General features: G+C 41.8%; 12 protein-coding genes and 2 pseudogenes across 15 annotated transcripts; 8 read left to right on the top strand and 6 right to left on the bottom strand.

Moving 5' to 3' along the window:
• Positions 1-2,431: 2,431 nt before the first annotated feature.
• cUnh17orf67 (chromosome Un C17orf67 homolog) lies at positions 2,432-6,095 on the top strand. Its single transcript, XM_083983802.1, has 4 exons — positions 2,432-2,516; positions 3,704-3,804; positions 5,222-5,353; positions 6,032-6,095. Exons 1-3 carry the CDS (start codon positions 2,462-2,464, stop codon positions 5,336-5,338), a joined length of 273 nt encoding a protein of 90 aa, XP_083839928.1. The 5' UTR covers positions 2,432-2,461; the 3' UTR covers positions 5,339-5,353; positions 6,032-6,095.
• A 1,308-nt stretch (positions 6,096-7,403) lies between these two features.
• Positions 7,404-10,907, bottom strand: cbx8b (chromobox homolog 8b). Its single transcript, XM_083983608.1, has 5 exons — positions 10,775-10,907; positions 10,598-10,641; positions 10,291-10,356; positions 10,067-10,133; positions 7,404-8,969 (listed from the first exon to the last, which is right to left on the bottom strand). Exons 1-5 carry the CDS (start codon positions 10,841-10,843, stop codon positions 8,121-8,123), a joined length of 1,095 nt encoding a protein of 364 aa, XP_083839734.1. The 5' UTR covers positions 10,844-10,907; the 3' UTR covers positions 7,404-8,120.
• A 7,597-nt stretch (positions 10,908-18,504) lies between these two features.
• LOC310987079 (E3 SUMO-protein ligase CBX4-like) lies at positions 18,505-25,421 on the bottom strand. The gene is made up of 5 exons (XM_083973247.1): positions 25,175-25,421; positions 24,914-24,957; positions 24,270-24,335; positions 22,333-22,399; positions 18,505-21,234 (listed from the first exon to the last, which is right to left on the bottom strand). Exons 1-5 carry the CDS (start codon positions 25,241-25,243, stop codon positions 19,744-19,746), a joined length of 1,737 nt encoding a protein of 578 aa, XP_083829373.1. The 5' UTR covers positions 25,244-25,421; the 3' UTR covers positions 18,505-19,743.
• Positions 25,422-105,317: 79,896 nt separating this feature from the next.
• card14 (caspase recruitment domain family, member 14) lies at positions 105,318-122,826 on the bottom strand (the record flags this gene model as incomplete). Its single annotated transcript, XM_083980238.1, has 20 exons — positions 122,561-122,826; positions 119,494-119,631; positions 119,080-119,405; positions 117,106-117,255; positions 116,863-116,982; positions 116,339-116,464; positions 113,780-113,932; positions 113,563-113,685; positions 113,033-113,130; positions 111,665-111,720; positions 111,410-111,470; positions 110,940-111,156; positions 110,727-110,853; positions 109,261-109,501; positions 109,075-109,135; positions 108,864-108,984; positions 108,330-108,494; positions 107,640-107,758; positions 107,013-107,128; positions 105,318-105,525 (listed from the first exon to the last, which is right to left on the bottom strand). Exons 1-20 carry the CDS (start codon positions 122,775-122,777, stop codon positions 105,318-105,320), a joined length of 2,943 nt encoding a protein of 980 aa, XP_083836364.1. The 5' UTR covers positions 122,778-122,826.
• Positions 122,827-126,744: 3,918 nt separating this feature from the next.
• On the bottom strand, positions 126,745-137,254 carry ccdc40 (coiled-coil domain 40 molecular ruler complex subunit; the record flags this gene model as incomplete). The annotated part of the gene is made up of 16 exons (XM_083980226.1): positions 126,745-126,996; positions 127,449-127,607; positions 127,679-127,867; positions 128,868-128,988; positions 129,668-129,759; positions 129,850-130,019; positions 130,343-130,556; positions 130,689-130,934; positions 131,482-131,664; positions 131,803-132,046; positions 133,383-133,504; positions 134,501-134,623; positions 134,741-134,898; positions 136,113-136,332; positions 136,760-136,843; positions 137,150-137,254. 16 exons carry the CDS (start codon positions 137,252-137,254, stop codon positions 126,745-126,747), a joined length of 2,682 nt encoding a protein of 893 aa, XP_083836352.1.
• Positions 137,255-139,316: 2,062 nt separating this feature from the next.
• On the bottom strand, positions 139,317-174,722 carry LOC310993711 (testis-expressed protein 2-like). 2 transcript variants are annotated; one of them, XM_083982152.1, is made up of 13 exons: positions 174,567-174,722; positions 173,971-174,070; positions 155,679-157,242; positions 154,143-154,343; positions 153,487-153,817; positions 152,600-152,838; positions 152,200-152,367; positions 151,434-151,533; positions 146,309-146,435; positions 144,831-144,944; positions 143,944-144,153; positions 143,417-143,537; positions 139,317-141,380 (listed from the first exon to the last, which is right to left on the bottom strand). In XM_083982152.1, the coding sequence occupies exons 3-13, from the start codon at positions 157,215-157,217 to the stop codon at positions 141,231-141,233; spliced, it is 3,300 nt and encodes a 1,099-aa protein (XP_083838278.1). In that variant the 5' UTR covers positions 157,218-157,242; positions 173,971-174,070; positions 174,567-174,722; the 3' UTR covers positions 139,317-141,230. The 2 variants fall into 2 exon arrangements, with proteins under 2 accessions (XP_083838278.1, XP_083838279.1); XM_083982153.1 differs by having other exon boundaries at positions 173,971-174,067.
• Positions 174,723-175,916: 1,194 nt separating this feature from the next.
• On the bottom strand, positions 175,917-176,801 carry LOC310984219 (myeloid-associated differentiation marker-like; the record flags this gene model as incomplete). Its single annotated transcript, XM_083969377.1, has 1 exon — positions 175,917-176,801. The coding sequence occupies one exon, from the start codon at positions 176,799-176,801 to the stop codon at positions 175,917-175,919; it is 885 nt and encodes a 294-aa protein (XP_083825503.1).
• Positions 176,802-184,175: 7,374 nt separating this feature from the next.
• Positions 184,176-186,072, top strand: LOC310992200 (perforin-1-like; the record flags this gene model as incomplete). The annotated part of the gene is made up of 2 exons (XM_083980216.1): positions 184,176-184,711; positions 184,878-186,072. The coding sequence occupies 2 exons, from the start codon at positions 184,176-184,178 to the stop codon at positions 186,070-186,072; spliced, it is 1,731 nt and encodes a 576-aa protein (XP_083836342.1).
• A 5,330-nt stretch (positions 186,073-191,402) lies between these two features.
• LOC310992191 (perforin-1-like) lies at positions 191,403-193,299 on the top strand (the record flags this gene model as incomplete). The annotated part of the gene is made up of 2 exons (XM_083980207.1): positions 191,403-191,938; positions 192,105-193,299. 2 exons carry the CDS (start codon positions 191,403-191,405, stop codon positions 193,297-193,299), a joined length of 1,731 nt encoding a protein of 576 aa, XP_083836333.1.
• Positions 193,300-197,758: 4,459 nt separating this feature from the next.
• LOC310992181 (perforin-1-like) lies at positions 197,759-199,657 on the top strand (the record flags this gene model as incomplete). The annotated part of the gene is made up of 2 exons (XM_083980193.1): positions 197,759-198,294; positions 198,463-199,657. 2 exons carry the CDS (start codon positions 197,759-197,761, stop codon positions 199,655-199,657), a joined length of 1,731 nt encoding a protein of 576 aa, XP_083836319.1.
• A 4,891-nt stretch (positions 199,658-204,548) lies between these two features.
• On the top strand, positions 204,549-206,462 carry LOC310992173 (perforin-1-like; annotated as a pseudogene). The gene is made up of 2 exons: positions 204,549-205,084; positions 205,251-206,462. The product of its transcript is annotated as a perforin-1-like (transcript).
• A 22,397-nt stretch (positions 206,463-228,859) lies between these two features.
• On the top strand, positions 228,860-245,045 carry LOC310992162 (perforin-1-like; annotated as a pseudogene). The gene is made up of 6 exons: positions 228,860-229,390; positions 231,565-232,755; positions 236,009-236,110; positions 241,994-242,331; positions 242,414-242,448; positions 245,028-245,045. The product of its transcript is annotated as a perforin-1-like (transcript).
• Positions 245,046-251,277: 6,232 nt separating this feature from the next.
• On the top strand, positions 251,278-254,483 carry LOC310992154 (perforin-1-like; the record flags this gene model as incomplete). Its single annotated transcript, XM_083980163.1, has 3 exons — positions 251,278-251,813; positions 251,980-253,151; positions 254,344-254,483. 3 exons carry the CDS (start codon positions 251,278-251,280, stop codon positions 254,481-254,483), a joined length of 1,848 nt encoding a protein of 615 aa, XP_083836289.1.
• Positions 254,484-264,827: 10,344 nt separating this feature from the next.
• On the top strand, positions 264,828-274,322 carry LOC310992142 (perforin-1-like; the record flags this gene model as incomplete). The annotated part of the gene is made up of 6 exons (XM_083980154.1): positions 264,828-265,053; positions 265,187-265,331; positions 265,672-265,828; positions 266,275-266,392; positions 267,174-267,309; positions 274,274-274,322. The coding sequence occupies 6 exons, from the start codon at positions 264,828-264,830 to the stop codon at positions 274,320-274,322; spliced, it is 831 nt and encodes a 276-aa protein (XP_083836280.1).
• Positions 274,323-288,358: the final 14,036 nt, after the last annotated feature.

Raw genomic sequence — 288,358 nt, 5'->3', positions numbered from 1 at the left:
TCATTGGTGTGCATATAAACTTTATTGTTTGTATACCATTATGCAGTGTTACATACATTTATATCTTCCATTGTTTTTAGCCCATTTTCTTCCTAAACTCACCTGATCCTGATCCTGAACATTAGTGAACTACTACCTGCGCATAACCACATTGCCTAACTGGAATGTATTGAACTGAATCATTTCACCCTAACCCTAATAATCAGCATTTTAGTGAAACATACCTAAATCCCATTGATGTTGACCTTTGACCCTGTCCTGAGGCCCTCCACCAGCTAAGCAGGTGGAGGGCTGAGTGGGATTTTCTGCTCCTTCATGCGGACAATCCAGATTCAAGACCCATATCAGGAAAATACAACTTTATCATTCTTAACCATGCACCCTACGATTTATTTCACATTTTCAATATAATTTTAAAAAAAATTTCAAGTTGACTGACATCTATCTTTATTCTAGTTTTGTTTCACACAGTTAGAAACATAGAAGTTTCAAGATATCACAGGATAATAAGTAATAGAGAAAACAACTTGTACCAGTGCACTGTATGTTTTTCTAGCACACTTCTAATCCCTGGCCCTGGTCCTAAACTGAAATCTAATTCTGACCTTTTAGTAAATTTGAACATCCAGACAGCAGGCCTCTGTTGTCTTGTAAACAGTTTTATTGTGAGCAGCAGTCTCCTGCTCATAATAACAGACCTAGTGCCATGGGTGCAGATCCCGGGGGGACGGGGGGGACATGTCCCCCCTAATTTCTGAAAACCATGAATTGTCCCCCCCAATAAAAATACCCTAAATTATTAAAAATTGAACAAATGTATTTTCAGATTTAACATTTTTCACATTTTAGATTCACATATAAAAAGAAATGATTTAAATGGTGGAACTAATAGCTAATGTTTGACAAATATATTTCTGACTCCATATTCCATCTCTAGTATAGGTTAAGCCCAAAAAATAGGCCTTTGACTTCAAGTCATGATGCAAAGGTCCCCTTTGGCATGGAAGTACCTTTCATACAAATAAATCTATCCTAAGACACAAGTGAGATCACACTTTGTATCCGAAATAAACACTTTTTTTTTTTTAATTGGCCGCCGACCATACTCTGGTCTCCTCCACTACGATGCAAATGAGTAGTTTCTTTCACAGATGCCGATGAAATCAGGAGGCTTTAATATGACCTCCCCAATCTTCGGGCTTCATTTATTGATATTCATCCATATCAATTAATCATGCATAAAGTTCCATACACTGGGAGAAAAGGAAGATGGTGAGAAGAATTGGGGATCTGGGAAGGTCGAAGGGAGGCGAAAGACAAGAACGTGTAGACATTACATACCTGAGACCCATTTACTAACACTTAAAGCAGAAGTGAGTGATATATTTGTGTTAATATAAGTCTTAAATAGTTATATCTTCCGACAGCAATCACTTACACAGAGTGTTTGGACTGAAACACGGGTCTCTCAGTCCCTCTGCTCTGCTCTGAGCCGAAGAGAAAACATTTATCGTATCCTACAGTTTTTATCCAATGAGGAGAGAGAACGGCATGCAGGGCTGCTGTGCAGCCAAGGAACGCCGTGAATGTGGTGACGTAGCGACGAGGACTGTTATGGTGCGTTCAAGGAAACTCGTATTTTTCCGACCGTGAAGTGGTACCAGTTCGATCTGGTACGAGTTCACCGGTCGGAAGTTACGAGTGGCCGTTATAGTGACTTTCACCGGTAAAACAGGTTGGAAAAACACGAGTGGGTTGCCTGAAACGCTACAAAGTCGTAAGTTGTGACTTGAAGCTGTAATTTACGATTTCAAAAGCCTGCCTGGAACGCAGCATTAGCGAAAACGACCGGACCACTCACTTCTGCTTTAAGTAAGCAGTGATTTGCGCTGTTTAGGACAAATAAACAAGACAGGTAAGCACAATAAATGATTCCCTGTGCAGTACTTTTTGAATGATATGGCGAGCCACTACGAAGTTGTGATTTATGGCGGCATGTTATGAGTTGCAAACGGTTAAAAAAAAAAAAAAAAAAAAAACACTTTTGTGTCGCCCCCAATCCTGACATGGGATCTGCACCCCTGCCTAGTGCAATGGTTAAAACAGCTTCACATATTGCAAATCTGTAAATGAGTGTGTGTACTGCCATCTAGTGGACAGACTGTTCCCTGCCTCAGAAGACCTCATAACACCAGGGTGCTCTAATTCAATCCTTCCCTAATTATTTTGTAACTACAAAATCTATCACATGGATCTACATAGATTATGTTTATATGTAAACAGGTGTATCACCATTGAACTTTCAACTTAAATATCTCCTCGGTAACATGAGCAGGTATGTGACAGTTTGTGGGTGACGTGCAGGAGGAGGTAGGAGGAGAATTTTTCCCTTCACCCCCACTGGACTCTGGTCAGGACCTCAGAGCAGAGACGGCTGCAGCAGGGAAAACAAGTGTAGAAGATGAAGAAGCTGGTGGTGTTTTTGCTCTGCCTGGTGCTGCTGACCGTTCACACAGGTAGGACATTCTCAGGGGTTTGAGGAGAGCAGCTGTCACCGTGAACTATCAGGCTTCAGGAGAATAACCTTTTGTGCTTTTCCTGCACCCTGATTCTGTGACAGTGAAATATCAGAATATTCAGGTTCATTAGATCTGAAATGAGTTGTGAGTAATAGAGGTAAATGTGTGGCCTCATTTCAGATGGATTTTGCACGTATTTTCTTGCATGACTGCATTACATAACGGAACTGAGAGAGAGACAGATTGTGTTTCAATACTTTTTTTTTTAGCATCACCAATTTTGCATTATTACATTTTACAGGTGTTGCATTTGCATGTACAACTGATGTGTTTTTCAACGTGAACTCGTGATTAAGCAAGATCTTCACAATTATCCATTTATCAAATTATCAAGGGGGGGGGGGCACACATGTTTTTCAATAAGAAAGCTGCAGACTGTGGTGGGTGTTTTGCCACGTCGCTGTGAAGGTCCAGCAGCAGCAGCAGCAGCAGCAGCTCTGGCCTTGTGTTGATAGAGCTGGGTTCATTTCCACAGCAGCTCCCTCTGGCAGCCGAAGAAGAGAGATCTCAGCCCCCGCTGCCTGCTGGGGTCACGTGCTGCACGGGCCCGACTCCCCAGGGAGCCGGGACGATGAATGGGCACTTTGTTACCTTCCACTACATACCCTGCCTCCCAATACAGGCCTGGGCTGTAGAGAGAGGGAGACAGAGACAGAGTGGCCTCGCACTGCAGAGGCCACTGTGTGAGTGAGAGAGAGAGAGAGAGAGAGCTCCCTCGGGGCTGGCGTTGGGAATAAACAGCCTCACATGGACTAGCCAAACAGATTGGGTCAGCCACAGCCCACCAGTAGCAGATAGTGGTGAGGGGTTCATTCATGGGTCTGAACACACACAGCTCTCAGTGAGAGGAATGTGGTCCTGATCAGCCAGCACTCAGCCACCCAGCAAACAGCTGTGGTGTTCATCACAAAAACAAAATAACTCAGGCTGAGGTCCAACTCAGAGCTCCTGACTCACTTGTAACGAGGAAGTAAAAATAGAGGAAACCAGCGACACACAAGACTAGAACAAAATGAGTCAATGAATCAGCTCCAGTGTGTCCTCCTATCAGATGTGTCTGTCACAAGACATTATGAGTAAACACCTCATTTCTTTGCAGTCTGACTCTTATCTCTCTCCCTCAGATGCCGGTCCTATCATCAAGGAAAGCTTTGCTAAGCAGCTTCTCCGCAGCAAGAGGCAGGAGCGGCCAATGAAGGCCGGCCACCCCGATGAGCCAATGAGGGTAAGGTTCATCCTGAGCAAAGAGCACAAAGCAGAGATAAACTGAGCCCTAAAGGTTTTTGGTGAAAGCTTTAGTCCAGTACCGTCTATCAAGCATTTATGAGAACTACATGAGCAGGTAACACCTGAACAAATAGAACAGCTTAGTGTTTATTCACATTGACAATTATTTGAAGGAGTTAGAGCTGTTGACAGCTGTTGTGGCATATTATATAAACTGCAGTAAGGGTTTACATCAGGGTGTTGAACGTGTGGCCCATGGGCCAAAACCGGCCCACCAGAAGGTCCAATCTGGATGAATTTGCCACATGTGACAATTACATAGACCAGTGGCTTTCAAAGTGGGGGCCGGGGCCCCCTGGGGGGCCGCTTGGGGATGATAGGGGGTCCTCAGCAAATTGGAGTGAAGATGAAAAAAATGCAAATAACAAAATAAAATCAAATGATTATATTTTGAGAATTATTATGGAATATCATTTATAGTAATATAACATATTGAAACCTTATTTGCCATCACGCTCATCTATCATTCATGACATCATAAACTGTGTTGACTGTGTTGTTGAATTGCACATATTTTTCTCAAGGATTTTCAGGTAGTTCATAATGTTTTGTAAAATGATAGTTCATTAACTGTAAATACCTTAATAATTTACTTGTACTTCTTGGCACTAGAACAAAGTGTTCTAGTTATTTATAGGTAGGCTAATTGTGCTATTATCTTACTGGTCCGGCCCACTTGAGATCAAATTGCGCTGTGTGGCCTCAGAACTGAAACGAGTTTGACACCCCTGGTTTACATAGTGCTTCTAAATACTAAAGTAATGTGTGCTTTGTTGTGAATGTGTACACTGAATATTCATTCATACTTTATTATCATCAGTAAAGAAGATTATTATTCATTTATTTTGTATCCAAATCCAAATCTAAAATACCTTGATGAAATGTATTAAAATTATTTTTTCAACATAAGTGAAATTTGAATTCATGATATAAAAATAAACAATGATCTGTAATGGTCACTGTGGGACTGAGGAGGATTTTTAGCTGATCACATTGTGTTTCTCAGCAGAACCCTGACAACAGACTAAGATTTTCCCCCTGACACATCACCAGCCCTTTTAACTGTGTAATGTGTCTTTATTGAATGAGGATCTAGATCACCTAATTTAATTCAGCTGAATAACATGTGACACTATTTCTTCAATTTCTTGCCTGAGGAAAATGTAAAGCGGCTGTTCATCATTATTCAAGTCTCAACATGTTCCCCTCCTCTGTTTAGCTGCACTCCTCTCTCTGTTTGTATTGTCATATAGAGAATGTAGAGTTTTATTCTAGCTGGGTGATTTCCCCTGTCATGTGTGCAAATGTGCTTTCCCCTGTTGCTTGACATCTTTGTTTTATCTCTGTCCATGCAGGAGCATCTGCTCCACATGCAGGCTCTGGATCAGAGGGCCCAGGAGACCAACCTGGAGAACTGGCTCAACCCTCACTGCTACCCTCGCTGCAACAGGAACTATGGATACCCTGTGTGAAGATGATTACTGAAGGTTGTCACAAGTCTCCACTTTCACTTTCAAAGCCACATCCTTGCTGTGGATGCACACGGCAACATCGCTTTTTATTTAAATCAGTTTATTTTTTTTTATTTTTTTTATTTTTTACCAACAGGCAGTATGCAAAGTTTTCTTCACACTTATGCAAGTGTTACCTTTTTCCTTTTCATGATGAATTACTTGCTGCTGTTCAAGAAATATGTCACTGCTGTTGTGTTTTTCTGCTCTTCCTGTTTCTCTCTGATTTTATCACATCTGTTAGATGTAATGATAACTTTTGCACCCTGCAGTTTCAGAGTCGGGCTGACAGGCACATGTCATCTTGCAGGCTATGACAAATAATCTAATAATTTTAACATGCTGGTAGAAAAAGAAAGTTAATTCAATACTAGAAACTCTAATAATAATAATTCAAGTGATCAGGTAGTTTTCAGTTTACATAATAGAAGAATCTAAACTATGTTTAGGTTTTGGAGGATGACATGATTCATGGATCAAAAAAAGAAAATCAGAATAATCAGAAGAATAACAATAAAAATGTATAATAATAATTGTTAAAACACACAGAGAGAGATCAGATACACTCTGGTGCTATTTTTTCTTTTGCATTCAACTCTCCTGATGTTGACTGTGTCTTGTATGAGTCATAATGGACTTTTTTTCTCTCCACAGAATTGACAACATAGACTCAACAATGGCAACTGGGAAGACTTCCTCTCTCTTTCCTGAGATATAATGACCATGTGCATAATGCTGAGTAAATGTTCATATATATATTATATAATCCTGCTGTATCACAGCTGTGTAGTTTGCTGTTTTCATTAATTTTTGCATGTATTTCATACGAATCCTTTGTATCATGTATCGCCTCAGAGGGAAGTTTGTTGAACAATTAAAAATAAAGCAAAATGCATGAATGCTTGTGTTGGAGATGACTGTGTTACGGCCTTCCTTTAGTTTTCAGAAAGGGGAGGGGCGCTGACGTTACCTCGGGGAGACGCTCTATAGGCTGGCTGGCCTATAGAGCCTGGCTTTGGTCACACTTGGGCTTATATGTAAAAACTGAATTTATAGTTTGATGGACGTCATGACGTAAGTTGTAAGTCAGCTAAACCAGAGAAAATAACATCCCTTTTATCTAGGCTATTTGTTTTTATTATTAGCCTATCATAACTTATTATAGGCTAGACTGCCTCTAAATCTCTCCATATATTGTGTGATTAAAAAGCTTAAACCTTGTTAACATTTTTATTTCGTTAATGCCACGTTTAGTGCATGAACCTGTGAATGTACCGTCACTGTCTGCAGTGTAGCAGCCTACATTACTGATGAGCCGCAGGCTGAACCGGCGGACTGCGAACTTCGACCGGTCAGAAAATAGGTTATTTTACCAGCCCGTCCAGAGATCGGCCTGCCCGATGCGAACAGGGTCAGATGATAAACATTCTGGTGTGTGGCTCTGCTCCGTGTGTAGCTACGGTGTTGTTCTAATAACATGAAATAAATCAATAGACTGATCGCCACTGATTCAGGGCCTGTCACACTGACAGCTGCACTGAGGCGCGGATTTAACATTTAGGTATTCAAACGTCTCATTCAAAAGTGATTTATAAAAATCCGATAGAACATGTCCGACAAACACCATAAAATGAAAAGGTCCTCTCTGGGCCGGGCCGTGGGATTATGGGCTGTCACCAGCTCTGAGCAGCCGCGCGTGGAGCCTCTATAGATCAGTGACGTTTCACCACGAAGCCCGAGGCCTCCTGGGTAATAATTGAAGGGATTTTTTCCCCCGCGCGTGGGATTAATTTCTCATTGAGCTGTAATTGAAGCAATTAAATCTAGACAGGAGAACGGGTCGTTTTAGTTGGGCCTAAAAAGCCTGACTGCGCCGCGGGCTCTGAGCTAACCTACAGTCTAATCTATGGATTTAGGTGTTGCGTTCAAGGCCGACGGCGCAGTGGTCAGAAATGACTGAGACATTTAAACAAGAGGAAATGAGAAAATTCAACGTATTTATTGAAAAGCGTCTAAAAAGCAATTCGACACCAACTTCGTTATTTGCATTATTACAACAAAATGTAAACCATATGGTGAGGAGTTCAATGCGCCTTGGGAAAACTTTCAAAGTGTCTGTTGGATTTATTTATTTCGCTTACAATTAGAAATGTTAGAGACATTGCAAACCCAGTCTTTAAAGACTACCAAACGGATTATTTCTTAATACTTTTGACTTCAAAGTGCTTTAGTTTTTATTTTATTTTATTATATATATATATATATATGTGTGTATTTAAACCTTACTGAATTGAACAGGGTAACTTCAGTCTAATCAATTCAAATTATAGAGATATATTCAATCCAGACTGGATTTTATATCTCGCCTCATAGCTTTCTAGCATTAGCTCAGGCTGGAAACAGGGACAAAAATACATTCTAGTTAGTTATATTTGCAAAATAGTCAAATTCACAAGCTCTGTACAGAAAGTAGCCAGCTGCTGCAAAGGAAACATGCAACCCATTCATGTTCACCTGTGCATGGAGCAAAATGGACTTCATTTTGATTTGGTCAATACATTAAATAGATGTCCAAATTTATAATATATACACATATGCACATCATGTAATTTGCCTTTATACATTACATACAAAAATGTTTTTGCTCAATAATCACACTATGTCCTATAAACGTAAGAATGATCTGATGAAAGTCAGAGAAAACAAAGTGTGGCATAAAAAAAAAAAAAAGGCAGGCAAACAATCATCTTTTATCTTTGAAGAAGCCTTTAGAAGTGCTGCTCTCCTTGATGGTGACAGTCAGGAAGTTGGTGGTCACGTCCGTCACCAGGACCTTTTCCACGCTGCCGAGGGACGGCCTCCACAACACTTCGTCCAGGTCGTCGTCGAGCCGGGTCGGAGACGGCCTGTCCAGGAAGTAGGGCTTCTCCATCAGCGGGAGCTGAGGGGGACGACTCAGGCTCTGGCTCATTTTGGGCTGGTGCTTGAAGTGTACGGGCGCCAGGTAGCTGGGTCCCTCCTTAGTCCTGTGTGTGTCCGCGTTTATCCTGTGCGTATGCAGGCGGCTGTCTGAGTAGAGCTGCTTGTAGGAGCTACCTCCGGAGTGCTCCCTGTTCTGCTGGTGATGGTGGTGGTGGTGGTGGTGATGGTGGTGTTTGTGGCCGTGGTTCTCTGGATGTCTGTGGGCCACTTTGAACAGCCTCATGTCCTCGACCCCCTGGAGCTTGGCCAGTTTGTGCGAGCTGTGGCTCACCTGCTCTTCTGCCCTCCTCTTGTGGGGCTCCGAGGCCGCGGGGCTGTAGCTGCCGTCCTTGAAGCGGGGCTTAGGCTTCGGCCCTCTCTTTTTGGGCACATGAATGAGTCTGTCTGGGCCGCTGTGCTGCAGGGAAGGCTGCTGGAGCTCTGGAGGTCGAACCCGAACGCTTTCTCCACGGTTAACGGTGCTCGGTGGGAAGATGGTGGGAACAACAGTTCTCAGGCCCTCTCTAGCTCTGGGGGTGACAACTGGCTCTGGGGTTGGGTAGGTGATGTGCATCCCTCGGACTGCTTCATTCCTGAACTCATAGGACTTGGTTTTCACTTTGGCCTGAGCCTATGAGACAATTTTTTATAAAAACACAGAGAAGTCATTATCCAAAAACTAAAAAATGCTTTAAACACCGTAACAGGCATGAGTATATTAATGTAAAGATAGAAAGATGTGTCATCCCCCATCATGATGTATTGCAAATCACATTCTTTACAGACATGTTTTAATCATTTGAACAACTGTCTGGATACAGGTAGATTTCCATGACATCAACACAAACTTTATGGCAATGTTTGTAATTAATTCACTTAATTTAAAGAGAATGTGCAAGATGTTTTATGTGGGTATGAAATTAGTTATATGAGGATCTCAGGTAGGAATCATTCATATATCTCTATTTTTCTTTTTTAAAGGAGCATTTTATGGAGCCAATTTATTTCCTCATTCTGGGAAAGATGTACTGGTGTGGGCGGAGTTGTGTTTTGTTTAGCCAGTGTGTAGCAGGTAAGAGAAATCATCCATTATCAAATAAAACACATCTTAGCTTTTACTCCTCACTTATCCAACTCTATGAAACAGGTCTATTGGTCGTTATTTCAATTATTGCCCATGTCTGACATATATCTTTTTCTACACACAATGAAAAGAGTCAACCTGAGTTACAAATATATATGCCAATAGGTTTTACCAGCTACACCATGTGACTGCATTTATTAGTTAAATTCCGCCACCGCCTCTATATACAATAGTAAATATCAGCATCTGAATTTAATGAGAGGATTTGGCACAAAAACGGGTTTTCACAAGGATTAAGGACTGCACTGCAGTGAGTGCGTCTGGACCAGACTGGCTGTTTGTTAGCTATTTCTAACACAGCAACAGTTCCACATTATCTTCTACACAGGCTGAATACACACACTAATGGATGGCAGCTGTTTTGAATATGCATAATTAGCATAATTACGGAGCTTTCCGCGATCCTAAAGACCGATAACAGTTTGTAAGTGTTGTGTGAAGTTGACAGCTAAAACATCAACACATATTATCTAGGCTTGACACAAATGAAGTCTTAGGAATTTGGCTTGGTGACACTGGTCGTGTAAATTAGCCGTGACCGTGCGATTCATTACAGACCCACGAGACAGAGGTGCTGAGATTACCTTGAGCAGAAACGTCTTGGGTTTTGGTCCTCTCTTCTTGGGCCCATACAGCTCCCTTTCACGCTCCCTGTGAAAACACAGCAGCACAACAGACTCCCATTTTGAGTGTCACAGAGCAAAGTGCAACGAGGACACCATATATTATTACTGGACATGTTAACACAGAGCGGCTCTGCCCACACACACACACACACACACACACAGGCCGAGCCGAGACATCTCACCTCTGCTCAAAAGCGGCGAACAGGCGGGAGTCCAAGATGTTCTCCTCCGGCTCCCAGGTGCTGTATCTGCGGATTCAAACATCCAGTCAGATCGAGGAAGCGTGCCGCTGACACACACGGTGTGAGGACGGCCACGGCGTTAGCCTGCCTGCTAAAAAATCTCCATCGTGCTGTGTGCTGTGCACCTCCTCAATTTTAATCCGGCTGGCTGGCTCGCTAGCTCTGGCTGAGCTAACGACAGCCACAGCCGACACACACAGTACAGACACCACAACACATGCAGGAGACACAATGAAGCAGCACTTACTTAGGAGACCAGCCCTTCCATTTCACTAGGTATTCAATCCGACCCTGCATACCACCAGAGACACAGAAATCACTTGGTTAGCTTGCAGGGCAACAGTAACGTTTGTATTTGAGTGCCGCGGCGGTGCGTTATATTCACCGCTGTAGAGAAAAGCAGCATGTTACGTGTGACGCCTACCTTCCTTATCCTGCGTTTGATAATAGACTCCGCGGCGAACACCCTCTCCCCGACGGCAGACAGCTCCATGTTTACTCCAGTGCTTCCTACCGTTAGCTCGGCGGACGCTAACGTTAGCAGAGCAGATATTTTTCTCCCGTCCCAGGCGCTCTGAATTCCCGACAGACCATAATACTCCTGAACAGAATGGACGTCAGCGCATTTTTTTTTTTTTTTTACTGCGTTGCTTAGGAACCGCAGTCGGTGGAACCTCTACACGAGCGCCCATTGGTCCAACCGTTGCTACGCTCGGGTTGCTAAGTGAGGGGAGGAGCGTGAGCCTGTGTGAATTCTTTCGGGGGGAGAAAATGGTGGCTTTTTTTTTTTTTTTTTTTGCTTCCCCGCGCGAACAGTGAATCATTTCGCGCAAAGTTATGTGAGCCGTTCACTGCACGTGGTATCAAAAGTTGTCTGGTTATAAACACGCCACGGTGTCGCCGTGTAGAGAAACTAGGGCGTAACAGTGTTATTCGGTTTCTGTTTACCGCTTGAGGAACAGTTGAGACAAACGAGACATCCCTCATTTTCTCTGAGACCATCCAGTATTTTATTAATCAGCTGATGAGCAGAGTTTATTGTTTTAGGCCGGGACGCTCTGCGCGATCTCGTTACAGAATGATCCTCCGCCCGCATCCATCATTTGTCCCCGCGTGTCAGGCCATCAACGCACTATTTCTGTCACGCAAATTTTGTCGGCTATTTATATTCATATTACAGGCCCGTCGACTTAAAAGCCTGCGTGTTAACCTTGTAGGCAAAATTTTCAGCCCGTCTATTTTTGGCCAATATTTATGGCTTTGTTCCTATCTTCTCAAGCGACATTTTCCACGTCGGGTGGAAGTGGGTGAACTCGGAGTTCACTGGAAAAACTTCCAACAACAAACAAAACATAGTGTCCGGGGGGGTTCTGTCACAGCCCATTGTACAAGGCGTAGAGTGAGCGTGCATTTTAATATCTAGTGCAGGAAAGGAAGCTGTTGTCATGGTCGTAAATAAGCAGGATGTGATGCGTGTTTATCTGTCGACGCAGAGGGAAGCTATACATTTCTAGGCTACGTTAAGGCAAATACCTTCCACCGCCTCCTCCCTGCAGCCGAATGACCACTTCACTTTTTGACTTATGACTTTTCCGCCGTATCTCAACTGTGAACAGCGGCAACACAATACTATGATTTATCTTGGCAGTGGCGTTAGGCCCGTTACCCCCAAATGACCTGCGAGTCTGTAGGCTACAGGCGTTTATTAGCCCTGAGGTTTTTAATGCACCAGCCAATACATTTAGGTAGCCTGAAAAGAATGCAACCAAACATCAGGGATAAAGAATAAAAAATATTAAATAAACAGTCTGTTATTTTAGAATTTTAAAACATCCCAACCAGACTGAATACAATACGGAACAAAATAGGACAATCCTATGTCCCTTAAAAAAAAAAAAAAAAAAAAAGAGAGAGAAAAAAGTGATGTGATGTGAGAGTAAGACTGTAATTCACAGGGCGAAAGAAGACTAACGGGGAAATAAAGATTTAAAATCAATGAAAATAAAAACCTTTTGAAGTGGTTAAGATTCTGGCAAAAGACTACCAGGACAAGTAATTCACTACGAAGCATTAGGCTATTAGGCCTATTTGGTTATTACTCTATCATTATCATTAGCTATTATTATAGTAAAAAAAAAAAAAAAAAAGATAGATAGATAGCCTAAATAAATATCACAACCTTTGTTTTAACCTTTTAAGTAGGCCTATTTTAAATTGACAGTAGGCTGCTTTTTTTCCTTTTATGTCTGCGGAGAAGAAAACAAAATAGAACGCGCTTATAATATCAGAGGCGATAAAAACGTTTCTTTTAGTTGAATCATGAAACCATTTCATACTCACCTTCATTTCATTCATAAAACCCTCCTCTGTTTTCCGACGATTTGATATCGGATGATATTTGCCATATGCTTTCTTTTACTGCAATTATTTTGACACAATAATTTGCCCATAAAATTGTTATTTTTTAATTATTACCTATTATTATTAGTAGTAGGCTATTATTATTGTTATTATTATTATTATTATTAGCCTATTATTATGTAGCGATGGGATTATTATTATATTCCTTAATTATGTTTTTTTTTTAATGGCGGTAGTCAGGTTGGTTGTAGGTTGTACACAACTTCTCAGATGAGCAATGCGTGAGATAAACATCCATCAGAAACGCAACAGCAGCATCACGCACCTGCAGTCAGTCACTGAGGATCACATAACCTGCTTCACAATTATTACTCCTCTGTGCTGCAGAGGACATGAACTCATTTCAGAACTCGGGCTTGATGAAACTAAATAAATAAAATCTATAACGAAATAATTAGGCTACATTGACTTGAGGAGAAGAGGCAACGCCTGGAAAGACCCGGACCTACAGCACCGGCTCGATTTAAAGAACCTGGCAGCTGACACAGACTTAACCTGATCTATTTTTATTCTACTGAGAAAAAAAATCTATTCATAGGCCAAGACAATTGACACTGGGGTTATTGAGGACCAACGGTTTATGTGATCTACCACTCCTCTCATCTTTTTTGATCCGTGTAAAGGCCTTATCTCACAAAATCATCAGGAGATCCTGTCCATGATAATGATATCAGAGATAGACAGCGTAGATCAACAATGTGTGACACATAACAAAATGTGCTGTGGTGAACTGAATGTTCTCAGCAGTCTTCATTTAGACACAAGCTCAAATTAGTGATGTGCTGAACCTCGCGCTCCGGACAGAAGGACAGACCACAGTCCGCCTCAGTCCTCACAGAGCTGCTGAGTTACAAAGAGACTGGAAGGTTCATCCAAATCATCCAGACTCTCACTCAGTCACACATTTTACTCACATCAAATATGACGGAAAGGAGTGTCGTTTTTGGAACATAATGACTGTTTGACAGTGACGTTGTGGAGGTGTAGGCTGCAGACTGTCGGACAGATGCAGCGCCAATAGAAGAGGAACAAAGCCTGGCCGTGCTTTTTGCAAGCATGTGCCTATATTATTAACGAGGACGTGCGTGACGTGAATTTACAAGAGTGTAGTTGGATGTCCACCTTTCGGTTCATCCGTTTTCCCTCCCGCATGTTCAAGCGCATGCAGCCTAAACAGGCAGTCAGCACACAGACAGAAAGGAGAGATGGGCGCACCTCACGCTTTGGATGCGATTGGTCTCGGCGCGCCTGCAGTGCAGCAGCGCTGCCGCCCTTAAAACACCATTGGTTGGCTTGTATCCGGGCAAGACGCGGGTTCCCGGTGTGCGCAAAAAAAGAAAAGAAAGAAAAAAATCTCCAGGAAAACCCGGTCCACTTTGACCAGTTCTATGAAAAGACAAAGGTAGCCTAGAGGCTGGCAGAATGTCAATCTGCATCAATGATATTATGATTTAATTTTATTGTTAGAGGTGGATAATAAACCGTTAGCCTATGGGTTAATGATGTGGAGCATCAAACAGCAACATTAAAGGGTATTCATCCTTTCTTCCATCGTGGACTTTCATTTTCTCACTTTTATAAACGCTAATGTAAAGGTGAGGCATGAGCAGCAGGTTACGGTTCTCATAAACACAGGCAAGGCAAGACAATTTTGTAGCTATAGCCCATTTTTAGGAACAGTTTGTCTCAAAGGGCTTTATAGCATCATAATAACATCCTCTGCCCTTAGATTATCACATCCACTGAGGAAAAACTCTAGGAAAACCCTTTTAACGGGGAAAATTTGGAGAGATCTCGAAGGCTGAGCAACATGAGATAGATCCCTCACCCAGGTAGTCTGATCATTGCGCTCCAGGGATTTATTCACAGTGTCCCACCTATAGTCTCAGATTTAGGCTATAGTCCTCAGAGTCAACCTGAGGACAGGCTGACCTGTCTATGCATGGACGAGCAGCGAGGACGCGCGCTCGAACAGGCCCCGTGTCGAACCAAGACCTGGCTGTCAGCACCGACGCACCAGGTGATCAGAGATGATCACTGCTCTGTCTGCCATCAAGGTGATCCACACTGTTTCCTAAATCAATGAACTCTGTCCGTTTGTTCCCCACTGCCTCTCACAATCACTGTCCACTTTCCGATTCCATTTTCCATGTTTTTCCATATTCCATGTTATAATTCATTCATTCATGTTGTAAACTGTTTTCTTGACACAACATCTACGGGATCCCTCCTCTGCTCACCATGAGGTTTCTCTTGTTTTTTTTTTCTTGGGAGTTTTTCCTCAGTCGATGTGAAGGTCTAAGTGCAGAGGATGTTGTTATGATGCTAAAGCCCTTTGAGACAAACTGTTTGTAAAATGGGCTATAGAACTTGCCTTGCCTTTCTAACGAATCTAATGCAGTTACATTCGGGGACATGGCTGGGTTGCACGTGCAGTGTTATAATAAATTAATATCTTATTATTATCTGAAAAGAATATTTTGTAGCCTCTTACATCTCTGGCTGTGAACCCATCGTTTTAGTGGGGGCCATTCTCTGTTCCCCACAAAATCAAAGAGCTTTATAGCCTTCAACTCTCTTCATCATTTAGGCAGTTTTCCTCTTTTCCTCTTTTTTTTCATTTGCACTTAATGTGCGTTGTCGTTATTTCACAACAGGAAAAGGCTGATTTGTGGTCAGCTCTTAACAGTTAAAATGACTGTAGTCACTGCAGCTGCCGCAAAACGACATATTTCAGTCTCGGTCCTAATTCAGTGGGTTTGAGCAGCGCGTGCACCTCAGATTTCTGTGCACGCAGCCTATATGAGGGGTGTGGGACCTGAAGGCCTGTGCTGCAGGCGCGTGGCCCATAATGTCCACATGCAGTGTCCCCGTCAAAGCTCCAGACTGAACAATCAACTGTTTTTGAAGAAGTTGAGCATGTAGAGCACTGACAGGCCTGACTCAGTCATGCGAGCACAGATTCAACCGACAAGAGGAAGAAGAGAAAGAGGGTGGACCGTCAAGAAGACATGTTGTTGACTTGGCACGCAGTATAGATTTATTTCAGCGGTTTATGTTTGATGAGATACAAGGAAACGAGCTGTGATACTCGGAGGAAACTGAAATCCTGAGGGGAATTTCCCACCGAAGCTGAAACGTAATGTTGCGTTTATCTGTTCGGCTGCAGCAGCTGCGAGGCGACAAGCCGCGGAGTGGATGGAGCACAGCACGGAGAGAGGAGGAGGAGGAGGAGGAGGAGGACAGCCATTTTCTCTGTCTTTGCTCACACATTAACGCGGTTTCCAGGCGGGCTGCGGCGGAGGGACGGGGCCGAGAGCCCGCTCACTCCGCTACCGGCCATGTCCGCGCGCACTCCGCAGGGACAGTCATAGGCGGATATAAACATCAAGCGTTTGTCCCCAGTGGTATTGGCACTATTTTTTTCAGTAGGCCTAACGAATATGGGCTAAAAAAAAAAAAAAAAAAAAGTTAGGCCTACTGTTCCCCCGTTATAACGCCGTTACCAGGTTATGGTTAGGCTATGGTTAGGGGGGCGAGTCCAAGTAATTTTGACATAGCATTTTATTAAAAAATAGATAGCTTTATTTACTCCAAGTTCAATTAGCCTACAATTAAAAAACAGGCAACAGGTTACTAACAGACAAACAGATAAACAATATAGGCAAGACAGCACACTATAGCCTACACACAAGCTGAAAAAGGTGCAGTTCAAGCCAGTATTTCCCATACATGGAGGTGTATCTTGTGTCACTCTGAGTTGGGTCAGTCAGAGACATTATTATTCCATTTTTGGATCGACACATTATACACATAAAATTCCTTATCAATGCATTGAATGTAGGTAGCTACATTACAGGTCACAAACAAATGACTCACACTTTCCCACCTGGGTACCTCAGTAAGATTCGAAGGGCGTCATTATACGCAACCTTGATTTTACCTTTGCTATAATTGCACCAGAGGTGTGCTGTACGGTAGGCTCTAAAGAGAGCAATTTTAACATCCTTTGAGCACATGTGAAATTTGTGTGCAATCATGTTTGCTTGCATAGTTTACAGCATTGCAATTGCACATCATCATCACAGAGATCATGCCCCAACTTCTAGCTCAGACAGATATGCCTAAAAAGAGGTAAACTTTGGCTTTAGGTCCTCCTTAGTTCTGGCTATTATAACCATACTCTTCTTTGGATTAAATTTGATATCATATTGCTGCTGCACTCCATATTCAGCACACACTCTCAGTGCTGTAGGCCAGCACAGAACAACTAAGTCATCCGCATACATCAGATGATTGATGACGAACCTATTCCCCACCATATCCATTTTTGTAATCTCTGTGACAGACCATCCATATATACAGATTAAAAAGGACTGGTGACAATACCCCCCCCCCATCTGACCTTCATGGTTTGATTAGTGGTACCAATACAGCACAGTGAACAGCTTGCCATGGTTGATTCGGTCGAAAGCTTAAGTTGCATCTAATATAATGTTGCATCTCTTATATTTAGACACTACTTCTTTTAGTGCATACACACACAGATCTGTGCCATGCTCATTTTTAAAACCAAATTGATTTTCAGTCGTTGTTACATACATTCTTGGAGTCTGCCTAATAAAATCCGGTCTAGCACTTTAGGGTACTTGCCAGAGCAATAGGTCTGTAATCATCTAAGCTTGATGCTTTACATGTTTTATCTGGCAGTAGTAGTACGGATAACATTGGGTCAGGCAATATGCCATGTGATGTATGTCTGTAGCTTGCATACTCCATACTACATAACGCAATAGTTACTTTTCCCAATGATTAGGCTAGTAAATCAGTTAGCCCACTAACTCAGTTACTTTTTTGGGAAAGTAACTAGTCTAACTAAAACTAATTACATTTATAAAAAAATAACGTGCCCAACACTGGTCCGAAACAGGCAACAGGCGCAGGGTCGGGGTTTGTCCTCGGCAGGAGAGGACGGAGCTGAACATGTTTAATTCAAAGCACCCTCTTCTTCTTCAGAGCACCGGCAGGCCACTGGCTCCCCGTAGGCTGTAAGAGAGGAAACAGGATAGAAGCCAGCCGGGCAGGTGTTGTGTCATTTTAAACTCAACCTGCAGGTCGAGCGGAGGAACCAGCCGCCTGCTGCTGCAGCTCCCAGTGTGTCAGGAGGATTTATTCCACTCTCGTCTGACAAGAACAGCTGCCCAGGTCAAAATCACCAGCTTTACACTAATTATATCCTCTTCACAGACATGTTTAAGTGTGTGATAAAACATAGGAGCAAAGCCCAGGTCACGGTGGATGGAGGTCGTGCCTGTAGCTGAAGATCAAGTATAGACCTCCAGCAAGGACCTGATATTCACACTCCATAATGAAATTCATAATGTGGGGTTGAGAATTTAATTTTGAATCAGCTTAGTTTTTATATCATATAAATGGACGGAGAGGCCTGGCTTTGAACTTTCTAAACCAATCTATCTGGAAATAAACTGACAGGATCTGTAATAAGCCTTACAGTCTGCAGCCCATTTAGCCTACCCACACACACACACACACACACACACACACACACAAATAGAGCCTTATACAGATATAGCATCATCTGAGGGAAGGGCAGCCATTAAAAAGCATTATATAGCAGCCGCCCTGTCCTGCTAAAATCTTCACGTGTGATAGGACACTAGCTGTGGTTTCTCCTTAGGGTTATAAAGCTACAGCAGCTATAAAAAAGACATATTCCATAAATCACTTGCAAACAATTTTATTGCAAAACACATCATAGGAAGTCTTCACTTTTTCTTTTTTTTTTTTAGCCTTCAGATAAAACATCAAAAGTGCATCTCAATATTCTCAGAGCAGCTCAGGTCACATGGGGCTGCAGAGGGATTTCTTCAAAGAGGAGAGGAGACATGTTTGATGTAAGGGAACGGATGTGATTATGACAAGGTGTGCTTTTACAGACTCTTAATTTGTTGCAAAAGTTACACAAAATATGACACAAATATTTCGTATTTTCTCATGAAAACCACGTTTTCTCTTCTCCCGTAACAGAGTGTCTTACACATGTCAGAACATGGGGAAAAGGTGAATCATGGAGCGCCCAGCGGCTGACGCTAATGGATTACACAGCTCAGCTGGCAGTGTTAACACAGATCTGTGACTGATAAAATTCAGTATGATGTTACCGCACTGCTGCAAAATATTAAAATAAATACGGTCATATGGTTGAATATCATCTGTCTTAATGGAATTGATTTGTGCTCCATACTATATCTGGCGATGCGTGACTCAAAAACACTCTGGACTCTGAATACCAGGATATCAAACATTAACCATGAACAATCTTTAAAAAACACCCTCTCCCTTTTCGACGCAAATCACATTTATTGACAGAAAGGCGCTTCATTTTTCTTTATCTGCTTGTTTAAGGATGACTAACGGCGTGTGTCCGAGCAGCATGCATCCTTGTTTTAACTTGTCCATCTGTTCCCACGCACACGTATGCACACACGCACGCACACACACACACACACACACACAGTGTAATTTACCATGATTCAATATAATTTTTCTTCCTTACAAAATTCTCCATATAGCCTACATTTTTAATGTTATCTCAGATGTAGACAGTCAAATGTATAAATCAAATTATATCAATAGAAAAGTGAAGAGTATGTACAAGAGTTAAGTGCATCTTCAATTAAAGTTCCGACATCTATTTGATCTAATTTTGCTTTTTAAACTAAGTTGCTGAAATTAGATACTGCATGTGTTAGAATCTCCAGAAATAACAAGAGATAGCGCTTATAATAAGAGATATGCAAACAATGCATTAAAAGATCAACTTTTTTGTCTGAACTGTACAAAATGAAAAAAACAAAAAACATCAAGGGTTCAATTGTACATTCAAGCATCTGAAAAATCAAATATATCTAATGTACATCTATACAGTTACATGGTAGATGTTTGTCTCTGCTACACTGCTACGTACTCCTTAAAGGTAACAGTGAGGCAGTTCGTAGTAATGTCTGTGATCACTATATTCCCAAGGAAAGGCTGGAAGGAGGGAAACGTCTCCTCTTTCCTCTTTTCAGTGTTACAAACAGTCGACGAGTCGACTTTCACCTCCTCTGCAGGTTTCTGTGTTTCAGTCTGGGGCTGTGCTTCTGTTCGTGTTTCCATTTGGGTTTGTGTTTCAGCTTGTGTGTGTGTTTCAGCCTGTGCTAGACTTTCCGCCTGCGTGTGTGTTTCAGGCTGGCTGGCTGCGGCGGCTGCAGCTTTAGGCCTGGACTTATCAATACTCAAGTCAATGGGTTCCTCTTGGTCTGCGTAGCCGCAGAGCTGCAGTCCACTGTGGCTCTGCTGGCCGCTTTGGTCGACGCTGATGCTTTGGCTGGGTGAAGACGCCGTATTAGGAACGCTCACACTCCTGGAGCTTAAAAACCTCTTACTGCTCCCATGCTCCTCACAGTCTGTGTCAGAGAGGTGTCGCTTTAGTCCTTGAAATCCACCTTGGGCCTCTCTTTTGTCCTGTGCAGAGGGAACTCCCCTATCCAAAGGCAGGGTGAGCAGATTAGGCTTGGTTGTCAGTTGTATAGGCTGATCCGCGGGAAGCTGCCCCTGACCCCTGACCCCGACATGTTTATCCTGTTCCGTCACAGTTGGCTCCGTTTTAGGGGACTGTTCCTTTTCTGTGGGGCATTGGACGTTAAAACCGGAGCTGGGAACAATTGGTTTGTCTTTGGGGTTCCTTGCAAATCCATTCATGAGGCCGAGCTTCTTGACAAGTTTCATCTTCTCCAGGTGGTTCTCTGTGCTCTCATCAGTTCCCCTTGGCAGCTTCCCAGAGGCTTCCGACTCGCCATTTTTAATTTTAGCTGCTTGCATTCCGTTTTCCATGTACTTGCTCATGACAATAACAATCCGCCCGTTCTTGTTTTTGTTCTTCACGATCTTTAGCTTGCTGCTGCTGACACCGTTAGACTGTGGCAGAGCATCCTCCTTAGGTTTGACCTTCTCTGGCTCTTTGTGCCCGTTGAGGTCCGCTGGAAGTTTCTTCAGCTCCATAGTGATGTCCTTCACTTTGGTCAAGCAGCCGGAATCTTTGTCCCGAACCCACTTCTGCTGCAGCACCGGAGGCACGTTGTAGCCTTTGTTGGGCAGCTCCGGGGCCCTGATGTCTCGAGGTTTGGCGAACATGGGCTCGTGGGCCTTGAGGTCCGGCTGGTAGTGGTGGTGCTTCTTGCTGTTGAGTTGGTAGTAGAACTTCTTGCCGTTGGTCTGCTGCTCGGCCTCGCGCTCCCTGCACAGCGGCTGGTACGGGTGGTGCTTTTTGCTGTTCAGCTGGTACTGCTGGCCCTGGGGACGGAGCATCTGGATCGGGCCGGACTTCTGACGGCCGTCGTCCTCCAGGGACGCCTCGTGGAGGTCGGCCAGGATGCTGGATCTCCGGGCAAATGAAGGGACCTGTGAAACAAGACGGTAATTAGAATCAAAAGTAACAAAACTGTAGTGTGATGAAGAGTTAGGGAGCTTCGAGTGTTTAAAAAGAAAGGACAGCCCTCTGGGTGGAGAATTTGATTAATGGTGCAACTGTCCACAGTATCTATACATGTGTCTGTGTCAGGCTCCAACAAAAAGCCACGGCTCACTGGGGCCCATGAGCTGATCTGTGAGCAGTGCTTGGAATGTGTGAAGGGGCCCTTCTGAGGCCTGAACAAGCACAGTTTATTTCAGGGGCCTTGGTCCATGTTCACACAGCCCTCCTACGGCTCCGGAGCGGCGCTTTCAGGCACAAGCCCGGGCATCAGGGTGATATTTCCAAGTGTCTCCTGTGGCTGTGACCTCAGCTCAGAGGAATGTCACTGGCTGCTTTGTGTCCCGTCATTGACTTTGTCCCATGTGTTAGAACCAACACCCTCCTGAGAGGAACAAAAACACTCCTCTGAGGGATTCCCCTGGCCTTTTGGACTGCTGATTGATGCGCTAAATGTACTATTCACAGTCACTTAGCTACAACTGTTAGGTCAGGGAACTGATCCCTATAAAATTTAATGAACCAAATAAAATTTATTGTTTGTAATAAACACTGTAATTGTCAATGTGCGAGCAGTTCCAATACCTAGGTGGAAGGGGAACGTTTTAAGCATGTAGATCAGTTATGTCATGACCAGAGGGTGGGGGTGGTGGGGTGGGGGGGTTAGCATCAGCTTCTGTGGATTTAGTAAATGCTAAACTGAGGGTCTAAGGACAGAGGATGTTGTTATGACACTATGTAAAGCCCTTTGAGACAAACTGTTTGTAAAAACGGGCTATACAAATAAAATTGCCTTGCCTTGCCTAAACTTCACAATCTGACAAAGCAGATCTCAGCTCAGCTTTACAATCTGGAGGTGGCAGGTTTCAAATGGAACCTAACACTGCATCTCAAATAAGGATTTTGTGATGCATGGAAGTGCAAGATCAAATCCCTGATGTGAATATTTGAATTTTCCTAATGGGAAAATTCTCCCTGGATTTATGCATGAGGTATTAGAGATGTATCATGTGTCATTATTTCCGTACCTGAACCAGAAGGTGCTTGGGCTTGGGTCCTCTTTTGCGATATCCCATCAGCTGCTCCTGACGCTCTCTGTGGGAAGAGAAAACAGCAGCCAATCAGCGAAACCATCTCGCAGAGATGAGTTGCTGTTGCATGGCAACACAACGTCACGGGTGTCCCCCTCAGGCTCGGTCGGGAAACACTGAGCCCGCGCTACAGGTTGGAGTTACACTTCCTGATGCACACTGACACTCATTCAATAGTGATTAAAGGAGCATTCATTGTATTTATTTTATCAGTATGTGTTTATCTCTACACAAGCAACCTTTTCCTTTACACAGCATCGCTCTTCTTCTTCACTGTTACAAAAGGCTAGTCAGTTTTTTTTCTTAATTAGATTACATTCAACATCTCACATGATGTCCGTATGCACAGCAGAAGATAAAGGCCTCTCTCCTGTCTGACTTTTCCTTGGCCTTCCTCACTCTCCATGCAAGTCTCTCAAAGGCGGTAACTCAATACCGCAGACAGGAGTGATGTCAGTCCCCTCCCCCACCCTCCTCCCTCACATCTAATTACAATGACGACTCAGTGTATTTTCATAGCCTGGCATTCAGACGATTTGGCTCCCCGGAGAGACACGCAATTAGTTTCAATAAAATCTCTCCCCTTTCGAGAGAGAGAGAGAGGTAATTGCAAAAACAGATGCGGAGTGATGTCGATGTTTTGCTTTAACGTGTGACCTGCGCCCGAGAGAGAGTGGCTGCTGTAAGCAAAAGCTGAGGGGAGGCTCAGAGACAAGCCAGTGACAGTTTAACATGCCGTGCTTTTGAGAAATTCAATTACGCCGTCCTTCATGTGGAGCTGTCTGGTCGGTCACTCAACAGACTATTTAGGAATTAGCCAAGCAGCTAATGTGACCATGGTAGCCACTTTGACACACAGAGCCTTTCACTAACACAGGCCATGACTGGTCTAAAGTTTGAGACCATGCATGAACCTGTGATTTACGACAACTGCTCAACCACTCTTAAGTTTCCTGTTTACTTTATTCTTCGTGCCTTTCCACTACATCATGAGCAGATTAAGAAAATATGTGCACCATAATCTAAATTTCCCTCCATGCAAAAAAAAAAAAGTGTTTTGCCTATTGTTCCTTCAATTGAATGCCTGGCCTTTTCTGTGTGGTGATGTTTGTGTACATCTGTCAGTTGAAGGAAGAAAGCTTTGATGTGGTTAAACTATCCCTAACCCTAAATCTCAGTTTAAAGTGCAGGTGCAGCCAAAATGTGTGACATCATAGATAGTTTAGAAGACACAGCCCAGTGTGCACCTAAATACAAGTGATGTGGAAGCTTGGAATCTCAGTGAAAAAGTTCAACTTTTGAAATAATATTCATATAGCCTACATCAGTTTATGAAAGAAACTACGAGTCAATGATATTTCAATACTTAATAACAGCTGGAGTTGTGTTTAAATTTCTATAAAACTAAATATCCAAGTGTATAATCAATAATATGTGGGCTATTACTAGCTAATTCAATTTGTTGCAATGATCTGTGGAAGGTAAGAGTACAACACTGCAGCATGATACACTGATGCTGACACTTAAAGAACTATTGAAATGGCTAAAAGGAGATGCTTGACAAAGTGTCAAAGTGCCCTGAGTTTAACCCTGAAGCTGACCCACTGATGGCACCAGTGTTAATCCTAATCCAACCCCCCAGGCACTGCATTTCTGACCAACGCATTGTGTGGACAGTTTATCAACATGGGATTATCCACACAGTGTGACCTGGCTGCATATTTCCTCATTATACACACACAGAGTTCCTGCTTGGCACATGTGGACAGGAAATACAATGCATCGAGTCAAGAACCAGAACAGTAGTAATGGTGAATATAACGTACATGGTGAGATTCATTTTGCAGACGCTGTTTATCTGATTCTGCACTCACCTGGCTTGGAAAGCATCAAGCAGCCTTGGATCCAAGATATTTTCCTCTGGTTCCCACGTGTTGTATCTGTTGAGAGGTGAATGTGAACAGTAAGGAAACATTGCCAGTCAAAAGTGGGTGACATAATAATAATAATAATAATAATAATAATGATACAGCAGGTAATAGCTGATGATTTCTGCACCAACTTTAACCCTCAATGACCATAAACCTGGTCTTAAACTTATCAACTCTTATCACATGTCTCATTTGTAGTACGCGTGTCAACAACTAACTGAGACACTTGTACTCCCTGTGGATGCACGTGTAATAAATCATGAGTAACTTTTACGCACGGGCGTATGGGGGAGGGGACACGGCGGCCCAGCCTCCTCTCAACTGTAGATATATGGACATTTCTTAAACATTTGTCCAGCTACAGAGATGTCCTCTTTTAATTGGAACACTGGGGATTGCATGCGTGGTAAAAAACCACATCCATCACAGAGGCCAAGGAATCGAGCGCCTAAAGCAAGAACGCGCAACCGCCCATACGCGCGTCCACGCTCGTATACGTACGCACACCTCAAGAAACATACTTGTATTTTCAATGTTGTGTTATCGCAAACGAACACACTTGTGTAGTGTTGCATAAGGGGACTTACTTTGGAGACCATCCTCGCCACTTGACCAAATACTCGACCCTCCCCTGTGAATGGACAGAAACGGGATTATCAGATTAACGTCACTTTACGCAGCAAAATGCAATGTGCACAGCACCGTCATTTCATAAATTAGCTGCTGGTGGGGGGGGGGAACAAACATGTAGTCCACCGGAAAGAGAGAAAAGCAAATTGAAAAAAAAATCACACTCATTGCCATGTGCATGTGAGTTAAAAATGTCCTTCCACGGCCTGGAGACCAACCTTTCTGCTGCGCTTCTTCTCGATGCTCTCCACCGCAAAGACGTGCTCTCCCGCGGCGGGTAGTTCCATTTTCCAAATCCAAGAGAAGCGGCTCCTCTGTTTGTTTTGCTCCTCTGCTCTCTGGTATCTGACACCTTTATCCTCGCGCTCAGGCCGTTTCCCCCCCTCCTTCTGCTCCTCTGATGTGAAACACAAGAGCCGCGCTCCTCTTAATTTCGCTGCGCTTCTCTTCCCTCGCTTTCCCCCCTCGGAGACTCTCGCTCTGCAGGCGAGTTGAAGCTGCAGCAACAAAACACTTCATGCAAATAGCCGTTGGCGTGACGTCAGAGCAAGGGGGCGGTGATAAGGGAGGGGGGGGTTGTTCCCGTGGTGAGTTCACGTGCGGTCGGAAAAGTGTCCACCGCGGCTCATGAAGATATAATGTTATGAGTTTTTAAATCGATGCAATGACTTTAACGTTCAGTGATAAGTATGGAAACCTAACACGTAAGTGGATTTTCTTAATAAGGCCTAATTCATGGTTTGACCGTTTTGTTGCATTTCATGCTTTGGTGTTTAAATCTCTTCTCTGTTTCTCTATACACATTTGACATTTATGTGACACATAGGCCTTGTAGGCCATATTAAGAAGGCATCTTCACTCATGTAACAGGTGCGGTAGCTTATAATGGTGGTTCTCAAAGTGGAAGAACCATTAAAATGACACAAATAAGGTATGAAAAGATCTAAGCTTTCATATGTTTTATAAGATAAAGATTGTATTTGAAATCCATGGTCAAATCAGTCATACATTAGAGAGAACCACATCCAATCGGTTAACCTGTAGGTCTAGATGTGTCACAGTAATTTTCCCTCCATGACACGGTGCTCTGTCTTGAGCCATGTCATCAGGAGGAAACCAGCATAGACACAAGAACTGTCACCTCCCATTACTACACATAACACAGGCCTACAACTATCATAGTAAGTCCTTTACAATGACAGCTAAGAGCGAGGAAATTTCCTACAATCTAAAGGAGTGATTTGGGATCGTCCAAAATACGAGCTGAGGCGAGACCGTGAAGGCAACACGTCTCTTTCCTCTGTCAGTGGATGTGAAGCGAGATCCAACTGCAAGAGGAGCGTCGCTGTGTCTCTGTCCACAGCCGTGATGGCCTGAGCGTGTGTGTGTGTGTGTGTGTGTGTGTGTGTGTGCTGCTCACCGGCCCACAGTCAGCAGCCCGGAGAGGCCTGTCGCGACGTGCCGTGTTTTCTGTCACAACAAAACACCGACTCGTCCACCTGCGCGTCCCCGGTCCCTGTCTAGAGTCCACGAGCCGGGGTGCATGAATCAGTGGGACACGTTTGTAGCGTCACTGTAAAGACATGATAGGCCATCATTACGAATTCCTCCACCTAGGCCCGACCACCGTCAAGGCCACAGCGTGTTTGACATTGATTTATCACCGCCTCCATAACAAGGCCTCCTCTATACGGGAGCCGTGGTGAAATAGGAAAACACATCCACAGCCGCCGCTTCTCCAGCGCTGGATAAAGCCGCCTGAGGGAGATAATGCGGGTCGTGTCATTGCTTGTGTAAAGTTAAATTACGACCTGAACCTGGTCGCTGTTGTGCGCGTTACAACGAGTACATTTCCATATCCTCCCGGAGTCAAGGTCACCCGATGAGATGACATTTCAGACGGCTCCGTACGGCGGGGGGGATTTTCCGGTGTTAAAAGATAGCCCTGGTTGTGTAGCAGTCGATGTAGGTCAGCTTCTTTAGCCCCGCCGGGTTTAACCTCAGAGGGGTTATTTCTGAGTGCGGAGCCCCCGACAGGCTCTGCACCACACGGCCCACTTAGCACTTCGCACGCACACTGGACCATACGTTTGTGAGGCAGCTCCGGCCTGGAGGGACAGCCGTCACCCAGCACCAGAGCTGGGCTTCACTGGGCCGCGGCACTGCCCAAGGTGACAACACAGAATTCATCTGGTATAACTGGACAAAGGGGGGGTTGAAGCTTCATCACATTTCCAAGTGTTAAGTGCCATTACAGCTTATGTGTCCAGTATTTATTGTTATTAATCGACCAACATTTGATATTGGTTCATTTTCGATGTATTTCATCCTCAATAAACACAAAGATGTGCCACCGCAGTCGTCGGTCCATTGTATCGGGCGGTTGCACCAAATAAAATTCAGCAGCGAAGGGGTTAAAGTGCAGTGTTCCCAGGCTGCAGCGCTCGGCCTATTACAGAAAGGCACGACCGTCTTTCCTTATAAGGCAATGAGTGCAAATCGGCGGTGAAATATCACACGAAATGAGACGAAACTGGCACATTCTCACTTGTCTATTATCTCCAAATGCTATTTAACGAGCAGTGGAAGTGAAAACAGCCGTTATTCTTCACCGGCTCGTTCCCCCCGCGGCACCGCGTGCAGCAGCGCCATGCACTCTCTCTGTTAATTCAGCTGCGTCATTCCTAAATTAACGACGAGCTTAAGAAACACGGTCGTCAATTAGAGGCTGAGCGCTTTACTTGGCGGTGTGTCACTCTGAAGAAATAGTGCCCAGGAAGCTTTTAGCAGGCGACCAGAAACCGTGAACATGTCACCTGTCTGCTCCTCCACCAAACTCCACATGATGGGTTCACACACACACACACACACACACACACACACACACACACACACACACACACACACACACACACACACACACACACACACACAGCTAACAGCACTGATCACGCATCATATTTGTTCTGATTAGATATTATATTTCAGCAAGAGAACAATGGCTGGTGGTGGACACACACACACACACACACAGCAGCGCCCATGCGACAGTTTTGTCTACAGCTTTGGAACATGGCACGTGCTACACGGGAGGATGGAGTGTGATGCCGCACGTGCGTATGTTATTAATGGTAGCGTGCGCACAGAAAGTTCACCTGGACAGCAGCGACAGACCACTGACTGGGGATTTTAAGGAGACGAACGAAAAAATCAGCTCAGACATCGACGCTCTGTTTTAAAACAGTTCAACTAATGACAAATGCATCAGCGCGTGAGGAGGAAATCTTCTCTAAACAAGACAAATGACAAAAACTGTGACACAGCAGCGACCAAACTAAGTCTATAGTGTCTTTTGAGCACCGCTGATAAAAACCGCGTTCGTCTTTATCTGTATGTAAACTCCTCCTCAGGTCGTCTCCTTGTAAAAAAAAAAAAAAAAAAATAGAAAACTCAAGGGTGCGGAACGTGACGTGAGTTACTCAGAAAAAAAATTAAAAATAAATAACGACTCTTTTCCGACTTCCCCGTTTTCTTGCCTCAATTTAGTAACATAATATGATTTCTACACAGGCTGCAACATTAGAGAAAGTTCCCCCAGCACATGTGATATAACAATTCCACATTAAGTAAAAGAGGGAGTTCTTATTTTAAACATTATTTAAAATGGAGATGTAACCTAACATTGTAAACCCTGTCATTCATTCTCCATGCAAAGAGGAAAAGCAGAGAGGTTATATAAATCATACATGTAGCTCTATCTGCAGTCTTCTGTTTGATCCTGAATAAGAAACATCCCTCTATATCTGCACCTTGTACACATCAGACATGTCAGTGAGGTATGACAGATGCATCTGTGCTTCACATGAGTTTGTTATAAAACTGATTGTTTTCAGCAGTGACATGAGGAGCAGCTGGTCATGACGTTTCTGAGGGTGAAGGAGACACAAATCTTAATGCCTTAAAATGTTCAGAGTATTTATTGACAGAGTTTACAGCCGACTACATGTGTCAAGCTGGAAAAATACACAAGCACATAATTTTAGAAATGACACAAAAAGAGGAAGTGAAAATGCCATGAAACAGATTTTTTACTGCACCAGGTGAGGGCGAGAGCTTGTTTATACACATAAATCCTCGGATCCATTAAAGTGATGACGCCACCTGTCTTTCTGTGGGTGAGGATGTCTCATTAAGATGACATTTCAACATAGGAAGAAGTGACGCTCTGCCTGCGTCACAGCACTGGACGACAGATCAAATAACAGTGGAGGGGAAACAGTGGGATCGAAGGGAGGGGAGGTGTCACCAAGCAAAGTCCAGTGGAAAGGATGCTTGGTGACAGTAGCTGTGTGGTTTCAAATCCTCTGAGAAAAAGGGAAAAAAAGCCTCTGGGGAGCTGGAAAGTTTCTGACCTTTATGATTCATTAAAAACTAAATTAACTAAAGTGGCATTTAAAATTAGAAATGCAAAGGTTTCCTGTTATCAGTATTTGCATAGCAAAAAAAGATATAAAAAGCAGAAGGATCACTTTACTTTAAGCACTGGAAGAAAATGCCATCCTGCTGCTGAAAGCTTATAATTGAAAGGTTTCTTGATAGAATCCATAACATGGCAGGAAAACAGAGCAGTGTGAATGCAACTTATAGGATAATGGACTCAGTTTAGTAACCTAAAAAAAAATCAACTATCAGATTTCCATATTTTAGCATGAACAGAAATGCACATGCTCTTTTACTGTCTGAAGAGAATTTGACTCAGAAGTCAAATTTGACGCAACTTAGAACACCTGAGGAATAAGACCCAGCCACCCGCGGTTAGCAGGGTGGTCAGATCAGTTAGGCAAGGCAAGGCAAGTTTATTTGTATAGCCCATTTTTACAAACAGTTTGTCTCAAAGGGCTTTACACAGCATCATAACAACATCAACCAACAACATCCTCTGTCCTTAGACCCTCACATCCACTGAGGAAAAACTCCAGGACGGGCAGACGTGACATAGATGTTGTTATAGACAAGAAAACAGTTTATAACACAAAATGTGGGAAACATGGAAATGTTAACAAGAGCCGATGAAGGCAGCTTCTGGTGGTTACAGTTGTGTTTCATTGATGTTCACAGTGAACAACCCAGAGTGTCATAACTCCTTTAAACAACAGCTCAGCCTGCGTCATCTCTGTACTGGCACAGAGAGCGACTGTGCTCCTAAAGCTGTAAAATGAGATTCTATAAAAACATATCCATGACATTTTAACATATCCATTTTGACTTTAAACCAGCTGATGTGACATCTGCACTTGTGATATGATCGATGGCAACAGCTTCAAATGGCTCCTTTTCCCCTCTCTTCCATCTCACCTCAGAGATTCATCTTTGTGAGCCTTAAAAGAAAATGCATCTCCCACTGCGTGTCGGCGTGTGACAAATGTTTTTAACCTGCTGAGGTGACAGAGTCAATTCTTTGAGATTCATGAAGTCGCACTCATTATCTCATCCGCTGAGTGTAATTCAAAAAAGGTTTTAGGGACGCACAAAGCAAAAACCTGCTCATAAATCACCAGCACGCAATTAGAGACTCAAGACGCAGTCCCCTTATATTGAAGATATTTTTATCCGGAATGCGATGACGTAGAAGTTAGAGGGTGCACATGACTCATGGGTGAAATGAGTCTCATGAGATGTTTTGCTTGAGTTCTCTAAAGAGTCCTGCTGCTGACGTCAACAGTGCCCGTGCTCACGACACAAGCTGCTGCCAGAGTCTCCTGTGCATTTAGAGTGAGGGGAGAAAAGATGCGTTGTGGCATCACAGTGACTCACAAACTCTCATGGAGACGTGTAGTTGATGATGAAGGTGTGCGTGCGTGCGTGTGAAGCAGAGGCAGGTAGCAATCATGACTGTGAGAGCTGTGACTGCTGTGCTCGGTGACTCACAGGAGAAAAGGTCGGCATAATGGATCTTACGCTGATAGTGACGTGGGTGAAATCAAGCAAACACGCACACGTTCGAGCTTTTTTATCATGAATTTTCCAATGAAACTTTTGTGGGTCCACCTTTGCCTAACTAGCTCATTATCAGCTGTGTGGGATAAAGTGAGCTCGTGAATGTGAATGTTAACCTCAGTGTTTGCTTCATGACTTCAATCAGCTGCAGTTTCCACCCGCTGCTCGGCTCCACAGAAAAATGAAAACAAGAAGTCCGGCAGATAAACAACAGGTTGAATCTCAAACTGCCCAGTTTGGTTTCAATTACACCAAATGACTCCTGGGAGATGTAGTTCTGTCCAGCAGTGCCAATGGAAAGCAGCGTGATTATGTATCTGGCAGGGAGCGGTGAAGGTTACATCAGTGCTGCTGGTGGAGAAGCTGGAGGAGGGACGGAGACAACAGACTGCTGTCCGGCTGCGAGTGGACACATGGTTTCATTTGATGCTCAGGTCAACAGGTCAAGAGAGGAGCAGACGAGTGTATGCATCATATGCATCACACACACACATGCACATGCAAGACACGCATGCACAGGCAGAGCAGGAAGGGAATTCATTTCACTGGCAACAATCCTGGAAAAAAATAAAGGCATGTGAGGAAGTGCCAAGTGAAACAGACACAAACTTGAATTCAAACAGTTTGTGTGTGTGTGTGTGTGTGTGTGTGTGTGTGTGTATGTGTCTATTTTCACTCAGTATCCTCAAAAGATTACAGCATGTCATAAAAATATTAAAATAAAATAGGGCCCATGCTTTTCATTATCCATGACATGGATTCTTTATTGTTTTAACAGCACCAACAGATGACCACGGAGGATATGGTCACTGAGCAACTGGAGCAAATAAAATTCTTCATGGCTGGAGACAAGACTGAAGTGCTGGAAGCAGAGCACAGAGAGGCTTTACAGGAGGTGAGGGAGGAGGAAGAACACATCTCCACCCTTCAAGAAGAGGGAGTTGGGACCAGAATATATGGACGGAAGAGTTTAAGGAAGTGTTCCAGAGAAACAGGGAGGGGAGGACAGAAGAACAGATCATCACAAAGAGATAAAAAAAAACAGGTTGAAGGCCACTGTTGGGAAAGATAGGAGCGAGGCTACCCAGAAGCTGAGGGTGGAGGACAGGTTAGATGAGCCACCTTAACCGGGCACACAACCTGTTCACCCCCCTCACCTCTAAGGTGGAGGGCTGCACAGCCTCAAAGCCACAACCACAAGGCTAAAAGTGCAGCTTCTTGTGAGGCTTTTGAGCTCACTGCATTGAATCTGTCCTCTGCTTGATTTAACTGTGTTATCTCAATGAAAATTATTATCATAGGGACTACTTAAAAGATACACCGAGGAGTTTGCTTTTGGTTATAAAAGAGTCTCATATTAATGTGGATGAATTTACGTTACCCACACTTGTTAATGTGTTAATATGATAAATATATCGTTTTGTCTTTATAGTTATTTTGATATTATTATTTAGTGGTCGACTCACCCAGCATTTCCTAGTTTTGGTTTCCTGGACTCTACCCGGCAAGTCATAGGAATAACATCACCGGATCGCTAGTTGGCATCGTTTAAGGTCGGAACTACGACGGTATCTGATCGTCTTCCAACCTCCGACTTTCGTTCTTGATAAATGAAAACATTCTCTTTCCTCCGTCTTGCGCCGGTTCAAGAATTTCACTGTGTGCACGGAGGCTCATGGTAAATATAGTGTGAAAACACTTCGCTTTCCGAAAGAAAGTCCTCGTAGTCACTTAAAAAAAGAAAGAGTTATTATCCTTTACGCTGTTGCACCTGAGTAACATATTACGTTCCTTTACTGAACTGAATGTACAAACAACATTCATAAAAATGTAATAAAATCTGGAAATAATGTAAAGAAATGTAAAGAGGCATTTCAGCCAGAGCAATTGTTGAATTAGTGAGTGTTGATTTTGTTTTCAAATTAGAAAAATATCTAATTTTGCATGTTCCTGTGTACATGTTCATGATGAATAAAAATGTCATGAAATGATAAAAAAAAAAAAAAAAAAAAAAACATGAATAAATAATAAAGTTTGGTTCATTCTGAGAGTTTTGGAGCTTCATAGGAGCCACACATGAATCTAAGATCATTTCCATTAACCTGCAGAAACAAAGCCACGGTCAGTTTAATGTGATAGTAAAAAGACAGCAGTTACCCCTCACTGATCTGGAGACACAGAGCATGTCCTGTCACACTCATCACTTTAACCAATGTCAATGTTTTTTTGTTTTTTTTAGTGATCTAAGTGTTGAGTTATAGGGACAAATATCAATATTGAATCAAAAGAGGTCCAGGTTTTATTTGACCTCCTGTCTGTGGTAAATTCTCTTGTCTACTTGAAGTCCCAGAGCTCAGGAGAAGATCAGGTCCAGATTTGACCTGTTAGGGGCCTCGGGGCAAAACACTGGCTGTTTGTTTTGGCCTGGTGTTCAAAGACAGCCGATGTTGTGTGTTTCAGTTCATTCAGACTCTTGTCCAGGGTTCTCCGTGTTCCACTGATGTATTTGCTCCTCACAGTTTTGATGTTTGATGTCTGACACATCTCCAGTCTTGGTCTTATCTGCAGAGTGCACCTGCAGAGATCTTCAGGACAGAACTCTCCTTTTATCTCTCTAATAGGGTCAGAATTTCACTTGTTGGTATCTGATAAATACAGGAAACTGTTGCTTGAGGCTATTCATTGTGAGGGAACTGGTTTATCTGACTTATCTGTTGACTGATGCAACCCTGTATGAAAGCTGAAGGTCATAGTGTAGACAGGAGCTCTGGTCTTTGATTCACAGGGACTGACACACAATGTTTCTTGTGACTGTATTCAGTTTGTAGTCATATGCACCTGCAAGTTGTGCTGGAATTACCTTTTTTTTTCTTAATATATATTTTTTTAAATTAATTTTCAACATCATAATAAAACAAGGCAAAAGGAATGACAAGTCTGCTGCATGGCACTGCAATGTACATATCCAACCATACCTCTCACCAATGCACACACACACACACACACACACACACACACACACACACACACACACACACACACACACACACACACACACACACACACACACACACACACACACACACACACACACACACACACACACACACACACACACACACACACTTCACAGCACACCCAGACACCACACCACTCACACTATACATACATACAGACACACTCACGTAGTTACAAAACAAAACAAAAAAATTGTAACATTGTAGCATTTGACTTAATATTACAGTTTTTCTCGATTGCTAAGACACATTTCTCGAAAGCTTCTCTCATTTTCTCTAAACTGTGAACACAAACCCCAATTTTCAAGCTACATTCACAAAACCTCAGACTCCTCTTGCAAAACCAAACTTTCACCTAAAAACAGTTCAATCTGTGCCCAAAACTGAACTCTGTTGTCAAATCGTGCCCCGAGTCAATCAAAATTAAAAACACTACTGAGCAGCCACTAAACACTACATAGAAAAATAGAAAACACAACGCTCAGCACATGAAGCTGTAGAAATAAATGTTTATCGTTCACTGTAGCTAAATGCATGTTGCAAAACAAAAAACCTGTGCATTTAGCACTTCTCTCCTTCCCTTTCTTTCACCCTCCTCCTTCCCTCTCCACATCCATTTCACATCCATCCATTTCATCCCTTTTCCTTCCTTCTTATTTTTTCTTCCCAGTTCATCCCTCCCTCCCTCCCTCCCTCCCTCCCTCATCCTTTCTTCCTTCACCCTGTCGTCTCTCATCTTCTCCTCTTGCAAAACAAAAAACCTGTGCATTTAGCACTTGTACATAGTACTGTAAAAAAAAAAAAAAAAAACAGAAATCTTGTGCATTTACACGTAGCACTTGTACAGTACAAAGACAAACAGAAATCTTGTGCATTTAGCACTTGTATACAGTAAGCCTACGTAAAAATAAAGTAGCTACAAAAATATAGAAATGAGAAGTGCACAACTCAGCCACAGCATAATTTCTCTGTACTGGATCAGGCCACAGGACTTCATCCTGAACTAGCTACAGTATATGTGCCCTCACATCATTGGACATAAGTGTTATCAATTTTGAGTTGTTGTGTTCAACCGGTGAAACTTGTGCTTTAGTTGTGTTTGACTTTTGCCACCTGTGCTCAGCATTTTGCAACACAGGTGCATCACAATGAAAATGTGTTGGTAAGATGTGTCTAAACAGGTGAAAAGTGCTGATGGTTTTGCCAAAAGAGTGACTGATTCAGTCAGTGGGTTCAGGCAACTGAGAATTTGGTTCAGACAACAGGGTTTAGTGTTTTAGCAACTGAGAAAAACTGTAATAACAAAAGAAAAACATAAGTTGCAGGACAATATAAACAACTTTACAGAAGCATATTGTAGTAATGCTGCTCTTTTTCCATGAATGTCCGTGCAATGTCCCAGTGTCCTTGAGTGTTCCTGTCATAGTCAAAGAGCAAGTTGGAGGCGCGTTCCCATGCTTAGCAGGTCCAGATAGTCTCTAATCCATTCCGATAATGCAAAACATGAGGGTTTGTGTTGCTTCCAATTCATAAGGATAATTCTCTTTGCAGAGAGAAAGCCTAGATTCATAAAGTAGTGTGTTGAGCTTGATTTGACATGTCCTAGTGATTGTCCAAGAAGGCATGTGATAGGACAGACAGGTACATGAACCTTAAACATATCTGTTAGCACCTTTGTTTTGATTGATTGATTGATTGATTGATTGATTGAAGTGTTTATTTCGAATATGAAAATAAAATAATAAAAAAAGAGAATAAGACAAAACATTTGAACATGAGATATAGAATACATATTCGAAAAGGAGTGAGAAGAAGTAAAACTTATAAACTCCCACCCCCTCTCCTTATATATGACTAGCTAAGATCCTTGTCTAAACATATCTTATGTTACGAAATCATGAATATAATTTATTTATAATTTACTTTACGTTTTTTTACTTTATGTTTTAATTTAATTTACGTTTACTTATAATTTACTTATACACACTAATTATACATACATACATACATACTAATTATACAAACATACATACATACACATGTCCACATACAGATATATACACAACCACACGCGCACATACATGCAAAAGGAAAAAAACAAAAAAACAAAAAACAACACCACAAGATAATGACCAGTATAAAAAGATAAAAAATAAATAAGCGCAGCAACTTCATTACACTTGGTGCTACCCAACATCTTCCTCGTTCCTGTACCTCTGAAAAATAGACTCTTTGTACCTCATTTTAAACTGTTATGTCAAGCCAGAATGTTTTGACTGCCGGGCAGTCCCATAGAAGATGTAATAATGATCCATGCCCCCCACAGTTATGCCAGCATTCATCTGACAGATCTTTATTCATTTTGGATATACGAGAGGGTGTCATATAAGCTCTACATAGTATCTTAAATTGTATGATCCTGTACCGAACACACCTAGATGACACGATACCCTTTTTCCATATAGCATTCCACTAGTCAGTGTCTCACCCATCCTTCTCCCATGCCTGTTGAGTGGGTATAAATGGATTAGGTGAGGCAAGTAACACGATCTTATAAATACTTGAAGTTGTGCCTCTTTTTGTAATGGCTGACATTAAGTTATTATCTAGTTCTGTTTTATGTGCAAGGGTAAATTTGCCAGTAATTGATTTAATTTGTAAATAGGCCAGAAACGCTGCTTCTGATAGTCCAAATTCTGCTTTAACGTCAGAGAAAGGACGGATACCATTTTCATTGCAGAGCTGGCCTATGGTGAAAACTCCTTTATGTTGCCATAATATATTGTTTAGTGGCTTAAACCCTCCGTGCTGGAATTATCTTTATGTGACCTCACCCTCTCTACAATTGACCAGTTTATCCTGACTACAAAGTACATCACACCACCAGGCAACAATAATCCTTTAAACGTGGCGAGATTACGAAAATCTGCACCTCAAACACATAAATTAGATGCCAACAATTGTGTGTGTGTGTGTGTGTGTGCAGCGTAGCTTGCCTGAGAGGAGCCTTGAAGCGGGCCACATGAGAGGATGATGATATAGGAGCGGCCTCCTTCTCCGGCTCCTCTGGCAGCCGTCTCCCCCTGTAGGAGCTGCTCAGGAAACAGCTGGTAGCCAGAGGTAGCTGTGCAGGCTGAGGAGACTCCAGCCTTGAGATAAGGGCAGGAAGGTGGTTGTGTGAGGAGGAGGGGGAGGGGGAGGAGGGAGGAAGAGGTGGAGGAGGAGGACCGCCGTACCTCAACCCTCCAGACATGGCTGCATCCAGCAGAACCGGTCCAAGGTGACAGGAAGAGAAGTGGTGGTGCATGGTGGGGCCTTGAGCAGGGGGAGGGAGGGAGGAAAGGGGGGATAGAGAAGGAGAAGAAGTGAGAGTACATTCTCTTACTTATTGGTTTGTGTTTGTGTGTGTGTGATCATGTGGTGTAAATGTTAAGAGCGGCCTGCAGCCACGCCGACGGTGCACTGCAGGGGGTGATTAGCGCTGTGCCATCCATCTCGCAGGGCTGAGGTGGTGGTGGAGGGAGAGAAGGGGCCTGTTTGGAAGACATGATGATGGAAAAGAGGAGGGGTGTGTGTGTGTGTGTGTGGGGGGGGATTACTCGCCAACGCTGATTAGCTGGCAGCTTAACGACACGCTGTGTTTTCCATCTCAGCGTCAGCAGATGACCCGGGGCTGATTGGTGGAAATGAGATGGTATTTTTGATTATTTGTAGCGACAGAGAGAGAAAGTGGAGTAGGGCTGGTAGATGGGACATGAATATTCACTTCAGGCAATTACAAGATGTCCCATTTGGACAAGAAGTGACACAGCCCACTGTGAATACACTCACTTTTTGGTCATATTTTATATTCAATATCCTGCACAATTGGTTTAGGCTACAACTAATTTACCCACACTGTATTTATCTTTTTTTTTTTTACACTTGGGGAATCTTCTGTTGTCCACACAGGCTGAACACCATGTGCAGGATACTATTTTTCTTTTTTCTTAAAATTGACTGTATAAATAGAAACATATTATCCTCTTTAAACAGTTTTAGTGTAAGTGAAGCAGCAGAGCTCACCCTGCACTTATCGCATCAGCCCGTTCTACTTCTCTATTATTTTTTATGAATATGAGTCACTGCATTCAAAATGGCTGTTTTTGTAATATGAGCGTCCTGCCATACATTTTATTAAGCCCGTGCTCTTCCCTCAGAGATGAATGTGACTGTGGCGTGGTGGTGACGGAGCACCGTGCTCTGGAGGATGAATGGCAGAGCAGCTCTGCGTTTTCTGGCTCATTGCTTCGAAATGACTCTCCCAGTGTCATTGTCAACGAGCGCTGGGAGAGGGAGGATCTTTATCTATTTTTTTTTCTTTTTTCTTTTCTGCTCCTTCTCTATCAGTCTCTGTAGTGCAGTAGCTCCCCCTTTTCTCTCTCTCTCTCTCCTCATCCTCGGTCTCTAGCAGCCTCTGTCTGAGCAGGGAGCCCCCGCGTCACTGCCTCCCTGGAGCTGCTGCTGCTGCTGCTGCTGCTGCTGGAGTGGGGGATGGGAGAGAGGGAGGTAGGGAAGGAAGGAGGAGGGAAGGGAGGGTGAACAGATAGTCTGTCTGGCTCATGGGGAGGCGGTGGAATTCTGCAGGTTGCCACGGTGAGCCAGTCGATAGCACATTGAGCCACTTAGCTGCCGCGCGCACAAACCCTTTCTCTGCTGCTCACCTGCTAGACAAGAGTGTGTGGTTGTGTGTGTGTGTGTGTGTGTTGTGTATCTGTAATATTTACTAGGCCCCACCTCCCTTGGTTACCGTTGCTAGGCCTGTCAAGCTCTCCTCTCTAGAATAGCACGTTTGCAGCTAACAGTGATAACAGAGGCTGAATTATCTTCAAAATCCACAGACACTGGGTCCTTGATTCAGACAAAAGAAAAGCTGTCACTCATTTGGGCGAGTGACAGATGATTTTTGACTGATCACAACTGTCAGTGGCGGAGCCCACCGGCTGTAGCTAGATATATTTAACCTCTTTTTTTATTATCAGCAATGGAACCCCCCTGCAGAAACAACACCGATTAAATACATGTTTCATTGTTGAAAGTATTTCAAGCAACGTGGTTCATTTTTTGCTTTTGTTCTTTTTACAAAAAAAAAAAAAATCATCAGTCCATTGTCTACGCCACTTATCTGTGCACACAGAGGGCTGGAGCCGGTCCCAGTTGACACAGGGCATGGTAGACCCTGGACTGGTCTCCAGTCTGCAAAAGAATGAGGAGGTCATATCAATTGGTTGTAACAGATGTGTCTTGGGAAAAATGTCCTGACTGCAGTGAAGTGGAGGACAGAGATACTGGCATTGTTACAGTGCCAATAGAAAATCATCATACCCCTTTGAAATAACAAGGTTATTTGTCACACAGGCTGAAATCAAAACCCATTAAAAATACACTTTTTTCAGGTTTATTTATTTATTTATTTATTTTTTTTACAAATTTACCCTCACAACATCAAGTGGTGAGGATTCTGAAAAGAAGAAAAAAATTAAAAACTAGAATAACAGAATTGGAAAAGTCATCAGTCTCCTGATTTAATACTTAATAGATCCACCTATTGCTTTTATTACAGCCATCAGTCTCTCTGGACACCTCGACAGGAGAATATTTAGCCATTCTTCATTGAAGAATTGTTCCAGTTCAGTCAGATTCAGTGGTGAGTGGTGATAGACTTCTGTCTTCAAGTCCATTCACTTTTCTACTGGATTTAAGACCTGGCCACTCAAGGACATTCACCTTCCTAATAACCTTCAGCCACTGCATTGTTCTTTTGGTGGTATGTTCAGGATCGTTGTCATGTTGGAAGGTGAATGACCTGCCCATGGATGTGTGATGTGTGGATGAGATGACTGCTGCTTTTTTATTAATTCTATTTATGTATATGCATCTGTATTTATGCACCATTAGGAGTAGCATCTTCAATTTCAATGAATCTGATACAATGACAATAAAGGTTCTATTCTATTCTAATCTTCAGTTGTCTGGCAGAGGGAGGCAGGTTCTCCTCATGAATCTGGGTGTACTATAAGAACTGTACACTACACACTGCTGGTTGTAACACAGTGGATGTACAAATCAGACTTTTCACACTGAACCTGCAATGGGTACAAAAATAGTGTTTTGCTACACACAACCTATGTAGCTGTTTCTGACAGGAGCTGTGATACTTGTCTTCAACTTGTCACACTTGCACGGAGATGAAGAATCACAGTGTGATAATGGAGTGGATAACTTCACAATCTCATGCTGCCACAGCCTACAGTTGTCAACTAAAGCTGCTTTGGTTGTTTTATGTCCTGTGTTACACTATTTTGGAACTGACAAAGACACCTGACTTGATGTCTCTAGTGTCCAGGGAGAAGCAGCTAGTTCCACTGAGCAGGCTGCTGCTTCAGGCCCAACATGCTGCACTCCCAGCTTTCATGTTTGTCTTTCTCTTTAGGTGGACGTGCATTCCCTCTGACATGACATGAGGGGACACAGGGCCATGTCCTCTTCATCCTCTGTTTCTCAAGAAGTTGTCATGGACCAGAAGGACGACACTGAGGATCTATACAGGAAGGGACAGAGCAGGTTTAGGTCCTTTAATGTGTGCACTGATTTATCGGTTTGGCAAACTGATCAGCTGATGGGATGTTTTATGAACTATGGTTATGGCTGCTCACAGGGCTCCACCTTAATGCTTACACACTAAATACAAAATAAACTGTGGAAGTGGATTTTTCTAATAATAATAAAGTTTATTTACAGCACTTTTCACAGACAAATGTCACCAAGTGCTTTACAAGAGCAAATATAAAAGGTGATTCAGTAGACCACAAAACGGACATATAAAATAATATACAAAGGGTAAGTAGAGTTAAGTGTTAAGTTGCTTCCTGAAAGCTTCAAAGGAAGCAACAGAGCGTTGTACAGCTGAGCTGCCTGTGTTGTCCTGGGCACAAAAGAGGTTATTGTGATTAAAATGACCGACTGTGATGTGCATTAATCAGAAATCAACCTTTTTGCTGCTTCAAACTGGGGCGATTATATGGGCCTTTAAAGACCCACTGTTAGTCCAGCTCTGTTAGGAGCTGTGTTGGTGAGAAGGCCTGCTCTGTAGTGGACCGAGAGGAGACGGTGACAGAGATGAGGATGTGAGGAAAGTCTGAAGTCATCACTGACAACACCTCTCGTCCCTTCTGTTGACCTGAGGCGGCTTAGTGTCACAGACTCATACAACCATGGGCCTCAAAGCACAGGTTGTCTCTTTCTGTCACAGGCCATCACACAATGAGACCATAAACCAATCAAAAGACCTACAGAATAATTCTTATTTTTTAGCATCTTGATTTTGTCTGTATCTGTTAATATTCTCATTGTATTGCCTCATACATTTCCCTTGTGCTGCTTTTATTTGCTGTCAAATCATTAAAGGTCCATCTTTTCATCTCATGCTGCAAAAAATAATGATACTCTCCCCTTTAACACTGGGAGTAGAGTCATAAGTAAGTGATTTAGGCAGGCATGCTAATTGTGATTGGCTCACACTTAAGCAGATAAATAGCCTGTTTAATTCACTCCTTACACACGTCATTGTGAATTGTAAGACTTGGGTTTTTGGAAAAGCTATGCTTGGCTGTGTTGAAAACTCTAAACAGAGCTGCTGGTTACACTGCTAAGTGGCCAGTTGCAGATATGAAACTGTGATTGGAGCAGACTGAAACCCCAGCACGTCAGGGCTGCAGCCAGGTGGATTTATGTTCAGTGGAAACTTCACATCTATGTGTCATAAGAACGACCCGCGTCTGTTTTTATTATTTTCTTTTTGTCTCTCCTGTAATTGTGTGTATGTGAACATGTGTGCCTGTATTGTGGCTGAGTGAATATCCTTATCTTTTGTCTGTTCTGGAGAGCAATGAATGTATGATCATAATATGCATGCAATTGTAGCTATGTATGAGGGAGAGAGAGAGAGAGAGAGAGAGAGAGAGAGAGAGAGAGAGAGAGAGAGAGAGAGAGCGGGAGAAAGGGAGAGAGGGAGAGTGTCTGCTAACTCGTCCAATGTCATGCAAATGACGAGCTGCAGGCCTGTGTGGAGGGAACAAGGCCATTGATTGGAGTACCTTGAACCACTTGATGTTCTGTGGGGGAGCAAATTTGCTTATTGTGATTGAATTGTAATTATTATTACTTTTTTGTGGGGCGCTGCCTGGTTTGAGCATCTGAACCGAGGCTGAGGAGAGAAGAAAAGAAACAAGGAGTATGGAAAAGAGAGAGAAAATGGCTGCCACTGAGAGGCATTTATTTTGAGAGCCATTTTATGGTGAAGGGTTATTGTCACACCAATTTCTTTTAACTGTCTTAATTGTTGAGAAAAAAAAAAGAAAACAGTTGTTATTATATTCCTAGGCTATATTTTTTTTCAGTCTATGTCTTCTTATCTTATCTTAAGCACAAACAAAAAAAACCTTCCAAGTCCAAATCCTGATATGATGTTCCTCTGAGCCACAGAGCTATAATGTCCATGTCCAATCAGTTTAATGTCCATGTAAATGTAAATGTTGCTGTTTCTTTATGCAAACAATAACAAATCTAACTGTGTTTTTTTTAATTGAAAGTATGTACACCCAGCGCATTGATCTGTGATATTTAAACAAATTTACAGCATTTAAATCATCTAAATCATTGATATAAGAAAACTGAATATGATGCCAGCACTGAAAGAGAAGTACAATGGATGGATTATTCCAAAAGGAAATGGAAGACAGAGCAGTGTGGTATTAGTTCCCAGTGTCTCGTGGCCTTTCAGCGCTGCTCGTATTAATCACAGCCCTGCCCTCATCCCTCGCTCCTCACCCACTGTATTCAACTTGACCTTTTCCTTCTCTTGGCCACTTCCACTCAGAACCCAGGAGCCTTTTGATATGTGGGAACATTTTCTCTGACCAGACATCTCGCACCCTTGGTTACTCACTGGAGGAGGATGATGGTGGTGGGGAGAAAGAGGGTGGGGGTGGCGAGAGGGGGCTAAAGAGTGAAAGAGACAAAAAAAAAAAGAAACAGTGAGATGGGAACAACAGAGAGAAACAAAGTGGGGAAAAAAAAGCCCTGTTAAAGACAAATAAGTGTCAGAGATACATTTAAAATCTCATCCGGCGGTGTCTCAAAATGACAAGTTATGTCAAAAATAATCAGGAAAAATAAAATAAAATCACGCTCATCTAATAAAATGTGTCTAGAAAGATTTACAATTTCTCTTTTTCACAGCATATTGAAAAACACTTTGTGTCTCACTCTCAACACTTGCTGTCAGGAGTGAATAAAGGGATGTAGCCACTATATGAGTAACCAGAGAGAGGGATCACCAGAGAGAAAATACAGCATTAGATCTTTTTAAATACACATTAGTGTGAGAGACAGTGAGAAAAATTAGATTTGATTCAGTGGGAGATTTAAAATTGCACTTAAATTTCACTGCTGTGAAGGAGCTGCAGAGGGAAGAGAGAGAGGAAGACGAGACTGAAGCATTAATGCTAAATTAGCTGGAGTATACCTGAAAGAAATTAGATTTGGTTCAGAGGCAGAAGGAGGGGAAAAAAAACAGGAATTATCCCTCTGATCTGTGGAAAGTATTGGTTATGGAGAAATGGAAAAGGATGAAGGAAGAGAGGAGGAGAAGCTGCTCTGCTTTGGCAGCGACTGTGTTGAATGAGCCGTCCTCTCCATCCGGCGCCGTGCTCACCTCTCCAGCCCCCCCCCTCCCTCCCCGTCCCCTCAGCGTGTTAAAGACCCCATAAATAACTCACAGGCCCGTCCACGCACACAAAGGACGGCCGGACACTCTCCTGCTGCCGTCTCGTTTCAATGCTCCCTTCTCTGTGCTGCTGCGTGGAGTCAGTTTAGAGGCTGAAAAACATCATTAAAAACCAATAGCTTCCTTTTGACGTCCTCCGCCCCCCCCCCCCTCGCATTGTTGTGTGTTAATCATGTTAAACAACACAGCGTTTGGCTGCAACACGTTCCCCACAGGCCCAGAACAGGTGGTCATTAACAGGGGTCAGGCTCATTGGAGGATCAAAAGCTCGTTAAGTGTGAGTTTTAGTGTGTGTTGTTGTGGAGCGTAATGATGAGTGAGAACAATGGCAATAAACGTCTTTGTTTCAAAGACACAAGTACAAACAAGACAAAAAAATGGACACATACAAAGACACACACACACACACACACACACACACACACACACACACACACACACACACACACACACACACACACACACACACACACACACACACACACACACACACACACACACACACACACACACACACACACACGACTGAACACTGTACAAAAGCCAAGTGGTGGAGTGGAGAGCTGGTGCGGGGCCAGAGAGGGAGGGGCCGTCTGGAGATTCATAACTTAGAGGCCTTGTGTAAGTCCACACAGTCCAGAGAGAGAAAGACAAGAGGCCAATCTGGCAGCAAGACACAGCAGCACACACACACACACACACACACACACTCTTTACTAACACAAAAAACGTGCACATGCTTGTGAGAGCACCTACGAGAATGAACATTCAGAGGCAGCCATAAATATGGACAGGCACTCTCTCATGTGCATGCACACAGACACACACAGACACACACACACACACACACACACACAGACACACACACAAAGAGGGTGGCGCGGGACCAGGAGGTCTTGGCTGTGTTTGCTCCACGTGTCAGAGCTGTCCTTGGGTTTCCGGCCTCTCAGAGAGCCTGCTGATTTATGATCACTCTCTCTCTCTCTCTGTGTGTGTGTGTGTGTGTGTGTGTATGCTGTTCAGGTTGTCGTAAGGAAAGTGTGTGTGAAGAATGTACCATATAAAGCAAAGGTAGAGAGTAGAGTGTAGAAACTTCTCAAAGCCAAGAAAAACCACAGAAAAGCATTATTTCTTCTAATCATCACTAGTCCATAACCTTAGCTGCATGACTATTATTGTTACCATGACAACAAAAGGTTTGGTTCACCCATTGGAGTGGCGCACACCTGAAGAATAATTTGAATTATTATAATTTGTGTTTCAACAAAGTAGCTGCTCTGGAGCTTTCAACTGTGTCACATGATCTTCCTCAGTAAATGAAATCCCTCATATTTCCTTCCACTACATTTCAGTGAAGTACTTGCTACTTTGAAGCAGAGCTTTAGTCTGTGGAATGAATTCTCCTTTATCTTCTAAAAATGTAATAGATCATAACACTATGCAGCGTAACAGCCAAGTCCTGTGCTGTCTGTCAGTCATGCTGCGTTATTCGAGGCAGCTCTGTTTGAACTGAGCAGCAGCCAAACAGTAACAGTACATAAGATAAAGATAAGGAAGAGGATTCATCATCGCCACAGGACACGGATCTCGTCTTATGTCCAGTTTGAAGTTTTAGAAATAAAGATTCCTTTTGTTTGAAATGTTTGCAGAGTTCACCGCGGCCAAACTGAGCATGAAAACCTGCTGTGTGGAACCTCAGAGAGCATGTTGAGGTTTGGAACATTTATTTATTTCTAGATACACTTAGAAACAGGCAGCCTGCACTCGTTGGCTGCTGTTGATTCAGTTGTGTTTAATGGTCATTTCGACAGGCTGTGAATCATAATCACATTCCTCCAGTCAGTACGTTTACATGCTTCATAGAGCTATGCTCAAAATTTTATTTTGGCGTCTAATCGGACTTCTGTCCCTGTCCCAGTTCACATGCAACTGAGAAAATCGAATAACTGACGGGAACGTGTCCTCCTCCTCAACACCAGGTGTTGATATGCGTCGTTTCAGGGGGTTAATACGGAACCTTCTCTGGTTGACCTATTAGCCAGGTGGCAGACCGGCATTTTCGAACAACAGCGAGATGGTTAATCGTACAGCTTTGTTAATCTCGTACGTAATGTACGATGTTCACATTACTTATTGTGCAGATAAGGTGCATGCTATCCCTCGTGGTCATGGTGATTTCGAGAGGCAGACAAGAACGCAACGTAACACTGCAACAATAGCTTCTGCGTCCGGCTTTCTTGGATGTTTTTGTTCCGGGGTCTTACGCCAGCATGGGGGTGTGGAGCATGCGTACATGCGTTGTCCAGTTAAACTCCGATTAAGTCGAATTCCAATCGCATTATCTGGGTGTCTTAATCGGAGTTTACATGCACTCAGTTGTCCAGTTTTGGTTGGAATAAGGCAATAATTCGTTTTTTTCAAGCGTCATGTAAACGTACTGAGTGAGTCTGGTTGTTTTAGAGTCATTAGGTTCTGTAAATGTGGAACAATGTAGCATAAATAATGTGTTTTTGAAAGAAAGTTCTCCAGTTGTTCAGCTTGAGTGGAGAAACCTTCACTTCCACTGGAGTAATCTCTGACCTGCGGTATCTCTCCTTTGGCTCCAGTCATGCAGCTGTACACTGCACTCTGTCCAGCTCCGTGTGGTTTGCCAGATCTCAGCAGTCTGCAGTGTTCTCCTTCCAATTAGGCCAGAACTACAAAAACACAACCCAAGTTGTGTGATAAAGTGGAGTTTCAGACAAAGGGGCTTTGTTACAAAGCAAATGTACCTCCAGAAATTTTTTTTTTATATATGATGTTTTTCCACAGGAGACTGATTCATCTTCAGGGGGATATATTCTATCATCACTGCTAATTCATTTTTTTTATGTACCCAGTCAAAATAATTTGTAAATGAGTTTTTACTCTGCACTGGAGAGAAAACACGCTCCAACTCTGAACCAGCTTCTGCGTACTGGGACCCGGCGGGTTTGGACGGAGCAGGCTGTGCTGTACTTGCATTTTAATTTGTGAGTTGTGGATTTCTCTTTGATATTCTGATGTTTTCTCAAGTGCAGCGTGTGTCAGTGGAAATCTTTCTTTAATTTGCATACAGTATCATTAAAATCATTTTTCTGCTTTGCTTAGAGAATCATTAAAATGAGCAGCTATTTGCATAAGAGTGTAATGTGCGGTGTGCACATGTAAATAAGGATGTGTGTTTGGAAAGTGCACGATATTATGTCTGTGTGTGTGTTGGCGCGAGCATATGTTTGTTAGTATTTTTCCACAAGGGGTTTCCATCTGTATTCTGGCCTCTCTCTCTCTCTCTCTCTCTCTCTCTCTCTCTCTCTCTCTCTCTCTCTCTCTCTCTCTCGCACACACACAGAGGCACGCAGAGAAATAGTGGGAGAGGAGAGAGGGAGAGGAGCAATGAAGCGTGAATTATGGATTTTGAAGGATTTCCCATTGCTGCAGGAGTGTGGATGTACGGAGGGGGAGAGGTGAAGCCAGAGGAAAAAAAGAAAGTAAAGAAAGAGAAAGACAAAGATGGTGGAGAGGTGAAAATAAAGCAAATGTCAGTGCAAGCTAAACCTAAAGAAAGAGAGAGAGAGAGAGAGAGAGAGAGAGAGAGAGAGAGAGAGAAAGCTCCTCTATATATTTGCTTTAGGAGGTAGGCAGGGGAAGGTTAGAGAGAAAGTAAAGGGCCAGTACGCCTGACCAGTTCAACACCTCTTTTTCCACAGCTCGGACTTTCTCTTGCAGAGAGGCCACCGCTCTCTCTCTCTTTCTCTCTCTCTCTCGCTCTCTCTCTCTCTCTCTCTCTCTCTCTCTCTCTCCCTCAGGCCGCTCTGTGAAACGAGGCAGAGTCAGGTGGTGAATGCTTAACCATGTGTGGCAGCGGATCAAAACATTTTTCTGGTGGAAGCGCTTTAACACAGGCAGTAAAACTCTGGATAGCTGATAACCCTCTGCACACACACACACACACACACACACACACACACACACACACACACACACACACACACACACACACACACACACACACACACACACACACACACACACACACACAGAGAGGTGTTACCAGTTGCAGGTAAGATTTAGTGCTGTCTGCTCGCTGCCAACCTAAACACATTCCACTCCTCTCTGCTCTTCTCATCTCCTTCACCATTCTTTAGCATTCTCTACTTTTTTTTTTTTTTTTTTGCAACTGTACCTCCCAAACCACACACACACACATGCAAACACACGGGCACACAGACAGGTCTCCCCTTACAGTCACGCTCAAGGCCTGGCAATACATCAGGGTGTCACTGCTGCTCAATCCCCTTTATCCCCAAGACACACACACACACACACACACACACACACACACACACACACACACACACACACACACACACACACACACACACACACACACACACACACACACACACACACACACAGTATTCTTTATGTCCCTAACAGCTGTCTGCAGGCTTGCTGCTGTGTGTTGCAGTCAGTGTGTGTGTTGCAGGCCGCAGCCTGACCGCTGTGAAACAGGTAAATTAAATATCTTTTGTTGATCAGGTTTCCTGCAGAGTGAAGTGACTTTTCATCATCATGTTCCATGTCTAGCGTCAGAGGTGGTGCCAGGCCAGAGCCAGTTAGCTTCCATGTCTTTATGATAAACTAAACTAATGTCAGACTCACAGCCATTTCTTCTTCTTTTTTTTTCTATCTTGGTCTTAAAAAGGGGAAATACTTTTTAGTCTATTTCCAAATATTAAATCATTCGTCAACATTTGCAGTGGCGTGTCCAGGGAGTGGCCTTGGGTGGCACGGGCCAGCCCTGAAATCTGATTGGCCACCCCAGGTGCCACCCCAAAATCTGATGGGCTATACGCCCAGTCAGAGGCATTTTATACATTATTTTATACTGCCTTTTGTCAAGTTATGTTTTTTTTCAAGAATGAAATATTGAGGTTTTCTATCACAATTGTATGTTGCCAGGTCTAGTTTCTCTTGCAGTGTTAGTAATTGAAGTAGATATGGGTTTTGCAGACAAGACTGGGTATGGCCAAAACCTGTGTGGGTGGGTGTTTGCGTGTGCACGTGTATACAGGAGTATGTAATGTGTGCGCACAGGCACTCATGCTCACGCTTCATGTCACCCCACCATCAGTGCTCCACTTGGGCCACCACTATCTAAAATGTCTGGATACGCCCCTGATGGGCCGCTGTCAAGACACTGACAACGATTTTGATTAATTATTTAAGTCAATAAAATCTATTCTGATTCTGACTCTGATTCATTTATAGAAATCAGATTACACAGGTCAGGTATAGAAAGCGTTCATTGTGCTAACATTAGCTACCTGCCATCAGCTGTTTCATTCATATTTCTCATCTCTACATCTTTTAACATGGTCAGCCATTAAACATGACATTGTCTCCATTCTTGGCTCGATCATGTCAACCTCTTATCTTGACTTTGTGTTTGTGTGTGTTGTTACATTTCAGTCATCTCTGACTCAGCTTAACTCAGGTCTTAGTCTGTTGACCATCTGATAATCCACCTTTGCTCTGCACAAACATCAGAGACACAAACGCACACACGCAAGAGATCTTTCCAAAACATTTTCCTCTGTGGTGTCATCACTGTGACATGTCTTGATTTTCTCTACAGCGGTTGTCACTGCTCAAACCTCTTCACATTTCCAGAGTTAAAAGAAAGTCAAAAATAAAATATATTCACAGCAAGTGGCACAGCATATGTCACCATCAGCAGGTGTTGCATCATTTTTGCCAATAATGACAGCACTCTCTCTCTCTCTCTCTCTCTCTCTCACACACACACACGCAAATATGCATACTGAGGCAGACAGAAATGCACAATGTTTGCTCTGTTAACAAAGCTGCATGGACAAAGTGTGTCACTGTTTCCCACTGCTGATCCAGTGTCACTCAGTACACACAGACATACAGAGAGAGAGAGAGAGAGAGAGAGAGAGAGAGAGAGAGAGAGAGAGAGAGAGAGAGAGAGAGAGAGAGAGAGAGAGAGAGAGCATGTATTCCACAGTTTATCCATTTAATAAGCACCTAAAGGAGGAGGTGACGTGTGTTCCTGATCTTGTGACGGTAACACTTTATAAAACACTAGGGCTGGGACAATATGCTTTTCTCCCGATTCGATTCCTCTACGATTTTTTGGATGGCGATTCGATTTAAATTGCGATTCTACAATATTGCCGATTCTCTCGATTTTTAGTCTGCATTTTTACAGTTTTTTTCGATTGCTAACAAGCAGTGGTCGAAACTGAAGTCACATGTTCAAAACTCTTAACACAGCCAGCGTTTCCATCAGGCATCTCAGCTAAACAGTTCATCTCTTCCCCAAAACGGTGCCTCACCAACAAAACACTTCATACATGTCTCAAAATAAGCTCATTCAACCACAACACTAGCACATAGTATCACTTTGGAAACAAACACTGTCACTCTTAGCACACTGAACTACAAAACACTAACAACAAAGAACATTACTTAAAATAAATTTGATCTTTGTAGTTTGAATGATTTTTTTTTCAAAATCAGTAAATCAGTTTTATTATAAAAATAAATACTGCAATATCTTTGCACTTTGAGTGTTCTAGATAATACATTGCAACAAGAATGAATCAGGAATGCAGCAATTTACGTCAAGAAAATGTATTTTCTCTGTGCCAACTCTTGGTCTTCCTCTCCTTCCTCTTCTCTCTCTACCAACCTCAACTGGTGCTCTTTGATCCATATTTCCAAAGAAAAAACAACCAGAAGCCCCCCCTCACACACACTTTTTATATGGTTTCTAATGAGGCCAAACACAGATCACCTGGATCGGTTTTGAGCTGGAAACTAACCTCACCTGTGTTTGGAGTTGCATAATATTTTTATTTATGTTATTCAATAAAATATTTTTGATTTGACATTTTATATATTTCAATGTTCCTGCAACAGAAATTCCCCACGCCCCCCCATCCCCTCCCTCCCTCTCTCCCTCCCATCATTCTGTTTTGATTGTGCTTTTAACTGTTTTGAACAAAGTGTGTTAGCATTTGAAAAATGTGCTGTAAAAGTTTAGTGTTTTGCAGGTGGTGAACTAGTAACTGAGAAAAGAGTCCATGAATTTTGGTGACTGTGGTCACTCAATGCATTTTGTGTGAAAGCAATGAAAAGTGCTTCACAGTTTGGTCCACATGGACTTGTGTTTTGCAAACTGTGTTAAGAGTTTTGAAAATGTGACTTCAGTTTCGACCACTGCTTGTTAGCAATTGAAAAAAACTGTAATATTTATCTGCACACAAATACTGTAGGAGCCTATTAACATACTCCATTATAAAGTGAACTTAAACCCTTTTCAAAACCTGTACTCTCTGGATGTAAAAAAAAAAGGCTAACAAATGCACATTGCACAATATTTAAAAATTAAAAAAAAAAAAAAAAAATTACAAAAATCAAAAAAACGATTTTTGAAAAAGAAAAATCGATTTAAAAATCGTCAAAAAAAATATCGCGATATTTATGTGAATCGATTTTTTCTCCCACCCCTATAAAACACTGCTTTAACTAATGCTTTGTACTTGTGTACAGTGTTACCCTTCTGACACCTCATCTCAAACATTTGACCTTCACCTGAACGTTTCCAAGAAATGTTTGAGCAGGAAACAAACCATGACTTTGACCAGGATCTACTGATGATGAAAACCTACTGTATGTACTTCAACCTCGCTCCACACAGTCTACAGTAACTCTCTGTTATGAAACTGATGCTGATACATTTGGTGCTGCTGGGAATCATCAGTTATTGGCGGCGTGGCACTCATATGTACAAATCTGAAAAATGTGCATATACGCCGTATTTAAAGATGAGCTCTGGGTATCATTTTTCAAAAAGTGGTGCTCGTGTTCTTCCAACAGTCAGAGAGTGAGCCTCTGCGTTACAGAGTGCACCTGTTACATCCACACAGTGTGCTCCGTGGCTGCCCTCTCACTGTTTAGAGAAGCCACTTTAGCATATGGGAGCTTCTAATGGCCCATGTAATGGAGGAAATAAATTCCTGTTGAGTTGAAATGAGTTGAAAGTGTCACTCAACGTCTTTCATGCAGAAGCCAAGGACCCATTCATCTGCCACACAGACAAAAGCACTAAAACCCTAATGATTTAAACAATGGAGTGCATGTGTCTTTTTTTGTCAGATTTTTCCACAGAAGCACAAAAACCAGAGCTAAAATGTAACAAAAATTATATTAAAAAAAAATCTATCTGTCTGTCTATCCATCTAATTTGATTTCTTTTTGATTTTGTACAATGGTTCTGTATTATCATTTTGCTTATGTGCACATGAGACTTGAGCACTAAGCGCATTATCTATCTATCTAAAATCATAGTAGTCTGACTCATCATTTGGGAAAAATAAATATATTCAAAGAGCAGCTGATTTGAGGATCCAGCCCTGACAATCAAGAAAAAACTATAATAATGTATTCAATATTAATCAATAACATCCTTACATCAGAGAGCTTCATATTACAGACAAAGAAGCACAACAGTTTTTTGTCCGTTAGACATAGCATCCCTTGTCTCATGAGTCATTCCAGTGAATAGAGCTCTGTTGTGTGTATGTGTTTATGTGTGTAGTGTGTGTGTAGCAGGTATGTGATCAGTGGAGCATGCAGAGAGTAAGAACAGGTCTGGATCAAACTGACCCGAGGCAGCGTTAAACCACACTGAGGAGAGTCATTGACTGCAGCCTTCACACAAGATGAGTCCCCGGCTCGACTGAGGCTCTCCAGAGAAGAGTGTGTGGTTTGTGCTTGTGCCTGTGTGTGTGTGTGTGTGAGAATGTGTGTATGTGTGCATGTGTAGTGGGGAATAATAATCATAGCCCCTTAGATACACTTCAAACTCAGCCAGACGTGACATCTCTAAACCACAGAGAAAAGTGTACACGTGTGTGGAGAGGAGTGCGAGTGGCGTTCAATGTCTCGCTGTCAGGAAACCCTGGGAGAACCAGACTGTACTCACAGCTGGGGAAAACATTGGACAGGTGTGCGTGTTGTGTGTGTGCGTGGACGTCCGCGCGTGTGATTCACATGGCGTCCTCCCTCCTTCCTCTCTGCTTTGTTTACTTCTCTCTATGGACCAACACATCATCCATGGAGCTGCAGCCACATGACTGCGCTGGTTGGAGTCCACAGAGAGTCAGCGCTCACTGTTAGAAGGAGCTCATGTGCTCATGTGATTCCTTATCTCAGCCCATCTGCTCCGATAAGACTTTTATCTGTGATCCACGCCGCACCTCGCCCTGATACTGAGAACCAACCTGCTGACGGCACCGTGGAGCTGGAGCAGAGGTGAAGCGGGCCAGAGCCACACAGCTGTGTGTTTTTACATTGGATTTGTCCAAAAAATAAACCATAATGTGAGACTTGATTGATCGTGGTGATGACACGTTTTTACATGACACTTATCACACAAAGAGTTAAGCTGCATTTATCCTTCCCAAAAAACTAAAACAAAACTATCTATTCTTTTTCAAAAATAATAATTAAAGAGGTAGTTCAACATTTTGGCAAATTGGCCCATTGCCATAATCCCTATAGTTCTAGCAGTAGGTTCGTTACCTTTAGCTATTTTAAGAACGGCAGAGCAGAGCCGCGAGCTGCTCAGAGGTACACTACGGAGGCTCATGGGATTTTTTGGTTTCCCTCACCAAACTTCGAGGCAAATGCAGAGACTGCTTGCAGAAAAACTGTCCCTGAAGGCAACGCGCATCAGTGGTTTTGCATGAATTTACCTCGAAAACAACTCTGTCTGGTAACGTTCTGTTATTATCTCATAACGTGGTGAATGTGCAGGTCACAACTTGTCCACCAGAGCGTTTTGTAGTTGTTGGATTGTGTATTTGATGAGTTTGATGAAGGAAACCAAGAAATCCCATGAGCCTCTAGCTCTGAGCAGCTCGCGGCTCTGCTCTGCTGGCTTGCACCTACAATTAAAGGTAACGAATCTACTCCTAAAACTATAAGGATTATGGCAATGGGCCAATTTTGAACTATCCCTTTAAAGCTAGAGTCTAAATATAGACGTATACAACAGAAATCATTACTAATCATGACCTTCTACTCATGTGTGGTGATGGCTGTTGCTGTGTCTCAATTCAAATACTTCAATGAGTACACTGTCATGTAGTATACTATGTGCACTATGGACTTCCTTCTGTAGTGTGCAAATCGAATACTGCTGTTGTGCATTTATTGGAACTGATGATCGCAATGGTTGCCCCTGTTTTCTTTTTTTTTGGGCCGCTATTATCGCCCATCAACACATCTATCTATGTTTAGTTTGTTTTTTCAATTTGTGATAATTAACTCGTATTTTTTTCCCTTTTTTCTTATGTGTGGCACCTGTTTATTGTGAGATGGAGATTATTACGCCGCCGCATCAGCTGACTCCTCTTACTGGAAGAAAACATCTGCCTACCGGGTATGTTGATTTACTCGGCTACGTAACCTAGACGGCGATCACTGATACTGTCAAGTGTCCATCCGGGAACTTACAGTACACTGAATTTTGACATACTTGTGAATTGAGACGCACTTACATACTCAAAATACTTAATACTTTAAATATGAGAGTATTCAAATTGAGACACAGCATGTGTCTGCAGAGCCCCCATTCTGTATTTTGATGCTTTGGTGTAGTTGGAACGTTATGGGCGGGGGGTCGGTGCCATTAGTTGCGTTTCCATCCACCTTTTTTTATTCGCATTTTCAAAAATTGCGAATAAATACTTGGATGGAAACGCCGGAAATTCGAAAAAAGGCAGTAAATGCGCATAAAAGTTTTTACGCTTTGGGGGGGGGGGGGATTTGTCAGCGTATGGATAAAAGGAAAATGCGGGTGAAGTGCTGCTGGAGGACAAGTTCCCAAAAGTCCTTCACCCGCCGACGTTCAAACAAATGGATAGACGCGGTGTCCCAGCTCTCGTCTCTGCTGCACCGCAACACAAACGCACTCCGTAACCCATAATCTTTTGTTTATGACGGTTAAGACTACACAAACACACACGTCGTAACATTGTTTATATGTAGCGTTATCCACCGCTCCATTTATTGATTTTTCACCGGCTTCATTGTAAACAGATGCACATGGGCGAGAGGAGCATAACCAAAACAGCGGAAAAGCGAGTGGACTTGCACTTCCTACTGTCTTTCTGTGTAAATATCTCATGTTACAACATGAAAACCTGAGGCTTATATTCAAGTGTGGCCTATATATGTATTTTATTTTAAAATTTAGCTGGTGCGGCTTATTCAGGTGCGTCTATAGTCCGGAAAGTACAGTAAGTAAATTGTCCATGATGTTGAGTGTCAGCTGATTGTCAACTGTTGTCATGGATACATTCACGCTCTCTTATGACGTAATCTCACGGCGCACTCCTCCTCTCCCAATAATCGCAAAACAATAACGAATGGAAACGGGCAGAAATTTGCATTTGTTTTTTGCGCATTTTCACAAAATCCGCTCTTAAATTCGATACATTTGGATGGAAACCCAGTTATTGACAGAGCACAAGTGAATTTGGGTGTGTGGTGCCGTGGGCTTGTATAAAATATAGTGACTGGACGCTGTCAAGCAGGGAGAAATGGTGAATACACAATTACCAGCGAAGAAAAGGATATACAGTCCAAGTCAGGCCCTGGAGCATCGAACCTATACCCGGCTGTCCCTGGCAACGGGAACCTTGAGGGCAGCGGCTCCACCGTCAAGCCACTGCCAGCTGCGTTGGCTCCACCCAGGCCCGCGCCCCAATACCTCACTTGGTTCGCTGGTAACTGTGTATCCACCGTATTTTCTCAACCTGACAGTGTCCAGTCGTTATCTTGGTGGTAGCTAATATTGAAGGCCGAAGTGGAGAAGGGTTCAGTGTGACCAGCAGTTGAACATGGGTCAGTCCTGACAACTGCTGTCAGGGGCCGGGGGAGTGAGCTGTTGAGCCAGAGAAGAGGGGCCCAAATTGAATATTGTGTATACAGACTGCAACCAGCAAACCTACTGACTCTACCTTTAACCATAAAAAAAGAAAAAGAAAAATCTGTGAAATTCACATTCACACAACACCACAGAATGTATCTGCACTTGTGGTGTAATACAGTGTGTGACGGAGATGTGCCTGTGCCCAGGAATGAGGTAGTTCAAGAGTTAGTTAGAACATGGTGCCAAAGGGAAGTGCTGTTTTGATGGAATGATAAAATGCTAAACATATTGAGTGAAGCACATGTTTCTGCAGATAGTGGATTGTACTTACCTAATTCTCTCTAACTTTAGATGTTTCATGCATTTCTAATTCGATTCATTAGAATTCTGCAACACATACATGTATTCTTCACGGTACTTTGGTGGACTCTAATGATCAGGAGCTGCAGGTACAAGGAGCCACAGTTTAACTGTATGGACAATATTTTGGAATATAAGTTTTCATCAAATTTATTTTGCATGTCTACTTTGCTATTTTTTTTATGGACAAGTCTGTAATATAAAGATACAGAATAATAAATATGTCAGGTAATGGTTAAGGGTCCATACCAAGAATTGGATCCAGTACAGCTATTTCAACAATCTGCATTAAGCTTGCAAAGTAAAAATCGTTTATATGACTCAATTACATTCTTTTGGTCTTATAAAGTTGTTATAACAAACAGTCACTCACTCGCATATCCACAAGTGCTTCTCCACTCCATATCCACCAGGTTTTCATTTTTATTTAGCTATTAATATCAAACATTTGGCTCTTTATCCTCTCTTCACCAGCTCTTTACTAACCAGCTTTGTCTGCCTGTCGTCTGCTGGTGTGCATGTCACATGTTGGTCACAGCTTGTCTGCTGCAGCTGCAGACAGGAATGATCAGAGTGGAGTGTGTGGGTTAAAGAGGCCATGTGTAGACTAACACACTGTGGCTCTTCACTCTGAGCAGCACCTTTCACATTACCTGTGAGTGTGAATAAACAGATCGGTGCAGCTTCAACTTACTCAAAAAAAAAAAGAAAAAAAAGAGTGAGAGCACGAGTACAGAAACCTTTGGATTTCAACACAGTGAACACAGCAGTGTGCCCGGTGACACAGAGGCTGAAGAGACATCTGGTTGAAGGACAGTCTTCCTACGCAGTGAAGCACTGCACAAACAAACACACAGTGTGCTCAGTGGGAAATCATATTCAAACACATAAACACACCCTTCATTCTGCGGTCGGGGAAGAATCACATGTGCTCTCTCTCTCTCTCTCTCTCTCTCGCTCTCTCGCACTATCCACTGTTTTGTGAAACAACACTCATGTGTGAAGCAAGTTCCACTCCTCCAAATCACATTTCCTTCTCCTCTCCCTCCATCGTTGTTAGCGATGACTCAGGACTGATGACTCACTGCATCCTCCAGGTCTCACACACACACACACACACACACACACACACACACACACACACACACACACACACACACACTCGCCACAACAACAACACACGCACACACACTCTTTAACACCCTTCTTTCCTTTTACTGGAAGCAGGTTCCCTTTTTCAGTCAGAATATTTTTGTTTTCCTTCCCTGGTCCTCTTTGCTCCCCTGGACTCTCTGGGGTGTTGTGTATGTTTCTGTGTGCCCATGAGTGCATGTATATCTGTGTGTGTGTGTGTGTGTGTGTGTGTGTGTGTGTGTGTGTGTGTGTGTGTGTGTGTGTGTGTGTGTGTGTGTCTGTTTACTTTATGCAACAGCCCTTGGCAGCTCAGTCCTCCAAAGCTCTCCTCCCAACTTTAATTAACTACAAACACACACACAGTGCTGCACACAGACACACGGACACACACACACACTCCTCCATGTTTAAACCCACTGTCGTACCCTGAGAGTGTGATTTACTGCATTAGGATGGTTCAGACTTAAAGGAATAGTTCAACATTTTGGCAAATTGGCCCATTGCCATAATCCCTATAGTTTTAGCAGTAGGTTCGTTACCTTTAATTGTCGGTGCAAACTATTTTTAGAACAGAGGAGAAGAACTGCGAGCTGCTCAGAGCTACGCTACGGAGGCTAATGGGATTTCTTGGTTTCCCTCATCAAACTCATCAAATTCACAATCCAACAACTCCAAAATGCTCTGGTGGACAAGTTGTGACCTGCACATTCATCACGCTATGAGATAATAATGGAACGTTACTAGACAATGTTGTTTTCGAGGTAAATACAGAGACTGCTTGCTGAAAACTGTCCCTGAAGGCAACGCACATCAGCTGTTTTGCATGAATTTACCTCGAAAACAACTCAGTCTGGTAACATTCCATTATTATCTCATAGCGTGGTGAATGTGCAGGTCACAACTTGTCCACCAGAGCGTTGTGGAGTTGTTGGATTGTGTATTTGATGAGTTTGATGAGGGAAACCAAGAAATCCCATTTGCCTCCGTAGCGTAGCTCTGAGCAGCTCGCGGCTCTGCTCCACCGTTCTAAAAATATCTTGCACCGACAATTAAAGGTAACAAACCTACTCCTAAGACTATAGGGATTATGGCAATGGGCCAATTTGCCTAAATGTTGAACTATCCCTTTAACATCTTGTGTTTGACAAAACTTTATGAATCTAATCTTACTGTTCAACAACACTCCTACATCCTTTTAAAGATTAAATACAGTACGACTCCCCCACCTCCAGACGCAGTGCTGCTCTCTCTCCTCTGCATCTCATCTTTTACAACTAGAAGCTGATAATCATTTCCAGCCTTTTAGGCATTTTTAACATTTTCTGGCTCCGCGTACACACTGAAGGTGTAAACTCTGTCAGTCACAGTCGAGCGGTTGTATTGCAGCCAGCATGGTAAACACTCACACTAGTGCAGCAGCTGTTCCGCTGCAAACCCCCCCACACACACTTTCTTTTAGAGAGAGAGAAATTACTTTTCAGAAATCTTTGGTCTTAAAACATTTTCCACCATGGAAACTCAATCATGAAACTATCTGCAGTATGACCAGAAAAAAAAACTGCGCTCTGTTGGAAAAAGATGAGATAGCTAAAACAGCCTGGTTTCCAGAGTTAAATCACTTCAACCATGAACACCGTACAATCAGCCAACACTTCCTCCAGAGGCCGTCGGTTCCACCACAAACCTCAAAAATCTTGGGGTAATCATAATGTGCAAACCATTTTAATCAAATCTCCCACACTAAACAGCCATATATCACAGACATGCTGAGGGACTCACACAAACCTACTGGACACCGTTTTAAACATTACATAAAAAACTCTTGGTTATTTATTTGCATGTTTCATTTGAAGGTTCACATGTTGGCTGAGCGTTAGCCTTCAGGTCTTGGCAGCAGTGAGAGGGAGAGTAATGATACAATTTGGAGTCTGAAATGAAATCTGTTTCTTAATTCCTGAAAGGATATTGAAGATGGATGGTTCTCATCCTGCAGCAGAAATTCCCCTCCTGAAGTGTCTCCCCTCTGCTCTCTCTATTATCTCCACCTCACCCTGCAGCCTTTCAGACGCTGGTTTCAAACTGCTGCTTCATGGACTTGGACTCCAGGTCTGCTTCACTCCAAAAGAGTGCCATTATGCATTCAAGCCCTGTGAAGAGTTGGATATGGTGTGTGTGTGTGTGTGCACGGTGAGAAAGCACTCTGCTTTCAATGAGGAAAAAAATGAGAGAGCGAGAGAGAGAGAGAGAAGGGGCTTTAACATGCAAATCTCTCCTACTGCTTTATCTGCCTGCTCTCATATCGTCCATAGCAACATGGATATGGGCTGTAATAAGGAGGACACTCAGGTTAACAGCACTAAGCTGTCTGAATGGGTGTAGTTGACATGTCCTTGGTGCACAACGCACATGCACACACACTGATAACACAGCATGTTATCGGTGAGAAATCAAGAAGGTGTTAGCTCAAAGCCATAAACAGACGGCAGCAGGATGATTCAGCTGAGGAGTCTTGTTGGACTGCTGGTAGCTTTACACACACACACACACACACACACACACACACACACACACACACACACACACACACACACACACACACACACACACACACACACACACACACACACACACACACACACACACACTCCCTCTCTCTTTTTTTTATTTGACGTTGCTTGGCTGATACCAAGTTACAAGCGTATTAGCGCCATTATACCCTAACACATGTCAAGGTGCTGCTTTACTAAGGGGGTGGAGGGTCACATTTGACTGCACTTACACAGTATGTATAGTACATGGACACACAAGCAAACCCACACACCTACACACACACACACACACCACAGTGTTAGGGGAGAGCGAATGAGAAAGAGTGAAAGTGTTTTAATATGGATTGATGGTAGGGGTGTAACGGTACACACAAGTCACGGTTCGGTACGGTTTCGGTACAACAGACACTAATTGAATGTAAAACTAGAATCTGTCTTGTGTTATAAAAGTAAAAAACAAATAGAATATAAAATAAAACAAGTGCATTAGGAGTGCTATAATACCATTCATTAATTCTAGAGGAAAAAAAACTTGCACTTGACACCTGGAACATTGAACATGCGCTAACGTACACCGTGCATCCATGAAATAGCGCAGACGGACTTTGTCTGGTCGACCAGTGAGAAGGTTCTAGCTGCAGCCGGGGCCAAGCCACAGGCACGCCCACATAACCCTAACCGCAACGAATGGGGGCGTGGTTTGGAAGGGGCGTGTTTACGAGTTTACGTCAAATACATATAGCGTTACACTCCTAATTGATGGTGGTTCAGGTATAAGGCAACAATATGAGTTATTAAGGTTTTTTAGTCTTTGTGCTCACAGTCAGACTGAGCATAAGGCACAAAGTCTTAAATACAGTAAAACAGACCTTGACCAGGACTGCACTGGGTTGTGCTCATGTGTTCATGTTCAACATCAACACGTCTAAAAAGATAAAGAAGGTTCATCATCATTTAGTAACTAAAATATTCACTACTTTAATCAGCAAGATTGATTTTTGTAACATCGTTAATCTGAAGAGTTTTTGTGTTAAGGCTCTGCATCGATGTACAGTCATTAATTTAACAGCTCACATTAATTAACACCAGCGTGATGGAAATGTACCAGGTTTAGGCAAAACGCTCATTTGCGTCTCCAGTCTCCAGGCAGAGAAGGTGGATTCAATGAAGATTCACACAGACAACATGAAAAGCAGAGGGAACATGAAAAGGCCCATTTCTGCCAGGAAAACAACACAAATTGTGAAAATTTGAGAATATTACAAAAATTACTTGATTTATGGTCTGGTTTGCAATCTTACAAGAGAACGAGTTTGAAAGGCTTCATTTTGATTTAGTAAATATGTGTTCAGGAAGTCTCACTGATACACACAGTTCTGACTTAATGACTTAACTCAATGTCTCAAATGCCTCATCATGTCATTGTTTTCTTTGTCCTTTCTAACAAAATTAAAATATATATACTCTAGAGCAGGCAGTATAAGAAATAATAATAATAAAAAAAGACTGAAGAAGACATGACAATCATGATTGTAAAACAAGAGATACACAAATAGCTGCATAGCATGTGTGCATGCAGGAGGGACAGGAGGTAGCATTAGCTATTAGCTGTATGCAGAACATCAGTCACATTGGCTTGTTTGTAACGAGTGGAAGTGTTACTATGTTAACCTGCATTGTCACTATCAAATAAACTAAATTAAAGCGATAGTTCACCCAAAATTCAAATTTCACTAATTTTCTACTCACCCTCATGTCGACTAAGGGTTGGGAGAAGTTTCAGACTCATCCGTGCCTTTTTGGAGTTACAGTTCAGTGTCAGTGCATGAACTGAGACACTGGGAGCTTCCGCTACAAACAAGCTTAAAATATAGACTTATTTAATTTTTTTCTGAACCATTTCTCATGTCGGGGCTTCAATACAAGAGGGACATTACAGATGAGCACTATGGAGGAATTTGGATGTTTTTTGGTGTGTCTTTTTGGACGAAGAAAAGTGAGCCCCGTTCGCAACCGTCATATGGCAATGCAGTGCTGCGCGGAGCCCCGCTGTAACTTCAAAAAGGCACGGATGAGTCTGAAACTTCTCCCAACCCTTAGTCGACATAAGGGTGAGTAGAAAATTCTAATTTTTGGTGAACTATCCCTTTAAATTAAATAGCACACATGACAGAGCAGGCACACAGGGGGACAGGTTTTATGCAGCACACACACCGATCAGGCCTGACATTATGAGCACTGACAGGTGAAGTGAATAACAGTGAATAAAACTCCATCTTGGCTCCTGTATATATTAAGCAGCAGGTGAACATGTTGTCCTCAAAGTTGATGTGTTAGAAGCAGGAAAAATGTTCAGTCTAAGGATCTGATCCAGTTCTCTGAGGACGACTGGGTCCAAGGAAGTGGTGAAGCGGCCACAGGCTCATTGATACACGTGGGGAGAGAAGGCTGCATGGCCCGTGTGCTCCCGTCCAACACACCAGATACTGTTGCTCAGACTGCTGAACAGGTTCATGCTGCTTCTGATACAAAGCTGTCAGGATACACAGTGCAGAGCAGTTTGTTGTGTATTTTGCAGCAAAATGGACCGACACAATATTAGAGAGGTGGTCAGAATGTTGTGTCTGATCAGTGTATGCACATTTCGAGTTTGCACCGATGGACGCAGAAAAACTGGCTTTCATGAACCACCTGGATAGGGTTTTAGATTATTTTATAGTATTGCATGTTTCTAAAGTAGCAGGTGCCTCATGTTTCAGTAAGAAGACGTATACGTTAACTGTCTACAGCTATGAGCGTGGACACACATGTCTGATGCTTCAGACATTAAAACATGAAACATCCAGACCATGACACTGACACACACACACAACGCCACACACTCTGACGTGTACATGCTAAAACAACAGTGTGGCAGCCAGCGACCACCATGCTGATATTAATGAGGGTGCAGAGTGGTGCCTCAGGCTGTCCCTCCAGCCTTGGGGGGGGGGGGGCAGGGGGGCCGGGGTCTGGCTGTGTCTCCCTCGGTGCGTGGGGATGCATCACTGGTATCATTTAATTCATACCATAAACGTGACAGGGTTAATGAGTGGCAAAGAGAGCCTGGGGACCGCGGAGGGGAGGATTTGTATGTGTGTATGTGTGTGTGTGTGTGTGTGTGTGTGTGGATGGGTAGGAGGCGTGTGTGTGTGTGTGTGTTCGAGGGTGGGTGGGTATAATATTTGTGTGTTTGTTGTAGGGATGGTGTTAACATGATAGGCTGAGGCCAGGCTGCTGTGCCCTGCAGTCACAACTTATGCTCTTTAATTCTGAGTCGGGATGTTCTGGCTCACACACTCACTCCTGGAAAATGGCCGGATGGCAGTATTAGTGGTACAGTGTGTATGTGTGTGTGTGTGTGTGTGATAGTTGTGTGTAATGTGTAGAGGGAGACAGAAAGAAAGAGGTGGTTCAGGAGTATCAGGTTTAGAGGGAGACAGATGGTGAAGCCGAGGTGGAGGTTTTGTTTTTTGGTCGTCATTGGTTCTTGTTACCAACAGAATACAGAAACACACAAACATGTGTCAGTGCAAAACACACACAATGCACAGCGGGTGTGTGAGATCACATGATCATATCATGGGACTTTTTTTTTTAAAAATGGCGTCTCTACTAGGGGTGTACCCGAACCCCAATACGTATTTGGAAGTACACGAATAATGCTTTGATCCCGAATAGTCTTACTGTCCGAAGTTTCTCCTCATTATTCGGGAGCTTTTTTCTAAAGAAAAAGAAACGTTTGGATCAGCAACAGCCCATAACCAGGTGATTCTGGTTCACACTCCAACACAGTAGGTGGCGGTAATGCACCTTAACGTTGATGTGCCCGCCATAAAGGCCAAAGTAGAAGAAGAAGAAGCCCAACACGAGTAGAGTGCCAAACACGAGCAGGCAGCACAGCCGGCTGCCGCCACGGGAGTCACCCTGTTTCATTTGTGTCTAGTTAATGTTAGGGTTGCTAAGAAACAGCAACTCCCTGCATGCATTGCATTACAGTAGACAGGAAGTGCTCACCGTTACTTCCAGGGTCACCGTTCAACAACTTAGCATTTTTCTCATAGACGAAAATGGGTAAAGAAGCGGCTATAAAACAGTGGATAATTTTTTTGGAATGTCACAACCCCCGCGAAACGACTCCATTCAGTCCAATTACGTTTGGAAAGTATAGAAGAGCCGCACGATTAAATTATTTTATTCCTGTTCTAGTTAGCCCAGAGCAAAAGCGGAAGTTAGCCGGCTAGCTTGGCGTAGCACTAGCTCGGCAGAAGTCAGTGCGCCCACTTCCGGTTTCTTCCCGAATAAGAATCAGAAGTTTTTTTTTAAAGCCCGAATCCGAATACAAATAGTGCACTGGCTGTACACCCCTAGTCTCCACCCATACATTCTCTATTGGAACATGTGAGGAAGAGCCGGTGGTGCTGGAAACGTCATGTGAATGAATTCTTGCATCGGGGCTATTTTGGTGTTGCGGACCTTTCTTACCCTTCACAGTACAAAACACACCATCTGCACACAGGGGTAGAAATGCAGCTACCGGTATGTTATTGAATTCTACTCAAATGTAGTGATCAGACGCTGGTGAGGAGAGAGGACAGAGGAAGGAGAGAAAGAGGGGTTAGGACGGAGGACAAAAGCAGGGTGCTCTGTCGAGGGGAGAAAAATGAGTGGTGACTAAATTGGTTGGGTGGAGTGATGGAAGATGGAAAGGAGAGGAGAGTGAGAGGCGATGGTGATGGATGAGCAAATGGTGGGAGCCTGATGGGGGATGAGGGGAGGTGATGTGATTCGCGGGGTCGGAAGCTCTATGAAAAAAAAAAAAAAAAACCACACACCTCAGTCCTCCCCTCCCTGCTTCTCCATTAACACACTGTGCAGCCTGGTAACACTAGCACTTATTGTCTGTGAGGCGTGCAGTTTACACTCGCCTTTGCCCCACACAATTAAATCTGGCATCAAGTCAGTGCGCTGCGTTCACTGTGCTGCTGGGGCACACGGAGCTTCTTCAACAACACTGAAAATCAGCCTTTGTGTTCGCAGCTTCTTGAACAATAGAAACAGTTGTACAACTCAAAGTGGAATAAAACATAAAGCACATTGTAGTGAACAGTAGTCCGGGTTGAGGTTATATGTCTACTTACCCCCCCCCCCCCCCCCCAGCTGCCAAAAACAAACCCTGTCAAACCAGGGGCAGAAAAAAAACCCAGCTTGTTTCCGTCATCAAAGCTCAGGCCACAGTGACATTAAGGCTTTCAAGAACCCCCCGCTCCCCCCTGCCCTCTCCCTCTCCCTCCAGCCCCCCCATCCCTGGGGACGCTATCAGGACATGGAAAGGTCAGGGGTCTGGAGGCACTGCAGTCACCACACACACACACACACACACACAGATCCACCTGCTTACAAAATACACCTGCCGACAAAACAATCATCTTCTGTTGTATTATGTTTTCACTGATAAAAAAAAAAAACGTCATTAAACTCTTTCTGTGGTGTGTTCAGTGACTAATGCTATGGCTGTTGTTGACATTATTTCAAATTTTTTCTGTTATCTGCTTAGGTGATAATACTCACTTTTTACAGTTTTTACAGTCTATCTGGTGTAATCTTGGGTTCATTCACAGTCCAGTCACAGATCTAGGTGTGTATTTCTATCTGAGAAAAAGTGTAAATACCTAAATACCAGCAGTCTTTTGCAAAATCCAGTGGGTAATTTAACTGTTCTGGAGGTATTTCTAGATCCACAGATACTCTTTTAACTGTCAGGATGAAAAGAAATACGCTGCACTGCTCAATAGAAGTATTTTTGTTCAATATTATTTCTTATCTAGCAGAGCAGAGATGACCTCCATGCTTACCAGTACTAAACAATACAAGAAAGACATGAAGGCCTTCTTTTCAATAAATCAAGTTATTTACCAAGTTTGGTTGGATTCGGTCACATTTTTCACTGTTTTTTGTAGTTAGAAGAAATGGTTAATACTTTCAGAACAGCAGCAGGCTACTGTGTGTCAGAGTCTCTCCCAGCCCCAATAAGACCAACACCACACACATGAGGAAACATGCACACATTAACTTAAATCATGTGCTGACACCCAAACTTAAAAAGGATATAGCCTGTCACCTTGGCTTTGAAACTAGAAACTGCGGGTCATTTAGTTCTTCTCTCAGCCTCGACATGTGGCCTCTCCTCATCCATCGCACACACAAGAGACAGTGGTGAGGAGAGGGACGTTACACTGCTGAGGCCACAGCTCGGCTTTTCACTCACTTCCACTTTCTGGGTTGTACATAGAAAAGAAAAACTGGAGGCTTTTATGATTTATGTTTGGCTTTTTATCAAAAAATTCCTAAAAGAGAAAATAATGTATTTTTCAGATCTGTAGGTGGTGTAGGCTAGTAATTGGAGTCAAGGTATCCAGTATCTCCTCAGAGAATGTCGACCAGGACTGAGTAGCACAATTACTTAACTCATGAGGGCACGATGTCTAAACAAGTCCCGTAAAACCGTCCCCTGACAGTTCAGATCCATACCCTGCATGGTCCGACCCAGGGGAAAACACAGCAGTAATTTAAAATGACCTAATCAGGACTAGATTGGTTTGTAAAATCTGTGTCTCATGTCCCAACAGTTCACCTCAGCCATTCTCCAGAAGCAATTCCCCACTAATGACAGTCTGGAGAGCTGGCTGTTGGCTGATTGTTTATGACTCACATTCATTCAATAAAATCCATTAGAACTGGAAGTTATATTCCAGAGGCCGGAGGCATGTGGGCCTCTTGCATCCATATGTTTACAGTCACATACATGAGCCTTGTCTCTCTGCAGAGCTTTTATTGATTTGGCAGATTCAGAAAATTCATTTCAAATTATTTGAGGTGATCATAAAATCTCTTCCGGTGGTTCTGCTGTGTGAGATTAATGACGATCAAATCTCTCTCTGTATATCGACCCAGGAGGGGCAGGTCCCCCCCTCTCACACAGTATCTACTTAAATAACACATCTCATTAAGCCTGCTGACTAATGAGGTGATTAGCCTCTGCTACCAATAACTAGCGCTAGCCTAGCGTAGCGTTAGCGGCTCTCTCCGAGGATTTAAGCGCAGTGATTCAGATGGAATGGCTAATGTGGCTGGTGGTTCAGGCTTTTAATTGCCTGAGAGCTATTAGAACTAATGTGCAGATATGTGAAGGACAAATTACTTTAATTAGCCAGTGTTAATGTGTTTGCTCGCAGAAATATTAACACATAACGTCAGCAGGAGGAAACGCAGAGTAGCAAGGAAAGGCTGGGTGCCCTGCTTTGGATTAAGGGTGGAGAGCCTCAGAAGTGTGTGTGTGTTTTAGGAGCTCTCTGGGAAGGGCAGGGGGGCCTCAGCAGCAGTGAAGTGTGCCACAGCTATTTATAGGCCCAGTTGATTGCAGATTTATTCTCCTGGGAGGGAGTAACTCGGAATAGTGTGTGTGTGTGTGTGTGTGTGTGTGTGTGTGGAGTCGTGTGGTGGTGCAGGTTATGAAGAAGACCCACTGTGGGAGGAACAGCTGTCTGTCAGGAGGAATCCATCGGTTAATTTCCTTTGGGGAAGAAGCAGAATTGAAGACTGAGACGAGACGTCTCTGGCTACAAAACCTGACAGTCTTGTTTTGATCAAATAAAATCAAATATCTTTATGTATTTAACTCTCATAGATTCACATTTCAAATGTCAAATCACAACCTTAGGTAACACTTTAGTACACACTATTAAGCATTAGTTAAGCATTAATAAATACTGAATTCATCATTTATAACACATGAATACTCATTAGTATGTAGTTTATAAACACAGTTAGTTCTTATCTTTATTAACTACACACTAATGAGTATTTATGTGTTATAAATGATGAATTCAGTATTTAATGCTTAACTAATGCTTAATAGTGTGTACGTATTATAAAGTGTTACCCAACCTTATACTTAAATCAATGACTTTGCAGTTTTAGCAAGTTAGTGATGTTCTGAACAGAATGGTGAAAAGATAAACTCCCACATGAATCTTACAATGTCTTAATTCTCTTTCTTCAACTGAAGTCACAGAAAAAAATATTGGACCTTTACACATGACAGCCAAACAAAGGCCTCCCTCTTCCACAAAAAGCGACACTTAGAGAAGGATCATTTCAACTCGAGAAATCAAGCGCCTGGACGAGGCTCGCAGATATGAGCTCCAGCTCAGCATGGAAAGGTGGTGTTCACATATAGCACGCTGTGTTCCTCCACAGATTGCCGTTTGTCTGGGCTGTGGTCAGGCTGCATGTGTACGTTGAGGAGGGAGAATAAAGCAGAAGAGTAAACACGGAGATGCACGAGGCTGGATACAGCTCTGTTTTGACAGGGGGATGGGAAATACTGCGGCTGGCGCTGTGAATTAGATAAATTCCTGACTGCTGGCATTTATGGTGCAGACAGCAGTGGGCAGGGTGGGAATACTGAAGCTGGTGTTGACACAGTAAATATAAAGCAACATATACGTACGCGGATGGCGGTTGATGTGACTGTCACCTGATGATTGTGTGTTTTTGGGACTCCTCCCTCCCCCGTCCTCAACATCTCTCTCTTAACATCTTATTTATCTCTCACAGGATTTCACGAGACAAAAGCCGACCCGACAGAAACCGAGAAGCAACAACAGCAGCAGGATTGTTTGACTGCCTTCAGAGAGGCTGAATGACAAAAGTGTTTCAGGCTTAACTGCGTCTCAGCGGCGGACGGACGGTGCCAAAAAATGTGAACAATGCCAGCGAGCTCAGCGCCAGGTTAAATGAGCCATTCAGAGGACAGAGGCAGTTAAAATGAAAGATTGGAGCTGTATTCATGGTGTGATCCGACACAATGCGCTCTTTTGTTGTGTTAGCTAGGAGTGATTAAAGTTTTCTTCACTATGACATTAACCGGTTTAGCTTTTGATTATGTGTGTATGAAATATCCGCCATGATGAGCACGATACGCTGAAACATTGGAGAAGGAGAAGGGTTTTAGTTGCAAGCAGTAATGAGCACGTGCTAACCTGTAAAAAACACACACACACACCGTGGCCTGTGGGAGGACAAAAAGAGTGCTGTTTACAGTGACAATGAGATGACTAACTAACAGGGTTACTGAGCGCCGCACACACACACACACACACACTCACACAACACCCTGATGCCGTCCAAGAGGATCCAGGCCTGCGTTGCGTCTGAGTGCGGATCATGTGTGCTGCCGAGGCCTGGCTGGCACCATGCTGCCGCTGCCTGGTGTGAGCCTGGCAGCGGCTCCTCATGGCGGAGCGATACGCCAGCTACCAGCCGCTGCCAACAAAAGGCAGCGTTACAAATACCTCACATTAGGGGAATAATGTCTTTATGCGGCGTCCAAACAGGCGCAGGGTGAGACAATGGCGCGACGGAGATGTTGTTTCCGTTACAATTAGCTGCACGTTAATCTGTTTTTTCCCATCTTTCCCTCCTCTCTCTCTCTCTCTCTCTCTCTCTCTCCGTCTCCGTGCCTCGGGGGCGTGTGCCCACAAAAACAACAAGAGTACAAGACGCTGTGACCAGAGCACAGAGTGTAGTAATCTGAAAAACAAAACGGCTGTGTGAAATAACATGAGTCTGTGTTACAGAGTGACTTCGGGGGGGGAGATGGGGCAGATACTAAACTGTCTGCACATTGAGTATCCTGTAACATCCCCTTGGTATTTTGAAATGTCTGGAGATGTTATCTTTTCAAATGTCTAAACCGGGATGCGCTGTAATAACAAACACGTACACAGACATGGGATATTCCCAAACAAACAAGTGTAGGTGAAGGTTTTTCACCCTTCACTTGAGAGGGGAAAGAAAGACCTGCTGCCCTTTAAAATGCAATTTCCTGAAACAAGACACACGGACCAAATTGGGCCGTGTTTTTTTCCCTCCTCTGCTGCCTATTACTGCTCCGAGAGCTCTGTGAAAGCCCCGGCCAGGCTTTCCGCAGGCACTTTGGCAAGCATGAGCATCCAGGCTATTTTTCTCAGATAAGGAGGAGGGAGAGGAGGAGGAGGAGGAGGAGGAGGAGGTGGCGGCGATGGTGGTGTTTTTGTCTGCCTGTGCGAGAGGGAAAGAGGAGGAGGAGGAGAGAAATTAGAGGGGTGGATAGAGAGCAAGAGGGAGGCAGGTTAGAGAGGAAAGAAGCAGACGATGCAGTAATGTGGGGGGGGGGGGGGGGGGTGGGGGGGCTGTGGGACAGAGAGAGAGAGATGTAAACAGCTAATCAATCAGCATAAAAAAAGAGAGACAGGGATACTGACAGGACAGGAGAGATGGAGATGCACAGATAAGACAGATGGGGACAGGGAGGGCGGGACTCTGCTTCCTCTCCCTGCACAGCTGGCTGAGGACTGGCAGGACGCCGGCTCTGTCCTCTCCCCTCTCCCCTCTCCCCTCTCCCCCCTGGATGTCCTCTCTGCCTGTCTGTACGTCCGCCTGGGCCTTGGCAGGGGGATTCAGGTGGTGACATGAGCTCAGACATCCTCTGAGTGGTCCTCTGCTGCCACTGGAACTCCCACCAGTCTAAATGTGGTCATGTTTTGGTGTGTTGTGAGGCTGAGGTGGACGGTCTCAGAGGAGGCTCTGTCTCGCTGCGTCTCAAGTCTCCCCACAGACAGGAAAACTGTCCTCACACATCTGAGGTAGTCTTTTTTTTTAAATTACTGCAGTATCAATAAGATTATATATACAATATATATATAATATAATATATATACAAACACATATGATCTCTAAGATGAAGGTTTTGAATCACTTATCTTTCCAGATGATAGTGCAGTGTTTTTCAACCTCGGGGTCGGGACCCCACGTGGGGTCGCCTGGAATTCAAATGGGGACCCTGAAATGTCTAGTAATTGATAAAAAAAAACACTAATAAAAATATTTTTTAAATAGATTATTATTCTTTTTAAAATTATGACAAATAAAACACACAATCTTAAACAAAATGTATTCTATACTTTCACTTTCTCGATTATAAATAAAGTTCAAATGAATAAAAATATCTGAGTTGACGCATCTTGATTGACAGCCACGTGTCTGCACGTGATTGCAGGTTCGCCAGAAATTTGACAAAATGGAGTCACGAGCCAAAAAAGGTTATGAACCACTGCTGTGGTGTGAGGGGTTTACTGGATGATTCAGGGTCTCCCAGACCTGATGTCAGTGTTGCCAGATGGCAGCGAGATTTTCCAGCCCAAAACCTCGTCAAAACCTGCGAGAATGCACAAAAATTCAAGCCTGCCGGTGCGCCGGGTCTGCGGGCTCACGGCAGCACTCGCTACTCGTTGAAGACAGCAGTGATACTTGCCGGGGATCACTATAGTCGACGAAAAAAAAGTGAGTGAGTGAGACTGCTGTCTGCTGAACAGAGGATTGCAGGAAGAACAATCTGAAGTGCCCGTGTTTCGGGTACAAAAACCCGCCGAACTGATCCGAAACCAGCCCAATTTTTATCCACCCGCCCAAACCCATTTTTGCCCGCAAAATAGATTACAAAACCGCCCAATCTGGCAACACTGCCTGACGTGCGCATTAACCAAGAAGAGCAGGTTCTGGAAGTGGCCCCTACCGGATGCTGTTAGGATACTAACAATAAAACTCTGCTGTGCCACTATGTTTGTTTTACTCTATGGTCCACAATTGTTAAAACATTCTGCCCCCATGTGTCCTGCATTTTAGAAATTTGTTAAGATCTGAAAATCCTCCGACACAAACCCTAAGTGTGTGTGTGTTTGCAGGGTTTTTGAAAGATTCACTGTCAGTGAAGAAAGCCTGACCTTTAACACGACTGCAGCCTCTCCTGCTGCTCTCAGAGAACACACTGACTCAAAGCCCAGTGGACCTCTTTAGCCTGAAGAGCTTCTATTTTTGCAAGCTAAATTAGGAAGCCAAAAATGGCATGAGAGCCTGTATTATTGTCCTATTTTCCTTACAATAACATTTCTACTATGTCCTTTGAAATCCACAAATGCTCTCAATCTTCCCTAATAGATATGCTCTCCTTTCCAAACATCCACTGCAATTGACAGGAGAAACGATTCAGATGGTGAAGAGGTTAAATGCAGCTCTGATAGAGACGGTGAGATAAGTCAGACTCAGTTTAAAGTGTAACTGACACCTCACGTTGTGCAACGTCCTGGTGACTCAGCAGGAAATGTAAATGAATGTGTCGGGAAAATCAGCCTTGTGAGAGAACGGGCTAATAAAAGTTTGACAAACACAAACTCATAAAATCATTTCAAAAACTTAACAGGAACTTTGTTTCCTTATCGTTACCGCTGTCCTCCTGTTGCTGCACTGGATGGAATTTCCTTGGAATACTTTGCCCATTAAACATTGTTTAATTTATGGTCCAAGTCTTAAAAAAACAAAGATTATTAATATCAAGAAATTATTGTCCAAACCATAATGAATAGCTCAGTGTAACAGTGCAAATCTGATACTATTTATCTAAATTATGTATTTAAATACCAAGAAAATAATTTGATTGGATTTCTATTTTGTATTTGGGGTTGTATTACAGCTGCAATACAAATATCTAAAATGAGAATAAACTGAAATAAAATGGTAAAAAAAAAAAAAAAAAGATAAAAAAAAAAATGTAATTAAATAATGTGAGATGTGCTTTGGTCGTCTTTAAATATACAGTATCTGCTATAAGGCTCAGATGAAAATTGCATAGATGATATAATTAACTTGATCTTTATTTTCTTCAATAGACTTCAGTGGGTGTTTTCTAAAATCAGTTTGAATAACACTCTGACAAAGAGACTGGAAATTAATTCAGTGAATACGTATTGAAGGGTGAAACCACCTTAACCCAGTTTTCCCAAAGAACTCATTTATCCTCAGTGTGAGGTTGGGGAGTATCTTTATAATGCAGCAGCCCCGATGCCTTTTCAGAGTCAATCTGAGCCCAGGCTATTCAAATAACACCTAACGTTATTTCAGGCTCCAAGGACATGGAGATACATCAGAACTATAATCTAAATCCTCCTCACTGGTGTTTCTATAGACAGGTCAGGGTTTACCCACCTCTTTATCTGCCACTGTATCACTGCAGCCGAGGAGATTTACAACAGGTGGAGTGGCTGGCCTGGGCCTGGGCCTGGCACGGCGCCTGCTCAGGTTGACGGCGCATGTGACAAACAAGGTGCAGCTGCCGCTCACTCACGTTTCCTGCAGCGCATTTCAATATGCACAGTTAGTGGAAAATTCTGCAGCGCTAATGGTGTCACCCTGATAATGTATACAGCCCTTCATGAAAATGCGCCTGTTTGTGCCTTTTATAGCCTTTTTTTTCTAATTCAGTCATTTACTTGTATCCCGGTGCAGAGGCCACGTGCATTTCTGTTTATTTTTCACATTTCCCCTCCAGGAGACGTTTAATGTGTCTCGTCTCCTAAAGGGGGAAAATAAGATGTGATTGCTGGCTGCGTTTTAGGAGCCGCTCTCATCTGTCATGTGGTGAGAGGACAAAGGGAAGCCCCTCGCTGTCTGTCCCGTCGCGCTCTCCTCTGATGGCATTTACATGTCAGCCAAATAAAACAGGCTATTTACATGTGAGCGCTGCTGACATAATGTCATGTGGCATCTCTTTATAGGCACAGTAGGAAGGCACAGCAATTTATTGACTGCATGTCCTGAGAGGTGGCACACTGAAATCTTTATTTCATGCAGGATAATCCTCCATCCACCATTAATGCAAAATTTGCACTAAAAATATATAAATGCAGCTCAATTGTTTTCATTATCAAAATGTATCCTGGAGATTTGACAAGATGTTTTTTTCCTCTGTGAGGTAGTGATAGTATATGAAGATGCCTGTGCAGTATATCCTGGCAGGAAGCAGTTGGCAACGCTCAGGTCTATTTACAACTACCTGCAGGACACCTACCTACCTACTGCAGCTGGAATAACCAACAGGCACACATGGACATTAACACATTCAACTGTGATTAATTCATCACTGGCCACTCAAATCATCCAGTCTGGTTTAATTTGATCCAGATTTAGCAATGTTCAAATATTTTCTCCCCCTTTTGCACTAGTTGTAGGAGGAGTTTTGGAAAGTGAAGTGTTTTCACACTACATTTCCCATGAGCCTCCGCGAGCACTGTGAAATTCTTGGACCGGCGCAAGACGGACGAAAGGGAAAACATTTGTCAAGAATGTTTTCATTAATCAAGAATGAAAGTCGGAGGTTCGAAGACGATCAGATACCGTCGTAGTTCTGACCATAAACGGTGATTCGGCGGTGTTATTCCCATGACCCGCCGGGCAGCGTCCACGAAACCGAAAGTAGGAAATGCTGGGTGAGCCGACCACTAAATAATAATAACAAAACTACTATAAAGACAAAACAATATATTTATCGAAAATGGACCCATTAACAAGTGTGGGTTACATACGTAGATTCATCCACATTAATATGAGACTCTTTTAGAACCAAAAGCAAACTCCTCATTGTCCCTTTAAAACACTGCAGAGGCCATAAAAGGAAAAGCATAAGAAAAAAAATGAAGATGTAAAATATTCATGATCTTGACATAGTGTAAAATAACAGGCATATTTTCAAATGGATGAGGTGGCAGCTTCAAAGATGACCCGCTCAGTAAATACAGACACTGTCTGTCTGTGAGACCACATTCCCTTGTGAGTTTGTTTCAGTTTGTGCGTGTGTGTGTGTGTGTGTGTGTGTGTGTGTGTGTGTGTGTGTGTGGGTTGTGTCTATTAGATTGTGGCCTGCGTGCGTGTTTAGAGCGCGGGATGCAAAGTGAGCAAAAAAAAAAGAGAAGAAGATAAAAAACGCTGCTGAGGGCATGACGACGGAGTGGAGACGAGGGAGGAGAGAGAAGAAGAGGGAGGGATGCTGCTTTTCTTTTGTCTTGAGCTGCAGCCTGTTTCATTAGCGCACAGCTAGCTGCCCCCCTCCCCCTCCCCGGCTCCCCAGCCCCACACGAGAGCCCAGTTACTGTCCTAATGGCAGCTCTGTATTCATTATCACCTCCACACATGCACGCACACACACACAGACACACGCACACACCTCCAACTCTGCCCAGGATGGGGCGCTGCCGTAATTGATAATTAAAGAGCAATAACACAGCGGTCAATGCAATCTCACCACAGGAGAGCCTGATACCCCCAACTCTCTCTCTCTCTCTCACACACACACGCACGCACACACAGAACGTAAGAAAAAGGATGCACTAATCACTGTGGTTAACCCACAGCTGACCTGTGTATACTCAGACAAAGAAACACACACACAGAAATATGTCATCTCTTGGCATCAATGCTGAGAACATGAGAAAACATCTCTGCCCTGTAAACATGCCAAACTGAGAAAAACAGCTTTTTGTGTTTTTCATTGTCTGGTTTAAGCATCAAATGATGAATAACTACCAAGTCTATAATTGATTAAATAAAGGTGGACTGAATTAAATGTATTTTGTAGTTTGTCTTTCTGACCAATTTTCACCGTTTTATGGCAGATGCTGCACTTTGCCTTGGTTTTGGTGCAGATACGGCATTTGAGAGTAAATTCTAGAATGTAGGGAGTAACAGCACTCTTTGCAGATGCTGCACTTTGTCTTGGTTTCACAGAGCTTTTTTGGATGGAGCAAAATAAAAAGCCCAATAACTCTGGAAATTTGAATTTTTTTCAAATTCTACCAGAGTGAAGAGAATATGCCACACTTTTGATTGGTCAAAAATATTTAAAAAAAAATGCAGATACTGCACATTGCCTTTGTAGGGCAGATCTGTGTACAAGTTTACATGTAAATGCAAATAAACACACGCCCACACACTGTGGCCATATTCAAACCCATGATCATACACACACACACACACACACACACACACACACACATGAGAAACTAGAAGGGCAGTGCTGAAAAAACAAAACAAAAAAAACACACACATGTTAATTTAGCAGCGCAGCAGATCGATACAGAGACATGGCAGCGGCAGCCAGGCCGCAGCGCTATTGATTCTGAATGGGGACTGTTACTGTTCTGCCTGTGAGGAGCTCATTAACATCTCATTAGTCAGCATATTTCATGAGACACACATACCTCCGACAATTGCTGCTAATTAAAGCGAATCACATCCATTCAAACACACTGCTACATATTCAAAAGTGCACAAACACAGACACAACAACAACAACAACAAGACTGTGATCAAACATAACGTCTTGGTGCTGAAGGTGTGAGCGCACATGTCAGCGTGCGTGTGTGTGTTTGATCAAGCGGTCATATAGGAACCCCATTCTGTCAGACACATACACACACACACAGACAGAATTCATCACGGAGGGGGGGGGGGGTCTCTCTCTAAAAGCCTTTCTTGTTGAAACTCTTGGTGTGGAGATGAGATTCTGCTGCTTGCTGCTGTGTATGTGGGATGTAATTACAGAGGGAAAGAACGAGGCAGAGATTCCACTGATTAGAGAGAGAGGGAGAACTAATGGTTATGTATGTGCTGTGTGTGTCTGTGTGGGAGGGACACAGGTGACATTTCCTCTGCAGTATGAACACTGCTCAGCCCCGTCTCATATCAAATAATAAAGCACACTTTAGAACAGCTTGAAGCCTGGCCTTTGTGCTTCTACATGCCGCTGATAGTTCCCTGGTTCCTCTACGGCAGGTCAGCTAAAAGCTCTCACCGCCTTCACTTATACAGCTGTAGCTCAAGATGACAGAGCCGCTTTATTTGTTCAGCTCTTGTAACATGAGCGTACATGACTCTGACATAATACCTGGTGGTCAAAGTAAACAAGACAAGATAAGATGGTGATGGAGCAGATAGTCGTGACTGAAGCTTTAAATGAGGGAAAAAGCATGTGCTTCTCAGAGTGAAGGAGGAGGCGATGACAGGCCTGCAGCTGGCTAACAGCTGGATGTAAGTGTATAATATTTAGGAGAAAAAAAGCAATGTTGTAGTGAATATGATATACAGTACGTTGTGATTTCTTCATTTAGTCAATATGCTTCAGTTGTGTTCAATGCAGCCAGTTACACAATGTCACCTAGGAAACAGCTATATGAGCAGATGCATCTGAATGTAATTTTGAGTCATTTACACACTCAACTTTTATACAAATGTAATTCTTCCTCTCAGGGCACTTCCTCCACTCTTCCACTCATTTAGATGTTTGCTTTAGTGAAGACCCAGTTGAAACACAGTATTCAAATGTACTCCTCTCAACATACATGGCCCGTCCCAAAAAAAACAAAAAAAAAACACCACTTGGATTTAACTAAGCTAATAGGTAAGAGCCTCCCATTGGATAATTACTGTATGGATGATTATGTTTCAGCTGGCAACAACATTTCTAACCCTAACTGATGCAGTGTCATTTCTTAAACAACCATTAGAAGAAATGGTCATGGAGAAGATGTTCATCTGTTTCAGAAGGGTTAAATTACTGTCCAACGCATTATTAAAAACTGGAAGGAGAGTAGGGAACCATCATCTTCAAAGAAGAAACGTGGTCCAATGTGACCACAGAGTCCAGACCTTAAAGGTCCAGTGTGTAATATTTGTCAAGTTTTATTGGCAAAATATGAATATACAGTACTACATATATTTGTATAAGTGTATAATCGCTATAAATCTGTTTGGTTTTCATAGCCTTATAATTCTTCTTTTATATATACACAGTACATATAGCAAGGGTCTTGCTTAGAGAGTGTCACCATCTTGTGCTGCCATGTTTGTACGGAATGGAAAATCCAGCCAACCAAAGAGCACTTTTCAAGAGTTTCATGTTCATTTAAACAATAGAATTATTTAATAGATTAATAATAATTCGTTATAGTTGTTTTGTTATGTCCTTGTTGTCTGCATTGTTATGTCGTTTATAGTACTATGTTTTTCTGTCACTGTACTGTTCTTATGTTTTGGGACTCCGGATGGAAATTAGCATTGCTGCTATAATCCAGCACATTTACACATATGTTCATTGATGTGCACTGTCCCACCCAAATAAACAAATAAAGTAAAGTAAAGTTAAAGTAAATAATAGAATCGGAATGCTAGATGTCACTGTTTTCCCCTCATTTTACACACTGGACCTTTAACCCCATTGCAGAAGCTTATTGAAACGATGCGCAGCGAATTGCCGTAATCAAAGCTAAAGGCAGTACAACGAAATATTAGAGTGTGTGACTTTGTTTTTGGACGGGCAGTGTATTAATCCTATTGCTGCTGGATTAAAAGAAGAAGAGGTAATGTTTTTCTGTTGAGTAAAAGAACAACACAACTAAACGTTGCCTAAGTCATGAAGTCTGCTTGATCATGCACAGTGTATCACTATTTCTGTGATGTGTGTTTCAGATTGTGGAAACGTGCTCCTCACACATGTTATGCAAAACCTTTATGAAAGATGCGACATGTTACTTTGAGCATGTCTCTCTCTCTCTCTCTCTCTCTCACACACACACACACACGGTTCCATAGATTGACACCTGCCCAGTGCGACCTGTTTCATTGAACAAGTCAAACTCCTGGAGGCTGAGAGACCAAACTGTACCAACGGCCCAATGTTCCACGTGTTTAGGACAAGACTGGGCAGAGGAAGTGAACGATCAGATCAAATAATATAGAGTGACATGACATTTCACAGTGACTGACAGTTGGAGACTGGCTGACTGGCAGCCAGTCCAGCCAATCAAAAGGTCAGTGGAAACAACAAAAGACAGAGATGAAGACTTCCCAGCCGGGCCTTGCTCAGCTGCAGCCTTCCTCAGTGACACCCTGATGTTTTAAAGGCTAGAGAGGGTTTTCACCTCAACTTCCCCCTTTTCCCTAAAGTGATTCATAGTCATCCTTCTTTACCTTGTTGCTAATTCATTATTAACTTTAGATGCATCTGAAACAGTTGAGTGCTATTTAAAGAGAGACAAAAAAGATGGTATAAACAGAGGAGAGAGAAAGACAGCAAACACACATGGCAGTGCATGTATAAGCACTTGTGTAGGAGAGCCATATGCTGCAGCCTGGGGGTGAGGGGGGGTGAGAGACAGATAGAGTGAGAACCTGGAAGAAAGAGGACGAGTGTGTACATGTGAGAAACAGGGGACAACATGAGGAGAAGAGCAGGCGTATCAGAGATGGAGTAGATTGAGTGGAGCAGAGCTGTCAGATGGCTGTGTGTCACCCTGGCCAGATGAAACCTGACATACTCTGGCTATGGCCCACTCCCACTCCCACTCCCTCCCTCCATCAGCCCTGCTCTCAGGGCCGGGCCCGTCCCTCTCAGCGCTCTCCTGGAGAGTGGTATTGACCGCATCAGTTCGATGTTGGCTATTTCCATTTTCTCCTGTGGGGAAAGAGTGGGACAAAGCAATAGAAAGTGGATTTCACTTTCACCACAGCCAAGGCTGACACCAGGAACACATCAGTCACTGTGACACTCTGTTTTCACTTCTTCCCCTCGCTCTTCCACTCGCCTTCAATCGCTCACATGTACACGCGCTGCACGTTGTCGATGTGAACACACTTATGCACTAAAATAGAAAGTGTGAGTATGGAAGGAGGGCGCAGATAGAGACACAGCAACAGCTTTTTTTTAAACATACAGACACATAAAAATACATTTAAAAGGTGAGCTAGATAGCTAGATACATAAATACTCATCTTTATCCTCTCTGTGACACCCAGTCATTACAAACATATGTCATGACACAAGCCTTGAAAAGTCTAATGTGCAATAAAGACTATTAATATGTTACTATTACGTAATGAGACTAATAATATTGACCACATATGTTGAGGTCTTGAGTTATGGCTTAAAAAGTGTCCAGGTGAATATTTACAACTAATTTAAATAAATTCCCTCATGGTGTTATGAAAATATTGCATTAACAAGGCTAGAACTATGTTTTGTGAAGATGCTGTAACCTCTGAAGTCTCATCAGTTAATCAAGTCCTGGTGAATGTTTTCACCACATTTCAGCTTCATAAATGTGTTTCTGTGGGTTTTATGTTTTCTGAAGTACATGGTGTGTATACTCTGTGTCACAATAAAGGCATCTATCTATGTCAATACGAATGGGATGGGTGGGAGGATTTACAGATGGAAGGACATTATGCCTCCTGCTCTGACGACAGATTTCAGAGACGACTGTAGTTTCTTCTGGTTGTACATGATACTTCAGTCTGTCAGCAGCCGGACGTGAAAACTTAAGATGGTGCAATTTGTTGCACAACAGAATGCAGCGCAATGATCACTTTATCTTGGTTATCTTGTTTACAAATTTGTTGCAGTCCAAAATTATAAATGCTTGGCCCTAAGACACACACACACACACACACACACACACACACACACACACACACACACACACACACACACACACACACACACACACACACACACACACACACACACACACACACACACACACACACACACACAGCACTGCAGCGCTCTCTGTAGTTCATTCCCCAGAGGAGCTTAGATTGGAAGAAGTATAAAAAAGCCAAGTAGAGGAGCCCACCTCACACACACATTGTGTAGGAGTGCAAACAAATTTACATGTGCGCTTATAATGACAAACACACAGTTTTACATACATGAAAAAAGCATGACTACAACCCCCCCTCACCAACACACACACACCTCTGTGCTCAGCTGTGTGGAATGAGGCCACTTTGAAGTGCTTAAAAACGTCCTCCCTCCACCTCCACCTCCACCTCTATCTGCTCCCTGTGGGATGTCTGCTATGGCAACACACACTGCACAGTGCACACACACATACATATATTACAGTAATGCACATACTCCTGACTTTTGTTCCTCTCATGCATGAATCTAAATATCCATCACACAAAGACAGAGTCACCATGTGAGACCACTGCACTGAAATCAATGTGTTGTATACATACAGCAGGAAAACACACACACACACACTCACGGATCCAACTTCTCTCTCAGCCTTAACTACATGATAGTGAACATGTGTAATGCACTGAAATGATTATTGGTTCTTGTGGAGAGTCTGGTTGTTGAGTCAGTGGGTGGAGAACAGACGAGGCTGTAAAAGGTTTGTTCAGCCAAATGACACAAACTCCTTCACCTGGAGTGGGATGTAGTCACGCAAATATTTGTTTAAGTTTGGGACATTTATCTACTCTCTGTCTAAACATAGTGGAGATGAATGGAGTTGTATTAGTGGTGTAACACAGCACTGAAAACATACATCTATATTCATTCCACAGAGTGTCTCTGTGCCTGGATAATTCACTGTCAACTGCTCTCATAAGGACTATTTCTTCTTTAAAATTAAGATTATAAACTTCTAAGCTTTTGATGCTGTCAGCAAAAAGGTTTATAGTGACTTCACCACTTATCTCAACAACAGGACACATCTAAAACAAATTATATATTTAGATACTCTTTAAATTAAAATATTAGATTTTTTTTTTTTTTTTTTTTTAAATGTGGGTGTGGTGACCCTTTTTAAATCTGTGGTCATACAATCTATAGCAATCAATTGTTTTTTATTCCTTCAGCTTAGTTGAGCTGGTTTATGAATTAAGAGAATATATAATTTCATCAGACATTTTAATAAAGACATCTACTATACACAACATGTAAAACTTGCTCAGATTAAAAATAAACTGGGGCCAAATGCTTCATTTTTACAGCATGAATATCAATCACACTCACCAAAACAGAAGCCCCAATCTGAATATCTGATCTCCTTGCTGTGTATCACGCCATTACCACTGACCACGTGTCTGATTACAGCATTCAGCTGGTTGTTATCAGGACCACATGAGACATTCAGAGTAGAGGACTTCCTACCTAACAGTCTGACCACCCAGCTGTTCAAGTTCAGCTTTCAGGATCTCACTAGGTCTTAAATCACACCACCACTTTGCCCTGGTTTAGATTTCTGCTATTTGCCCTGTGATCAGCCCTCGTGCCCCCATACACGCATTCCTCCCTGACGAGCGAGCGGAGGTCGATACTACATCGTCTAATTCTAGCCCACAGGCACACACCACGCCCGGTCCCCAAATCTAATTTTGCCCCAGGCCTTTTTTTTGGGGGCCGTGTCTGTCAGAGCAGCTAGTCGCCTCCATTTCACAGGTAATCTCTCCTGTATTGACTTAATGGGTTCAGGCTCTGTAATAGAGGTCATTTAGTGCTGAGGAACATTATGGGTGAGAGTGGGGCTTACCAATCCTAATGTTACATTTTATCTGCAATTTGGGGATATTTACGCTTTTCCTTCAATCCCAGAACCCCCCATGGTCACCCCCTCCCCAAAAACCCCTGGAGTAGCACTCAAACAGCCCCCAGAGACCACAGATTTACAGGATCATCTTCCCACGTGTGTGTATGTGTGAGTGTTGAGTGGTCTGCGGATGGCAGAGGGGTATAGATTGATTTGGTTTTGTTAGGCAGAGAGGATTTGCACCGTCGTGAAGCTTTAGCTCTTTTAAAGTCTCCCTCTCTCTTGATTTCTCTCTCCCCCTCTTCAATAGGGACGGGGGAAGTAATTAACAGCTACTTAAATTCCCTTGATGGATTTTGCGGACGGAGGAGAGAGGGGAAGGGGGCGGCGTGCTGAAAGACACGCTCTGTCCTCTGAAGCTTAATGCTGCCATTTTAGCAATTTATTTTGTCCTAGAGATTTTTTTTTTATTATTACGGGAAAAAAAATCTATTTCCTGATATAGCATTATTCAGTAATGAGGCAGAATAATACAAGAAGCTGCTAATGCATTATGAAAACCTCTTTGCATTTTTGCTCACCACCATTGATTGCATCAAAATTTGTACTCGTCTCCTCCTGTCCAAGAGCGGAGCAGCAAAGAGCTGCCTGGTCTTCGTACATGCTTTTAATGCTAATCAATTCCCCGCCATATTCCACAAGTCAAACTACTTCCCTTTGTTTGCTCTCCAACTAAAGTAGCCCAATAAAAACGTAACTGCTGACTTCTCTTCACTTGAGGAAACTCAATCCTCGACATGTTTTTAATGACTCACACCACAAGCACTTTTTGAACACACACAAGTGCAATTTCACTGCTACAATCGAACAGTTAGTCCCCAGATGGAATTGGCTGCGCTTCCTGTCAACATGTTTGAGCTTCCTCTCCAGTTCCCCTGTGCTAACGGCTGTGTCGTGTGTGTCAGGGCTGCCAGATCAGATGTCCCGTGTCCTGCGCGGATATCAAACCAGACAATGGACCTCCTGCTGCAGGCAGGGAGAACGCCGTCTACCCAGAAAGCATTAATTTCCCTCCTCGGCCTAATCCTCCATCCCCAGAGAGACGAGCGCGAGGCTAATGAATACAGAGGAGGAAATGTGAGGCGGCGGCGCATGTACCACACCTTCAAACACACACCGTCTCCACACACACATGTTGTTTGGACGGAGTCATGATGCATCAGCACATGGAGGCTGTTACTGTACAGTGCTGCTGGTCAGAAACATGAGGAATGAGCTGGTTATGAAATAGTCAGATTATGGTGCTCTACTTTCCACAGGTGAGTGTGTGTGTGTGTGTGTGTGTGTGTGTGTGTGTGTGTGTGTGTGTGTGTGTGTGTGTGTGTGTGTGTGTGTGTGTGTGTGTGTGTGTAACTTAACTGTGCCAATGAAATATTCACCATTCATCAGCCCCAGCTGACCCCATGCTGTTATGCAGGCGGGGGCTCCAACACACTGATTTCCTTTGCTCATGTCTTGTTTACATAAGGTATGAGTTACATGAGATGTTAAAAGTTTCTTACATAAATTCAATAAATCCTCGCATTGTTTCATAACTAGGGCTGACCCAAAAAATCAAAGCTTCGAAGGTTCGTTCGTTGCCATAGTAATCGATCATGAAGTCATGAATCGGCAATTGTTACACTAAAATGAGTCTGCTACTTGGCATCCTGGAAACCTGCCTGATTTTGGAGATATGCAGTGTTTGTTTGCCATTACTTTCATTATTTCCGCTACGATCGTGGTCAGACGTTACCCCCCCCCCCTCCGGTCAGACGTTACGATCGCGCACACTCCGGCCATCGAAGCTTCGATTTTGATCGATTTTATGTCCGCAAATATTTGATTATCAAAATATGATAATCGGGACAGCCCTATTCATAACATCATGAAACGAAACTCTTGTGCTCCCCCGATCTGTGGACTACTTCATTATCCAATGAAGAGAAAAATAAATGTGTCTCTCAATGTGTTTTTCATCGTTATTGTTGCCTTTTGTGTTGTCTATTTTTTTTATTATGTGTTTTGAACAGTTTTCATGTTATTGGGACTATGGACGGAAACTAGCATCCTGCTATAATTTGGCATATTCACATGTTCTTATGTCCATTAATGTGCACTGTCCCATTCAAATAAACAAATAAATAAATAAATAATTATAAAACTGGCATTTCTATTTTTTTTTTTTTCCAACTGACAGAGCAGCTGAAACAGAACTGACTGATAATTTTATTTCACTTTCATTTTTTTTTTGGAATGCAAGGAAAACTAAATAAAAGAGAAAAATACCAACACATACAACTCAAATTACATATCTGATAATTAATCATTTTAATAGGGCCAGTTCTACAGTATTTAAATCATTAACGGAAATTAATGAACACTTTTACTAAGTGTTTTTAAATTAAATAACATCCATTGCTGCTATTTCACACGTCTTATTTTGTCAATTACTGTCAAATCAGTTCATCATCACTCTTGTGTTGCTGTTGGGATCCGTTCTCCCACATTGTGACCCGTCACCTCTGTGATTTTTAACCTGTATTTATCTAGATCTGCTCTTTTTCTAGAAAAATCAGCTCGTCTCACCCAGGTCTGGTGATATCATGGTATTAGCTGTAATGTGAGGTGGCAGAAAAGGGGAAAGAGTCTTCTGAGAAAGAGATTCTGTAAAAGAGAGGGCTGACACCTCTATAGCTACCTGCCCAGCTACAAGCCTGTAATCTGCCGCCATCAGGTGTCTGATAGCTCTGGATATAAATACCCACCATTACTGAGAGGCAGGGAGAGAGGAGGGATCGAATGTAGCAGTCCTCTCTCCTTCAGACACACACACACACACACACACACACACACAGCAATATCGCGTACAGTACTCAACTGGTTATTACAAAGAATAAGTGGTAACTTCAACTTAAAACCAATATATAGATCTAGTGAAGTGTAAAAAGCCTTTTAGGCCCTGACAGTGGAGGTGTGTGAACGTTTGTGTGTGTGTGTGTGTGTGTGAGTGTGAGAGTACCAGGGCCATCTCAAGCTGAGGGACAGATGCCTCCCCCAACTGCCCTTCCCCTGAATCAATAGCCCTCGCTCTAGGTTTTAATTAGCTAATCAGTGGAACATGGGCTTTTAAGCGTGGTGGGAAAATGTGGCTAAAACCTGGCATCAATACCTATTAAATTGGCTGCCTCAGCTGTGGCTGCACAGGCAAGGCCATTGACTCAAAGCCATTGTCTTTTATGGCATTCGAACCACCTTAATGCAGTAACGAAGCTCAATGAATAGCTACGAGGGCAGGCCCAGTTGAGCTGCAGAAGATGTACAGAGAAATGTACAGAGCTCGCAAGGACGTGCATCGGTCTGCATAACAGTAAACTTGATGTATTTTATAATATTTGTTTTCATATTGCTTATACTGTTATGAAATGTAATGTTTCACACTCAATCCATGCATCAGTTTGCTGGTGAACTCTTTGTGACATTTGTTTCCATCAGGTTGGCACAGATACGTTCTTCACTTGGAAACAACTGGTGAGCGTCCAAAAAACAATGTGATACACTAAATGCAGCTACTTGCAAAGAGCATGTTTGTTGACTTAGCAAAAAAAGAAGAAAAAAAAGCAAACAATTGAAAACCACACCCTGTGAGTCCAGGCTGGATGGCTCTGTCACTGTGTGCACTTGTCACATGCTCTGAATACCACAGGGATTAAGATGGAGTGATGGGCCGTGTATTCAGCAGCCATTATGAACTGTTTAGTAAATATGCTGCAGGGGGAACGAGTGTGTGTGTGAGTGTCTGTGTGTGAATGAATTGGGATGACATGTTTGCTCTGTATCCATATGTGTGTGTATGTCAGAGCATGTCACAGAAACCCTAATTTATGAGCTTACTGGACATGTCAGCAGACTGCAGGCGTGACTGTGGGCTGTGTATTTGTGTATGCATGTGGACAGTGTGTGTGTGTGTTGGCGACATTCTTGTTTACCTTGAGCTGAAGCCTGGAGGTGGTGTCTGAGTTTGGGTGACAACATACCGGTGGTTTTTTTCAGAGCTGAGCCTGTGTCACCTGTGGTCACCGGTCAACTTCCAGGACAGTGCGGGGGCGTCCAGATGAAAGCAGCGTCTGAAGGGCGAGAGAAGCCAACGGTGGGGGGGGGTTACGACTAGCTCTGCAACTTAACAATAAAGAAGGAGGAGGGGAAAGGTAAGGACAGAGAGCAACCAAACAGGCTGACAGTGGGTCGGTTCAGCAGCTTGTCAGCATCCTCTCCTCTTTCCCAGGCACAACTCCCAAGTAGTCATCAGTGGTCTGTAATTAGGACTTTAGTTTGATTTAGAAGCACTGTGATGATACGGCACGGAGTTAGAAAAACACAACTGATGCAACCCAGAGCAACTGTTTAGTCTCTGCCTGCTCAGAGGCCGTCTACATTCACAGTTATGACTGAAACCAGCTTCACTTCCAGACACTTTCTTTGTGTGCTTCTGCATGTGTGTGTGTGTGTGTGTGTGTGTGTGTGTGTGTGTGTGTGTGTGTGTAACCACTAACATAGTAAAACGACCTGCTTTTGACTGCTTTTAATCTGGCTCACACACTACTGAAATAACATCTCCGATCTCTTTTTGATGAAGTGCCCTGATGAGTGAGTCCAATTTTCCTTTCACCTTTATTATAACCATTTAAATGCAGTGTTGATGTAAACAGGAAAGCAATACAAGGCAATTACTGGGTGTTACTACGTGATTACAACATCAGGGTAAGGGCCATCAGTCCATCAGCTGCTCAACAGTTTACCCCGTGTGTCATCATTGCTTTCCAAAGCGCAAAGTACAGACTGAGCCGCTGTGGAAATCCCAGTTCTATCACCAGCTTTTCAAACAAACAAGCCATCGTCGCCGTGGAATGTGACTAAAAGAATCGAACCTTTGGACCGTTTTGACTGGCTACCTTGAGTTTGTCACACTTTATATTTCTGCAGGTTTAATGCAGAGCCAGGGACAGAAGAAGGTTGTTTGGTTCAGCAGAAATATTTCAATGAATTATAAAAGGTTTTGTTAAAGAGAGTAATTATGATGTCCTTGTTAGACTGCTTTTCATCCAACGCTATAACAGATTTAGCAGGAGGGTTTTTAAAACTGGCTCAGAGAGTGTTTTTTGTGGCCGGAGAATCTTTTTTTTCTTTTTGATTTTACAAATCTATTTTCTTGTCGTGAAGATGACTGAGTCCAGCTCTTTGTTAACAACTACACTCACCTACAGTGCAATGGTGATTTATTTACCCGTTAAAAATGGCAGGAGGAGACAAAGACCAAAACCTTGAAGAGAAAATCTAATAGAAAAAAGGTTCGCCACAGATTCTTTAATTTAAGTTTTTGTCATAGTGCCATAAACCAATGATAAAAAAAAATAAATGACATAAAACCAATTATCTGAACTCATTGGGTGTTACATGTACAATCACTTCTTCATAAGCATTCAATTACAATACAAATTTTCACACCAAGTAAAATACTAAAATATGAATTCCATTCCATTTCCACCACTATACTAACAGCAGCGTATATTATGCTGTGTTTGCTCTGCCACATCATCCACCTGCCACAGTGCATTAGATCACCGGCACATTACCGCTTTACAAATCCTCGGCTGCTTTTATGAGGTGCGACTGCCTGGCCCTGACAACTCGGGGGAATTCAATATTTTTTCAAAGCTATAATACACGCCGGTATCTGGCAATAAAAGAAAGAACAACAAAAGTGTCTATTTTCACTAGAAAAGACTGAAGCTGGAAGAATATGGAGGGATTGTACAGAGAGGGAGCAGCCGAGAGAGAGTGTGAGGGGGGAGGGGGGGGTTCAGAGCTTTAATATGATGACACAAGGTTGGCCGAAGCCATTATCAGCCCTGTAGATGGCTCTGAACACAGACAGGGAGACAGAAAGAGACAGCACCCCCACTTTAATAAAAGGGGCCCTTTGCTGCAGTCTGATTAGAAATATCATTTCCTGACGCCCGTCTTTTTCCCTCCATTAAATTGGTGGGAGCTGAGCGGGGATAGACTGTATATAATAATCTGCGGGGAAAGAAGAGTGTAAAATAACTGGAGGTGATAGACAGCAACGGCTGCACTGCCTGCTGCCTCAGGTTAACAGCCACACACACACGCTGCCAGACACACACTCACCTACATACTGCAAAACACTTGCAAAATCTGGTGAGATGTGGCCACTTTAATCTAAATTGTGTGCCGCTGCTCTGATTTCCTTCCCTGAGGTTCATCTCTCAGCCCATCCCTCAAAGAAAACACAGGGATAAATAAAACAGCAACTCTCAGCAGTGCAGCGCACACACACACACACATTTGTATGGCTATCTTTGTGAGGACACTCATTGACATAAGCCATTTTCCCACTTTTTTTAAACGCGTGTCGACCTGCTAATAATTGGCATTTGGCCCCTTTCCCATTGACCAAAATGAGCCGGGTTGACCCGGGTCTGGCGTTCCCACTGCAAGCTGATCAGAGCCAAGCCGATTGAAGGCGATTTTAACCCCCGTCGCTTGCCGAGTCGTTTGACGCGGGTCGGTATGCCTTTCCCACTGCCACCAAAAGCCGATTGTTAGTGGATTTAAATGGGTTTTTTGGCCAGTGGGAAAGGGGTAATGATGCATCCCTAGCCCCTAACCCTAACCATCCAAAACAAATGCCTAACCTTAACCATTACTTTTAACCTAACTTAAACCGAATTATAATAACCTAGTTATTATAAAGTCTTAACCCTCAGTCTGAAAAAGTGAGAACCAGCCAAAATGTCCTCACTTTCCCAAAAGGTTTAAAACTCAAACTGGTCCTCACATGTATAGCTATACAAGTACACACACACACACACACACACACACACACAGGTGGCCACACATGCACATCAGCTGACCTACATAACGAACCTGACCACCATCATTAACTGCAGTCTCCTCAGTGTAAATTACAGTTAGGTTACTCGTGTATTCACACTGTCACTGATTGCATCATTCATTCCTTTTTGACACCGACTACATTTCCCTCACTGATATCACCGCCACTCTTGTTATCAATTAGTATCATCATAATTATTCATGAGACTAATTATCATGTCATTTTTCACGTGCGTATGTGAACATCACTGCCACAGTAAATAGATAAAGATTACTATTATTAAATGGTTCATCTCCGTGTGTGTGTGTGTGTCTTTGCATGATTACATTATCATCGTTTGGAAAAACGGTCGTTTTGGAATCAAACACACACACTCCTTCTCAGCTGAGTGAGGGAGATGGTCTGATAAATGGGGAGGTAATAAATAGCTTGATCCCCTCGTGAACAGCATGCAAGGAGACATCCACCCACCCACACGTGCCCACACACACACACACACACACAACACACTTTCCGTCTCTCTGTGTTCGGCCCCTGTGGCCAAAAAGGCATCTGCTGCTCATGCTGATGTCATCTGGAGATAATAACAAGGCCCAGCGTGGCAGCGGGCTGCAGCCAACATCGCAGACCCCCACCGCCCTGCATGGGCTTACTACGATCTGGCAACCTGCATCTGGGGGGGAGGATGGGATGGTGGAGAGATGAGAGGGTGGGGGTGTTGGAGACATGCACAGTGTAGCCGCTGGGTTGGGGGGGCGGGGCACGAACGCGGAACATTTAACAAGTTAGTGTGGATGTGTTCATGGCGTGGCCGGCTGCCCACAACTGGAGCAGATGTAGAGTTCCCAATGCCCACAGCCAGTTGGTGTGCAGCTGACGGAGCAGCTCCGCCTGCAGTGGTGGGGGGTGTTCTCCAAACAACAGGGGCTGTAAACCAGCGGAGAGGCCAACATGCAACCACAGTCAGTACGTTTACATGCACAGCTTAATCGAGATATGCTGAAAATTCGATTTCGGCGTCTAATCAGACTTCTGTCCTTGTCCCAGTTTACATGCAACAGAGAAAATCGAATAACTGACGTGTCCTCCTCCTCAGGCGGCGATATGCGTCATTTCAGCGGGTAAATACGCCCCCCTCTCACTGGTCGCACTGTGTGAAATGCACTTGCTTCTCTGCTACACTTTGTGCCGTACTGTTGTGGAGCGTGCACACATGCATTGTCCAGCTTCAGTCCGATTAAGTTGAATACATGCTGAAGAAAATCGATTTCCAATCGCATTATCTGGGTGTTTTAATCGGAGTTGGAGAACTTCGATATGAGTCGGACTAACATGTTTACATGCTCTTCAGTTGTCTAGTTATAGTCGGATTAAGGCAATAATTAGTTTTCTTTCAAGTGTCATGTAAACGTACTGAATGCTGCTGTGAAGGTGGACCAAGTGTCTGAAAGTAATAGTGGATCATTGTATTATGCGATTGCTATTGTGTTTAATGCGAAGGACTTTTTTTTTGTTTGTTTGTTTTTTTATTGCCAGGGTGTTGCAACTCCACACACATAGATAATAATAATAATAATAATAATAATAATAATAATAATAATAATAATAATAATAATAAAATAATAATACATTATCAAATGTCACAATACTCAGCCAACACCAAACTGCTGTAATGTAAAGCATTTCTTCCAGTTAAACGTCATGAATCATTTCCAAATCAACTGAGGAGCATATTCAGGGTGAATCTGGCTCCATTACTGTCACAGTATTTTTGAATATATATAATACATTAATGCAGTTAAAAGTGTATAATATGTGAATATAAAGTTAGTAAGGCCCACAACACCTTCACACACTTAAATCTAAGAATAAAACCCAGTGCCCCTGAAGTTGAACTCTGATAAAATGGTCTTATTCAACACTATGTAACAGTATTTTCTTCATCACCTTCCTAAAACTCAAGCTTACATGAAATGAAAAGATCACCACAGTAACACTTTATAATACGTACACACTATTAAGCATTAGTTAAGCATTAATAAATACTGAATTCTTCATTTATAACACATGAATACTCATTAGTATGTAGTTTATAAACACAGTTTAAAATCTTTTACTCAGCATTGATCAGTACTAACTGTATTTATAAACTACATACTAATGAGTATTCATGTGTTATAAATGAAGAATTCAGTATTTATTAATGCTTAACTAATGCTTAATAGTGTGTACTTATTATAAAGTGTTATCCTATATTTCTTTGGGGATCTGTGTTCAAAGGAAACTCAACATCGGGGCCAGAGGTTCTGAATATTTGTCTGCACAGCGTGCGTTTGTGTGTGTGATGACTGACACAGCAGCAGGTGACTGAGTGTTCGGGGTTTAGATTTCTAAATACAATAATACTGTAGCCTGTCACTTCCATATAATTGATAGTAAAGCAGGTACATTGTGTGTACACTGTACGTACACACAGACCTTCCCAAAGCGACGCACACACACATGATATGTTCGTAATGCACAAAATGTGCTTTACCACCAGAAGGTCTGCCACTTTGGCTATAATTTATGTTGCCAGAGTTCTCTGCAGGTTAGTAAATCTATCTGTAAGAGCAGGGGGTCTGCTGCCGGCTGCTGATGAGCTGAAAGGGGCTGAAACAGGAGAACAGAACCCAGGAATTGAGTTACTTTGGACAGGATGGCTCCCTTCCCCGCCGCCCACCTAAACACTGCTCCATTATGGGAGCTATTAAAAGAGCTAACAGGCGTCAATCTGCCCATTTGGACAGCAGCGAGTGGGTGGACTATTAAGTGGCTGCCTTGATGGCCTCTCCTATTGTCTTCCTTTGTTTCTCTCCCACTGACACAGCCTTTCACCTGCTTTGTCTTTCCCTGCTCTCCTTTCTTCTTTTCATTGTTATTTTCTTCTTGATTATCTGGTCCTTTACGTTTTAAACTGCTCTCTTTAATTCTACCACCGTCTTGCACCTTCAGTCTCTTTTTGTCTTTATCACTCCATGACTTGAGCTGCTTCTCTCTCTGTCTGTTTCTATCTGTGTCTCCTCCTGCTCCCAGAACTGCTTGTCTGCCGTCTGCATGCATCAAACCCTCGGCTGCTGCTGTGTGTGGAGGAGAAGGAAGCCTTGAAGACGGAGAAATCAAATTGTCTGCTAGCATCTAATTCTCCCCGACAACCACTTCAGCCAGGCTGTCTTTACTCGCATCCTGGAGGGAGGGGAGGGGGGGGCTGGTGGGGGAAGGCTGTGTGCAGGTAGTAAACGAAGGAGCCGGGATGGAGGGGAGAAAGTGTGTGTGTGTGTGTGAGCGTGTACAGGGGGGCAGTTGGCTGGAGGCAGGTTTTGACTCCCTGTGCTTCTTGTCAGATGAACCGTGGATCAACCTGAGGCTCAAACCACCTCAGCATGAATTTACAACAACTGCACACACACACACACACACACACACACACGGTGTATACACCACCACTGTGCACACTGATACATTTCTTCCTGACTTGGTCTGAACAGGCAACAGACAAGTCCTCCAAATAAAAACTGCCTTCATATAAAGACACCACAGGATCTTCTCTGTCAATCACTGCAGTAGGACTGTCACAATCATCACATTTTAGTTGACTATAATTGCCACACAAATAATTGTGATTAACGATTAAATTGTCTGATAATTTTATGCCACTATAAGCCTATAGTTTAATACACACACACCTTATGAAGAAGAAGAAGAAGAAAATTGGCTTTAAACATTGGAACATATACGTAAATAAAAATTACATTTCTGTCAATAGATGTTCAACGAAATGCGATGAATATTAGAAATTTAGCTCCTCCAGATCAACAGTTTGTGGCTCCACTCACGTTTCATTAGACAGAAGAAAGGTCGCAACTTTCATGGTGTCATTAAAAGAGGAGCAGACAAAAACCGTGGAAAACTGGAGGAAATAGTGATGAAATACGACATTTCTGTTAAGTTTCACCCAGCTGATTAATACAGATAAATGGAAACTATTTTAATAATTATGCAAAATTGTTGCGGTCAGCTGAAATAATTGCGATCAGGCGGTTATGTACAGTAATAACTGTGACAGGCCTAATCACAGCAATGATTATAAATCAATCTTAGGCCTAAACAGATGAATGTTAAACTAATATATGCAGAGCTGAAATAATATATCAGAGGGTTTATTGATCACAGAAATTCTGCTGCGGTGACAGTGGCCAAGGTTGTAAAGTTAACACTCCTTTATCTTTGATTCTGTTTAGCTGAATTAATAAAAAATGATACATAACACCTGAAGTCATCAATCAAGACCAGCAAACCAAGCCCATGTTGTAAAATTTACAGTGCATCTAAAATCAGTTCAGCTCAAGCTGTATCTAAACCTCAGATGGACAGGCAGTATCCCTGGACAGACAAGAATACTGTCAGTAATGTAGACAAAGACTTCCATCACTCGATCACAACTGTCTCCTGTTCTTTATTTTAACAGTAGCGTTAAGAACCTCCATTATAACTGCAGCCTGACTGTATGTCACACAAATCCAGTTTAAGGAATCATATTCACTGTTCTCCTGAGTACATTGCTGCACACTATGTGCATGCAAGAAAACATGTGGTTGGGGGCGGTGTTTAGCTCAGGTCCTATCCACACAAAAAAGTTTTTTTGATAAACACCGCTTTTTTCATCCGGTTTGGGGGGTCCGTACACACGCAAACGTATTGAAAACGCCTATAAACAGAGATGTTTTTAAAAACCCAGCCACAGTGAATATTTTTAAAAACACTGTATTTATTTTTGACGTGTGGACAAGACAAACGTTGGTAGAGCAGCCGCCCCATGTGACTGTGCTTTAAATTAAAAGGCGAAAAAGCCAAAAAAAAAATACTTAAAAAAAAAAAGAAAACATGTGGTTAATATAAGATACCACACTATTATTAGCATTTCTATTTTATATCATAATAAAATCCAAATATCCATGGTCTGACCTCAGTTGGTCTGTGAGCTCAATAAGCCTGTAATTGCTGTTGTTAATTAATAAACTCAACAAGACTCGTCCATTAGATGCTTCCACTCGCTTTACAAGTCTTTGTCTGAAGGGTTCAGTCCAGGATGATCCTGTAACCGACTCCTCTACATGCTACAAAGAGGGATGTTCAAGCCCTGCCATGAGACAAAACACATGAAATGAGGTAATAACAGGAGACCTCCAGTCTCATCGTTATCTGCGGGTTACTGTGAGTAAATGACATCATTATCAAGGGCTATTGATTGTCTTCTGGCTGGGTGACAGCAGGTCAGCTAATAGATGGTGGTTATTCTAGCCAAGGCTCCGTTTATAGACCTGAGAGAGCTTAAGACCAACACATTAGTGATTCAGTAAAGATGGCTAGTAAACAAAAAGATGTCATAATCACACTGACATCACGTCTTTACTGAATATAAAGACTTTCTGAAGATATCAGCTGCATTACCGTGCAATCTAGTGCGCATCAGCCTGCACGTGCACACCAATAGAAACAACCCTACACTCAACCACATGAGATGTCCTGTTTGGTTTGGTTGTCTTGGTGCGGGGCATGTGTGTATTGATGGGGCCTTGCACCAGTAACCTGGAAGATTTGTTTTCATTGGTCACCGAGGTGGCGGGGTCAGTGTCAGTGGTGGAAATGACCAGGCCAGAGTCAGAGGAGCAGCAGCGTCTCTCTCTGCTGTGTGGATGATCAACAACACGGTGCTACTCTACTCCTACTGCGTGTGTGAGCTGCGCACACACCTGCGCTTCCTTGTTATTGAATAAGAAAGTGTGAGCGAGAAAATATGAGATTACAAAGCAACACTTTTTTCAGTGAATGACAGTAAAGGTAATATAATATAAAGTCCTGAATGTCTCATTGTCTTTTGAACTGTATTATTTACTGCACTTACTCCATCAGACTTGCATACACAAATGTGTTTCACATTTTTATGTCACAATTTTTTAATTTCAGGTTTTTTCATGACCAACAGATCCTGCCATTCATGGCAGTTTCTGACTCGGTCTAGTCTAACCTCAACATCTTTCCTGTATTTCAACAACCCATGACTGCATACATTTTGATTAAAGGGATAGTTCGACATTTTGGCAAATTGGCCCATTGCCATAATCCCTATAGTCATAGTAGTAAGTTTGTAAGCTTTGATTGTCGGTGGAAGCCGTTTTTAGAACGGCGGAGCAGAGCCGTGAGCTGCTCAGAGCTATGCTATGGAGGCTAATGGGATTTCTTGGTTTCAAACTCATCAAATACACAATCCAACAACTACAAACTGCTCTGGTGGACAAGTTGTGACCTGCACATTCACCACGTTATGACATTATAATGGAACGTTACAAGACGGAGTTGTTTTAGAGGCAAATGCAGAGACTGCATTCAAGCCAATTCCAAAATTTTCCAAAATGTTGAACTATCCCTTTAAGTCTTCTTTTGCTCTAAAGAGTTCTACGAAATTGTATTTTTGGCTATTGCTCTGTTTCTGTCAACTCTCTCTCCACTGCGCCCACTCCTCTTCCCTCAGTACCGTCTCTCCCTTATTCCTTATTTTCATAACAGCTTTATCAGGCCCAGGCGTGACCACGGTGCCTCTGACCCTGGCACTGTGCATCTCCAGCTCCGTTCACACAGCCCACTGTGGGCTGGAATGTTGTTCCACCTCCCTGTTCTGTACTAAAGGTATAAACATAAACATACAAGGAATAACGTGGTGCCGTTGTTCTGGTAATAAGGAGGAGAGCCGACATGGTGTCTGAAAAACACACACTGGGGTGGTGTCGTCACGGCTTTGTTTGGTCCAATGTAAACAAGCAAAGCTAGAATAATGAGACTTCTTCTGAAGGACAGTATAGTGGGATCTCTGTGTTAAAGAGGCGTCTGACCTCTAGGCACAATGGCTGCACTCACAGCCTCAACCAGGCAGCCAGAGAAGGAACAGGAAGAAAAGAATGGGTGAGGGAGGGAGGGAGGGAGGTGGCAGGGTGACAGGAGTGAAAATGTGTGCTCATGAAATGCATATTACATGAAAATCGTACAGACATTAAAATAAAAGACAATATCACATATTGTATGCATCAGGTACCGTGCACCCAGAACATTATTCTAACATTTAAAATTTGGTTTGTTAATTAATTGGCATTTGTCTGTGTCCTGGAATGTGATTTACTGTGCAGTGTTTACAGAGAACAGACAGCAAGCCCACAGTCACACTACACTATCTGTCTGGATCTGAATAGATTTTTGTGACATGCTGATAGCTCCACCTTTCACTTTTAGAAACTATAATGGCTGTTCTTGATTATTTATAATAAGATTGTTAATAATAATAATAATAATAATAATAATGATGATTATAATAATAATAGCTTATAATAATAATAATGGATTTATATTGTGCTTTTCAGTGCACCCAAAGTGTGTTACACAAACCATTATTCATTCCTACCGGTGGTAATAATGGTAAACTATGCTAATAGTTGTTTTAACACCAGAAAAACTGCCGTCTGTGTTTTAGCCCAGGTATCAAAGCTACGATCCAATTTGCACCTTCCTAGGTGATGAATTACGCACACATTTCCACTACTGCTAATACAACAAGTTCATTTACAAAATTGAAACAGCACAATTAACTTGCAATTTCAATCCCAACAATAATACCCTCCTCTGATAATCCATTTTACACAGGATGAGAAAAAGAGAAAGAAGCGTGTTAACAGAGATAAACCACAAATCAGGAAATACAGCAAATATCAAAACAGCAGCTGTTTGTTTCTTCACCAACATCTTCAACTGTCTCAGCTCGGTTTTTTAAATGCAGTTTTTGTTAGTTGTTTAGTTACTTTAGTGGAATATTTGCTTCCACTCTGCTGAGTTTTCTTGTGTATTTAGGTTTTGAGTGCATGTCTCATGTCTTACAGTATACACAATATGTCATGCTGTGACTAGTCTAGTTATTCTAGTGGAAACTTACCACCTCAGTACAGTGTATAATATTACTCTAAAAAGTAAATTCATGTTTTACCTCAGTGCTTTGTTCTTTATATGAATATTCATATAGATTACATAGACACATAGATTTGGTGTCAGTGCCACTAGGCTGTGTACAGTACATGTCTTTCAGGGTTCAAGAACAGACACTGATGACAGATAGTGGATTAGCTGCTGATACTTTAGTTGTGTACTGGGAAACTGCTGAGTTCCCATGAGGGCCTAACCCATACCGGTACACAGACAGGGAGGTGAGCTCTGGGTGTGTGCGTGTGTGTGTGTGTGAGACAGACACGTGACTTGCCTGGAGAGAGAGACTCACACAAGTTTGCAGCCACTCCTGTGTGACATGTTTGACGCTATGCTGGGTCATCAGAGGGTCACCGCTCTGCACTGCACCGAGAGAGACAGAGAGACAGAGAGAGAGAGACTTCTGAGTAGGTCAGATACATACAGGACCATTACAGTCAGAACAACTATAGTCACAGGATTCACATGATCATGAAATTAAACTCACATCTGATGCACATTAAATGGACACATATTTTTGTTACACTGTGTACAAGTACTGAGTGAGGCATTAAACAGGAACATTCACAGAATTAGAAGAAGAAGCACAGGTGTGAATGATCAAAGTAAGTTGTGTCTGGCTGCTTCACACTGCAAAAACTCAAATATCTTACCAAGAATATTTGTCTTATTTCTAGTCAAAACAATCTCATAATACTTAAAATACGACTCGTCACATAAAAAGCAGCTTGTTTTTAGACACTTTTTTTTAAAACTCCTTTCGAGCAGATTTTCACTTGAAAGAAGTAGAAAAATCTGATAGTGGAGCAACTTTTTCTCTCTTATTACAAGCACAAAAAACATGCTTTCACTGGCAGATTTTTCTACTTATTTCAAGTGAAAATGTGTTTGAAACAAGTGAAAATGATGAATGAAATAAAAACAAGAGTCTTATTTTAAGTGGAAAGACAATAAGAGATTCGTTTTGACTAGAAATGAGACATTTTGACAAGAAATAAGACTAAAATTCTTGGAAAGATTTTGCAGCGCAGTCCCAGTGTCCCGGTGTTCATGCTGCCTCCCTGTCACTGTCACGGCTTAACAAGCACAGTCATCGCTAATGTTCTTAGTAGTAGTCCTACAACAGGTCAACATGTTGCCTGTACAAAGGTCTTTTCACAATTGAGACACTGAAATGAGATAACAGGAAATGAGTGAATAGAAAAAAGGAGTCATTTCAGACACAGGCATAGACAAGCCTGCACACACACACACACACACACACACACACACACACACACGCTACAAAAGTAGAAACACCTGTGTGTGTGGACTGTGGCCGTAGGTTGACAGAGACAGAAAAGAGTTTACTGGCAGGCAGGCAAAATGATTATAAACTGATTATTATGTAATTAAATCTGAAGCGTAAATGTTGTAAAATCTTACACGTTTTGATGTAAGGGCTTGTGATGCGTGTGTCTTCTCATTAACCTGCTGTCTTGTCCACAAAACAGCACACACGCAAAATGAACATGGAGTGTTCAGTTTTTGTACTTTAGCATCTGTTTCAAAAACATGTAACAGACTTATTATTATTCATATAAATGTAGTATAACACACACAAAAAAATGATAAGTATTTTTTTCTAGGGAAAAAAAATCTCTATTGCAATTGTTATTTTTATGCTATGGACAGAAATGCTTTTCACAGCCAGACAGATATTTAAGATGACAGTAAATAACCAGCCTCACTCTGACATACAAACTCTCATCAATTAAACATCAAATATTCTCCACAACTGTTTTTTTTCTCTACCAAACACATTCTTCAATCCCTTTAATCCAAAAAGCTAAAACTCAACCCAGTTATCATGCCAGTGGAAAGAAGGCAGGGGAGAGGGAGTGAGAGAGGACAGAGGGAATCAAAGCATATTAATTGAGCTCTAGTGTGCAGTGTGTGTGTGTTTGGAGAGAAACTGTACAAGAAAGAAGGACGGAGCCCGAGAAGATTTGCATGTAAAATTGTTTTCTTTTTGAAACCCCTTTTCTCTCTCTCCCTCTTTCTCTCTCTCTCTCCGTCTTCCCTCTTTCTCCAGCCAAGGTTTCTCTCTCTCTATGTCACTGTCTATAATGCACTCTGACAACACACAAATCACTACAGTGGTTTCCCGGCAACAGGAGGGAGGGCTGGGGTTTTGGACCCTGATGGAGCCAAAAACGTCTTCCAGGAGAGGAAATTGATTCAGTGGAAGTCTTAAAAAATCCTTCAGATCTAGTCAATAATCACCACTAGATAAAAAAGCGAGTGCTGGGTGTAGAGGGGTGGGGGCCATTGATTAGCCTTGTTGCTGCTGCCCAGTACACACAGGCAGGACAATCAGGAGCTGGGAAGGAGCCAAGGAAACAGCATGACAGTCTGATGAAAGACAGTGGTGCTTGGGGCTTGTGTTCACAAATCAAAGTGTTGCCTCTCATTCCTCCTCGCTCTTCCCTCACTCAGTAGGAACCATGTTTTCTTCTCCAAACCACTCCCACCCATCCACATCCACTTCTCTCTGCCTCCCCCTTGTGGCAGCAGCATGTCATGGCCTTCATCTAACAAACATTTATCTACTAACCATCAACTGTTGGGGATTAAAATGAGCATCCACAGGCAGCACGTGGCCCCACTGCACAATGGACCACTCTTACAACACTGATACCTTTAACTAGCCTACTGATTTCAAATTAGTATTACATTTGCAGATTAGTAATGGTCTTTATGTACAAATCAAACCAAAAAGGATTAGGAAGGCAACTGAACATTTTCATTATTTTTTCTTAATTATGTTAAATTTTGCACATTTTTTAAACTGAAAGGAACCACCTAATGACTAGTTGATAAAAAGAGTTACCAGGTGTGACCATTTACAAAGCTGGATTTTCATTTTTGGTCTCGATTTCTACCCGTTTGTTTTTCCTGGGTAACCTCCTCCTCCTTCCAGGTGAGATATCTGACCAATGAGAGAACATTTGGCTCGCGCATGGTATTTCTTTACATCTTTGGACGCTTGGGACTTTTACCATGGGAACACAAACGACCCAAAAGGAAAATGCAACAATTGTATTGGTTTAGCCCCTGAATGGAACAAAGCAAACAAGACACAGGTCTGAGAATGATCTATTACTAAAAGTGGTTCTCTAAACGGTTTGTCTATTGACTTGTGTAAGTCTACTTCATACTGCTGTAAGTAATCGAAAACTGCAGAAAGGAATAAACACAGAATGAGTAGGCCGACATATCTTCTCATTAAGCATTCATGATTTATTGATCAGTGAATAGCTCTTTTTTTTACTTTAACTTTGGAATTATCAATGAGGGAATAACAGAAGAAATTGATGTATAATGTTCATTAAATATAAACAATGATTATAGTAAACTTAAATACAGTGTCACACATAAAATATTTTGCTGATTTGATTAAAAATTGTCTTCAGTTTCCATCTCCAACAGTGTACTCCTGGTGTTGTGTCTAAATGTTCCACCTGTTTGAATAGTGTAATAAAAAGAACTAAACCTGACAGAGATAATTGGTCGGTCTGTGTTTAGACTGGGACTGCTTTATATAAGGTGGGGATCTATTTGTCACTGAGACACAATGTGACCTTTAGGTTGGAATCCACATAGTACATAACACCTCTGTGCTTCAGTCAGAAGTAACTAGATGAAAGCCCGAGGGCAAAATGTCCCCCACCTGCAGAGCTACCTGTCAAAGTGAAGATGCAGCTGTGGGAATAAACATGTCTTGACACTTTCACTCACACACACCTTACTATGTAATCCCAAGGGCCCCAGCAGAGTCTAAAATCGCCTCTGACTGTCTTTCTCTCTGCCATTTATTTATTTCCATAAAAAGGTACAGTGTCTTCGTTTGGATGAAAATACTTCAGCCGTGTACAGACATTAAAAATGTCTCCTGCCATGTCTCCCCAGGCCACTGGGGGGCAGAAGCCAGGAGGAGATGGGGCTTGACTGCTGCCACCTCAGCACCTCCAGATCGGACCTATCACAGCACCCGCTTGTGTCTGATTACAGCTGCACCAATGGGAGTACCCTGACCTATACGGCATTCTGACATGGTTCAGGAGTTGCTCTGCAGAGAATTATGCAAAACTGCATTAAACATGGCCTACTCTCAACTACCAGCGCTGAACGACATCTTCACCTCTGTCTACCGCTGTCTACAGAAGTCACAACATCATCAAGGACCCTTCCCAACACCTTTTTGAACTTTTGCCATCTGGCAGAAAATATAGAGCCATTAAAACACACACCACATGTTGCAGGGAAGAGGTTTTACCCCACAGCCATCACCACGCTGAAGAGAGAAGCAACCATACATCGGTACTATGTGTGTTTTGCTGTGTGGTCAGTGAATGGATGCTGATGTGTGAGTGATGCACAGTGTTTATTGTATTTATTCTTATTCTTTCCACACCCTGACTGTGCACCTAAATTTCAATGTACAGTACATGCATGTATAATGAGGTATCTTATCTTAAACGATGCAGCAGGCATCCAGGAGACTCTCATCTTGCATCCAAATGGATCACACAGCTTCTTTTCTATTATCTTAGTCAAAGCTTTTACAGTTACAGAGCTGTTTCTGTTTGAGTCGGAAAATCACTATTATTGAAGTTTAATTCGTATAAGTCATTATTGAGTGATGGATAATAGTAAATGTCTACTTGCATTAGTGTAAATATTAATAATTAAATGCATTATCTAACACTTTCAAATGGGGTATTTTCTGTATTTCTGCATGGGGGCTCAACCTTTGATACATTGTACATTTGTATTTTGGTAGGCTACTAGAATAAAAGATCTGATTTCTTCCAGCACGTCTGAACATTTCACATGTCTCCCGACTCTAAGCTTGTACTGCTTCATTACCATATCCATTGCATGTGGTCGGTCAGAAAGCTGAAAATGGAAACTTGTGCATGTACATACAGTAATATGCAGCATTTGATTTGGTGCAAGGTTCTGACAGGGTATGTTCAGATTCGGTGTAAATCTTATAAAAGAGTATAAATTGCATTCCATATCTTCTGTGTGATATTATTGAACCTCTATTCTGAATGTTATGAAATATGAAAAGTAACTTTGTCTGATCACAGCTGGGTCACTAACAGTGTAAAGTTTCTCTTGAATTTGTACTTCATGTCATTGCTTGGAAATTAATTTTAGTATAAAACCTTTCACTGTACTTTTGTCAAATATGACAATCTCACCTGTACAAAGCAGAAGCTGATTTTATTTTATTTTTTTCCTGCACATATTAGGTTAGTGTCAACTTAATAACGTTACCTCATTATTGCATTGGTTGTCATGTTGTTCTAGTGCATCATCCAACATACATATCCTCACTTTTCAATGACAAGTTTAATTTACTACACCGTTAATTACTGATCCTCCATGGAGAAGCATCTCCTCATCATCACATTGTCCAAATCCAACCAAATATCAAGAATTACTCTTTATTTAAAATTTCTTAAGACCCTCTCAAATCCCTGTTCTTCCAGCACACATCCATGAGTGAGACATTGTCTGTGGCATCTGATACAGGGAGGTAGATAGTATTCTGCTCCAGAAGGTAGCTGGGTCATTATCAAAATACGGTGATTTTCCGAGTCAAAAAAGTAAAAAAATTTAATTCAGTTTTCACAAATTTAATTTAGTGGGAACTATTTATTAGCATGTTGACCATGTTACCAACTATAATGGACAACTATAATATTTTTCTTTTTTTTTCATCTATCAAACGTATTTAGTTTTCTGTCACAGTAACACCAATGACAAATATCTATAAAAAGCTAATTACACAAAATAGTGTCCAAGCTAGCTCAAAGCCAGCATGAGTCAGCACCTTAAAATCTATAAATTATACTTATTAAACAGTTTTTTTTCCAGAAGAATATTTCATTATAGCGCAAATCAAAGTAACACCAATGACACAAAAAAAGAACCACATTGAAAAATGACATTTTAATTGGAAATATCTTACTTTTTACTCATGAAAGAGACACTCACAATGTATTGTCTTAAATGGCTCTTTTTCTTCTTCTTCTTTCTGACCTTGGGAGTTCTCTTACATATTCTTAACCTTTCAAAATAATGGTCTGTGATACCAGTAACACCAATGACACCAAATCGAAGGACAGGTATTCTTTTAAAAATATTTTTATTATTAAATAGCCAATTTAGATTTAATTTTATTCACATATTAAGCCCAGTGTTTGCCCATTATTGACCACTTTTTTTTTTTAAACAAAAAAGAGGAAATATTTTTACACTGTCCAATAGCGTTGAACCATGGCAGTGGGACAAGTGTTTTTTTTTTTAGGTACAAAGGAAATTAAAACTGAAAAAATGAAATAAAACAGTAATATATAAACTGAAATGATCATCATCATTTAAAATGGTTTTAAATTACATAATTTTGGTTTAATGTGGATGATCTTTTTACATTTTCAAGCATTTGTGTGTCTGGAAAGTGCAGGGACATGTTTTTCACCGTATTTTGATAATGACCCAGCTACTGTAAGGTGGGACATAGTCTGGGTTGGGTCCAGGTACATCATTACCTACAAAACCTCCTGAAAAGATGACAGGCGGTGTATAACATGAAGCCAGCAAACAGTGCTATCTCTTTAGCTGTCAGGGAAAGGCCAAGTCTCTGGAGATAGAGGACGCCCCCTACCAAATATACTGTCTATTTGGTCCTACACTGGGTAGGGGGCAAGATCTGGTAAGATATCTGGAAGATTTGGTAAGCTAGCGGTAAAAACTCACCTGTTAGCTAACAGCTACTGCTGCGGCTCCAGCTCAGGCCAGGTGCGTCAGTTCGTCATTTTCAACAGAAGTGTCACGAACACGCACAACAACTCGAGGTTTAGACACTGCTAAGCGGCCTGCTCCTTGCTGTGGGTTATTTCCAATACATCCATCGTTATTTCACCCAACATGAAGAACATTAGCAAAACTTCCGTCCCGCTCCTTCGCGCGCTCTCACAGTTTACGGTTTGAGAACTCAACCGTTACTGCGCACGCGCCGTTGACTCTCCTAATTAAAGTAGCCTAAAATCAATTCCACCTGGATCTTTCAGAAAATGCAATGAGATGTTTAATGTAGAGGTTTTCCGTTAAAAAGAAAGAAGAAACCCCAGACAAACGCTTCTATAACGTTAGCATGTGTTTACTTAAAATTATTATCAAACATAAAGTAGCTAAACTAAGTTGTACAAATCTCAGACCAGGTGTCCCGTAAAAAGAAACCCTCATATTTCCTTTCAGGGTCTATATAGGCCAAAGGTTGCCAGCGGTCATGATTTAAAGTTCACATTTCTACACTCTCAGTTCATAACAAGCTCATGAAAGATTTACTACGTTGACAGTGAGAGGAAGCAGTGGAGCCCTACCCCATTACAGAATCTGACATTAATTCACACATACTGTAGGCCATGTTCTGTTCCCTTTTTCATAAGGTGACCATTAAATCGTAAGACTTCATGCTTATGGCTGCATGTATGACCATGAAGTACGTAGAAGAAAAGGACAGAGTGGAGAAATGTGTGTTTGTGTGTATGCCAATGTGTGTGTGAGAGAAAGAGGCCCAGTTAGGGAGAAATATTAGTAACATCTGTCACAATGCAGCATACATATCTCTCATAATGTAGACTCTCAATCATACTTTGCACTGCAGTTGAATATCAATTTAAAGTCTTATGAAACAAATCTAAAACAACAAGCATCCCAATGACTGTCAATGAAAAAAGTCCCTCAAAGTGGGAAATGGTCAACAACAACATATCATAGAGATTCAGTAGGAATACATACTGTAAGAAATCATACAGTTTCATGAGGGTTAATGTCTGTAGCAATACAGATATAAACCATACCTATGCCTTAAAACAGGAGGTGATACAGCTTAAAACTCACTTTCATCTATATCATTGTGAGAGTCCTTTAGTCACCCAGTTACTCAGAAGTATCATAGATACATACTCTTATTTATAAAAAAACATTATAATATAATAATAATAATAATAATAATAATAATAATAATAATAATAATAATAATAATAATAATAATCATAATAATAAAAGCCCCTTGAGAAATGCTTCCCATTACTATCCTCTCTGTTTTCTTTACTCAGTCTTTCACAACAGGTCAGGCTCCACCCAGACGATCTTCTTCTGCTCCTCCCAGATAATGGTGCGCAAGCTGGTGAGGAGTGAGGTGTGGTCACTCCAGGAGTCCGGAGTGACACTGTGGTACAGACATGGCAGCTTGTCCAGCAACGGCTCCTCGCTCTTTGAACATGCCAGCAGCTGCTCCTCTGACCGGCCGTGGCGTTGCAGCTTTGACCTGGAAGTGATGGAGGGATGAAGGAAATTAACTACACAATTATGTGAATAATAAAATTGGACAAATCTAAAAATCATCCAGCTCTCCAAAAACATCATACACTGTTGCGAGGTTTGGATGTCACTCCCTCAGAGTGTGGCTCTATTATGTAATGCAAAGTATCGACAATTGTTCAGAGAGAAATCCTCACAGAGGCAGTGATACCAGTTTTTCCAGTGACACATTTTAGACTCAAGAGGACATAACTTTTCTCATCAACCTTCATTAATTAGATTCATTTACTTCCTGGTTTGTGTGTGACAAACCTAAAAATGATGGTAGCAGTGCCAACTAATATCCAGGTAACGCGTGAGCAAAGAGATCATGTGAACAGAAACTAATCAAGAGTAAATGTTCGTTTCAATAGCATGATCTAGGCTGACTTTGCATACATTTTTGGGAGCTAATGTCAATTTAAAGGTACCATCTCAGGTGGCTCATTTTTGGCAACATTTTGGCAAAATTATAAAAATCTGATTATATCTGGTAAGTATTAGACAGTAATTGATGACATAAGTGATTTGACATATCAATGACGTCATCTGTGTGAGGAACAGGGGCCAAAATTTGTCCCACCAATCAAATTAGTCTCAGACAACTTTGGTTGGATGGCCCATCTGTCAGTCAAACTGCCAAATCATGCAGCGCCATTTACCTACCAGGACTTACCAGGGACCTATAGGCACAGCTACGAGGGCTACAATGAAGGATGTCTCAGTCTTTATTTCTCCTTAACAACAGATTAACTCTACATTATCCCGTTTATTACACGGCTTACGATTTATAAATTGCATCATAGAATCTGCAAGTTCGGTCACTTCTCTGCTGTTTTGCTAACCCTCCTCGTCGTGTGCATTTGTTTTCAATGAAGCCTTTGCTAAACAATCAGTGGATCGAGGATTATCATATACATGTTACGATGTGTGTATATGTGCAGTTGTATCTGTCATAAACAAGAGATTACAGTTTACGAGACCAGTTGTGTCGCGGAATAGCGGTGCCACGGAGATGAGAGCTGTGACACCGGGTCTGAGGCTCTGAACGCAGGTTTGGTTTTCAGCAGCGATGTGGAAGGCAGAGAGCCTCCTCTCTCCCACATCACAATTAGTCCCAAGCCGTTTAATGACGGTAAATGAAACATTAGGTAAATATCCTGCATAGTTCTGCTCTGTGCTACTCCTCTGTGCGGCGTCCCTAGCAAAGGTCTTACAACGGTTTTGGTGATTCCTGATTGGACAGAGGGGGTGGGTGCTTATCAGTTGTGCAATTCGAGAAAAAAAATCATAGGTCCAGCTGCCTGGGATGGTAACTTTAAGGACAAACTGTTATCAGTGGAAACTCAGGTATCAGCGAGGTCATCAGTGCTCGTGATGATGATGATCTAAACGTGATATCAGCCTCGTGCAGCTATCTGCCAGTGTTTGCATGAAGGAGGTGGAAGAATTTACCTCAGCTTACGTGCACTTCTTGCAGTCTGACTGATAAAAATAATGATGGGGAAGATCTGCGCCCGCTGTAGTCGACGTACACAGTCCAGGCCTAACGGCAGCACACAGTGGATCCCCTGTAGGATGAGGAAGTGGAATGAGCAAGATTTAAATGCAACATATGTAAAGATGCTTAAAAGATTTGATTTTTTAATTTGTACAATTTTCAGTATCCCATAGTAGTTAAATGGTAGCAAAATCAACCTGCATATACAGTAAAAGGAAATAGAAATAATCTACACATTCAGGCTGTAACCTGTCATTTTCTGTAGGTTTTGATTATCTATTTTTAAAGATTCAAACTTTTAACATGATGATACTGGCAGATACATTCATACAAAATGACTCTTTGTTTTAATTGAGAGGCTTTTATGCCGAGAGGAACTGAAGTAAATGTTGTTATGTGTATGCATAATGACGATGACAAATTCTTTATCTTGATCTACTCTAGGAAAAGCTGCACTCACTGCAGTCATAAAAATTCATCCCCTGGGGGCCCACTACTAACCTGCTGGCACATTTTAACATTAAAGATACTGTACTTCAAGTCTTGGGAGTTTTGATATTATTTGGAGTTAATGTTCTGACCTTTTTCATGACTTTCTCGACACTCTGCAGGGTGTAGCAGTGGTTCCTCCCCTGCTCGCACTCCTCCAGGATCTCAGACCTCTGTAGTCTGGTTGCATGCTCACAGGTGCTCAGCACTTCTGTGGAGCAGGAGAGTCAGAACAAGAGTGGGAGAGGAGACAGAAGCAGACGGGCCAGAAGAAGAGATTACATGTATATCAGCTTGTTATCTGATGTAGAATAAGCAAATAAAAAATGACTTTTCTTGCATTCTCTTTGTGTTCTTCTTCTAAAGATCTCTGCAATTGTCCTTTGTTATTGTAATGGTCCAGTTTTATCACAAACATCTTTAAACATCTTATGATTGCAGGGAACACATATAAACACTGACTACCTTTTATAGCATTTTATTACTATTTATTTAGTTTATTTCAGGTTGATTTCCTTCCTAGTTTAAAGCAACAACGCCTAAAAAGAACACAGTGGGAGCTCATTTGTTTATGATGTCAGCTGAACAAACTTCCATTACAGCAGGAAATTAGGAGGAAAGACATAAATAGACTGACCAATAAAACACATGGTCTGTCCACACAAACACACTTATCTATCATGGCAGCCACCTGCGTATGTCATTCCTACTGTTTTTAATCATGTGTTTACAGTGGCTTACGCTCCAGCGGCTCAGCATACAACAACAGAGTATTTTCTCACCAGGTTGACAGAGTTGAAATCCCTGCCACCCCGCCAGCTTCTTGTCCAGTATTCGCCCCAGGGCAGTGGGCAGCAGTAGGATGGGTCTGCAGATGGGTGGGTAGTGGGGAGTGACCAGGGTGTAGGGCATGAGAGTTACACAGCTTTTGGGTGCAGATGTATCACCTGCAGGGGGAAGGGTATAACAAAGTCAAAACAAATCTCACTATACTTAAAATAAGACTTATCACATAAAAATGTAGCTTGTTTTTAGACACTTTTTGCTTATTTCAGGCATATTTTTCCACTTGAAATAAGTAGAAAAATCTAAGTTTTTCTTCCTTATTACATGCACACAAAAAAACTTGCTTTCACTGGCAGATTTTTCTACTTATTTCAAGTGAAAATTTGTTGGAAACAAATGAAAATTATCTGAAAACAAGTGAAAATTTGACTAGAAATTAGACATTTTGAAAAGAAAAAGGACAAATATTCTTGGAAAGATTTTGAGTTTTTGCAATGTACGGATTTGTATCTTGATGCTTGTGTGCATACCTGACTCTATGCTCTTGGACTTTTCATCCTCCACACTGACCCAAAATGGGTTCCTGCCCTGACGCCCGGTACTCACAATCCTCACTGCCTTCTCTTTATTCTGGGCCATGACATGCCCGGCCTAGGGAGGAGGAAATATATTCAAAGGAAAGAGTTAGAGGAATATAATTTGGGTCAAGGGTAATTTTGGAAGCGGTTAGATAATTCTTACTTTATGAGACTTTGATTGAAAGCTCATGTCCTCAATGGCTCGGATAAGAAGTCGCTGTGCCCTGAGAGGAGATAAAATCAGCCACTTCACTTCCATGTATTCTGGTGACTCTCTGTTGACCAACATCAACCTGAACTTTTCCTCTTCTCCACATGTTTACATCACATTCCTCACCGGTGTACCGACCTGTAATAGTTGGGCACGGTTCCACTCTGGAGGTCCAGGAGCTGACAAGGGTGAACCTGGCTGGCATACCACATGTCCTCAGTGTCAGAGGGTCGTGTGTTGGTCACATGTAGGATGTCATTGCAGGACACGGCCAGGGTCCCATTGGGGCCAGCAGCCAGAGAAATGTTGACACGTACGTAGAAGGAGTCTCCTGATGATATCTCACTGTTCTGCAGCTGCTGCAGCAGAGCCTCATAATCTGAACAACAGGCAGAGGACACTCTCACCAAAACCTCAAAACAAATATCATTTCATTTGTTTGAAATTGCATCTTGTGAGTTTCCCTTCCTTTGTGCATGTCAAGAAACTGTATGACTTCATCCTTCATCAATATCTGCTTTGTTTTTGTTTCATAGCATGCTTCATTGATTTGTTAGGTCAAGTCCTTGTTGAATTTTAAGCCCGTCACATTAGGTTTTAATAGATTCACAATTAATCACCAGGAGAACCCTGGGTGTTTAGGGCCGAAAATTAATGAGTGAGTGAGTGAGTGAGTGAGTGAGTGAGTGAGTGAGTGAGTGAGTGAGTGAGTCACTCAGTCAGTCAGTCAGTAAGTCAATCAATCAATTATATTTCGGACAAAATGACACTGATACATCAGAGCTGCTGTATTTGCACATTTTTGCCGTCACACCTGGTTCCAGGAAAGTCTGATATCGATTTGATCAGAAGATGAGAGCAACTGACCATTTCAGGAACTGGAATGTGTAACTGGACTGACTGGTCGCCCAGCTTTTTGTTGTTGTTTGCAAGCTTGTATGACAGTTTCAGACACAAACATCACAGTAGGTATATATACTCTGTATGCACTATTTATTATTATATTTATTATTTATTATTATTATGAGACCAAGTGCAGGGACTCGGTGCTAACTCCTGATCCTAGTGTTTTGGCCTGATTTTTGGCTAAATTCAATTACATTATACATTATACAGTACATATACATATTTTCTTATGTATTCTGTTGTTCACAAAGTGCAGTGCAGAGAGCAATTCTGTGTGCTGAGAGGATGAGGGGATGATTCAACAGTTTGCAATATGTGGGAAAAAAAGGTAAAGAAAAAAACGAAAAAACCATGACATCTAAATGGTCCCAATGTTACTGAACGGAAGGTAAGTAAAATCAAAAAATAGTAAAATAATGTACTTATTATTCAATTCAATTCAGTTCAATTCAATTCAATTCGTAAAGTATTAATAAAGTAGCATGCGTTTTAAAGGTGAAGTAGGTCTTTATCAAGCAAAATGTCATCAAATATAAATTACTTCATAATAACATAAATCATCGTGGCTTACAGAATGGAGAAATATACAGAAAGAGATGTAACATCCTCACTAAAACAGAATAGAAATGCTACATGATGAGAGAAACCATCTTGGCTTTTGACCATAAGCTGTATTATGTACACGCTGCAGGACATACCATCTTGCCTGGGGCGTAGGGAGAGGTGGCAGAGGCCCGTCACCTGGCCCAGAGCCCACGTAGCTTCCTCTAAAGTGGAATCCTCCAGCACCATCCTCAGAGCCTTCTGGTTCTGCTCATACTTCACCTGCAGAGCAACGACACCATGAGAAACACCACCACCACCACAGGTGGAAGAGTTTAACAGGTGTTTTCAGGTACACCTGCACCTACCTCCACTATCTGTGCCCCGCGGCTGATGCCAACAGTATGTGCAGCGCTCCCTTCTGTCACCTGATGCACAAACACTCCCGTCTTATTTCCCCCCACCACCGCCAGCTGGCTGAGCAGCGCTGCCCCCTGGAAGGAGATGGTGAGAACGCGGGCGCTGATGCGAACGGCTTTTGGACGGGAACGCATCAGGAAAGGCGGGGCTGAGGTTTTGGACAGGCTGGGAGGATTAGGGGAAAGATAATGAATGCTTCAGTCATAAGCTTTGATTGTTGTCAATGATCATTGGAAAGGAAATGTGTGATGTCACACTGTACATTGTTGATTGTACCGATTTGAACAGATTGATTTGATTATTCGCTCAATGTTCAATACTTTCATTGCTTTTGTAATGTATTACCTTAGAAAATGCTTTGTCATCTCTTCTACGTCAAAATATGAAGCTTATTTGTAACAATGCTAGTCTGCCTCACCTGTCAGACTTGGAGTCACGCGGAGCGCACAGCTTGGATGTCTGCATGTCCTCACTGCCCACTAAACAAAAGAGAAGTTGTTGAATGACTTGGCAAGAATGTAAAATAAGGTGCCAGAGTTAATGTGTCACTATACAGCCCTGGCAAATGGCCAACTTTGTACAATAGCTAATGAAATCCAAACAGCAAACCACCACCACCACCACCCTATACACAAAAAAGAACAGTTGATATGTTTTCTATGTAGATATATACCACAGGGGAGGAAGACAAAGTCATCCAGTAAAGAATCTGTCTCTGCTGTCTCCAAGCTACAACAGAAAAACAAAACAAAAACAAAAGGTCAGTTACATGAAAATCTGGTCAGATTTCTCTTTGTGTGTGTCTGTCCCACACAAACAAACAGGTCTGGGTTTAATATTTTAGATCAGCTTTTGTAGCTTTTAATAAATACATATGAACTCAAATTCAAAGAACTGGTGGACTTCAAAACTGCACAACTTATGTTCAAAATTAACAACAACATGCTGCCTGACTGTATTCAGAAAATGTTCAATAAAAGACCGAGCCATTACAACCTCAGAGGGGTGCGTATTTTCAGTAAGTCAAAAATCAGAACCAACACCAAAATAAGATGTACAACGGTAACAGCTGTCATATGGAATAATCTGGAGAATGATTTAAAAACATACAGCACCATAGTCTCATTTAAAAAATATTCAAAAATAGAGTGATCAATTTATAACAAGTAATACGAGTATACGAGTAATGAGCTGTGATGTCTGCTATCCTGTAAAGCGTTTTTTTTTCTTTTCTTTTTTAGTTGTATTATTATTATTTGTTTGTTGTTTGTTGTTTGTTGAGGGGGAAAAAAAAACTTTTTTCTTTTTGACTCTGTTATTTGCTGATATTTGTATATTTTGAGTATAACTTGATTTATAAAAAGGGTAGGCAAAATAAGATAAGCTCCAGCCTACACCTTTTCGGTCTAAATGTCTTTTTTCTTTTTTTCTTTTTGTTGTCTTTAAAGACCTTAGCTGATGTATTTATGTGTGATCTAATTTCTATTGTAAAATGAGGTGACAAGTCAAGACAGAAATAAACTAAAACTAAACTAAGAAAAAAAAAAACTAAACTAAAGATCAGTACGCTAGGTGTGAGGTAAGAGATTGGTTGGGGCTTAGGGATAATTATAGCTTCTGGTCAACACCTTATAGTAACACAAGAACTGAGGAATGCTCTGCTACATAGAAACTAGGTTTAGGTGAGTTTAGGTCCTCAGCACAGTTTACCTTTGTGTTTTTCTTGTGAATCATGTGACATGAAGGCAAGGGGCTGTTGTTCCTGTAAATCGATAATTCACCTGAAATAGGGTGCTGCGTCATGTTACAACAACAGAAAGGAATGCTGACCTCAATAGAAGATCTCATCCTTCCTGGTGGGGGGCTGTAAATGCTGCTACAGTAGTAGTCTTATAAAATTGGTCTAATAATGCTGTTCATTCAAAGGCCAAAACACATGCATAGCGAGGTACACTGTATGAAAATGAACACATACACATACACATACACATACACATATACATACACATACACATACACATACACATACACATACACACACCTGCACTCTGCATAGAGAGCCTCCACCCTTCTACGGAGGGAATCTGAACTGGGTGGCTCTGCATTTCGGGATCGGACACTTGCAGCAGCATCTTCACTCTGCATACACATGCACACACAAACAAAAGATCATCACAATGTCCACATTTTTCAAAATATAACAGATACAAAATCTGTGTATGGCTGGGTGTGTTTTATACCTGAGCATTAACATTTTATATTACAAATAATTTTGGATTATTACAAATTATTGGATTATTTGTTGAAAATAAAAATGGCTATACAGAATCTTCATTTCAGCAAATCATGCCAGATCTCTGAAAGTATGAGTGATAAATATGTAACAGCTCTACTTAAGAAAACAAAAAATTATATGTAGTTCAGAAATGTACTGGTCAAGGAAAAGGAAAACTGGGATCTGACCAGAAGTTGATATAAATTTGCCACATTTACGTGTATTCAAAAAACTAGAGAGAATCAATAACCAGCCCCAATAATATAATTGCAGCTGGATCTGAAACAGACACACACCTCTGAAGGGCAGCAGCTCAGTGACAAGGGATTAATTGCATCCAGGCGGCAAAGTCTGCGTCTGTTGGGGATCTGGGATTCTTCACTGCTGGACCTTGAGCTCACCCAGCTCTCCTCTGTTTCCTTTAGGCAAAATCACAAGGCTCAGTATCCTCATCACTATTTCTGTATGTGTTGTGTGTACGTGTGTGCTGATTTGTTTGTGTGGAAAAATTACATTAGAACTCTGTGGTTCCAGCTCTCTGGAGCAACGTGCTGCTCGGGGGCTGAGGACCCTCTCCTGGACCTCCATCAGCTGGCACCTCAGGGTGTCCTTCTCAGCCAGGGTGTGGGCAATCATGGCCTGGGCCTCATCTCTGGACAGGTACGCCTGCAAGCACGGGGTGGGGCTCATGGTCAATCAACACCACACAGTACACTACAGTCCTCATTCATGCAGATAGACAGGAAGATAAACATAAAGCAGTTTATCCATCCACCCACCCACCCACCCACCCACCCACCCATCCATCCATCCATCCATCCATCCATCCATCCATCCATCCATCCATCCATCCATCCATCCATCCATCCATACGTCATACGAAAACAAATATGAATACAAAATACTTCATTAATCCCCAGAGGGAAATTAATTTGTCTGTCAGCTCCTCTACCATTTGAAGAAGAATAAAAAAAATCTGATGGCTGTGTGGGTACAAAGTTCTTCCATATCTCTCCGTATTGCAGCGAAGAGAGAGGAGCCGTCATGTTACAGTAACCACAAAATGCTGGACGTCTGTAATGAATGTGGTAATGTGAGAAACTGTTTGAATAGTTGGTGCCACCAAGGCATGTGCTACACATGGCATGGTAGTATTTCTGTCTGGCAGCTATCTATCTCCTCACACATTCTTGTCAGTTGACCAACAGGAACAAGACATGGCAGAAACTTGGAACGAAGATTATGTCTGAGTTATAAACCTCGCATTGTTTATAAAGCATGATAGAAAACCTCTTGCTCTCTCCACCTATCAATTAAAGGCAAAAATGCCCAAAAAATACACTTTAAAAAAAGAACGTTGGATGTGATCAAATATCTGTTGGGGAATTCCAGTGTTGATTGAAGGGTGTTGAACCTTCAGCTCTGTGTTGGGTTTTTTAATTACACTGTCAGTACAGTTTCTAGTTTGTCTTTAGGGGTCACTTCCAACTGATTCTACAACAGCCGGTGCATATTCTCATTTGTCCAGGTCATAGTATTTCAAAGGAGGTTAAATCGAAAGCAACTGGACTTAGTTATTTGTCTAGGAAGACGTTTCACCTCTCATCCAAGAGGCTTCATCAGTTCATGTACGCAGCTGACCAGGCTGGGACTGGTCCAACTATCTGGTGTGGAGACTCACTATTTATAGTGAGTAATAGTGAGTCTCCACACCAGATAGTTGGACCAGTCCCAGCCTGGTCAGCTGCGTACATGAACTGATGAAGCCTCTTGGATGAGAGGTGAAACGTCTTCCTAGACAAATAACTAAGTCCAGTTGCTTTCGATTTAACCTCCTTTGAAATGATTCTACAACAGTTTCAAATATTGCATTTCCACAGATACTGACTGGCACTGATGAGCCCTCTGGTGTATCAGTGTAGAAGCTTCTACAGCTGTACTGATATGCTCCAGTGAGCATATTCTCTCATTTCTAGTTGATTGCATTTCTGATTTGTTGACACCAGCATGATGGTCCACTGACCCTTCAGTCCATCTATGGTCTCTAGTGAAGCAATACAACTAGAAGTTGACTTTCACTGTCACAGTCCTTGCATCAATGGCTCAGTTTTTTCATGTTGAAAACCAGTTGTGTTATTGTACTTTAAGATTATCTTGTGATTTGATGTGTTTCTTGTCTTGTCATACATGCTTGTTTCTATTTTTTTTTTCTATTATTTTTTTTACTACTGACTGTGAACTAATTGCCCCTAGGGGATAATAAATATTATTGAACTTGACCTCTTCTAATAGATATTAGAAGATATATACGTAGATGTAATTTATGATATCACCAGCTTCTCCTCAGCACACCCTGCTACATCCCACCATGCTCCTCCATCCTGCTGCTTCCTCTTTACCAGAATTTTCCTCACTGTTCAATCTCAACCTGTTCACCAGCTCACCATCTCCAACCTCCTGTCCCCAAACTCTTTTGGGTCAAGAATGAAAACTCAAACATAACAGCTTTGTTCCTAATCTTGCTTATGTAAGAGTGAGAGACACATGGCATGCCAACACCACAGTCATGCTAATACAGATCCAGTGTGTCATCCACCATGCAGCAAGCATGAATCACTAATTATACCCAGGAGCTGTCAAGTCATTTGCTTGTGGCTTCTTGACTCTGTCAGAATGGCTCATTCTGTTTGTCTCTAGGGGAAAAGCTCACATCTTAAGGAGAGAAATGAGCATACTTCTCCATCAGCAAAGAACATAATAGGAACATATTTCCAGAGGAGGGGATTTTAACCACTGTTCATTATGAAAGTGACATACATGACAGCTACAGGTGTGGAACAGGCAGCAAGAACCAGCTCAGCTGCTTGGTAACTAATATTCTCTTCAGCCGCACAGCTGACAATCGACTGCTTGACATTTTATCATTAAAAACAAACAGCATGACGTGAAGGAGGACCAGTTCCACGGTAGCTATGAGAATAGACTCTAAAAATGCAAATAGTGTTTTTATGTTTACCAAAGACAGGAAAGCATGAACGATGGAAGAGTTCTTTTTGGTGTCTCTTACAGTACCTGGTCTCTCTCTGCCTGCAGCTCCCTCAGCTGATTGTGGATCATGGTGATCTTTTGCTCGTGCATGTTACAGTCCAGGGTCAGCTGCTGCACCTGGAGGCTCAGGCACTCCTTCTTCTCCATGAGCTGGAAACAAATATGCACATTACACATGTGGTCACTTGTTTGTTAAGCTACTACTTATTTACACATTTCAAATGGTGCGGCTATGTTGCGGTGGAAGAGTTCATATATATATATTTTATATGCACAATGATAAAAACAACAATTATATTTAATGACACAAAGGCAAATAATTGTGCAGGAGAGGAAAAGAAGCCCAAAAGGCTTATATAGCTAAAATCCTCCTCTCCAATACAAAATTACTAAAACAGATCAACCAATAGAAAAAGAAAAAAGGAAAAGAAGCAGAAAAGGGAAAGAGACAAGGGAAAAACACAACAAATAACAGAGAGAAAAAAGAAGGAAGATAGGAAAAAGATGTGTTCATTCCTTCCTGATCCAGGAGAGACAAACACACTCACCCCTTGGTTCTCCCTGAGCAGCTTTTCGTTCTCCTCTCTGTAACATCTGAGCTGCTCTGCAAGCTCCACCTGGCTGTCTATGGCCTCCGCCAGGTCCTGGGCCAGGATGTCCTGCCGAGCCTGATGAAGACAGCAGGAAACACATGAGGCGCTGACTCTTTCACCCTCTAAATATTGTGAATGAAGGTTCACTATTATACATAAATTATCCTACACAACAAATATAAAGAGATTTGCTCTCACTGGGTCCAGTTTTTCTGCCTTCACCAGCTGGCAGCGCAGTCTCCTCACTTCCTCCTGCGTCTCAGCAAGAGAGACACATCTGAGCGAGTGCTGCCTCTGGAACTCGTTCTCCTTTTGGAATTTCTGCAGTTCAGTTTGCAGCTGGTACACCTGCCACCACAGAGGACAATCAACTATTGATGAACAACTGTATCCTCTTTTCTGTAAGATGCAAAAACAAAATCACCACAAATTCTTTGCATTGCTTGGCCAGTGATCCCACAATCTGATCCCCAATGTTGAACTCTAATTCTAGTTTATATTCATATATATCAGTGATATTAATTCAAGAGGCAATCGGGAAGTTTTCTTTGCAGGTGAACTTGGTTTATTTCCCAGAGTGGCTGGTGGTGATTGTCATTTATGTTTTAACTTGTTTTATTGGTTTCATATATTGGTATTTTATTGCATTTTATGTGTGTTGTGTATTTTCTGTTTAATTTTTGGTTTTTGTACAGCACTTTGGTCCACTGGGTTTTTAAAGTGCTTTATAAATAAAGTTGGTATGGTATGGTATGGTATGCTATTTAAGCCTCAGCTTTTATTGCCTTTGCAAGATAAGAGCAGTGCTACAGTGGAGGCTGAAGTGACTTAAACATGTGATTGAGACAAGACTTAACAGTGGCATTCACACTTTTGGACACTGCTTTTGGTGTAATACTGAGCTTACAAGAGGAAAACTATCTGTTAATGCTATCACTGGCTGTGTAGCAATGGCAAAAGTTACAAAAGCCTTTGAGCAACTGGTTATTATTATACAGTGCAACAAATCTGAGGTAAAAGACCAAAATGTTAATATTGTGAGCCAAAAAATAAACACACAGACTTCTAAATTCAGCAGTTGAGGTCCAGGACGGAGGAACTCCAGTCATTTTAAACAGCAAAGCTTTTTTTTGCTGCATATGTGGAAAAATTTGCATAAAATATGTTTTGGTTCAAGAGGAAACTAAGAAAATGCAAAACATAAAGCCTAAACATGAATAAATAAAGAAGGGATATTACTTCAGTGAGTCAGCCTCACATTTGTCTGATGACTACAAGTCTGAAAATGACTGAATCTGGGAGTGTCTTTAGGAAAGCACTGAAGCTTTACCCTCTTCTCTACTTGAGGCTACAGTAGCCGTTACTAGCATTAAATACTGTAACAGCATCTTTGTCAAAACGGCTGGTGGTCTGGTGACACTGGGTGATGATGATGATGATGATGATGGTAGGTTTTAACATGGAAGAAAAATGGGTGCAACCTCTGATATCTGCTGTTCCGTCCCTTTTGAACTGTTTATCCTGAGTCACACAATGCTATTGGTTGTGCAATGGTCAGTCACAGGCTAAAAATAGGTTGGCTTTCAACAGTATAATGGTGAAGCTTCTGAATGCTGGATAGTGCACACAATTCATATAATTCCCATGAGCATCTCATGTTAAACCCTATCTACCTGATCTTTCAAACCCCACACCCTCAGTTTGTAACAGAGGCTTGGAGTTTAAACCCGGCCATTGTGTTACACAACTATTTTCACTTGTGTGCCTCCCTGAACCTAGCACGATCTTCTTTGTTTACATCAGACTGCAACGCTCAGATTTCTGTTTAACACTGACCTTCGAGGGGTGACCTGTGGGGGGGGGGGGGGTAATTGGATGTCTGTACATATTGAATTTATATTTGTTTTGCTGCCCTTCTTATAAATGTAGTTTTTCTGTGTGTTTATTGTTGTTGTTTGTATGTTTTGCCTTTTGTTTTATTTGTTTGTTTGTTGTTTTTGTTTTTCTAAAAAATGAAATGGAAAAATTCAATAAAAATTTGATCACACACACACAAAAAAAAACCACTGACCTTCCGAGGACTTTCCCCTGAGATCGCCGCTTTGTGTTTCAAGGAGGAGAAACTTATCTTAAAGCTTCCTCGACTAACAAACAGACCTGAGCATCACTCACCTGTAAATTGAGATCATGGAGGCGCTTGTTGACAGCAGATTTGTCCTCGATGGCTGCTGTGTAGCGGACATACAAGTCGCACTTCTCATCCTTCAGCTTGGTGACTTCACGCTGCAGAGAGCACAGCTGTCTCCTCATGTGTTCGTTGTCGGCCTGAACTCGACCTGACTTCTCCTCCTGCTCCATTATCCGCCCGATCTCCGACTCCAGCGCAGCGCAGCGCCCCGTCATCTTGTTGGCCTCGTGACGGGCCTCCTGCAGCTCCTGCTGCATCCCTGTTACTGCTCTGACCAGATACTCTGTCAGCTCGGAGTACTTTATCAGCCCTGTGAGGAGAGCACTGCAGGTCAGTAATGTGGTAAATAAAATTTAAGAAAATCACACATTCCTTTAAATTTACTTAAAATCACTGACCACTGAATCTTGAAGGCTCAGTGCTGGGTTTGCGTCCAGTGATCTGGGTGTACAGGGTGGGGTAGTGGATCATCAAACTCTCCAGCAGAGCCACAGCACCGTTCCTCCCCTGAGTCCTCAGTAGATCCAACATATAGCCTGTAGCAGAGGAGAAAGCAGTCATACCTTTAACTCCAATCCTAAACTTTGAGTTGACTTAATCTAAAACAGTGAAGGTCATGAAGTTATTGACCAATCTTATATCAGAAATAAAAAAATCTTCATTACATTTTTTCTTCAGTGAGATGTCAAGGTGACAATTGCTCTCTAAAGCAGCGGTTCCACAGCTATTCCAACTCAGGGCCCACTTGAAAATCTCAAAATTGTCCGCGGCCAAATGGAGGCCAAATAATATGTTCTCAGAACACTTTTTTCACTTTTAAAGGAGACATATTCTGCCCCTTTTCCACAAATTAAAATAGTTCCCAGGTGTCTTAAAGACATGTCTGTGACATGCTTTGGTCAAAATCCCCCAAGGATCAAACATCACAGCTCTTTTCATCCTCTCTAAACAGCCCTGTTCAGAACGGCTGGTTTCAGTGCCTGTCCCTTTAAAGGGACAACGAGGAGTTTCTATTTGGTTATAAAAAAGTCTCACGTTAATGTGGATGAATCTCCGCTACCCACACTTGTTAATGGGCCCATTTTCGATAAATATATCGTTTTGTCTCTATCGTTATTTTGTTATTATTAGTTATGAGAATAACGCCGCTGAATCGCCGCTATGGTCGGAACTACGACGGTATGTGAACCTCTTTGAACCTCTGACTTTAATTATTGATGAATGAAAACATGAGTCTGTCTTGCGCCGGTCAAAGAATTTTACGGTGCGCGCGGAGGCTCATACTGTAAATGTAGTGTGAAAACGCTTCGCTAGCTCGTTAAACCTAGGGAGCATGCACGTTATTTGTTTTTGGTCAATTCAACGTTTTGGGCACTAGAAGACAAGACAAACACCCAAATATATGTTAAAGAGCCTTCAAAAAGTGATATTTCCATAATACAGTATGTCACCTTTAATGATAAAAATAGAATGTTCAGGACAGGAAACATGTAGGAAGCTCCACAGTCACTGAGAAGTTTAAGCGTTGCAAATTGTAGTTCCCAAACTTTTTAGGCCATGCACCCCCTTCTACATCTCACCTGATGCACTCAAGTTGCCCGTCACATTAAAAAAAAGGCTATTAATAATCGCATTCAGGCATCAAGTTTAATGAAATAATAAGAACATATAACTAAATATGCAATAATAGGCCTATTGAGCTCTACCACTTGAAAAAGTGGGGAGAATAAAAAAGAATAATAATAATAAAAAGCCACCAATTAACCGGCCTACAGGCTACTGGTCATAACAGCAAGTATTATTACAGGAAATTATAACACCAGTAATTTTATTCAAATTGCAACAAATACTCCACCACAGAAAGAACAAATGAGAAAGTTTCCCTGTTTTTAACTACTTCTGCATGGTCGCTGTCACAACAAGCTATACTTGCAGTTTGAGCTCCCTATGAGGAACACAACAAATTTTAGGAGATTAACTTTTTTTTCCCCACAAAAATTGAATTGAATTGAATCAAATTGAATTAAAATGTATTGATCCCTGAGGTGGGAATTTAGTTTGTCCCAGCATCACATGAAATAAAAGGCAGAACAGTGGGTGAGAGTGGGGTAAGATGAGCCACTCACTACATCAAGACAATTATAGTTTTGTTGCTAACTATACATATATTTCAGGATGTTGTGCGTCCTTACAAACAAACAGAATGACTGTAAACATAACTGTTTTGATAGCGTGTCCAAAAAAGTGGTTTTTACCCCGTGTATGGGGTAAGTTGTGTCATCCCCTCCTTCCCTACCATCCATCTCCCACCTCCCCCTTTCCTCAGTATTCCACCTGTCCAGGTTGCAGGGGAAGACAAACTGCTGGGACCTGCAGCTGAGACACCGACTCACTGAGCTTTGGGGAGTTTTGTGATTATATTGCATCTTGGGAAGAATCCCTCATCTTTCTCTTTTAAAGTAAAGCTTGAATGGCCATAAATAACTTTGCATGTTCTCTGGAACACACTTACTGTAATCATAAACATCTAAATCTTGATTTAATAATTAGTACATGTACAGACAAAATACACTCATCGGGCAGGTAGCTCAACTTACCCCAGAGCCAAATTATGACTTTATTACTCCCCACACCTAAAATGATTCACTTTCATGCTGGGTTTACTACATCATGTTGTAGCTCATAGATACCACAACTCATGTATAATTATCTATTTTGGTCTGGACATAAATGTCAAACCACTTTACCCATGTGGTTCTTACCTTCACAGACTTCCTCCGAAATATTTGGTCACATGCTCAATTTTTCTTATAGTTTCCTAGCAACATGGGGTGGCTCAACTTGCCCCTATGCTCAACTTACCCCATTCTCCCTATAAATAGACAGATAGAAGTATCCCTGAGCAGTGGTTCTCAAAGTGGGGTCCGGGGACCACCAGGGGTCCTTGAGAGGGTTCAATGGGGTCCCCAACTTTTTCTTAAAAATTCACCACCTTTTTTTCCAGACATTTCTTGAAATGTTTCCCAAAATTCAATTTGAACCTACATTGACTAAAAAAAAAGTAACATTATTCAGTCTCAGAACAACTATTTGTGTATTTCTGATGTTTGTTTCAAAATTTTGTCCAATGGGGGGGGTCCGTGGTAACCGTGGTCCGTGGTCTAATTTGTGTCAGTTTAGGGGTCCTTGATGTAAAAAAGTTTGAGAACCGCTGCACTAAAGTAATCACATCAAAAATTTGGTTAGGCAGCCCAAACTAGAACGAATAATACTCTGAAATAGCCTGCCTGTCTTAAAAATATCTGTTCTCAGTACTGCAGGTGTTGATGGAACTGTCTCTGTCTCTGCACTGCTTTCAGTGCAAACAAATAAAACACAGTAAACACAGTCCACATTGCCGGCCACAGACTGAGGTGGACTAACAGCTCTCCATAAACTCTTTGCAGGTGAATAGGTTAATCTCACTTGTTCTCATGGAGCGGTTGGTGAGGTTGTGGCAGGTGACAATCTCATCCTCATCCATCTCTGTGAGCACCCTGGCCTGCCTCAGGTACGGGATCACGATGCATGGCCGCACCCCTAAGGAGATCCGGTGGCGATTGTCGTTAATAAGTTCCCACAGTTCCTCCTCGCCCATACTCTTCAGGTCCGGACCCTCGCAAGGAACGCACTCCCCTGACATCCTGAGAGTGGCGGGTCTGCTGCCGTGACGACCGGACACAGCTGGAGCCGACAGAAACGAACACAAACACACATACACACATACACACAAACACACACCCTGCGCTGCACAGACAGTTGTCACAGAGCCAATCCTGGAAGCAGACTGAAAAGCAAACATTACCGGATGAAGCAGAAAAAGGCGAATGAAAAGGGGCCGGCCACTCTCCACGCCCCGTGGGTGTTTTTGCCACAAGTGTGTGTTTATGTGTGGGCGTGTAGGAAAACCTGTAAGACAGGACATGTGATGCAACAGAGGACTAACTGTGTGTGTGCTGGCATAAACAGAGCTGAAACATAGGATCTCTCACACAATCTCATATCAGATGGACACACACACACACACACACAGAAAACCATTAGTTAAGTGCGCATCATATCTCTTTCATTAACACTCTTGGCAGTTGTGTAACATTTGTTTGCTTCATTAATGAATGAATCCAGGTGTGTTTGCTGAAGGGAGTGCAGCTGGAGTCTGAGGTGTAAATGAACTCCTCGTTACACAGAAACATTAGACAGTTTGTTAGCTGCCTTGATAAGACAGTAAGGCAAACACACATACCACACCACTGACAGGAGCAAACAACTGAACACTGAAGTTCAAAGTCCTCTGTTTAAGAAGGAAATAAGGTTGGAGGGGGGGTTGGTGGGGGATATCTGTGCAAGGTCAAAGGGTTTCTTACACTGTTTGCTAACTTGCCACCATCATGTGTGAACTTACTGCTAACTGCGCTGTAAAGAGTTTGTGCAAACAAATCAAAACCATCAAGATAACTATTACTGAAAACTGTAGTCAGTAGGTTATACAAGAGGTTGTAGTAAATCTATAGGGAAATAAAACTTTTTACTGTAAAAATGTTTACAGCTCAGGTAGCGCCTTTGTTAAAGGGATAGTTCAACATTTTGGCAAATTGGCCCATTGCCATAGTCATAGCAGTAGGTTCGTTACCTTTATTTGTTGGTGTAAGCTATTTTTAGAATGGCCGAGCGCAGACGTGACCTGCTCAGAGCTACGCTACTGAGGATAATGGGATTTTTTGGTTTCCCTCATCAAATTAATCAAATACACAATCCAAAAACTCCCAAAACGCTTTCGTGGACAAGTCGTGACCTGCACATTCACCACGCTATGAGATAATAACAGAACATTACGAGACAGAGTTGTTTTCGAGGTAAATACAGAGACTGCTTGTTGAAAAACTGTCCCTGACGGGAACACGCATCAGCGGTATTGCATGAATTTACCTCTAAAACGACTCTGTAACATTTTGTTATTGTCTCTATTGCTTACACCGACAAATAAAGGTAATGAACCTACTGCTATGACTATAGCAATTATGGCAATGGGCCAATTTGCCAAAATGTTGAACTATTCCTTTAAGGTAACGAGTTACAGTTACCAACTCTACTGTATAATATTATGATCCTCCTACACTCCCATCACACACAAAATTAAAAGGAAGCTGCTGAAGCTGGTCTCTCTAACCCACGAAGCCACAGAGCTGTCTTCTCTCCCTCATGTCGGCTCATACAGTCAGAGCTACTGAACACTGTCAGGGAATTCCCCATAAAACCTGCATGGAAACACACAAGGAAGACAGAAGAGTCTAAAAGTGAACTGGTGTGGCCACAGAATGTCCACCCTTGAAAAAGATTTTACAATCTCACGTATTCAGCTACAGAATAAGATGGACATTTGAAATTACAAAGATGATCCACAACATAAATAAATTACAACTTATCTGTGTGTTTTCTCAATACTGAGGCTCTCAATTTGACATTTAACAGAAATGATAACACCATAATCACATTTTTAAGAAGAGCAGAGAGATTGGCTGTAATAAATAAAGTAAGGGCTCTATTACAAGGGCAGTAAAAGCTCAAGGAGGGGTTAGCGTTGGAATGATCTTCTGCACCAAGAAGTGACTATTGTAGTACAGTATCCATGTAAGGTATGCCAACATTCACCACAGGCTTCTTATTAATCTACTCGTAATACCTGAACCATGCAGTTAGTTAGACTTGGTCTAAGACCAATAAGTAGTTTATATGGATGGGAGCTGGTTTGGTATAATTATAACCGGTTACAGACCTCACACATAGAGAATAGATGTAGGTTCAAACAAACAACACAAAATATAAAGTACTGTACATACATTACCAAACTGCATGCTGTTTTCTCATGAATGTTCAAAGGAAACCAACTACAAAGAAATTCCATTTATGTATAATAATGTATGAATGACAAAGTGGACTGTTTCTATTATGTATTAATTTATTAATATGTATAATATGTATTAATGTATACATTTATGGAGAAGGGGGGGGATTGATTAAGTTATATTTATTCTCACTCCTTTGCATGCAACTTTATTTATATATTTTGAATATTTTGTCTGCCATGTCTTTGTGGTATTTCCTTTGTTTTATTTTATACATTTTTGCTTGTATGTACTTGCATGTTTGAAAATAAACTTTTAAGAAGCTTCAAGTGCTGTTAACTTTTTTTCTTTTCCAGGTATAACAGCTAATGTAAACAGTTCCATCTCCTCTGCACATGGGGCTGGGGTGTGTTATACATTAGATGTAGGTTCAGATATTGAAGTGAGCGGAGCGTGAGTAGCAGTTTGAATTGGAGGAAAGTTTTCCGTGTGTGTGCATTCTGCTGATCTACACGTGCTGTGGAAACTCCTGTCCTAGGTCACAGCAAATAATGGCACTTACAGCGACACAATCCGATGAGCCTGTTCTACAGCATTGTGTGAACAAGTGTCCCCCGTCACTGAGGCGTCATCAACAAGTGTGGAAATCAGATCTAATAACAGATAACAGATCTGCTGCTTCCAAGGAAGACGTGCAGCTGTTTTGATGACCTCTCAAAAGCAGTTTACTGCTGCTTATTCATTTTAATGCTTCAAATGAGAGATGGTACGAAACACACAACAACTCTGATCTATTCTGAAAACAGTGTGCAGGTGCTTCTACACAGATAACTCACTTTTTGTATTCTCACTGCAAAATCTGTAGATTATGTGTAAAGTAGAGCATTGTAATTCCAAAAGTTTGATGCTGTTTTGTTTTGGAAGGGTTTTCCTGGAGTTGCCACCCCACCAATATTTTCTCTGGCTGTTTTGCAGATTCCATTTCGCTTGTGCATTGCATTACAACTGGACTATTGTTTGACCAAGCCATCAATATTTTCATGTAACGCAGAAACCAGTTATTTTGTTCAATATGATATAATATATTTTTGTTTTTATTTCATTCTTCCTTTGCATTAATGTGAATACCTGCTGCTGTGGCACAATAATTTCCCAGCCTGGGATGAGTAAAGAACCTTGAATGTTGACAGCATAGAATTACAATATTAAAATTCCATAAACAGAATGGATATGCAATTTAGAGAACATTGCGTCAGGAAAAGGAGCAGCAAACAGAAATAACCAGGAAATAACTCCTGGTGATGCCTACACTGATGGATACTGTTTAAAATGCAAATGAGCCACTGAATAAATGGCGCCACTATGGAGTGGGCTGCTGTCTGACCTTTTCTCGGTAAGTGGACAAAGGGGGTGTTTGAGCATAATTTATGCAAAAAATTATATAAATAATAATAATATTATATAATAAATATAATAAAAAAATTACCACAGAGCTCAGCAACTTTCCACCACACTAAATTCTCAAACTGGCAGCTAGACTGAAAAAGCCTAATATAATGATGTATTTAGTTCAGTGTCCATTTTATTATATTGTTTCACAATTACTTTTTCATTCAAAGCATAACACGGAGCAAACACTAAAATAAATCACTTCATCATACAGTATATCTCCAATCTGTCTTCCTTATCTTAACCTCGTTTTTACTCACTTTCCATCCTCTGCATTTCTTCTTCAGTACTCACTGCCATGCCTGTATTCTCTCACTATCAGTATGCCTGCTGATCCAGGGTCTGTGTGTGTGCTGCTATTGCTAACGTCAGCTTACGGAGTGCCCCCTGGTGCTGGGGAAACTCTTGGCACACGCGGTGCAGGATGGTGTTGGTGGAGTGCACCCGGTCCATCTGGCTCTGCAGAGCGGCTCCTACTGACTCGCTGGTGGACAGGGCTTGGTAGCTGCCCTCATGCACCGCCTGCAGCTTCTTGGTCCGGTTCTGCAGAGCCACCAGGTGGTTCAGGTTCTAAGGGCAGGAAAAATAAATAATCATTATAGATGTCTTTATGCCTTCACACAAACTCACAACTGATCACAGACTGTTGAAAATAATCTAGGTGTGGTTTCCATGAATCAAAACTGGGATGCCCCAGACAATACATGTCTCCATGGCCCAGAAACCTCTTTTTATAAACACTGTCACCACTCCTTTATCTGAACTAAGATTATTAATCAAATACTGACAGATGACATAGGGTTCCAGTAAGGAACTGACACTTTATTGACACATACCACCTAATGAAACAATGGAGCTGGTCCTGTATTAGATTTCAAGATAGTGAAGAGTCACTAACATGTACAAACCAGTATAATAGACAAATACAAACTGGCAAAACAACACTTTAAGCACAGTTACAGTGCCGTCACATGGTAGCATGTATCTGTGTGTTGTAAAACGGAACGTTATGTGCTTCGTACCCTGTCTTTGGTATCCTGGAGGTTCATGAAGTCCGGGTCGAGGGTGTAGCTGGCACCACACAGATCTATCAGCCTCTGCTTCTGCTGTGCAAGCCGGTCATTCAGGCTCTCCTGGCTCTCCTGCAGCTCTTTGATCACACTCTGCCACTCTGCCACGCGCTGAAGACACAGAAGTTCAGTCGGTGCATTTCAGGGATTTACGCGCACATGAATGAATTTATGTCTCTCACCTTGTATGTGTCCTGGATGCTGCGCTGCAGGCCCTGTATGAAGCGGTTGAGCTCGCCCTTGGTACTTTGCTGGCGGGAGCTGCTGATCATGGCCTCCCTGCGGAGAACAATGGTCTCCCTCCTCGCCACTGTTGCTTCACTCTCCCTCAGCAGCATTTCCTGCTGCTTCATCAGCTGGTTCAGTTGCACCTGCAAAGTATCACATATTAAATGAGGGGATACAAACATGACCGAATGCACACAGAACATCAAATAAACTGAGCATGTGAGATCAATAATAACTCCTTATCGATCCCACTTTCTAACTTTATACTTTTCGTATAAACAGATGTCAGTGGAAACTGCAATCAGAAATATGTATGTATGAAACATGTGCTGATTTATGGGCTCAAACTGTACTGTATACTGGTAATTACACTGATAACATATAGACCAATGATTCTCAAAACCCTGGTGTAGTTGGCCATGAGGATAACGTGTTCTTCAGCTAAATGATGGCTAATAACTAACTTTGTTCTTCACATTGCCTCTTTGTCTGCTGCAAGGCCAAAGTGCAGCTCCAGGCTAAAGGGCAGTTTCTTCCCAAAGGCTGTGAGGCTTATGAACTCAGTGCCTTCATTCTGTCCTCTGCTGCTTGGTTTAACTATGTGTCATCTTAATTGTTATAACTATAATAATTGTTGTTACAGTATATTGTTGTTGTTATTATCAATATTATTATTATAGGGTCCATTCTTTCTCTATTACCGTGTGTATGTTATTTATTGTTCGTCTGATGTTGTCTGTGTGCTTTTTTAAAAACTTTTTACCATCCAGAGTTGCACCCCCACTTTCACTGTACATCCTTGTTCAATGACAATAAAGGCTATTCTATTCTATTAGAAAAATACGTATTTCATGATGAATGACAATAACTGTGTAACTTTTCATGTTGTCTATTAACAAAAATCAATTATTTCATTCAAACGTATGTGTTTCATTAAATAGTAATTACAGTTGATGCTGATAAGTACCATTTGTGCGGAATATTAGGAAAATGAAAGATGATTTTGCACCGGTGGTGAAATGTCAGGATGTATTGTCCTTTTACAAAGTGTTCTTAAAATTGAAATCACAGACAAGGGGGATATTGAAGACAGTCTTCACAAAGTGACTTAACTCCTAACCTAACTGTGTGCACTGTGTTTACCTCCATACGGTGGATCTCAGCCTTCATCATCCTGACGTCTCCTTGGCCCAACTCAGAGTCCACAGCTGAACGTGTCTCTTTCACAAGCTGGGTCTTCTTCTCCCACAGCATGATCTGCCGCCTGCAGAACACACACACGCATGCACATCCAGCCGAGAATGCATGTAAAAAGAAAAAGCATAGAGGATGTGAGGTATGATTTATGGTTTCAATGCAGTTATCCACGATGCGGCTATCTGCTGCATCAATATACAGCATCCAAGTCCTTTGTTAGGTACTCCACAGACAAAGCCAGGATAACATTATCTCATATGCTGTGATCTAACTGTAGCACAATCATCTTTTTTGTTTGCATAAACCAAAAGTTGTACATTTTGTTGCTGAATATTTTATAATTACAGGTGCATCTGATAGAGTAGCTACGGAACCAGACTAAGAGATCATTTAAAGGCTTAAGAAACCTTTGCAGGTGTTTGGAGTTCATTAACTGATCAGAGTGTGACATCACTAGGTTGCACTAGTAAACTTTTTCACTTGTTTGATTCACTGAATTTTGGGTTTCCATTAAATATAAGCCATAATCATTACAATTAAAAGAAATAAAGACATGAAATATTTCGGTCAGTGTCTAATGAATCTACATAATATATGAGTTTCACTATTTGAATTGCACCATTGAAATAAATGAACTTTTCCTAATTTATTGAGATGCACCTGTTGATAATGTATCCAGCTCAATGGAATATAGATGAATAAATATCGACTAAGACTGAAGAAGCAGAGAATTATATTTGACTGACTCAGCTTCCACCAGACTATTGATGAGTCTCTCTTTTTCCTCCTGGGTCCTCTCATGTTTCATCTGCATCTCAATTGATTCCCGCTCCGCTTCCTAAACACATTTAACAAATTTGACAACATGACTATTAAAACTGCAGAATATCAGAAAAATGAAAGATCATTTTGGCGAGCGTGCCGTTACCTTCAGCCTTCGAACGAAATCCGTCTCTGTCAGTGCATTCTCCTGCTCCAGTGCCTGGCTGAGCTGTCCGTTCTTGCTGACCAGGGTGTTGAGCTTCACCAGGTCCCTCCTCAAGATCTTCACATTCTTTTCCATCTCTGTGTCCTCCTGATGCTCTGCTTCAATCTGACCTGAGGTGGTTGGAATCAGTGTCGGAGATGTTCAAGTGTGAGTGCAGATCATACATGAAGTTCACAGATTGACTAAAGCAAGACAACATTACTTGAATTGCCTTCAAAGCTTTCCTTTTTTCTTTTTTGTTCTTGTTTTTTTCTCTTTTCTTTTTTTTCCCTTTTATTCTGTGTCCTTGTCTTGTTTTGTATGATTGTTAGTTGTTTGGGGTTTTGTTGTTTGTATGTTCAATAATGATTTGTATGGATTGGTCATTTTTAAACCAAATCGAATGAAATAAAAAAAATGAAAAAAGTTGATCACAAAAGAGAACATTACGCACTCTCCAAACGTATTCTCTTCTGCTGCATGCCGGTGTGCTCTGTCTGCAGCTTCAGCATGTTCTTGCTGTCGGCCTCTATCTCCTGGGTCAGTCCTATGAGAATCCCCTGCCGTCTCATCCACAGCTGCTGGTCACTCTTGATATTTGATGACATCTCCCCAATCTGAGCCATTAATGCTTCTATCTTGATCTGCAGAGGGCTCAGGTCTTCAGTCTAGCAGCAATCACAAAGGCAGGATGTTAGTTTTATTATATATCTGGTGGTAAAGACTGTTTCTAATGCACTTACTGAGCTATTATAAAAAATGTATACACACAAACAAAGGACAACTAGGGACCATCTCACCCCAGTGTTGGCTGTGATTTGACAGATCCTCCTGTTGTAGCTTGTGATGGTCGACTGTTTCTGCCCGATGACTACAACCAAGGAAGAAGCCTTCGCCTCATTCTGTGTGATTAACTTGTTGTACTTTGCAATCTTCTCCTCCAGGGCCTCCTCTGTGGCGGTCAGGCTGTCCAGATGTTGACCGACCTCGCTGCTCTCCAGTCCCACTGCCACCATATTGTTCTCCAGATGCCACAACTGACAGATCTAACGGGAACGAAGAGACAATGAGTGAGACAAAAATGTATCTTGGTGTATTTTTTTCCTGAGCAATCTTTGCACGAGTTATGTTGTTTCTTTAATGTTCTAAACTCTTTGCATTGCTGCATCTGGTTTCTTTATACTGCTCTCTGGGCTCGGACATAATAAAGGGCCACTCCCGTGACTTTTACAGAGGAAGTTGAGGTCTGAATGGTCTTGGTTTGGACTTAAACAGAAAGATGGAGTTGCAACTATGTAGGATACAGCTTTTTGTAGTTGGAAATAAAAGTCAGGGTATATAATTTTCTACCGCTTCAACTTTGAACCTTTTCAACCCTTAAAACTACCCCTTAAATCGGAGGGAGGTCGGAGGCAGACTTCGAACGAATATGAAATTACCCTTGATACTTAACAATACCATCTTAATGAGTAAGTCGTCTTATTTTTTCAACACAAACAGTTCTATTGGGCTAACGTAAAACGCAGTATAGTAAATAGTACAATAATAATAATAACATGATTACTGAGGGCTGTCTCTAAATCTCCTCTTTACCTTTTCCTTCTTGAGTGCTGTCATTCTGCTGATGAGCTGTTGGGAATACTTGGCAGCTTTGTTGTGTGTGAGCTTCTTCTGCATGACAGTCATGATCTTGTCCTCCAACTCCAGACGCGTGGCGCTCTCTTTCTCCAACTGCTTCCTCTGATCATTCACTTCAGCCTGGTGGATGTTGTTTTCCTAGAAGAAGCAGGAAAGGAAGGTGAAGACAATTGAGAACGATGTGCGAAACAATCACGGAAAAGAGAGAGGGTGGGGGGGTGGGCGCAGTTTAACAAACAGAAACTGGTTCCCTGTGTTATATTATTATTATATTACCTTTGTGAGCCTGGCGAGGGTGGACTCTGTCTCCTTCAGCGTGCGGAGGCAGGTGCTGTAGTGGGCCTGCAGTGCTTCTTGCTGGTTCTTCTTCTGACTGATCAGCTTTTTGGAGGTGGCTATATCCATCTGGGACCAGTTCAGCTGCATAATCAGTGTCTCATTTTGTTCCTGCTCTTCAGTGTTTGATTTTTTGTAGCCTTCAATTTCTCTGTCCAGTAAGATCCCATGATGCTCAACCTCACTGAGTAGAACACAGGCGGTAGAGAGGAATGCGTGGTTAGAAGGATTTGACATATGTCTGTCCTTTTACAGCACTTTTCTAGCCTAGACCACTGACATCGCTTCACACTACAAGCCACAAACACATTAATATGTATACAGTGTTTTCTCCTACACAAAGAGTGCTTATACCATGCACACACTTATACAGCAATCAGAGACAGTCTGGGGTTCAGGTAACGGCTGCTGTCCGGTACAGAGCGTTCTGTTTGAACAAGGCTGAGGGACAGTTTCATCCCTCTCGCCTGATCTCATGTATTAATGCTTGTAAAACCTCAGCCCTGTAATGCACATGTTAAGTAATTGACATCCTTTTTTTCAGGACAACCTTGGCTTTCATAATATCCATTCAGTAGTGGTTTCATATGGATGTAAAAAAAAAGCTATATGATCAGAAAAAGAAAGGAAAATAAAAAAGGGAAAATAAATTTCACATGCATAAAAAAATTATTATAAACTTATTTTTAGACACCATATATTCTTTGAGGTCCTGTGGATTAGGGGGAAAAGAATGAGGTCTCTAACTATGATAGAAAATATATTATTTACATCGTTTACAAAAAAGCCCCACTCGCCTGAACAAACGTTCTCCTTCCATATGAGGCCTACTGTTTGTCTTGGTCTTAGTTCGCATAAAATGTGTAAATGGTCTACGCATTATTTATTGCATTTACGGCTGATTTTCCTATAATCGCGATCATACAAGGCAACAGAGCAACCATCTTGTGACACATCGTGCGACACATCGGCGCACGGGTCTCCTGTAGGAATTTGGCCAATCCTGTTATGTGGCAGGAGTCTCATATTGGACATTGATGTTTGAGGCAGGACTACTCCACTTCTAGGTGAGCTAAGGACACACCAGTGGACTCTTTGTAAAGGCTGAAGTGTCTGCTTTCAATTAAAAAAAGAATTACGTCGTTATCATTCAGCGTTCCAGAGATAGATGCAAAAAAGTAAAACAATATCCCTGCCATTGTATATGATGGCACCGACCTCAGAATAATGTGAATATCATCTGCACAATATGAAAATACTTGCTTATGTCTGCTGTGATTTTTTTTTTTACTTATTAAGAAGAAAACATTTGTTGTGCTTCTCTACAATGACAATAAAGGAATTCTAGTTTTTGTTCCCTTTTCATTTAAATATCAGCTCATTATTATGTTTGCTACAAATATGGAGTTGTATTTTCATTCATCTGCATATTAAAACAAATAGCAATGAACGTGTTAAATTCACCAGCTCATTATAAAGTTTATCAGTAGCGTTTCAATCTTCAGCCCTCCTCATCTCACCGTATGGCCTCCTGTGTTGCATTGAAGGCCTCGTCTCCTCTCCTCATGCCGGCCAGTTGAACGTTCCACTGCTGTAGCAGCTGTTTACGTGACATCACCAGAGTCTCTATCTTCAGCTCAGCCTGCACACAGACAAAAACATGAGCAGAAGTGTACTCTATCTGGACCAGTGTTGTGTCAATCAGAATCAGAAATTACTCTATTGATTCCCCGAAGGAAATTCTTTTGTTGCAAAGATGGAAAGATAGATTAATATTTCTAACATAATAAAATAATTCACATATGAAATTTACATTTAATACTTCACCAACACTCAAGCTGTCAGTATTATAGTGAATGGGGACAATAACATACTCTGCCTTTTTTTTTTTTATTTAGCAATATGAGGCAAAGAGGTTCCCATCCATTAATCAAGCCAACAATGCACAATAATAACATAATGTCTGTTCTTAGTTAGTGTAAAATATACTTTTTATGCCAAGTATTGATTGCACTGATAAACAATTGTCAAAGTTTGAGAGTACAGTGATTTATATTCCCCAATGAATTACATGATGTAATGTAACTCCACAGAGGATCTATACTTTGTTGGACTTAGATGCATTAGGTAGCTCGAAACATAACTCCTGTTGATTGTAATGGCTGCCCTTTTCTTACTGGATGTATATATGGTACAGTATAATACTGCTCTCTGACACTGCAACAGCTTGATTTAATAATCAGTGTTTAGGTTTTCATTCAATATTTGAAAAATGGTCTTTGGCATATAGAAAGAGTATATTTTACATCAACTAAGAACAGACAGTATGTCATTATTGTGACGGTGCATTGTTGGCTCTGTAGTGACAGCTAGTGTGTGTGTGGGTCTGTGTTGTGTGTGTGCTACATCTCTGTGTGTATATGTGGGGGTGACAGGATCATGTTTTCTTGGTTTTCTTTGTTGTTCTTAGCCTTTGTGAGGCTCTTTGTGTTCCTTCATGTATGAAAAGTGTTATATAAAAAGGTTGATTTGATTTGTTTTGATTTAGAGCGACTGTACCAAAAAAGGTTTTTTTTGCTTAATGACTAAAAGCACTTCTAAATGATGTATCTACTGTCAGCAGTCATTATGTAGTTACCTCAGAGCCGGCCTCTTTGGCTGCCTGTGTCTCCTCTGCCTGAGCACTAGTCTGGGCCTCATACATGGCTATCTGCTCCGTCAGCCTCTCCATGTCCTTTGTAAGACGCTCCACATACAAATCCTGATGGCACAAGACAATTTTCAATCAGTAAATGAATCCATGCCAAATACAGTCAACATTTTGAAAGAATGAAAGAGCTAATATTGTCTCTGATGTGCCTGTGGTCATCCTGTCCACCTGCTTTAACTTCTGCTCCTTGGCTTGGTCCTTCTCAGTTCCTGCTTTGCGTTTCGCATTCTTCATGGCTTTGACATTAGAATGCAGATCTTCGCTGACTCCTTGTGTGAAGACGAGGTGCAGCATCAGGTTTTCAATCTCCGCCTGTAGCTGAGACACTGTGGATAAGACGCAGGGGAGTCAACATTGACACAACGCCTCCCATCTGTATTTTTGAAACAGGGACAGGCGCTAATTCTGTTTTACTGTCGCTCAAACAGTACTGTTTGTCCAATCAATGCAACTTTAAGCTGCTTTTACAATAAAGCCTGGTGAGCAGTGACAGTATCAAATTTATCTAAACTAATTCATTTATATTTTTGATTTACATAAATCAAAAAGTTTGATTTACATTACACCCCATGTGTTTATATCCACATCACCTTTAAGAGAATTAAGTATAAGCAGAGCAAGGTTAGTAACAGGTCATTCAAACTCCATTAATTCAGAACCAATTAAGAACAAATTTGCTCCATCCTATTTTAAACTTAAAGGTCCAGTGTGTAATAATTGGCGAGGTTAATTGGTAAAATCTGAATATACTAGCCATGAATATATTTGTACAAGTGTATTATCACTATAAAATAAAACTGGTTTGGTTTTCATAGCCTTATAATTATTCTTTTATACATATCGCAAGGGTCTTGCTTTAGAGAGTGTCGCCATCTTGCGCTGCCATGTTTGTACAGCAGCCCGAACAGAAATTCCAGCCAACCAGAGAGCACGTTTCAAGAGTTCGCATACATAAATAAACCAACGATGAAGAAGGCGGAAGGAAAGAAGAAGGAGGAGGAAACAGCAGACATATGGTAAAATGGTTTAGATCTTCACCTCATCGCTCCATGCTCCTGAAATACTCCCAGTTGTCAACAAGTTTTTTTGTCCTCGGAGGCCACCGTCACTTCACCGACAGGAGGGGTGAGTGCGAGCGAGCGAGTGCTGAAATCTAGAATCTGAACGCTGGATGTCAAGGTTCCCCCCCCATTTTACACACTGGACCTTTAATATTGCATTCCTTCTTTATGGTATCTATACTTCTTCTTTGTCAGACCCTGGATATTCATGCACAGACAAATGCATGTTGTTGACAAATTCATGGTTGAGAGGCACACAAGACTGTATTTTTAGTTAATAAGATAATAATTATAATTTTTAAGTTTTAAAAAAGTATAGGCCAAGCCCAACCTAACTATGTCATATTTTGCCTGCATTTCCAAATTGAAGACTCATTGTGGATTTGATCAATAATCTGAGATTTGTTGATACGTGGTGCATGGTGCAACGCAGTGAACATGAATACAATCCTGATGAGTAAATGACAAAGCACTCTCACCGTTGGCTTTGGCTTTGCTACACTGGCTGTTGGTGCCCGAATATTGGCACTTTGTAGCCTCCAGTTGCTCCTGCGCCTCCTGATGTTTGGCTTCGGCCTCCGCTTTGGTCTGATGATGGTCCCCCAGCTTGCGATGGAGTTTTCCCAGCTTCTCCTGGAGGGCATAGAGCTCTGAACCTATTGTGTACATGAGGGTGGCATCTTCCCTCTCGAATGACAGCTACAGCAGTGAGAGAGAGAGGGAGAGGGAGAGGGAGAGCCCAGACAGGCATCAGTGAACATGTTGTCCTTACAGCCTCAGGTAGTCTCTGTTGAACTTTTTGCCTTTGTCTTGGATACACTGCTTGTCAATGGTAATTTGTTGAGTGATTTAATCAAATTTTTTATTTTTTTTTTTATTGTGGGTGTTACAATATATATTATTGTATGAAAGAAAAAAATCCAAACAAAATGTCTGTATAGGTCTACAGCGCCATCTTGTGGACATCCTGGAACCCTATAGATGGGACATTTTACTTGTTTGTGCATGTGTTCTACATACTGTTTGCTTGTGTAACTGTGTTTATCAGATCTACTGTAGTGTAATAGCTAAGACAGCAAAAAGCAGTGCTGTAAAAGTAAGTATTGGTGGTTGAAAAGTAGACCACCTTTTCCTTCAGCTCCAGGTCGATCCTCTCCAGCTGCTTGCTCAGCTGGCGGGTCAGAGCTGCTTGTTGCCTTCTGACCAGGGGCTGCAACAGGACCAAATGCAGCATGAGTGATATAACAGCGGCAATGCAAGATACTGTATCAGGTATAGTGTCTCTAAACTCAGGCAACTTTATCTAATGCGCTGCATCAACATAGCTTTTGGAAGACTGTGCTGATACTTGAGCATACTGTATTATGAGCTAACTTTGAAGCCTTACCAATGCATTGAATACAAAATATACTAGGAAAACAGATGCAACATTAATAACCACTGTTCTCTTTTAAGGAACTGTAACACAAAATATTCATTTCAGAAATCCATAAATATTAAATGAGAAGCTACAGACGTGTTCGGGATCGAGAACAATGAACTCCTCCTCTTCCTCATCCTCTGGCAGTGGCTCCACATCCTCCATTTCTTTTGAGGTGTGAAAGTTTGAGAGGAGAGACATCAGTGGCATGTGACAAACATTTTGTTGATAGATTAAAGTCATCAACAAACTGCTTCATAAATCAATTTACAACCAAGTATAAACATACAAACAACTATCCCCAATTATTTACAATCCCTAATATCCCCCCACTATTAATAAAAATGAATTGTGGTCCAGTATCACACCCAGAAATATCGAACTGAACTGTGCTGTGCCATACTGTGCTGCTTTGTACTAAACTGTAAATCCCCAGCAGGGTTAGTGTGTGACTGACCTGAATTTGTGGCCACAAAGAAGTCATCTGCAACACTAAAATCAGGGGGAAGCTGAGGCGCCAAGTCATCAGGCTCTGGTCCCATTGGATCCTGTAAGACACACTGAGATGTAACTAACAAACAGGGTGTACAAAGCTCTGTGACACTGATGATGATTTGTTTAGACATTTTGTTTGTTACACTATGCATCCCTACATTTCAGACAATAACTGCCAATCGCTATCCCACTGGACTGAACTAGTATGCAGGAGTTTGATAGGCTTGATAGGTTAGACCAGGGGGGTCAAACATGCAGCCCATGGGCCAAAACCAGCCCAGCCGAGGGTCCAATCCGACCCTCACGATGAATTTGCCAAGTGTGAAAATTTTAAATTGTACATATTTTTATAAAGAAATTTCAGGTTGTTCATAATATGTTTTGTAAAAAGACAGTCCATTAACTGTAAACATCTCAATAATGTACTAAAACATGGGGAAAGTCTTTTTATTTATAAGTTATCATGCTATTACTTCACTGGTCTGGCCCACTTCAGATCAAATTGCGCTGTTTGTGGCCCCTGAACTAAAATAGTTAACCCTGGGTTAGACTATATGCTGTAAATGTAACTGTATCACAGAGCCTGTACATGGAAGAAAAACACATGTATCCCCATGTGTTCATAAGGAACTGATTAGGAAATAAAACACATGAAATTAGCAATAAGTTCAAATGACATACTTCAGGTGGGACAGTTGCTCCCCAGTCATCTGCTGTTACATCGGGCTCCTCCTGCTGCTTGGTGTTTTCATCAGTGTGACCGGGGCTTCCTCCTCCTCCCACTGCTCCCTCACTGCTCTCACCTTCAGTGCGCTGCATTGGACCTCTGAGGACAAACAAGGGGTCAGACAGTATTATTTTAGTTTTCTACAGTTTTAGAGTGGAAAAGGGAAACAAAGCAGCAGCCTGCAAAATAATGGGAAACCCACTAAAAAGCACTGAAAGCCAAAGATAAACGTACTTTTTTCGTCTGAGCCAGTTACCTCTCCACAAAAACACACAGACCCGTCGACGTCCAGCACTAACGGCTACGTTTTCCCCACGGCCGCTAGCTTAAAGGTAACCTGTTAACCATGAGTGGCCTGAGTCTACTAGGAGGTCAGAAACATCTGAGGAAAACTCACCGTCATAACACTGGATAACTCACCTTTTCAACCGAACAGATAAAAGAAATGTAGCAAGTATCTCTGACACCGTTATTTCCCACCAACCTCTGTAAACCAACGCACTGGCGTTGCTAGGCAACCGTAAACTTCCGCTGAAGGGGGACGGCGCAGTGCCATGATCCGTGTGCAGAGCATGGATGTATTATATTAGGTGCAGAGTCCTTCACCATCATTATTACAGGACCATTCACGCTTACTCCACGGTTGATCTTTGTTTGTAAATTAAATTTTTACATTCAAACACATTGCTATAAACTACTCGACTCTATATTAACGTGATAGTTATCAATAGGCCTACAAGATGATGCAATAGTGACGGAAGCCATTGTTATTCTATTGAATAGCCTTTACATTATTAATATTTTAAGTGCATATGATTTTAAATTTGTAAAATCTCTGAATGGGAGACTTTTACTTTTCCAAACTGAATGATTCCACCACTGTCAATATGGATAAAAAAATATATTAGTGTGATAGGATTATTAACAAATGGCATCTGCTTTGCTAGAAAAGCTTTATTTCAACCTGGAGAAATAATAGCAAGCAGGATATGTCAGCATTTAAGGATACACAATTTGAGGAGATATCAGAAAGGCTTTCATCGACAGACATTTATTTTGCTCTATAAATAAGGCAGATACACATAATCACTGAATTTGGCCTTAAAATTACACATACATTTTAAAAAGTCATTAATAATTCACAGATACAAATCATAACATAATCTTCATATTTCCTCAAAAATCTTATTTCATTCAGTTTATTCCAAAGACGTAGACAAAAAAACAAAAAAAGCTAAACAAAACAAAAAAACACCATAGCCCACCCCATGACCCCATGTAGTCATTCAAAACACATTCTTAACAAAATCAAGGCGCAATGGAAAACACAATCATGCCAAAATGAAATAATGGTAAAAATGTATGTTATGGTGCTATGAGCAAAAAACAAAAGAAAACTAGGCAAGAATTCCTGTAAACATGTTAGTGTAAAGATTGTAAATATTGCCTCACAATGCTATATCAATACAGGATGTGTACCTCTGAGCAGAGAGAGATCTGGCACTACAGGCCTGATTGAGGAGCTTTGGTCAAGATTAGAAAGATAGCTAAAAAAAAAAAAGTATTCTCAGAAAGGGATTTTGTTAATGAGACTATATTCTTGGCAATAGATGTTCGACTACATGGTTTGTACCTTATCTTTTTTCCTACATGGCATGCCTTTCTTCATACACTACAGTGGGTATTTTTTTAAGCACTGTCACATGTTGAAATTGGCCATTTAGAGCCACTTATAACATCATCATCAACATTACCACCATTTAAGTGTAAATAATGAACTGTAAAACTGACCACCTTGTGCTCCAACACAACGACTGAATGACACCTCTGGAAAATGATATGCAAATTGAGATAGTGTTTATCATGTGGAAAAAAATAGGAACTTCACTTGCATTTGTGCAATAACTTGCATACCCCAGTCAAAACATGACTAGGAAAAAAAAATTCATACATCAACAAAATAAACCAAAACAATCCATACATACTGTACATTCAATAGACGTGTTAGAGGCCTCGTACTTCTCAGACATACACTTCAATATAATATCTGTACAAAATCATACTAAAGCCTGTGTAGTGTTCCTATCATTGCACTTATTGTGTTTGTGTACTTGTCATTAGTATGGAATTTACATAGTGACTGACATTTCTTCTATGCAATGCATGCCAGCTCTTGAGCACTATTTCCATATAGACATGGGGTAATCGCATCATTGGCATGGAGAGGGGGGGGGTTTGGCAAGTGAATGGGGGTGTTCAGGGTATGGTCACAGCACAAATAAATACTGTTAGTTAACACCTGATCAAAAACCGCTCGCGTAAAAGCCACTTTAAGGGTTAATGTTTTATGGTAACATCATCAAGTATCTGAGCTTTTTTTCCCAATACGCTTATTTAACCTGCCTGCATTTCTGTCCTAACAACATGAAACTGCAAACTCTCCTTCAACACTGATCATTCACTATGAAACACCTAGGATTTCACATGTCATACTGAAAAACGCCACTTGCTGTACTTCTCTTATAAAAGCGGGTCAGCCTTAGCAGAGACTTGTCATCTGCAGGCTGTAAGGTATCTGGTGAATGCTCCAACATCAATGTTCACAGGATAGGACAATATATACTGTATATCCCATATCTTAACTTAAACCACTTCCAATTCTGAGCCCAATATGACTCTCTTCACATTTGAGTCCCTATTCAATAGGTCTTGGCTTTTATATATAAATCCTTCATAAAGAAATCATCCTTTCCGCTGGCACCATCAATACTACTGAACAGAGCAGCAAGCAACAGTCTTGTCTTTACTGTTTGGTTGGTCAACTCTACCTTAGTCCTGTAGAATTCTCCAAAGTGAGAAAGTTGTGTTTGTGTTACAGTAGTGTACGACCTATTAACTTTGGCTCCAGTTCCAATTTAGAGGCTTTGCAAGCTCATAGAAAACTGTAAACATTCTTCATGGTTGACTGAAGCTGTCCTTCTCTGGCTGGGGAGCTTCTGGGTCCACTGGGGGGACGACTAATGATCCTCCAGCTGTGCGTGGGTCCATGGCAGAATGCATGATCGTGAGCCACACATCGTCCATGTTTGGCATTACAAGGATTTTCTGACAGGGGAGAAAGGGGATAAGGAGGCAGTGAGTGGTCAATATAGTCATCATTTTTGACTCATGCAAACTCCATTTCAAGTATGTCACAATCTGGCTCATGACTGGATGAAGGAGGGAAGACTACACATGACTTTGTAACTAAAAATTTGTTTATTAAAATTAACTAAATGAAAACCAATCCAAAGATGAAGAAAGTAGTAAACACTATAATATAAAGGCATGGCATGGCAAGGGAATTTTATTTGTATAGCCCGTTTTTACAAACAGTTTGTCTCAAAGGGCTTTACACAGCATCATAACAACATCCTTTGCCCTTAGACCCTCACATCGAAAGGAGGAAAAACAATACAATGGGCATGTGTGTGCCATTGTAAACAGGAAGGAGATTGGCCATTTTGCAGTTGGTCAGTTGCAGAAAATATAAGGAATGAAGATCTAAAGATCAGCAATGGTACAGTAGTTGTGACATCATAAATCAAAGGTTTTTACAACACAGAAGCACAGAGTGAACGCAGTGTCCACGTCATTAATTCCTAAAGTCTCTGGTGTAGGGGCTCAAGCACTCCACAGGACCCAAGGTGTGGACATAAAAGCTACATTGCATTAGTGTTGATGTAGCCTAGAACAGTGGTTCCCAACCTCTGGTCCGGTACCAGGCCGCAGAGAGAGAATGAAAAGATATAAAATTGTTAGCTTTTTTTAATTTTTAAATTTTACACTTCCGGTTGTTTTATTTTGGAAATTTTGCCACTTCCATTTGTGCATCTTCCCAGCGCTGCACAATTGACAGGCAGGCATTGACAAGCGTAAAAGATTACAAAAAACACACGTCGCCGGGAAAAACCCAATAATGGGACGACAGAAGACCCGACGACTGCCAACAAAAATGTTTAAAGGGATAGTAGCATTTTTTTAAAGTGGGGTTGTATGATCTACAAATAGCCCCTAAGTACTTTAATTGCAGTAGAAGACACTCTGCACTCCTCCCGTTAGCAATGCCAGCCCATAGCCCTGCCCAGAGATTTACAACATACAGTGTTGTGAACAGACAGAAACGGCCTATTTTCGCGGCCTAAAAGAGGTTTTATGTGAAAAAAATACACAGTTCCATTGTTCACTATAATATAATTTTTTCCAGCCCTTCAAAGTGCAGGAAAAACAAAGTTTTTAATTGGACCTAACCAACTCACGTATCCCTCCGGCCCAGGGTTAGCGCCCGCCAATCAGCAGTTGGTTAGGTCCAAATAAAAACTGCGTTTTTCCTGCACTTTGAGGACAATGGAACTGTGTATTTTTTTTCAGGTAAAAACCTCTTTTAGGCCGCGAAAATAGGCTGTTTCTTTGGGTCTGTTCACAACACTGTACTGTATGTTGTAAATCTCTGGGCAGGGCTATGGGCTGGCGTTGCTAACGGGAGGAGTGCAGAGTGTCTTCTACTGCAATTAAAGTACTTAGGGGCTATTTGTAGATCATACAACCCCACTTTAAAAAAAAATGCTACTATCCCTTTAAATTACGGGTTCATTACAACAGGTGATTCACATGCTCCAAGCTCCACATGCATAATAAATGTGGGGACCGGCTGTCTGCCGCTTCATCACTTCACAGAAAATTTTAAATCTCCCTAGGTTCTGGATTAAAGCAGAATATCCTGAGATAGCCACAAAAGAACTGAAAACCTGCTTCCATTACAAACACATGATCTTTGTGAAGCAGAGTTTTCTGCAGCGACGGCAACAAAATGAGATTACAGAGAAGACTGGACCATCACCCCCAGATGACTGATTATATATTATTATTATATTATGGTGAGTTGTAATAAAGAACGTAGACTAATAATTGAATTAAAAACGTAACGGAAAATCATGTGACCGTCTACAATCATTTTTCATATTATATGTGTAATGTAAACAGGAGAACGCAAGTACCCCCCCAATTGTGGGCCGCGGTAAAATTGTCCCCTGGTGAACGGTCCGTGGTGACAAAAATGTTGGGAACCCCTGGCCTAGAACTAGAAAAATGTTGTTCAGTACCTGGAATTCCTGGTCCAGTTTTTTCTCTATCCAGTCTGTGACGTGAGCCAGAGTAACTTCTCTTTCTCCCAGTTTGGGACGAGCCTTCAGTTCCAGGTGAGGCGGTGTCCTAAAACCATACCTGCAACACAAGATAATCCACTGTGTTAGCAAATGAACAAATGGTGCACATACTGTACAGTACACTTGAGTATATCGATAGACCAGCAGATGGCAGTGATGTTCTGTACAAAGATGTATGAAATGTGAGTGAGTGAACCCTGATATGAATTATCCACCATGTACAGTAGAAATAAAACTTCATCTTTTAACTAATAAACTGTTGACATGCGATAGGAAATTAGCTCATTAAGGGTGATCTGAAGACCTTTGTTATCAACAGATAGGCCTGTGTCTTCCAGTCTGTGGGAAAGTTTCATCTCTAAGGAAGATGTGATTATTTGTCACTCTGACAAACACAGAAATGCACTATGCACAGCATTCCACACACGACACAGGAGACCAACAACAACACTTTGGTCACGCACCATATCCTGTCAGTGGGTGGAGGGGGGATGTTGACAGCCAGCGTTCCTTGGAGTTCCTGCAGCTCTACAGTGAGCAGCAGCGGTGTGTTGGACACCTCTTCCATCTTCTTCTTGATGAACTCCGTCTCTGTGGCCTTCTGGAAGTATTTGGACTTGGTAATCTTATCCACGAAGCGCATGATTTTGCTCGGCTTGTGGCCTCCAACAAAACTGTGTGGTAACAGTAGAGTTTGGTTATACAAATGTATTATACATTGACACACTCTATAACAACCTGTTCACTCTACATTATCCTGTTTGTTACACAGCTCACTAGTGAAATCAATTATTTGAGACTACATTTTTATCAAAATGCAATCTTATTGATGAAACAAACCCACAGCACTTGAACAAGCCTAAATCTGTACCCATGGCAACAGCTGATCAGCGGTGGGTCGATGAAAACATTATGTATATTTTACATTAACCTGGACGTTGCCATTGATACTGAAATTAAATGGAGGAATGGGACTTCTCCTTTGTTGTTAAAAGTAACATCTGTGTTTTTCTCATGCTGTGGCCCCGGATTGGACAAAACTGAACAAAATGTTTATAATTAGAAGTCATCGAAATGACCATACACCGCTTCATGAGAGTGATCTGCTACTGTTGCCTGAACTGGAGGACAGGAAATTCTCCGGGGACACCATTAGTCATGAATGAAGGGTTTCAATCTTTCCTCTTTTTTATTTTTTTTCTGAAGCAGTAGCCTAATGGAAAGGTAACAATGGTCAGCGCCGATCAGAGCGGGGTCCCCAACAATGGTCTACAATGGTTTGTACATAAATCAGAAAACAGCATTAAATAGGGCCGGAGGAGTGTTGGGAAACACATGAACTGGTTCTCACCCTTCTGCTCCTGCAGACTCATTAGAGATGTCTGAGGAGTCTTCCTCGTCTGATGAGCCCGCACTGGACGACTCTTCATCACTGTCGGCCAGGCAGTAAGTCCGGGGTCTGTTTCTGAAAATGTGAACAAACACAAAAGGATTTGGGATGTGCACATTTACATACCTGCTCTAGCACATGCACAAAGCTCTGCTGTGTTTTATCAAGCTTACTGATCGACTTCTACAGATCAAGACAAAAAATGAGTGGTGGGTGTTGGTTCTATGGTGAGTTGGTGTTTAAGTGCCTACAATGCTGTGAAAAAGTATTTGGCCCCGTCCTGATTTCTTTTTTTTTTTTTTGCATATATGTCAAACTTTTAATATTAGACAAAGATAACCCAAGTAAATATAAAATGATGATTTCATTTCTTAAGGGATGAGGCTATCTAAACCTCCCTGACCCTGTGTGAAAAAGGATTTACCCCGCTTTTTTAAATCATGAACTATGTATAAACCACATTTTTTGGAAAGCTGAGTTTATTTTCACTCTCCAAACCCAGGCCTGATGACAACCACAGCTGTTGAATCAAGGAATCGCCCCAACAGAACCTGTCTGACAGAGTGAAAGAAGCTAAAAGATCTCAACATGCAACACATCATGTCACATTATAAAGAAATTCAAAAACAGATGGATAGCTATTTTCCCCTAATAAATACAAACAGCATTTTCGGTCGGGTTATCTTTGTCTAATATTTAATTTGTATGATGATCTTAAATATTTAAGTGTGACAAATATGAAAAAAAAGAATCAGGAAGGGGGCACATACTTTTTACAGCATGAAAAAAAACACACACACACACACAAAAAAACAAACAACAACTGCTGCTCACGTGTCTGTCTGGCTACTCTGAACTTTCAGATGTTATTTGATATGAAACTGGATCTAAACTTGTTTCCTTATGGGCACTGACAAAATGCATACTTCTCATTTTCTAGCAACCAGTCTAACCGAGAAGAAGCTGTACTCGCACTCTATTGAGTCAATCTGCCAGATTAGTACTGACTACAGGTGATGAAGAATGGGTGAAAACACAGAAATGGAAACTAAAATAATTAGATGTAGTAATAATTAGATTAATTAGATGTAGATGGTATTATGAGATGAAATGACCACAAAACTATAAAAAAAAAAAGCAAAAAAAGACTCGCTGAAAATGAATAAGCACTCACCGGGAGCAGAAATACATCAGATTATAAGAAGTAGAATCCAGAGGGCAGAGAGGGAACAACATTGAAAAGAAAAGGGCAGTTATAAAAGAGAGAAAATATAATAAACACCACGTGAGACAGGTGAGGTACCCAACAGATAGATGACAGAGACAATTTTACCTTTTCAAGTCAAGTTAAGCAGAAATAGCAAAGAAAACAACCAGGACATATCTTAGGGCTTTACAAAAAATGTGCATGTGGTTATGATGGAGCTTTCCTGTCTTACCCATCTTTGCCAAACTCCCCCACGCGGAGGCTTTCTGCCTCCTTGCCCAGGCGGATGAGGTTCATCTTGGTCTCCAGGGTCATCAGGAAGGAGCCACTGTAGGAGACCTCCAGGTCAAACCAGAGACCTGAGGGACGCAAGAAATGTTGAACTGAGATGACAGAAGTGAAAGTCTGAAGTGTATGATTTAGGGATATGAGCTCCCTCAGCATGACAACACGTGTTGAAATCAGAAAGTACAAGTTGGATAATCTTAATTATCGCATTTTGAATCAGTCTTTTTGGACAACATAATAAAGTGACCTTCCATGAGGAATGGAGAGCCACCGCCCCCCTTGCTGCCCCCTCTCTCCATTATCCTCTCAATAATTTGTTTTCCCTCATCTCACATTCTGTCTCACAGAAATGAAGACCCTGGTTTTTATATTTTCAATCCCTCTGCTTTGGCAAGAAAGGAGGAGCGATCATAATGTCCTTTGAACAGAGGACACACAGTTGTAGAGCACACACACACATCTTCCCCCCTCTAACTCCTGTTTGATATCAGCAGGAGGGACTGGATGCTCTCCCTCTATTCCCTTCACCACTGCTCTGATATACCTGCTGTACTCTGGATGATACATACCACTCAAAAGCCTCCGTTAAAAGAAAGGCTTACAGGGGCAAACAAAAGTGCTGTGTTTTTTTCCCTATTTTTACAACACAGATCACATGTTGCTTTGTGCAAAGAGCAAAAACTACCTATAAATGTGGGTGTGGTTTGTCTGTACACCACTGGGAGGCAGTAAAGGACAAAAGCTAAAGCAGGAAAGATGAACTATGCGAGTCGGATGAGTTTAAACCGGTAAGAGATTCTTAAAAAACCAAACAAACACACATTGCACTTTGCTGCAACTGACATACGTGTCCCACAGACATGTGTGGAAAAAGGTGGAAAAGATCAAGAGATGTTGTGTGGGAAGTCAAACAACACAAACAGCACTGACATGAGGTGCTGCTGTGTTGCTTGAACACCAGCTGGCTGTGTTAAATGATGTGATAATGCAATGAGTCTAATGTGCCAGAGAGTGGGAATGAGAAAAGAGTCTGGAAGAAAAGAAAGCAGGAAAAAAAAAACTTTAGGCAAAACAAAGAACAGAAGGTTAGAAAGTCATGGAAAGCTTGAGAAAGCAGCGAGTAAAAATAGACAGTTAGGCAATCAGAGAGGCAGAGGCAGAGTGAAGACGCTGGGTCTGCTGAGCCCACTGGGCCCTGCTTCACCCTGTCTGTCCTGAGAGGCGTGGTGGATAATAGCACTGTGTCAGGCTGGGGCAGGGCACTGTGCTTTGTTAGTTTGGGGAAGAGCAGAGAAGAGCTTCAGTGCAAGCTGTGGGATCTGGACAGATATTGCTTAATTGGGGTGAAGCCAGTGTAAGTTCAAAGAAATGTCTTCATATGTGAGCACATTAAAATCAACATGGCAGTGCAGAGACTCATTAGTGTGCAAAAGCAGACATGCATGGACACAAATGTACAAGCATGCAGAGACAACACTGTGTTTCCCACAAAATGACATATCTGACTAGGGGCTGAGGGTAGTTAAAGGTCCAGTGTGTAAAATGGGGGGTAAACCTTGATATCTAGCGTTCAGATTCTAGATGGCAGCGCTTGCTTGCTCAAACTCACCCCTCCCGTCGGCAAAGTGGCGGTGGCCTCCGAGGACAAAAAAACTTGTTTACCACGACTGGGACGACTGGGAGTATTTCAGGAGCATGGAACGATGAGGTAAAGATCTAAACCATTTTACCATATGTCTGCTGTTTTCTACTGCTTCTTCTTTCCTTCCACCCTCTTCTTCGTTGGTTTATTTATGAACGCGAAACTCATGAAACTGAACTGGATTTTCCGTTCGGGCTGCCGTACAAACATGGCGGCGCAAGATGGCGACGCTCTCTAAAGCAAGACCCTTGTTATACGTATATATAAAATAATAATTATAAGGCTACGAAAACCAAACAAATTTTATTTTATCACGATTATACACTTATACTGATACATTCATGGATATATTCAGATTTTGCCAATAAACCTTGACAATTTTACACACTGGACCTTTGGTTAGTGAGCCGGGGCCCAGCACATCAAATATAGAACGTCTCTGGGAACATGCATACACCGATCAGGCCTAATATTCTGAGCACTGACAGGTGAAGTGAATAAGTAAGGGATAATGTATATTATATTATTATTATATCATTATATATTTTTATTTATTTGTATCGTTGTATATATTTGGTTTCATGAGTTGTATTGTGTCATTGATTCCTAATGCTTTGGCAACATAGTTCTTTTAACTGTCATGCCAATAAAGCGAATTTGAATTGAATTGAATTGAAATTGTATAGTTCGGAGGTTGTTATGGAGAAATAAACCCAGAGTATGGAACCCCGACGCGAAAACGGACCAACACAATATTAGACAGGTGGTCAGAATAATAAGTCTGATCGGTGGACAACGCAGCTTGAATCCAGAATGACAGGCACATCCATTGTGAATCACACCATCATCATACGATGATGGTGTGATTTGAATTATTTGACTTAGTAAAACAGAAAATCAATATGTAGGATATCTACGATCAATGTCAGTATTGCGGCAGGCTGCCACCGATAGATCAATGTATGGGAAATGCTTTGATTGTTTGTAGACACACTCTTTCTCTCTCTCTCACACACACACACACACCCTGTCTCTCTCTCTCTTACACACACGCACGCAGTTGGAGAGGCTCATCGATCCACTGTACTCTGCATGCTGGTTCCAGGAAGGAGCCGGGTGAGGCGAGGTAAAGACAGAACTTGAGATGCACGGGGGAGAGACAACCACTGGAACAGCAGTGGAGATTTCAGAAGGGGAAAACTAAACTGACCATTTCCACTGGAAGTCTTCTTACTACCACTTTACACTTAAAGGCCATTGATCGTGGGAACACGCAGCAGAAAAGAGGAATGAGGCATTCACTTACTCTGCAGAAGTATAAGCTGTGGAAAACAGAAGCATAAACAAATGGCTTCAGTTATGTTTAGCCAGATTGGCTTGAAGAATCTGCCCTGTTATCTACTGTACTCCTCCTCACTTCCAGGAAATATAAAATACTGGAACTAATTCAAAACGTATTGTGATTTCCAAATTAAACTACAATAAAAGCTGATGACCTTTCAACAAAATAGTGTCTTGTTGTGTACACTGATTGTGCCCGGTGTGGCAAATGATGTTTTGCCTTGAACTGATCTGAGAGACGCTGCTATCTCAGTTGAAGATGCATTAATTCCTGCTCTCATTACAGGGTGATATGAGGCTGCAGTGATAAAAATGAGGTAATGATTAATGGAGCAGGAGGGAGGGAGAGAGATACCGCAGCCTAAAGAGTACACAAAGAGGAAGATGATATGAGAGAGAAGGTGAGAGGAAGAAAGAACTCGGAGGAGGGCTGGAGACTGTCTGTGTGAAACAGATACAAGGATAAATCTGGTCTAATATAAAGTCAGAGGGAGGATGAGAGAAGCAACATGCTACAAAGAGAGAGAGCTCAGTGCTGATGCATGTCTGGAGGAACATGGAGGGATTCTAAAAAAAAAACTGATAAATGCTTCTTGGGTTGGCTGAAAACTTCAGAGATCACACAGCTATGACCTCACACAGCTAAGCCTCGATTTGTCTGATCCACAGAAAACTACAAGACCTGCCAAAGTGCTTATAGCCTGACTGTTGTTGCACTTCTAGTACGTTTCTGTAAACAAGCCGATTACAAATTATTTTCCAGGATCTACAGCACAGCACACAACGTCATCAATAAAGTTCATGTCAGTTTTCCAGGAAACATCAACAGTGTGCTGAACTCTGAGCAGTTATTTTAACGGCCGGTCAGACACTCTGGCAGCAGCTGCAGAGGAAGGGAAAGGTCTGTACTTTATTTAACCAGCTGAGAGAAACAAGCAGGCCTGTCTGACCTGGAGGCTACCGCTGCCTGACAGGCTGAGTGGGTGGAAGTGCAGATTGCGCCACAAAAAAAAAATCACACTTGGCCTGTATTTATGGAATGGAATAGTTGATGTTATTCTCTTTTGTCCCAACTATTATGCTTTTTTTTATCTACTTCTTCTGTTTAATTTTTAAACTTTTCTGGTTTTTATTATTACAGAAATCAGGGGGTAGAGAGAGGAGAGATGGTTTTGAACTGGGCTGCTGTAGTTAGGACTAAGCCTACTTGCTATGTGCTCTACACTGGAGCGCCACACATTAGTGTATTTTATAAGTGTATATTTTTATGCCTTTTATTTGCTGTTGGTAATTTAAATTTTCACGTTTGCAGCTGATTCTTCTGCTGCCTCTGATTTAAATTAGTACTTAGTCTGTGTAGTGTTGTGGTCTTATTTGTTAGAGCAGGAATCTGCATGCTTAGTATCTATGCCCATTTGCACTGTTAAGACAAGTTCACCCCCCACATTCTCACCTCTAAAGCAGTTCTGCGAGTCATTTGATTGTGAAATGTGGCATTACTCTTGTTTATGTGGAGCTCAGTCCTGATTACGCTGCCTGCAAGGCTTACGTGTACTGTAAAAGCATGCTCCAGTGAACGGTGGTTACCCTTTCTGAATATAACCAATGCAACTCTTCACAAGACAATCCAAATGTCAAAGAGTGGAGATTGATAGCCTGTACAGAGAGAGCCAGTGTTTGTATTTGATAGCATTCATGCACATGCACTTTAGTTAACATGCTGACTGAGGAGCCAGAGTGTAGGAATATGACACTGCATCTACTTAAAATGAGGAAACCACAAGGCAAAATGTATCCTGATAGATAACTAGCTAACAGTGTTAATGTTGGCCGTATCTAATGTGGGCATGGCCGACCGCCTGGTGACAGGAAGTTGTGTTATCAAACATGAGGCATAATGAATCAGACTGGGTGACTGAGCAAATACTGTAAACTAAACAGAGCTCTCCCTGAAAATAATGTATAGAGCTCAGTGGATCGAACAGTCAATATTACTGGCCAGACATGTGTGTCACACTGTGCATGTGTGTGTGTTTGTGCATGCGTGTTTATATAAGTATGTCACTGTTATCGATTTCTCTCTTGCCTCGGTAGTCGATGGAAGGTTTCGATGCCCCAAGGATTTTGGGAGTGGCAAAGCCCATGTCCAGTTCTGTCAGGGTCAGCTCATTCATGAAGTAAGGCAACTGGAAAAAAAAGACACAAGTGTACGACTAAGCTGACAGGCCACACATGAATAATTAAATGTGCAGAATATGATAGAACCACATTGTCAAAGCAATAACAATACACACACACATACTGTACACACTTGAGCGTGGATGACACATTCTGCACTCAAACTCTCCACTGCCTGTGTCTCTTATATAAGTACAATTGTGCTTGTCCTACCATTGTACTAAAACTATATACCAGTCTACTGTGAATAATTAACCAAAACATAGTTTATCCTGGGGGAGAGGGTCAGACAGAAACAAAATGAAGCATGAGGTTGACACAGTATATCTTGATAGGCCTTCAGTCTGGACTTGAAATGAATCAGGGATGAAGATATTTTTGCTACAGGAACCTCTGTACGTAAAATAAAACTGACTATGTGTGGTGCGGCAAAAGGGAGGATGAAGTTGATCAGTGTGTCTTGTATTGTAAGAATGGACCTGAGAGTTAACTGTAAAGAATTCATTGAAAGATTTGGGAAGCAAATGTGGAAGATGAATATATGTATAAATTAATATGCAAGATTGATTCTTTTTAGTACGAAGATAAACATGACTCCAGTTTTGTTTATTCTCTACTTTAGAATTTAAATCAATTCTAATGGGAGAGGTTGCCATGGGCCTGGATCCACTCACCCGTATCTTGCTGAGCTTCATCTGAATCTTCTTGGAGACCAGGTCGGCCCAGTAGGGCTCGCTCAGGAAGTCCCAGAAGACCCGACCAAGAGCCGCGTTCACCCAGGCAACAGTCTCCTCCTCCTCCTCGCCCTCGGGCTGCACCTGAGCTGAAGTGGGGCTCTGGAGCTAAAGACACAGGAGACTATGTCACAAAACACTGGAAGCTGAGAATATGAATAACATTTATCTGTACAAGACTAAATCTTCACAATTAAACCATACTCTAATTAAACCGTACTCTAATTGCAACAATTAAAATGACAAATGACTAGAGATGAAAAGCTTGTAATCCTAATGAGGATATTGGGTAGACAGGGTGTTAATAGCGTGAATGGAAAAAGAGTACTGTACGCGCCACCTTCTTGTCAGCTCCAGGGCTGCTCTGAGGACTCTGGAGAACAGGGCTGGCAGCTGCAGGGCTGACAGTCACCTGCTCTGGCAGTAAAGAGGCCATATAGACGCTGTAGTCCAGCAGCGGCTTGGCTCTGGCACCGCCGGCTGCTGTCGAGGAGACTGAGGAGTCCTTTGACCTGGGCTGAGATCCCAGCGCCTCGTCCAGACTGCTGCGGCTGCTGCTGCGACTGTGAGAGCTCAGAGCTGTGGGCCACAGCAAACATTAGAAAGTAGTGAGGAATTTGATGATGCACTCTGTCTTTTACTGTCCGAAATATTGAAACATAAGTTTGGAGGTGTCACTTTTTCTACTTGAGCCAATTGTTTATCCTTAGACTTTTTTTTGACAGTTTAAAGAGGAACTATGCAGGATTTGTAGCTTTTTACCTTGATTAAACATCTTTGGAGTAATTGTGATGGTTTAATTAATGGCTTAACTTGTTACAGGGAGAATGGAGGCTCTCTGCCTTCCACATGCATGTCAGTTATTGCGTGTCTTGGCTGAAAAACAACGTTTGTAAGACCGCCGCCGCTCCGGTGTCCCAGCTCTCGTCTCTGTGGCACCTCGACACAAACGCACCTCGTAACCCGTAAACTCTTGTTTATGACAGGTGAAACGACACAAATATACACGCCATAACATCGTATATGATATATAACGTTATCTACCGCTCTGTTGATTGATTTCTCGCCGGCTTTGTTGTAAACAAATGCACATTGCCAGGATGAGGGTTAGCAAAACGGCGGAAAAGCGACCGGACTTGCATAGTTCCTCTTTAAGTGTTGGCCAAAAGACACAACAATCTCTGCCCTCTGTAAGGTCTCATAAACAGAAACATCAGTTTTGCTCACCGCTCTTACTCCCAGCAACAATGGAAGTTTTCCTCAGGTCTGCCTTGAGCCTGGCAGCTGAAAGAAACCGCTGGAACCACTCCTCCTTCTCCCTCCCAGTCCTCGCAAACAGATAAAGCGTCAGGTCTCTACCGGAGGAAGATGAAACCCCTCGATCCTGCACTCCTCCGTTCGCCTCTCCTCGGTCCATCATGTGCACACCCTCGCTGGCCTCACACCTGTCACCCTCGGCCTTTGACATGAAGTCATCCTGTTTGCTGAGCTCGATGCAGATTGGGTATTTTTTGTTCCACACGCGTTTCCTTGCCAGGCCCTGAGGCGTTAGATACACCTGAGGAATGATTTGGGAGAAAGGAATTTAATAAAGTTTGGTACTTTCAATACGTTTTCCACCAAATCTCAGAACTTTTCCCCCATCCATTCAAAGAAGATGTCACTTTTCTATGGTATCCATTAACCACGCTAAAAAGTCACAGTGTTTGGTGAATATCACACAATGTATTCATGAAATAGTGAACTGTATGGAAATGGTAAGGAAATGAAAAAGTAATTCAAATTCAAATGATCGATCAAGTTACAGAAAGCTACGGGACTCATTAAAGGTGAACACAATCCAAAATTATCAAGTCAGGGAAAATAGTAACATAATAACATACATTGCTGTTTGTGAGGTCATAGATCTTCTGACTGACGTAGTTGACATCAGGCTTTGGTTCATTGTGTGTGGCACGACGGGCAATGTTGTGGTTGGGCTTGGACAGACGGATGATGGAGCCCTCCAAACGGACAAACACAGAGTGTGTCAGCGTGGCATGGTACATCTCCGGGTCGTAGTTTGATATCTCGTTCATCCAGCCCTGGAAGGAAGACATTTTACATACAATGAGAATGTTAAAAGCAACCGCTGTAAGTTTTCCCAAGTAGACGACTCTCCCTTTTAAAAAAAAAGCAGTTCTTATGTAACGTGTCTGCTTTTGAGCCTTTGAAGAGAGAAACACTTTTGAACAACTGCAAACACATTGATGACAAAAAAATCTGACACGGCGCCTGGAAAATGAGGAGGCCGTAAATATCTGCTGTGTGTGTGTGTTGTCACCCATGTTAACATGCTTCTGCAGTGACAGAAAAGGTGAGCTGTCTCCTGTGAACTTCACATTGATAAGAAAGTGTCTCATATTCACTGTCTTTGTTCGAGTCGAGTCATAAACAGTTTGTTGTCATTTGCTTTCTGCAGGGAGCTTTCAAGTGCACCTGCCTGCCTACATCGAGGACCGACATCTACTGTAACTTATCTGCAGCTTTGTCACTTTAATGTGAAAACTGTCAAGAAAATGTAGCTTTTATATATTTTTATGATGCCTTTACAGCTTCCCACAGAGTTAAATATGTAAATAAATAAAATGAATTATTTAAATATGAAATTATGCTATATTTTATGATAAAAGGCATACTATATTTTCACTGTTTTCCATGATTGACACAAATCCTCACAGGGTAGATATTAAAAATATTAAAACTGAATAAAGTGACATAATAACAGTGCTACAGTGGGAATTAAAATAACTTCTCCTGTTAATCCAGTAGCAATCTTCTTCGTTTGTTGTCAGTTCAGCTACTTGCCAACACTGCCACCTACTGGTGAGGAGGGCGGGCCATATGTGAATCACGGGCTATTTGTTTGTGGATCTCAACAAGAACGTCTCAAAATTACGTCAACAAGGAAAGAGATGCGTGTGTGTGATCTACAAATGCAAAATCTCACTTCACAAACATAATTTTCAGTTTTACAAATTGCTTTTTTTGTTTTTACAAATGGAAAATTATATTTATAAATACACAATATATTTACAAATACACACGTATTTGTAAAAACCAAAATACAAGTTACAAATTAGAAATTTGTATTGTGGATATCAAAACACGTGCAAATCAAGGAATATTTGTAGATCACCCTCTGTGCATTTACAGGTATTAATGAGACTAATCTAACCCCATATTAGACAGCGTAACTACCCTGGTTGATTACTTCTGACTTCCAAAGAATTCATGAGATGATTCATAATTGCCTATTCATGAAGACTGATCTTGTTTTTGAAAATTCATCACATCTCTAGACTCTGATCTACAAACAGACAAGTGCTAATGACGAATGACGGGAAATCCAAGGGTTAGGATCTGAAAGGGTCACTGACCTTATAGATATCTGGTTCCTTAATGTCCAACTTGGTCCGACTCCACAGCTTCCTGTTGTATCTGGAATGTTTCGACCAACCAGAGGGTTTTGGTCCTGTAAGCCACACAACACCGATGGCTAAAAGGAATCCAAGGCCGATCCCAAGCAGCATTCCTCCAATGTAATTGGGCAGAGGTAATACAAAATATCCATAGACCATACAGGTGAGGATGATGAGAGTGTAGTGTGGAACACTAGATACGGGTTTCATACTTTCAGATTCATCTTCGCTGCATGGTTCTGTACTAGCACTTAGTGGTACTTTAGTTTGACTAGTGCTTCCTGTATCATCAGTTCTATCAACACCAGCTTCTGTGTCAGTACAAGTTTCAAAGTCATCACTGTAGAGGATGCAGAAATCCTCATCCTCCTGTTTGGCCAGAGCAGACATAGAGCACTTGTCCAGCGACATGGAAAGTGAAGATGATCTGTTGTGACTTTTCGTGTCAACGGAGAAGGAAACCGGTGACTCAGTTCGACCAGAGGCCGAACTGTTGATCCTCTCGGCCTCCCAGTCGCCTCCTTCTTCCTCCTTGATGCAGTAGTTGTTGTTGCTCTCCAGGTGACCGTTGATGGAAGTGATGTTGGAGAGTTCTGAGGCACTGACGGAGAGGGCCTTCGGTCGGTAAATGCTGCCGCCGCCCTTTTCATCTATCATCTTACTCAGTAGCTGAAGCGGTTCAGCGATCGCTTCAGACAGACGACGCCTGGTGTCCTCGATCCGCGCCTCCACATCCGACACTTTGAAGAAGCTGCGGTTATCTGGCGAGACTAACGGAGAGGAAGGGGCAGTTTTAGAGTCACCAGCCGATGATGTAGTGGCGGAAGGCATCCGGGCCTGTGTGAACTGCTTGAAGAGCTGCAGGTTAAGGCGGGACTCCGGAAGTCGGTAGGGTGTGGAGGAGGATGAGGAGGATGAATCCTGAGATGTGTCTGAAGATAAGGATTTGACGAGATTCTTCATGAGATGTCTGTGTCTTATTGATGGGACAGGAAAAGAAGAGACTCCGTCACGGGACTCGCCTTCAGAGGAGAGAGACTTCACCAGACTTAGAAAAGGTTTGTCGCTGGAGGGAAAGCTCAAAGATTTTGTGGGAGAGGAGGTGGAAGTTGAGCCTTTTTGCTCGGCAGCACGCGGTGACAGAGCTTGTGCGAGTGAGCTGTTAGTGTGTTGTCGAGATACGGGGGAAAGTCTGGATGGTTCAGGAATGACAGCAGCCTGAGCTGCCGAGTCCACTGGCGCCCCTTCAAACATCTCCTCGCCCGCTTCCAAGCCTGTCACAATATTTGAGTCTTCCTGAGCCGCTGAGGTAGTGGAGACAGGTGTAGTGTACATCTCCTCCTCCTCCTCCTCTTCCTCCTTCCCAAAAGCTGAGAAGTGGATGGTGATGGTCTCCTTTGACAACGATCGCTGCACTTGGAGCTTGGGGGCCACGGCAGGTGGTTGTTTGTCTGTGGATGGAGTGCTCTCTGCATGGCTGGGATGCCGGCTGGTCATTGCAGTACTCCCACTCAGTCTCAGTCTGCAAAGATGGAGAAGAGAATGACAACATTAAATTGGTGCTGAAATGATTAGATTGTTGAGAAATAGGTCAATATGGAGTAAAATTGTTGGCAGTTCTTTTGAATAAATGAAACTAATTTACTGTATGTTCAAATTTGGACTTGGTCCCCTAAATAAGAAAGTAAATGTGAACAGATGTGAAAATGGATATCTTTGGGTTTTGTACGAAACAAGACAACAGAAGATGTCACCTGGTCTCTGAGAAATTTTCTTCAGATTTTTTCCTAATTTTTCTTACAGACGCTGAGAGCAACGTTAGACTCTTAAAACTCTGAAGGCTTTGTTTTTATGTGTGACTTGAAAATATTAGAGGCTGTTGTAGTTCAATTACACATTATAAGAGGGTAGAAAATAAACAGTCATTTTTAATTATGAACAAAAGCAATTAACTTTAGATACATGGACTGGTTACAGGGTTCAAGGTATACCACTGTATGAAAAAGTCATGTCTCTTGAAGGACTGTATTTATTTAGATTTTTATTGAGAAGAATTCAATTATTTATTTTATTATTTATTTTAACTTGACCCAGACATTTCAAAACAACACATTTTAGAGCTGTAATCGCAATAGCGGGAAAACTTGATATTTTTTGCTTTAGGTTATCATATGGTCAGAATCTCATACCGGCCCTGGCCTAGTCCATGCTATTGAAAGCCGAGTTTAAAAAGATAATAGTAGTTCATAGTAAGAGTAATAAAAAAAATCTAGTTTTCAAAATGTTTTTCAGCTAAAAATCTAGTTAGGCTAGAAAGTTAACAGTCATCTAATCAAATGACTGTCATGTGATAAACCATCAAGTCATTACCGTCTGCTACTCAGACTGTTAAGCTGCTGACAACAACATGATTTAGCTACAGTACAGGGCTCACAGAATCAAACCCACCACCTCCAAATCCACTATGAAGAATTCAAAAGGCCACGCACACACAGGTGGTAGCATTCCCTGGTGGGAAGCCAGCAAGGGAACATATCCTTGTCACTGCACCAGCAAATCCTACTGATCCTCCTGACTGGCAGACCAAGTACCTTGTATTACAAACTTTCAACATTGTGTATTTAAGAAGAAGCTGATGTGGAGCATGCACAGACAGAGACATAAAGGTTTCCAACAAGAACCAACACTAACCAGATCAATGAAATATGCAGCTGCTTTGGGAAAACGGGAATTTACACAGAGAGATGGAAACTCTAGCTCTTGCAAATTAGATTGTGAACTTTATAAGTTCATAAAAGACACTTTACTTGTGACTGTGAGCCTTGTTCTAAACACCTGCACAACATTCCCACGGTCTTGAGAGACATTTACCACTTAATTGCACTTTACATCCCATATTCAAACCTTTATTGCAATAGGGCGTATGAGACAACAGACTCCAGCCAAAGTCCAGATAATGACTTTAGGCTGTGATGAGGTAATGTGGTATCCTACTGCAGAGTGTTGGGTGCCACAATAAGATGCCTGATGTACTCTGTATGATCAGCTGACAGACAGTGTGTCTGCGTGGGAGAAACGATGATGGAAACATTAATAAAGGCAAATAGTCTGGTGTGTAGAAAAACAGAAGCAACACAGAACATTCATAGTCCTGATTAAGCTTTGAAATTTGAGCAGAGAGAAAACCAAGAGGTAGCTGTGACAGTTTCACAAGCTTGTGAATAATGATTTGTTGACAGCTCTAGAGCCTTATGATAGTTTTCACACTAGTTAAAAACCAGACCAGACTTGCCCTCGTTCAGGCCGTGTCAGTCAGCCTCAGTGACCCGTTCACTCACACACCAATGAACTGGCGGATCATCAGGAGCAAGGTGGGGTTCAGTATCTTGCCCCAACACATTTGACTGGCTATAAACTGCTATAAACACCCTTAAAGGGATAGTTTGACATTTTGGCAAATTGTTCCACTTTTGCATTGATCACATTTGAATTAAATAAATAGATAGCCTTTATTGTCCCATAGGGAAATTTATTTGCATTTTGTCATAACATATAAACACACACTGCACAAACACCACCAGACAACACAGAAAACATTTACCTGGCTGCCCCTTAACTAACTAACTAACTAACTAACTAACTAACTAACTAACTAACTAACTAACTAAACAGTACACTATCACACACATAAGAAAGGGGGCTGGATGTACACAAGGTTACAAGGTTAAAGGGATAGTTAAACATTTTGGCAAATTCGCCTAATGCCATAATCCCTATAGTTTTGGGAGTAGGTTCGTTACCTTTAATTGTCCGTGCAAGATATTTTTAGAACGGTGGAGCAGAGCCACGAGCTGCTCAGAGCTACGCTACGGAGGCTCATGGAATTTATTGGTTTCCCTCATCAAACTCATCAAATACACAATCCAACAACTCCACAACGCTCTGGTGGACAAGTTGTGACCTGCACATTCACCACGCTGAGATAATAACAGAACGTTACCAGACAGAGTTGTTTTAGAGGTAAATGCAGAGTCTGCTTGATGAAAAACTGCCCCCAATGGAAACGCACATCAGCTGTTTTGCATGAATTTACCTCGAAAACAACTCTGTCTCGTAACGTTCCGTTATTATCTCATAGCGTGGTGAATGTGCAGGTCACAACTTGTTCACCAGAGCGTTTTGGAGTTGTTGGATTGTGTATTTGATTAGGGCTGGGTATTGTTGAGAATCTCACGATTCGATTCGATTTCGATTCATTAGGTCACGATTCGATTCGATATCGATTCGATATTGATTGAAATGCTTCGATATCGATTCAGTATCAAGCAGAAATACACAAATAAGAGTACCAGATTTTTTTTTTTTTTAATAATTATTTGTTTAGTTTCATGCCTTATGAACAGCCATAGTATAACTCATAGCATAACAAAATATGACACTGCTTTAACACTGAACTACAGTGCAGCTAAATTTAAATTAGGCTATGTGTTACTTTCCTCTTGGAAAATAACTCATAACATTTTGAGTAATAAAACAATACAAAACAATATTATTAATAATAGCCTACTGCACAACTGAAAATATTGTAGCGACCCCGCAGTAATGTTCTTGTTATGATGTTTAAGTTCTGTGATTTCTGACTGACTGTCAATGTGTATGGTACGGGCAGGTGGGATGAGAAACTGAGGGGCTGGGGTGAGTGTGAGGAAGACAGAGTCCTGTCTGTGTGTAGGTGAGTGAGTGAGGAGGAGCAGAGGAAGAAGTGAGAGCAGCTGTCAGATAAGTTTGTGTTATGTTGTTGACTTGTCGTTGGGTCTGACGCTACAATATCAATAACAACGTGTGCTTAACACAAGGGGGCAGTTGTCGGTCTGACTTTAGCTTTTTCGCGGCACGGAGAAATGCGCATCTGGTGGCTCAACCTGGTCAGTGGGTGCTTGAGCACCGGAGCACCCACGGAATCGGCGCCTATAAATACAAAATGAATCCCCACATCTGCTTTCAGGTTTGAAGGCGCTGGCTTAACGCTGCTGCTGCTACTCACTCCCATATTGTTATGGTTTGGTCTAGTGCGGCCCCCGTCCGTACAGCGCGAATCACACGAGGGTGTTGCTCGCAGCGCCCCCACTGGCCAGGGGCTTGAATCGATTCAGAAGATTGCTGAATCGATATTGAATTGCAGAGAAAAGAATTGCAATGCATTGCTGAATCGATATTTTTACCCAGCCCTATATTTGATGATGAGTTTGATGAGGGAAACCAAGAAATCCCATGAGCCTCCGTGGTGTAGCTCTGAGCAGCTCGCGGCTCTGCTCCGCCGTTCTAAAAATAGCTTGCACTGACAATTAAAGGTAACAATCCTACTCCTAAAACTATAGGGATTATGGCAATGGGCCAATTTGCCAAAATGTTGAACTATCAATTTAAAGTTCAGCAAAAAAAAGATCAGCACAGTTGCAACACAACTTTGTTAAATGAAAAGAAACGGCGGCTTCTAAGATTCACAGATCTCACGATATCAACGCTATGAACTTAGCTGCAAAATGATGCGCTTTTTATGGAAAGGAATTAATTCTTAAGCTGAATGTTTTTTCTTTGCTACAAACTTCCCAATTTGTGTTTTGTGTGTGTTTAATGTCCTGAAACATTTTCGGGGTGAATTTATGGATTTATTTACTGAAAATAGAATTCTGGTAATGTCTTGATGACACTGACACTGGTGTCCTCGTGCCTTGTCTGGGCAACAAAGGTAGCGTGAGGTCATGCTGGCTCGCTCGTACACAGATTCAACGTGGCCACTAATTGTCACATGGGTCACAAGTGCGCAAGCCCCAGCCAGGCAGGCAGGCAGGCAGGCAGGCAGCCTGCCAGCCACCTCTGTCCCCAGCTATTCAGCCTCTGCTCAGCGCCGGCACAATGAGGCCATTCTAATGAATCGCCAGTTGGACACGGATTTCATTTTAACATACATAACTCACAGGACCCAGCAGTATTTACCAACAGCACATTAGGATTAGTGATACGGTGAGGAACTATGTGTGTGTGTGTGTTGTGGGTGTATGGTCTGAAAGCTGATTCTGTTTCCCAGTTAAACACTATGGAAATGGCACAAACAAACAGTGCAAAAGACTGGGCATGCATGTCTAGCTGCTTATTGCATTTGCCTGTATATGAACACACTAACAATGAGGTTGCTGTTTGTCTCTTGTGTCCCTGAGCCCTTCAACACACATCCAGGACGGTGCTGAATGATACACTTCTGTTGACGCTAATGCAGCTAATCACAGCCTAATTAGCCCTCATGTTTTTCACTCATCAAGGAAGTGTTCACAGGTCTGTTTGGTTGTATCAGGCAACACACACATTAGTAATGACAAGAGAGTCCATGCTTTTACACATGTTAAGTCAACAGAGTAGATATACTGTACATATGCTGGCTGTTCAAAGGAACTGGAGGACTATTTTATCTCTTTTGAAATTTTATTTTGACACACGATGTCTCACAAGGAATAAATATCATTCTGTTTCAAATAAGAATAAATAATATGTGTATGGGGGGGAAAAATCAAGGTGCAAATCTGCAGAAAAAGAAGATGACAGTAGTGTCATCTGTGTGCACAATAGTACACTTGATTTAAAATATTTCAGACCTACACACCTTGACATGCCTATATGAATTCTTAAAGGGATGCATTACACATGATGTAGGGCCTTATAATTTCCGCGACCACGGAATCGTAGATGGAATCGCAGAATTGGCCAATTAAAACAGGAATCTATTTTTAATGTGGAATATCGCAGAATTTGACTGAAATGCTGTTTTCATGTGCAGAGGGAAGCAAATCTGGGTGGCACAACCCCCCGCCCCCCGTGTTGTTTCACATGCCCCCTCATATCACCAAATAAGAGTAAAAGGTAAAAAACGGAATTCCCAAAAATTAAAATGGAAATGAAAACGTAAAAAACGGTATTTGGGAAAAAACTAAACTTTTTATTGTCAACTTTTACTATGATTTTATAGGGCCCTACAACTGTGTGCATAACAATGAGAAGTCTTATTCGTGAACAGAGCAACAGCTATTGTAAATGAGGTTGCTACCTTAAAGCAGATATCAGCTTCACGGCCGTTTCGGCTAATGCTGCGTTCAAGGCAGGCTTTTGAAACCGTAAGTTACAGCTTCAAGTCACAACTACGACTTGGTAGCGTTCCAGGTAACCCGTAGCTCGTGTTTTTACCATCCTGTTGTCTGTGAAAGTTCCCTATAACGGCCACTCGTAACTTCCGACCCGTGAACTCGTACCAGATCGAACTGGTATGACTTCACAGGAAGGAAAAACACAAAGTACGAGTTTCTTTGAACGCACCATGAGTTAGCAGCCCCCGCCCTTGTCAGGCATCAATTGGTCCTCGTGCTACGTCACCACATTCACGCGCATCCCTTGGCTGCACACACAGCCCTTCATGCCGTTCTCTCTCCTCATTGGATAACACTTGTATCCCACAAGGAAAATTTTCTCCTCGGGTTACAGCAGAGCAGAGTGACGGAGAGACTCGTGTTTAGGCTGAAATACTTCATGTAAGTGATTGCTGACGGAAAATAGGACTATTTAGGACTTATATTAACAAAAACATTCCACTGATATCTGCTTTAATATATTTCCCAGTCTAAATAAAGTTAATAATAATAATATACTAGCAGCTGAATCCATCCAGATGAGTGAAAGTGAGTCTAGCAAAATAAAAGCCATGTAAACCATCATAGGCTGATGTTGTAACACTGGACACGCATACAAGTGAAATTCTTCTATTATCTCGCCTTTTCTTGGAATGATTATGATCACGCCATTAGAGAAACTGTATGTTCCTTAAATAACCTTGATTCTCCAAATAGCATTACTCATCGTCCCACAGCGGCACCACTTCGTCCATGACCTCATGCTCCAAATCACACTGTGTCAGCCAGTCTGGAACCACGGGTGTGAGCGTTAGGGAGGAAAGAAACTCCCTCGTTCTAAGTCATGTGCAGTCGTGACACTTCACCTCCTCCTTGTAACACATTAATGAGGAAGAGAATTTGTGAGGCCTGCACCCAAAAAGCATTCCCACCAGACCAGGAGGATGTGAGAGTGTGGGACGGAGTCAAACCTCTGACTCAAGCTCTCCCTTTAAGTCCTCAAATAAAACCTTCCATCACTTTCTGTGTTTGCAGTCAAATACAACTCCCCAAAGACTTTCAAGGAAAAACTGTCCAAAAAGTGTGTGCTGCTAGTTATTTGGCCTCATAGATGACAGAGTGTTCTGCCCTGCCTTTGTGGACTCAAAACACCAATATTGATATAAATATCAAACATTTTACTAAACTTTTTAACTCTGAATAGCTACTGTGACAAAATAAAGTCACTGAATAAATTTATTCACATACTGTATCAAAACTGACCTTCTACACAGAAACCAAACCTGACTCCTGAACTCCAAAACAGGAACTCACAGCAGCTAAATCTATTATTCTATCAAAGTGTAAACAAACATGGATTAGAGGAAAAACAAAAGAAAAAAGCTCACAGCTTCATTCACTTCATCTATGACATAGTTCCCATTTCTTGGAAAAAGTTGAATTAAAGTTCCCATGCATCCATGTTTTTTTTTTTTTGTTATTCTAAGAACCTGTGCTAGCTACTCTGAAACATGGGGTGAGGTACTGGTAATCTTGAACTCATCTGTTGAGTTAACTATTTGTATTCACTGACTGAAGTTTCCAGATCTGAATGAGGTGGTTGTGCAGCAGCAGCTGGTGAAAGGATGAGAGGGTTTTTCACTGAGAAGATAGATAAGACTTTTTCCTCTGTGGAGCCAAGTAAAGGTCCCAGCTGAAGCCACATCATACAGATAAACAGTGAGCGCTCTCTGAGGCAGCTGAAGCTACAGGGCTGTGTCTGGGCAGAGACAGAGTTATCAATAGTGTGTACTGTACACTTTACAGTTTGTGACTTCATTTGCTTATGTTGTGAGTGTCAGAGTGCTGTGTTGTGAAATACTGCTGTCTATTTACCGCAACCTGCTTCTTGTTTTTGTCCCAGTGTGGATCAGGCCTGCTTTGTGGTCAAATTCTCTCCACCACAATTAAAATTTCCTTTGCATGCTTCTTGCACTTATTTTCCCACGCCTTTTATTATTATTATTGTCACATGTTTGAAATAAAGCTGAACTGAACTAACTTTTAGTGGTATGGTGACTTACTTTTCTTGGCGTAGCTGAAGTTGGATATCGGAGCAAATCAAGGGCGATATTGATCCTTGATTAATGTCACTAGTATTGTTAATTATTTGTGGATACGGCTGAAGCCTGTGTTCAGATTCAACCCTTCCCTTCTGGCTCACTGCTCCTAATTCCCTGTAATAATTCTATGAATAATTACACTTGATAATTGTTAATTTGCTAAAGCTACTGCCAGTGAACAACAGCACTCCATGGATATTTTTGCAAGTCATCCTGCCTACTGCTTCCTGCCAATAACCCACCACATGCCAGCTCCCTCAGGGCATCTCAAATGTCATACACCACTGTTTCAGATGATCAGTGGTGTTGAGAAACACTTGCAAATGGACAGAGATTAAACTACAAGCAGAATGGGCTGTAAAGAAAGAAAGAAAAAAAGAAAAATGCCTTACACATTCCCCAATGAAAGACCTATAGAGCACAATACGGAGACCAGGTTACCTCGGAAAGGACCAGAGAAGAAGTCCCACTTGCTGTTTATTTGCAGCAGTAATGGCTCTCCCTGTGTGTTTACACCGACAATAAGCCTAATGACCTGCAAACTGTCAAACAGCCTAGCTCTGGCATTAATGCCTCAGCCAACACAGCAGCTGAAGAAGCAGACAGTTAAAAACCCCACAGGCAAAGATCATTTACAGCTTCACAGAGACTAACCCCCGCACTGTCAGGGTTGTTTTTAAAAAAGTAAATGTTGAGGAGGGAGAAACGTTGACCACATTCCCTGAGGACATCCTATTTGAGCTTTCTCGTGATGATAACACTCAACGCTCCTCGTGTACTTAATGCAAATGCTGTCGAGTAGGGATGTCACGGCTACTTGTTTTAATCGCGCCACAATTATTAAATCGTAAAGGTTCCTAAAAAAAGATGATGTCGGAACCACGATGGCAGATCAGCGCAGCACACAGGGAACAAAAAAGTTACACAACAGTAAAACCAATAATTGGTCCTATATTAATAGATACTTTAATTATTTGGTTTATACAATTTGTAATGTGACTATATTTGATTTTACACATTCATAGTGTTGTAAAATGATTTAATATAATAATCCTAATAATCATGATTATTTCTCTGACAATAATCGTACCAAGAAAATCTATAATCGTGACATCCCTACTGTCGAGCCTCTTATACACCCACACTGTGTCTGTCAGGCCATAGAAACATGTGGACTAGATGAGTAAGCGAAGCAGTATGGCAGCGCGTAATGTGGCTGACTGGATTATCTGAAAGCAGGTGTGTGAGAGTGTGTGTGTGTGTCAGAGAGGCGGTGGTGAACTGATTAATGCATTTCACATTATCCTTTCAGATTTCAGGTTGTTGGGCGAACCACAACAACAACAACAGCGGCGGCTGCTCAACAGAACTGAAACTGTTCTCAAGAATGCTGACAAACTGGTGAGACAGGCAGGGACTGAAATGTTGGGCAGTGAAATCATTAATGGTATCGACTGCCTCTGCTAAACAGAGCGGCGCCGTGCTGCCGAAACAGGACCAACGACATAGTGTAAGGCACCAACTAAATATCCTAACCTTTATTTTCCACAGTCAGAGTTAAAACACAGGCCGATGTGGTGTTGTCCTTGGCTCAGGTCTCTCTCCTCATCACTGACACAACCTCACAGTTCTTCTTCTGCTGCTTCTTCTCCGTTAAATTGAACCAGTTCCCTTCAACAGGTCAGCCAGGTCAAATACCTCAGACTCAACACATTATTAAAAGGTCTCAGCAAAGACTCCATGTGCCCCACCTCCTGTCATTACTGTACACTAGCATCATTCAACCCATCCTGCTGTGCTGTTCCCCCTGCTTTTGCAACATGCTGTCCACCACCAACAAAAACAAACATGAGGGAAACGTGGAAATACCGTGCGCCTCCGTTGCGTTAGCTGAGCAGCTCACGTCTCTGCCCCGCCGATCTAAAACAGCTTGCACTGACAATAAAAGGTAATGAACCTACTCCTTAGACTATAGGGATTATGGCAATGGGAGAATTTGCCAAAAATGTTGAAATATCCCTTTAACCTTGTAACCGTGTGTACATTCAGTCCCCTTCCTTATGTGTATGATAATGTATACTGTTTGTTTAAGGGTGTGTGTTTATATGTTATGACAGACTGCGAACAAATCTCCCTATGGGACAATAAAGGATCTATCTATTGAATTGAAATGTGATCAATGCAAAGGTGGGAATGAATATCAGAATACTCAGGCTCATTGAAATTAGTCAGCTGATGTGTAGCGAATAATTTGCAAACACAAAATGCCCATAAAAGTCCCTTAGAAATACAAGGTTCTGTCCGACAATGCTTTGTCAGAGGACATCTGCTGGCTCACGCTGAGACAATGGATGAGGAAAAGAGAATGACACAATGACAACAAAAGACAATCAACTCTCTCCCAAGATGGGGATGTGAAGAGACAATGCTGTGTGACAGTCAGGGATACTGTCCAAAAGATTGGTCTGTGTGAACACATTATCACCCAACCTTTGAAATATAATTAGTGAGTGAAATGCTGCTCATAAATACATTTGACTGAGTATCCTAACTCTTTTAGACACATAGGATTAGGTTCCAAGCAACTAAAACAGAACAAATGTAAATGATATAAGATAAAACCAGATTTTTAATAAACGACTGTAGGGAAGATGACAACTGTATTGTGTAATTGTGACTATATAAATAAAGTAAAAGAAAAAAAAATCCTGATTTTGTGACTTTTCTTGTAAATATTATAATTGTTGTAAATGTGTTTGTGTGTTTTTTCTCATAAATTAATGTACCACTTCCATCTCAGAGAATATCCAGCTAACCTTTGTAGTCAAACGGTCATCAGGATGACTGGATTACTCAATAATTGCCTCTATTGGCTCAGCAGTTGTGGATCACAACAGCTGAGACTGCGTTGGCACGTGGCAAGCATGTGACAGAGCCCACTGAGAGTAGGAAGGGGAAAAAAAGAAACTTGTATTGAACAGATTAAGACAGAAAAGAGAAGTGTAACAGTTGGCGGTCATGGCGCAGTGACTGGCTTTCTACAACCACATCGACCCAAACAGACTGGAAGAACATAGAGGTCCTTGTGTCACAGCTGATAACTCTGTAAAGTTGAGCCCATCTCCCGCCACGCCAGCTCACTGACCCAGAAGTTGTCTGTGTTAAATAATGCACTCCTCACTTAAACTACTTTACCTCATCAACAAGCTGCATTATTTTTGAATGAACTACTTGGCTGCAGACAGTACTGACAAAACTGTGACATAAATCAGACCTCTGCTCCAGTTACAGAGACTGACTAAGGTTCAACGTCGGCTGTCACAGGAGACATGTTTTGATCTTTCCTACCCAAGGGAACATTTGACTACACTTTAACCAATTTTAAAAGCAGGCATTTAAGCCTCTTTTGTAGGTGTATAATTATCTAATTACCAAGTTCAAAGTTAACCATTAGCCTCTCCTGAGTTACCGCTTTCAGCATCCGTGTAGAGGCTGGTCACATGTGCAGTCCGTGTTAAAAACAAGGCGCTAGTTAGTGAAACAAAGGAGAGTAAAGATCAAAGTTTTTATTGAGGGCAGGAGGTCATTCATGTAATGGTGTTTAGCAGACAACCACTCAGCACAAACCACAGCTCGTTTCATAAGCCTTGACCTAGTGCTTGGTTTGGTTATGGTTTATACTGATGGAGTAGGTCACATGATACATGTTTACATTATCAGAAGCCTAAAAACCCTGACAGGTACCAACATGTGTTTCCAAAGACAAGTCACAAAGCCTTAAAGGGATATTTCAACATTTTTGCAAATTCACCTATTGCCATAATCCCTACAGTCATAGCAGTAGGTTTGTTACCTTTATTGTCGGTGCAAGCTGTTTTTCGATCAGCGGGGCAGAGATACAAGCTCCTCAGCTAGCGCTATGGAGGCATATGGTATTTCCATGTTTCCTCCATCAAACTCATCAAATACACAATCCAACAACTCCACAACGCTCTTGTGGACAAGCTGTGAGCTGCACATTCACCACGCTATGAAATACAGTAATAACGGACAATTATGTACACACAAAGCAAATACTCGGAACTACTACAGCTGTGTCTGGGATGTAGTTCCGGCTACGCATTAGCCTTGAAAGCAACTCTGTCTCGTAATGTTACATTATTATTTCATAGCGTGGTGAATGTGCAGGTCACAACTTGTCCACGAGAGTGGTCTGGAGTTGTTGGATTGTGTATGAGTTTGGGGAGGGAAAGCCAGAAATACCATATGCCTCCGTAGCATTAGCTGAGCAGCTCGTATCTCTGCCCCGCTGATCGAAAATCAGCTTGCACCAACATTTAAGGTAACCAACCCTACACCTAAGACTATAGGGATTATGGCAATGGGCGAATTTGCAAAAATACTGACACATCCCTTTAACATTACAACATGCCAATGGCACAGGAAGCCAAGCCATCTGCCCAGCTCGCCACATCTGGTCAACCCAGGAGACCAACTTCCTGCTTTGTTTCCACAAACACTCCTCTGTTTCCCCCCTCAATAGTTTACAGCCCGAGCCAAATGTCAACATACTATTTTCATTAATTTGCACAAACACGGAATGAAAAACAGACAATCACATAAACCACCATGATTATGATTGCAATCTGGTGGAGTTTTTCCACAGCGACTGTGGATTTTCCCTTTTCTGAGGACCTTCACCACATCTCCACATCTGGAGCTGTCTATCTTATCTGTCACATCTGCAGCAAGTACATTTTTCATGCCGCTCAGCACCGTTCCACAACAGCAAGCCTCTGAGACACCAGCAAAGACATCAACACTGGTGAGACGCTGCTCCACAAGGTCGTAAAAGATTCAACTAAAACTCAGATTGAGGCATTACAGAACAGACAGAATTCATGATGGCATATCACTTCAATTGTACATGCCATGGATTGTTATCGGTGCAGGAAACAGTGAAAGGAATTGAGGAAAGTATGTCTCAGCCAAACTGTAATGACAAAAGACTACATTGTTATCAAGAGTGAGAGCAGCTCATGGGAGACTGGAATGGTTTGTGTTATATCATTGTGTTCCAGACTAATCTGCAGATCACGGTGAATGGCTGCTTGAAATTTGAAAGGAGTGGCTTTAATCTTGTAAAAGACAGCTGCACTACTCCTCGGGGCTCAATTTAAAACTGAAAATGAATGCACTGATGCTCAGATATCTTTTTTTTCCCCAGCAATTTTGCTCTCCCACAAAATTGTTCTGTTGAACGCACTGCAGCTCTGTGAAAGTCTCCCTTTCAAGCAAGAAACTCTGAAGTAATATTTATAGACTAGGCTATATTTATGCATCTTCTCACCTCCCACCTCATCTCTCTAGTAACAAGTGATTATTATGACGGCAGCGAGATGAATGGTGCTGTCAAGGCGCAACGCAGGCAGCACCTGAAACAAGCCTTGTAACTGCTGCTGCTGGCTGGCAGGCAGACACATTCACCCAATGTCTCAATAGTGGTCATTATTTCACTGGCCGGGCAGGTGAGGGAGCTGCACTTGTCTGTAACAATAGACATGAATGAGGACGGATCAGGAAAGGAAATGCTCAGTTACACAACAGCATTCTTCAACATTGAATGGCAGATCTTATGAGTGATGAGGAAGAACGGTCATGTCAACACAGATTTAGCACAAATGCACTGTGGATATCTTGATTTTGCACACTCCTCTGTCCACTACCAGTACTTTACTTACCACTATTCTATTGTCTATAGAGATCTACAATGAGGTCTATAGCAAATCAACAAAGACACACCCCAATGTGGAATTCTGAAAAGATTACATGGCCAACAACAAAGCCCTGGATGTTGTTCTGATAAAACCTAAGTTGCCTCCATAAGCACATGCTCATGTGACAAGAGGCTGGTTCTTAATGCCTTTGCATTGTTATAAAGACTGAAAACATTCACCTATCTGTCCTTTCCATCAGTCCTGCAAAAAAAATGTAAATAAATGCAGGATGACTTCTCTCCATCAGACAGCCAAGATGGTAAAACCGCAGTGAGGGCGGTTCGGTCGTAGAGCCACATTAACCAGAGCAGGTTCATGTTAGAAGAGGAGGCTTGGTTCGTATTGATTTCAATCCAAACAAGCCTCGAGTTATGATCTTGAAACAGTGACATGTTTAAGAGCTCAAAGCCAAATAACTGTAGATAAGCATATGACAGATGTCAGAAAGTTCCTTTTATTCCTGCAGGAGCAGGTCATAGGGCAAAATTGAAGACAATGCAAAAAATACTGTAAACTTCTTGAGCAATATGTTAAAGTCTTCTTTTATAAAATAAATCCAAACAGTGTGCCTGAATGAACAGACATCAAATTATTATAAGAAGTGATTGTACTGCTTTGTTAGGGCCAATTATAGAAAATATAATGCAGTCAATTGGGGTATGTTTCTTTTTCAATCCTTTTTTTAACTTACTAAAATGTATGAGAATATCTGCTCTCAGCTGCACTGAGCCTTGACGAAAGCATAATAATTTGGGCTGTGTAAAAATAGGCTCAACCCGGTGAGAACTTGGAAGCCACAAAATGAGTCAAAACCATGAGCAGGTGCACAGTCAACAGGGGTGTCGGCCAACTCCTACAATGAGAATGATAAGCAGCACAGGTTCCTCGTCTCATGTTGAGAGATGAATCCGACACACTCTGCTGAAGGAAAATAACACGGGTGAACCGATAAAAAACTCTCACACTTCTTGTTTTACCGCCTTAGAGAAAAAAACATCCTGCATTCAAACGGCTTAGTGTGTGACAGTGAAAAGTAAGGTAAAGTAAACATTCAGCACAGGCCTAAGCACATTTATTTTTAACAGACTTTCAGGGAATGAAGGCCTGATCCTTTCCAAATCATTTGGACATGCTGCCGGCTGTGGTGCAGTGTGATCTCTCTTCACCACACCTGCTGCTAAACCCCCCCACCCCCCGTCTCTCACAGGTGTTAGAATCCTATTTCTTGCTTTTCTTTCCTCAGAAAAAAAGAGACACCTTCCTCTCTCACTCATCCTCTCTGACATGACAGCTGAGTACACTGACACTGTGGGAAACTGCTGTGCCTCATCTGTGACAGATATCAGGTAAACCTGAGATTTACATACTTTATAATCATCACACAACATCATAAATATTATAAATAATAAATTTGCTACTATTTACTGCTACTATCTACTTTTTCCCACACACACATTAAAGAATTGCATGATATATCACTGGGAAATGTATGCCACTTTCTCCCAGCTCAGTATTGTTTTATTTCTTCCTCTAAATACTTTGGCCCCTACAGCTCTATGCATCCACTAACTCCAACCCTAATCTTGACTATTTAAAATATTAAAGCAGAAGTAAGCGATCTGGTGGTTTTGGCTAACTTCTTGTCAGCCGATGGAGTTAGCAGTCCCCGCCCTCGTCCCTACGTCACCACATTCACGCGCATCCCTTGGCTGCACACACAGAGAGGACCGCCCCTTTATGCCGTTCTCTCTCCTCATTGGATAAAGGTTGTAGGATACTAGGAAAGTTTTCTCCTCGGCTTACAGCAGAGCAGAGTGACTGACAGACCCGTGTTTCAGACCAAACACTCTATAGAAGTGATTGCCGTCGGAAGATAGAACTATTTAAGACTTATATTAACACAAACATTCCGCTTACTTCTGCTTTAACTACTGGGTATGTTCATATGCAACAATGTCTCACAGCATGCACAATGATTGATGGCTTTATTTTCTACAGACCAATTTATTTGGTGTTTTTGGATCATGATGAATACTGAAAAGCCTGATGCTAAAATGAAATAGTGATAATAATTTCACGATGACAAAGTGAAAACAGATGCTTCTGAATTTTTTTTGTTGTTGTTGCAAATTTATAAAAAAGGACATTTTTAAATATCACATTGAGATAACTATTCAGGCTCCAGGAATCCTGTGTGGAGAAGGAAAGACCAATTCTAGCTTCAAGTCTGGTTTCATCCAAATGTGATGCTTACTGTAGAACTGGAGCTGAATGCCTTGATCAGACCGGATCAGACCGGAGAACCGTGTTTGTCACAGTCTGAGAGTCCTTTGAATGTTTTTGTGCAAACACTGATTCACTGAGAGTTTCCTCCATCTCTACACATGGTCTCTGGAGCTCTGGGCCCAGTGGGTCTCAGGAACACTGAATCATAAGAACCTGAGCTAAACATCAGGTGTCAGAGCAGTGTCTTTATATTTATATCAATGTGATATTTTGGTTATTCATTTTACAAACAAACAAAAAACACCCCCAACCAATTCCAAAATTTAGTTTTTACTTTTAAAAAGCTCAAGCGAGATAACTGTAGGTGTTGAATTAGTTAAATGGGTGGGGGTCAGTATGCACAGTACGTTGCTTAACATTTAAAAGATACCTTGAGGTGAATGTGTGCAAAAAAACCTGTCAAACGCCTTACTGCTGTTGACTTTAACCATCCACACACCTCAGGGCCTTCACTTGAGGACCCAAGTCTTGAAGGGGGGGGGGGGGGGGGGGGGCATTTGCTAAATGTTTTGAATACAAAACAAGTCTTATCACACGCTCAAGGTCCTCTGGTGTGTGTGTGGAGTTTCTGAAAGTCAGCCATCCGATAGTTTGTCTGCCTATTAGAATTTCAGTTTGAAGCATCTGCAGATACCAGAGGTCTTATTTTGGATATTTTCCCATCTCCTACTTGTTGTTGGTGTGTGATTCTTCAGATTAGGCGTGTCACGAGACGAAATAAGCAAAGGTTTCCCTTTTTTTGCTCACAGATGTTTGCGTGCTTTCTGCTTGAGCCATCGCTCTCCTGTGCTAAGCTTCCTCATCTCTCTCCACTCTCTCTCTCTCTGTCTGGACTTTGGCTGCACTAAGGTCGTCTGTAGCTCAGGAAATGGATCAATAATGAGTTCAGATTTACTGGCAAAGTGCTTACCTTGTATCCTCAGTGCCATTCAATCCAGCCTGGGACTTAGGCTACATCTGCCTGCTGCTGGAGAGTCAGGTTTCACGTGTCCATGATGCTCAGGGGGCTTCTGAGAGAAACACATCAACAGAGAGAGAAATGCCAAATCATTACATGTTCTTGTACAAACACGGAGACAAACAGAGTGCATTTGTTTCTACACTGATAGTCGTTGTGTACAAAGGCTGAGGACTGTGACCTAATCATACAGTATGGTGAACAAAACGAAGAGCTTTCCCAGCACTGTTTAACATATGGCTGTGGCTGTAAGCAGCTGTATCGGCTAATTTACACGTTAACACGGGCTAAACAGAGACTTATCTCGCTCATTAGCAACAAGGACTGGTGAAACCAGCCTGTGTTGTTGGGAGTAGGAGATAACAAGCTAACAACGTTAAACTCTTTTAAATGCCGCGTTGTGTTAGTCTATTTAAATGGACTGGTTGAACAGAAAAAATCTCTAGCTAAAATTTGAATTCCACACTTGTTTTCAGAGTGTGTTGGACGAGGTCATGTCACCAAACTCGCACACAGTTTCAGTAGGAAACAAGTCAACGATAGCTCACCGTGTGACGGAGACTTCATTTTGTCGGGCGACACCGAACAAAACCGAACTTCCACAAACGCTTTCCCTCACCCGGTAACGTACAGCAGCGTTTATATTATCGACTCCACGTACCAAGTAGTTTCGCTCCTTGTGTCACTCAGCCTGTTGACAACTGACTAACCAGAGTCAGTTCCTTAAAGAAAAAAAAACCGTCTGAGTGCCGCGGCCAGGCCAGAGCAATCGAGAGCAGCTGGATAACAGGCCTGCTCAGCGCGCCGAGGGGCTGACGGTGGATATTTTCGACAGAGCTGCTGAGCAGGTCTGGAGCAGATGTGGGAAGGTAAACAGTGTAAAAAAATGCAAAGTTATTACAATGTTGCAGTATTTGGCTTATCGATGTAAGGAACAACGGTTAGATCCTGATACAAAAAGTGAATTAAACTCTTCAAATGTAACAACAACATTTATTTCAGAGAAAGGAATGCGCCTCCAAAACAAATGTTCTTGGTTTGACCTCATTATGTTTAAATAGGTTAATTAGTTTAGATCCATGGAAAATGCAGTCACACTTTACATTAAAGCCTGATGTGATGTATCTCATTAGAGACTTTACTCACAAAAATGGTACCACCCGATGCCTGTCTGCAATTGGAAAACACTCAGAATAGACTATTCGACACAATAAGTCAAATTCTCTGATTTACTATGGTGTTGTTAATGTGCTGCCATCTAGTGTTGGAGCATGGCAACTGTGCAGATCAAATCTGAAAGCATTACGGTGTGTGATCTAAAAAAAAAAAAAAAAAACATTGTTCTCGAAATCGTCATGATGTTTCAGTGATTAGACAAATATTTTTATTATAAGTTTGCATAGATAATAGCAATTTGCTATATATAGACATTATATTCCAAATTGTATGCTCACAGTTTGTTATTGAATTGCCTGCCACCATGAAGTTCACACACACACACACACACACACACACACACACACACACACACACACACACACACACACACACACACACACACACACACACACACACACACACACACACAACTATATCCATAAAGGATGTTGTGTGCGAATGAGTCACCTGTCACATAGTTCAGGTTGTAGTTGTTCAGTGTGTGAGTCATAGTGAAAGGGTCTATAAATGTCAATTCTTTCGGAGTAAAATGGTCATACATGTCATGGCTTTCAAGCACAATATGTAAACGATTTGTATGGGTCGAAAGAGTTTGATTACACAGCAATGATTAACAGCAAAGACATCCATTCAGTTTGACTTATAATAGTTGCCGAACACATTCCCTTCAAAAATATACATACAAAACCTCACATGCAGGACATTGAATGTGTATCATTTCATGCATGGCCCCTGTCACACAACAGTTTAATGGAGAACGCAAGGTCCACTGTATAAGCTAAAAGTGTGATACTGGCAACAACTGTTTCCATGATAACCAGCTCAAAAGCCTTCTCTGGGATAGTTTGTTGCAGGTGTTTCAGCTGCAGAATCTTGGTAAAACAAATAACGGTGGCCACCATGTAGAACAAGACCCCAATCAGACTGAAGCAGGCCAAGAATCGGTCAAATGGTAGGAAACATCGCCCAGCAAAGTCACCTAATATCACTACCAGCGTGATTAGAGACATGAGGACACAGACGCCGTATGATACGCAGGAAACCCATAGCTGCCAACGTTGTACTCCACTAGATGATCCACAAGCCACTTCCACAACCAGGGGAATCATCTGACAACCTCCCCACAGTTGGAGTAGCTTGAGGAGACCAGGAACGCTGCCCATGTAGCCTCTTTGTTCATGGGCCTGGGTGCGAAGGACGTAGGACTCTGAGGAGTAGGCCAGGAAGGTGAGACAGGAGACCGCAGCGGCTGCCACGGGCCGTGGAGACAAATTTTGGTGATCCATGATTATCCAAGGGAAAACCACGGAGGTGCTGAGACACATCAGCGCGCCCAATACCGCCACCGTCATGGTCAGGTTCTTCCAGGATATTGGGATGAGGCTGTGAAACTGGATGACGCTGAGAATGTGGATGAGGAGAGTGAGGGTGAAGAAGAAGCACCAGGTGAACATGCAGAAGATCCTGAACGATGTGAGGCAAACTAGATCCGTGTCCAGCGAAGCCACAAGACTGAAGGTCGTACAACTGGATAAGACTTCCCATGTTCGCACGACAAAAAGTGGACTGGTGAAGTCTTTGGCCTCCAGTACAATCACAGGCATTGTCACAGTGTTAAATCTGAGCGATTCAGTATCCAAGAGTTACGGTATCCTTATAGGTGCATCAAATAATACCTCAGTCCCAGTTCCTCAAGCGTTTCAATCCCCCTTATCCACTTGATATTGAGTTCTGAAAGACAATCCAGAATAGTCCATGGAAACAGCCACTTTAGATAAATCTTTAAACACTTCCTTCTACCAGTGCTTCATCCTTTTTACATTCAAGGTGACTTCAAAATAGAGACTCTTAATACATATACGGTATGTACATATATTGGAGCACTGCTGCTGTCAAAACAGGCCTCGCCTACTTCCTTTTTGAAATTGCAGCAGTGCTTTCAGTCTCACTGAAGGTAGGTGCAGTTACCACATAAAAAAGCAAATGCAAACAAACCTATCTTCCTCCCACTCTCGATTCTCATGAAATGTTGTTCCTTTTTTTCTGAGGTAATAAACTACAGAAAGCACAGGCTCTTCTGACTCTGCAGGCATAACTTTGGCGCTGCTTTCCTGTCACCTCTTGACCTCACTGTTAGCACGATATTATACTGTATATGTATTGCGTAATATGTGGTCACAGGTGTTTCTTTAAAGGGTTCTTTACATTGTTTTTAAGCTCAGTGTGCTGCAGTTGTTTTTGGATAATATCTGATTGGTGCGTATAGACAATGAAGGGAAGTGTTACTTTGAGGTGTGAACGGATGTGGATCCGCTATCTAAGGGCTCAAATCTCATATTTGAACAGACAAAAAGTAGAGGTTATTTGTGTCTGTGCTCTTATTGTCTAAATTCATTTATGTGAATGCTGAATACATTTGTATGTTTTCACAGGGTACAGACATGCTTCTGTGTATTTACACAAGCACAAAGAGTCTTCTGAGGATCCCAGCCAATCACTTTGCCTCTGTGTATCACCACACCTGCTCTCTGTGTTATAAATAGACAATGGATACATCAATTCCCTCGTGTCACACAGCTCAAGTTCAAAAACTTCTGTTTTGACTGAAGGAGAAGACTGTCAAAAAAAGATGAGCCTGCCAGTACAGACTCAAGGCTGTGGTGGAGTTTTTATTCATCTGTATGCTGTTTTTTAAAAGGAAAGATATAACTCAATCAGTTCACCATGGTTAGGTTCAGTCGCGTAGGCACGAAAACCCTGCCCACCCAGACAGTTTGCACCAGTTATTGGACATCGTATGACCAAATAACCGTGCAAATACGCACCTGTGTAAGACCATAGTCTTACACAGAAGAAAAAGTGTTTTTTTTTTTTTAACACCGTTTCACCGGCTCTCACTGTAGTGTATTATGTAGCCTACTGTTATTATGTAGACTATAAGCTGTCAATCTCCTGGCAAAAGTTTCTGCCCACCCACTTTAATGCATGCCCAGCCACCGGCCAATTTCTGGCTCGCTACGCTACTGTTCAGTTGTGTTTGATTTTTAAACTTTTTCATCAAATTGACAGACAGAAACACTGTCAATCTGTTGCTCAGTTATTTTTTTAAATAATATAATTCACAAGGAACTGACATAAGAACAGATTTTCTAGAATTAACGTATATGCAATTGTGACATGAATAGGTCACATTTGTAGCCGTTTCTACAGAAACCTAGCACCCTTCAGTGGTAAAACATATGAACTGCAGCCTTTCAGAGTAAAGTAAACATCAGAGTGAGCTGCCTGTAGTGCTCACTGAAAGGCAGCAGAGGATGGACATCTCCAAGTTATCAACAAGTAAAGAGTAGAAGGAAACCCCATTTGTTGCTTATTACTATTGCCTCTCTATTTGCACATTCGATTACCGGCAACTAAATTTCAAAATAAGAGCAAAACTAACAAGCAAAAATAACAGCAAAGTTAATAGGAGTAAAGATTTGCAACTCAAAAATTAATGATTATAACTGTGTTAAATGAGCTACAGTAGAAGTGCTTCTATATCAACCCTAATTTGATCATATCATTGATCATATTTCTCTGCATGTTCTACAACTTTTCATAGGCCTACATATCAAAACATGTGATATACAAACAAATCAGAATAGAAGCATCATTTATATAACAACAAGTGCAACTAAATTTTGTCAGAAAAACAGATGTGTAGCCCAAAAATACATAAGGAGCAATTTAAAAGATAATACATAAATAAAATACAGTTACAATATAGGAACTATGGCAGAAATGATATTTTATAGTCTTCAGATAATAGTGACAGGACCTGCTTTAACACATGAAACTGCAATGTCCTAAATGAAATTATTGATATGACAGTGATAAAGTCTTTTGGTTCGTTTTTAGACAATAGTAGACATAATGAACTTTCACCATATGCCAGTGATAAAGGTCTAAGCTACAAAGTTAAAGCCTTTCATTTTAATGACAACAAAAATTATACTTGTTTTAATTTTATTTGCGTGATACTTGAATTTATACTTCCTCATTCCAAGAAAGGTTCCATTTACTCATAATGAGAAAAGTGTTAAGTACGTCAGATGAGCAAAGGGCAAAGGCCAGTTGTGACATTTTGGACTGGGTTGGGTGTAGTGTAGGTTCTCTGATCAAACACTTGATAAGCAGCCAGGTTACCATTGCAAAATAGGGTTTTATTTTCCTCACGTCAGTGGATAAGCTACTGTATCTACTTTCATAGATGGTTGAGTTGTGTTGAATTTTAAGGTGGGATGCATCTGCAGCCTTGTAGCAATAATAGAGAGCACAGTCCCGTCTCATGACACAGGAAGTCCTGCGTGCATCGTTTGACTCACTGTTATTATTTGTGACATTTGTTCAATCAGCCAGTCAAAAAATCCACACAATTAATAAATATCCATGTTTAACTGTTTTACAACAAAACTGCATTTACTGTAAATGATGAGGATTGATAAATATAGGATGGATGAGGTCATATGAGTCATTTCTCTTATTACTGTTGGGTGTAGTTTTCACAAAGATCTTCAACCATGATATAAAAAAAAAGAAGGAAGAGGAATGCAAACTTCATATTAATGTATATTTTACAATTTACAGAACGGTCTGACGGATATAACTGGATTGATGCATTAATCTTGAACTAGAAAAGGCAAAAATGATCATACAGCCCATTTTCTGTATCACTTATTACTGTGTGTTTCTCAAAAGAATGTCGAGTGCTGCTGAGAGACAATTCATTTAACTAAATCTACAAAATGAAACTTCCCCGAAGGACCCTGACCACATGAGACACAGAAAACCATTTCAACAAAACGGAACTAAAACCAAATGTGTGATACTTTGGTTGAGGTGTGGCTGGCTGCTTTGACCAAGCTGCAGTAAAACAGTCTTTTTCTGCTCAAAAGTCACAGCTACAAATGATGAATCTATCATGAATCAAGTTAACAAGAAAAACTTCCTGTGATGGTATTGGAAGCTTTTGTGATCCCTGTTTGTAATCGCACACATCATTTAATATACAGTATACTGTATATGCTCAAAGATTGTTTGGCAGTGTTTTAGGGTGGCATGCATCTGCAAAACTTGCAGCAGTGACAGTTCTACTACACAGGAAGTGTGCTCATCTCTGGAGGTTAGTCTAGCTCCATGTTTTAAGGCCAACCCAATTTTTTTGTAGGTTGACATCATTGTCACAGGTCTGTCATGCATATCTCACTTCATCTTTCTCCCACACGCGTTAAGTTCTTACTGTATTTGGTTTGTTTTAAGTACTTTGTTCAATTGCTTTAACATACCGTAACTACAGGTTTTCTTGTTGCTTTGACCATTGTCTCATTTGACTATTTTCTATCAAATCACTTTAAACTGTCTTCTTATACAGTATGTATAAAAGAACAAGGACAGCCACATGTGCGCACGTGCACACACTCACACACACTGTAACCACATTTGCATTTTTTTGCTGCAACTCTTAAGCTAAAACCTCCTCATAGAGCTATAGGTCACAATATGGTAATCTGACATATTTTGACCGACCCAATTGATCTAACTACAAATGTTGCACTGCCTACACTCTGCAACAGTCTGACAGGTCCGCTAGCTCCACTTCTTCACCTGTTATCTCAGCAAGTATCTGGAGGTCATGCAGGATCACCTCTGTTGGACTGGGTGGTGGCATGTTCACCAGCTCTGCCAGTGTGGGAAGAGTCAGACTCAACATAACAATGCTTACATGAATGAAAGAATGAATGAATATTTATTTTCATGCCACCATTGTGGCCCATCCCATGGGATTACAAGACTCATTTACTGACAAATCAAAAACTAGACAGTCCTTCCTGTTGGTATTACTGTAACTGCCACACAAGTGCAACACATAAATAAACAACTTACCGTAAGATTACTTTCAGTTCTCATCTGTATCGCTCTTCGTCTCATTGCCCAGGCCTTTTCAAGAAAGAAAATGCAAATATTTTCAACTGAAAAAGATGTTCTAGCTTCTCAACATCGTCCAACCACACAAATTATTACTGTACTTATAAATAGGTCTAGTAAGTGTAAATGTAAAGGTCTGTAATCTGATGGTAAAACCATATAGTGCAGATTACATATTATTGTGAGGTGTAAATGAATTATCCAGTTTGATTTCACCCACCTGTATATGTTGTACAAAAAATGTGATGGGAGATGTTTTTCATTAATCTTCCATATTTTTTAAATGAACAGCTGAAATGGGTAGTTTTGTCTAATGGCCTCATAAAATAAGTCATAAAAAGTCTCATGCAGGCGCCCAAGTGTCTCACAATGTAGAGCGTGTTACACTCGGAAGAACAAGTTCAAGTCTACCTCATGGCCCTTTACCGCCATCGCCTTTCCTGTCACTCTCTCAAGTTAATAGTAAAAATGTCTAATAAAGTTAACCCCCTCAGCTTCCTCTGATATGTATCCCACTGGCTTTGCTGTGCTAGCTGATATCATTACATTATATTTCACAGTAACAGACAGGTATTGACACAAAGATTGCTCCCTCTTTATGTGCTTTACATCTATCCTAACATACAGTATCTATTTGGCAAATAATAAAAAAACATGCCTTTGTTGGAAGATGGAAGGCTGGAAGGCTGCGAAATGTGCTTCTGCCCATTATTTTAATGCTGTAACCCAGGAAGTTGTCAGAGGGTGCTTTCTGGGTTACAGGGTTGAAGCATCCAACCCTGAGGTGCTACAAGATTTTCAGTTTCTAAATGTATTACTTTCTAATTGTATCAGTGCTCAAGTACATTGAAATACCCTATTGCTGTTCATATCATTACATCTGTTTGATATTGTTTCAGTTTTAACTCCAGAGAACTGGCAAGGGGATAATATATATAGGCTACTTTGCATGGCCTTTTGTCACTCAATGGGATGGGTGGTAACTACAACTTGTTTTAAGTTTTGATATGTCTCTGTGGTGCAGTTTCTGCTGCAGCGGGCTGTCCCCCGCAGGGAACACACAGACACAGGGTGGGTGTGAAGATGATCTATTTCTGAAAGCTTTTGTCCTGCAGGTTCAACCTTATTTTATTTTATTTCTTATTTTCTTTATATTTTTTTGACTCATGTGATGTCACATTGTCATTTAATCCACTTGTGACTTTTCCTCATTAGTTGCAAAATCTGTCCGTAAAGCATCAACAAAGACAAAACAGGTGTTTGTGTGATTTTAAGAAGTTAAAGAAAATGGTGTTTGGTTTTGTGCTTAATATGAAATACTTAAAGCAGAAGTAAGCAGAATGTTTGTGTTAATATAAGTCTTAAATAGTTCCGACAGCAATCACTTACATAGCGTGTTTGGTCCGAAACACGGGTCTGTCAGTCACTCTGCTCTGCTGTAAGCCGAGGAGAAAACTTCTTGTATACTTCCTTGTATCCTACAAGCTTTATCCAATGAGGAGAGAGAACGGCATGAAGGGCTGTGTGTGCAGCCAAGGGATGCACGTGAATGTGGTGATGTAGGGACGAGGACCAATAGACAAAAAGTTAGCCAAAACGACCGGATCGCTTATTATTATTATTCATAAATGAATGAAAATGTGTAGGTTGTCATATCAGGTGGTTGCCCAAGTTTTTCAAGAATATGAACCAATTTAAATGTATTTCAGAATTAGATACAATGAAGATTACAGTTCTCCAAAAACAATAGTTATTATAGCTAGGAAAGGAGGCACTAAACTGATACTACACTGTTAAAATGTATTACGGTTCTACTAACAACACAATATCATTATAGTTGTGTCTAAAGGAAATTCAGCAGGGGAGTCATAAAATGGCGTAGAATGGGAGGAACTGAAACCCAAAATAAAGGAAGAGAAACACATTCGCATAAGAGTAAGAATAATAAACAAGAAATAAATGTCTTTGATTTATTTTATTTTATTTATATGTAATACTGAGGTGTATATTCAAAAATGTATGAGCATGTGTAGGTTGTCATATCAAGTGGTGTCCCAAGTCTTTCAAGAATATGAAGCAGTAGAGAAACATGTTTACATAAAATAGGGAGGTCAAATCATGGGGATAATGACCAAAAACACATGCTGAGGCAAGAAAGATGGAATTTCAAACTTTTATTTTTTATTTATTCTCAAAAGGACATTGAGGTTTTACCCTCAATCGCTCGCCATTCGGGGGGCGAACAGTTTACTCATTTTGTAATGAGTAAACTGTTTTTGTCGGCCTTGCTCTTCATGCTGTATCTGTGGCACCATCAAATAATTATAGCTCCCTAATATTAGGTTAAAGTTAGGTTAAACTCTCAGTTCCTTCCAGTATTAAAAACCCACTGATGGTGCTCTCCTATGGTTGACAGACATAATTTGAAAATATTATCCACAATTAAGTGTTTACTTTAATAAACTAAACTAAAAAACCCACACACACACACATACACACACACATGCATGCACACAGACATCCAACCACACTCCAAAAAAGAAAAACCACCAAAACCTGGTTAATCATAGAAACAAATGTGAGAATCACGTATGCAGTCAAGACTCCACCTCCACATGAAAACTATAACAGGGCTCAGATATTGTAAGATAGTGGACAGGGCATGCTATCAACAGTGGAGGTAAGGTAATACCTCAGAGATCTTCCTACCTGAAAAGACTAGTTTGAGTAGACAATTGTTTCATATTAAATACTTCACTTTGTCATAACCTTGGTGCAGTTAAAAAGTTCTACATTGTTTGCAAGTTTGCATTTAGTCGTTTCTTTTTCTTCTGCCATCGATGCCATTTTATCTTCCATACGGAGATACCATGGACTTTGCAGAATAGTTTCTCACATCAAATTCATTGTATTCCAACTTTCTTGAAGTCATTTAGTTCATGCATACCGATACGTAGATTACATTTTAACTTTTTCTTTTGTCTTCTTCTCTCACTTATTGTTCCATACAGATGGCTCTGCTGTGGCAACTCATGCTCCTGTGCTGGGCATGGAGTCCTCTGTGTCTGCCATCAAGAGTCAGCTTCATTGGGACACCTCAAGAGTGTGAAAAGGCACACTTTGTCCCTGGTTACAATCTGGGTGGAGAAGGCTTTGACATCGTCACCATGGAGCGGAAAAGTGCCTATGTCATCGACACTGAAACATGGAAGCTCAAAGATGGCACTTGCAAGCTTTACAGGAACAACTACATGAATGGGGAAAAACAGAAGGTACCAGTTTCTGTGGCGGACTGGAGAACCCTCCCCAAGTGCAGTTTAAAGGTATCCACAATTGAATATGATTCTGTCGAAACTCTTGTCAACGACTCCACATCGTCTGTGTCCAATGATTGGAAGATCGGCCTTGAAGTCCCTGTACACCCCGATGTGACCGTTGGTGTTGGGTTAGGAGGTTCCCACTCCAGAGATGCAACCTTTGGAATGCAAAAGTCAAAAAAAGACCGCTACAGCTTCTTTCGTCACAGTGTCTACTGTAAATTCTATAAGTGAGTATGTGAACATCATCGTTTTCTTGAGATTAACAGTCAATTTATCTGTCTGTTTTCTTTGACTCTGGTGCTTTGTTTTACAGTTGTGCTGTAAAGCTAACAATACCTATACTAAAAAAAGAAACGTAACATGTAAATTCTCTGTATTCTCTCTGTTTCACAGCTACAGAATGGCAACAAATCCTCCACTGAGTCATGATTTTCAAACAGCTGTCAACTCTCTTCCTGCCTATACACAAAAAGATGAGTCATCGTTTCGCGATCTAATAGACACCTATGGTACACATTACATCCTAAAAGTGTCTCTGGGAGGAGAAATAAAAGCAATCACTGCTGTCAAGACTTGTGAGGCAACCATGAACGGAATGTCCTCAACAGAGGTGAAAGATTGTTTGTCAGTCGAGGCCTCAGCTAGTTTTGCCAAAACAGCCAGTATAACGGCCATGACCAAGCATTGTCAGGAAAAAAAGAAGAAATTAAACCACAACCAAAGTTTCAGCAGTATGTTTAATGAGCGTAACACAGAGGTCATTGGTGGAAACATTGAAGGAACTGATATTCTCTTTCAAGGCCAATCAAATCCTTCTGTGTATAACAATTGGCTAAACTCACTGAAAACTATCCCTGATGTGGTCAGATACGACTTAAAGCCCCTGCACACCATACTGCCAAACGGTCATCCTGCGCAGGCCGGACTCAAGATAGAGGTGGAGAAGTACATCATGAAAAATGCTGTGTTGAAGAAATGTTCAGAAACCTGTAAGATTGGGCATCGATCTGGCACAAGGGATCCTTGTGCTTGTGTCTGTAACAGTAATCAGAATATGAAGTCAAACTGCTGTCCTGCTGCCAAAGGTCTCGCAACTCTAGAGGTATTTAAGCTTTATGCACAGGATCTCTATGGTGATGTATCGACTAAGACAGATGGTTCAGTGGAGGTCAAATATGGTGATCAGACAAAGCGCACCATGATCATAAGTAACAATGACAATCCTAGATGGCCAGAGAGATTTGAATTTGGAAGTATCAGCATCAACATGAAAAATAAACTCACGTTCAGTATTTATGATGAGGATACTTACTGGAATAGTGATCTGCTTGGTGAGTGTTCATTTGATCTGCGTAGTGGGACAGTGATAGACAGCTGCATGTTAGATCATGGTACCTTCTTCTTTTCCTACAAAGTGCAGTGTGCACCAAGTCTTGGTGGTCAACAGTGTCAGGACTACATATCTTCCCCAATGAGTCCCTCTCTGTCCAAGGTCTTCTACACAAGAAACGGGGTCCTTGCTGGAGAGTCAGGGGACAAACACCCAAACTTGTTCAGTCAGTCAGGTGGAGGTCAGCTGCTGAAGTGATGGAGGCCTTAGGTGACAACAGGATAACTGTATCATTCTATGGTCAATATCTTGCTTATAGTTAAATGGCATCTTTTACACTTTTATTTTCTTATATTTCATTTCTTTGACTTGTGTGAAAAATAATTTCAAATGACATTTAATCTCATTATGGCTTTTCCTGTTTAGTTGCAAAATCTGCCAATAAAGCATCAACAAAGACAAAACAGGTGTCTGTGTGATTTAATGGAACTACAAGAAAATGCTTTTTTTTTTTTTTTTGCTTTATATCTGATACTGAGGTGTATATTCATAATATATTAGCATGTGTAGGCTGTCATTTCAGGTGATTGCCCAAGTTTTTAAAGAATATGAACCAATTTAAATACATTTCAGGTATTAAGTTTTATAGAGTCTTGAATGAGATAATGATGATGGTTACGATTATGAGTTACTAAAACCAGGAACAAAGGCACTATTACACTTACACTCTACCTTGCTCTTCATGCTGGTATCAGTGGCAGCACCTTTAAAGGTCCAGTGTGTAAAATGGGCGTTCAGATTCTAGATTGCAGTTCTCACTCACTCTCTTACACTCACCCCTCCCATCGGTAAAGTGACGATGGCCTCTGAGGACAAAAATACTTGTTTACCACGACTGGAACGATTGGGAATATTACAGTAAGTCTGCTGTTTTACTCCTTCTTTTCTTCCACCTTCTTCTTCGTTGGCTTTAAGTATAATTATAAGGCAATAAAAACGAAACAAATTTTATTTTATAGTGATTATGCACTTATACAAATATATTCATGGGTAGTATATTCAGATTTTGCCAATGAGCCTTGCCAAATATTACACACTGGACCTTGAAAGAATTCTAGCTCTGTAATTTGAAGTTAAAGGGCTCTAATTCCGTGGCGCAGCGCAGGGTGGCGCAGCCGGTGCAGTGGTAATTTTATCCGGTGCAACACTGTGCGCAGCGAATTTGGTAATTTGGTAGACCGAGGTGCACAAAGATGGGTCTGGCGGCGCAGCAGGGGGAGGTGTCGTTAGGTTCGTTCAAGATGAACTGCGCCTCACCTGGAAGGCTCCATATATACACTGTATATGGAGTGCCTTCAAGTTACTAGTACCCCCATTTGAGAACCACTGGTCTAGTACTTTGTATTTTTCTCTGATCACTGTCCAGTGAAAACCACATACCTTCATGTGTGATGATTCATTCTCAAGTTATCAGTCAATAATGGGTTTAGAAACTCTCCTACATCTCAGGAAAATGAAAACACAAAACAACACAACATTTGAATAACCTAGGAATTTTACTCACAAGGTTTTAAACAAGGTTGTATTTTTACTATCCGATATAAAGATGATATTTTGGAGATACATGGTTGTCATTGGTCAGCAGTGATATTAATTCAACAACTGCGCCCTCAAGCCCAATGAGTCCTTTAGAATCCTGTAGCTACTGTACAGAATAAACTTCACTCCTCTCCTAGTATAGGTTGGTTCCAAAAATTCATCATTTTGTCAAGGAGGTTGTACCTTTGTATGGTGCCACTGAGTTTAAGGGCTCTACTTTGGTAGACTAGGTGCAGGCGAGGCGCATCTGCCCTGCGCCTCGCCTTCGCTTCGCCAACGGGGAGTGGCCAGGAGCAGATTGCGATTTTGCTTCGAGACGCAGCGGAGCGCATCCCGCCTACTTCCCTCCCACCGGCGCAAATGGCATAGAGGGAGGAGAGAAGGCGTGGAGTGGGTTTGACACAGCCGAGTCAGATCTTCACCAATCAAATGAGCTCCTCTCCTCGCCTTTAAATCCGCCGCGCGCGCAAGGCGGACGTTTGATTTCACCGTGGAAGAGAAGATTTGAATCAGCACCTACAGATTACAGCATAGACAGTACATCTATTATCGATTGTCCCGTCACACTTATGACACATCAAAGGCTGCACAGATGAAAGATGAGGATGGATTACTGCTGTGTTGACACTACACGATTATCTGCTATATTTATGTATTTACTTATTGATTTATTGAGCCGCATCGTCACGCGACCATAACAAATAAAACTGAAAACAAATAAACCACAAGCAGCCTGGCATCATAGTGAGCAGATATTCACAACTCCATCTCAGGTAAATTCTAAAGAAAAAAGAAAAAGAGAGACGCTCCGTGATCTCCGTTACGCACAGCTGTTTGTTGTGATCTGTGCACACCTGTTTAAATATAGGTTACTAAATATGAGTGTCTTTATTAATGGAAAAGGGGTGTGTGTGTTTTGTTTTGTTTTTTTTACTGGGCAACAGCTCTCAATCTGTCAGAGCAAGTGAGACGGGAGGAAACTGATGTTCTGGTCCGGTCCAAGCTGGCAGTGTCCGGTCGCGCGAACAGACCTCACGGGCTGATGATGCAAAAGTAGTCTGGGAGGGAGGAGGGAGGAGGAGGGAGCAGGTCTATCTATCTATCTAACCTATATTTAAACACGTGTGCACAGATCACAGCATAAACAAACAGCGCTGTGCGTAACGGAGGCATTTCAGTTTTATTTGTTATGGTCGCGTGACGATGCGGCGCTGGCCCCTAATAAATCAATAAGTAAATAAATAAATAAATAGCTGATCATCTGCAACGGCACAGTGTGTAGTGTCAACACCTGCTCTTGGGACATCCACGGCTGTCTCAGTCCCTCCCTGGTTTCATCTGTGTTAATTCAGTCAGGCTGAGTTTCCATTACGCATGCCTTTGATCTGCCATCAGTGTGACGGGACAATCTATATAGATATAGGTGTATGTGCTGATTCAGATACAATAAATAGGGGTTATTGTGATGATTATTATTATTATTATTGTTGTTAATTGCATTTAAATGTGCCTGGAACTGTGGAAATCTGCCTGTGAGGTCTTGGTGACGTGGGCGCACTGCGCGCTGGGCAGTCAAAATACCAGTCCGCTGGCTGCGCTTCGCCTTGCGCTGAGACTAGACCAGGTTGGAGCTGGCGAGCTTTCGGCGCACTCTCCGCGCGGTCTATCTGTAACAAATTGTCACTGCGCCACGGCGAATCTGTCGACACCTCCCCCTGCTGCGCGACCACTCCCATCTCAGCGCACAGCAGTCTGCCAATTTACCGAATCCACTGCGCACCTTGTTGAACTGGAGGAAAATACCACTTCGCCAGCTGCGTCAGGGCTCGCTTCGCTGCGCCACCCTGAGTTGCGCCACTAAAATAGGGCCCTAAAAGTCATTTCAGACTTTCAAGAGGACAGGTAGAGGTACGTGTATTGAAAGCATTTCAAGTAGCCTATTATCACTGGTATTGGCATGTATGTGTGATGATTTTCTTTTATTTGCTAACTAGGACCTTATGGCTAATCTGGGACCATCCTACATGAACAAACTACACACCAAGTTGCCATTGCCAAATGGTGTTCTTGCCTGTCGGAGTCTGTCCAACCAGGAATCATATAGGGGTGTAGCCGACAGATTTAACATTTCCAAATCCACAATGTCATCACTCCATATATCTCCATAATTGTTGCTCCGTGGACCGTGGTTAACAGACGTCTCATCACATCACATTTCATGGCCGACAGCAGAGACACTTCAAACATCCCAGTTACTGTTTCAAGCAGCTGGATTCCCAAATAGCGTGAGTGTGAATGTCAGGTGGTTGCCCAAGTTTTTCAAGAATATGAACCAATTTAAATATATTTCAGATATCAACTTAGAGTGTCTTAAATTAGATACAATGAAGATAGTAGTTCTCCGAAAAATGTGTTATTACAGTTAGGAAAGGAGGCACTAAACTGATACTACACTGTTAATGTCCAAGCTTCTACTAACAACGCAATATCATTATATTTCAAAGGAGGTTAAATCGAAAGCAACTGGACTTAGTTATTTGTCTAAGAAGACGTTTCACCTCTCATCCAAGAGGCTTCATCAGTTCATGTACGCAGCTGACCAGGCTGGGACTGGTCCAACTATCTGGTGTGGAGACTCACTATTTAACCTCTTGTGTGGGCGTTTCACAAGGGTGATGATGTCACTGGTTCCCTTTTGTGCTCCAAATGCCAACGACAGTCGTTGGAGTGACAGTCGTTGGTGGGAAGTTGGTTTCGACTTCGTTAGTGCCCTATTGTGTTCTAACGAGTGTTCTAACGTGTTCTAACGTTAGAACACAATAGGGCACTAACGAAGTCGAAACCAACTTCCCACCAACGACTGTCACTCCAACGACTGTCGTTGGCATTTGGAGCACAAAAGGGAACCAGTGACATCATCACCCTTGTGAAACGCCCACACATTTTTAGAACGGCCGAGCTGAGCTGCGAACTGCTCAGAGCTATACGCTACGGAGGCTCATCAGATTTCTTGGTTTCCATCATCAAACTCATCAAATACACAATCCAACAACTCCAAAACGCTCTCGTAGGCATGTTGTGACCTGCACATTCACCACGCTATGAGATAAAAATGGAACGTTACGAGACCGGGCTGTTTTCGAGGTAAAAACAGAGACTGCTTGCTGAAAAACTGTCCCCGAAGGAAACATGCATTATTGGTTTTGCATTAATTTACCTCTAAACGACTCTCGTAGCGTTCTGTTATTATCTCATAGCGTGGTGAATGTGCAGGTCACAACTTGTCCACGCGAGCGGTTTTGGAGTTTTTGGATTGTGTATTTGATGAGTTTGATGAGGGATGAGGGAGCCTGTCGACTCTCAGTTCCTTCCAGTATTAAATACACCCTCGGATGGTACTCTCCTATGGTTGACAGGCATAATTTGAAAATATGATGCACAAGTAAGTGTTAAACACACATGCACACATGCACGCACCACACACGCACACGCACACACACACACATCCAACCACCCTCCAAAAAAGAAAAAACACCAAAACCTTGTTACTCATAAAAACAAATGTGAGAATCACATGCAGTCCAGACTCCGCCTCCACATGAAAACTATAACAAGGCTCAGATATTGTAAGATAGTGGACAGAGCGTGCTATCAACAGTGGAGATACGGTAAGACCTCAGATATCTCCCTATCTGAAAAGACTAGACTATTGTTTCACATTAAATACTTCCTTTACTTTGTCATAACCTTGGTGCAGTTAAAGTTCTACATTCTAATTTTGCATTTGCATTTCTAAGTTCTATCGATGCTATTTTATCTTCCATACGGAGATACCATGGACTTTGCAGAGTAGTTTCTCACATCAAATTCATTGTATTCCAATTTTCTTGAAGTCATTTAGTTCCTGCATACCGATACTTAGATTAGCCTACATTTTAACTTTTTTTTTTGTCTTCGATCTTCTCTCACCTTGTAATCTTTCCATACAGATGGCTCTGCTGTGGCAACTCATGCTCCTGTGCTGGGCATGGAGTCCTCTGTGTCTGCCATCAGGAGTCAGCTTCATTGGGACACCTCAAGAGTGTGAAAAGGCAAAATTAGTCCCTGGTTACAATCTGGGTGGAGAAGGCTTTGACATCGTCACCATGGAGCGGAAAGGTGCCTATGTCATCGACACTGAAACATGGAAGCTCAAAAATGGCACTTGCAAGCTTTACAGGAACAACTACATGAATGGGGAAAACCAGAAGGTACCAGTTTCTGTGGCGGACTGGAGAACCTTCCCCAAGTGCAGTTTAAAGGTCTCCACAACTGAATATGATTCTGTCGAAACTCTTGTCAACGACTCCACATCGTCTGTGTCCAATGACTGGAAGATCGGCCTTGAAGTCCCTGTAGACCCCAGTGTGACCGTTGGTGTTGGTTTAGGAGGTTCCCACTCCAGAGATGCAACCTTTGGAATGCAAAAGTCAAAAAAAGACCGCTACAGCTTCTTTCGTCACAGTGTCTACTGTAAATTCTATAAGTGAGTATGTGAACATCATCGTTTTCTTGAGATTAACAGTCAATTTATCTGTTCGTTTTCTTTGACTCTGGTGCTTTGTTTTACAGTTGTGCTGTAAAGCTAACAATACCTATACTAAAAAAAGAAACGTAACATGTAAATTCTCTGTATTCTCTCTGTTTCACAGCTACAGAATGGCAACAAATCCTCCACTGAGTCATGATTTTCAAACAGCTGTCAACTCCCTTCCCTCCTATACACAAAAAGATGAGTCATCGTATCGCGATCTAATCGACACCTATGGTACACATTACATCCTAAAAGTGTCTCTGGGAGGAGAAATAAAAGCAATCACTGCTGTCAAGACTTGTGAGGCTACCATGAACGGAATGTCCTCAACAGAGGTGAAAGATTGTTTGTCAGTCGAGGCCTCAGCTAGTTTTGCCAAATCAGCCAGTATAACGGCCACGACCAAGCATTGTCAGGAAAAAAAGAAGAAATTAAACCACAACCAAAGTTTCAGCAGCACGTTTAATGAGCGTAACACAGAGGTCATTGGTGGAAACATTGAAGGGGTTGATGGCCTCTTTCAAGGCCAATCAGATCCTTCTGTGTATAACAACTGGCTAAACTCACTGAAAACCATCCCTGATGTGGTCCGATACGACTTGAAGCCCCTGCACACCATACTACCAAACGGTCATCCTGCACAGGCCGGACTCAAGATAGAGGTGGAGAAGTACATCATGAAAAATGCAGTGCTGAAGAAATGTTCAGAAACCTGTAAGATTGGGAAGAGATCTGGCACAAGGGATCCTTGTGCTTGTGTCTGTAACAGTAACCAGAATCTGAAGCCAAACTGCTGTCCTGATGCCAAAGGTTTGGCAACTCTAGAGGTATTTAAGCTTTATGCGCGGGGTCTCTATGGTGATGTATTTACTCAGACGGATGGTTCAGTGGAGGTCAAATATGGTGATCAGACAAAACGCACTAGGATCATAAGTAACAATGACAATCCTACATGGCCAGAAAGATTTGAATTTGGAAGTATCAGCATCAACATGAAAAATAAACTCACGTTCAGTATTTATGATGAGGATACTTACTGGAATAGTGATCTGCTTGGTAGGTGCTCATTTGATCTGCGTAGTGGGACAGTGATAGACAGCTGCATGTTAAATCATGGTACCTTCTTCTTCTCCTACAAAGTGCAGTGTGCACCAAGTCTTGGTGGTCAACAGTGTCAGGACTACATATCTTCCCCAATGAGTCCCTCTCTGTCCAAGGTCTTCTACACAAGAAATGGGGTCCTTGCTGGAGAGTCAGGGGACAAACACCCAAACTTGTTCAGTCAGTCAGGTGGAGGTCAGCTGCTGAAGTGATGGAGGCCTTAGGTGACAACAGGATAACTGTATCATTCTATGGTCAATATCTTGCTTATAGTTAAATGGCATCTTTTACACTTTTATTTTCTTATATTTCATTTCTTTGACTTGTGTGAAAAAGAATTTCAAATGACATTTAATCTCATTATGGCTTTTCCTGTTTAGTTGCAAAATCTGCCAATAAAGCATCAACAAAGACAAAACAGGTGTCTGTGTTATTTAATGGAACTACAAGGAAATCTGAGGTGTATATTCATAATGTATCAGCATGTGTAGGCTGTCATTTCAGGTGATTGCCCAAGTTTTTAAAGAATATTAACCAATTTAAATACATTCAGGTATTAGTTTTTATAGAGTGTCTTAAATGACTATGGTTATGATTATGAGTTACTAAAGCCAGGAACAGAGGCACTATTACACTTATTACAATGACCAAGCTTCCACTAACAAATAAAAATCATTAATGATGCGAAGCCTGCAAAGCTAGTTCAGGCAGACGACTCAAGCCGCGCCCATCCTGATCAGCTGATCAGTCACATGCTCTCCTCGCCCAGATAGGGCGGGCTATTTAAATCTCCCAGCTCACCTGCTCGCTCCTGGCTATGCTTCTGCTGCTACGCCGCTGCTCTGCTTTCGCTGCTGCTGCTTCTGCTGCCCTGCTGCCCATGAGGTTTTGCAAACCCACCACCTCCCCAGCATCCACCTGTGGGCTCTGTCTCTCGATCCCTTGTGGGGGGTCAGCTTCATTCCCTGTAAATGTCTGGCAAGGCAGATCATTCAGGGAACGAATATGAGTCAGAGCCTGACGCCAAACCTGCTGCAACCATGCTCAAGAATATGCTATCCATGCTGTGCTTCAGCTTGCTATGCTTATGCTCAATAAATGATTTCTTCTCATTCCAGAGTTGTCTGATTGAATTGTGTTTAAAGAAAATTCTCATGACAACCAGGGGAGTCATAAAATGGTATAGAGTGGGAGGAGCTGAATTGTCTGTTAAATAGCTGTAGGTTGGGATGCACATTGTTGTTTTTACCTATGACCGACGCCATGCTCTGAGTGTCTGTGGCTTGTGCCGTGGCCGAGTTCCCATTGCTGCGGGCCCGCGGCACAAATTCGAACTTCGCTCAAAGGCCATCCACCCATCAGCATTGGCCATCTGGGCTATAGTCCTTATAGGGTCAGACAGGGTGAGGGTGGGGACACCCCTGGACAAATCGCCAGTCCAACACATGGCTAAAATTTTGAGACAAACAACCTCAAACTTGCTCACATTCACACAGCTACAATATTTTTCTGGCCTTTCTTAAGGCAAATGTTCAAGGTTGTAGTTTTGAACCATACTAGCCCAACACATTTGCTGTTCACGTACAACACAGGACTACCACAGGATCGTGGTCTGTGTAAACAACACCAGGCCGTGGTTTTTCTGTTTCTGTGAAAACGTTGTGGTAAAGTAGCACACAGAATGATCAATGACTGCAGTGTCTTTGTGAAGCAACACAGCCCCTGCAACACCTGTGCCACCAGCATCAGCCTTAAGTTTGAAAGGGACACTGAAGTTGGGGGCAGCAAGAACTGGTGAGTTGCATAGATGGTTCACTATCTTTAGGTTCTCTAACCAAATTGTGATTGTGATTGCGACTTGCAGGGGCAGATTCAAGCAATTGTAGTTATCGATTTGTGTTTGTGTAAAAGAAGACAAATATTTTGTGAGAAATCATATTTACAGATGTGTAACTCATTGCACAAGTTCACATAGATTTGCAGATATTCAATAATTATTTTGTCCACGACTTTGCATTGTTTGATGCAGGTGTGTGAATGCGTTTTGCATCATTACAATGACTGAAAGCAAAGTGTCTGCATACATTGTGGCTTATTGGTATGCTCAGCAAACAATGCATAGAAAGTGGGATTACAGTGTCTCAGCCCCATTTGGTAGCAGACAAGCGAGCATTTTGTGCCCTGTTCTTTTTTAACTTTTCTATGGATGATATATCAAGGCAGTAGACATACTGGTGACAGAAAAGTGAACCACCTGTACATAGACGATTTGGTTGATTTTTGTCTGAGCAGTGCTGGTCTTCTACAAAGACTGATGCAGGTCCCTATATTAAAGGATTTCAGAGTGGGAGGCACATACATCACAGGCTGAACATGAAAACACTCATATTCATATGTAATGTGTGAATGTATACTTTTCGTGGATATGTACGGCAGACATCCCTAATCTGATGGATTTAAATCAAATGTTGGTGTGCAAGAGATGTATCAAAGCTGATAGGCAAGCCTGCACTCAGTTATTGTGGAAGTAAAAATGAGGCTGTGAAGGTGTCTATGTTTGAAGAGCATTTACACCCTTGTACACCGCATATTTATGGACAAATTAAAAGAAAGCAAGCATCTACAGACTGCAAGTTACATGATGCTTTAGTGACAAGGTGAAGAGGGCCCAGGTGGGGATTGAACCCACACTTCCCGGGTGAGAGTCATGCACACTTGCCACTTGGCCAAAGGGACATCGCCTTAGCCAAGTAGCCAGGGCGCATCATCAATTAGGGGCATAGTGACAGGAACCTCAACTGTCACACTTTGAAAATATTTCTGAAGACAACTAGATGGCTCAGTGAAAGTGAAATGTTTGTAAATGCACGTGTCAATACCCTCCAAGCTGTTCTGAGAAATTTGATGTATAGTTTTATTCAAATTTAAATTTATTTATGAAAAGACCCTTGAGATGAGCAACAATATTCAAGTATTTCCTAAAGTGCTCTTACAACATTATTTTTTTCGGTATCTCACTATGGGACAGTGACACGGACGTTTGCGTGTATTCGAGGTGGACTCAATGTGGACTCAGTGCAGACCCAAAGCGGACGTCCACCGGACACGTCCGCGCAAAGCTCAATATTTATTGACCACATTGTGTGGGGCTTGAGGGTAGTAGCTACCACTGCAAACTATGTATGTGTGTATCGTGTAATTCATGTATGTCAATCGTGCATTTGGCATAACTTTGCTATTTGTTTAATTGTTTGGTTGTGTGAAATTAATATATTAAAAAGTCCTATGTATGTACAGTGAAATGCTATGTTACATTAAAATACTTTGTTAAAGTAGCATTGAAAAATTATGTGAGAATGTCATGCCAAACACCAACACCCTGTTCTCATACTTGTCAAGTTATGAATGGGTTGTGAAAATAACAAAGGAAGTCAGGACTCCACCAACTAATATACATAACATTAACATATAGCTCAGATATTACTGAACAGAGAGGGCTGTCAACAGTCAAGGGACGGTAAGACCTCAGTGTCCCCATCTGACATTAATAATTTGACCAGAATAATATTTCACATCATCATTCTTTGACCTTGGTGCAGTCCAATTTATACCGAAATTCTACATTCTAAGTCTGCATTACTAAGGCCCTATCCACACGAAAAAGTTATTTTTTTTATACACAAAGGTTTTACTGTTAAATATTTCTATGTCCACACACAAATATGCATAAACGCTGTTGTAGAACGTGTCATAACCCGGTTGACCAATCAGACGGCTGGAACATACAATCTTGTACATGTCCATTTCTTCCACAACTGTTTATAAACAAAGTGGCGAGAGAGGTGAGAGAAAGGAAATAGTAAATTGGTTACTATAGTAACCTAACAAATAGCATGATGTAACATATAGAACGTCTCTGGTAAATATCCGTTTATCTTGTCCACACTTCAAAATAAATACGGAATAAAAATATTCACTGTGGCCAGAGGTTTTAAAAATCTCAGTTTTAAGGTGTTTTCGTTATGTTCGCATGTGTACGGACCAAGGGGGCAGTTGTCGGTCTGAGAAGTGAAGCTCACTTCCGCGTTCAAAAAACTGCAATCCCCTCGGCTGTCACTGGGGGCTGGCTCCAGAAGGGAGCAACTCTAATTGAGCCCCATGTTAAAATAGCCGATTTTACAGCTTAAAAAAACATATTTACAGCCTGGTACATTTTATTTTTTTGGTCTCAACCGATAGTTTCTACCCCCGCACACACTCTGAGGGGGGTGAATTTTTTTTAAACTCTACCGTTTTACTATTATTAGGTTTAAAGTTCTGGCCAATCAGGGCACGGAAACGTTGAGTGACAGGTCCGGAGACCGCTGCTTCGAGGCCAGTGGGCGGGCTCTCGGCCGGCTAACGGCCGCACCTCTCCAAATATGGCAAGTCAAATCCAACATGGCGCAGCTCAAACCCCCGTAGTAGAGGCACAAAACAGACTCCCCCAAACCAATGGGTGACGTCACGGGTGCTACGTCCATTCTTTTTACAGTCTATGGTACGGACCCCCTAAACCGGATGAAAAAAAGTTGTGTTTATCAAAAAACGTTTTTGTGTGGATAAGGATAAGTGTTTTTTTTTTCTTCCTTTTTCCCAATTCATGTAATTTTATCTTCCATACAGCTACAGATGGCTCTGCTGTGGCAACTCATGCTCCTGTGCTGGGCATGGAGTCCTCTGTGTCTGCCATCAAGAGTCAGCTTCATTGGGACACCTCAAGAGTGTGAAAAGGCACGCTTTGTCCCTGGTTACAATCTGGGTGGAGAAGGCTTTGACATCGTTACCATGGAGCGGAAAGGTGCCTATGTCATCGACACTGAAACATGGAAGCTCAAAAATGGCACTTGCAGGCTGTACAGGAACAACTACATGAATGGGGAAAAACAGAAGGTACCAGTTTCTGTGACGGACTGGAGAACCCTCCCCAAGTGCAGTTTAAAGGTCTCCACAACTGAATATGATTCTGTCGAAACTCTTGTCAACGACTCCACATCATCTGTGTCCAATGATTGGAAGATCGGCCTTGAAGTCCCTGTAGACCCCAGTGTGACCGTTGGTGTTGGGTTAGGAGGTTCCCACTCCAGAGATGCAACCTTTGGAATGCAAAAGTCAAAAAAAGACCGCTACAGCTTCTTTCGCCAGTCAGTCTACTGTAAATTCTATAAGTGAGTATGTGAACAAATTTTCATTTTCTTGATATTGACAGTGAACCTTGCTTGGTTGCTTTCTTTGACTCTGGTGCTTTGTTTTACAGTGTACAGTGACAATCATGCTGAAACTATCCAAAAAAAAACAAAACATGAACCATAACATGTAAATTCTCCTCTTCACAGCTACAGAGTGACAACAAATCCTCCACTGAGTCATGATTTTCAAACAGCTGTCAACTCCCTTCCCTCCTATAAACAAAAAGATGAGTCATCGTATCGCGATCTAATCGACACTTATGGTACACATTACATCCTAAAAGTGTCTCTGGGAGGAGAAATAAAAGCAATCACTGCTGTCAAGACTTGTGAGGCAACCATGAACGGAATGTCCTCAACAGAGGTGAAAGATTGTTTGTCAGTCGAGGCCTCAGCTAGTTTTGCCAAATCAGCCAGTGTAGAGGCCATGACCAAGCATTGTCAGGAAAAAAAGAAGAAACTAAACCACAACCAAAGTTTCAGCAGCACGTTTAATGAGCGTAACACAGAGGTCATTGGTGGAAACATTGAAGGAACTGATATCCTCTTTCAAGGCCAATCAGATCCTTCTGTGTATAACAACTGGCTAAACTCACTGAAAACCATCCCTGATGTGGTCCGATACAACTTGAAGCCCCTGCACACCATACTGCCAAACGGTCATCCTGCACAGGCCGGACTCAAGAGAGAGGTGGAGAAGTACATCAAGAAAAATGCTGTGTTGAAGAAATGTTCAGAAACCTGTAAGATTGGGCATCGATCTGGCACAAGGGATCCTTGTGATTGCGTCTGTAACAGTAATCAGAATATGAAGTCAAACTGCTGTCCTGCTGCCAGAGGTCTGGCAACTCTAGAGGTATTTAAGCTTTATGCGCGGGGTCTCTATGGTGATAGGTGGGGTAAGACAGATGGTTCAGTGGAGGTCAAATATGGTGATCAGACAAAGCGCACTATGATCATAAGTAACAACGACAATCCTAGATGGCCAGAGAGATTTGAATTTGGAAGTATCAGCATCAACATGAAAAACAAACTTACGTTCAGTATTTATGATGAGGATACTTACTGGAATAGTGATCTGCTTGGTAGGTGCTCATTTGATCTGCGTAGTGGGACAGTGATAGACAGCTGCATGTTAAATCATGGTACCTTCTTCTTCTCCTACAAAGTGCAGTGTGCACCAAGTCTTGGTGGTCAACAGTGTCAGGACTACATATCTTCCCCAATGAGTCCCTCTCTGTCCAAGGTCTTCTACACAAGAAACGGGGTCCTTGCTGGAGAGTCAGGGGACAAACACCCAAACTTGTTCAGTCAGTCAGGTGGAGGTCAGCTGCTGAAGTGATGGAGGCCTTAGGTGACAACAGGACAACTGTATCATTCTATGGTCAATATCTTGCTTATAGTTAAATGGCATCTTTTACACTTTTATTTTCTTATATTTCATTTCTTTGACTTGTGTGAAAAAGAATTTCAAATGACATTTAATCTCATTATGGCTTTTCCTGTTTAGTTGCAAAATCTGCCAATAAAGCATCAACAAAGACAAAACAGGTGTCTGTGTGATTTAATGGAACTACAAGAAAATCTGAAGTGTATATTCATAATGTATCAGCATGTGTAGGCTGTCATTTCAGGTGATTGCCCAAGTTTTTAAAGAATATTAACCAATTTAAATACATTCAGGTATTAGTTTTTATAGAGTGTCTTAAATGAGATAATGACTATGGTTATGATTATGAGTTACTAAAGCCAGGAACAGAGGCACTATTACACGTATTACAATGACCAAGCTTCCACTAACAAATAAAAATCATTATTGTGTTTAAAGAAAATTCTCATGACAACCAGGGGAGTCATAAAATGGTATAGAGTGGGAGGAGCTGAATTGTCTGTTAAATAGCTGTAGGTTGGGATGCACATTGTTGTTTTTACCTATGACCGACGCCATGCTCTGAGTGTCTGTGGCTTGTGCCGTGGCCGAGTTCCCATTGCTGCGGGCCCGCGGCACAAATTCGAACTTCGCTCAAGGGCCATCCACCCATCAGCATTGGCCATCTGGGCTATATATATATAGGCGAATGTTCAAGGTTGTAGTTTTGAACCATACTAGCCCAACACATTTGCTGTTCACGTACAACACAGGACTACCACAGGATCGTGGTCTGTGTAAACAACACCAGGCCGTGGTTTTTCTGTTTCTGTGAAAACGTTGTGGTAAAGTAGCACACAGAATGATCAATGACTGCAGTGTCTTTGTGAAGCAACACAGCCCCTGCAACACCTGTGCCACCAGCATCAGCCTTAAGTTTGAAAGGGACACTGAAGTTGGGGGCAGCAAGAACTGGTGAGTTGCATAGATGGTTCACTATCTTTAGGTTCTCTAACCAAATTGTGATTGTGATTGCGACTTGCAGGGGCAGATTCAAGCAATTGTAGTTATCGATTTGTGTTTGTGTAAAAGAAGACAAATATTTTGTGAGAAATCATATTTACAGATGTGTAACTCATTGCACAAGTTCACATAGATTTGCAGATATTCAATAATTATTTTGTCCACGACTTTGCATTGTTTGATGCAGGTGTGTGAATGCGTTTTGCATCATTACAATGACTGAAAGCAAAGTGTCTGCATACATTGTGGCTTATTGGTATGCTCAGCAAACAATGCATAGAAAGTGGGATTACAGTGTCTCAGCCCCATTTGGTAGCAGACAAGCGAGCATTTTGTGCCCTGTTCTTTTTTAACTTTTCTATGGATGATATATCAAGGCAGTAGACATACTGGTGACAGAAAAGTGAACCACCTGTACATAGACGATTTGGTTGATTTTTGTCTGAGCAGTGCTGGTCTTCTACAAAGACTGATGCAGGTCCCTATATTAAAGGATTTCAGAGTGGGAGGCACATACATCACAGGCTGAACATGAAAACACTCATATTCATATGTATGCATATATGGATTTAAATCAAATGTTGGTGTGCAAGAGATGTATCAAAGCTGATAGGCAAGCCTGCACTCAGTTATTGTGGAAGTAAAAATGAGGCTGTGAAGGTGTCTATGTTTGAAGTGCATTTACACCCTTGTACACCGCATATTTATGGACAAATTAAAAGAAAGCAAGCATCTAGAGACTGCAAGTTACATGATGCTTTAGTGACAAGGTGAAGAGGGCCCAGGTGGGGATTGAACCCACACTTCCTGGGTAAGAGTCATGCGCACTTGCCACTTGGCCAAAGGGACATCCCCTTGGCCAAGTAGCCAGGGCGCATCATCAATTGGGGGCATAGTGACAGGAACCTCAACTATCACACTTTGAAAATATTTCTGAAGACAACTAGATGGCTCAGTGAAAGTGAAATGTTTGTAAATGCACGTGTCAATACCCTCCAAGCTGTTCTGAGAAATTTGATGTATAGTTTTATTCAAATTTAAATGTATTTATGAAAAGACCCTTGAGATGAGCAACAATATTCAAGTATTTCCTAAAGTGCTCTTACAACATTATTTTTTTCGTTATCTCACTATGGGACAGTGACACGGACGTTTGCGTGTATTCGAGGTGGACTCAATGTGGACTCAGTGCAGACCCAAAGCGGACGTCCACCGGACACGTCCGCGCAAAGCTCAATATTTATTGACCACATTGTGTGGGGCTTGAGGGTAGTAGCTACCACTGCAAACTATGTATGTGTGTATCGTGTAATTCATGTATGTCAATTGTGCATTTGGCATAACTTTGCTATTTGTTTAATTGTTTGGTTGTGTGAAATTAATATATTAAAAAGTCCTATGTATGTACAGTGAAATGCTATGTTACATTAAAGCAGAAGTGAGTGATCCGGTCGTTTTCGCTAATGCTGCGTTCCAGGCAGGCTTTTGAAATCGTAAATTACAGCTTCAAGTCACAACTTACGACTTTGTAGCGTTTCAGGCAACCCACTCGTGTTTTTCCGACCTGTTTTACCGGTGAAAGTCACTATAACGGCCACTCGTAACTTCCGACCGGTGAACTCGTACCAGATCGAACTGGTACCACTTCACGGTCGGAAAAATACGAGTTTCCTTGAACGCACCATAACAGTCCTCGTCGCTACGTCACCACATTCACGGCGTTCCTTGGCTGCACACACAGCCCTGCATGCCGTTCTCTCTCCTCATTGGATAAAAACTGTAGGATACGATAAATGTTTTCTCTTCGGCTCAGAGCAGAGCAGAGGGACTGAGAGACCCGTGTTTCAGTCCAAACACTCTATGTAAGTGATTGCTGTCGGAAGATATAACTATTTAAAGCAGATATCAGTGGAATGTTTTTGTTAATATAAGTCCTAAATAGTCCTATTTTCCGTCAGCAATCACTTACATGAAGTATTTCAGCCTAAACACGAGTCTCTCCGTCACTCTGCTCTGCTGTAACCCGAGGAGAAAATTTTCCTTGTGGGATACAAGTGTTATCCAATGAGGAGAGAGAACGGCATGAAGGGCTGTGTGTGCAGCCAAGGGATGCGCGTGAATGTGGTGACGTAGCACGAGGACCAATTGATGCCTGACAAGGGCGGGGGCTGCTAACTCATGGTGCGTTCAAAGAAACTCGTACTTTATGTTTTTCCTTCCTGTGAAGTCATACCAGTTCGATCTGGTACGAGTTCACGGGTCGGAAGTTACGAGTGGCCGTTATAGGGAACTTTCACAGACAACAGGATGGTAAAAACACGAGCTACGGGTTACCTGGAACGCTACCAAGTCGTAGTTGTGACTTGAAGCTGTAACTTACGGTTTCAAAAGCCTGCCTTGAACGCAGCATTAGCCGAAACGGCCGTGAAGCTGATATCTGCTTTAAGACTTATATTAACACAAATATATCACTCACTTCTGCTTTAAAATACTTTGTTAAAGTAGCATTGAAAAATTATGTGAGAATGTCATGCCAAACACCAACACCCTGTTCTCATACTTGTCAAGTTATGAATGGGTTGTGAAAATAACAAAGGAAGTCAGGACTCCACCTACTAATATACATAACATTAACATATAGCTCAGATATTACTGAACAGAGAGGGCTGTCAACAGTCAAGGGACGGTAAGACCTCAGTGTCCCCATCTGACATTAATAATTTGACCAGAATAATATTTCACATCATCATTCTTTGACCTTGGTGCAGTCAAATTTATACCGAAATTCTACATTCTAAGTCTGCATTACTAAGGCCCTATCCACACGAAAAAGTTATTTTTTTTATACACAAAGGTTTTACTGTTAAATAATTTCTATGTCCACACACAAATATGCATAAACGCTGTTGTAGAACGTGTCATAACCCGGTTGACCAATCAGACGGCTGGAACATACAATCTTGTACATGTCCATTTCTTCCACAACTGTTTATAAACAAAGTTGCGAGAGAGGTGAGAGAAAGGAAATAGTAAATTGGTTACTATAGTAACCTAACAAATAGCATGATGTAACATATAGAACGTCTCTGGTAAATATCCGTTTATCTTGTCCACACTTCAAAATAAATACGGAATAAAAATATTCACTGTGGCCAGAGGTTTTAAAAATCTCAGTTTTAAGGTGTTTTCGTTATGTTCGCATGTGTACGGACCAAGGGGGCAGTTGTCGGTCTGAGAAGTGAAGCTCACTTCCGCGTTCAAAAAACTGCAATCCCCTCGGCTGTCGCTGGGGGCTGGCTCCAGAAGGGAGCAACTCTAATTGAGCCCCATGTTAAAATAGCCGATTTTACAGCTTAAAAAAACATATTTACAGCCTGGTACATTTTATTTTTTTGGTCTCAACCGATAGTTTCTACCCCCGCACACACTCTGAGGGGGGTGAATTTTTTTTAAACTCTACCGTTTTACTATTATTAGGTTTAAAGTTCTGGCCAATCAGGGCACGGAAACGTTGAGTGACAGGTCCGGAGACCGCTGCTTCGAGGCCAGTGGGCGGGCTCTCGGCCGGCTAACGGCCGCACCTTTCCAAATATGGCAAGTCAAATCCAACATGGCGCGGTTCAAACCCCCGTAGTAGAGGCACAAAACAGACTCCCCCAAACCAATGGGTGACGTCACGGGTGCTACGTCCATTCTTTTTACAGTCTATGGTACGGACCCCCTAAACCGGATGAAAAAAAGTTGTGTTTATCAAAAAACGTTTTTGTGTGGATAAGGATAAGTGTTTTTTTTTTCTTCCTTTTTCCCAATTCATGTAATTTTATCTTCCATACAGCTACAGATGGCTCTGCTGTGGCAACTCATGCTCCTGTGCTGGGCATGGAGTCCTCTGTGTCTGCCATCAAGAGTCAGCTTCATTGGGACACCTCAAGAGTGTGAAAAGGCACGCTTTGTCCCTGGTTACAATCTGGGTGGAGAAGGCTTTGACATCGTTACCATGGAGCGGAAAGGTGCCTATGTCTTCGACACTGAAACATGGAAGCTCAAAAATGGCACTTGCAGGCTTTACAGGAACAACTACATGAATGGGGAAAAACAGAAGGTACCAGTTTCTGTGACGGACTGGAGAACCCTCCCCAAGTGCAGTTTAAAGGTCTCCACAACTGAATATGATTCTGTCGAAACTCTTGTCAACGACTCCACATCATCTGTGTCCAATGATTGGAAGATCGGCCTTGACATCCCTGTACACCCCGGTGTGACCGTTGGTGTTGGTTTAGGAGGTTCCCATTCCAGAGATGCAACCTTTGGAATGCAAAAGTCAAAAAAAGACCGCTACAGCTTCTTTCGCCAGTCAGTCTACTGTAAATTCTATAAGTGAGTATGAACAAATTTTCATTTTCTTGATATTGACAGTGAACCTTGCTTGCTTGCTTTCTTTGACTCTGGTGCTTTGTTTTACAGTGTACAGTGACAATCATGCTGAAACTATCCAAAAAAAACCAAAACATGAACCATAACATGTAAATTCTCCTCTTCACAGCTACAGAGTGACAACAAATCCTCCACTGAGTCATGATTTTCAAACAGCTGTCAACTCCCTTCCCTCCTATAAACAAAAAGATGAGTCATCGTATCGCAATCTAATCGACACTTATGGTACACATTACATCCTAAAAGTGTCTCTGGGAGGAGAAATAAAAGCAATCACTGCTGTCAAGACTTGTGAGGCAACCATGAACGGAATGTCCTCAACAGAGGTGAAAGATTGTTTGTCAGTCGAGGCCTCAGCTAGTTTTGCCAAATCAGCCAGTGTAGAGGCCATGACCAAGCATTGTCAGGAAGAAAAGAAGAAACTAAACCACAACCAAAGTTTCAGCAGCACGTTTAATGAGCGTAACACAGAGGTCATTGGTGGAAACATTGAAGGAACTGATATCCTCTTTCAAGGCCAATCAGATCCTTCTGTGTATAACAACTGGCTAAACTCACTGAAAACCATCCCTGATGTGGTCCGATACAACTTGAAGCCCCTGCACACCATACTGCCAAACAGTCATCCTGCACAGGCCGGACTCAAGAGAGAGGTGGAGAAGTACATCATGAAAAATGCTGTGTTGAAGAAATGTTCAGAAACCTGTAAGATTGGGCATCGATCTGGCACAAGGGATCCTTGTGATTGCGTCTGTAACAGTAATCAGAATATGAAGTCAAACTGCTGTCCTGCTGCCAGAGGTCTGGCAACTCTAGAGGTATTTAAGCTTTATGCGCGGGGTCTCTATGGTGATAGGTGGGGTAAGACAGATGGTTCAGTGGAGGTCAAATATGGTGATCAGACAAAGCGCACTATGATCATAAGTAACAACGACAATCCTAGATGGCCAGAGAGATTTGAATTTGGAAGTATCAGCATCAACATGAAAAACAAACTTACGTTCAGTATTTATGATGAGGATACTTACTGGAATAGTGATAAGCTTGGTGAATGTTCATTTGATCTGCGTAGTGGGACAGTGATAGACAGCTGCATGTTAAATCATGGTAGGCTACCTTCTTCTTCTCCTACAAAGTGCAGTGTGCACCAAGTCTTGGTGGTCAACAGTGTCAGGACTACATATCTTCCCCAATGAGTCCCTCTCTGTCCAAGGTCTTCTACACAAGAAACGGGGTCCTTGCTGGAGAGTCAGGGGACAAACACCCAAACTTGTTCAGTCAGTCAGGTGGAGGTCAGCTGCTGAAGCGATGGAGGCCTTAAGTGACAACAGGACAACTGTATCATTCTATGGTCAATATCTTGCTTATAGTTAAATGGCATCTTTTACACTTTTATTTTCTTATATTTCATTTCTTTGACTTGTGTGAAAAAGAATTTCAAATAACATTTAATCTCATTATGGCTTTTCCCGATTAGTTGCAAAATCTGCCAATAAAATATCAACAAAGACAAAACAGGTGTCTGTGTGATTTTTATGGAACTACAAATAAACCCCAAATAAAGAAAGAGAAACACATTCATAAAAGAGGATGGTTAGCGAGTGAGGATAAAAACAAGAAAAAAGGTTGCAGTGGGGCTTGGGCCTTGCTCTTCATGCTGGTATCAGCAGCAGCACCTTTACAGGTACAGTGTGTAAAATGGGGAGGGAAACCATGATATAGCGTTCAGATTCTAGATTGCAGCACTCACTCGCTCACTTGCACTCACCTCACTCACCATCTACAGTAGATCAGGGGTAGGCAACTATATTTGTCGAAGGGCCAGAATTTTTCTCAACAGACATCCCGAGGGCCGGACATTCAAATAGGCCGAAATTAAATTCACCTTTTTGCTTAATAATCTGGTTGTTTATATTTTATATTTTTATTTCTCTTGTGCACATCATTTTTTATTTATACACATCTTTGGTGTTTTGTTTTGTATGATATAAAATTAAAAATCTTGACATAGCCCATCATTTCATTTACATATCATGCTGCTGGAGCTTTACACTCCTGGCTGGTATCCTGAGACATGCCCTGTGATTTTCATTTTAAATATGAAAGGAGGCTGACCATCAGGTCTGTTCTCATGATACAAGTCATTGGTCCTGTGTTTCTCTTCTATAACACACATTCTACATCTCAGAAGCGACATCTTTCACGGGCTTCCTTCACCTTTCAAACGAGGCAGAGCTCAGTGGGAAACTTTAGGAGAGACACAGGCCGAAGGCACCGGGACACAACACCGGGGGAGAAGCAGGTCCGTGCAACCGCGTGCAGCTGTGCGCCGCGGACGTGCACGGAAAAACAACCGCGTTGCATCAAATGCGCGCCGCTACAGCTTTTGAGTTGGGAGCGCACATGACGCGCGTCTCTATCTAAACGGCCCCCCATGCATGATGCACACACGAAGCACACACCTTCGTGTCTGCAACAGGCAGGGAAAACCCTGCAGTCCAGCCGGCTGCAAGGCGTTTCCTTAGCCCAGTGCTGGGGCTCACAGGCACACACAAACAATGCGCTGGGACCATAGGCTGGGACACGTGTTTCCGTGTCCCAGCGCATTGACTTACAGGCGCCGTACAGTACTTAAACTATTAGAACTCAGTCGCGGGCCACATTGGAAGGTCCGGCGGGCCACATTCGGCCCGCGGGCCGCCTGTTGCCGACCCCTGATCTAGATGATCCCTGAGACTTTCTGGAGAATTTTCTGTGGACTGATGGAAAGTGTACGTCCCATCCATCCATCCATCCACTTTCAACTGCTTCATCCGAATCCGGGTCGCGGGGGCAGCAATCGGAGCAGGGATCCCCGGACTTCCCTCTCCCCGGACAGTTCCTCCAGCTCTTCCGGGGGGACCCCAAGGTGTTCCCAGGCCAGCCGAGTGACGTAGTCACTCCATCGTGTCCTAGGTCTTCCTCGGGGCCTCCTCCTGGTGGGATATGCCCGGAACACCTCCTGAGGGAGGCGTCCAGACGATACAGATGCCCGAGCCACCTCAGCTGGCTCCTCTGGATGTGGAGGAGCAGCGGCTCTACTCCGAGCTCCTCCCTGGTGACAGAGCTCCTCACCCTATCTCTAAGGGAGCGCCCCGCCACCCTGCCCAAGCGGCCGAAATGAGCTTCCTCCGCTAGTGTACAGCATTTCATAAAAAGAGCATCATACCAACAGTTAAATATGATGGTGGCAGGGTGATGGTCTGGGGCTGCTTTGCTACTTCAGGACCTGGACGACTTGCAGAAATTGATGGAACCATGAATTCTGGTCTCTACCAGAAAATCATGAAGGAAAATGTCCGGTATCAGTTTGTGACCTCAAGGTCAAACGCTCTTGGGTTTCTCCATCAGAACATAAATGCTCACTGTGGTTCACTGGAGTCCCAAAGCTTTAGAAATGGCTTTGTAACACTTTCCAGGCTGATAGATATCAATGATTTAGTTTTTCCATCTGTTCTTGAATATTCTTTATCTGGTCTAAGGAAGCCAAGAAGATCATCCTGATTGAACTGATGGTCCCTTGGGAAGATGGATGGGTTGAGGCCTCAGAGAAGAGAAGTACCAGGACCTGATCCAACAATGCAGGGACAAAGGATGGCAGGCCTGGCTATTCCCAGTTGAGGTCGGGTGTAGGGGCTTCCCTGCACAGTCCGTGTGGAAGACACTCACGGCTCTGGGGATAGCAGGAAGGCAGAGGAAGACAGACGTCCGTAGGTTGGGGGAGGCAGCTGAGAGAGCCTCTTGCTGGGTTTGGAGTAGGAGGGAGGAGTTAAAGCAATACTTAAGAACTTTCAGTTTTGGTTGAGTTTGGCGGCGCCAGTGGACCAAAAGTGGTAGTGTTTTGCCTGAAGGAAGACCCCATTTCCCACGAGCACCGGCGTGTAGTGTTGTTAACATCCTGATCTCCCGGTCACGTGCAACAACTCGATGCTGACCTGTTGATCTGCCTATTTTGTGATTTAACAATCAGTGGGATCTCCTCGTTCATGATGTCAACGGGTTGACATGGTGTCTGAAAACCTCTGACCTGTTGACTTTAGGCCGGCCTCAGCCCATTACAATGTTTTCAAGGTGTAGCTAGTGCGGGAAATATCCGCTGCAAACACGGTGTATTTTATTTTGAAATTTAACTGGGTTTTTTGTTTTGTATTTTGTACACAATTTCCTGTCCCACACAAGCTGCTCTGTGCTGAATTTATGCACGGTTGTGAAGGACTGATAGTAGGATGGGGTAGATGGCTGGATCAGGATTTTTTTTTTTTTATTGAATAAATTTTACAAAACCAACAAGGTATACGTTCCTGTGCAACAGCACATCAAAAAGTACAAAGGGACAGCACAACAATACAGCAATATATAGAATACAGCTTGAAAATAATAAAATAATAACACTACTGTAGTAGTAAGAAGAATAAATAAATAAAAATAAGTCAGCGATAGGTACAACAAGGATGATACATAAAATAAAATAATAATAATAATAATTTCAAAAAAGAAAAAAAAAATAGACATTAATAAAGGGTTAGTCAGAGGTTTCGGGGAAATACTTTTCATAATTGTCCAGTAATGTATTGCTTTTTTTGTTGTTGATCAAATAGAGAGATTTAAACAGGGAGTTTAGTTCAAGTAAAAAAGGAGCAAATTTAGGTACAGAATTAGCGAATTTTTGTTTGTGAATAAAGAACTTTGCGTAAATGATGATAAAATTCATCAGGTGTTCAAGAGCGCGATCTTCTGGATTAATGTAGTAACAAATGATATCTTTAAAGGTAAGGGAGTAGACAGAGTTAGCAGCACCAAAAAAATGAGATCCAAGATCACACCAAAACTTCCTTGACACATCACAGTGAAAAAACAAATGTGAAGAAGTTTCTACGTTGCTATTACAAAAAGTGCAGGCGTCATTCACATCTGTAAATTTCGCAATAATAGAGTTGACAGGGTATATATTATGTAAAATTTTGAAATGTACTTCTTTTGCTTTATTTGAAATGCAATATTTATATGGGAGGAGCCAGGCCCTTCTCCAGTTTATGTCCTCAATATGAGATCTCCAAAAAAACTTTCCTCTAGGTATAACACTATTCTTTCTTTGAAAACACTGGCGTATATGCTTGTTATTACATTTTTTGTCTGTTAGTTCTATTCCATCTATCATCAGTATAGGTAAAGCCTTCGTAAAATTACTGTAACTCAAGTGATTTTTTACAAGTTGAATTAAATCTTTCGGAATAGCACGAGTAACAGTATTGAATTCTTTAGATGGAACAGGAAAACAGTGCATGGTCATAAAGCGTTCGTAAGATAGCATAATACCAGATTCATCAAAGAGATGAAGGACATGGGTAATGTTCCTATCAAACCATTTATGAAAAAATAAAGATTTGTTTCTGATAAGGATATTACTGTTATTCCATAGAAGAGCTTTGTGGGGTGAGAAATTATGGACAAAGGACAACTTCCAAGCTAGAAGGGCTTGCTGATGAAATTTTGAAAGTTTGATTGGTAATCTATTGGGCAAAAAATTACATTTCAAAAGAAAAGAGAGACCTCCTATTTTATTAAAGATATGGTTTGGGATGAAGAACCAGATTGAATCAGGGTTTATAAGACATTTTTTTAACCAATTAACTTTGAAGGTGTTAATAGTGTCAGTGAAATCTAAGACCTCAAGACCTCCTTCAGCTTTTTTGTTGGACAGTACACCTTTTTTAAGTTTATGTGGTTTGTTTTTCCAAATGAAATTAAAAAAAAGTTTGTTAACTTGTGTGGCCGTTGAATCATTAATAAATAGGGATAAGGATGGATACACAAAGCGGGATAGGCCTTCCGCTTTAGAGAGAAGAACTCTACCGAGGACAGATAGATCCCTTTGGAGCCAGGTATTAAAGATAGATTTGGTTTTATTTATTCTGTTTGAGAAATTTAAACGTTGCCTCTCTGTAAGATTTTTGGATATGAATATCCCCAAATATTTGACAGATTCCTTTACTGGTATATTTTCAATTACAGAGTCATTGCAGTTATGCAAAGACAACATTTCACATTTGGTCATATTCAATCTTAGACCTGAAGCGTTAGAGAATTGGTTTATCAGATTAATAGAGTTAGATAGTTTGTGCTTATCTTTTAAAAAAAGTGTTGTGTCATCTGCTAGTTGGGAAATTTTTAATTCTCTGCCAAAAACTGAAATGCCTTCCAAGTTTTTATCATTTACTATATGAATTGACAATAATTCCGTGACTAAAATAAATAAAAAGGGTGATATAGGGCAACCTTGGCGGACGCCTCTGTTAATTTGGAATCTATTAGAGGTGTTCATATTAATTATAACAGAGCTGTTAATATCTTTGTAAAACATATTAATAACATTACTAAAGTTGTGGCCAAAACCAAATGCTTTGAGAGAAGTCTGACTTCAGAGCTAGTCACACCTACAGAGAATCCTTTGTACTTTGAATGTCTCTTTGTAAGGATAATTTCTCATGAAAACAAAAGATTAATTATTGGTAATTTCTATAGACCCCCTAAATCTCCTACGGAATCCATAAACTGTATCTTGTCTACCATTAACTCCCTAGACCACTCAAGTGAGAAAATAATTTTAGTGGATTTCAACTCTAACTGGCTTGACCGGTCTTCTCTTAATGATCGTAATCTTTTCAACAGTATAAGGGTGTATTCACACCTGTTTAGTGCGCACCCTTGTGCGCACCAAATGTTAAAATGATACAATGTTTCATTTTTCAGTTAGTGCGGTTGCGTTCACACCTGCTTTTTGTCACTCGGGACCAAACTTGGAGAACGTCACGTCTCCATGACTACCGGCTGGAATCTGGAAGCGCTGATTGATAAAACTTTTATGATGGAGACTCAAGTAGAGCCAGTTGTTAGTAGCTCTGGTAATTTATTTCTATATTGTTTGCATGTATAACTCTGTTTGGTACTTCCGGCTGGTTTCCGGTTGCGTTCACCCAGCTCGGTCCCGTTAGTTCCCGGTTAAACGTTAAACACGGCGGACCTCTGCTGCTGCTCGGTAATCAGCTGCTCCGCGGACCCGAGGGACGGACGCCGACCTGTCCGGTGTCTGAGCGGACTCAGCGGACACGCACCGACCGGCTGCCCCGCTGCTGCTGCTTCGTTTGTGGGGACAGAGCTCCGCAGGACCGGAGCACCGGGCGGTCTCCCCGCTGCGTTAACCCGTTGTCAGCGACTACGGGAGCCCTTTTAGCTCAAACGTGTTGAGTTCGCCTGGCAGTTGGCTCGCACCAGAGTGCGGTTGCTTTCACACATCAACTAGTGCGCACCAGAGTTCGGCTGGAGCCGAACCGAGACCACCTCCTCAGGCCGCACTAGTTTTGGTGCGCATTAGAGTGCGATTTGCTTTCACACCGACCCAAACTGGACCAAATTTAGTGCGCACCAGATTTAGTGCGCACTAACACTGCAGGTGTGAATACACCCTAAATCTCACACAACTCATAACTGAACCCACGAGGGTGTGCTCTAGCTCAGCCTCCCTGCTTGATTTGATACTAGTCACCCATCCTGACAGAATTATTCAATCTGGTGTACTATCAGATTCCTTTAGCGACCACTCTGTTGTCTTTTGTGTTTGGAAGATTAAAATGCCCCATCTTCCCCCTAAATTTATTAAAGTAAGGAAAGCTAATAATATTAATCATGATGTCTTTATTCAAGACATTCTAAACATAAACTGGGAGCGGTTTCAGCTAATACCAAATGTTGATGATGCGTGGCATTTTTTCTATACTGAGTTCCTCGAGGTTTGTAACGCCGCATTATGTAATAATGCCGCATTATGTAATAATGTAATAAATCTTCATGTCATTATGTAATAACGCCGCATTTTGTAATAATCTGCCGCATTTTGTAATAAAAATCTTGAACGCAATATGTAATAAACTTTGCCGCATTTTGTAATAAGTTGTTACATTTTGCATCACTTATTACATATTGCGGGTGTTGCACTTTTTTATGAAGAAAATGTAATAATTTGGTGCATTATGTAATAAACCACCAAAATGGATGTCTTAATTAGAAAAAAACAGACTCTTGTCACCAGAGTCTCCCGTGTCACGCTGCTCCTCCGCCCCGCTGAGCAGAGCGGTCTCCTCCGACAGCGGATGGTAACCGCTCGACCCCCCCACCCCCCCCGCCCACCGACAATAATACGCCCGGGTCATGTTTTTTTTTAATTTTTTTATTTATTTTTTTTATTATAAACCCACCCCTAATCCAGGCTGATAGATATCAATGATTTTGTTTTTCCATCTGTTCTTGAATATTCTTTATCTGGTCTTAGGAAGCCAAGAAGATCATCCTGATTGAACTGATGGTCCCTTGGGAAGATGGATGGGTTGAGGCCTCAGAGAAGAGAAGTACCAGGACCTGATCCAACAATGCAGGGACAAAGGATGGCAGGCCTGGCTATTCCCAGTTGAGGTCGGGTGTAGGGGCTTCCCTGCACAGTCCGTGTGGAAGACACTCACGGCTCTGGGGATAGCAGGAAGGCAGAGGAAGACAGACGTCCGTAGGTTGGGGGAGGCAGCTGAGAGAGCCTCTTGCTGGGTTTGGAGTAGGAGGGAGGAGTTAAAGCAATTCTTAAGAACTTTCAGTTTTGGTTGAGTTTGGCGGCGCCAGTGGACCAAAAGTGGTAGTGTTTTGCCTGAAGGAAGACCCCATTTCCCACGAGCACCGGCGTGTAGTGTTGTAAACATCCTGATCTCCCGGTCACGTGCAACAACTCGATGCTGACCTGTTGATCTGCCTATTTTGTGATTTAACAATCAGTGGGATCTCCTCGTTCATGATGTCAACGGGTTGACATGGTGTCTGAAAACCTCTGACCTGTTGATTCTACATCTAGACATTCTAAGAAAAGAAAAAATACACAATAATCAGATGGCAGTAACATAAAAACCCATCAGCACCATAAAACATAAAGGATGACAAAATACAAAACAACAGAACAAACAAACAAACAACAAAAAAAGGAACCTACATTAACAGCATAAAATAATCAAAACATATAATCATTAAGTGCATACTACATATTTTACACGCACCATTAATTCATATCATAACTCAATAAATAAAGGATTAATTAGTTCACTCTACAGCCACCATAAGAGCAACGACAACAATCCCAAAAACAAAAACATACAAAACAATGAACTATATTGAATCTTCATCCCAAGTTTTTGTTATTGCGAGGCTTTCCCATCTTTTTCTCTCTGCATTATTTTTCTTGTTTTTTGGCAATACCTTTGTTAGTAAATAATGATGTTTAATAAATGATATAAAATATCTCAAATTAAGCTCTCCTTGATTTTTAAAAACAAAAACTTTCCCAAGCAGAACAACAGTATTTAACAGCACATGTTGTTCTTCATGAAAACCCAAAATAATATTAATTGGAGATAATAACAAAACAAGTCCTTGGTCACATAACCAAGTAGCCACATAATGCCAAAAAAGAGCAACTTCTGGACAATACCAAAATAAGTGCATAATGTCTTCTTCCTCATCCCCACAGAATCTACATTTATCATTGTCCGTTATTCTCCATATTTTAAGCATCTTTCTTGTTGGTAATATCTTATAGAATATTTTTAACTGAAACATCCATAAATATGTGGAACAAGAAGATTTGTACATATTTTTAAATAAATCCAACCAAGGAAGCGGGGTATCAAAAATACTTTCCCAATGTGCTTGAAAATAATATGGTTGGGCGGCTATATTTTTAGAATACATAAAAAACCTATACATGTCAAAATTAATCTTCTTCTGCCCCAACCATTTAGAATTCTTAATATGAGGGCGGCATACTCTTAAATCTTCTGGATGATTTTCTATCTTTGATTTCCAGGATGAAGAAATTGTGGAAAGTAACTGCATATAGTTCAATTCTGAACACACATCTCCATATTTAAAAATGAAAGATTCAAAAGTAAGGAATTTTCCTTCATTATTCAATAAATCATTTACAAAATAAATATGCTTATTTAACATTCTTTGCCAGCACACAGGTTTTTTGTCTATACAGATATTTTCATTTAGCCATAATATCTGTTGTCTAATCTCCAAGGAATTATTTGGTAAAGAAAACTGATACTGAAGCCATAAAGAAAGTGAATTTCTAAAAAAGGGGGAGAGGTCGGGCAAAAAAGCAGATAAACGTACCACCGAGGCCGGACACAACTGAAAAAAAGGGTACACTTTTCCAATTAAGGGACCACATTGAGCAGAAAATAATTTGGATGAAAACCATTCTTGGTTATTATATAATCGTTGTATCCATACAGCTTTTAAGTTTAAATCTAATATTGAAAGGCTTTTCAATCCCAAGCCTCCATTCTCCTGTACATTATACAGATAACTACGTTTAATTTTATCAGGTTTACCATTCCAAATAAAATTAAAAATTATTTTCTCATATGCTTTTAATAAAGTTGTATCAGGAGAGGGCAGAGCCTGTAAAAGATAAGTAAATTGTGAAAGTATTAGTGAATTAATTACAGTAACCTTTCCATAAATAGTAAGATGTTTCCCTCTCCAGGCCTGGAGAATTTTATCCATTTTCTTCAATTTTAAATCAAAATTAAAGCCGCAAGCGGCGATGGCGGGCCCTCGCTCGCCCATGCCACCGCGGGGCCTGAGGCACGCCGGGGCCGTGGCGCGGAGCAGAAAGGGAGAAAAAACCTGGAAGGAGGCCAAAAACGCAATGTTTCGTTCATCCACCAGGGGGCAGTCACCGCATGCGGTCTGGTGCGTTCAGGGGCCTCCCCTCATCACTCGTGTGAAGTTTGGAGTGAATCGGACAAAGCATGAGGGAGTTATGAGCAGTTAAAGGTTCGTCCACTAGGGGGCAGTAATGGGATGCGTGCAGGTGTGTTCAGGGTCAGTCCCTCATCACACATGTGAAGTTTCTTGGAAATCGGACAAAGCATGAGGGAGTTATGAGCAGTTAAAGGTTCGTCCACTAGGGGGCAGTAATGGGATGCGTGCAGGTGTGTTCAGGGTCAGCCCCTCATCACACATGTGAAGTTTCGTGGAAATCGGACAAAGCATGAGGGAGTTATGATCAGTTAAAGGTTCGTCCACTAGGGGGCAGTAATGAGATGCGTGCAGGTGTGTTCAGGGTCAGCCCCTGATCACACATGTGAAGTTTCGTGGAAATCGGACAAAGCATGAGGGAGTTATGAGCAGTTAAAGGTTCGTCCACTAGGGGCAGTAATGAGATGCGTGCAGGTGTGTTCAGGGTCAGCCCCTCATCACACATGTGAAGTTTCGTGGAAATCGGACAATGTTGATGTAAAATATGGCACTTCCTGTTTCCACTAGGGGGCAAAAGGAGTGAGATCGCCTATGAGTACATAGAAACGTTGAGGTCGTGACCCTGGACCTGTGTACCAATTTTCATGTTGATACGAGTTCATTAAAGCCATCCAAAGGGCAAACGTATTGTCATGGCGAGGAATGGTCGCCGCGTCGCCACACGGACGCCATTACTCGTAGCTTCACAGCGTTCATGATGGAGCTTCACCACCTTAGTCTGCATGTTTTAGAAGTGGAATGAAGTTGATGGGGCAAAGTATGTACAATTTCCAAATTTTAGTACACTTCCTGTTACCACCGGGGGGCGCTATGAGTTACGTGGGAAGTTAATATATCCGGACGTTCAGGGCGGAGCCATCATCATGTCCAGCAAGTTTGAAGTTGATTGGATGAAGTATGTGGGCGTGAGAGCCACACGTATGTACATGGCGAGAACGCCATAGTGAATTGAGCGCTGGCAGCCACGCCCTTTGACCTACGGACTCACGGAGCACAAGATAAGCTCAGCTAGGTCTGGAGATGTGGTGTACCTAATTTGAACTTGATCGGGCGAACGCTCTGGGAGGAGTTAAGTTTAGGCGGGAAAAATCAAAACCAAAATGGCCGACTTCCTGTTGGGTTGAGGTCATAAGGTCAAGAGGATTTTTTGTATATCTGGGTATAATACATATGTGTACCGAATTTTGTGTGTGTACGACAAAGTAAGACGAATGGCGATGCCATTGACATGTGTTTGTAGGGGGCGCTATTCAGCCATTTGGCCACGCCCATTTCCAACGACTTTAAAATATCAAAATTTTCGCGAGGCCTGATGTGCATGCCAAAATTCACGCGTTTTGGGGCATGTTGAGGCCCCCAAAAATGCGATTTTAGGGAGAATATAATAATAAACATAGCAATTACAATAGGGCTTTCGCTGGGCGACTTGCAGTCGCCGCTCGGGCCCTAATTAGATTTCATCAAAAGACTGTTGTCCACTGGTATATGTATTCCTAATAGATTCACAGGGCCATCAGAACACTTCATCGGCACCGTACATGAAACTTGGAAGTCAGTTCTCTTTAATGATCCAATTCTAAGGATAGAGCATTTCTCATAATTTGGTTTCAATCCTGATAATGAGGCAAAGAGCTCTAATTCCGATATAAGGGAGCCTAAAGAGAGGCTATCCGCTTTAACATGAAAAGAAGCATCATCTGCATAAAAAGAACATTTGGATTCTAAACCATTAATCTCCAATCCTTTAATATTAACATTATTTCTTATTCTTATGGCCAACATTTCGATTGAAAGAATAAATAAATATGCCGAAAGGGGGCAACCTTGTCTGACACCTTTAGACAATGTAATTGGATCTGAGATATGACCATTATTTATAATTCTACTACAAGGATTTTTATATAATACATGAACCCATTTTATAAAGGTCTCACCAAAATTAAAAATTTGTAAACATTGGTATATGTACTTCCATTTAATCATATCGAAAGCCTTTTCAAAGTCTGCTATGAACACGAGACCAGGCAATTTTTTCTCTTCATAATATTCGATTATTTCCAGGAGACGTCTAATATTATCACCTATAAAGCGACCTTTTAGAAAACCCGTTTGATCAAAATGTATTAATTCTTTTATAACCTTTCTTACTCTAAGTGCTAAACATTTTGCTAATATGCGTGCATCACAACACAGGAGTGTAAGGGGTCTACAATTCTTCAATTTTACCGGATCCTTAGCCTGTCCTTCTGCATCATGCTTTAATAACAATGAGATTAAACCTTCCTTTTGAGTATCAGACTGATGACCCACATCAAAAGAGAAGTTATAAGAGGCAAGTAAGGGATCTTTTATTTCATCAAAAAAGGTTCTGTAAAATTCTATTGGCAGTCCATCTAATCCAGGGGTTTTTCCATTTTGAAATGAACATATAGCTTCATATACATTTTCTTCATTTATAGGGCCTTCACACAATAACTGTTGTGGGGTTGTAAGTTCTGGATAGGAGCATGGCTTTATGTACTCAAACAAGGAAGGATTTGTTGAATGAGAAGTATCATTAAAAATGTTATTATAATACTTCATTAACGCATTAAGTATATCATTTGCAGATGTAATATTCGTTCCATCATCATGTATCAGTTTTGAGATGTTCTTCCTAGATATATTTCTATTTTGAAGCTGTAAGAAATATGCATTACATTTTTCTCCATGCTCCATCCATGTTGCTTTATTTCTATATATGATGCCCTTTATTTTATTCTGATTCAGCCTCTCCAATTCTTTTTCTTTATCATCTAGTAACTGTAGGTCTTGGTCGATACAGCCTGATTTATTTGCATCTATACGATCCCTAATATTTTGCACCTCTTCTAACAACATTTTTTCTTTGTTACAATTTTGTTTATGCTTCCATGCTGAGTACTTTATCGCATGACCTCGAAAAGCGCATTTGAAAGTATCCCATACAATATGTGGATTTGCAGAACCAGCGTTAAAGGAAAAGAAATCCAAAATAAATTGCTTGGATTTACAAATAAACGTCTCATCTTCTAGTAATGATTGATTCATCTTCCAATACCCCCTTCCCCTCATGGTGTCTGTAAAATCTAGTTTTAATGTAATAAGATAATGATCAGACCGAAATCTTTCGTCAATCATTACTTGACTAACTTTTACCATTAAGGCGAAAGAAATAAGAAAGAAATCTATTCTACTTGCCAATGCATTTCTTCGCCAGGTGTATCTAATTAGCTCCGGATTCTTTATTCTCCAAATATCAACTAAGTCCATTGCGGACATCATGGACGTAAGAGCGTATCGCTTTTGACCTTGATGATCATCTTTTCCACCAGTTCTATCTTTGGATGGTTGAAGAACAGTATTGTGATCTCCTGTCTGAATTACAGGAATATCACAATGCTGAATCATCGAATATAAATTCTCAAAAAAAATAGGATCATTATTATTTGGAGCATAAATATTAACCAAACAAAAGCGTAGGCCTATATTTACGGGTCATGTTCGTCTGTGGGGGGGATGACATGGACCACGGTCCGACTGGAGCTCCAGGCCGGGTCCAGTTCTGCTCCAGCAGCGGCAGGGGCGGCTGGGATCACCGCCCCCGTAGCCGCAGCTGGGGCGAGCTGGGGGGGGGGGGGGTCGAGCTGTGGGATTTCATCGGGCTGATGATGCTGGAAGTGATTTTGCCTCTGATTTTCACCAGATTTAACATTTCATCAAAATTTGCCCAGCTGATCCATTTAAATTATTGAAATATTATCATCATCTGCAAGCAGCAGCTGTAAAACGAGAACCAGTCCCAAAAGCTCCAGGCCCGGAGAACCAGAGAGGGGACCCTTCCAGAGTGCTCCCCGAGAATGGTGCATCGCCGCCCGGGTAAAATACGTGAGGGAGAGGGCTGGAGGATTTGACGCTTTTTTCAAAACTCCGATCTAAAATATCAGATTATACCACTTTCCCTTGGTCGATTGAGGTCCAGTAAAAAGTATGATGGTCTTTTAACTCTCCTCTAGCCATGTGTGTATTATGATGTCATGTTTTTACACAGAGAGTCACGTGACCATGCCTTTTAGTCAACATCTCACAAAAAACTGTATGGGAGTACATGGCCATATAAAATGAAAGAAAAAAAAAAAGCTCCAGCAAACTATAAGTAAACAAATCAATGTAGGCAGTTTCCTTTCGGCGCCCTTAACCGACTGTGCCAGATGCGCCAGAGCGCGCACCTCTGTGCCAGGCTCGCGCTCTGCAGCGATTTGTTTGATGCCCTACCCTGAAAGCGGTAGCCTATATTATAATGAATACACTTATATTTGATTTAGATTTGACCGTCCTACTGGTTTTAGAAATTAATTCATGATTCATGCATGCTGGTATGCTTAAAGTCAGTGTTGTTCTGATGGTCCTAATGTTTGTTTTTTTCTAATTAAGACATCCATTTTGGTGGTTTATTACATAATGCACCAAATTATTACATTTTCTTCATAAAAAAGTGCAACACCCGTAATATGTAATAAGTGATGCAAAATGTAACAACTTATTACAAAATGCGGCAAAGTTTATTACATATTGCGTTCAAGATTTTTATTACAAAATGCGGCAGATTATTACAAAATGCGGCGTTATTACATAATGACGTGAAGATTTATTACATTATTACATAATGCGGCATTATTACATAATGCGGCGTTACAAGGTTATTAACAAACACGCACCCTGGTCAACAATTAGAGTTAAGGGTAGACACTTACCGTGGATTAAAGGAGAACTTATTAATTTATTCAACAAAGAGACAAGGCCTGGAAAAAATATCGGGCAACTAAGAATGTTTCTGACTGGATTGCTTACAAAGACTTAAGAAATAAATGTACTACTAAAACAAGAAATGCTAAAGCCAATTACTACAAAGATTCCCTAACAACCAATTTTAAAAACCCCAAACAATTTTGGAAGACAATTAATAATGTTACTAATAAATCCTCAAAAAATGCCTCTACTCATATTAAATTGAATAATGAAATTATTAGTGACTCATTATTAATTGCAGAAGCCTTTAGTCAGCATTTTTCTTTAATCGGAAATTCTTTATCTGGTAATCACTGCTCTGACCTCACCTTGACTAATGAAAGGTCCAGGAGTTCCTTCGCCTTTAGAACTATCACCTCAACTGAGGTTCAACGGGTCATCGATGGCCTAAATTCTGGGAGCAGTTGTGGTCCTGATGGGCTGGAGATCAAATTCTTTAAATTGGCCTCTTATGTTTTATCATTTCCTCTGGCAGATTTGTTTAATTTATCTTTGACCACCTGTGAAACTCCCTCATCTTGGAAATGCGCCAGAGTAACCCCGTTACATAAAGGTGGCGACCATCAGGATATCAATAACTATAGACCCATCTCAATTATCAACAGTATCGCCAAAGTATTTGAAAAACTTATTTTTAATCAATTATCCAATTATCTCAATGATTATAACATCCTATCCCCACACCAATCTGGCTTTCGACCCAACTTCTCGACGACCACTGCTCTCACAAAATTCTCCAATGACATATTATCCTCTTTTGACAATAATATGCCCACTGGTGCTATATTCATTGACTTATCAAAAGCGTTCGACAGGGTTGACCACTATCTCCTTTTAGATAAGTTGTATGCTATTGGTCTTTCAACAGAATCAGTTTTATTTTTTAATTCCTTTCTTCACAACAGAAGCCAGTGTGTGTCTTTTCAGAACACCCAGTCAGACTATAAGTTAATATCAAAAGGTGTGCCCCAAGGTTCATCTCTGGGTCCTCTTTTATTTTCTATTTTTGTTAATGATCTCCCACAAATCTGTTCTGACTGTCAAATTCACCTTTATGCTGACGATACTGTAATTTACTCCTCCAAACTTGATACGTCACAAATTCAGCACTCCTTGCAATATAATTTTAATTTAGTTCAGAAATGGTTCTCATCCAACAAACTTCTTTTGAACAAGAAAAAATCACATAGTATGCTTTTCAGTACCAGATCCGATTTATTATCCAAAGACTGGTCCTTATTTTTTCTTGACGGAGCCCCACTAGAAAAGGTTGATCAATTTAAATACTTGGGCCTCCTGCTTGATTCTCAGTTATCCTTTAAACCACACATTGATTTAATTACAAAGAAAATTTACTGTCGTCTGAAATTACTGTATCAGTCCATTGATTGTTTTACAGTACAGGTTCGTAAAAGAATCGTATCACAATTATTATTTCCTATTCTTGATTATGCAGACATCATTTATCAGAACACTACAGAATCTAATCTCCGTCCTCTCACTGTGCTGTATAACAGCCTCTGTAGATTCGTCCTGAGATGTCCCTACAGAACTCATCACTGCACTCTTTATGAATCTTTGAACTGGTTAACCCCAAAAGCCAGAAGAGTTCTTCATTGGTTATTATTTATTTTTAAATGCATTCACTTTAATTTTCCTTTATATTTAAAACAATTTATGATTCCTTATAGTACACAATACAGTCTTAGACATACAGATCATCTCTTTTTCCGTATTCCCAGAATATTTAAAGAATCTGGTCGTCGTTCATTTCAGTTTAAAGCTCCGTCTGACTGGAACAGTCTCCCATGCCAGCTTAGGGCTTCCACTTCTCTATCTAGCTTCAAAGCATCACTTCTAATTCATTTGCAAACTCCCTGTTCTTGTTTCTGATGATGTTTATTATTTATTTATTTATTTATTATTATTTCCTATTACTTATCTTTCCTCTCTCTCATGCAAACTGTAAAAAAAAAAAAAAAAAAATCTTTCTTTGTGTGTGCGATTCTCTTATCTGATCTGATTATTTATTTACTTAATTTTTATGATATCACAAATTGACTATTATTCCGATATCTGGTCGTTTGTGGATTAGCTGGGGTTAGGAGAGCTTTGTCTTGCGTGTGTGTGTGTGTGTGTATGTATGTAAGTCCTGCATTGTGTTACAATGTATTTGTTTTTCTTTTTATTTCTTTACCTGACATTGTATCATTGTATTTTTTTGTGGAAGGACCCCCTCGAAAATGAGATGATTCATCTCAAGGGGCTATCCTGAATAAATAAATTCAAATAAATTCAAATAAAAAGATTGTAAAAGAAACTTATGCTCGATCGTGTCGAAGGCTTTATAGAAGTCTAAGAACACGATGAGTGCCTCAGAGTCCACTTCAGAAGCATAATCCAATAAGTCTAAAATGAGTCTAATGTTAGAGCTAATATGTCGATTTTTCATAAAACCTGTTTGAGTTTCAGCTATTATGGTATCTAGACCTTCCTTCAATCTGTTAGCGTACACTAAGGCCAATATTTTGTAATCAATTGTTAAGAGAGTTATGGGGCGCCAGTTATCTATTGTTAGGGGGTCTTTATCTGGTTTAGGGATAAGAGATATTATACCTTGCTTCATTGTAGTTGTCATCTCTCCTTGACTGACACATTCTTTGTACATGCACGTTAGTGGGTTTTGAATGAATTTCCAAAAGTGAGTGTAAAATTCAACAGATAATCCGTCAACACCTGGTGCTTTCCCTTTCTTCATTGAAAACAAAGCATTTTTAATTTCAATAACAGAAAGGTCAGAGTCACAAACAGATTTAAAGTTTTCATCAATTGAGGGTATATTAGGTTGGATTTTTTCGAGAAAATCTGCACAATCCTTTGCGTTGAAGTTAGAATTGTAAAGATTTCCGTAAAAATCAGAAACAGATTTATTTATTAGATTAGGATCTTTAGACAGTGTTCCATTAATATTAAGGGCAGTTAAAGATTTTCTTTTAACATTTCTTTTTTCTAGAGCAAAAAAGTAACTTGTGTTCCTTTCTCCTTCCTCTAGCCATTTGGCTCTGGATCTAATAAAAGCTCCCTTTGCAAAGTCTAAATAAAACTGATCCAAGTGTAGTTGGATGTTTTTTAATTCAAGCTCTTCTTCTGAGGTAAGTTGTTGTTTTGAGAGTAAAAGGTCAAGTTTGTGCGGCTGGATCAGGATTAAGGATTTGACTATCTACTGGGGGGTGTCAGTAAGGACACGGCAGGCAGGGATACGTTTAACAACGTTTATTTTAAGGTCCCGATAAGCACAGAGTACAGGTAGGTCCGTATGTATGGTTGCTGAATCAGAATAATAACAGAAAAGAATATCAGGAATTTGTAAACTGATTCATAATTACCAATAACATGATACATAACATGTATCTAACGCACATAAGATGTAGCTAACACGCATAAGCTATGGCTAACACACATAAGCTATGGTGAAATAAATAAATTACAGTTTAGGCCAAAATATCTCACAAAAATATTATCAGATGACAGGAATTACTGGAGCATTGCCAAATAACATACAAATTATCCATCAAATGAGAATGAAATCCAATTTACATTCTTCACAAATGCATACAGACTAACTCCAAAAGACAACATGTGGGATAAGGCCCCTTTGTAGCTGACTAAACTGTGCCTGAGTAAAAAATAAACATTTATTAAAGGAACAGTATCACAGGTAACCTGTAGGGGGCACTGCAAGATATTGCTGCTGGGTGCTGGAGCCGGTTGAAGCACACACATTGACCAGAGAAAGACAAAGTGGAGCTACAGCCGTTCCGCATCCAGTGGAATCTGCCCATTACTCTTCCTCTTTCTTTTTTAGTCTCCTCAGACAAAACCTTTAATTTCTTTGGTTTTCTTGCTGCTTCTGCCATGATAGCAGTAATCCCACATAAGCATCCGCGGCGACTTCCGTGTTTTTAACAAATGTGTAAAGGGGGAAGTAACTTGTGCCGTAAAGCAGTCATCACATTTGTAGTTTGGGGTTCCTACCATCCACCTTAAAGCTGTTTAGTGCCAGTGAAGGCGATACAGACCAGACCCCTCAGGCCATGACAGAGGCGGCATTCAACCTGTTGTCGATGTACCATCACAAAAGTTCTTAAAATATTATATGAAGGATGAAAAGTTACTTAGTGTTGGTTTAAGCTGGGGGCCAGGAGAAGATGGGCCATCACTGCCGACCCGCCAACTGGAGTTCGTTGTGGTTGGGGGTTGAAACGCCCAATGACAGTTGGATGCCACCTGACGACATCTTCTCCTGGCTGAAAGCTGCAGTCATATCTTAAGTGACTGAAGGAGATAGCAGTTGGATGTACTTAATAGTTAATAGTTCAGCCAATCTGAAAACTGTGGATGGAGTTTAGTCCCACCCACCTATTGTCAGGGTTAAGGGAAGCAGGAAGACCCAAATGCAGACTTGGGACCAGGGTGAACAAAACAGGTCTTTAATCTCACCAAAACGTACTACGTACTACTCGCTACCCGTGAAGACAGCTGTGACCAATTGATATGATGCTCATCATATGGTTTTATGCACTGTTTGTGTATTTTGTAAAGCAATAATAAAGTTGTTTTAAAAAAAATAGACAGCTGTGCACTTGCCGGTGAGAAAAAAAAACGCCAGGAGGGTTTGGAGGGTCCATAGACGTCAAATGCACTTTTCTGCGGCTGGTAAATGGGGACGCTCTCGCGCACACTGGGTCTCATTCATGAAACGTGAGTAAATCTGTGTGTAGATTTGCACATAAAAGCTCACTCTACTAAATCTCTACTCCAGATTCATGAACGGTGCGGGAAACTCAGATTTGATCGTAAACACGTGTGTAACTTCATGAATGCCAACCCATCGTAAACTAACAACACGCCCCCGGTGATCAGCAATTAGCATAGATCTCCATACATGAATAGCCATATAAGGAGATCCTGACCACCATATTAGGAGGTAGGTGCATCCTGCTCACCTGCGGCCATGACGCAAACGAGGAAAGAGGGAGAGAGAGAAAAAAAGAGAGATCACGGATCAAAGTCATTTTGGGTGAAGTGGAGTCCAGAAAAAATATTTAATTCTCTTCTGTTAGTAGTGGTGTGACTGGGACAGGTCAAAGGCTGGAGGGAAGAAACAGATTAAGTCAGTGAATTAAGTAGGCCTGCCTTGGTTGATTAAAGAACCGTTTAAGAAGTAAAGCCAGAATAGTTCGATATGAAACATGAAAAAAAAAAAAAAAAAATACACACAACTACAGAGCTACAGCAGTGACGGGAGGAGGAGGTTCTTCACGGCCTCAGCTGTAGAGGAGCATGGTTGTATCAACACATGAAGTTATATAGGCAGGTTATATTGTTACAGAAGCACCAGCCGTCTGTCTCAGCTCCATCCAAACCGGTGACGACTGCGCTGCCTGTGCAGGGGGAAGTGTGCGCCCACCGAGGAACAAAAACGTTTTTTCCGGTTTTATATCAGATTATTATCATCATTAGATGGAGCCTTGATGTGTTTGTGCGTGTCCGATCCCTAAAACGTCTCTCTCTCCAAATATTTCTAATTGTTTGTCATGTTTAAATGACGTGTTTCAAAGGCGTCGGCGTATTTTGAACATGAGAGAGAGTAATACGGATTAAAATTGTAATTTTCAACAGTGACAAGCAGTATTTATTTGCATTCCTACATTTACACAAGCGCTACACACAGTCCGGAGCAGGTGTAGATTTTGTGAGTAGCTACGAAAAAATCAGCACTACTAAAAGATTGATGAATGTGGAAATCCACGTAAATTTGCGCTGCTCAGGGTTTACACACAAATCCGTGCTGCTCACGTTTCATGAATGAGACCCACTGTGAGTAATTTTGGGGCTTCTGGGATGTGTAGAACGAAGAAGACTGTAGATCACCGTAGGAGAGGGTGAGGGTGCAGCAACTGCCTATTTTAGCTGTTGTTGTTGTTTTTTTTTGTGTGTGTGTGTGTGTGTGTTAAAATTAAAGCAGATATCAGCTTCACGGCCGTTTCGGCTAATGCTGCGTTCAAGGCAGGCTTTTGAAACCGTAAGTTACAGCTTCAAGTCACAACTACGACTTGGTAGCGTTCCAGGTAACCCGTAGCTCGTGTTTTTACCATCCTGTTGTCTGTGAAAGTTCCCTATAACGGCCACTCGTAACTTCCGACCCGTGAACTCGTACCAGATCGAACTGGTATGACTTCACAGGAAGGAAAAACACAAAGTACGAGTTTCTTTGAACGCACCATGAGTTAGCAGCCCCCGCCCTTGTCAGGCATCAATTGGTCCTCGTGCTACGTCACCACATTCACGCGCATCCCTTGGCTGCACACACAGCCCTTCATGCCGTTCTCTCTCCTCATTGGATAACACTTGTATCCCACAAGGAAAATTTTCTCCTCGGGTTACAGCAGAGCAGAGTGACGGAGAGACTCGTGTTTAGGCTGAAATACTTCATGTAAGTGATTGCTGACGGAAAATAGGACTATTTAGGACTTATATTAACAAAAACATTCCACTGATATCTGCTTTAATTAAATTTTCAGACGTCTTACATGTTTTTGAAGCCAAAATTAAAACGGATAAATCACTGTTTTTCTTGAGAGACTCTCTTTCACAAAAATGCATTTTTCTCAGCTTTCTAGAAAAAAAGTTGTCTTTTTGGTGCAACCAGGCTCTATTCAACTTAAGATATATCAAGAGTGGAACAAGGTACAAACAAATGTTTTTTTCCCTATGAGAGTCTCCTCTTTCCTTTGAGCTGCTTGGTGTTTTCAGAGTCATAGTACTAAATATTCTCTGGGTCTTGACATATTACTCAAAATGCCCCAAAACGCTGGCACATGGCACTGACCATTTTATAAAAGGTCTGGCACTCAATGAGTTAATCTAGACAGGGCTACAATTAGAACAACAATTGTTGTATATATTTATCTTACACGAGCCCTTTGATTCAGAAATGCGAGTGTCAGAAGAGCGACAGGCACAAACAGAGCACCTTTCATAAAAAACGCTGTATCTCCTTTTCTAGAAAAAAAGCAGGGATTTTGGTGAAACCCAGCCATGTTTAGCTTGAGTTTTCTCAGGAACGGAAGCACGTAGAAACAAACGGTTTGTGGTCATTTGAAGCATAAAGTCTCACCTTTCAAATGAGCCACACTATGTGCTGGTGGCAATAATATAGAATACACTGTGGCTCTACAAAAATCGTCAAAAATGTTCTAAATTGCCGGTACACTTGACTAAAACTTTGGAGTGGAGCGCGGCACTCAATGGGTTAAGATACATTTTGGAACATTTTGGCCGAACACATTAGCCTCTTGCTGTTGTACATACGATAAAAGGATGACCACATTGTGTCTTCACTAGACATGTTTTGTTTTCCCTTGGGGCTTGAGTGTAGTACCACTGCAAAAGTCCTACAGTATGTATATACAGTGTAATTTTTTATTCCTTTTGTTTTATTCTGTTTTTCTCTCTTATCCTGTTGCTATTTGTTGCTGCTGCTGCACAAATGTAAATTTCCCCACTGTGGGACAAATAAAGGAATCTTAATGCTACTTTACATTAAAATACTTCATGTTAGAGTAACATTGATAAATTATGTGAGAATATCATGCCAAACACCCCCACCCTGTTCTCATGCTTGTCAAGTTGTAAGGGCTGTGAAAATAACAAAGGAAGTCAGGACTCCACCTCCTCATATACATACCATTAATATAGCTCAGATATTGTAAGTTACTGGACAGAGTGGACTGTCAACAGCCAAGGTACGGTAAGACCTCAGTATCCACTACACTAATAATTTGACAAGAATAATATTTCACATTAAATTCTTCCTTTACCATAGTGCAGTCCAATATATATTGAAATTCTTCATTCTAAGTGTGCATTACTAAGCTGTTGTTCTTTTTTCCGATTCATGTAATTTTATCTTCCATACAGCTACAGATGGCTCTGCTGTGGCAACTCATGCTCCTGTGCTGGGCATGGAGTCCTCTGTGTCTGCCATCAAGAGTCAGCTTCATTGGGACACCTCAAGAGTGTGAAAAGGCACGCTTTGTCCCTGGTTACAATCTGGGTGGAGAAGGCTTTGACATCGTTACCATGGAGCGGAAAAGTGCCTACGTCGTCGACACTGAAACATGGAAGTTCAAAAATGGCACTTGCAAGCTGTACAGGAACAACTACATGAATGGGGAAAAACAGAAGGTACCAGTTTCTGTGGCGGACTGGAGAACCCTCCCCAAGTGCAGTTTAAAGGTCTCCACAACTGAATATGATTCTGTCGAAACTCTTGTCCACGACTCAACATCATCTGTGTCCAATGATTGGAAGATCGGCCTTAACGTCCCTGTACACTCCAGTGCGACCGTTGGTTTAGGAGGTTCCCACTCCAGAGATGCAACCTTTGGAATGCAAAAGTCAAAAAAAAGACCGCTACAGCTTCTTTCGCCAGTCAGTCTTCTGTAAATTCTATAAGTGAGTATGTGAACAAATTTTCATTTTCTTGATATTAACTCATTGAGTGCCACGCTCCTTTCCAAAGTTTTAGTCAAGTGTACCGGCAATTTAGACCATTTTTGACTTTTTATGTAGAGCCATAGTGTATTCTATATTATTGCCACCAACACATACTGTAGCTCAATTGAAAGGTTTAACTTTATGCTTCAAATGACCACAAACCGTTTGTTTCTACGTGCCTCCGTTCCTGAGAAAAGTCAAGCTAAACATGGCTGGGTTTCACCAAAATCCCTCCTTTTTTTCTAGAAAAGGAGATAGAGCGTCTTTCATGAAAGGTGCTCTGTTTGTGTCTGTCGCTCTTCTGACACTCGCATTTCTGGATCAAAGGGCTCGTATAAGATAAATATATACAACAATTGTTGTTCTATTCACAAAACCACCATCGGGGGCGGGGGGGGGGGCGCCACTAAACAGCTGCGCTGCATCTGCGCTGCATCTGCGCTGCATCGGCATGCATAACTCCGTTTGCAAAAGCCGAGTGGAGTGACTGAGACAGGGTGCAAGACCACAACGTTTTCTCTAATGTCAAAATTTCCCTTTTTGCTTCACCATCTAAGAACCCCATTATCAAGTCTGCCTTTTGAGCATCATCAATTGACTGAAAGTTTAGCATCATCTCCATTTGTGCCTGCCATTCTCCCAATTTGACCTCTGAGCCCAGCCCACCAAACCTCTGTACCCATGGCATTCCCTTTATGAAGGGCATCATTGTAGCTTGCTGATTAGCTGCCCCTCCTGCAGCCTGTTCCTCCCCTGGCATGTTGTGAGGTGTAGTCGCTCAAACCCTACAGAAATCCTGCCAACAACGCCAAAATGTCACCGAGTGGAGTGACTGAGACAGGGTGCAAGACCACAATGTTTTCTGAGGGGAGCGACCACCACAACCAACAGAGACCAGAGGGGAGTTTCTTCTAAAAACATGTATTTTATTACAACAATCAATAAAAAGATACTTTTAAGAGTCCAGATAAAAGAGTCCAATGTGTTTTGCTGCTGGGTGAGGGACATGTTGAGCTCTCGGGCAGCAGGCCTCAATACCGCGGCCAGTCAGTCACTTTAGGAGGAGAAAGGAGAACACAAGGTAACCGTCAGGATGTTTAGTCCATCAGTCTTCAGCTGATTTGGCTTATGGGGCATCAAACAGTTTTGGCGGGGATGGGTTTATTAATACTTCAACCAAATAAACAAAAGCCAACACAGGGCGGTCAAAACAAATAAAGTAATTAAAGGTTAAAGAAATCAATTTCACTACAACTCAAAATAATCCCCATCCAAACTATTGAGCCAGTTCAAGCAATTGCTGTTATAGGATTCCTTGGCTAAGAGAGGGATAGAAAGGGTACTTAGCTGGAGGAAGGGTGGAACGCGTCCCCACCCTTCCACTGTCTCCCACGGCTTCCCTCTCTCGCACTGTGCGTCCTCTTGGTCGGCCTGGCGTGCCGATGGCGTCCTCCCTCTGTGCAGCGGTGATCCTGGCGCTCCACAGCCGCGTTAAGTGCTCTCAGGTAGACTCACTCGTCTCCAGCCGTGACGACCGTTAGGTTGCACTCGATCCTTCCTGGCGTTCCTGCCCGTGTCCCTCGTCCGTGTCAGCTGAGCTGCTCCACGCTGGCCTCCTCACTGCTTGCTGCTCCTGAATGAAAAAGAGTGAAGCACCCACAGCCCTCCCCCCAGCGCTGCTCAATTACACATGTGCAAAGCATCAGGTAATCAGTGCTGCAGGTACGCAGGCAGACACACCCACACACTCTTAACCTGTCATCCTGTGACACGAGTTATGATAAAAACTTCCAGATCATGAGCTGTCATGTGACTTTGATCGTCATCTATTTCAGTTCTCCTCGTCGTAGAGTCCCCAAATTTACATATGATGTGTATTAAAGTGTCTATTTTCATAATAAAAAAAAAAAGCAAAAAACGAAAAATCTCGTTTTTGGCACTCAACGCATGGGAACGAAAAACGAGAAATTACGTGGTTGGCACTCAATGAGTTAACAGTGAACTTTGCTCGCTTGCTTTATTTGACTCTGGTGCTTTGTTTTACAGTACAGTGACAATAATTATGCTGAAAATATACAAAAAAAAAAACAACCATAAAATAAACCATAACATGTGAATTCTCCTCTTCACAGCTACAGAGTGACAACAAATCCTCCACTGAGTCATGATTTTCAAACAGCTGTCAACTCCCTTCCCTCCTATAAACAAAAAGATGAGTCATCGTATCGCGATCTAATCAACACTTATGGTACACATTACATCCTAAAAGTGTCTCTGGGAGGAGAAATAAAAGCAATCACTGCTGTCAAGACTTGTGAGGCGACCATGAATGGAATGTCCTCAACAGAGGTGAAAGATTGTTTGTCAGTCGAGGCCTCAGCTATTTCAGCCAAATCAGCCAGAGTAAAGGCCATGAACAAGCACTGTCAGGAAAAAAAGAAGAAATTAAACCACAACCAAAGTTTCAGCAGCACGTACAATGAGCGCAACACAGAGGTCATTGGTGGAAACATTGAAGGAACTGATATTCTCTTTCAAGGCCAATCAGATCCTTCTGTGTATAACAACTGGCTAAACTCACTGAAAACCATCCCTGATGTGGTCCGATACAACTTGAAGCCCCTGCACACCATACTACCAAACGGTCATCCTGCACAGGCCGGACTCAAGAGAGAGGTGGAGAAGTACATCATGAAAAATGCTGTGTTGAAGAAATGTTCAGAAACCTGTAAGATTGGGCATCGATCTGGCACAAGGGATCCTTGTGCTTGTGTCTGTATCAGTAATCAGAATATGAAGTCAAACTGCTGTCCTGCTGCCAAAGGTTTGGCAACTCTAGAGGTATTTAAGCTTTATGCACGGGGTCTCTATGGTGATAGGTGGGGTAAGACAGATGGTTCAGTGGAGGTCAAATATGGTGATCAGACAAAACGCACTAGGATCATAAGTAACAACGACAATCCTAGATGGCCAGAGAGATTTGAATTTGGAAGTATCAGCATCAACATGAAAAATAAACTTACATTCAGTATTTATGATGAGGATACTTACTGGAATAGTGATCTGCTTGGTGAGTGTTCATTTGATCTGCGTAGTGGGACAGTGATAGACAGCTGCATGTTAAATCATGGTACCTTCTTCTTCTCCTACAAAGTGCAGTGTGCACCAAGTCTTGGTGGTCAACAGTGTCAGGACTACATATCTTCCCCAATGAGTCCCTCTCTGTCCAAGGTCTTCTACACCAGAAACGGGGTCCTTGCTGGAGAGTCAGGGGACAAACACCCAAACTTGTTCAGTCAGTCAGGTGGAGGTCAGCTGCTGAAGTGATGTAGGCCTTAGGTGACAACAGGATAACTGTATCATTCTATGGTCAATATCTTGCTTATAGTTAAATGGCATCTTTTACACTTTTATTTTCTTATATTTCATTTCTTTGACTTGTGTGAAAAAGAATTTCAAATGACATTTAATCTCATTATGGCTTTTCTTGATTAGTTGCAAAATCTGCCAATAAAGCATCAACAAAGACAAAACAGGTGTCTGTGTGATTTTATGGAACTACAAGAAAATCTGAAGTGTATATTCATAATGTATCAGCATGTGTAGGCTGTCATTTCAGGTGATTGCCCAAGTTTTGAACCATTTGAACCATTTTAAACACATTTCAGGTATTAGGTTTTATAGAGTGTCAATATTGGGTGTGCTTATGTTTACATGCGCACAATTTCTTAATGAAATAAAAAATTTGAGGAATCGGAAAATCCGATTCCACTGTTTACATGGGCGCAAAATCAAATAATCCGATCATGAAGTGCGTATACATGCACCAAGCTTTATTCAGAATAACAGCATTTTGACATGCGCAGAGCTGTCTTTTTCCTTAAAACAACAGCAGAAGAAGAGTTGTAGACTTCCTGTACTACTGTAAACAAACCAATAAATGCGGAAGTGGCTCAATTTATCCCATTTAGTACTCAAAATGGACCTGCGCCAGATTTTAAAGGGATAGTTCACCCAAAATTCAAATTTCACTCATTTTCTACTAAGGGCTCGACTAAGGGCTGGGAGAAGTTTCAGAGTCATCCGTGCCTTCTCGGAGTTACAGGGGGTCTCGGTGCAGCACTGCATTGCCATATGACGGTAGCGAACGGGGCTCACTTTTCTTCGTCCAAAAACACACACCAAAAAACATCCAAATACCTCCATAGTGCTCGTCTGTAATGTCCCTCTTGTACTGAAGTCCCGATATGAGAAATTGTTCCGAAAAAAATTAAATAAGTCTATATTTTAAGCTTGTTTGTAGCGGAAGCTCCCAGTGTCTCAGTTCACTGCTCTGCCGGTGTCAGTCTCAAATCTCGGTGTCAGTGCAAATCGCGCGGGATTTGAGACTGAGACACTGGGAGCTTCCGCTACAAACAAGCTTAAAATATTGACTTATTTAATTTTTTTCGGAACAATATCTCATGTCAGGGCTTCAATACAAGAGGGACATTACAGACGAGCAGTATGGAGGTATTTGGATGTTTTTTGGTGTGTCTTTTTGGATGAAGAAAAGTGAGCACCATTCACAACCATCATATGGACATGCAGTGCTGCGTGGACCCCCCCTGTAACTTCAAAAAGGCACGGATGAGTCTGAAACTTCTCCCAACCCTTAGTCGACATGAGGGTGAGTAGAAAATGAGTGAGATATTAATTTTAGGTGAACTATCCCTTTAAGAGCTGTTGCTGCAGACTCAGCAACGTGTACTACTGTTCCTGTCATTGATAAATCACACCGGACCCAAGAAAAGTGCGGGTGTGAACACGCCATATATGGTCAATGCAAAACAGCATGTGCATATAAAGTAGCCATGTGCGCTCTGGAAATTTTTTGAGTTACGTCAGTAGAAGACGGTGAAGACAACGGACAGAGAGTGGGGAAAGAACCGGAATTTCTCTGAAAGCGAGATACACGGTGATATCGGGTCGGTACTCGCTCTCCTTTTCTCTCTCCTCTCGTCAGCTCCAAACTCACTCCTCCACCTCGTTAACTCAGGTGACAGAATAACAAGTCTCAGTAGATCATGTGTGCGCTGCTGCCAGTGTGTTTTTAAACTTAGCGGGTTTGATTCTTGTCGGACGCAGTGTTTTTCAACCTTTTTTGAGCACATTTTGTTCATTAAAAAAATCCTGCAGCACACCACTAACCAAAAATGTTACAAAATGACACAGTGCAGCCATACGGTAAATATAATACAAATAGTGTCTCTTACAGTGTAGTTAGTTTGTTCTGACTCAGTAATGGTCATTGCTAAGGCCAGGTCATTGTGCAGGCTTCTGCCACTACTACACCCATTGATACAAAAGAGTCCTATTTTATTAGCCAACTCTGCCAGACAGTCACTACTGCAGACACAGATGCTCAACAAAGCCAAATTATTTTAGGAGCTAAATGATATTTGTTTGGACACAAACTGTTAACTGATATGAACTAGGATTCTGATTTGACTCAGATTCTTCTTCTTCTTCTTTCTTTCTCTCTCTTTTTTTTCAGCTAGGTCAATCAACTCATGGGAGCTTGTCAACACGTGCACACTTCCACTCGTGCCTTCAGCCATATTTCACAGCAAACATGAGAGGACTTACACTTATGCTGTGCACTCCCTGTGATAGAAAGTCAGAACTAAATTTGAGTGCAACCTGCAACGCGTGCTTCACCCTATAAGGACGGTGGCCCTAAAATAAAAAAGGAGGCGCTCTCCAGCCGGCTCCCCCGTCACTCACCTGCAGCTGCACAGACGAGGAGCGCTCTGCTGTTCTGGCGTGGATGTGCCGCAGCACAGAAGCAGCAGTGCGCGTGTGTTTTATAAAAATATTGATAACACTGGATGGAGTGTTGAATCTCATCCATAACGGTTGTAATCGCTTACGAGCGTCGGTTAGGTTAATGTGCATTGCTAGATCAATTAAGTTAAATTTGGTAATTGTCCGCGGCGCGGCACAGTGGTTGAAAAACACTGCACTAGAGTGTGTAAAAGCAAGAAAATAATGAATAAATAAAAACAGAGTAGGACCGTGACCGGCCGTCATGCTAGTGGGAAAGGAACTACCAACCCCAATAACCCATAACAATCGGAATACTTGTTTACATGGACGTGGTTCGGAATAATGATCGGCATAAACCACCCCTCTCGATCCGAACAGAATTTTCAGAATCTTCCAATTGACGTGTTTACATGACACATTCTTATTCGGATCAGCCATTTATTCCGAATATTTGTCTCCATTTAGGGCGCACTCACACTAGGGCCAGTTGATCTGTGCCGTGCTGAAGCCCGAATGCCCCCCCTCCCCCGTCCCCCGCTGGCCCGCACTCACACTACCTCGAACCCAAGCGTGCTCAAGCACGGTTGCCTCCGACACACACGTCATCACGTTGATGTACCAACACGGCGGATGCGCTCTGACTGCAGAAAGAACGGCGCTTTGACCGGTTGTCATGGTTATCTTGAAGTTTAATCAAAGCGACGTTAACTAGCGATGTTTACGGCGCGACGTAATCGTTAAATGACTGTTGTTTACATGCGGCTGTAGACACTTGGTGGAGAACGAGCCCGCAGCGCATTACGTGTGCGCATTCCTGGCCAAGCGTACCGTGCCCAAGCACACCTCTCCCAACCGTGCCGGGCCAGGGAAGTGTGCTCAGGCACGGAACGCTTGCACTCACACCAGCAATAGAATCCGGACTTTAGGGGGCAAACGTGCTTGGGCACGGTACGATTGCCTAGTGTGAGTGCACCCTTAAACGCACCTTGTGATTATCTGTGGCACTCGTGCCTACGACCGAATCACACCCGTGCTGATATACTGTACAGTACAACAGCACTCCCTCTCGTGTGATATTGCTTAATTACAGTATAGTAGCCAAATTACACTGTATAATATCAGCATCAGTGAAATGGCATAGGCCTAATGCTTAACTCATTCTCTGACAGAGTTTTTTCGCTCAGTGTACAGCCACTACTTTTCAAACAGCCACAGAATATGTTGTGCTATGACTAAAATGAAAGGAGAGACTCTACTTTCACCAGGAAAAAAAGTTTGTAGCATGTTCCACTTTTTAGTTATCTTCATTTGAATAGGCCTACCAGTGTTGGTAATAACGGCGTTAGAATAACGGCGTTACTAACGGCGTTATTTTTTTCAGTAACGAGTAATCTAATTAATTACTTTGCCCATCATTGCAACGCCGTTGCCATTACTGAGAATGTGAAGTGGTGCGTTACTACAGTTTGGTTGAATGAAACACAAGGTGTCAGGTTTTGACCACACATCAGCTGCCTCAGGTCAGGGCATGACGGCGAGCTAAGGTAACGTTAGCTAACGCAGCATCCGAGACAGAAGATGTGTCAGTAACTCGGTTACTAAATGACAGTTACTAACAGAGTTACTTTTTAAATGAAGTAACTAGTAACTGTAACTAGTTACTATTTTTCAGTAACTTGCACAACACTGTCGAATACAGCATGTTTTCTCCAAATTCAGCATTCTGGGAGGACAATTCTGAGAAAAACAGGTTTAAAGTGAGGAGACATTTTCAAGCAGAACTCTCTTGTGAAGCTTTTTTTTCTTATTTCGACGGCATGACTGATGATTCTCTCTGTCTCTGTGTCTGTCTTTCTCTCTCGAATAGGCAAATCTTTTTTTTTATTGGTGGGATGGCAGGTCTGTGACTGTAGGGTAAGGAGAAGTAGGGCTGGGAGAAGTTTCAGAGTCCTCCGTGCCTTCTCTGAGTTACAGCGGGTCTCGGTGCAGCACTGCATGTCCATATTACGGTTGCGAATGGGCTTCACTTTTCTTTGTCCAAAAAAACACACAAAAAAAACATCCAAATACCTCAATAGTGCTCGTCTGTAATGTGATGTCCCTCTTGTATTGAAGCCCCAAGATGAGAAATTGTTCAAAAAAAATTAAATAAGTCTATATGCTCCCAGTGTTGCTCTGCCAGAATCTCGCACGATTTGCGGAGCCGTGAACTGGGTATAAATGCAAATCGCGCCAGATTTGCACAGACACAGGCAAAGCAGTGAACTGAGACACTGGGAGCTTCTGCTACAAACAAGCTTGAAATACAGTATAGACTTATTTAATTTGAAAAGTGAGGCAAAAGTGAGGCCCATTCGCAACCGTCATATGGACATGCAGTGCTGCACCGAGCCTCCCTGTAACTCAGAGAAGGCACAGAGGACTCTGAAACTTCTCTCAGCCCTTAGTCGACATGAGGGTGAGTAGATAATGAGTGGAATTTGAATTTTGGGTGAACTATCCCTTTAAAACACTATTCCAGAGTTCTTTGGACAGCTGTAAAGTCCCTCAACTGTGGAAACACTCCACAGTGATCCCCATACCCAAGAAAAGCACTACCACTGCTCTAAACGACTTCAGGCCTGTGGCTCAATCATCAAACAATGAAATAAAGAAAAAATCCGCACACCATAGGAGCTCCCTTCAGAGGATTTAATAGCGTGACGTTTCGAGCAACAATGCTCTTTTTCAAACTGCTGTGTAGCTGGTACAGACAGGAAACTGCTTAAATACAAAGTGACCCCGCCCAGGTTGGAGTCAACCATTTTGAAAAGAAGGGGGGTGTGACTTCCACAAAATATCCATATAGAAGAAAAAATTAATACAGGCAAAAATACATTTTCCATGAGGTAAGTACATGGTGGAGAAAAACATTTTTTTGTAGACAAAAGCATCATGGATCTATAGAGTACAAACAATCATCATTCTGTAGAGAATAAATAAACATTCTGTAGAGAATAAATAAACAGGCAGAGTCGTTGTATTATGTAGTAGGGACACAGCAACCTAACTACAGTAAAGAGGCGCCTCTGTCTATAAATTCAAGAAACAAATGACCACCAAAGGTGGATATACCGGTATACAGAAGATATACAAAATATACACATACATATACTGTACATACCAGTAGTAAAAAAGTGAGATATACCAATATTACAAATACATTTACACGTATACTGGTAGTAAAAGAACATCCCACGACAATGACCATAGTAAATAGAAAGAACAGGATACATATATATTTTTACCTACAGTCAATCAGGGAGAACCGTAACGGCAGGAACATTACAGGCAGGGTCTAATATCAAAATCTTCGTTGAGCCCCCTAGGCGATAAAGTGTCCAGAGTATGAATCCAATACAGTTCTTGTTTAAGCAACAGAATGTTGATATCCCCCCCCCTCTGCGAGGTTTTTTAATTGTCTCAATCCCCACATATCTTAAAGTGGATATGTTGTGTTTAGCCTCTGCAAAATGAACAGCAACTGGGTTTGTGGCAACGTGATTTCTAATGTTGCTCCGATGTTCAGATATTCGTGTCTTCAGAGGTCGGGTAGTTTTTCCTATATATGCTAGGCCACATGGGCATTTCAGCATATAGATAACATTGGAAGTGTGACACGAGATAACACCTTTAATGTCAAATTTTTTACCAGATCGAGGATGGTAAAAATGCCTGGTTTTTTGAGAAAAAAAAAAGTTGCATTGTTGACAACAGCCACAGGGATAATATCCTGGGGAAATATTAAGAAAATGTGGGGGGGCTGAGAGGGGAGGGAGGTCAGCTCTCACCAGTGTATTTCGTAAGTTAGGAGGTCTTTTGTATACCACACGGGGTGGGTTGGGGAGACACTCTTTTAAAATGGGGTCAGTGTCAATAATGTGCCAATGTTTTTTAATAGTCTTTTCAATACTATTGGCAACAGGTGAGTACTTGATGGCAGAAATAACCCTGGGTGTATTGTCTTTTTCTTTCGTGGTAGGGAGGCATTCATCCTGTGACACATTAGAAAAACGAGCCGCAGCAGTCTGGATCCAGGAGTCTTTGTAACCCCTAGATTTAAAACGTTGTTCTAGCTCTTTGCTGCGGATACTGAAGTCTTCGTCTGAGCTGCAGATTCTTCTGATGCGATTATACTGAGAGATAGGAAGATTCTTCTTCAAAGGTGTGGGGTGGTAGGATTCACCATGTAATAATGAATTTCTGTCCGTAGGTTTTCGGTACAGGTCAGTCTTTAGACAATTGTTTTCTTTTTTTATCATGATGTCAAGGAAGTTCATTTCATTATAGTCTGAAGACATGGTGAATTTTAAATGACTGTTCTTAGAGTTAATCAGTTCGTGAAACTCGAAAAGGAGGGTCTCTGGGCCTGTCCACAGAAAAAAGATGTCGTCAAGATACCTTTTCCAAAAGGAGATGTGTTGGAGGTAAGGGTTGTCCTCATTGAAGATGGCATGTTGTTCAAAGTAGCCGACATATAATGATGCAAAACTTGGAGACATCCTGGAGCCCATTGCAACACCCGAGATCTGGAGGAAGAATTCATCACCAAAGAGAAAGGAGTTGGAGGTAAGCACTTCTTTAATAAGTTAAAGTATGCATATGGTGCTCGGGTGGTGTTCATTTCTCTTGTTAAGATAAAATTCAGTAGCCTGTAGACCACCCTAAAAAGGAACATATATAGAGATTCAATGTCCATTGTAACTAATATATGGGATTCCTCAATGTGATAAATGTTTTTAATAGTTTTAATAAAGTCCATGGAGTCCCTAGTATATGAGGGTAGTGCAGTGACAAGAGGTTGTAGATGAGAGTCCACAAAGGCAGATATTTTTCAGTAAGCGAGCCAATGGCCGAGATGATAGGTCTGCCAGGAGGTATATCAACAAACTGTTTGTGAGTTTTTGGTAAGATGTAAAAAACTGGCATAATGGGGAATTTAACTGACATAAACTCCAGTTCAGATTTGGTAATGTCGCCTTGTGCACATAGGGGGCCCTAGTCTCGTGGACCGGGCGAAGTCTAACCTCAGCGCAGCTACGCCACGTCAACGGGGTGTGGCCAAGGTCCATTTCGCAAGATTGGTGGGCCGCGCAGTCAGACTTAGACCAGCGTAAACCCTCCCCTCGTCCCTCCCACCGGCGCAAACGGCAAAGAGGGAGGAGAGAGGGCGGGAGGGAGACAGGAGGAGGAGAGAAAGGCGTGGAGTGGGTTTGACACAGCTGAGTCAGATCTTCACCAATCAAAGGAGCTCCTCTCCTCACCTTTAACTGCGCGGCGGGTGATGCGCGCTGCAAGTTTGTCATTTTATACTTGGACATGGACGGAGGAAACAGCGACGCCAGAGGCCGAACCTCTCCCCGGAGGAAACAGCTGTGCGGTCCGGAGGTCCGAGCTCAGAGTGACCAATAATGAGTTTACTAATATACTTAACCAGGATTGATCTGATACACTGAGAACGGCTGCCCAATGTAAGAAACAACAACTAATAAACTAATAAAGAAACTCACATTTATTCAAACCCTGTGCAAGCAAGATGAGAGGTGTAGCCTACACTAATCACAACATAAACAAACACCATGAAATCAGCGTAAAGGACGCGCTCTCTCTCTCTCTCTCTCTCTCTCTCTCTCTCTCTCTCTCTCTCTCTCTCTCTCTCTCTCTCTCTCTCTGTCCTCCTCTCTCTCTCTCTCTGTCCGTCTCTTTTTTTTCTGTGATAGAGAGTACTGTAGTAGGCTATATACTGACTATCTGATACAGAGGCTGTTGTGGTGGACTAAGAGAGATGATGATTTGTGTTTTGTTTTTCATTACGTCTGCGTGATGCGGTCGCTCGCTCTGATGAATTAATAAGTAAATAAATAAATAAAGCGATCATCACAAGGGCAGAGTGGTATCTCAACACGGCAGCGACATGCAGTCATCCACCCTCAGTCCTGCTTGGGACATCCACAGCTGCTTTTCAGTGCCAGTTCGTCCCTGCTGTGTTAATTCAGGTGGAGTTTCCTTTACGCGCCGACAGCCTTTGATCTCTGCTTTGATCTGACGTCAGATGTGACGGGACAATCTATATAGATACAAATTCACTGTTGATTCCATTAGTTGCATTAAATAGTGGTTATTGTGGATATTTATTGCATTGAAATGTGTCTGGAACTGTGGAGATCTGCCTGTGAGGTCTTGGTGACGTGTGTGCACTGCAGGTCAGTCAGACTGACTTTGCGCTAGGCTGCGCTGGTCGAAACTTGCATTAGACCAGCTGCGCTACCTTGCGCCACCTGCGCTGCGCCAGAAAACTAGGGCCCAGGGTGTCAAGTTTTTCTGAAATGTGGTTTTGGAAAACCAGCGTGGGATTCTGGTCCAATTTTCTGTAATATGCATCACGGTTTAAAATGACAATAGCTCCTAGGTTTTTTAGTTCTGTACGTTGTTCCTTAGTGAGGTTGTCAGCCACTTTATACTCCTTTTTATTGTGTAAAATGTTGCAAATGTCTCTTTCTACCAAACGGCAGTATGTGTCCATCAAACAACACATCATCAGAGTTACTGACATTGCGCTGGACCCATTACAGTATGCATATCGTTCAGGAAGAGGTGTTGGCGATGCAAAAGCCTTCATCATCGACACCATTCACAAACACCTGGAATACCCAAATACCACAGCTGGACTTTCTCTGATTTCTCCTCAGCATTCACTAACTTTTTATCTAACAGGACACAGAAGGTTAGGGTCAACAACCTCTGCTACACCTCAACTTGGGGGAAACCCCCAAGGCTGTATGCTGTTACTGTACCTCTGCTCTACATCCTGTACACAGACGACTGCAGATCCACACAGCCCAACTGCCCCCTGGTAAAATATGCTGATGACACAGCCCTCCTGTCTCTGCTGTCAGGCCCCTCCCAACATCATGGACCTGCTCTGCAGGAGTTTGTAGAGTGGTGTGACAGCTCAAGCCTGGAACTGAACATTAGCAAAACCAAAGAGATGGTGGTAACTTTTTCCAACAAGCAGAAGGAACTGTCTGCATTAGTCATCACCTCCATCCACGGTGAGCCCGTGGAACTACTGTAGTACAAATATCTGGGAACTATCCTCGACAACCAACTGAAATTCTTTGTCAGGTTTTGCAGGAAGTTCGGACCCAAATGCAGACTCTCAGGAGCAGGTCGGTGACAAAAAAGGTCTTAATTTACCATGAACAACACATGGAACGACGACAATGACAAATGAACCGACAAGAGACAAAGGGAAACGCAGAGTTTATATACAGTACACGAGGAAACAAGAACCAGGTGGTGCAATCAGACACAGGTGAGACACTGTTATGAGTCAGTCTGGTGGGGTGTACGGTAGAGTGGTTGCTAGGGACTCACTGACATACACGTGAGAAGGGGGCGTGGTGTTGGGGGATTCTCAAAATTGGTGGCAGCTGCTCCCGAGGAGGAAGTCGGGATTTTGGGGGAGGAAGAAGGTGGAGGTCCACGGGGAAGAAGCCACAGGGAAAAGGTGACTCAACGACACACCAAGGAGACTGAAGCGACATCCACCACACCACCACTTGTTTTTCTTTTTGACCCACACTTAATGAACTTAAACAACTAAGCAAAGAGCGGGCTGTCCGGGAAACCGAAGTCTTGTATTGAAGCCCCAACATGAGAAATTGTTCTGAAAAAAATTAAATAAGTCTATCTACTAAGCTTGTTTGTAGCGGAAGCTCCCAGTGTCTCGGTTCACTGTTCTTCCTGTGTCCGTGACCGGCGGAACAATTTCTCATGTCGGGGCTTCAATACAAGAGGGACATTACAGACGAGCAGTATGGAGGTATTTGGATGTTTTTTGGTGTGTCTTTTTGGACGAAGAAAGTTGGTACCTGCCGACACCAACAACTTGGCTGCTCATTTTAACTCTGTTTGCCTTTCTACCCTCAATGCTATTGCCCCCCAGAAGCTTATAACCAAGTCCTCACATAAGAGGCAACCTTGGTTAAATGAAAGTATCCACAGTTTTAAAAGAGATTGTAGAAAAGCAGAGCATTTGTGGAAAAAATCAGGTCTCCAGATTCATTTTAATATTATGAAGAGCCTTTTATCCACTTTTAACTGTATGATAAAAGAGGCAAGAAGACAATATTTCTCGAATCTGATTCTCATTAATCAAAATAACCCCAGGATTTTATTTAAGACTGTTGATTCCCTGGTCAATACTCCGCCCCCCTCTGTCCCCATTGAATCAGATGCCGACTGTAATCGTTTTTTATCTTATTTTAACGATAAGGTGGAGTCTATCAGAGCCTCGGTTACACCCAGTGCCTCTTTTACTGATGCTTTTACTGATACTTTTAGTGATGCCTTTTATCCCCCAAAGGACATTTTAAACCAGTTTTACCCAATAACTCTACCTGAACTTTTAGATGTTGTTTCACACACTAGAGTGTCAACCTGCCCTTCTGATGTGATTCCATCTAGGTTTTTAACTCAAGTATTTGATTCTGTTGGGCCCAGCTTGCTCTCTATTTTTAACAGCTCGCTGACTACTGGTTGTGCCCCGGACTATTTTAAAACTGCATGCATAACCCCCTCTTGAAAAAACCAAGGCTAGACCCTTCCTTGCATCACAACTACAGGCCAATCTCCAAACTGCCTTTTATGTCAAAAATTTTAGAAAAAAATGTGTCTTTACAGCTTTTAGCAGCCCTAGAGGAAAATTTTATCTTTGATAAATTTCAGTCTGGATTCCGGAAGTACCACAGCACAGAAACGGCTCTACTAAAAGTGACCAACGACCTCTTACTTGGCAGCCGACAGTGGGTTGTGCTCAGTCTTGGTACTTCTGGATCTCAGTGCGGCGTTCGACACAATTGACCATATGATTCTTTTAAATCGTTTGAGGCACTGGGTGGGTGTTTCAGGTACAGCTTTGAAGTGGTTTTATTCATACTTTTTAAATCGTACGTTCTGTGTCACAGCAAATAACTTCAAGTCCTCCTCCTCCTCTCTGAAGTACGGCGTGCCTCAGGGGTCTGTTTTAGGACCAATCCTATTTTCATTATACATGCTTCCCCTGGGGCACATAATACAAAAATATGATGTGTCTTTTCACTTTTATGCTGACGACACTCAGCTGTACCTGCCCGTAAATGCCACTGACCCTGGGAAGTTGAGTGCTTTTTTAGACTGTATTACTGCTGTTAAAAACTGGTTGTCAAAAATTTTTCTCCAACTCAATGACAACAAAACAGAGGTTCTGGTCTTTGGGTCCCAGCAGATGTCTAAACAAATCCTGTCAGCTGCTGGGCCATTAATAGATGGCATCAAACCCTCCGCAAAAAACCTTGGAGTTTGGTTTGATAGTGACTTAAACTTTGAACAGCACACGACCAAACTTGTTCAGTCTTGCTTTTATCATCTTAGAAATAGATGACGAAAAAGATTCGATCCTTTTTATCTTTTAAAGACACAGAAACGATTTTACATGCTTTTATTTCAGCACGACTGGACTTTTGTAACAGTCTTTTTACCTGTCTTAATCAAAAATCCCTGGACAGACTCCAGTCGGTGCAGAATTCTGCTGCCAGGCTTTTAACCAGAACTAAGAAACGTGAGCACATTACGCCTGTTTTAGCTTCCCTGCACTGGCTTCCAGTACGTTTTAGGATTGATTTTAAGATTAATCACTTTTAAAGCACTCAACGGTTTTAGTCCTGCATATCACTGACCTTTTATCTGTGTACACTTCTGCTCGCAGTCTGAGATCCTCAGATAAAGGTTTTTTAGCTGTCCCTGGGGCCCGACTGATGACAAAGGGGGAAAAAGCATTCTCAGTTCGGGCCCCAAGGCTCTGGAATGATCTACCGGAGGACATTAGGTCAGCTTCTTCAGTGTTGTGTTTTAAATCACTCCTCAAAACTCATTTTTATCGGAAAGCCTTTCCTGATTTTATTTGATTTTATTTACTTGTTCTGGTTGTCATTTTAATTGTTGTTACCTTGTTGTACAGTACCTTGTAACATGTGTTTTGAAAGGTGCTATATAAATAAAGTTTATTATTATTATTATTATTATCCATTGACAACCATTATATGGACAAATACTGCTGCGCGGACCCCCCCGTAACTCAGAGAAGGCACGGAGAACTCTGAAAATTCTCACAGTTCTTAGTCGACATGAGGGTGAGTAGATAATGAGTGAAATTTGTATTTTGGGTGAACTATCCCTTTAATTGTCCCTTGGGGACAAATAAGGTTCTTGATTGATTGATTGATTGTGTTATGGGTATAGGTGTGTATGGGTATGTTTGTGTTTGCTCTTCCCTTGTCCCAGGTCCCTGTGCGCTGTGCGTCATGTGTCATCGCTCCTCCTCTCTCCATGTCCTTGCCGGAAGCCGGAAGCCGGGACACTTTAAAAGCCGCCCGGAAGAGAAAGTCAGTGGGCACAGTCTGCTTGTGGCTGCCTGCCGCACACCACGTTCTTCGATTGCTTTTGCTTTGTATGTCTTTGTTTGGGGAATAGAGTGCCGAAGCGGAAGCAGGAAGTAACGGCCCCATGGGACTTCAATTCGAGAAAAGGCTCCATAGAAATGAACGAGACTCCAAGATTTATTTCGTGATCCGTTTGAATTGTGCCATGACAAAAAAATATGTCCTCTACCTGTTTAAAACATCACGTTTCATGCCGAGAAATCAGCAGTTTGTTGTAAAACGGCAACAGAAGAATGTATTTTGTGTGACGACGCTCTGCGGACTACAAATCTGTGTCCCACAAAAAATACGTCACCAACTGACGTATTTTTATAAAAAGCAAGACATTCGAGAGACACACAAAAGTAGTTACCACGAGTGGATTTAGGATGAACTGGATAGAGCATCAACTACAATATTTTCGTGGCCTTTCTTAAGATGAATGTTAAAGTTGCAATTTTGGAACATATTGGCCCAACACATAAGCCTTTGGTTGCTATTGTACATACAATGCAAGAATGACCACATTGTGACTGCACTAGCAACACGTTCTCACCCCCAGTGCGTCAACAGCCTGACGAACGGTCACTGTCCCTCCTCGTCACATGTCTGACTCATTAGGTGCCCGTTTTTCGTCAGGTTTTGACGCGCTCGGCTTTCAGTTGATTCCAATGCAATCCCCTTCGCGGCGATATGTGACGCTCAGAGCAAGTGATCCAGCCGACCCGGCTGCGGCACTGACAGACGCTGTGAGCAGAGGAAAACTTTTTTTTTTTTTTTTTTTTTAACTTTTCCTTAAATCTTTATTGAACCTGATGCTGCTGTGTCTGACGTAGCTTTCGGCAAGGACGTCCTTTCGGTTATTTATTTATTTATTTATTTATTTATTTAGTGATCATGGTGTTTGGTGCAGAATAATCAATCAATAAATAAATAAATTACGTCCTTGTCGGAAGCTGCGTCAGACCAGGAGGGGGGGGGGGTTGTGGATTCTACAGGTGAAGACCACTTCCGCGTTCAAAAAGCTGCTCTGTTTAATCAATATTCTGAAGAAAGATCTGATTATTAGCCATAACGCTGTAACCATCCAAGGAAGACTGTGTAACAATATTATGTGCTTCTGCTGAATCCTAAAGCCCTGTGTAATATCAACTTTATTTTAAGAAAACACGCTTTGTTTCCAATGTCATATCACAGAGAAGCACTACATTACCCATAATCCTCATATTTATCAGCGACGTGTCTGATTGGTTGAGCTTGCTGTTACCAGCAAATGAAAAAATAAAACAAATTGAGCTTATATTATTTTCTTAGTAACTAAAAGGTCTTAACATCTTTTTTGTTTTCAACATTGAATAAAAAAAAGGGTGCTATATTGTTAAAATTCAACAATAAAGTGCATAAAAGTTGGCTTGACTTCTTTCTTTTTTTCTTTTTTTTCATAATTTTCACCAGCATCTTTCTGGTCCACATCACATCACATTTATTGTAATTTTTAATTCAATGAGTGACATTTTATTTTTTATCTGAAAAACATTATTATGAATTCAAGGGTCAGAGGTCACTGATTAGTGTTAAATTTAACCTTTTTGACCCTGTTTCCTTGAATAAATCACTAAGACTTTGATGCGGGAAGCTGAGATTTTGATTTGATTTTGTTCAGAGCACTAGGGACAAAGTTTCTGTAGAATTTCAGACCTGTCGGACGTCCAGAAGGGTCACAGCTGACCGTCCAGGCTCGTTTCTCGGCCTTCAAAGCCTAGATTTAGAAGCCTTTTGTCTAATAACGTCCACATCCTTGGGGTTATAAGGCTGAAAGTTTCATGCATTTGTCCGGGGCCTAAGGCCATCCACCATGTGCAATTTCAAACCCGTGTGACCTTCACAAGTGTCAAAGGTCGCTGATCTGTGACCTTTTTGACCCCGTTTCCTTGAATAAAACACCAAGACTTTGATGCAGGAAGATGAGCTTTTAATATGTGGTCCAGAATGTCTAGTAGATTGTGTGTGCAAAAGATTCAGAGCTCTGTGACATTCAGAAGGGTCACAAATAGCCAAAAAGCAATGCTCCTTTCTCTGACCTTATATTAAAGGAGAAATGCAATTCTTTAATAGCTTCCAGATGCTTTGGCCTATCAGGCTGAATTTTTAGCTACAGGAGCTGGTGTACGATCAGGAAGTAGGGGAGCTGTGCATAAAGCCAATTGGTAAGTGTCAAAGGTCACAGGGGTCAAACATCAAAGTGAATCCAGCCATTCCTGCTTTTTCTCAACAAAACATACACGCTTTAAGTTATCATCATGAAATATTAATAGGTTGTATATCAGAGAGTCCTCTATCAGAATATTTTGGTCCCGTTGCTCTAGGGGCCCCGGGAGGCCCCGGGGGGCCACTTGGCTTTCCCATGCTCCCACAGAGTTGGGTGTCGGGGTGATGGATAAGGGCCTCACCATGAGTCCACAGGCCAAGTTTCAAGTGATTTGGTCGGTTTCTATGGAAACGGCGGCCTCAAGGATACAGAGGAATGCGACTGTTTGAAGCCCGCCTCTCGAAAAGTAATGGCTCGATCAGGACCGAACACACATCTACGCGTTCGTCTTGGGCCCCCGAACCATATATTACGAAATCAGAACTGCACGACTTTTGGAAATGTGTTTTGTCTATTTCGGCTTTTCAGACTCAGAGTCTGTCAGACTTAAAGCGTGAGAGACCCTCTTAGTCAGAAAAGCCGAAATAGACAAAACACATTTCCAAAAGTCGTACAGTTCTGATTTCGTAATATATGGTTCGGGGGCCCAAGACGAACGCGTAGATGTGTGTTCGGTCCTGATTGAGCCATTACTTTTCGAGAGGCGGGGCTTCAAACAGCCGCATTCCTCTGTATCCTTGAGGCCGCTGGTTCCATAGAAACCGACCAAATCACTTGAAACTTGGCCTGTGGACTCATGGTGAGGCCCTTATCCATCACCCCGACACCCAACTCTGTGGGAGCATGGGAAAGCAAAGTGGCCCCACAGGGCCCCCCGGGGCCCCTAGAGCAACGGGACCAAAATATTCTGATAGAGGACTCTCTGATATACAACCTATTAATATTTCATGATGATAACTTAAAGCGTGTATGTTTTGTTGAGAAAAAGCAGGAATGGCTGGATTCACTTTGATGTTTGACCCCTGTGACCTTTGACACTTACCAATTGGCTTTATGCACAGCTCCCCTACTTCCTGATCGTACACCTCCTTTAGCTAAAAATTCAGCCTGATAGGCCAAAGCATCTGGAAGCTATTAAAGAATTGCATTTCTCCTTTAATATAAGGTCAGAGAAAGGAGCATTGCTTTTTGGCTATTTGTGACCCTTCTGAATGTCACAGAGCTCTGAATCTTTTGCACACACAATCTACTAGACATTCTGGACCACATATTAAAAGCTCATCTTCCTGCATCAAAGTCTTGGTGTTTTATTCAAGGAAACGGGGTCAAAAAGGTCACAGATCAGCGACCTTTGACACTTGTGAAGGTCACACGGGTTTGAAATTGCACATGGTGGATGGCCTTAGGCCCCGGACAAATGCATGAAACTTTCAGCCTTATAACCCCAAGGATGTGGACGTTATTAGACAAAAGGCTTCTAAATCTAGGCTTTGAAGGCCGAGAAACGAGCCTGGACGGTCAGCTGTGACCCTTCTGGACGTCCGACAGGTCTGAAATTCTACAGAAACTTTGTCCCTAGTGCTCTGAACAAAATCAAATCAAAATCTCAGCTTCCCGCATCAAAGTCTTAGTGATTTATTCAAGGAAACAGGGTCAAAAAGGTTAGATTTAACACTAATCAGTGACCTCTGACCCTTGAATTCATAATAATGTTTTTCAGATAAAAAATAAAATGTCACTCATTGAATTAAAAATTACAATAAATGTGATGTGTGAAAGATGCTGGTGAAAATTATGAAAAAAAAGAAAAAAAAGAAAGAAGTCAAGCCAACTTTTATGCACTTTATTGTTGAATTTTAACAATATAGCACCCTTTTTTTATTCAATGTTGAAAACAAAAAAGATGTTAAGACCTTTTAGTTACTAAGAAAATAATATAAGCTCAATTTGTTTTATTTTTTCATTTGCTGGTAACAGCAAGCTCAACCAATCAGACACGTCGCTGATAAATATGAGGATTATGGGTAATGTAGTGCTTCTCTGTGATATGACATTGGAAACAAAGCGTGTTTTCTTAAAATAAAGTTGATATTACACAGGGCTTTAGGATTCAGCAGAAGCACATAATATTGTTACACAGTCTTCCTTGGATGGTTACAGCGTTATGGCTAATAATCAGATCTTTCTTCAGAATATTGATTAAACAGAGCAGCTTTTTGAACGCGGAAGTGGTCTTCACCTGTAGAATCCACAACCCCCCCCTCCTGGTCTGACGCAGCTTCCGACAAGGACGTAATTTATTTATTTATTGATTGATTATTCTGCACCAAACACCATGATCACTAAATAAATAAATAAATAAATAACCGAAAGGACGTCCTTGCCGAAAGCTACGTCAGACACAGCAGCATCAGGTTCAATAAAGATTTAAGGAAAAGTAAAAAAAAAAAAAAAAAGTTTTCCTCTGCTCACAGCGTCTGTCAGTGCCGCAGCCGGCTCCGCTGGATCACTTGCTCTGAGCGTCACATATCGCCGCGAAGGGGATTGCATTGGAATCAACTGAAAGCCGAGCGCGTCAAAACCTGACGAAAAACGGGCACCTAATGAGTCAGACATGTGACGAGGAGGGACAGTGACCGTTCGTCAGGCTGTTGACGCACTGGGGGTGAGAACGTGTTGGCACTAGACATGTTTTGCTTTCCCTTGGAGCTTGGGTGTAGTACCACAGTAAACTATGTGTAATTCATGTATAACAATTGTGTATTTGGCTATAATTTTGCTATTTGTTTCATTGTTTGATTGTCTGAAATTAATATAATACATTAAAAAGGCCTATGTATGTACAGTGTAATGCTAGTTTACATTATAATACTTTATGTTAGGGGAATCCCGCATCGGGCAGCCCTTTCCTGCATGTCATTCCCCCTCTCTGCCTCCCCATTTCTTATCTCTCTCTCGACTGCACTATCGATTAAAGGCAATAACCCCCACCCCAAAAACAAAAATAAATATGTTAAAGTGGCATTAATATGAGAATGTCATGCCAAACACCCCCACCCCTTTCTCATGTTCTCAAGTTCAGGTTGTGAAAATAACAAAGGAAGTCAAGACTCCACCTCCTCATATACATAACATTAATATAGCTCAGATATTGTAAGTTACTGAACAGTGGGCTGTCAACATTCAAGGTACGGTAAGACCTTAATGTCCCCATCTGACACTAATAAGAATAATAGACCAGAATAATATTTCACAAATTTAAAATTCTTCCTTTACCTTGGTGCAGTCCAGTTTATACTGAAATTCTTCATTCTAAGTGTGCATTACTAAGCTGTTTTTTTTCTTGTTTTTTCCCAATTCATGTAATTTTATCTTCTACACAGCTACAGATGGCTCTGCTGTGGCAACTCATGCTCCTGTGCTGGGCATGGAGTCCTATGTGTCTGCCATCAAGAGTCAGCTTCATTGGGACACCTCAAGAGTGTGAAAAGGCACACTTTGTCCCTGGTTACAATCTGGGTGGAGAAGGCTTTGACATCGTTACCATGGAGCGGAAAGGTGCCTATGTCATCGACACTGAAACATGGAAGCTCAAAAATGGCACTTGCAGGCTGTACAGGAACAACTACATGAATGGGGAAAAACAGAAGGTACCAGTTTCTGTGGCGGACTGGAGAACCCTCCCCATGTGCAGTTTAAAGGTCTCCACAACTGAATATGATTCTGTCGAAACTCTTGTCAATGGGTCCACATCGTCTGTGTCCAATGATTGGAAGATCGGCCTTGAAGTCCCTGTAGACCCCAGTGTGACCGTTGGTGTTGGGTTAGGAGGTTCCCACTCCAGAGATGCAACCTTTGGAATGCAAAAGTCAAAAAGAGACCGCTACAGCTTCTTTCGCCAGTCAGTCTACTGTAAATTCTATAAGTGAGTATGTGAACAAATCTTTATTTTCTTGACATTAACAGTGAACCTTGCTTGCTTGATTTCTTTGACTCTGGTGCTTTGTTTCACAGTACAGTGACAAAAATTATGCTGAAACTATACTTAAAAAAACCCATAAACCATAACATGTAAATTCTCCTCTTCACAGCTACAGAGTGACAACAAATCCTCCACTGAGTCATGATTTTCAAACAGCTGTCAACTCCCTTCCCTCCTATACACAAAAAGATGAGTCATCGTATCGCGATCTAATCGACACCTATGGTACACATTACATCCTAAAAGTGTCTCTGGGAGGAGAAATAAAAGCAATCACTGCTGTCAAGACTTGTGAGGCTACCATGAATGGAATGTCCTCAACAGAGGTGAAAGATTGTTTGTCAGTCGAGGCCTCAGCTAGTTTTGCCAAATCAGCCAGTGTAGAGGCCATGACCAAGCATTGTCAGGAAAAAAAGAAGAAATTAAACCACAACCAAAGTTTCAGCAGCACGTTTAATGAGCGTAACACAGAGGTCATTGGTGGAAACATTGAAGGAACTGATATTCTCTTTCAAGGCCAATCAGATCCTTCTGTGTATAACAACTGGCTAAACTCACTGAAAACCATCCCTGATGTGGTCCGATACAACTTGAAGCCCCTGCACACCATACTGCCAAACGGTCATCCTGCACAGGCCGGACTCAAGAGAGAGGTGGAGAAGTACATCAAGAAAAATGCAGTGCTGAAGAAATGTTCAGAAACCTGTAAGATTGGGCATCGATCTGGCACAAGGGATCCTTGTGATTGTGTCTGTAACAGTAACCAGAATATGAAGTCAAACTGCTGTCCTGCTGCCAGAGGTCTGGCAACTCTAGAGGTATTTAAGCTTTATGCGCGGGGTCTCTATGGTGATGAGTGGGGTAAGACAGATGGTTCAGTGGAGGTCAAATATGGTGATCAGACAAAGCGCACTATGATCATAAGTAACAACGACAATCCTAGATGGCCAGAAAGATTTGAATTTGGAAGTATCAGCATCAACATGAAAAACAAACTTACGTTCAGTATTTATGATGAGGATACTTACTGGAATAGTGATAAGCTTGGTAAGTGTTCATTTGATCTGCGTAGTGGGACAGTGATAGACAGCTGCATGTTAAATCATGGTACCTTCTTCTTCTCCTACAAAGTGCAGTGTGCACCAAGTCTTGGTGGTCAACAGTGTCAGGACTACATATCTTCCCCAATGAGTCCCTCTCTGTCCAAGGTCTTCTACACAAGAAACGGGGTCCTTGCTGGAGAGTCAGGGGACAAACACCCAAACTTGTTCAGTCAGTCAGGTAGAGGTCAGCTGTTGAGATAAGATGGAGAAAGACAACATCTGTTGCCTACTTTTGTCACCTATTTTGCTTTTAAATTGTTACTCATTTCTGTGAAAAAATATTCACATCTCTGAAAAATTTAAGTTTTTCTTCTTCTTTTTTTTTGACATGTTTACCATTGAATCTATAAGAAAAGCATCAACAAAGACAATGCTGGTGTTGGTTTAGTTTTATTATCTCACAATAATGTATTCTTTTCTATTTTCCTTAGTTTCATATAGGCTTTAGATGTTAACAAGATAACTGTATGATTGTACGGTGAATATCTTGGTTATAGACAATGGCATCTTTTACACTTTTATTTTCTTATATTCAGTCTCTTTGACTTGTGTGAAAATAGAATTTGACATGACCTTTACCGTAATCTGTTCGTGGCTTTTCCTCATCCTCAGTTGCAAAATCTGCCAATAAAGCATCAACAAAGACAAAACGAGTGTCTGTGTGATTTTATGAACTACAAAAATGTTAGGAAATTGTGTTTTCTTCTTAATATCTAATACTGAGGTATATATTAATAATTAACTACAATGAAGACAATGGCTCTCCAATAAATCATGAGTTATTAAAGCCAGGAACGGAGGCCCTAAAACTGATACAACGCTGTTACAATGTCCAAGCTCCTACTAACAATACAATATCATTCTATCTAAAGGAAATTCAAATGAAAAACAGGGGAGCCCTGAAATGGCGTAGATAGGAACTGAAACCCCAAATAAAGGAAGAGAAACACATTTGCATAAAAGACAGAGGTCAATGAGTGAGGATAATAAACTGTCCTTGTGGGCCTTGTTCTTCATGCTGGTATCAAGAATTGTAGCATCCTAATGTTAAAGGTAGAGCCTGGAAGTTTTTGCTCCAAAATAACTGCCAGACTTATACAAATGAAATCCGTCTTAATCATCACCTATAAGGAAAATCTAAGACTAAATAATCATTTAGAATAGGGGAGAAATAAAAGTGCCGAGAACGCCACCTAGGTTGGAGAGCCTAGGACTCTTAAGAAAGACAGGTTCGTAAAATCAGGTTTGAGCAGAGTTAATAGGCCAATAAAGTCAATTGGGAATTTACAGTGTATTTATTATAAAACAGGATGGTCCAGTATGCATTCTTTTCTGGGATGTTTTTCAGTCCTAGTCCTCCCTCTGATCAGGCCGCAGTGGCTTCCACTGCCTGGTGCTCGATCTGCCTGTATGGTATAGAAAACACAGCCACCAATCTCCGGCCAACACAGCAGCTCTCGTACAGTACACTCGCTTCCTCCCGCCTGGCCCCACAGCTGGCCTTCCCTAGTCTGCCGCTCGATATCCAAAGGAGACACTCACACTTTTCCTGGGGAATAATGTCCTGTTATTCACCCAGGTTGGAATCTAGGCCGAACAGACGTGGGCTGCTGTGCTTCAGGTGTAGGTGGTCTCTGCAGTGGTGGTGGTCTTCTCGCCTTTTGTTCACCTGCTCCCTGTGTGAGGAGCATTATGCCGGCGTTTTCTACCAGCTGTAGCTCATAATGTTGATTAGTCTGCCGAATCTGTGTGTAGTTCAGGGTCAGTAGTAAATGAAAACACTTGCATGCAGTTCAACATAATCAAAACCTGTAAGAACATAAAATAACAATATAGTAAAGCAACACATGTGATATTTCATTACTTAAACACAGTAAGATGAAGAAAACATGCAACCAAAAACTGACCCCGTCCCATATGGGCTTCTAGTCCTGTGTGACCCCTCCCCCCCGCATGTATTTTGGTCTTTTTCTTTGTTTTGTTGTGAGACTTTCTGGGTGGAGAGTCAGTGTTTTCTCATCTATGTTCCCCAGGTCCTATGTTCCCCCCCAGCTACTTGTAGGCTATTAGAAATGATCATTTATATGTGTTTTTCTTGTCAGTCATATTTCCATTTAGTCCAGACCATGGAACCAAAAGCAGTGGAGAATCTATAATGAATTGCAGTAGATATGTTGAGTTGCAACACATTGTCTGTCATGCAACAGGTTTATAAAGCCATAAACAGCCACAATAGCTTATCAAACGCTCTGATCAAAAATAGACAGTGAACAGTGACAAGTGTGTGAAGGGCTCCATGTCGACTTTAACACTGTATAAAGAGTATCTGCATTTACTGTCAACTAGATTTGAATATTTGTTATCTATAAATTCTAGTAATGCAAAGCCAGCAATAAAATAAAATAAAAATTCTGAAAAATTCTATTTAACATGAATTTACCAAAGTTAACAAGTCAGTTGATGAATAAACAAACTAGATACCACTACAAAGGTAGAAATGCAGCAAGGTAGAGAGAGAGAGAGACAGACAACTGAACTTACATGCAGTGTTGGGGAAGCTACTTTGCAAGCGTACTGTAGCTTGTAAAAGTACATGTAGTTCAGCCCGGCAATAGTTTAAACAAACTACATTTCTACCCCTGGAGAAATGTAGTTTGTAGGTTTGTAGGTCCCTAAAAAAGGAGCTTTAGCGTGTTGTATTTTGATTGACGTATATGGCACTCAATGAGTTAACTTGAAGGACATGGACGGTGACTGTCAATTAAAGCGCCATCAGATGTGAGATGAAATGATGAAAGATAACTTCTTTCACTAGGACATTATGACTTCATATTTGTTACTTTGGTAATAATTTCTCTAATTTAATTTATCAGGTTACATCACCTGTTTGTTTGACATATGTTTCAAAAGTGCCTTTTATTCATTGTGATGAGACAGTAGCATTTTGCATGTGTCTGCACACTGACAGTGTGTCAACACAACATCCAAACTGTTTACAGTCATTATTTCAACTTAATTGGTTCATTTCAGTTCTACATGTATCAGAGGATATATTATTAATCATTAATGTGCACTGTCCCATCCAAATAAACAAATGAAGTAAAGTATTGGATTTCATCCTGACTACAACATAAAAGCTAAGAGCTTGCATTGGTTTTTAATTAGAGGTGAACAATTCAAGTAACTGCAGCTAAAACAAAAATAACTTTATCACTGACCAACCTGCCCTATGGGACATAGTGTACTCAGTAAGTGCTTCTTCTAGTGTTATGCTACAGAGCAATCCCAAAACCTGCTTATAAATGAGGAGAAACAAATAAATTCTAAAAGCACAGCACATGTATGGTGAAACGTAAACAGTACATTTACTTTTTTTTTTTTTTTTCAAAGGAGTTTAAATCGAAAGCAACTGGACTTAGTTATTTGTCTAGGAAGACGTTTCACCTCTCATCCAAGAGGCTTCATCAGTTCATAACCTCCTTTGAAATACTATGACCTGGACAAATGAGAATATGCACAGGCTTAGTACATTTACGGTAGATGGCATGTGAATTGAGCTATAGTAAACCACTGGTGTAATTCTGCCTACCCAGCCAGTTCAAAGGACACCTGAAGACAAAAGTTCCTGTGTTCCACCTGTCATGGCAGAAAATTAAATTCAAGAGCTGAAATTCACTTTCTAAAGTCATGTCAATAGTGCCATCTTCTGGACAAAGTGGAACCCCACAGATAAAGACATTGATATTCTATCATTTTGGTGAGCTACATTTTGCTCCAGCTGCTTGCTGAGCAGTTTGTGTTTATTGATACTATCAATGCGTGGGGACTGCTGGGGGGACTGCTGGGCTTTTGTTTGTTTTAGTTTATGTTTACTTGTTTGTATCACTCGTATGTTTTGTATTAAATCTCCTTTTAGTTAATTTAGTGCCTTTGTGTGTGTTTGGGGTCATTGTTTGGGTCCATTGTTATGCCCCTCTGGGCCAACGAAGTTCTGGGGCGTAACAGTGTGTTATTTTTTTTATATAGCCCACTGACACCGCATGTTGTTCGAACTGATTCGAGTACTGTTTTTAAGTGGTCCATATTCATAAAAAAACATCAAAATAAAACAACAGTCATCATTTAAAATCACATTATTTCAAAACAAAAGCAAATCCTGCATGGTCTAAAGGTTTAACTTAAAAAAGGGTAATATGCTATATGGAGAAATAAAACATAACATTTCAGTTAAATGTTTAGATTGACAATATAAATTGAACAATAATGTAACTTTTAGAATTTTTTTGTGATCAACTTTTTTTATTTCATTTGATTTGGTTCAAAAACAGTCCATACAAATCATTATTAAACATACAAACAACAAAACCCCAAACAACTAACAATCATACAAAACAAGACAAGGACACAAAATAAGAGGACAAAAGAACCCCCCCCCCCAAAAAAAAAAAAAAAAGTGCAAGGATCCTCCATTATCCATAATAATGTATGTTGTGAAACCAAAAATGCTTTGATATGTTCTCTTCCCTTTTCCCAATACTGCTATATTCACCTGTTTGGCACCATCTGATAGCTACCAATGTTTTTGCTGCAGTGATGCCAGCTAGGAGAATGCAGCGGTTGGGAACTGAGACAATGACAATCAGAACCATTGTTTAGCAAAATCAACATCGGTGTGAAAGAGAGAGTTTTGCTGATAATGGAGGACAACAGTGATAGAACTGATTGTCAGAAGGTGTTGATTTCAGTCCAGTCCCACATTATGTGAAAATATGTGCCTGGGGTTCCCTGGGTGCAATATGTACAATTGGATGAGTGTTTGGGAGAAAACTTGGCCAACTTTTGTGGAGTGAGAGGGGTTCTCAAAAAGTAATTGTAATGAATTATCTGGTGGTCTGGATTCCTGGAGAGTCGAATGTTGGACCATACTCTAGACCAGCTAATGTATGTGCCATAAAATTTGGATAAAGGCTTGCGGGGAGAATCTGAAGTGTATAGTCTGTATATAGAGGGAATGTACATATTTGTGCCCTAGGGAACCCCATGGGCATTGAGAGCAGATCTCAGCTGTAAGTAAAAAAAGAAAGTAGTGCCTGGAAGATTGAACATTTGTTTCAGTTCCTGAAATGCTCGTAGTCTATTCTCATGTATGATGTCTGACAAAATATGGATGCCCTTTCCTGACCAGCTGGGGAAGGAAATAAGATTACCGCATAATGGAATGATTGTTGAATAATAGGACATTAGGGTGGAATTTAGGAGAGGGTATCATTTTGTCAACAGATCGTCAAACTGAAAGCAAGTTGGAAATAATGGGTCCAAATTTGGCCGAAAGGTTTTTTTGAGGGATATTTGAATAAACTAGAAATTGTATTTCCTGAAAGAAATACATGTGAATGCTGAAAGCAGCTGAACATCATTGCTGAATTAACAAACGCACTTGACAAATAGTGCAATAGTGATCAACATGCAAAGGTATGACCAAGGGAGGAATCAAACCACAAGCTCATGGTCAGTAGACCTTTACTCTGCCACTAGGCCACAGAGAGCACACAGTTGTCTTAGAGCAGTGGTATAAACAAGAAACATGTTAAGACAAACCATGATAGAAAGAGGTAAAGAGAAAAGGTGGGGGGCATATATGCATTATCAAGGTTGCTCATGCAAGATCTGAAAATAAGCCAGACCAAGTGGTAGTAGTTACAGTTAGAAGAGGTTGATACACTAACAAGACTGCTCAGGTGACTGGAATATGGCAATACTTGAGGTAATGGGAGGTTGAGACTTTCATGAATGTGAGATTATTCAATGATAGCTGAAAGTTTAGCAGAATAGTATAAATATAAGCAATAAGTAGAAATAGGGGACTTCTGTGCAAGGTGTGACTGTCTTTGGTGAGTTTAAACAAAGTATAATGCCATTTACAGCAAGTTACAAACTGGAGCTCCATCTGCTCGGCTCTGAAAAAAATGAACTAGGGTGAATGGGAGCAGAGAGCTCCCTAGCTGCATTTAAAAAATATTTAAACATTTTCTCTAAGTCTCTGTGCATATTTGATGACATTTTGAGACAGAAGACAAGTGTGGCTACAAACTTTTTCCAAAATCACGAGTGTAGAGTGTCATTTTTTAGCTTTGGTGGCAGTTTAAGAAGAAAAGTTTCTGTCGCTTTTTTGTCTCTCCTGCACTCTAGCGATGATGTCACTCATTCTGGCCAACGCAATTCACACTCATTGAAAAGTGTGAAATTGGTCAGAAATGCACATGTGCTTTTAAAGGATTTATCTCAAAAACGGTACAAAATATGACAAAGTTGTACACAGGTTGAATACATGAGAAGTTTGTCTACAGATCAGAATTTGAATGAAATCTGTAGGTGAAAGTATGTGGAAGCAAATGAGGTTCAAAGTAGGACCAGTAGTTTCAGAGTTTGAAAACTGTTTAAATTAATTTCCTATGTATATAATGGCACAAAAAAAAAAGAAAAAAAAATATGCAAACAAAATATACAAAACAAATAAATAACTTGAAATGCAGTGAAAAGAAGTAGGCTATACCTTTACTCCCTCCCACCCCTTCTCCAAAAATTTATATGTGATAGAATGAATCTGATGTATGTGTTCTTCAAAAGTACTGCAATACCCTACACCACCGACCAACATTTGCTTCATTTATATAATTCATAAGAATTAAAGAATTAAATATTCTTAAGCTAGGACATTGCTTTACTTCCACTTCCAATCCATTCCATAGTCTTAGCCCACTCATACTGTAGATATGCAAAACGTCTTGCAGGTCATGCAAATGAAACATGAAGATCAAGGCATTGTATTGCGGTGGGAAGGAAAGAGGGTGAAGGTAACGGTGGAGATGCAAGTGACCACAATGAAAGGCACAAACAAACAAACACAGTTATCTTCCTCCCACCCTTGATTCTCATGAAAAGCTGTTGCTTTTTTCTGTGGTGCCATGCAGTGTGGGTCGACATGCAATACTTCACCACCTCCTGCCTACTTCTTCTCAACCACTTTAACCTCACTGCTGAAGTTTATAAAATATGGTCACAGGTTGTTCTCTGAATAGTTGTTAACACAACAACACTCAGTTGATCTGTTTGTTGGTGTGGATTTGCTCCAGCCTCAGGGGACAAGAAGCTGATATTGTGAAGAGCATCTTGTCTCCCCTTTCGTTTCATAACACTTAGAAAGACTTTGAGTTGCTTGAATGAAAATGTGTGTTTGGTTATCTGTGTGGGTGCCAGCAGCAAGCTGTAAATCTTGTATTGACTGAATGTACAGTATGTGTTCATGCACACACATGTAATCTTGTATGCATACAGGCCTGCATGCATGTGCCTACACCTTCATAAGGTTTGATGCATATACAGTAGATCTGTGTGTGTGTGTGTGTGTGTGGTTGTGTGTATGTTTGTGTGCTTGCATGTTTTCACAGAACAAATTCAAGTGTGTGTGTATTTACACAAGCACAAAGAGTCCTCTGAGGATCCCAGCCAATCACTTTGCCTCTGTGTATCACCACACCTGCTCTCTGTGTTATAAATAGACAGTGGATACATCAATTCCCTCGTGTCACACAGCTCAAGTTCAAAAACTTCTGTTTTGACAGAAGGAGAAGACACACTCAACAAAGATGGTAAACAGTGGTAGCCTGACAGAACAGACTCAAGCCTGTGATGCACTTATATTCATTTAATGATTGGTCACTTCAATTAGCTTCTCATTTTGAAACATAGTGAAGTAAAATTTCTCTGGAAATGTTGAAAAGTTTGTGACAAGCAGTCCCATTGTGAAAATGTGTGTGTTGCAGTAATGAAACAAAGACAGCTATTTGATTTTACAGTAAAAAAAACTGTATATCAGCTACTATTCATTCAGAATATTTACAGATCAGGACATTTTTCCCCTGACAAACTAGTTTTATAATTCTTAAAATCATAGGTCAGCTTGTTTCATTTAATTCACTTGCAGACACAGGAAGTGTTGTGCATAACTCTGGTGATGATTTTAATTCCCCACTGCTATTTTGACAGTATATCTAAGCACTACAAGCTCAGTCATCAAATGTGACAGTCCCTCACCCACTGGGTATTTACTGTGGAGTACCTGTTATAAGTATTCCCTCCCCTTTGGACTTTATGGTTATACACCAGATCCCTGTGGATGTAATTACCACAGTCTTTTCTTTTAAATGCACAAAAACCCTTTCATTTCAGAAAAATGGAAAAAATAATCTTAAACAGATGCAAGTGTAAAGCACATTTCTAAGTCACGTAATGATTTGTAGGACAGATGACATCGCCCAACAACTGCCTTGTAACTCATCTACTTAAACAACCCACATGACAACAATTCGTGATTGAAGATTAAAGGGACAATGAGGAGTTTGTATTTGGTTATAAAAAAGTCTCACATTAATGTGGATGAATCTACGCTACCCACACTTGTTAATGGCTCCATTTTCGATCAATATATCGTTTTGTCTCTATCGTTATTTTGTTATTATAATTAATGGTAGAAATGCTGGGCGAGCCGACCAGCGTTTCCTTACTTTCGGTTTTGCGGATGCTGCCCTGCGGGTCATGGGAATAACGCCGCCGAATCGCCGTTTATGGTCGGAACTACGACGGTATCTGATCGTCGTCGAACCTCCGACTTTAATTCTTGACTAATGAAAACATTCTTGGCAAGATGTCCGTCTTGCGCCGGTCCAAGAATTTCACCGTGCGCATGGAGGCTCATGGTAAATGTAGTATGAGAACACTTTGCGTTCCAAAACTCCTCGTTGTCCCTTAAAATGAAATTTAGAGAGTGAAATGATATGACGAGGAAGCATTCCAAACAAACAGCAACTTTATTAGTATTACTGAAACAAATTTGGACAACCACGTGACAATGTACTGTAGAAAAGAGCAGGCCTCTCCAGAGCAGAAAAACGTATGTGATGGACAGAGAGATTTCTGAGGGGAAATTGCAGACATGACAACTGTCATATCTATTTCTCCAATGACCCCACCTAAAATATTTAGATAGAGGGGCTATTTGTGAGTCTTGCTCTTGCAACATAGGCAAACATACAGTAGGCTACGGTGTAGCCTAAACATCAGTCTTGCCAAGAGCTTCAGAAATCATTGCATCAACATGACTCCATGTTATAATCAGTGCTACTATGTGCGGATCGATACTCAAGTATCAATACTTCCAAACCAAACGTGTCCGTTTTAGGATCGATACTCATAAGAAAGTATCGATACTATGACCAGTCTACACTAACAACTATCTTTATCACAGTAGACGGTTATTTTGCTATTTACAGGACTTATTCCCCGCCGGTTGAAAGGGACTACATCTGCTTCCACCTCTGAGGTGAACTATGGTTGTGTAAATTAATCCTCAATCATAGACCTAATGAGAGCAGGAGGATTCAAGTTTGGATGTTATTCTTGAAAAAAAGTGTTTCTAATGAAAGAATAAGAAAGATAAGGTTAAGACCAGGTAAATGGACTCGGAGGCAGAGGCAGCAGATCAGTGCAATAATTTATTATTCTTAAGCAGGAAGATTCAGGCCGTGGGATTCTGTCGACGTGAGGCAGGTAGAGCAGGAAACTGGCTGAAGAACTCTGGTCGAGTGCAGAACTGAGCTGGTGATCCTAAACTTTCTTTATCATCCAGCACTGACTGAGAAGCACTGGTTAAGTAGGAGGATGGTGGCTTGATAGATGGCAGCTGTGGAGCAGAGGTCCAACCTCCAGCACAGGAGCTCCTAATCTGAAATCAAGCACAGAGAGAGAGACTAGGGGGCAGTGGGCGTGACAGATAACCTGTGATATTTGCTGCTACCTCAGAGAAATTTCAGACTATTCCTTTAAATATAAATTCAAATTGTCAATGTAGTCCTCAAAAGTACGCTCTAAATTAACACATTTTCATATACCGTATAAATGCCATAGAATTGTGGGAAATGCACCTTCCCACATACCATGGGTACACCCTCGCTTTGAATGTCTATTTTTCAGTGTTTTATTGCCACTGCCAATTAGAACTAAAGCAAAGAAAGGTAATCTGTGTTTTAGTGTCATTGCAAGACTATAATTTGAAACTGTCTGTTTTTTTGTTTCCCCCCTCTTCATACATGAAGCTTTTGTGAAATGTATTGGTATCAGTAGGGTATCGGCAATACAACCTTTGGTTTTATTTGGCATCGGATCAGAATGAAAATCAGTGGTATCGCACATCACTCAGTGCTACTTCTGATCTGCGATCGAGATCAAGTGAAGAGAAAGGTCATTGCTGTGTCTAAAGGCATAAAGTGTGATGGTGAATTTGCAGCATTTTGTCTGGACTGGTTAAACAACTGTTAACGCTAACACTGGCCAAAGCAGATCTTTGTAGTACTGTAGCTTCTAAAATTGAGGTATATATAATCAGTTATGTGGTTATATTTCAGATGAATTTCTTTTATAAATTGTCTTGCTTGTGACATTATTGTTGTTTCTATTGAGTGGAGTGTGAAAACTCATTATGACAAAAACACAAAAATTCTTAGTCGTAAAATCCTGATTTACTGTACATATGCGCTAAAATCATGATCACTTGCTTGAAAATGTGTTTTAACCAATGGACATATGGCTAACTTTACTAATCAGCTTAATGGAACTTTGGCACGGGAACCAGCACCCTCAACTATGGCACATTGACAACGTGTGAAAATCTACAGAAAAATAAACAGCATTCACCGGAATGTGTGTTCTTTTTATGATGTTGAGATGTTGAGATGTGTTTGTGGCACATGGGGTCTCACGTCGTAATAGTTAGAAGAGCATCCTATGATCATTACCAGGGTGTTGTTGGTGTGAACTGTCACTCTTACTGCAGAACCTCCGAACGAATAGTGAGTTGTGAAAAAAAATGCATAGGATATAATGGACATGCTGTTGACAACAAAAGCAGTTGGAGACAATAATGATGAGCCCATAAAATGTTTACGTGTGTGGAAATAGTTGTATGAAAGATCATTTATTTTATGGTCATGAGGTGTGGGAGGTTTAAGTCAAATGTACCTTTAATATCGTTGTAAAAAAACAGAGAAAGAAAAAATAATAATAATAGGAGAAATACAATTGATAATGATATTACTTAATTTATGACATCCTATCAAAGTAATAGTGATGAATATTACATCAAACATATGATAAACATAACATAACATGATAGTGTTGTGATATTATGGTCACCATTACATAATGTGTGATACAATGTTTTTATGACAATTCTAATAAAATAACCACATTTTTATATAGTGGTAAGTAGTGAGGCCAGACTATGTTTACCATTGTTGCATATGCAGCATATCATCACTGTAATTAATAGCCTTTCAAAAGGTCAATGCATCACTCCAAACAGTCAATCCTTGCCATGAAAAAATCAAAACAGGACCGCTACCCCTTCGTCATCATTCTGTCTACTGCAACCTCTACATATATCATAGATATTTGTCTCGTTGACATTAAAGGACCAGAGTGTAGGATCTTAGAAGGATCTGTTGTCAGGTATGTAATACAATATGCATTGGTTTATTATCACATTAGACTAATATGTTTTAGTTAGGGTAGAATGAGCCCTTCATGTATAGACATGAAGCAGTCTCCCTTGAGAGAGATGGGTGGGTAGTCAGTTAGTTGCAATATGCAACCTCACCACTTGATGCCACTAAATCCTCCACACTGATCTTTTAAGTCTGAATTGATTCATTCACTTATGTAACAACTGTCTTTAATTAACTGACTTCAATATATGATCCATGTTTCTACAGTTACAGATTGGTCAATCCTCCAATGACTCATGAATTTGAATCAGCAGTCAACTCCCTCCCTTCCTATTCCAATAAAACCAAGCCATCATATCGACACATTCGGTACACATTTCACCACACAAGTGTTTCTGGGAAGGGAAACAAAGGCAGTCACAGTTATTAAGACCTGTGAGGTAACCATGAACGGCCTTACAGCAACAGAAGTCAGTGACTGCTTGTCAGTTGAGGCCTATGACGGTTTTGCACGTCCTGACAGTATTAAGTCAATGATGCAACACTGTGCAGCAATAAAGAAGAAGCTCGCCATCCCAAGTTTCAGTGGTGCATTTAATGAGCGTAACACAGGTCTTTGGTGGAAACATTGCTGGAGCTGATATCCTCTTTCAAGGCCAATCAGATCCTTCTGTGTGTAGAAACTGGCTGAGATCAGTGAAAAGCACACCTGATGTGGTCCGATACAACTTAAAGCCCCTGCACACCATGCTGCCAAACGGTCATCCTGCACAGGCCGGACTCAAGAGAGAGGTGGAGAAGTAATCTTGGAGTGGTCTTCGACACAAAACTATCATTTAAAGCACATGTTAAAAAAATCACAAATATCATTACATTCAACCTGTCGAATTTCTACCATATAAGACCATTTCTCACCTCCAAGACGGCTAAAGTCTATATGCATGCCATGATATTCTCACACATAAATTATTGTTTTAAAGTCTTCTGTGTTTATGTTTTTTTAGAAACCTGCTTTGGGACTGCGGCTGAAATTTAGCAGTTGTGCTAAGTCCGGCACATTTACACTAATGCTTAATGCGTCAGTGTTGATGAATGTGCACTGTCCCAATTCAATAAATAAAGAAATGAAATGAAATGAAAGTACATCATGAAAAATGCTGTGTTGAAGAAATGTTCAGAAACCTGTAAGATTGGGCATCGATCTGGCACGAGGGATCCTTGTGATTGTGTCTGTAACAGTAACCAGAATCTGAAGCCAAACTGCTGTCCTGCTGCCAAAGGTCTGGCAACTCTAGAGGTATTTAAAGCAGAAGTAAGCGATCCGGTGGTTTTGGCTAACTTCCTGTCAGCAGATGGAGTTAGCAGTCCCGGCCCTCGTCCCTACGTCACCACATTCACCCGCATCCCTTGGCTGCACACACAGAGAGGACCGCCCCTTTATGCCGTTCTTTCTCCTCATTGGATACAGGTTGTAGGATACAAGGAAAGTTTTCTCCTGGGCTTACAGCAGAGCAGAGTGACTGACAGACCCGTGTTTCAGACCAAACAGAAGTGATTGCTGTCGGAAGATAGAACTATTTAAGACTTATATTAACACAAACATTCCGCTTACTTCTGCTTTAAGCTTTATGCATGTGTGGTCTCTATGGTGATAGGTGAGGTAAGACGGTTCAGTGGAGGTCACATATGGTGATCAGATAAAACACGCCACAACTTAATAATGACAATCCTACACGGCCAAAGACCTTTGAATTTGGCCCCATCAAAATTGAAGAGACAAGCAAACTCACGTTCAGTGTTTATGATGAGGATACTTACTGGAATAGTGATAAGCTTGGTAGGTGCTCATTTGATCTGTGTAGTGGGACAGTGATAGACAGCTGCGTGTTAAAGGGATAGTTCACCCTAGAATGATATTTCGCTCATTATCTACTCACCCTCATGTTGACTAAGGGCTGGAAGAATTATCAGAGTCCACCGTCCCTTCTCTGAGTTACAGGGGGTCTTGGCGTAGCAGTGCATTTCAATGCAACGGTTGCAAAGGGACACCAGAGCTCTTCGTAAAAAAACACACACAAAAAAACATCCAAATACCTCCATGATGCTCGTATGTAATGTCCGTCTTGTGCTGAAGCCCCAAATTGCGTAATTGTCCCGAAAAAAATTAAATAAGTCTATATTTTAAGCTTGTTTGTAGCGGAAGCTTCTCGAAGCCCCTCTTCCTGGTCCGTCCAAATCTCGCGTGATTTGCGCCGGCGTCAGTGCGGTTACTGCGAATCACGCGAGATTTGGACGGACCAGGAAGAGGAGCTTCGAGAAGCTTCCGCTACAAACAAGCTTAAAATATAGACTTATTTAATTTTTTTCGGGACAATTACGCAATTCGGGGCTTCAGCACAAGACGGACATTACATACGAGCATCATGGAGGTATTTGGATGTTTTTTTGTGTGTGTTTTTTTACGAAGAGCTCTGGTGTCCCTTTGCAACCGTTGCATTGAAATGCACTGCTACGCCAAGACCCCCTGTAACTAAGAGAAGGGACGGTGGACTCTGAAAATTCTTCCAGCCCTTAGTCAACATGAGGGTGAGTAGATAATGAGCGAAATATCATTCTAGGGTGAACTATCCCTTTAAATCAAGGTACCTTCTTCTTCTCCTACAAAGTGCAGTGTGCACCAAGTCTTGGTGGTCAACAGTGTCAGGACTACATATCTTCCCCAATGAGTCCCTCTCTGTCCAAGGTCTTCTACACAAGAAACGGGGTCCTTGCTGGAGAGTCAGCATCTATATTTTGCTTTTAAATTGTGACTCATCATTTTTCCTTTATTTCTGTGTGCAACAAAATATTCACATCTCTGAAAATCTAAGTTTTAATTTTTCTGTTTTTTTTCTGTTTGCTATTAAATCTATAAGTAAAGCATCAAATACAGTGCTGGTGTTGGTTTGGTTTTATTATCTCACAATAATGTATTCTTTTCTATTTTCTCTCGTCAATAAATCTCTTGCAACTGGAGCTGAGTGTGCGGCGTTCCTCTTTTCTTTTCTATTTTCTTAAAATAAGTTTCATATACATATACTGTACATTCACAGTGGAAAAATGAGAGGGTGACATATGAGTAAAAGAGGGCAAGGATAAAATGAAATAAAGGTGACAATATTTCCTTTTACATAAATTTACCCTCCCTCCACTTTTGTGTGCAATGTTTAAATGTATGATATAATATATAAATAACATATTGCACTCAGGGACCATACTCCCCCTTCCTCACAACAGGTAACATACATGCTTTTACCTTTCTCCTTGTTCAAGTGATTGCCCGAGCAATAAACTATTTAATGAAATCCTTTTGTGACATTTGGGAAATACACTTGCAGAGTTAGAAGGAGATGTGCAATACTGTACATAAATATCTGTACAAAATGCATCCCAATCCCGTCCCTCTGAAGCTCAGTGTTCAACACAAATGACTCATACACTAAAATGTTTGTTGTACGGCATTGAATAATTGAATAATAAGGTTCATTGCTTTTTTTTTCTTTAAAGTTATCTTTCACCTTAATTCTGAAAGAGAGAGGGAGAGAGCGAGAGAGAGAGAGGGAGAGAGAGGATGATATGGTGCAAAAGGGCCAAATGTGTTTTTTAGTTGCATATGTTGTGAGATAAACAAACCAACACACTCCAAGGTGTCCTTGTGTGGAACATAACATACAGCTAAGTGGGGTCCAGCTGCACATATTTACATATGTTTTTATACTGTATAATATGCTGCAAACAAAAGCAGAAGCAGCGACATCAAAGTGTTGAGATCCACCCCTTTACTCTCACTTTCCTCTCGCCTGCAATCAAACAATGACCCCTTTACCAGCACCCGTTACTCACACTCAGCCCCTCTTCCAAAACAGGTCATCTTAGTTCTTCACTTGACAATCTCCTGCTGGCCTGGCTTATCCACACCCCATTCCTTTCTCCTTCCCTTACTCCTAGAAGAAAAGAGACAGAGACAAGGGGATTTGCCTCACGGTAGGTAGCTGTTTTATGTGAAGCATATGAGAAAGGAGAGAAGAAAGGAGAGAGGGTTTTTTTTGGTGAGGCTTGGCAAAGAGAGCTAGAAGCCCACTTGAGGAGCAGTGGGTCTTAGAGCTGGATGATTTGTTTGGAGAAGCCGTCTCAAGCCAAAAGGAGGATTAGCTGCACACAGGTTCCCATGGAACCTAGGCGAGGTGGAGGAGGCTTTTAGAGGTTACCACACCCCAGCAGGATACATGCATGCATGAAAACATAAATGCACAACAGTATGCACACAGAACACACAAACAGCAACATGCATGCACAAGATGCACCTGTCCTCAAAGCATGTTTCATGGGTGCAGACGACAACAGTAGGTGGGTCTATGGCTGGTTTGCTCAGTAAGGTCCTGTGGTAATGGAGCATTTAATTTGATCAATGATGCTTCCCACAGTGCAGACCCTAAACTCTCCACAAAATGACAGCACATGGTAGTAAAAAGTAAGAGAGATTATCTCAACTGCACTGTTGAGTTTTTGCAGTCCTTTAGCCCGGTTCATCCTGCTTGTGAGGCCTAATGTGCCATTTGCTTCCTGGAATTACTCGTGAAGGCTTAGGACAAAATGCATTTTTGTTTCTACCTTTTGTTAATGAAAGGAGTTTGACATGTCACAGCACAGGTATTACAGTAATAATACAATAAATGATGGCTGAATTTAGCTGCCTCAGGTTCAGGGTCATGGCTTTGTCATGGTCACACAGTCACCTTGATCTGCCGATGTATCAACCAGCATGTCTAAAATCCTGAAAGACCTTTTTTCTCTACACTTCACACTAGGGCTGTCTCATAAGTTTGTTAATTGATGGAAAATGAATCAACTAATTAGTTACATAGTCTTTTTTTCTCAAATCTGAATTTTTGGTTGTTTTCTGCATTTAATTCTGGGCTGTTGGTTTAAAACAGTCCAGTTGTTTAATGTTTTTACATAAACCGATGAATCACCTATAAGGAAATGGTAATCCTTAATATTATTTCACACACAACCATATCAACCTTAGATACTAGTGTCAATGTCAAAGTGACAGAAACCAAACACGTTTCTCAGTCACTTCACTGGTTAACTAGGATGGCTGTTACTAGTATGATAATTGCATTGGACACTAACTGATTACAATAAAGAAATATATTTTTTTAGTGCTACCATATTACAGTAATTTAGACATGGGCTGCTATGTCTTGTGTGGCTGCTGCCATCTGCTGGATCAACCAAAGAGCTGTAGATTGGTGAGTCAGAGTTGTCCCAAGTCCTTAATACCATCAGTGTATGAATGAACCACAAACTTCTTGTGTTTTATCATGTCATTAATTTAATTTAGTTTATTTGATAGGGACAATGCAGGTTAACATAGTAACACTCGTTACAAACAAGTCAATGTGACTGATGTTCTTTACTTTACTTTACTTTATTTATTTCTCACGACCGCATACAGAGATTATAGCTAATGCTAGTTTCCAACTCCTGTCCCTAGTTTTTTTTAGTAGTAGGCAAGAAAGAAGGTAAGAAAAAAAACATCCAAATTACATAACAATACAATAAAATGTTGAAGATTAGGTAAATCTTAAAACTGAGTTGAAAAAAGTAAATATTTCCTCATATTTCTGTGTTATTTTTCTTCATCACAACTTTTACTGATTGTACTTTTTTTTTTTTTTTTTTTTTTTTACAGAATTTGAAAACCATTCAAGTTCTAATGTCTTGAGGAGTTTTTATTTCTTCTTCTTCTTCTTCTTCTTCTTCTTCTTCTTCTTCTTCTTCTTCTTCTTCTTCTTCTTCTTCTTCTTCTTCTTCTATCCCCATATCCAGTATATTAAGTGAACTTAACATCTGGTGACTGTGAAAACTCTTATAAATATGTGCCTGTGGTACTTGATAAACTAATCTAGGGCAAGTCATTCAATTAGAAAATGGTGAAATGTTCCCTCACCATTTTCCACTTGGTAAATTCAATTTGGTAAATTTTAAAACAAGTTCTGCCGTGAGAATGTTCATCTTAAGGGAAGCCAACGTGAACAAGCAAACTGCAATAAGTGAAATTGCTGTGAAGAAAGGAATGGGACTCCTGTTGCACATAAACCCTCATATTCTTTAGTACTGCACATGTGGGTACATGACTATTACTAGTGTAGCTTGCATGTCCCATGCTGGTGGACCCCCATGGTGATATCGCCATTAAAGCAGCTGCCATGACTACTGCCCCTCCCACCATCGACTCACCCAGCTGCTGTGGCTGTCCACGGCAACCTGGGAAATTTCTGGTCCCTTTCATCTTCTCGTACCACCCCAGTGGAGGATGGAACAACTGGTAGCACTACTGTCAACACCTCCCTGTACATGCCACGGACAGCTCAGCTTAGCCTTGTGGCAAACATAGAGCAGATTAGCATGCCAGCAGTTCTCTCCCCAAACATCTCTGACAGCATTAGCGCATGCTAAGTCAAGGGCGTACGTCAGAGCCAGCTGTCAAGTGGAGGGAATTCCTAGTGCTTCGCTCAAGGTCGCTCCCACCATTCAAAGCAATGGTGCTCAGTCATGGCTCCCACGCTAGGTGTTAACTCGGTATCGCTAACAGTTTAGCTTGGATGTCCTGGCATGTTTGAAAGAGGGTCTTAACTGGTGCTTTACATTCACACAGCAGTGTGTGATCGTCACCTGTCACACAACACGGCACTCCATGAGGAGGTCACAGAGGAGGCAACTGGCAGAGAGGAATAGCATCTCTGCACACCAACTGCTATTTAAGGAAAAATGGTAAAAGCTGATTGAACACAGTTTGAAACACAGATGACCTCAGTGCAACCCCTTAGTGAATAGGGCTGGCATGACATGTGTTTGTTATTGTTCAGCTGAAAATTAAATATTAAAGAATTGCAATAAATATTAGATATTAAAACCAACAATAACAGTTTTTTTTTAACCAGAAATATTGTTTCTAGCCAAAGCCTAAGCTTCTTTCTCTGTACCAGCACTAGCCATAAGATGTTGATGTTTATTCATTAGCATACACTACAGTTCACTCTGAGTGATCCCTATACAGTGTCCTGGAGCAGGGATGAAAGTGTTACAGTGCGGGACTACAGTCCCTAAAAGCTAAAAAAAAATATTCTTTGAATATAATTTTTCCATGGGATGAATTGTTGCAGCCATGTATTTTCTGTTTTACTATACTTTGTGCTTTACTTTACTTTACTTTACTTCCACATGCAAGCGTGTGAAGCACCTCTGTCGTGGGCCTCATCTGGATTTGATCTCCTCTCTATCTTTCTCCTCTAAAAATGTCCGTTGTATTCTTGCATCAGCCGCAAACTTCTCCTGCACTTGAGCGAACACAACATTTCAATTCACACAGCATTATAACTTAAGCTATTTCAATGCACAAAGGTGACATTCATTACTGTGCATTGCAAGTCCAAACATAAAGCCTGTGCGGTAAACAGGGCCCGAAAAGAGTGGGCTGTTTTAGACAAATTCAACAATTCATGCTGATTTTAATTACAGCCAACAGAGCAGTGCATGCAACATTAAAGGCACAAAATACACAGGCTACATTTCAGACAAGTCGTCGTCTCCCTGTTTCCCTCCTTTATCACTCTTTCAGTCCTCCCACCCTCGGTTGCCCCCTCCTTCACTTTAATCCAGTGGCGGAATTTCACTTGACAAGTGATCAAAGACCAGTCGCACGATGCCAGGTGCGGCTGCAGCTTCAACCGTTGACAACCACCTAGCAATCCCCCCCTCCTTCCTTTTCTTTTCTCTGAAAAAAAAGACGAAACCTAAACAAAGCTGGGCGAACTGCTGGGTGTGTTTGAGTCTGTGAAAAACTGCCCCCCCCCCCCGACTCCATTATTATTTTTTTTTAAGACTTTATTATTTTTCTTTCCAGAAAGGGAAGTAGGAATGTTTTTTTTTCCCTCCCTTCTTTTTGACGGTGATCTGTGTTACCAAGTCTGCCGTCCCCCTCAGTGCACTGTGTGGTGGCCGGTTTGAGGAGTTCTGTGACAGTAAATTACGGCACTCTTGAGACAGACGATCAGCAGGAGTTGGGGAACAGAGAGAAGATGCACGGCAGGGATTAGGCTTTATTAAGACTCAGCCACCGCGGCTGGGCACAACAACACAGCATGCGGGTGTGTGTGAGTGAATATGTGAAGGATACGGCACAAAGTATCTTTCTCAACCTATAGGTGGTCCCCCAGTGAAGTAAGATACACATCAGCTCTAATAGGTACCTCATGTCTAAAAGTGTTGCAGTACTTGTTTAGAGAATGTCGCCACACTGTACTGTCATATACAGTGGTGGGTATATAAATATAGTATACGCCTGTGATGACTTGATGCTGGGCAGGTATCAGTCAGGCTATCGTTTCTACAACATTATTATTTATAGATTTGTCTCCTCCAATCACATTTCAGCACACATCACAACGAAACAAGCTGATAATGGCGATGAGACATTTGGAGAGTAGACTTTATTGACGGCAGGAGGAACTGACTTTGGGGCTGAGACGCAGGCAGGAAGCTGATCACCATGGGAAGCGCTGCAAAGGAATAAGATCCTTCCAATAACAGGAAACTTTCCCCGGCACCAAGACACCGGTGGTGAGGAATGAAGCTCAATGATGGGATGGTCTTTGTGAGAGGGGAGAGTAAATGACAGCTGAGTGACAGAGAGACAGCTTACATGTGATTCGCTAAAAGTAAGCGTGTCAGGCTGTGATTGGAGAGTGAACTGATCAGGTGTAGTGATAGCACGGAGACGCAGCTTAAGGACAGGGGCGGACTGGGACAATGATTCAGGCTGGGAATTTGATACCATACCAGGTCACCACCACCTGATTCACGCAAACCACCAATACTGTGTTAGGTTGGGCGTCTATTGATGTTAGAATGCAAAATAATAAAGCAAAGGCTCCGCTTTCCATCCTCACTTTGTTGACACGTGGACTGAATAACATGCGCCCACACACACACACTTTTCCCTACAAAATAAAAGTTTCTGTTGTGATGAAATAGGCCTAATATGTACTCAAATCACATAAACTGGAATTATGTTGATTGCATTATGCAGGTGAATACGACTTCTATTCTATTTCAGGTCAATAAAACAGGTTACATCACCATCCACCTAAACTTGAGGCCAATCCTATTTTTAATGTAACTGGTACCAGAGCAGTTATAAATTTGACCACTGTGTGCTTCTAGTAGAAGAGGGAGGCTATCCAGTTTACAAAATACAAAAAATGGGACAATAGTAATTTACATGTATGTGAATATTGAGCTTATGGCTATGTACGAGGCCTCAGAAGCTCTCAGAATGAGAGAGGAGGAGGTATGTCTGTCTTTTCCCAATTGTTTCTGCTCAGTCTGTGGTCCTGACTCTTGGCAATCAATTGCCAAGCGGACCAGGCCGGGAGCCTGGCCACCGGGAAATGTCCCAGCAGTCACTGCTTCAGGATATTGTCTTCCAGACTGAACTTCTCTGAAATCTGGTAGCAGTAGGCTACAGAAGTTGTGAAGTGACATGGCCATGTCATGTGTCAGCTGCAGATCAGATGGGCTCAGTACACTTGGGAAAAGCAACAAGGCTTTGGGAGTTGCCCCTTGCCCCTTGTTGAAATACATTTGCATACAGCTTCATATCAAACCTGTGTATTGTTCACATGTGTGGGTATAGTGGGCGTGAGAGCAAGTGCAGCACTGTCGACCTCCAGCTGTCGTCGTAACCCCCCCCCCCACACACACACACTCTTTAACACACCCACATCAAGCACAACCATATCCAGCCCCCCTGTGCTTTCCCATGCTAAAACTATCTTCTCTCTGCTGTGTCCAGCTGGAAGCACAGAACTAGTCCAAACACACACATCCACATATAAAGCCACAAGCTGGAGGAAGTTCAATAGGTAGAGATCACTTGATATTAATAATGGGTCTGGAAAGAAACTAAAACGTGTAGCCTATCAATTAAGAAATCTTCCACAGCCATTAGTCCATCTTCACATGAACTCACCTTGCCAAGTAGCTGATGTTCACACAGACTGACAGTTGTCACCTAGGTGTCCAGACTGTATTAAAGCAGATATCAGTGGAATGTTTTTGTTAATATAAGTCCTAAATAGTCCTATTTTCCGTCAGCAATCACTTACATGAAGTATTTCAGCCTAAACACGAGTCTCTCCGTCACTCTGCTCTGCTGTAACCCGAGGAGAAAATTTTCCTTGTGGGATACAAGTGTTATCCAATGAGGAGAGAGAACGGCATGAAGGGCTGTGTGTGCAGCCAAGGGATGCGCGTGAATGTGGTGACGTAGCACGAGGACCAATTGATGCCTGACAAGGGCGGGGGCTGCTAACTCATGGTGCATTCAAAGAAACTCGTACTTTGTGTTTTTCCTTCCTGTGAAGTCATACCAGTTCGATCTGGTACGAGTTCACGGGTCGGAAGTTACGAGTGGCCGTTATAGGGAACTTTCACAGACAACAGGATGGTAAAAACACGAGCTACGGGTTACCTGGAACGCTACCAAGTCGTAGTTGTGACTTGAAGCTGTAACTTACGGTTTCAAAAGCCTGCCTTGAACGCAGCATTAGCCGAAACGGCCGTGAAGCTGATATCTGCTTTAAGGCTGCTGCTGCTTCTTGAACTGAGGTCAGCTGAAGTCCATGGTCGGTAGAAGTTTGTACTGTCAACTTTAACCCACAGTGACACACACTTGCAGTTGTGTAGACAGTGATGTCACATGCTGTTACCCCCATTCATGTCATTTAGGAAGTTAGCACTCATATCAGTATACAGTAGGCCCTACAGCCATATGGAATGCTGATGATGCAAATGTAACTATGGAATTGGCCAGTGTTAGCATTAACAGCTGTTAACTTAGCTGTCGGAACAGCTACTTGTTGAGGTCAGAGTGGATTCTACAGTGACTCAGTATTGGAAAGTGATTAGACAGGTCAACTGGGCCGGGGCTAGCTGTTAGCATATTACCCTGAGGACAGAAGCTCTTGGTTAGTAAAGTAAACAGCTGTTCATACTAACAGCCATGTAATAAGCAGTGATTCTTTACTCTGATGCATGTCACTGCTGTTGGCTACAATAATGTCTAGAGAGAAGCCTGTCCATGGCAGGCCGTTACAGTAAATAAGGGTGAATTTCCGCATGTTGGCACTGTTGTTGTTTTGTGGGCCAAAGCTAAAATTAGTTTACTGTTTATGACATCACACCGTCACATCTGTCCACCCCAGTTCTGCACCCTTACTTTCCTTGTTACATGAAGTTCAAACCACTTCCTGCATTGACACTGGGTGTTGGCAGTGGGTGTTGTGCAGTGTCATCTGATATACACATGCAGCATGTAGGGTAACCACAACACAGACATGACTGTGACCCTCTGAGCTTTAACTGTAACTTTGCCTTTGATTGACAGCTTAATGGACACCAGCTATGCCGTTTGACCTGGTAAGAACTTTTATCTCGACGGTTGGAACTTAAGGGACATAAAAAATAATTTTCAAATGTTGTTTGACCCAGGAGCTCAAAGCAGCTGAAGGAGACATGTGCCACAAATGAAAGAGAGGGTTACGACAACCAGTTTAAAGCAAAAGGAAAAAGTGGCACACAAGGACTGAGGATGTTGTTGTCCTTTTGCGAAATCACTTGTTTTTCTCTTTGAAGAATTGGCTATGTGAGTAAACCTGACAGAAAATTACCTGACTAAAAGAATATAACTCCAACACGCTGAGCAACTGAAACAGAGATGATCACATTAAAGAGAATCAAGCAAAAATATTCAGCCAATTCCTTTCAAGTTGATATGAAAATGGATTGTTGCGAAAAAGAAAGAAGGGGGCCAAAGAAGTCTTTTCTGGCTGTTAAATTGGATGTGCATATGACAAATTTCAAAGGCTGTCAAAATAAAAAAAAAACTGGGGGGGAGAAGAAGAAAGGGTTGGAAAAAATACATTTACATCATAAATGCACAGGTTCTCTTTCAATGGGCCTCTTCAAAACTCTGTCAGGCTTTTAATGGTAGGCAAGTTCAAAGTGGCACTAGACTCCCACTGCTTCCAGAGATAGAAGTAGAACAGTGTGTGTGTGCGTGCGCGCGTGTGTCTGCATGTGGTCACACACACGCAGTCGCATGTGAACTAATACTTCTTTCCTCCTGTCCCAGGTCCTCACACCAACACCCCCCCCACACACACACACACACACACACACACACACCTGCTTCACTATTTCTCCATACTTGTCCTATCGTGTGTGTTGTGCATGTGTGCAAGTGTATCTGAGGTGATAGTAGACACTTTGTTAACGTCAGTTTTTACTTTCTCTTCCTTTTACCCCCCCCCTTCTTCCACTATGTCTGCCGCTCTCTGCTCCATCCACTGATGATTCCTCTGCTCTTGTGTCTCACCTGCTCCCCTCTTCCTCCCAGTTTGTCCAGCACTGTTGGTGGTTGGAATTGCTCGAAATGGTGTCTTGGGGAACGTCGCTGCAAACATTCTGCAAAGTGCTCCGGATCTCAGCGGCAGCCGGCACCAGCCAACCCGCCATGCCCCACGGTGATATCCCTGCATCAAAGCCACAAATCTTCCCCTTTTTCTTTGCCTCCCTCCCCTTTTCTCTGTCTCTTTTTCCACGGTGGCACTTCCAGCGGCTCCGAATGTTTAAACTTCATATATCAGCCTCATTATGGAGCCTCAAAGCCTTCCATCGATTCTAAAGGCGCTCATTTGAATTTTTAATCACACGTATGTACGAGTGCTGTGCTCAGCAACTATCCGACGCAAGCGCGCGCACACACACACAGACACACACATACACACACACCCACTAATCTCCGCTCCTTCAGCTCTTTCAAAGCGCTCTGCCTCTGAAGTTTTGGAGTTCAAACTTCCACTTAGAAAAAGTCTCAGTTAATATTGCTCCAATGAGTTTGAATTTGGAGTGATGAGCGGCGGGCTCACAGTTCGGGCTCCACTGTGAGCACAGTGGCATTGCTTGTGGGCGGCCGGGTGCTTGACTGGAGTTAACAGTAGCATTTGATTGCCTAGCCGAGGTGTCACTTTAGTGTTACTGTTCTCTTTGATGTCAAATATGTAGTTTGAGCGTAGAAAATATTATATATAAAATATACAGTTATACATCACTCAATCCCCTTGGTGGATATACAGTAGTGTAGCTATGTAGGTCCTACTCACGCTCAGTTACCATGTGCATACAAAGTCCTGGCTAAGCTACAGAGAGACTTTGTCACTCAAGCAATAACAGGGAGAGGGAGAAAGAATCCTTTAGATCTTCCTGCAAGAAGTACACCTTTGAATCTGAATTTCCTTGCAGAAAAAAGTGCTTTGAAAATCTAATGCATAAACATTATCTTCTTCCCCCCCCACCCTTCTACTTCTTGCTCCCTACATTCCCTCCCCTCACCTAAAGCGCACCAGCTTCTGAGCGACTTTGGAAGAACTTCCCTTTTTTAGAGTCCTCAGTAACTTAAATAAGAGGCGGTCGGGGATTTGGATATTGTTATGTCTCATCAAAGGCAGAGATCTTCAGCTATCCTCCCTTGCCTGTTCTCTCGCTGTCTGTCAACGCCCAGTCTTCAAGAAAGATGCTTCTCCTCAAGCCTGATGTACCGTAATTTGATATATCCCCCACTCCATCTTCCCAACTCTGTTTTTTTTTTTTTTTTTGAAAAAATCTTTGTTGGGGCACAAGCTAGCTCTGGGGAGTGCAGGGGAAGATGTTACTGGCTCTGTCAATTAGTTTTCTGTTTTATAGTGTATTAAACATAATAACCAATGAAAAAGGTTGCCCCTGGTTACTTCAGTACTGTAGCTGCAGCTTATTTATATTAAAATACATCCATGCCACCTGTTTCCTTCAGGACACAATGACACTATTGTTCAGAGGTGGAATGTATGGCATTTTTTTTTGTACGATTTAAAACGTTCAAGACCAAACGTTTTGCAAAATGTTTGAATTTTGCTTGCAGAATGGGGTGTGACACCTTGAGAACAGGCAGAGAAGAGACTGCTGCTACTGCTGCTGCTGCTGCTGCTGTGGCCCTGCACTCAAATCACCTCTCAGGTAACATGAAAGAATGACCGTGTGCTCTCTGAAAACTCTGCACGATCTTCAACCTGGTCAAAAGATATTTTTTAATGTGTCTTTGCGATTGACAGCCACTTGCTGCTATCTCCGCTGTTTACCTTCACACAGCGGGCAGCAGACGGTTAAGTGTGAGCCTTCCTGCTGTTGTCAGTGTTGGCTTCACTGCCTCTCGCAGTCCGGAGCATCATCAGAGCGCCCAAGTTCAATGGATCATAATGAAAAGCTTCATGGTAGCGCATAATCAAACAGAGATTCCATTTATTGGAACCCATGCAGTGACTCCATCTCATTCGCTTATAGGCACTGAGTTTGATTTAGTGAATGCTACCCATATGTTATTCACATCCCTCTAACCCCCCCTTCACATGCTCTTTTTCTCCTTTGCACAAAACCGCTCACACACCCCCAACACACAACTCCCCACTCACCCACACCCCACCCCACCCCACCCCACTCCCCTGCACCTGCTGCTGTGAACAGCAGGATCCCAGTGTGTGTTTCTGTTCATCCCTCGCTTTTCTCCCTGCTCCCACCACTCCATCCCTCCATCCCTTTCTTTCATGTGTGCTCTGCTGTCAAGCCCAGCTGGATCAGGCCTGCCAGTCTAGTCACATGCATTCTTTGTTGGTGTGGAAACAGGCTGTGATAAACCACTGATGGTAAACTGGCAAAATGCAATGTCTTTTGCAAGGCCCTCTATGTAAGACAGGAATGTGTATGTTAGAATGTGGTTGAAAAAGTGGATAGTGACTTCAGTGGTTACATTTTTGTTATTATGCTGCACTTGTGCAGTTCGCCTATCAGTATGGTGCATGGAGTGGTCTTTATAGAGAAAAAATATGTTGTTATTTGGTCTCATGGTATCACAGTGTTCATATTTTGGATTTGTTGAGCCACAGCACTAACATAAGTAAGTAGGTAAGATGTTGATGCAGAAAAACTCTCCTGATGCTTACACTTGTATAGTTCTCACCTAAAAACAGTGGGTTGGTTCTGACAAGGAAGAACAACATTGACCATTTGACATTTGTTTGTCGGTCTTTGCATCAGTTTACACTATCATTATTTAACAATAATGATTTAAGTCTTCAGCAGTGGCGACCTCTTATCTGTGTTGCATCTTTTCCTCTCCTGAAGGCAGCGTGCTAACCAGTTAGCCCCAAACCATATTTGAAACTCATAGTGTCAGTCACCACCACAAACTTCCAGGAAGAAACTGTGTTTGAGAGACAAAAGATAACTGATTCTCCCCTCATCTATCTTTATTTTTCGTGGCATCTCATTTTAACAACTTTTTTTTTTCCTTTTTGCCAGTTACAAAAAATTGGAACCAGCAAAAAGGAGCTTTGCTGTTAAAGGGATAGTTCACCCAAAACTGAAATTTCACTCATTATCTACTCACCCTCATGTGGACTAAGGGCTGGGAGAAGTTTAATAGTTATCCGTGGCTTCTCTGAGTTACAGGGGGTCTCGGCGTAGCAGTGCATGTCCATATAACGGTTGCAAATGGATACCAACTGTCTTCGTAACAAAAAGACACACCAAAAAACATCCAAATACCTCCATGCTGCTCGTATGTAATGTCTGTCTTGTATTGAAGCCCCGAAATGCGTAATTGTCCTGAAGAAAATTAAATAAGTCTATATTTCAAGCTTGTTTGTAGCGGAAGCTCCTTTTCCCGGTTCGTCCAATTTGGACGAACGAGGGTCCGTCCTCTTCCCGGTTCGTCAGAATTGGACGAACCCGGGAAGAGGAGCTTCCGCTACAAAGCCCTGTATTGTGATATAGTAACTCATTAGTAGGATTAATAGTGGTAGAGTTAACATTTACTTGATATTGCCAAATATAGTGAGTCTGCATCAGTGTATGAAAAGTATTCAAACTTTTTTGCACATTTTTTTTATTCATGATTTATAATTTTAACTCATGACCAAATAATAAACCATCTCTAAATCCTTCATAAGACTGGTCTTAGTGTAAAGTGGTACCAATAGGAGGGCTCTGAAAGTACTGGCAAAGTGTTATCACACAAGACTTCTACTACACACAAACTGATGACAGTTCATTGATAAGCATTGATCAGGTGATGAACCTAACACCTTGAAAAGCATCTTCTTACCTCATGCTTGTGCCATCAGCCTCTCCTCTACCTGAGAGAGGTCAGCTCCCTCTTAAATACACAGGTCTTTTTATGTATCCATCAAGAAGAACATGCACACTGACACACACATGGAAACAAACACACTCACTCTTCTTCAAACCCCAACTTCATCCTAATTCCTCACAAAACATCCAGCACTGCCTTGATGTTTCATTTACATACGCAAAAAAAAAAAAAAAAAATCAAAGATGAACACTTCAACAATCAGCTATCACTCAATTAGCGCTTGAAAATTTCTCTCTCATGCACTCCAGAAGGCACGCGTGGAGGGTGTTGAGGAGAGGCGGCAGAGTCTTTGAAAAATCATACTTTTCCCTTTATCTCTTCATCTCATAGCAAAACAATTTCTTCCTATTATCCTCACAGCAGGGGATCCACTGTCCTGCAAAGGTGTACCGTAACGCTTTACAGGCAGAGAGGAGAAGAGTCTTTTATTCTTTGCACCTTGTACCCCGGATACATTAAACAGAATCAAAGAGGACATTTACATACCATTTGCGTTTCATGTTTGAGGAGTTGAGACGGAAACAGCATTCATCCTGTGAGAAAGTAGAGACGTTTTGACTTTCTGAACTTTTGCAGAAAAAGAGGGGATGATTGAAGGATGGCGAGAGAGGGAGGGGGAGGAGGGGTGAAATTACTCTGAAAGTTTTTCAATGCAATTTTTCTTTTGTCATCTTGTCACCACGTCTCCTCCTTCTCATCCAACTTTACAGTGAACATGTCATAAATTAGTCACAAAAGCCTTTGAATGAGATTCCCTCTCCCCCTCCTGTAATCACTGTCTGTAATCCAGCAGCACGGAACATTGTTCATGTCTGGAGCACTTCATCATTCTTGTCAAGGCACATGAGCCATTACTGTTGCCTTACTAATGTATGAGATGATCTTAAATGCTACAAAACAACATCATCATGTTGAATTGATCACTTTTTGTTTCATTTCCTCCTCTCTGCATCGCCTCACAGTCTGTCTTTGAGTTAAATGTGCGTGTACACTTCATTATCATGAACTATATTTCAGGCTTTGTTCATGAAGCAATCTCTGACTCATCTTTTCTGATATGATCAGTCCCTTTTCCTTGTTGTTCCCCCATGCTCTGTGTGTTGGTATAAAGGCAACACAGGACTTCTCTTAAGTCCCACATTTATCATTTTGGAATAAGACATTTGTATACGTGGTGCCAAAATAATTCTACTTTAAACTTTATAATATGTTTCATATAACCCCAACAAGGTATGGTATCAGAGAGTCAGAGAAGACTGCATCATGAAGAGATGAATCAGCACAGTGACTCTGTGGAATTTAATTTTTAAGTTTCATTATAACAACTCTGATTTATATCTTATTTTCTATCTCATATGTCAATTAAATTGTTTTAACCTAGAAATTAAAACAATATATCCTACACACTGCTCTTGAAATTGATCAATTCTATTATTATTAGATTTCAGTTTTGTAACCTTTAGAAGCACTCAAAAAGATCATGCTCCACTCCTCTGTGGGAGTTGGTGTGCAACATCACCACATAGTCAAGTTTACATGCAAGACTGATATTCCAGATCAGGCTGCCTCCGAGTGAAATACCCAAGACAGCTAATGACAGTGAGATGACCTGGAAGCGTCACCATTGTGTACCGTTGTGTACTTTGCACTGTTAGGCGTACGAGCCACGCCGGTGTCGTCTGCCAGGATTTCACTCATTGTTTCTCTTTTTTGTTCTGTTTTGTTGCTTCACAAAAGAGCTCACACCAGGACAGCCAGCTGAGGACGCTGATCATCCCCGTATTTGTTTTTCTTCTCAAGTCAAGTTTGAATGCGCAAGTTTCTGCAAGATCGTGTGCACGGGGAATCACTACTGTAAAATGGTTATTACAATCAGCAGGTGTGTGTCTCACAGTCTGGCTGCATTGTCTAGTGTGTGTTTTTGAACATTCAGAATTGAAAAATATCAAGTGTGTATCCAGCCAAAGACCAATTTTGAAAAAAAATAAAAAATAAATAATAATTCCCATGTGAAAATATTGCTTTAAAAATTTAGTAAAAATGACTGTTTTTTTCTGTAATGCAGTATAAATTACAACTTATAAATGAATCAAACCACCTCTGAAACACATGAATGTTTCTGAGGGTTGATTACAAGTTTTGAAATATAACTTCATCCCTCACTGGCTTCCAACCCACTAGAACGCTGTCACTGTCTGGATTAGTCTTGAAGAGAAGAGAGTCAGGTATTAGGGCTGTGACTGTCCCCACACGGCTAGTGTGAGAGTCACTGGAGGACAATAGCTCTCCCTGGTTCTATTTTGTTTTTTTTATTTCTATGCAATTACACATCAAAATCACACATGATTATTATGCTTTGTTTCGTCTTTGACAGTCACACTATTACTTATTCACATTTATCCGATTTGATGGTTTCAATTTAAACATTGAAATGTATTCACATGATATTTTACGCATTTACCTTTTCATCTAAGGAGTTGATCTCCACTTCATTCATTCATCCATTCATCCATTCATCCATTCATTCGATTATGCTTAGGTTTTGATCTTATGATCAGTAAGAGATTGTAAGCAAGAACTTGAGATGTTCCTTAAAGCAGAAGTAAGCAATATTTTTGTGTTAATATAAGTCTTAAATAGTTATATCTTCCGACAGCAATCACTTACTGTACATAGAGTGTTTGGACCGAAACACGGGTCTGTCAGTCACTCTGCTCTGCTCTGAACCGAGGAGAAAACATTTATCGTATCCTACAATTTTTATCCAATGAGGAGAGAGAACGGCATGCAAGGCTGTGTGTGCAGCCAAGGGATGCGCGTGAATGTGGTGACGTAGGGACGAGGACTGTTATGGTGCGTTCAAGGCAGCCCGTAACTCGTGTTTTTCCGACCTGTGAAGTCGTACCAGTTCGATCTGGTACGAGTTCACGGGTCAGAAGTTACGAGTGGCCGTTATAGTGACTTTCACAGGTAAAACAGGTCGGAAAAACACGAGTGGGTTGCCTGGAACGCTACAAAGTCGTGACTTGAAGCTGTAATTTACGGTTTCAAAAGCCTGCCTGGAACGCAGCATTAGCCAAAACGACCGGATCGCTTACTTCTGCTTTAAGAAACCACATGAGGTCAAAAGTAAAAACTCTTCTGTCTGGCTAGAAGACACTTATCTGTCCCTGCACTCCCTCTGAGGCTCATGCCAAGGCCACGTTACAGTACCTCCCTTTACATCCTAAATCTCAGTGTTTGTCATCAACTAGACGCAGCTGTGGAACTCTACTGATAGTTGGAGCCATGTAGGATAACACAGATCCATGTAAGAGAGACAATAAGTACCTTCACAGCACCGGAAGTGTTGTTTAGAGTTGGGGTTGGGGGACTGGCTTCTCAGAACTGAGGTGACATCATGCACACTTGTTGTATCGATGACTATCTGTTCTCCTTGGCCAAGCTCAATAAACATCTTCAGCATAAGACATCCAGTGGTCTGTAGTGCTCAACATGTATTTCACCTACAGTACAAAAGCCCACATCTGCAAACTGACAGTTTTGTTTTTATTCAAGACTGGTTTTTCATCATGGTTCAAGATGGAATCCGTACAACAGATAGACCACCAGAGTGAGGTAGGTCTTGCTCAGCATTTATGCGGAAGATGATAGCTTGTGGGATTTGGAACTGGCGACCCAAAATGAAAAGGTGTAAGCCAAAATATCAATGAAATATCAAAGGTGCAGTATATTGACCTCCATTGCTTTCATCAGTCTGATTTGTATAGCTGCCCAGGTCTTAAGGCAGCAGTGGAAACACAGATGACAATGGGCCACAATAATCTTTTAGTTCCTAAAGAAAAGCACTAGAACCACAAGTTCCAGGTATTTTTTTTAGATGAAATGCAGCTGTAGTGGAGAATGGGCAAGCTCACAAATGGCACCCTTCCATCCATCTGAAGGACTTTAGCATAGATTAGCCTGTAGCCTGTTAGAAGCTGGTACAGCCAAAGATTTAAGTGGTAATTAAAAACTCATACATCTGACAAAATGACAAAACTTATTTAACTGAGAATATCAGTGATGTAACACTCTGTGTTTTCATTTTTTCATATTCTTCTGCAAAAACCCCACTCAGTCTACTGAACCTACCAGACCAGTAGACAATGTGTGAACTTCATCATGTTGAGATGTCGTTTTATGTATCCCATCATGCCATGGGTAGGTACCTGCTGTACACAGTAACCTTGACTCCTCTGTCACACTTCTACCCACGTTAGTTTTTATTCAACTTTCAGATCACCTTTGCACCCCCCCCCCCCCCCCACCACCATAACACACACTTCTAGTATTTAGCCCCTGTGTCCCCCGTCCACGCTCCCCTCTCCCTTCCACCCCCACCCCCTCCATGTTCCTGCACCTTCTTATCTCTCCCTCCCTCCCTCCCTCCCTTGCCCCCACCTCCCCAGGTTTAATGAAGTCTGCTCTTGTGTAATCTTCCTGCGATCAGGCCCTCTCACCTCCCCTCTGTGACTCAGGTGTGTCCTCCAACAGAGAGCCATTGTTCTCCGGATCCTCCGCTGAAGTCTGCCTGGCACAAGCACACACCTGCAAACAACAATGATACCTTTATTCAACTCACACACACACACACACACACACACACACACACACGCACACACACACACACACACACACACACACACACACACACACACACACACACACACACACACACACACACACACACACACACACACACACACACACACACACACACACACACACACACCTGAACTCTCACACAACACATGCAGAGGAGCACACAACAACTGAATACAGAGAGTTTGAAATCACCTTTAGTTATATTTTGTGGACGAATGGAAAAAAAGAAAGAAAAGAAAAAGTAGGTGGTTGAGGGAGGAAGAGAAGGGGAGTGAGGTGAGGGGAAATGGCACAGATAACATGGCCAGGTTGTTGTTTGCAGAAGCCGGTGTCATATTTGATTACATTGGACAGAGACAGAGATCAGCTGGGTTGGTGCAGAGGAGGAGGGTTGGAGGGGGGGGGGGGGGGGGTAGGCTACACTGTGGAGCTATGACAGCACTGGCAACACACACTTCATGTTTAGTACGTATCAGTGACAGACTCATAACTCTATTTGCATTCCCTGGCTCATAGTTTGGTTTTGTGTGCTCTCAGGCGACGTGTCTCAAAAATCAAAGGTGATCTTTGCTGCACAAAAGCAAGACTGGGGGGATTTCCAATACACCTGCTGCAGTTTATGTTTAGGGAAATAGCCAACTAATCCTCTTTTTCCTGTGTCTGCCACTGAAACCTGAAGTCATTTTGTACCTTAGAGCAGCAAGGGGGAAGACATGATTATAGGGGAAAGGAGAGAGGGGATAGAATGAAGGGAATGGGGGGGAAAAAGCAAAAAAAAAAAGGGGCAGAGGACAGGGAGCAGAGACAAGATAAAGGGGAAGATAAGGGGTAATTGAAGGAGAGAAAGGAGAGCAAAGGACGAAGCTCTGACTGTCTCATTGCTGAGATGTCACAACGGCATCACCTGTTAACGGGTGCAGGCCTGCAGGCAGGCTTTTTAAGGTCTCAGATATCAGTGTGTGGATATGTGTGTGTGTGTGTGTGTGTGTGAGAGAGAGAGAGAGAGAGAGAGAGAGAGAGAGAGAGAGAGAGAGAGAGAGAGAGAGCGAGCGAGAGAGAGAGAGAGAGAGCGGAGAGAGGGAGAGAGAGAGAGAAAGACAAAGTTAGCCCTCTCTATGATAGAATTTCACTTCACCGGCGTACACACACCCTCTTCTTGCCGGAGGATGATTCTATGATTCTCAGTCACCAAGCAGAATGTCTCCACCCATCCCTGAGGTCAGGTGGTGAGTGTGCGAGGTCTGCCTCACTGCAAACACACACTGTTTTCATGTCAGACATGCAGGCGAGTGGGCCATTTTTGCAAATAATGTAAATAACATATTTTATATCATAGTTAGAGCCTTTATTTATTTTCCCCCAATTCTCAACACCTAAAAAAAACAGCTGTACACAACTTTTATATACTAATTTTCTGTTTATTATTTTCCCCTTTTATATATTTACATTCATATGACACCACCACAGCATGCATAAGCTCAGGTTGTTTTGTAAAAAAAAAAAAAAAGATGTAAAATACTTGATTTTACCTCACAGGGTTGAGGGTTTATAAGAATTCATACACAAAGAGACCACGTGAGAGGAAAATAGAAGTACATTGATGAGGCGGGCCCCCATACAGACCTTCGCCTTGGGCCCCCAATTGCTAAATCCGGCTCTGGCGAGGTGCGTGAGATGTATCTTTCAAATTAAAGCTGCACTGATGATCACATATTTACAATAACAGCCTTGACATCAGGCATAAGACGAGGCAAGAGAACAATCTCATGACACCGTTACCATGTATGCACAGCATGTGGCACCGGGAAGCTACGGTACACACCAGTGTCACCCGCGTCTACGGGGTGTGGGGGGGGGGGGGGGGGGGGGGGGGGGGGGGGACAACTGGGGTGAAATTAGGAGAGGAGCTTTTTAAAACAAGTTCACAACCTCAGCTTTCCAGTTCCAGTTGTTTTGCCTGAACTCTAATTTGCAGTGGGAAGACTGTAAAGTTGTGAAGTATTTTGAGAATAATCTAAGTGGGTTATATGCCTCTCTGACGTTGGAACATGGGGAAAAGGGGTGGGATACGATTGAAGAGGAGGGGTGTAGGTGGGGAGGGGGGGTGCAGGGGGTATAGGGGGCCTTTTGTAATTTTACATGTGACAGGAGCGAAGCGAGGGATGGAAATAGAACAATGGAAGAAATGCTGAGCTTCTGAGGAGGCTCTCAAAGACTTCCAACTCAGAGGCTGATAAAAGCCCTTCTACTTCATATCCCAGCACCCCCTCTTCTGTCTCTCAGACACACACACACACACACACACACACACGTACACACACACACACACGCATACACGCAGCTCTCTGAAGAGAATATCTTCAAGCTTTGTGCGCGTGCAGCTGAGCGACAGATCGCCAGGGTGTGACAACGATGATGGTTTCAAGCTGAGGAAGCGTCTTGAAACAGAGTCACGGCAGTGTCACATCCTGAGCGTGGTGTGATGAAAGCAGAGTAAACATGGTAAACATGCCAGGAAATTTTGGTCAAAACTCAGGGAAAGTGAGCGATACAATAGGAGGATACAAGTTTCCACACTTGGGCTGACAGTGGACTAACTGTAGACGCTGTCTGTGGATGCACAGACGACAAACAGGTGTGGTCTGTTTGGATTGTGATGAGCAGTGTGAGACAAAACAGCTGTAGTTAGAGCTGAATTAAAAACTCTGACTCTGCTCACAGGTGGATGTGAGTGTGTGTGCATTGCTGATAGGCTGCTGACCTGTCCAGGGTGTCCCCCACCCTCACCCCTGTTTCAGCTGAGTGATAATGAAGTTTCATAAGGAAATA

This window comes from Trachurus trachurus, assembly GCF_905171665.1.
Source record: "Trachurus trachurus genome assembly, chromosome: 1".
Lineage (NCBI taxonomy): Eukaryota > Metazoa > Chordata > Actinopteri > Carangiformes > Carangidae > Trachurus > Trachurus trachurus.
Note: the sequence above shows the minus strand (reverse complement) of the source record. Positions and strands in the feature narration are given on the sequence as shown.

Excerpts from the sequence above, each read along its gene's own strand:
- cbx8b (XM_083983608.1), bottom strand. The coding sequence starts at position 10,843 with ATGGAGCTGTCTGCCGTCGGGGAGAGGGTGTTCGCCGCGGAGTCTATT. Across the intron at positions 10,357-10,597 it reads TGGAAGGGCTGGTCTCCTAA|ATACAGCACCTGGGAGCCGG; the intron begins GTAAGTGCTGCT and ends TTGAATCCGCAG. Across the intron at positions 8,970-10,066 it reads CCAAGACGTTTCTGCTCAAG|GCTCAGGCCAAAGTGAAAAC; the intron begins GTAATCTCAGCA and ends ATTGTCTCATAG.
- cUnh17orf67 (XM_083983802.1), top strand. The coding sequence starts at position 2,462 with ATGAAGAAGCTGGTGGTGTTTTTGCTCTGCCTGGTGCTGCTGACCGTT. Across the intron at positions 2,517-3,703 it reads GCTGCTGACCGTTCACACAG|ATGCCGGTCCTATCATCAAG; the intron begins GTAGGACATTCT and ends TCTCTCCCTCAG. Across the intron at positions 3,805-5,221 it reads ACCCCGATGAGCCAATGAGG|GAGCATCTGCTCCACATGCA; the intron begins GTAAGGTTCATC and ends CTGTCCATGCAG.
- LOC310993711 (XM_083982152.1), bottom strand. The coding sequence starts at position 157,217 with ATGACCAGCCGGCATCCCAGCCATGCAGAGAGCACTCCATCCACAGAC. Across the intron at positions 153,818-154,142 it reads ATGACCTCACAAACAGCAAT|GTGTATCTAACGCCTCAGGG; the intron begins GTATGTTATTAT and ends ATCATTCCTCAG. Across the intron at positions 144,945-146,308 it reads GGGGAGTTTGGCAAAGATGG|AAACAGACCCCGGACTTACT; the intron begins GTAAGACAGGAA and ends TCACATTTTCAG.
- LOC310987079 (XM_083973247.1), bottom strand. The coding sequence starts at position 25,243 with ATGGAACTACCCGCCGCGGGAGAGCACGTCTTTGCGGTGGAGAGCATC. Across the intron at positions 22,400-24,269 it reads CTTGATGCTTTCCAAGCCAG|AGAGCGTCAGGAGCAGCTGA; the intron begins GTGAGTGCAGAA and ends CTCTTCCCACAG. Across the intron at positions 21,235-22,332 it reads CCAAGCACCTTCTGGTTCAG|GTCCCTTCATTTGCCCGGAG; the intron begins GTACGGAAATAA and ends CTTGTTTCACAG.